At 39.5% G+C, this 288,358-nt stretch overlaps 1 protein-coding gene across 1 annotated transcript; it reads right to left on the reverse strand.

The window, feature by feature from the left end:
• Positions 1 to 24,327: 24,327 nt before the first annotated feature.
• On the reverse strand, positions 24,328 to 226,591 carry CPA6 (carboxypeptidase A6). Its single transcript, XM_081116484.1, has 11 exons — positions 225,804 to 226,591; positions 149,598 to 149,673; positions 90,234 to 90,358; positions 85,778 to 85,892; positions 83,910 to 84,011; positions 81,955 to 82,059; positions 62,696 to 62,806; positions 62,118 to 62,208; positions 33,306 to 33,508; positions 29,665 to 29,749; positions 24,328 to 24,861 (listed from the first exon to the last, which is right to left on the reverse strand). The coding sequence occupies exons 1-11, from the start codon at positions 225,917 to 225,919 to the stop codon at positions 24,674 to 24,676; spliced, it is 1,317 nt and encodes a 438-aa protein (XP_080972610.1). The 5' UTR covers positions 225,920 to 226,591; the 3' UTR covers positions 24,328 to 24,673.
• Positions 226,592 to 288,358: the final 61,767 nt, after the last annotated feature.

Genomic DNA, 288,358 nt, shown 5'->3' on the forward strand with positions numbered 1-288,358 from the left:
ATTCATTTTTATAGTTTTGTTGGAACTTAATTTGCAGATTTATTTTTATTTTAAATTGTATGAAGTCCATAAGTATAAGATATTTGTAACTTGTTTTATGTTTTCACATATTTAAATAACAGAATAAACACAAATTATGGCAAATCTGTGAGTCTGGAGGGCTCTCATATTTTAACATGGGTCTCTTCATTACTCAAGCTTGAGAAACACTGCTCTGAATTGCAGTGGAAGGTCAATATTACCCCAGTGGCTAAATAATATCAATAATATAAAACTATAAAGTTCTATGAAAATTGAATCACGTTTGACTATTGGCTTTTATTATTACTTCATAGGTGTTTTGTATTCATATCCAATTTCTGTTTTGGGAGCAATGGGCCTTAGTATCTTTGCTTTAATTTCTTTCTCCTTCTAGTAGATCTGAAAACAAATTATTAGTCATAAAAAGTGTTGACCATTTAAAATATCCATTCATTATTTCAGTGATATTTACTGAATGGAAAATATGGCCAGGTAAAATAGTTACATAGATTTATATATGTACTTCTTATTACATATATAAATATTAAGTATATATTTATATAATGTTTATATATAAGTATAAAATATGAAGTAAATAAAAGTAAACTAATTATTATAGACTGATCAATAGGTAGATAGAGATAGACAAGACATGGTTCTTAGCCTTGAGAAGCTCAAAGAACATAGCAGGGGAGATAAATGCAAAAACGTAACAACAAAGCAATGAAAATAACTGTTACAATAATTGACATGTGCACTGAAGCCAAGAGGAGAATAAAAAGAAATTCACTTGTATTAGGACTTACTCCTTTGTGCTATAAATTAGGATTTTCACATTTCAGAGTAGGAGGCTAACATCCGTGTAGGGTTTCCCCCCAGCTTTATCGAGATATTATTGACATATAACATATGTAAGTTTAAGGTGTAAAATGTGATGATTTGATACACATATGTATTGCAAAATGATTACCACCATACGGTTAGTTAACACCTCCATCCTGGGTAGGGTTTTAAAATTTACCACATTTAGCAAACAGGCCCCCAACAATGTTGAGAATGTGGCAGAAGAATTTGCTACATACAATAACAGTTGCAGAATGTACCAAGGAAATGTTGAAGTGTCTCCTATTACGTAAGCTATAATTTAATTGTATGATAGCATATGTAAATAGAATATAGTGAATAGTGTGATGCATTAGACATATGCATCATTTCATTCATTCATGAGAGTGAGTGTCCAAAGTGTAAGAATCCTTCGAATCCTATGAGCTCATTTGCAGAGGTGGGAAAGAGCAAGTCATATTTCAGAAACAGTAAGTGTTCTAACTTGGTTTGAGCATAAAGTACATGTAGCACAGTTGTGGGAGATAACTTTCGAAAGACTAATTAGCAATAGGTCATTGGTGGCCTGAACCTCAGGAAAAACAAACAATTGTGCAAATATTTATCGAGGGTTTGTAACATCTTGAGAGTTGGGAATTGAGAGATGAATGAGGTGAAGTCTGTGCCCTTGGGAACTCAGACACAATCCTTAATGCCTTAGAGACAGAGATTATAAAATGTGAGGGTACATGCTGTAATGAAAATAAGGGCAAAAGACCATGGGAACAATTGCTGGGGGAGTCAGAGAGAACACCAGGGAGGAGACGATACTCTAACTGGGTCTTGAATAATGAGTGCAGAGAAAAGAAGAGCACAGCCTTTCTTCTGCGTACAAGGTCCCAGAAACATGAAAGAGCTGACTTAGTCCAAGTGTGGTCCCCTGTGACTTAAGGCGCAAGTATTAGAAGCTGAGGCTGGAAAGAAGGTTGGGATGAAAATGAGAAGGGCCTTGTAGATTGGGGTAAGGAGTTTGGACTTAAGTCTTAACAACCAGTGATTTTCAGTCTTTCGGGTTTGTGGCACGCCTTCAAATACTAGAATTTTTAGCAGGACAACGGGAAGGATTAAAGGTCTGGAAACACTAAACAAGCCAGCAGCAATCACAGCAGAAGTAATTGTACAGTGTGGTTATTGTCTCACAGTGTCGACAAAAATCATCCATAGTTACTTCCCTCTCCACTTGGGAAGGGAAGTTTCTTTGGAACAGAGCTTTTTACTCCCAGACAGTGCACCCCTGAAAACTCAGAGGCAATGTACAGTGCCCTGCCGGCGTGGCTTAGCGATTGGGTGTAGATCTGTGATCCAGAAGATTGCGGTTGGATTCCTGGTAACAGGGTGGGCAGGAGGCAGCTGATCAGTGACTCTCTCATTGATGTTTCTATCTCTCTCTCCCTCTCCCTCTCCCTGAAATCAATAAAGACATATTTTCTTAAAAAGTGCGAATACTGGTAAAACCAAAATTTACCTATTGATCAAAAGGTGGTAGGATGTTTGCAAAGAGTGCAAAGCTGCAGAGTGCTTTGTTTTATGGGATGAAAACCACTGGTGTAGGCAACAGACAGTTGTGACTTTTAGCCAGATAGATCCCACAACCAAAGTCTTGTTATGGGCAGATTAATCGAACTGCCATGTGCAAAATGGGTTGGAAGAAGAAGCTGGGAGCTGGGAGACCATTTCAGGTCAGAACTAGGATCAGAACTTGAGTTTCAGTAGAAAGGGAGATTCAGGGTCACTTTATGAAAGAAATACAGGATTTGGCAGTTGATTGGGTGGAGGAGCGGCATGATGGATCTGACATTTTATGCCTGGGTGAACAGAAGAATGTTAGTGCTATTAATAGAAATAGGATAGTGAGGAATAATAGCTATTTGGTATTACATGAGAAATCTGGCTCAGGGTAATTGAGTTTTAAATGGTAGTTATAAATTAGCCAAGATTAGTGATGTCTTTAGGATATTCTTATCATTCTAGTAAATATCTGGGGAAAGTAAATATTTCCCAATATAGCAATTCAGTATATTCTGGCCTTTTACTTTTAGTGTTTAACATATAACTCCCTTTAAATATAATTTTGTTTTTTAAAAGCTGATTTACCTGCAATTTTTGTGGAACCCATTAATATAAAAATGTGGGCAACCCTTATAGGCCTTAAGAGGGAGTATTCTGAGGGCTCTAGCACTGGGGAAGTGGGCATGGTTCTAAACTACTACTTGCCAATCCAGGGATTCTAGTAAGCCCAGTTCTCCTGAGAAATATGTCTGTAAGGTTGTTTCCATGGTTCTTACCTTTCCATTCTGGGGTGGGGCACATGGAGACACTCAAAACACAGAACATGGAAAAATACCAGCCTCTAGTAGACAAACTTCAAGCAGAATGGTAACTAGGTGACTCTAATTTTTGAGTCCTGTTATTTCTCTTATTACAAATGAGGAAGTTAAAAACAACTTTCTCTAGTTAGTTATTTCCTCAACTTAAAAAGACAGAAGCAAAAGCCTTAGAAGAACCCAAACCCACAATTTAGTGAACCCAACAACAGACTTGAGTGGCTGGATAAAAAAGGCTTTTCTTCTGATGCATAAGAAAACTCCACAGCCAGGAGTTCCAGATTTCCTTGGGTGCTGTGATGATGTCTTTGTCAGGGGCCCTCATCTTATTACTCAGGTACACAAGGTGGCACAGGGGATGATTTAAGTGACATTCATGCCGCTAGATCAGTTTGTAGCACAAAACATCAAAACACACACATCCTTGACAGTCTGGAACTGTAACCACATTCCCTGCAGAAACTGACAGTGGCAAAAGGACCCTGCCTTGCAGAATCAGGGAAGCAGGCGAGGGAGGGGGAGTGTTGAGACTGGAGACTTCTTTCTTTTTCCTGAGTTGATTTGTTTTCAACAGCATTCCCACCTCCCCCTTTTCCAAGTTCTCTAAATAAACTATCTAATTATTAAATGCTAATGGTTCAACACAGTTTCATTTATTCCTGGCCCCTGAGTTATCAGGAAGGTGTTGATGGAGTGAAAATTACAATTGGCACATGAAACTTTGAAATAGAAGGCACCGTGTTGTGCCAGCTTTGCAGTAGAAAGGGCAGCTGGATGCCAGTGGCAATAGTCAACGTAAAGACCGGGCCTTGGTCATTTCCACATTTCCCACTCCTCTGGGTCAGTAGTCGAAGTAGCACTGAACTCCTGGGTCAAGCCCTTGGGGATTATTTACTGTCTTCCCAGAGCCCAAGACACAGATCAAGCTTTCTGGTTTGAGGCACAAAAAGGACAGTAGAACACAGCTGACAGAAAGTATCCTATTCTCCAAGTGTCAGGAGACTCATCTCTCCTCGCTACTCACATTGCTTTGATTTATGGTATTTCCATGGGGCCAGTTTCCTACTTTTCAAATGTAGCATAAAATTAAAGAAAGCAGATTAAGATCGAATAAAATATAGAATGTTCTCTCTAGTTCATTCCAAATCTGGGAATGTTTTGGCAAAACATCTAGCTGGTTTTCTAACTTTCCGCACAGACCAAGCCCTGGCGCCAGGGTTCGAGGGGAATGGTGCTGCTTGGAGCACAAACCTATATTACTGTAACCTTCTAGTGGCGGCCGCCGTTCCATCGGAGTTTGAGGGACTGGATCTGCCTCCTTCGTGTAACAAGGGTCCATTTACAGCAGGAACTCAACCCAGCCCACAGGCTACCTGAAAAATAAGGTGCATATTTCATCAATATAAATCTGATTTCAAATATTAGAGCCTTAGTGTTCGATTCTTAATTTAAATACAAAAGCTTGACTTGTTTTGAATTAGGTAAAATAAGCAATTCCTTCTCTCCCTACTATGTGGGCAGGAGGAAGGATGTGTTTCTTGTGTAGCTCATTAGTGGGGTAACTCTGGCTTTCATCTTGTAAGCCAACTGGTTGCCTTTGGCTAGAGAGATGCGTATTGTTCTATAATATCCTCGCTTCTGGGGTTTCTAACAGCTGCTTCTGTTTGCTACTTTGCATTTTCTCAATTTCTCTTCGTGATCTCATAACCAAGTAAGATTCTACATATTCATTCATTTCGTTCAGCTTACTAATGTACTGCCATGCCTTCTGGCTGCAAAAATATGATAAAATTACTAGGAAAAAAGTCAATAATTAATGAAAGTTTTATTCCCCCAGCTTACAAGGTCCAGAAAAAAATTCTTGTTCAAAATCTTGACGTGTGGACTTAATTTAACCTCCAGTTCTTAAGAGTAGAAAACATATACCGTGGACTAGAGAAAGAATGTTTTAAAAATGGATTTTTCTTAAAGTCTAGGAATTAACAGGACCACACTGGCCAAATTTAATTGACACGAGAAAATACTGAAAGAGCCTAATCCAGTCACTCTTAGATTCTCTAAGGTCTTCAGAACATTAATCATTTAAGGAACACTCTCCTCTGACAATGAACAGTCTCATTTTGTTTGTTTTATTTAAATGGGCCCAGTCTCAGTTAGGGGAAAATGAAGCAGTTATCAGAGCAGATACCTTTACTGAACTGGAAATATTTTATTTATTTGACTAACATTTTTTCTGAACGTCTCCTATGTGCTATAACTCATGCCCTTATTTAATAACATTATGTTTTATTTGAGCAAATATTATAAGGTCACAGATATAAGAAGCCACGAACCTTGTCTAGAGAGATGGGGAAATATCAAGGTCTATGAATAATTTGGGATTTTGTTTTGTTTTGGTAATCCTCACCTGAGGGTTTTTTTTCATGGATTCTTAGAGAGAGAGGAGGGGGGAGGGAGAGAGAGAGAAACACCTATGTGAGAGAGACACATTGATTGGTTGCCTCCCTCATGCCGTGGGGCCAGGGAATGAACCTGCAATCTAGGCACCCGAGTAGGTGCCCTTGGCGGGAATCGAACCTGTGACACTTTGGTGCACAGGCCAACACTCTAAGTACTGAGCCAGGCCAGTCAGGGCAAGAATCTGGGATTTTACCCTACTTGCAAGCTAATAAGCTAGCCTGGTACTGTTTCATGGATGCTGACGGAAGGCATGAGACTCCTAGGTCAGAGACCAATGACTTGATTGCTCACAGCACGGCGAGCGGGACTAGCATGATGTCAGTACCCGTTCCCCATGCCGCCTCCCCTCCCCAGGTCCCGTGGTGCATTCAGATCCCATGACAGTACATGCCATAGGTTGTGTTACAAAAGAGGAACACTAAGCTTAAGGAATTTACCATTTTTATAGTGAGTGGCAAGCAAGATGCCACTTCAGCCCTCAAGATTGCTCTCTGCAAGCATGACCCTCCACATGCCAGCGTGAAGAATAGTCAGGGCTCTGTGTTCTTGGCATCCCTGGCAAGAATGTGCAGGGAGGGATGTTCAAGGCCCTTGATGAATTACTTCTAGCAGGAACTTCACTGAGAAAATAATTAGGTTGAGATGAATAGATATGTGATGAGAACAGGAAAGGCGCATTCCTGTCAGAGAAAATAGTATTTACCAAGGCCCTGAGGTATGAGAGATACTGAGATGTTTCAGGAACAGTGGAGACTCTGGCATGATTGGCATGGTGGTGATAAAGTTGAACAAGGAGGCTGGCATCCAGTCATCAAGGGCTTTGCATGCCATTGGGGTCATGGTGCAAGGCTTTTTGTTTTATTTTTACCTCACAAAGCTCAGAGCATTTTCCGTAGAGATATGACATGACTGAATTTTATTTTCTATATCTGGTGATAAGGTGGAGAATAGGCTAGCATCAGAGATAAGGTACCTGAGCCTCTTACTAGGTGCCCCCATAACACGTCACTTATTTTATGTCCTTAAACCCTTGCCTTTCCTCCCCTCATTTTTCTAAGACTTCCCACCTTATCTTACCCTATGTCTCATTCTCAGCTTCAGGAACCTCACACACCCACCTTCATGACTGGCAGCCCTGTCCCTTTAACTCACTTTGAAAATGCTCAGATATTTGCTGCTATATGGTAAGAATATTTCTATTTAAATCATTGAATTTTCCAGTATTTTTAGAGTTGTAAACATGTTATTTTCTGGGAATTTATCCACTGATTTTTTTTTTTTATATGTCAGTATTCTAGTAAGAGTTTTTACTTGGCATGATATAATTTGTAAATCCAAAGTCTAAAAAAGGGAAATTGTAACATTCAATTTATTAACATGAAAAATACACCAATATTCTATTTCAGATAGTATTTAATTTTTCTGAAAAGAAATCATATGAAGACAAGTATATTTTAAAAGATTAAAAAAATAGACTATATTGAACATAAAGTCGATACAAAATATTTTCTTTTCTTTTCTTTGTGATTTTATTACCCTTCCAAAATTTTCAGTGTATTCTGGGTAAGAAGTGATGGTGATTATTTTTAAAATCCTTTCTGGGAAAGTGCTCTCAATCCTTGTATTAGTTTCCTGTTATCACTGTAAGAGGTTACCACAAATTTAGTGGCATGAAACAGCACAGAGTAGAGGAGGCCAGAAGTCAGCAATCACTTCTTTTATTTGTCAATTACAGTTGGCAGTCAGTATTATTTTATATTAGTTTTAAGTGTACAGCATAGTGGTTAGACATTTATATAATTGATGATGTGATCCTCTGATAAGACTAGTACTCACCTGACAACACACATAGTTTTTACAATATTATTGACTATATTCCCTAAGCTGTACTTTACATCTCTGGGACTATTTTGTAACTGCCAATTTGTACTTTGCAATCATTTTTATTGGGCTAAAGTCAAGATGTTGGCAGGATTGGTTCCTTTTGGAGGCTCTGAGGGGGAGGATCTGTGTTATCTTTTTTACCTTCTAGTGGCGCCTGTATTCCTTGGCTTGTGTCTTTAAAGTGTTGTCACTCTGACCTTTGTTTCTGTTGTCCCATCTCTGCCTCTGATCTTCCTTCATCCCTCTTACAAAGACCGTGTGATTACATTGGGTCCACCTAGGTAGTTCAGAATAATTTCCCATTTCAAAATCTTTAGCCTAATCACACCTGCAAAGTCCCTTTACCCTTAAGATGGAACATTCACAGGTTCTGAGGATTAGAGTATGGGTGTTTTTTTTGGGGGGGCCCTGTCATTATTCAACCTACCACAATCTCCCTTTCCACTGAAAGCACTGTTCTTTTCTTCTCCCACAGCCTTACTTGATTTGGGGTTACAGCTGAGATAACTGGGCTCCCTAAACATGTCATCCAAGTATCGATCTGTTCTAGAGTAGGTTTAGAAAAATATGTTCTTGGAGCTGGAGGTTTCTGAGTAAATCCCTCTCCATGGAAGGGCTCCTCTTTAAAGATGCCAGGTGGGCTTGCTGGGCCTGTCTCTCGCTCAGTGCCCTGCCTGTCTGCGCCCTGCCTGTACCCCCTCACCCTTCCCATTGCAGGCGTCTTGCCTCCAGATGGCAAAGTGCTGGTGTCTGTCCCTCCTCGGTCTCGGAGCCTGTTCTGTCTGTGCTGGGACAGGCTGGGCGTACACAGAAATGAACACCCCGCCCCTCAGCAGCCCTCGCTCATTGATGGAGCTAGTCTACAAGGATCCCAGCTCCTTTGTTTGTTTATTGTAATTTATTTATTTCTGTTTCCTCATCCAAGGATATGTTTATTGATTTTAGAGAGTAAGAGAGAGAGAAACGTCAATGTGAAAGAGAAATATCGATGGGTTGCCTCTCATACCAGGGGGCAAACCTGCAACCTCGGTATGTGTCCTGGCCTGGAATCGAACCCACAACCTTTTCGTGTGTGGGATGATGCTCCAACCAACTGAGCCCCCCGGTCAGGGCTGTTTATTGTGATTTATTGAGATATAATTTACATAACAAACTTCATATTAAAGTATAAAATTCATGACTTTTAGTATATTCATAATATCGTATGACTATCACCACTATCAACATTTTTATCCCTGCTGCCCCCCAAACCCCCACAACCTGTTATGAGTTTACTTCCAGTTTCTCCCTCCCTTATCCCCTGGCAACCACTAATCTACTTGCTCTCTCCATGAATTGGCCAATTTTGGACATTTTATATAAATGGAATCATCCTCATTTTTGGATGGACAACTTCAGGTGCATCTTCAGTTCTGGTTTTCAGATTTCCCCAGCAGGATTCAACTTGTTGCCCACAGTGGTAAAGGGCAATTAACTGGCTGCCTTTCCTTTCTTGTCTCACTTTCCTGCTTACTCACCTATGTTCCCGTGAATCACCTCTCAAATAAAGGGCTTGCACTCAAATCCTTGCCTTAAGGGTCTGCTTCTGGAAGAACCCCAACTAAAATACCATGTAGATCAAGTGAACTAATCTACTCGTCAAATATACACTGACTATTTGCTCCGTGCTTGGCACATTGCTCAGCACTGAAGAGGTGCACAAACAAGCCCAGTACCATCCCAGCTATCTCGGAGGGTGTTTAAGCAGGAGTAAAGGCATCAAGCAACTTACAAGTGAGATGAGTGCCCTAAAGGAGTAGGTGAGATCTGAGAAACTGGAAGAAGTTAGCCAGGCGAAAAGGGCAGCGAACATGTTCCTGGCACATGGACCCACTCCAAGATATGGGTGAACACGGTGCTTGGGGGAACTCAGGGAAATCCATAGGGCTCTTGCCGAAAGGGTTGGAGAACAGTTGTAGAAGGTATTTACATCTCCCTTCAAGGAAGGATTTGGTGTCCAGCTGTGGAGCATCGTGGTCAGCAAAACAGTCTACAGCTGTCAGGTGTTTCAGGCGTGCCTTAGCTCCCAGAGCCACGGGGCCCAAGGTCACCCCCTTCCTGGAGCTGCCTGCATCTGGTGACTGAGACAGGGAGACAGAGGCACAGCCATCTGGCCTGGTGGGGGACAGTCTCATGGGCAATACTCACCCCAGCGCTCCTGGCTGCATTTGTTGGGTCTGCGTTGCAGTTCGATCACTTCCTCCGTCCAGCCTGCTTCTGCCCCACCCCTTACTTTCACAGGTGTGGATCCCTAATAAACATCGTGCTCCTCAAACTCTGCGTTGGAACTGGCTCCTGGAGGGCCCAACCTTCAACAGCAAAGAAACAGGAAGGCTTTGTGTCGTGTGTGATGATACTACGTGGTTTCTCCTCGGACATGGAGGTGGTGAGGATACTTGGACCCTGCTAGGGATGGACTCCACGTCTGGCAAGGTGAGTGAGAGTGACCTTGGAGTCTGCCCTGAAGGATTTGCAGGTCAGTTTGCCTTTGAGACATCCTGGAAATTCAAGAACATTTGGGGCGAGTGAGGATTTGTGATGAGCATTAACATTTTGGGTTGCATTTAAAATGCATTTTATTTTTTTGTATGTACTTTTCTAAATTTGTCTCAAATGATAACATTTGTATATGTCTATGTATATGAACCATACTAGTAATATGTCTGTTTGGATTTATATGGCCTTTCATCCCTGGATCCCCCAGGAATGTGAGCAGAAGAGAACATCATAGAGATATTTTTTCCATGCAGGATGATATTAGATTATACACTGCTGCCATTTTAAATTTTATGTTCCGTCTGGGTAGTAGGCTTTTAAAATGATAATTAGATGCTACTCCAGTGGGTACTTTGAAAAGCACTAAAATATTCAATAACTTGAATGTTTAACTTACATTAGTTGGAACAGGGGTATTTCCATTCCTCTGCCCTATGCTATGGTCTAGTTTGCCCCCAAGGTACAGATACAGGAGCCCCTGCCCACCCTAAAGATCCTGAAATGCGACAGAGATGTCTTTATTACAGATATCTTCAAGCACACAGGCAGATGTGTGATTCTAGGCACAGGGATGGGCATTGCCATGGAGCCAGTGGCACAGCCTGTTGAGGTGCTCGAGTTCTCCATCTGGCACAACTCCTGGGTGCCCTTGCGGTGCCCCTCACAGCCATCCCTTCCTGGCTCCCCTTGATCTTCTTGATTTGGAGACTTTCTTGATCAGGGATCCCTGACCTAACGCCACCCTTTCTTGTCCCTCTAGTCATTTCCTTAGACGAGATAAATGTCCAGCACCCTCCTCTCTCCTTGAGGGAGAGGGATGGGGTGCTATCTTTAGGACTTTCCAGGTGATTACAGATGAAATAAATATACATTATATATTCCCTGCCATGTAGCAAAATGTTTTGAATATGTGAAAATGAAAGCAGTTTCAATGAAGTTCTAGAACAAATAAAATTTAGTCTATGGTGATAAAAATTAGAACTATGGCCCGTCGCCTCTGGAGGGGGTAGATTGGACTAGAAAGGGGCTTGAGGATCTTTTCTAAAGTAAAAGAAAGGTTCTGCATCTTGATGGGGTGGGGGTGTATGTTAAAGCTCACTGAAGTGTGTATTTAAAATATATGCATTTTATTTTATGTAAACTCAAAAAGAAAATTGGATGGCAGTTCAACAATGAAAAAGAAATGACTATATAAAACTAATTCAGGAAAGATTTAGGTTTCAAAATTGTTTGGTTTTAATTTTCTGACTTAAAGACAGAGGAAAGGACCCAACATCAGCAAGCGGCTCTGCTAAAGGATATAAAAACGTTTTAATCTATCGTTAATCATTTGTATTAGAAACCAAGAATCTTGCATGCAACAGGAAAATATTGTTTTTACATTTCATAATTACAGTTAGCTAGATGACACTTGGTACACTTTTCTTTAGCTTTTGCCTTCAGCTAACAACACAGCAGGCCCTCGAATAGAGTCATTTCAGTCAACATGGTTTCCTTATAACGTTGATGAGAAAAACAAGGTTGCTCAGCTGGGGCCACTGTCGGTGTGAAGTCTGCACGTTTTCCCCACGTCTGTGGGGGTTTTCTCTGGGACTCCGGGGTCCTCCAACATCCCAGAGATGTGCACGTGTGGGGAATGGGTGGCGCTACATGTCCTTGACTGAGAGGGAGTGGGTGGCCCTGGGGTGGAAGGGGGTCCTGTCCAGGGTGGGTTCCCTCCTTGCACCCTGAGCTGCTGCTCTGGCCGCCGTGACCATGAACTGGTATACGTAGGTAGGAAAATAATTACCTTATTTGTTTTTATTCACCTTTCTTAAATGTATATTTAGCTCACATTGATTTCAGTGTTTAATATTAGAAGCGTTTTGGGTTTCTACTTAGAGGTTTGGTAATGTTTTTGTGACTAGAAATATGCATAGGAACTTAATTCTTGTTCATATCAATTAGCCTGTGGTCAAATTGGTTTCATATGTCATTTTGCTTAAAGTTGCAGTTTCCAAGAACCATCGAGGATGTCAAGTGAGGGCTTACGATATTTCTACCTATACAGTAGTCACAAAGTTTGGGAAAACAGGTGACTCTTCCCTGTTCGACTATGTTATGTGACCATCAATTAGTATAGGTCCTTGACAGGCAAGGGAAGGTCACTCAGAGACTGACCACCACATGACCCCAGAGTGGGGAGAGAGTAGTGGGATAATTTCTAAAACTGGATTGGATGATGCAATTCTATGGAGTATGTCAAATGCTGGCCAGATCAGAACACGCTTGGGTGTGGATGCCAGAAAAACTCAGGACACAGGATGAGAAGCTCAATTTGAGTATCAGACAAGCAACAGATAATTTGTTAATATAAGTGTGCATGAGGTTACTCATATATCCCTTACATAAGTGGAATGTATACATGGGACATAACTTCGAGGGATATAAGTATACTAAAAGCTTACCTATTTTTTTAATTTGAAATTCAAATTTGACTGTGTTCTATATTTTTATTTGCTAAATCTGGCAACTCTGTGCTTGGGGTGTACTGAAAGGGCAGGGTTTTTATTTGTTTTTCTTCATGGAAAATTAGAGACAAATAATCTGAGTCTGTGGGTCTCAAACTTTAGCTTGCATGAGAATCACCTGCAGAGCTTGTTAAAACAGAGTTTCTGATTCAGTACATCAGGTGTGAAGCCCCCAAATTTGCATTTTCACTATTCCCAGGTATTACTAATTCTGCTGATTCCACGGATCTCATCTGAGAGCCACTGGTGGGAGGCGATGCATTACAAAGGTATGTGCAAGAATTGCTAGAAATGCTGCGTTCATGTATTCTGTTCGTTGCCATTCCGCCCGGCACACTAAACTATGTATCACGGGACAACATGTCAAACATGTACTGCCATGTAATATCAATAGGCCATTTATTATATATAGCTGCCTCTGTTTCTGGACTTTATGGATACTCTATAGGTAAGTTATTTGCCCCTGTAGTGAATTAATTGCCTTTTAATGAGTGCAAAATTAAAATTCCATATTAAAATTAGAATATAATTAAAATTTCCATAAGCCCATAGAAGAGTAATAGCAGATAATCTTTGTTAAATTATATCCCAAATAAATATTTCACAAGGTGAAACACTCAGGAATTTTACTTGTATTTTATTAAACACCACCACAATTTCCATAGAAAATTATATATACACACAGTGTCCATGCAACCTCAATATGTTTGGAGTACCCAGAATGGAATTTCTGCACCATGACTTTTTTCAGAGACCTGACTTTCTTGGAGGAAGATTTAAGAGCGATTTGCTTATGCTTTTGATAGAACTGGAACATACTGACATTAAAAAAGTAACTTAAAGCTGATATTTTCTATTTCTGCTATCAAAATGATTGGTTTTTGTTTTTCACTTTTCTATTTATTGGCTTATTAAAATTGATTTGGAGTTCCTCTTTTGAGGGAGAGAAATACCTAGGGAAAAATGAAAGAAAGCTATTAGAATATTTTGCTGGGTGTCTGAGTCCTTTGGCTATGGTTTGATCTCCTACAGATACGTGCTAAAATTTAAGCACTACCTTATTAGAGATAAATACTAGAGTATTTATGGATGAAATGATATGTCTAGGATTTGCTTAAAAAATGCTACAAGAAAAAAGATAGAGGAGGAAAGAGGAAATATGTCTGGTGAAATAAAATATTGATAATCGTTGAAACTGGGTGATGGGAGCATAGATTTATTACCTTCTTGTATTTAAAAGTTTCTATTAGTTAAAAAAAAACTAAAGACTTGCCTTATGTACTCAGTTTTGCCACTAATTGGACCAAAAAACCATACTCGAATCATTGAAATTTTTAAAAATTAAAAAAAATCATATTGCAATTAATCAATCAGTAAGTAATTGCTGGGCAAGTCTTACTGTGTCAGGAGCATTCTGATGGTACTAGCCAAATTCCCAGTGATGTTGTCAGATTACTGGAAAGTATAATGTGCTTTAAAAAACTAAGCCTATTGTTCCAAGTATTATCACAAAATCCATTGTTGAAATGCGTGGAGTACAAATGCTTGGAGCACAAAGCTTTGGTAAATGAAGGTTCCTGAATAGTGTGTGTGTGTGCGCGTGTGTAAGAATTGTTATTCAGGTTTGGTATCTGCTGAGAGAGCAGCTGCTGAGATTCCTACTTGAGAATAGGACTGAAAAAAAATGTTACACTTCTTGGCTCCTTCAGTGTTTTTGAGGAAGAAGCGAAGCAACCTTTAAGATTCCTAAATACCATCTGTATATACTACATAGTAATATATAATTTAATTTGGACACTTTTGTGGTCAATACCCCAAATGGCAGGGAAACGTGCAAGCGAAAGCTTGAAGGTTAAGAATATGCAAGCTGTGTGTCTGTCGCTGTGTATGCACAAACATAAACGCCTTAGAGAATCTGAAATACAAGCCAGGCACGGCTGTGTGGCACACTGCCAGAATGGGGGCGACGATATCCCCTTATTTGTGGACCTGAAGCCTTGGCATGGGCCAGACCCAGAAATGGCCGGTGGTCTGGGGACTGGAGAGTGTGACCACGTGCCTGGCTGTCATTGGAGTGGTTTACTGAGCACCCCTGGCTGGCGCTAAAGGAGAGACAACTGAAACTAGGATGAGGGTGTGCCCTGCCCCCGTGGAATTGGGCAGACGTGGGTGCCAGGTGGAGGGTGTGCTTACCCTCCGAATCACCAGGAATTCCCTGTGGTGGTTAAGCAATTATTCCCTGCCTGAAAAGGTGTATTCTATGCAAAGAGGGTTAAAATCCTCTCATAATGCGGTGTGTTTGAATAACTGTACCCCTGTTATGGACTGACTGTTGTCTGCACTCCAATACTTAGGGTGAAGCCCTACTAGAAGCATGGACGTATTTGCAAATGGGGCCTCTGAGGCAGCAGTTTAGGTTAAATGTGGTCATAAGGGTGGGGCTTGTTCTCCCTCTCCCCCCTCCCCTCCTCCCACCACCTCCCTCTTTCTCCCTCTCTCTCCCCTCCCCTCCCTTCTTCCTCCCCCCCTTCCCCTCTTCTCTCTCTGCTGCCCACCCCCCCCCATATGGGTGAAAGACAGGCAAACCAAGAAGAGGCCTCACCAGAAACTGCATTTGTTGGAACCTTGATCTTGGTCTTTCAGGCTCCAGAACTGTGAGAAAATGAATGTTGTTAAGCCACCCAATCTGTGGTATTTTGTTTTGACAGCTTGAGCAAACTAACACATCCTCCGGCAGACAGTTAGCTGGGAGCACTTCCTTCTGGGGTGCGCCAGGGAGGTCAGTTTTGTAGGAAGCGTGGAGAGAAGTCTGGAGTGTGGGACCTATCTGGAAAGGCTGGCCAGCGGGCGGCAACAGAGGAGCTGGCTCTCCAGAGGACACAGAAGTTGCCAAGAGAGAAGGCATTGACGCAAGCTTCACTTTCTTTACAGTTTTGCCTGTGGGTGTCCTTGGCAGGAAACTGCATCAATCACACAGTAATTGCTCAATAAACCTTTGGGTAAATGCACAATTCCCTTGGGACATGGATTTTCTCTGGTAGATCGCTTGTTTGCCATATACACAAAATAGTTAATGTATTCAATAGCTCTTTTAGTCCTGTAAGTTTAGGTTTTTAAGAAGAATATCTGCAATACCCCAGAGCACTGAATAGGGATATTTCCTCCTACATTAAAGTCTATATTTAAATGATCGCCTCCTTTTAGGTGAGATAGTTACTGAAATTTTTTTCTAAGCTGACTTACTTTGTCAGCAATATGCTATAGGAAAAAAATTTCTTTTAGTTAAACAAGATGTCCAGTAGCTTGAAAAGTAGATCAAGATGGAATCCTAATGATCATTTACCCATAATCAATGAAGATCTCTGCATGCTTTGATTATATTAATATTTTTCCTGCCAGTAAAAAAATGTTCTTACATTCCCTACCCTATGTCGTTACAAATTGTAAAAATTAGAAAACTTGGTTTGGTATGGACGATGCAGGGCTTGGCCCTTTGGTGTTATTTTTCATCCGTTCCCTCCTTTAATCCATCAGTATACCTGTGACAGGTCTTGTTATCTCTATTTTCAGATAAAAACTAAAGAGCATCTCCTCTGGAGCATGACTTAAAGACCCAGCACTGCTAGTCAGAACCCTTTTCTCTCTTCTAAATGTAAAACTAAGTTTACTTCTTGTCTTATCGTGTAGTTATATTTGGAATGTTGAGAACACCTTATTCCACGGTCTGCTCATGGTGTTTTCATTAATATTTTGGAAACAAAACCTTACTTTGAACTAAAAGCCACTGATTAAAATGTACAAGTAACATTATCCAGCAAATAATGCCTGGGCTAAGTATAAACGTAGAGTATGCTTGGAAAACGGAGCCATTACTCTCATATGCAACCTAGTAAGAGTTTTAATACAATGTGTCATGTGGCGCCAGAAATTGGTGCTAGCTGATGAAGCAGAAAAGGAGTTTATTATATAGATATTAAGGGGAGAACCAGCTTGGAGCTGCGAGCCTCCGAATGCTGTCTGACTACAGGCTGCAGAAATGACTTGGCGAGTTTAACCACGGCCCCCACTGCTGCCCAGCAAGCATTAGGGACACTGCCCCCCCCCCCCCACCGCCGCTTCTGCAGCATTCCATGTGGTGCTTCCATTCTCAAGTTGCTCTTTTCTTTCGAAATTTATATAATTATATTAAATGTCCAGTATAGAGTTTCATGTTTATAAAACTGGGATCCAAATAGTTTATTCTCAAATAATGAAGTGTTTAAGAGATTATGGCCCAGCGCTTTCAAAGTACCTGTTGAACACCACAGAAAATCTTCAGCAATGGTTCTTAAAATTCCTTCTTTACTCCTATCCATGCTCGCACCTCCTGTCCTCAGAGTCCCTAGGAAAGCTCCCATTCCTTATCTAAGTATCCTCTTGTTCCCCACCTTTCCTCCCAATTCTCCATTCAAAAGCTCAAGAACTGGTCCAGTAAGGAAGAACCTGCCTTGGATGGAGACAGGAAAGAGATCGGAACAGGCAAAACTAGGAATTCTCTCTAGCCCTTAAGGGAAGGAGGAGAGGGGAAAGACAGTGGGTGCACTAAAAATTTGTATGCAGTCATAGGGGACACTTAAAAAATTTTTTTTATTGATTTCAGAGAGAGGAAGAGAGACGGGGAGAGAACTAGAAACAGCAATAATGAGAGACAATCATCAGTCAGCTGCCTCCTGCACAGCCCCTACTGGGGATCAAGCCCACAACCCAGGCTGGTGCCATGACTGGGATTTGAACCTGAGATCTCCTGGATCATAGATTGATGTTCAACCACCGAGCCATGCCAGTAGGGCATAGGGACACTTTTAATAGTAATTTAAAGAAGTATTTGGAGCCCTGGCTGGTGTAGCTCAGTGGTTGAGCATTGGCCCATGTACCGAGAGGTCACTGGTTTGATTCCTGGTTGGCGCACATGCCCAGGTTGCAGGTTTGGTGTAGGAGGCAGCCAGTCGATATTTCTTTCTCTCTCCCTCTCCCTTTCCTTCTAAAAAAAACAAAACACCAATAAAAACATTTTTTTAAAAAAAGAACTACTTGGAATAATGAACTAATCTTAACCAAATATGCACACTGCTGTAAGATGTGGGGTTGAAATGTTTGTGATTCAAAGTGTATTCTATATGAGAACAACTAAGCTAAAGATAATAAATACACAAAAAAGAACAGAAAAGAAAAAGGCTAGTATTCATATTTATGAGTCTAAAAAGTCATTAACTTAGTTTTAAGTTCCCAGCACATAATCCTTTGGGGGGAAATTCTACTCAGAATTATATTATTATCACAAAAAGTTGATTCTTGGACACCCTTAATTAGCTCAGTGCTACTTCTGTAGGATATCCTCATGTATCTCTCGTGATAGATTGTGACAGGTGCAGTGACACTTACTTCAAATATTCATTATTTTATGAAATTCTGTTGACCCTGGCACAGAGCCATTAAACTGCCTATTCACATTTGCTGCTCTACCAAATGAAAATCTTACACAATATTTCAGACCAGTATTGCTTGAGACAGACAGCTGGATCTAAACACATCTAGCAACACAATTTCTGCTTAGCAGCTATCAGATAGTCTCCCTTAGAATATTGAATACAGCTTTAAATTACTGAAGAATGCTACCTAGGATAGCAGGGATCTGTGCTTCTGCCAAAAGTATGACTATAATAGAAATTCAATGACCGAACAGCAGTCATTGGGTCATACATTTTTTTCTTCCCAAGCATGTACACTGGGCTGCTGGCTCACTTTCTGGAGGGGCTGGGTGTTCTATTGCTTTTAATTCTTCCCAAATGGGGAAGCATTTACTCTTGAGTAGGTTTGAAACTTAGAACACATTGTTTCAGTGCTATGTGGGAAGCTATCATTTTTGATTAACTCATAACTAAATTATAAGGCGAACAATACCCCAGAGCCTATACACTATGAACTCTAAACTTATCATTTGATATGATTCCCTCACCTCACCTGGGCTGATGGAACAAGGATGGATGCCCTGGGCAGAAACTCCCATAGGATATCCACGGGGGAAAGAGAAGTCATCCTAGAAGTTCTAACTGCAAAGACACAGTGGGAGGGTTGGCGACATTGGCAATGAGGAGCTCGAGTCTGCTTTAGAAGGTCTTCAAGCTGCCTTTATTTTTCATGTGCATTATTCAGATACCTTAGTTGTTCTCAGTGCCATTTGTTTTGTGAAATACATTAGGCATTCAGTATAGCTGTTTTCAGGTTTATTATGCAATATTCTGATTCATGAAAATATTCTATTAAATGCAATAGCTCATGTAATTACTTTGCTTAATCTACAGCATACTTTAATTAACATTGCACAGAATTCTGATTTAATCAATTAGATTTGATCGAGTATAACTTAGCTGTAAATACTTTCCATGATTCAGCAGTCCAAAATAATTATCGAGAGCTAAGGTAATACATGACACCATCTAAAACTAACAAATTTCCCATGGTAAGAGAAGTAAATTATAATTTGAATATAATTTTATTTAAGAAAGTAAACTATAAAGAGTATATAATTGTTTCCATTAATAGTCTATTAAAAACCTCATAGAGAGTGTTAGAACTTAAAAATATGCATTATTTTTGCAGCTATTCCTCAACAGCCTTGAGAACAAAATTAAGCAAGATTCATTACTTTTTTGGATTTGTTAATAGATTCATTAATATCAGTATTTTATGATATTTGTTTACTGTTACAGGTTGACTTTTGCCTCCCCTCGAAAAAGGCATGTTGAAGTTGTAACTCCCCAATACCTCAGAATGTTACTTGATTTGGAAACAGGGTCACTGCAGATGTAATTAGTTATGATGAGGTCATAGTGAAGTAGGATGAGCCCCTAACCCAATGTAGCTGGTGTCCTTATAAAAACACCATCATGTGACAACACAGAGACACACAAGGAGAAGGCCATGTGAGAGGAAAGTGGAGTTTGAAATTGTACCTGCAAGCCAAGGAACACTAAAGATAGCTGGCAACCCGCCAGAAACTAGGAAGAGGCAGGGAAGGATTCCCTACAGGGTTCAGATGGGGTGTGGCCCTGCTGACGCCTTGATTTTAGAACTGTAGCCTCTAGAACTGTGAGACAAATTTCTGTTGTCTTAAGCTACCAATTTGTGGCACTTTGTTATGGCAGACCTAGGAAACTAATACACTACTGAAACTAAGCTGAGAGCTATGCAACTCACCAGAGGCAGAATCTGTCGCATTACTTTTAATAATAGTTCGTGTGGGGGAAGTATCTTGCTAAACTAATTTGTTGTTAATCCTTACCTGAGGATATTTTTTTCATTGATTTTTTAGAGAGAGTAGAAGGGAGGAAGGGGAGTGAGGGGGGGGGAGAGAGAGACATTGATGTGAGTGTCTCTCCCCTACGGCCCCAATAAGGGGCCGGGATCAAGCCTGCAACCCAGGTATGTGCCCTTGACTGGGAATCGAACCCTTGATCCTTTGGTGCGAGGGCCAATGCTCTAACCACTGAACCACATCAGCCAGGGCTAAACTAATTTTTAAAGTGCACGTGCTGTTTTTAGTTTGGTTAACTTTAACATTCCTAAGCAAGTGTTGATATAAATATAACACTTTTTGTTCCTAGCAGCCCTTCTCACACAGCACTGAGCAGAGTGCCTGGAACATAAATTAGCCAGCAGTACATTTTGTGGCTTAGTTTAAAAAGATTAGCCTATAAATATTAAAATATCCACTTATAGAACTTGAACCCTAAATATATACAGTGTTACTGAAATGTGGGAGTAATTATTGCAAAGAATTTACATAAGTTTCAACGAGGCAACTTTTATCTTGGAACTATGTGTGGATAATAAAGAAACTATATACCCAGCTAATTTGTGGATTATTCAGATTCTGTATTTTCTGTTGCCCTCATTTTGACTTTGAAAAACAATATTCTTGCCCTACCTGGTTTGGCTCAGTGGTTAGAGCGTTGACCTGCAGACCGAAGGGTCCCAGGTTCAATTCTGGCCAAGGGCTTATACCTCAGTTGCAGGCTCAATCCCTGGCCCTGGTCAGGGCATGTGTGGAAGGCAACCTATCAATGTGTCTCTCTCACATCGATGTTTCTTCCTTCCCTCCCCCAGAGAAGCAATGGAATAAATGTCCTCAGGTGAGAATTTAAAAAAATATTCTTAGAACCTATGCTATGTCAAGGGCAAGCAAAACTAATATAAATTTAAGTTATGGGTGTTAACTTGCTAACAGATCTTATTACAGAGGGTATAGGATAGATGGAAATGAAAAATATAAAAAATGAATTTTGGGGGTTATCTGTAAATTCTTATTTCAAGAGTTGATTATTGTTTGGTTGTTACAGGGGTGATAATGTTTGATGGAAAGACATTAATAGACACCAGCAAAGGACCTGGACCCAGACAGCTATCAGGGCAGGGGCTACGCAGCTTGCTCGCAATCAAAGGGAAAAGCTTCCTGGATCAGGGGTCCATGAAGGCCACCAGATGACACCAGTCAATTGTGTGCATCTTTGTCAGGTCCTTTGATAAGCAGCACTTTCCCAGTCTTGGGGGTCTTCATGAGCTTTCAGACCTCCAGGTTGTTCTGAGCACTTCGGCTTTTGCCTGTTCTGTGGGTGGTACTGACGATACAACCCTCATTCCCGATCATTTCTGAGTGTTTACTGCTAGATGGGGTGAATTGAGTTTTAATTCCCAGGGGTACTATTCCTAAGCAGTACTGAGCCTCAAACCTTCTGAGAGCCATTCCTGCAAATACATAACTGGAACTACAAGATAAAGAGCTAAATTAGATTCATAGAACATAGAGAATAGTAACCTTTTCTGATTGTCTATACTGTATTCTAGGTCCTGCTGTGCTAGGCATTCCACATATCTCATTTACTATTTTTAATTTTGATTTTTTTAAATTGAAGCAATGTACATTTTATAAACATCAAAAAGACTGGCTGGAGAGTAGTTGGGAATTCATTTTAAAGAATTTCCCTTTAAGAGGGGTATACTCTTTGTATGATTAAAAAAAATAAGACCAGTCAAATATTATGACAAGGCTTATATTTAAAAGAGCAGTCCTCTGCTCCATTCTCCGTTCCTCCCAATTCCCTCTCATAAGTTCAATAATTCATAATCTCTTAAATTGTTTTCTTCTAGTATTTACCTTCTTATTTCTAAATTAAATGCAAATACATTTCTTGATTGTTTTTCCAGTTTCAGGTGTTGTCCATTGACTTCCTACTCTAGCAGATGAGGACTTCTTAGCTCTCCTATGCCTCCTCTCCTCGCGTGCATTTACTTCTTCCTGTCCTTTCGATATATTTATATCAGTTTTTCGTTAAGTGAATATTTAGGGCTAACATTATTTAACTACATGAAGACTATTTATAGCTAAGTCACATGGTACACTATGATTATATTTCTCTTGTATTGCTCATTGTTTTCACCAGTGTTAACCGCATTTTTTGTTTGTTTGTTTCCTTAGTTTCTGTGCTTTTATTACTAATTCATCCCCAAACTTTCTGATGCAAGTAAAAGCTGCCTCCGAACATGCTTGTGTTCCGTTTCATATTCCTCTTGGAGAATTTCTGCTGAAGTCCTCAGTTCTCCTATTCCAAGCTAGCTTCTCTCTAAGCCTGACTAGCAGCTGTTACTGGGGCTTTTTCCTTCACCATTATTATCTTTAGGGGTGTGTTTTTCATGCCTTTCTCCTGCGTTGGATTTCTGTTTTCTGCATCTTTCTCTTGGTTTATTTCCTTACTTGGGTAGAGCATATTCTTCACAAGTTTCCTGAGAAAAGTGCATAATTTAGGACCTCAATTTTATGAGCATGTTTTCCCCTGACATTTCATTGATTGTTTTGCTGGGTGTAGATTTTTAGGATAGAAATTTTCCTCAAGACGGACACGATTCTCCATTGTCTTCAAGCTTCAGTGCTGCTGTTGAGAGGTTTCATTCCTCTCTCGCCCTCATTCCTTTGTGATCTTCCCCCACCCCCCCGGAAGTTTTTAGGCTCATCTCTTTATCCTGACATTCATGATACAGCAGATAAATTCTCTGAGATTTGCTTCTATCCCATACTCAGAGGGTACAACCAATCTGGGATTAATCTGAATTAAATTCTTGGTTCGAGGCTTATCAGGCCATTTAGGTATAGGTTTCCCCGCTATCCAAAAGTAGCTTGTTCCTATGAAACCTTTCAAAAGCTGACATGGCATAAAGTGAAGAAGCAATTTCCCCAGGACACATCTTGCCAATGGATGCACAAAATAAATCGAGAGGAAGCGCAGAGAATCACAGACACGGTTCAGAGGTCTGTGGCCTGATGGGGATATGCTAAGTGTGGTTCCCTGGGAAGGAGCCTGGTGGGGCTGCTCTGGATGCTCAGGGTGTGAGCCTGTCTCTCTTCAATGGCTGGCTGCCAAACAAATGCTAAATGCTATTTTCAGTTTTTTCGAAAATCCTCTTCAGATTTCTTTTGGTTGGTGGAAACGGGTACTAATGTCGGTCTTTTTAAAAGTCAACTGGTATAAGTGAGCTTTTGAAAAGGGGGAGATACCTGTAGTCTGAATTTGGGCCATAAACCTAAGTGAGGGTTGTGGTTCCAAATTCTCTGGCAATTTCTCCTCTCTTTTGTCTTGACAAAATTTGAAACCATTCATTTTCCTTGGGGTCCATTGGAGGCAGTATGAGGGTCATTTGTAATTTACCTTGGAGTTCCCAGAATCCTGGTAGGAGAACCTGCACTGGGCTTCCCACCCTGGAGGAGCCTTGGGCTTTGTTCTCTGCCCTCATTCTCCAAAATGCTGTGAAAATCAGTCTGCACACACCCGGTGTGACAAACGCTCTCAGGATAATGGTGCACCACTCAGCTTTCTAGGTCCCTGCCTTCACTAATGCCTGCCTGAGATTCCCTTTTTTGTCTGATGTGTTAAAGATGATTTAAAAAATTACATTTTGTCTAGAAGCTTTAGTTATTTCCAGAAGTCCAGATAGATAACAATCCCATCATAGTTCTGGAAATAGAAGTCTATATCACCTTTCTAAGCCCCAATTTTCTCACTTGAAAAATGAGGATAATAGTATCTACCTCATAGTAGATCATTACGTAAAGCTCTTAGTGCTGTGTCTGGCAACGCAATTCATGTTTTCTCTTATTTTAAAAGTGGTATTCTCAGAATCTAAACATAAGCACCTTACCAAAAAAAAAAAATTTTTTTTAAAAGCCCTACCCAGTTTTGCTTAATGGTTAGAACGTTGGCCTGCAGACTGAAGGGTTTCGGGTTCGATTCTGACCAAGGGCACATATCTCGGTTGCAGGCTTGATCCCTGGTCCCATCAGGGCTCATGCAGGAGGCAACCAATTGATGTGCCTCTCTCTCATCGATATTTCTCTCTCTCTGTCTCTCCCCCTCACTCCCTTCCACTCTTGCTGAAAATCAATGGAAAGAAATATCCTCAGGTGAGCATTAATAAAACAAAACAAAGCAAACAAACAAAATTAAACAAAAGTACCCTATCTTACTATATTTTTATGGGTAGATGCTACACTAATGCCAGGGGAAAAGCTGTGGATGATCCAAGGTCTTGAAAATTTTATACTTATTATCTTAAGTAATGTAGTTCTTTACAATTCAAAAATTTACATATCAAAAGGACCAAGTGATTAGACATCAACTGGTAGATCTTAATTGAGAACAGATGATTTATTGAAGTGACATCCTTAATTTGTACATTTCATGAGACAAAAGACTTTAAAATTATCCCCCACCTTAATCAAATGAGACTCTAATAGGATATAAAATGGATGCTTTTGCTTACAACAAACTAGGTTATGCTTTTATTTATTTTATTTTTAACCACTTTTTATTGCTACAGAGTTGAATTGCATGAGAAGTCCCTTTAAAAGTCCACAGATACATGCACTCCAAGCAGTTGCCCCTCTTTCAAAACACCTTTCATCCACTGCCCTCAGCTGCTGTGCAGAATCAGCTCTTTCTGTGGCTGTTGACCTGTCACTCGGCCATCTCAGGGACACTTCTTCAGTAGGTGCATAGTGATATTCTTGACGGCCAGCATGGTCTCTGTGCAGGTGGGTTTGATGAGCACCTCTGGGAGTAAAAATCCAAAATGTCCAGTGTCACGCAGTTCAAAAGCAAATGTGTAGGGTATTCCATTTTTGTAGGCCCAATCCATTGAACTACCAGAACTCACATCTGAAAGTTAAAAGGAAAAAATCAGCCTCAATAAAGAGTCTGTATAATTTTCAAAAATGTATATATTACTAACCTATACTAAATTCTTCCAATGAATATTTCAACAAGAATGATTTAACAGTAGTTCCTTTGCATTGGACTCATAGACCTTATAAATCATATCTTTGGGCATCATCTTTGAGGATCTAATCTAAGTATTAATGCTTTTCTAGTATAATGACCTCAAAATTTCTGAGCCTCAACTCCAATAACATTTATCCCCACCCACAATTTATTCACCCATAATTTATTCACCCATAACCAAAACCACACCAAGGACTCGGTTCTACTTTATTTCCAAGGTCTCGAATGTTGAAATTCTGTTCCCAGAAAACCTCCTCATTTCTTGTACTTCCCCTATGTTTTTTTCTTTCTGATGAAATTGTTCTTTGCCTTGGCTTAAGTTTGTAGTTCCCAGACTCTTTCCAGCCTTAAAATTTCATTTGACTCTACCTGGCCATCATCAATTACTTCACTGAACTTCTCACCAGACCTCAAAAAAATGACCCATCCAGTGTGTTTTTCTGCCTTGGTTTTGCTAATTCTCCATCTCTGATCCAGTTTCTCTGTTTTGATGCCTTGTGAGGGAGCTGGAGAAAGTCTTTGCTGTAAATTCACACTGACCACTAAAGTCTTTCTCTGTTCCCAAAGCTGCTCTAGGCTCCTTTTTATTACTGACTCTTTTCATCCTGCCCCTCACTTTCTCACTGCCCCCATACTCAATGAGTAGTTAGCCCCTCGCCTCCTCTACTGACATCATAGCCCTCTGACTTCTCTCTTTTAGCTCAGAGGAAGAAATGTTGCTCGTCTTGTACATGTGTCATCTTTTGATACCATTCATTGCTGTCTTCTCTGCGAGTGTTTCAATAATTAAATCTCCCTCGATCTTGCAGCTGCATTGACTAAAATGTTCAAGCACCTCTTTCCTATAGCACTTCCCTCTCATAATCCTCCTATATGCTGTCCTCTTTTTCTTCCTGTTGCTTTAGAACTACAAGAGAATCAGTATATGTTTCTTCTACATCTCAGTCATTTTCAATTTGGTTCTTGCTTCTACCTGTCTATGAAAACTTTGTTCTTGAAGGTCACCAATGACAGCAGGCCTAATCTCCTTCTCTTCCCCCTTTCCCCCCCAACTCAGATCCCACTTTCAACCTCTCAATAGCATTTAATCTAACTGACAGTCCTTTCTGACAACTCTTTCCTTCTGGCTCCTGTGCTCCCACATGCTCCAGCTTTTCAGCAGAGTTGAAAGTGCAGGCAATAGAGGCAGACGGTGGGCTTGGGCTGTATCTGATCCTGTGTTTCACAGAAGAATCTTTATATACTTCTCTCCTGAAATTTATATGATCTAGCCTGACATACACTATTATTTTAAAATTTTCAGAGCATGTTCATCTACTCAAATAATGCTGCTTTTTATGCTACTTTCACCAGGACAAGTTATAGATAGAATTATTATGGGAAGATGACAATTAGATGACTCTGCTGTTTCTCAGGCTCCCCTTGCTTCATTCATTTAAGGACAGAAGGTAGGCTGAGGCTTCATTGTCCCTCTGGGTTAGCAATCACTGGAACTACAAATAGTAGTCATAGTAGCCAAAGTCAGAGACAATATGTGCCAACAGTTACCTCATGGCCATGTGACAGCCTCATTTCTATGGTAACAGGTTCGTCTCAGTAAATATTATACTAAGACTGTGCCTTGATATCAAGCTGCAAAGGTGAAGTGTAAGATTTTTAAATAAATGAATGTTTTAAAATTGTTAATACATACTGGAATTAATTGGTAATGTAATTTTTTCCCATTTAAAATTTTTAAATTTTTCTATTACAGTTGATACTCAATATTATATTTGTTTCAGGTTTATAGCATAGTGATTAGAAATTTATATAAATTATGAAGAGATCCCCCCCAATAAGTCTAGTATGCACCTGGAACCATTACAGTATTATTATAATATTATTGACTATATTTCCTATGCTGTACTTTACATCCCTGTGACTATTTTTTAGCTGCCATTTTTACTTCTTAAACCCGTCTCTTTTTACACACAGTTCCCCAAACCCCCTCTCATGTGACAACCATCTGTTCTCTGTATCTAAGAGTTTGTTTCTATTTTGTATTTTAGATTCTACATGTAAGTGAAATCACATGTATTTGTCTTTCTCTGTCCAACTTGTTTCACTTAGCATAATACCCTCTAGGTCCATCCATGTTATCTCAAATGGCAAGATTGCAATCTTTTTTTATGGCTGAGTAATATTCCATTTTGTGTGTGTGTGTGTGTGTGTGTGTGTGTGTGTGTGTGTGTATATATATATATATCAAGACTTCTTTATCTGATTGTCTCTCCATGGGCTCTTAGGTTGCTTCCATATATTTACTATTATAAATTATGCTTCAATAAACATAGGGATGCATATATCTTTTCAAATTACTATTTTAAATTTCTTTGGATAAATACCATAAGGTGGAATAGCTGGGTCATATGGTAGTTCCAATTTACAATTTTTGAGGAACCTCCACACTGTTTTTCACAGTGGCTGCACCAGTTTACAATTCCACCAACAATGCAGGAGGGTTCCCTTCTCTCCACACCCTCGCCAGCACTTGTTTGTTGATTCACTGAGGATAGCCTCTGACAGGTGTGAGGTGGTATCTCATTGTGGTTTGAACTTGCATCTCTCTGATGATTAGTGATGCCGAGGATCTTTTCATGTGTTTATTGGCATCTGTGTGTCCTCTTTGGTTAAATGTCTATTCAGGTATCTGCGATTGCTCGCTGCCTGCTGCCGATGCTGGGCTTGGAGGTGCCCGGGAGAGGCTATGCTGTGACCAAGGCTGGCTGACACTAGTGCTGGGCTTGGGGCCACTTAGCAAGAAGTACAGAGCATGCTGAGGTCAGGCACTGCTTGTTTGGGGTTTGTATGCCTTTGAGAGATTTTAGTAAAGTCCTCAGCATGGGCCAAGGCTGGTTGCTTGTGTGGAGCAGTGTCTGGAAGGGTTTCGAGCTTGGGGTCTCAGGGGATCGCCAGGGTGGTGCAAGTGGTATTAGCGAGGTTGACAGGGACTCAGATTAGTCTCTTGCCTGCACATACAGGCTGAACCGGAGGAGGGCTCAACAAAGGAACCATGATGCCTGCCAGCACTTCTGTCCTTGGAGAGAGCTGTTCCCCGGCCCTCACCCTGAAACCTGTCAGTTTTCTTCCTCCCCGTAAGTCCCTGGTGCTTTCCAGATGCTGTCCCTTTGCTATAACTTAGGGTGAGTGTTTGTGAGTCTGTGCTCAGGCCTTTGAAGAGGATGCCTGGGTCTACAGCAGCTCTCCTACTCACCTGGACAGATCCCTGCTGATTTTCACAGCCATATGTTGTGGGGACTCCTTCTTGGCACTGGTGCTCTGGGCTGAGGAGCCGAGTGTGGGGCTTGGACCCCTCACTCCTCAGTGGGGACCTCTGCAGCAGAGAGATCCTTCCAGATTTATAACCTCCACACATGGGTGTGGGACCAGCCCATTTCCTGTCTCCACCCCTTCTACCAGTCTCCAAGAGGCTGCTTCTTTATATTCTTACTTATAGGACTTCTGTTGAGCTAGTCTTCAGGTGGTTCTCAAGGGTGGCAGCTTTACAATTTAGTTGTAATTTGATGTAGTAGTGAGAGGAGGTGAGCACATCAGTTACCTACTCTACCATCTTGACTGGAGGTCTGTAATGTGATTTTTAAAAAATATTGTATTTCTCCTTTCAAGGTGGCTTTATTGAAAAGTAGTTCTGAAAAGGTCAGCCTGAGACTAAGGATCATGGAATTTGAAAAAAGTTCTGATACCTAGGACATTCTTATTATTAGGATAAACTTATTTGATAGTGTTAATTGACAAGCCAAGCTTTTCTCCTGAAGGCTATAGGAAGTGAATGGTTATGAATATAATGATGGGTGGATTAAAGACATTAGGAGAAATTTCCTACTTCACTATAAAGCATAATCAGGTGTCATTATCGATCCATATACACACGAACTGTGTGTGTACCTTAACGTGCATACATAGACATTCAGATACTTAGGATTTCTCACTAGATTTTTCAAGTCATATAGTGTATGAATTTTAGAGTTTGCAAGGCCATGAGGCATCCTCTAGTATGACTTCTCATTTAACAGTTGTGGATACCGCAGCTCAGGATTAATGTCGTGGCCAGGATTATATCCTGACCAGCGGCAGAGTTAAGGACTAGGATCCATGTGTCCCTATTCTTCATCCAAGTTCCTTCCATATACCCAGTTCTTTATTTTATATAAAGTAAGAAATACTTCAATCACCTTTTAAAGGGAAATTCAGCTGAAGGTGTTACGTAAGGAAGAGAATTTCCTAACAAGGATGGTGGAGGAAAGGAGTAAAAGGGAAGCTCTTTCAGGCTGAAACATTACTTCATGATCCCCAGGCCCACTTCCAGGCTTATAGTGGTTACAATTGCTTAAGGAGCCCGTTTTGGTACTTTCTACTGTCATAAAACCTCAATTCAACTTGGTAGTCATTACTACATGACTAGAATATCCTCTGCTTCGAATTTATTTAAATTGGCACAGTGATTTCTGTCGAGCAGTGTAAAACTAATCAAATATAGGCTCCCTTCATCTTCCGCGGCTGATCTGGTAGTCAAACATTTCACTTTAGGGGAGACACACTTTCTCTTTTTGTAAAAGGAAGTCATTATGTAGGATATCGGTTCAAGAAATTACTCTAACACAACATACACGGGAAACTTACAGAGTGTGCTGGAGGCAGGTCCATATCTGTACCGCACCCCATATACCGAGCGAAGTGCATTCACTGCTTTATGAGCTGCAGATTCCTGTGAGGAAAAGTGGGGAAATTATATCACCTACATCATTGCATTGGAACCTTTGGAAACACTGGCATGTTGTTTGAACCTTATCGGTCATCAATTTGAAGAGCAGGGATGGGCACCTCAGTGAATAGCTATATTTAATAATAATGTTGGTCTTCGTTGCATGCTGCCTTTTGCAATATGTTTTAGAACACATTTCCTTTGCTCCTCACAATGAGCAAGTGATCAGGAAAGTTCCATTTTACAGATGAGAAAAGGAAGTCTCGGTGAGGTGAAATGGGCAGGCTGGGGTTACACTGCAAGGAGGGGTTGAGTTGGGCTAAGTGGATAAGTACTCATGTCTTTCGATGCTGATTTAGGGTTCTGTCTTCTTCATGTTAGTTCAGAGACGCCCATTTCTATAAATTACAAACTGCTTGATAGGGCAGGCCCATCTCAGTGTCCATGTACCTGTACATAACAGATGCTTAATCAATATGTCTCTTGCACGAATGTCGAATAAGCATAGATCAGCAAGGGCATCAACATAATCTTATTGATCCTTAAGTACACACTTCGGTGGTGGTGTACAAGGCATTTAAAACACATATGGGTCAATTAAGAAGCTCTTTAATTCAGTAAGAATGACTTGTCTTATGTTATGTGTTTATCCCTACTGGGAATGGGAACAACTTCAGAATGCTCCATGACTTCTAAAGTTACACAGGCCTCTGGCAGAGCTGGCCAGTAGTTAGTTCCAAGGTGTAGAAATTTTGAGGCGAAACTCCTCCTACCAAATGCCAGAACCCAGAAAAACTGTTCGACACAATCAAAGTACTAATGGGTGAATATTCTAACATGGATTAGAATGATTCAGATAATTCTTGAAAACATTTCAAAATGGTATAAAAGTACACATTTCAGCAAGGAGTTAGAGAAGTATTGTATGACCAGTGAGAGGTAAAGAAGTATGTTGAAACCAGTATACAACTCTCCCATTTCAATTTGCCCGTGAATAATTTAATACGTCAATTGAAGCACTCCGGGCATCGCGGGCTGTGTGTTGGACCCAGCTTCAGCTCGCTGTCCTCACTCACCTCGAGGAGGCATTAAGCAGCATTTGTGGCGAATGCCACCCTTTGTGGATACTCAGGGACCAGGCTCCGGAACCTGGCAGACAATTTATTATTGATCTCCACTGATGTTGACATTCTCCTCTCAGGAGCCAACAGAAAAGGAATGTAAACACCATAATGAGGTAACTTTATGGAGAATGTTCTAATATTTTAACATCTTATCCAACAGTCAAGAAATATTCCATGGCAAGGGCAGATATTTCTACATTTAGGAGATTACTGCATTCTGCTGGTGCAGAGACCTTGGTTCCTCATTATTTCAGATGACTAAATCCAAGAAAAAAAAATCTATTTAAAAAAAACACCAGATACCCACTTTGCCTATGTATACAAAACATGTGCATAGTTCTAGGCTTTTCAGCTCACTGCACTTAAGCCACTTGGTGTGGGTGCGTGCAGATAAGAGGTTTAGATATGATCCTTCCACGGAATGGAAACTTCAGCAAATTTTTTAAAGAACTCTTTTCCTGGCTGACACAGCTAGACACCTATTTGAAAGAGTGTAAGTGCTTCCTCTTTTCTCCATTGCTTTTTCTTCCCAATTGTCCAAAAGAACCCAGGCTTCACTTATCAGCCCTCAGCAAAGAAAGTAATATATTTCTAATTTCCATACTTCCACATTTAAAGCAACTTAATGAATGACCTAAAAATGTTGACAGAAACAGACTCCTGCATGTTGGTGGAATATTTTTGAACACTTTGAATAGAATATAATGGTTTCTGGTTGACATTCAGAGACAACCTGGCTTCTGAGAATCGTAATCCTGGTTTTAGTGGTTTAGCGTCTATGTAACCCACTAACAGATTTGTCAGCAGTGGCACTACTGACAGTTCAGACTGAATAATATTTCACTGTGGGAGGCTGTCCTGTGCATTGTAGGATGTTCAGCAGCATCCTTGACCTCTACGCAGTAGATGTCAATAGCATCCCCCGGTCCTGTTGTGACAATCAAAAATGTCTCCAACATTGTCCAAGGTCCCTTGGAAGGAAAATTCATCCTTGGTTGAAAAACTAATCTACTCCTTATACCACACCCTTCAATCCAAGACAAAAAGAAAATAGGCTTCACTCCTAGTGGGAAGGTGAATTCAAAATATGAAGAACATTCTCATGTAATGGTTTTAGTATATTGCATATCCCATATCTGATGTGAGCATGTAAATAGACACTGTGCACACTTTAAAAAGGACTGGTACAAGGTGGTTAGGGTGCCAGGTCAACACCAATAGTGACAGAAACCCGATTTGACTACCACATTCACAATGTGTCTCAGAGACAATTTGCTCAGAATTCTTGCTTGGGATGAAGAACAGAGTTACTCTTTTGTACAGAATACGAGCCTTCCCCCAGGCCTCCTTCTCTGTTCCTCATGGTCCCTATTCCTTCCAGCCATGGATGGAATTCCTACAATCCCAGGAATTCCTAGATCAGGAATTCCTACAATCCCAAGCAATCGGCACAGGGTTTAGAGTTCAAGGCATACGGGAAAGGAGATGTTTCTCTTTTATAAAACCTTTTAAATTCAAATATGACATACATACAGAAGTCTATACAAATTTTAAGTTTGAGGCTCAATGAATGACCACGAATTGCACACTCGTGATACCCCATCCAGGTCAAGGAAGGGAGAACAGCAGCAGCAACCCAAAAGCCCTCCTGTGCCTCTTTTTAGCCACCACTTCCTCCCTCTTCCTCACTTCTAACACTATATATTAGTTTGGCCTGGTTTTGAACTTGACAGGCCTTTAGATACTATAGGCTCTGAACCAGACGCACTTTATAAGGAATTATGCCTATAGTGGGTACCTTGTTGAGTTATTGAGATGAGAAGAGAAAGGAACACTGTTTTTTTCACTTTCAAATAATCTTATGCGAGAAAGGCTGTTCATTCTTAGTACTAACTTGTCAGATACATGCCCAGAGACTTAGTAGCATTAAGCAAATAGTGCTTATAAATTAAAACTTGCTTTTAATTAATGAGAGTCAGACCATAATTTACGAGCAATTATTTACTCAATAAAGTTAAGCACAGCCCTGCACATGTGACCAAAGCTGTGATACTAATCAAATCCATCCTGAGATTTTCTGTATAACCTGTGGTAAGAACGTAAATAGGTTGAAATGGTTACATTTGAGAAGCAGCAGAGTGCGGTGGTTAAAAGCAATAGCACTGGAGCTAGATATGGGGCTGAATCTAGGCTCCGATACTTAGTAGCTGTGTGTTTTAATTACTTAATTTCTCTAGGTTTCAGTTTCCTCATCGGTAAAGTGGGGATAATAATAGCTCTTTACCTTATATGATTATAAAAAATAAATGAGTTAATATATATAAAATGCATATTAGAACCAACACAATATATGTTTGCTGTTATCATAACTACTTAGAACCACCTTAGAAAAGAAGCATGAAGCCTGACACACATGTACAGGCTCAAGCACTTACCACGCAGCTAAAATTGGGGATGGTTGCATATTTGTAAGAATAGGGATACAGCAACATCTGAGCATACGCATGAAAGGAGAGGTAAGCCCTGACGTGATGCTTGTGTTTTCGAAGGAAGTTAGCTACAGCTTTCACTTCTGGCTCGGATTCCGGGAAAGGCCCACAGTATGTATCATCACAAGGGTGCATAGAAGCTCCTTCATCTGCAGGTTAGAAAAGAAAATGGGGCAGGGAAATGGGCAGGCGAGAAACACGCAATAGCATTATTAAACTGTGGTTTTTCATTTATTTCTCTAAACATAGGGTATTGTTAGGCAATTCATCTAACTGCTCATTTACAGAAATCAATTGCTGAAAAATCCAAGGTGGTTCAAGCCTTCATGCATAATAGGAGGGTGTTCTGAATAGGAACAGGGTACTGATTGTTTCAGTGAGCCTGCAAAAACCACTTTAAAGAGAGAGCTCAATCAGTTGGAGAGCTGTCTCTCTGATCTTCTAGAGAAGTTAAGGCCAGTTTATATACTCCATGACACCTGTACTTCCCCCCCAGAATGTTCAACACACTAGTAATTAGTGTAAAATATTATCATTCAACCAATATTTACACTATTTTAGGTACCTGGGATACACTGGAAAACAACACAAAAATACCCCTGCTCTAGCAGAACCTACATTCAATCTGGAGTCTTTGTTAGACCATAATGCTCCGTGAAGGCAGGGGCTGTGTCCTTGCTGGGCACCAATAGTACGGCAAGTGTTCAACAAATATTTGTTGAATAAGTGAATCTCGATTCAAAAGCAAAGGCTAGACATCTACAGGTGTCTGGTTGAAATACAAATATTGATGTACCAAGAAATAATTCCACAGGACATGCCAAACCAATTTCTATTATATTTTAAGATCAGCAATATCCAAACAGGTTTTGTAAAACCGATCTTGGAGGTTTGATAGTGATCATTTAAATCCTCAAAACTAAATTTTGATCATTTTTGAAATAAAAAATTAGGTTATACAGGTCTATGAGGCTAAATCTTGAGGGCAGTAAGTTTAGTTTATGCTGTGGGAGAGTCAAGGTGGGGAACTTAAAGCAATCGTGGTTTTCCTCGGTTGAGTCTAATTCTGGAGGTGCCTCAGAAGCAAGAAAGAGATGGATGGAACTGAGAACTTAAAAACTATAGATGATACTCTGAAAGGAACAGGAAAAATAGACATCTGACGAACACTGATGTCAGGCACTGGAGAGGAGAGATCACAAACTGAACGACTAATTCCAGAGGGAGCAGAACTAATGAGCTAGAGAAACAGAATTTATAATAATCCTAATAAATATTCTCAAGGGCATATAGGAGGGCACTGGAAACATTAAACAGAAACAAGAAGTTATAAAAAAGAACCAATCAGATGTAATAGGAATTAAAAATTCCTCGGTTGAATGAATACAGTTGATGAGTGAATTAATGAGATGTAGTGGGTTTTGAAACACTCCCAGAGGCATCAAGAAGAAACACAGAACTGGAAAAAAGAGGGAAAAATTAAAGGGTGCAAAAAATGGAATAAGTGTCAACATTTGATTAATAGGGCCCTGAAAGAGGGAAAAAAATAAACCGAAGTTAAATATTTGAAGTACTGCTAATTGAAATTTCACCACCATTAGAAAAAGATTGAATGAACTTATTGTGTACCAAACAAGAGAAATAAGTGGGAAAAGATCAACTCTTTGACACCCTGAGGTGAAATTGAAGAAAAGGAAACAATTCCAGAGAGACAGAAGTAGGTCATCTATAAAGGAACAAGAATCAGGTTCACATTTACCTTAATAGCAACACTAGAGTAATATTTCCAAAGTATTTTTAAAAAGAAGAAATTTGGACCTATACTCTGATATCTAGCTGAACTCTCATTGAAGTGTGAGTGTGAGATGAAGATGTTTTCTGGCATAAAAGGCCTCAGAAGGTTTACTGGACACAGGCATAATTTGTAAACACCCTTGGAAAAAGTATTACAACAGAATGACAAATAACTCCAGAGAAGGTTGTTGATATGAGAATTACTGGAGAGGAAGCAACTCGGTAAGACCTGTTGTCTAAATAAGCAGTGTCCCAAGGAGAGAAAAGTGTAATGATCTAGCATCAAATTCTAGAACGTAACGAACTGATGGATGATGGAGGGTGGGGCACCGGAAGTAAAAGCTGCTAAGTGATTGGTGTCTTTCGCAAAGCGATGTAGCTATTGGTTAAATTTAGAAATTGATGGAGAGAAACAAACCTAAGCAGGGCTCTTAATAAGTTAGGAATAACCACAGGAAGAAAAATAGAACACAAACTTCACAGCCGACAGAAGTAGCCTTGACTCATTCAACAGAAAACAGTGAGAGAAAAGAGAAGAAACATTTGAAAATAGAAAACAGGAATTCAGATGGCAGAAATAAGTGTTAACGATTAATTAACATATAAGTGATTATGAAAAATGCTAACAGATGAAACTCACCGATAAAATGACTGATATTTTCATATAGAAAAATAAAGATGATCTAGGGATATCATGGTATTTGTCTTTGTCTGACTTACTTCACTTAGCATAATACTTTCTAGATATACCAATGTTGTGACAAATGGCAAGATTTTATTCTTTTAATGGCTGAGTAATATTCCATTGCGTATATGTATATATCACACCTTCTTTATCCAGCCATTTGTCAGTGGACACCTAGATTGCTTCAATATCTTGGCTATTATATGTAAGTAATGCTGTAATGAACATTGAAATGCATATACCCTGTATCTTTTTATTTTTTATTATTTTAAAAAAATGCCTTTATTGATTTCAGAGAGAGGAAGGGAGAAGGAGAGAGAGACAGAAACCTCAATGATGAGAGAGTCATTGATCGGCTGCCTCCTGCACGCCCCCTACTGGGGATCGAGCCCGCAACCTGGGCATGTGCCCTGACCGGGAATCGAACCTCGATCTCCTGGGTCCTAGGTCGATGCTCAACTGCTGAGCCACGCCCGGCCGGGCTCCTGTATCTTTCTAAATTAGTGTCTCCATTTTCTTTGAATAGATACCTAGAAGTGGAGTTGCTGGGTCATATGGCAGCTCTATTTTTCATTTTTTGAAGAATCTCCATACTGTTCTCTACAGTGGCTGTACCAATTTACCATCCTGCCCACAGGGCATGAGGGCTCCCTTTCCCCCCACCCTCACCAGCACCTGTTTGTTGATTTACTGTTGATACCCATCCTGACAGGTGTGAGGTGGTACCTCATTGTGGTTTTAATTTTCATTTCCCTGATCATTTTTAAAAGGGAAAATTTAAAAAAGTTTTTTAAGGGAAAAGAAAGAAAACCAGAAGAATTTGGTTTTATTTTACATTTTACAGGAACTGGTCTCTGTGGAAATTGATTCAACAGAAGCAGCTGGATCCTCTAGTTAGCATTACCTGGGGAAGCCATAGTTCTTATTGCATAAATTCAGTTATTTTTCCATTTTCTATGTTTTTCTTTTCATTTATATGCTTTAAATTTCACTAAATGGAATCATATTCCATTTATTTCTTTGAATTGTTATCTTTTAAAAATTTATTTTTCACTTGCATCTCCCACTGTCACCTAACCTTCAGGTAACCAACTGAGCACAGTTGTTAATATAGTTTACAAACACACACACACGTGTGAGTGTGTATGTATGCATTTATGTATTCATGCATATGTGTATTTTTGTATAGAGATAATGTTCATTTTTAGAGGAGCTATTTTTGGTCACAAAACAATGTTATAATCATAGTTTTTTGCCACTTGCTATTTCCTTCAATGATAGTTTGTGGAACTCCTTCCACATCAACTTGAATTCATTCTTTAAATTCTATTCTTGTGGTTATAACGTAATTTAGTCTCCCACCTGCCTATTGCTAATTGTGTTTATTTTTTTTCTCTTTGTTATGATGAACAATACTACAATATAAAAAGTGGGGGACATTACTCCTGACTTGACAGAGGCAATGCTGCAATAAGTATTATAGTTCACATATCCTTACATGTGGGGACTTTTATTTCTGTGGGGCAGATCTATAGGCATAGGACTGGGTTGAAGGATATATTTAAAAAAACCAACACATTTATTTAAGTAGGTGTTAAAGTCACACGATTCAAAGTTTTAAAGTTCTAAAAGGATTGTGGTAACCTTAGGATTGTATTTTTCATTTTCATAGACTTTTGCCAGATGGCTTACCAAGATTTTTACTATTTACACTTCCACAAGCAGTGTATAAGACTGCCATCTCTTCTTAATTCCTACCAGCAATACCCTTCAAGTTTATCACCTTTAAAAAAATTCAATTATAGTTGACAGATAATATTATATTAGTTTCAGATGTACGACAGTGATTAGACATTTATATACCTTATGAAGGGATCACCCTGATAAGTCTAGTTCCCATCTGACACCATACATAATTATGACAATGTTATCGACTATATTCCCATCAGTTTTGATCACCTTTTGATTTTTGCCAGTTTGATGGCAAGAATTTAATTTTTCTTCCTTACTACAAGTATGTTTGAGCATCGATTTCTATGTTTGTTTCCGTTGGACTCTTCTCTGAACTGCTTACTCATGTCCTTAGCTCATTTTATTCTCTTGGGCTGCTTATCTTTTGCTTACCCATCTGTAAAAGAGCTTTGTATACATACTTGTCTGTCATCTGCAGTGCATTTTAGCCTCAAATTTATAAATTTTCTATTCCATTGTTTATGGTAACTTGAATCATCTTAGACATCCAAAATTTTATATAATCATTATGTCTTTTCTTTTTACATCACTTTTGGGTTTCTTGTGTTGGTTAAGAAAATTTTCCCTATTCTTAGAGATTATAGGTAATGTATATAGTTTCTTCTAAGGATTTTTATCATTTTATTTTTTTCCATCCAAGTTTTCAATTTTTCTGGATTTCTTTTTATATGTATGTAACATATGGTTATACCTCCAGTTTTTTAAAAAAATATAGATAGCCAATTCTGTCAGCATAATTTATTAAATATTTTGTCATTTTCCCTCTAAATTGAAACACTGCTTTGGTCATATAGTAACATCCATTGCATGTGTCGATCTATTCCCAGATTCTCTGTTGTGTCCTGTGACCTATTTGTCTGTTTCCACATTGCTACCCTATCAATCCATATTAGCAGTACAGAATGCTCTGATACCGGTCAAGACAAGTTCCCCCCTTTCTGTCTTTTTTTGTTGTTGCAATATTATTGCCTTTTTAGGGTCTATTTATTTTTCATATAAACTTAGTGATCATTTTATCAATTCTCAGAGCTGAAAACAAAATGAAACCCCCCACTGAGATTCTAATTGGGGTCACATTCTATTTATATTGACTTTGGGAGGGTATTATTAAGTTGAGTCGTCCAGTCCAAGGACATGTTACACCATTCCATTTGCTCAGGTCATGTTTTATGTTCTTCGTTCATATTTTAACATTTTTAAAAGCATATCTTCAGTACTGTTGCTGCTGCTGTTATTATGTGAATTGATAACTGTTTTTCAGATAGCCATTTCGGAGCGCTGTGGTAGAAGCCACTTCACTTCATGATACCACCAGTGTTCCCCCGATCCTCTCCTTTCTCCCTCCACCTCCAGCTCCATCTAATATAACTGGAGTTAGTTCCTCAGGCTAGCTCTTTAAATTTCCTTTTAGAGATTTATGTGCTACCAAAATAAAAATATGACCCTTGAGCAAATTTTATATTCAATATTATATACTATATAAACATAATGTTCTGGTAACTTTTCTTACAAATATACTCCTACCACCTGTTTGAGATCACGAGTAATGGCTCTATTGACATTTCCTTAGAAAATTGGACCCTTTTCTAAAGAAGGACACAGTGTTGAGCTCCTAAAGATAAGTAATTTGCTTTGTTCATAGTGTCAAAGACGGAGGCATTTAATTCTTTAGTATTTTTATTTTTCATTCTCTCTGTAGATTGTAACTATTTCTAAGCTACACCTGAATTTCATAGAGGCTAGACGCTTACTTGTTTCTCAACTAACAAAGGGTAGAGTTGCTGTCTTTTATCCTTTATAAGGGAAGAAAACTCAAACTTAATGATTTTCTCCTTCAAGATTAAGTAGCAAGAGAGAGAACTATTTGATGCTGAAAATGGGGCCATGCTGTATGTTCCTTTTGGAGTGGGGAGCAATCAGGGCTAAAAGTGGAGATGCAGATGTTAAGTATATTGCCTTGTGTCCCCAGCAGTATAGCCTCAGTAAGACCCTCTTGTTGACCCTGAGACCACTAGCCTTATTCTCAGCATCCTCACTAGGTCCAGCCAACACTAGTCTTCTCTGGATAGGTTTGAAGTGTGTTGTTGTTTTTTGTGTTTTTTTTTATATAACATTCCATACTAGCACAGGTGGTACAGATCCAACAGGGTGGGAAGAGCAGTAGAATATAGAATAATCTGTAAATTCTAGAGATGACTGTGTCTGGCTGTAAATCTGGTAGCACTTAATGTTGTACTGTAGTTATTTATTCACATGGACTCTTCTCTCCTTTAGAGGGTGAGCTCATTTCTTTTAAAGGGTGAGCTTCTCAAGGAAAAAGGTCATGACCTATTATTCCCAAGTACCCTTGCTATCCTATAAGTGTTGCTGAATGAATAAGCAGAGCTTACTCTGCTCAGAGAAGGTGCTTGCACGTTGGACTATTTCTTTGATTAAACCACCCTAGTTCATTTCGGTGGAAGGCTGATGACACACAAGGGCAACAAAAACAATCAGATATCTTCAAAACACCTTTCAGTCCATGAGAATATTCTATTAAATATTTCTTGAATAAGCTGAAATCTGAAACTCTGAGTTTTCCCTAAGTTACAGGTATTTTAACAATGTTAACAGCTTCAGAAGGGAAATGAGGTACTTAAAAAATTCTTATATACAGGCAATGAGCCCCCAATTGTTTATGCACATGGGCATAAATCCTCTCTTGCCCTCAGTAGGATACAGAGTGATAGTTTCATGAGTTAGCTTTAAACAAGCCATAGCAAAAACAGGGTCATTAAATTCCCTCTTAAACAACATAAAGACTGTAGGTATGTGCTGTTAAGTTTACATCCAAAGAATGAAGAGAGAGATTTCCACTCAGAGAGGACTGTTTACAACAGGAAGGCTTTGAGGAAGATGCGGAAAGAGCAGAGGTGTATGGGAAAGGGGGTTTTAGGCAGGGGAACAGCCAGCCAAATGCAAAGGCTCCAAGGCAGCCTGGAGTGTGCCTGGCCAGAGTGGATGGAGCCAAGTGTTGAGGGGAGGGTAGAAATAGATGAGATCAGACAGTCAGTGGGGGCCCGGATCATGTGAAGTTTTATTAACTGTTTTACATCCTTTGGGTGAATAAAATGGGAAGCCACTGCAGCATTTTGAGCTGAGAAATGACATCATCTGACTTACAGTTTAAGGGTTCATTCTGGCTGAGGGGAGAGAGAGAGAGAGAGAGAGAGAGAGAGAGAGTGTGTGTGTGTGTGTGTGTGTACGCATGTTGTGGGGAGAGTACAAAGGTAGAAGTTGTAACTAGTTAGAAGGCTCCTACAATAAAACAGGTGAAAGATGATGGTGGCCTGGATGAAGGTGATAGTAATAGAGGTGGTCAGGAGTGGGTGGAATCTGTAATCTGGAACTATCTACTAAAGGTAAAATCAGGGATTTCCCAATGGATTAGATGGAAGGTATAAGAGAAGAAAGGAGTTAAAGATTATTCCATGGTTTTAGGCCTGAGCAACTGGAAGAATGGAGTTGCTATCAACTGAATTGAAAACGGCTGTAGGAAGAACATGTCTGGCAGAGTAAAGATTAGGTGTTCAGTTTTGGATATTTTGAGTTTGAGATGTCTGTTAGCTACCCTAATGGAAATGGCAAGTGGATATTATACATAGGAGGTTGGGAGAATATTTTGGGCTGAAGATATAGGTTTGGGAGTCATAGGCAAATGGTAGAGGGTGAGATATCGAAAGGAATGAATGTAGATAGATGGAGAAAGGGTCCAAGATTGATTCCTGGGCATTCCAATGCTAAGAGTTTAAGGGGAAGTAGAGGACTGAGAAATAGATATACATATATATGCTGAAATGAAACTAACAAGCAACTAATGAATTTGGAAGAGAGTTTAATATTCTGGAGGTCAAGTGAAGCTAAATGTACTGAAAAATAAAGCATGTCCATGTTGTCAATACTGCTGAGAAATCAAGTAAGATGAGAGACTTGACCATTGGATTCAGCAATGTGGAGAACAGTTTGATGGATTTGTGAGGGTATAACACTGTGTGGAATGAGTTTAAGAGGGATTAGGAGAGGAATTAGGCACTGGAACAAAGAAATGGGGCAGTAGCTGGTGGAAGAAGTGGAGATGAAAAGGATTTTGTCAGAGGGAATAACATACTTTTATGCTGATGAGAAAAATGCAGTATAGAACAAACAACACTCTAAACCAACCAACCAAGTAGACAACAGAAAAAAAGAGAGATGGGATAATTCCTGGAGCAATATTCTTGAGTAGGTAAGTCAGTGATTCCTGAATCTGTCTCAGGCTTCAAACTCATGTATATTGTAGCCTCCTGGACATCTCCTTCTGCTCATCTCAGAGGTTTGAAGCTCCTGTCCTTAGATAAAGTCATCTTTCTCTTTCCTACCCAGCATGTTGATCTTTTGCTGTTTTTCTTAATTTGTGTTTTCTTAATTCATCTAATGGTCTAAGTCAGACACTTAGGTGGAACAAGCTTACAAGTTTTCTTCTCTCTCATCCTCCCATCCAATTAGAGAGCAAATTCTGTCGATCTGATCTGCTAAATCTCTCTATGCCTCCCTCAGCCAACAAAGTTCAGGCCTTCATTGCTATTTTCCTACATTATTAGAATAGTTCTCTGCCTTCAGTCTGGCCTACCTTGAATTCAACCTTATTAGCCATGTCATTGTAATCTAAAAACATAGATCCAATCTTATCTCTCTGGTGCTTAATGTCCTTCAGTGGTTGCCTTGGCAAAGTTCTGAAACCTCTACTATGGTTTAAAGGCCATAGAGGTAGTGTGAACACAGTGTTTGAATTTGGTAGTGGTATTATATTTTATCTTGTGTGTGTGTTTTCTGTCTTCAGAAACAATATTGATTTTTGCCCTGTTGCTCTACAGAAAGGACTGTGACTGGTATTTTACCATTTACTAGATAATTTCATGTGCTTCCCATGGCCTTATAATAGTTTCAAAGTTGCATAGTTTTACCCTTCACTGAAACTCAGAGGGTCCCTTCCTCTGACCAGATGCTAATGGGATAAGGCCCTTCATGTTCTGTTTGGTCAACATGATAGAAATGTTAGTTTCTACCAATCTGCCTTAAACCTTCTACCTTTATTCCTCCTAAACTATTGGTCATTTTCCTGAGGTTTCCTTTCTGTTCCCTTTTCTCGAACCATCTCTTTTCCTCACAGTCTGATTTTCCTTGTCCTTCAATACTCTATTCAGTTACCACTTCCTCTTGGCATCTTCAGTTCTCCTAAGCTGGGTTAGGTGCCTCTCCTATAACACAATTTTCTTGCATTTGTCATAAAACTTAGTATCCTGTGTGAAAATTGTGTGCATATCCATTTCCCTACTTGCTGAGCCTAGCACAGTGTTTGATCAATATTGGAAACATAATAAAATGAAACACCATATTTATTTCCTAATTATCATGCACAAGCTAAACTGTATAATATTAAGAAAGGCCATGTCTTGATTTAATGCTGTTTGTCTGAGAAGTACATTAGGCCATGGGATACACTATAGCATTTTATGGTTTATTTTGTGGATTGGAATCCTGCCAATGTTATTTACCACAGATTAAGTATTGATTCAGCAGAATGGGATGGTGCATTCAAAATTCTCTCTGCCGGTGTTTTTCTCTGAATTTTTGCCTTACTCATCCCCTATACCAACCTTGTCTTTAAAAAATAGAAATAGAATATGAATAGCGGGGCCTCTAAGATGGAAATTAATTAGTTCAGGTGGGAAAAAAGCCACTAAAATGATCTAATTTTATTTATAGTCTTTGGGGGCACTATTCAGGCTTTACTAAAATGCAAAGGATAGCTCACAAACATTACTGAACCGTAACTCCCTGCGGGATTTTAAATAGCTGTGTTGGATACACAGTTTGGAGAGATCTGTCCACATCTAGCCTCAGTTACACAGATTCTGATCACAAATATCTGCTGTACTATCGATGATCAAGATAGCAGAAAGCAAAAGCACCAGACAGCATTTCAAGGAAACAAGTAAAATACAATGAGAAAAGGATTCAATATTTAGGAAATTATGATGTTTTAGACTTCTAAGGGAAAGGCGCAAGAAGCATCGGACCTTAGATTTTAGGAGCATGAGAATCTAGAGGTGATTCCTTTTCCCTTAGCTTATGGGAGCCAGTGTATTGTTTCTGGAGCTGAGACAAAATTCTCTTTCCCATCTTCACATGCAGAACAAGAGCAGAATATATAACAGATCTCTGCAGTGCAGAGGGAGAGATTTTAGTCTTGTCAAATAAAGCAGCACACATCTCTGTTCTGAACATTTCAGCAATTTAACTTCCACACCATACATCACCTCTTTAGTTGTTGAGTACCGCGATGCGAAACTCTACAAGGACCTCATAAATCTAGAAAGGAGACGAGACACGCACATGGGAGGAAATCAGAAGACAAGGCAACGTAGGTAGAATACAGTCGGAACGTGTGCAGTGCAGGCTACACAGCACAGAGGAGGGAGAGGGAGCGGGGATTAGGAGCCCTGGGGAGGCTGCAGTGGCAAAGAGGCTCAGTGGGACGCAAGATGGATGGCCCTCGAAAAAATACGATTTTACTTAACAATAAAGGACCAAAAAAAAAAAAAAAAAAAAAAAAGGTTATCTTAGTCCTTCTGGGTGGTAAAATGAGGTGGAAGGTGGTCTTTAGAGAAAAAAATGGAGAAGAAAGGGGTGCTAAAAGCCACAATGGACTGAAAATCACAAGACTGGGCTCCAGTAAGAACTGTACTATGAATGAGCTCAGTGACAGGCATGTCATGCTCCGGCTGCATTTGTCCTGGGTGGTCCAGGGACCTGTGTCGGTGGTTCTCATGTGGTGTGTTGTTCCCAGCTGGGGGGGGGGGGGGCGGGGGGGTGAGTCAAACAACAGCTAGCTACATGTTATAAAATTATTTGGCTAAAATAATCAGTTTAGTTGTGCTGATAAATCTTAATGTATTTTAATATACTCTTGTAAACGGGAGAGATATGGTCTATTAGAGTGGATGTATTGGAAGTAACCACGGGAGTATGCTCTCATCAACTGGGTGTGTGATAGTGGGGGGAAAAAAGAAGCTGAAAACTGTTGGTTAGAAAATGATTGCTAAGACTCTTTACAGATGGATAGTTTCTGGCTCCAGTCCACATGGAAAAAAATTCCAATGTAATTGCATACTTAGTTTTTCCTTAACATCCTTAGATTCTGTTCTGAGGATGTGGGGGTAAAATTTAGTAATAAATGTGTGTGACTTAACTGATGGTTGTTTTTGTTCTTAGAGGCAGTCTCCAAGAATGGATTGCAATCTAAAACTTAGTTGGCAAGCAAATTGTTTCATTTTTTAGAACATATTTTCCTTAGATAAAAATTTCCCTTCCTGTCTAAGGTCCTCCAACCCCCTCTGAAATCTGTTTCTGTTCTTGTTTTACAAATGTTGGTGTAGGGCTCCTGATTGCCCACATCAGAAATCATTTACTGCACCCAATAATCTGCAAAGACCTGCTGATGCCATTGTTTTAATTTCACTCCAATACACTCAACCCAACTACTGTTGTCAAAGTCAAAACTCGTAGATTGCCCTGGCCAGTGTGGCTCAGTTGGTGGAGTGTTGTTCTGTGTACCAAAAGGTTGCTAGTTTGATTCCTGGTCAGGGCACGTACCCAGATTGCAGGTTCGGTCCCTGGTTGGGGTGCATATAGAAGGCAACAGATTGATGTCTCTCTCTCACACTGATGTTTCTCTCCTTTCTCTCTCCCTCTCTCTCTCCCTCTCCCTTCCTCTCTCTTTAAAATCAATACAAACATATTTAAAAAAATTCTCTTGGATTATTATAGGGGTTCCCTGACTCTAGGCTCTTCTGCATCCTCAGAAGTCCTGAATGAATTTCACTGAAATGCAAATCTTAGTACATAATTCCTTTGCTTAAAACTTTCCAATGGCCAACCACTGCCTTTAGGATAAAGGGGACAGATTAGGGGCCTTTTGTCTATACACCTTGTGATCATCTGAATAATGGCCCCCAAAGATTGCCAGGTCCTAACTGTGGAATCTGTGAATGTTACCTTACATGGGAAAGGGACTTTGCTGATGTGAGGTCCCTGAAATGGGGTGATCATCTTGGGTTATCCAGGTAGGTCCTAAATGTAATCACAAGTATCCTACAGCAGGAAATTTGATGACACACAGAAGAGAAGGACATGTGACGGGAGCAGAGGGAAGCTGAGTCAGAGAGAGGATGCTATGCCTCTGGCTTTGAAGGTGGAGGAAGAGGCCTCTAGATAAGGGATACAGGTGGGGCACTAGTGGCTGGAAAAGGCAAGGAAATGGATTCTCCCCTAGAGCCTTCCAAGGGAGTGTAGTCTGAAGAGCTGATAAAATTCATTTTGGACTTCTGGCCTCCACAACTGTGAGAAAATAAATTTATGTTGTTTTAAGCCACCAAGTTTGTGATAATTTGTTACAGTAGCAAAAGGACATTAACATACTCTCATAAGCACCCTTAATTTATCTCTACACAGTTTAATGGAATTGTATTTTTACTAAACTATCAGTCTTCCTAAGGGCAGGCATCATGTCTTTTTCTTGTTTATATCTCCTGTGCCTGGAATACTGCCTTTAAAATATTTATTAAATAAGCTAATTTATCAATATGATTCAGACTAGAGGATGCCTCTAGAAAATTCTTCTTTTTCTTGTTTCTCTCTATTAACATTCTTTGGTTTGGGGGTGAAAGCCTTTAACTGGATGTATGGGAGATTTATATTTTTGGCTAAAGATCTTAGAGTCCTCTTTAGCCCCCCAGTGTCCCCACCTCTCCCTCCCCACTCCAGTCAGTCACCGTGTTGCACAGCTCTGCCTCCCAGAATCTTCCCCTTTCTCCCCTCTCTGCCCCTGCCTAATCTTAGCATTCATAACCTCTCACCTGGACAACACCATGGCCTTCCAGTTGGTCTCCCTGCCACCACACACTTTAATCCATCCTTCATCCAGCTCTCAGAGTGCTCTTCTAAAGCACAAATTGATCGTAGATCATGTTATTCCTCCAAGCTCACTCCAAACTTTCCTTGGCTTCTCATGGGCAACAACAGCAGTGGGGACCCCTGAGCGTGGTGTCCAAGCCCCTGCTGATGGGCTGCTTTGAGGCTCATGATTTTCCCGAGCACCTGGTGTGCGGCCGAAGCCCCACCTCGCAGAGCCAGTTCCTACTCCATCAGTCCCTCCCAGGCCTCCTTGCCTCTGTTTCTCCTCTCCCTACAGCCTGGGCTGTCCAGCTCCTCTTGAAGCCTTTCAAAACCTCTCCACGCCTGGGAGGCTCAGCTCAAAGGCCGCCTGCCTGCCGCCTGCTCACTCGCCCCAGCAGAGTCTCTCTTCCCTCTCATCTGGGAGCCTCACTCTCATGCCTCTGGTTGTCAGCTCTCACTGGCTTCAGATCAAAGCTGGTTGTTTACGTGCCAGGCTCCCTCCCTGGGCTGCTAGTTCCCCAGAACAAGGACTGAAGAGGACTCCTATCTGCCTGGCGTTGCGCTTTGCTCCTCGCAGGGGCTCGATTAGTGTTTACTGAGTGAATCAATCTGCCCTCCAGCAAGGTCCCTCTTAGCTTGTCACATCAAAATTCCGTGTGTTTTATATCTGAAGGTCAGTTTTATTCTAATTTAAGGGTATAATAAAAGGTAAGAGCTTGCACAAGAGCCTGAGTTTCTAGGTTTCTGGCACACCCTCAAAATACATGCAAATACAATTATACCTGAGAATAAGAATATACCTGAGAATGAAAATAAAAAAGGGGGGGAATCAATAGTTCTGAATCATATTTAGTACTTTGTCTTTGATTGTTGCCAATGCACCTTTCCAATCTAGGGGTGATGAATGATTAGTGCTGTTTTTGTCACGGAACTTGCTGGAAGGCCGTCTGGAATCTCTTCCTCAGAGTTACACAGGCTGGAATGGCATGCGGCACCTCATTCTACACAGACGCCAGGGTAAGAAAACAGTTACTGTATTCTAATGAAGCACGTCACATGAGTTCAAACCTTTTTGCTGATGTGCATTTTCTATTTCTCTGTATAATAAAACAATACATTTTTGTAAAATGTTTTGAATCAGTATAAAACTTTACTTTTTCTCTCTATTTCATATTCAACCCTTCTCTAGGGAAATATCAAGGAAAATCATGGGGGAGGCCAGAGGGCTGGAGGGCAGAGCACTTTGTGTTTATTAGATTAGATAATATGTAATTAAATGGGAACTCTAACTTTTCATTTCCCACCCCCATTCCACTGAGCGGGGTCAGTGAGGAATGGTGATGGGAGGCGTCTAACATGACTTCTTTAAAGACCCAGGATCTGTCTCTTTTTGTTCTCACTCCCTCATGTTTTACTAATAACTAAGCTAAATAACCAAAGCTAATATGAAAGGAGAAGTGCTTTGAATGGTGATAGTGCATCCTGAAGCTTCATTTTAGCTAAAACTGTATATTTAGCTTTTTAAGAAAAGAATGTTGATTTATTTTTACTGTTTTTAATTTTTTTGAGTGGCCAATGGATGTACATGGTTGTGCCATGTAAATTGCTTCCCCCTTCATCAGTCTAGCCATCCATTTCTTTTCCCCAGAAGCAATCACTTTTACTACTTTCTTGTATTCTGCTAGGGTTAGCCTATGTATTTATAAGCAAAAAGTCAGTTTTATTATGTCCATTTTTGAAAATAACCTTTTTACACAAAGAGGAGTGCTATTTATATGTTTTAGTTTTAAACCTTGCTTTGTTCAACTCTGCGTGTGTGTGTAATCCTGGAGATTTTTCATATGAGTACATGAAATAGTTGTGCAATTTTGGCTATTTCTACTTTACTGTATAATTATAGAGTAATTTACGTAACCAGTCCTTTGTGGATGCACACTTGGGATGCCTCTAATCTCTTATTGTAACGAGTGCTGCGATGAGTATCCTTGTACATGTGTTATTTTCTACACATGTGACTGTAGCAATAGGATACACTTCTAAAAGTAGAATTACTGAATTACTCAGTCAAAAGGATGTGTATTTTTTTCATTTTGTAGACATTGCCAAATACCCTTCCACAGAATACCCTGTACCCATTCTCACTTTCAAAGGCATGTATATTTCCTGTTTTCTTATGTATTTCAAATTTTACTCTTTTTCTGTCTTTTAACACATAGAATTGTGGTACATAATAAATTTATAAGAATATCAATAGATTCAAGTTAGATGGTCAGAAAAGATGTTTTTATTTAAAGTATCATTTGAACATAGACAGGTAGAGAAAAATGAAGAAAATTAAGAAACGGTTTCTTTAAAGAAACATTTCAAAGTAGCATCCATACAGAATACCTGTGTACACATATCAGGTACTCAATAAATATTTGTTGAATGACTCCTGTGGCTCTATTGAGTTTTGCTAAGTTCTCAGTGCTACAATAAGGTCACCTAACTTAAAGTCTCAGAGTGGCAACAAGAACATATATTTAAATGGCATTTATCTCTGGGATTCATTTCATTATATGCATCTTTTAAAAAATTTATGTTTATTGATTGGTCATTTGGCTAATTAGTTGTAGGTTGTATGGGAAAAATAAATACAGAGTGCATACTATTAAACCCAAATTTATTCCTTAAAGTGGAATTCTAAAACTAAGTTGAGAAAATATTTAAAAGAAGAACACAACACTAGTCCTTCAATTTCAGCATTTTGGTATATCTCCCCCCCCCCCCGTCTTCCCTCCCCCGTTAGGTGTGTGATATATACACATTCGCATACTATCAGTCACATCTACATATAGAATCATTATATATTTTATAGAATTGTATTCACCATGAAAAAATTATAGCCAGAATTAGACTTAATATTATAAGTTTTAAATTATTTTAAAAAATGACATTCTTATCCATTTTTATGCTTCCTAAAATTTCACCAAATGAATTTATATTAATTTATTTAACCATTGTCTAGTTCAACATGTGGGTCGTTTTCAACCTTTTATTATTATAAATGATACTATGGTCAGCATCATTTTCTCCTTCCTTATAATGTATTTTCAAAATGGAAGGCTCAGACCAAAGGTTATATATAGGCTTACGGTCCTGCTTTGACTGTCTACTGTTTTCACTGTTCATGTGTGCCTCTGATCTGTCCCCAAAGCTTCAACTACTCCCTATGTGTTAGGGACCCACAAGCCTCTGCGATAAGACTAGACCCTTTTCAGTCCTTCAAGTCTAGATCCAGTTACCTCTTGCACTCACCACTTAGATCCCCACCAGCACTTCACAGCCACTGCTCAAAGTGGACGCATACTTGCCACCAGATTCTCACCTCTCGCAAAAGCCTTCTCTTGGTGATGATGCCTCTATCCATCAGTGACTCTAGCCAGAATGGGGTCATCCTAGACTCCTCCTGTCCCCTCTGAAATTCATTGTCTCCATCTCACTGGGGTGTAAGTGAACGCTGCTGCTTCTGCAGTCTCCATCCTTGCCACACCCTCCTGTACTATGGCCCTGTTCTAGTTTACTAACCAGTCCTTTGGCTGACACTCCTGCTCAGGCGACAGAGATCGGTCATTTTCTTCCTGTCTTTAAAAGCTTCGAATTATCCCTACTTTAAACCTTTAAAGGCTTCTAATTTTCCAGTGTTTGTCAAAGTTTCCCACCAGAATACCCCACAGTCAAAATCAACATAGACTGCAAGTCCAAAACGTCTTTGAAATCTTTGTTTTCCTTTAAAAATTCATGTGGGTTGTCCAGTCCACTCAATTATGTATTTGTGTTTGTTCCAACATCAAATAATTCTCCTTCTGAAATCTTCAAGTGAAACCGACATGCCCCAAAGGTATGCTATGACTCTGTGACTTGTCTTGTGGCATAGCTTCATATACATATAACCTCAGTTCGGTTTGACAGACACAGCTTCCAGAACGAAATCCATAGAGCTCAGCACAGCACTGAATCTCAGCATGTCCATCATGAGCCCTGGGACCTTTCGCCCCATCTCTCACCAGTCCTTCCAGTCATCCTTCCGGCCACGCAGGGCCACCTGCCAGCCTCACAATGCCCCCTTCTGTTTCATGCTGCATATTTTCCTCAAGGCCATACCTGTCTCCCCTTCCTGGATGCCCTCTTGACACTGAATCCTTTGCTCTGTTTACTTTCTGCCCCACAGTTTAGTCTACTGGGTGACAACATATATATATGTTTGATATATATATGTTTGTTTTTTCTAATATAAGTAACATTTTAATGAAAATATCACTTTTACAAAACAATAGCAAGAAGAGTGGGATTGTTTTATTTTTTGCTGTAGAAAAAGTTTTTTAAAAAATTTATCTTTATTGTTGAAAGTATTATATAGATGTCCCCTTTTTTATCCCTTCCCCCTGCCCCAGGCCTTCACCACACTATTGTCTGTGTCCATGGGTTATGCATATATAAATATAAATTCTTTAATCTCTCCCCACCCACCCAGCTATTATCTCTTCTATGAAGACTTTTCTGACTTTATCAAGTAGAACTGGTCCCTTCTTTCTTTATATCTCTACTGTACCATATGGATATTAATATATAGCTACATAGATATGCCATATATATTCCTCCATAGTATTTACAGCATTTTATTTCATTTTCTTCTTTTTCTCTTCACTCTTATTTCTTCTCTTCACCTACTGCAGCCTCAATGATTTAAAACCTGATGAGGATGGGAATCTGTTAGATTGGCCTCTGCTTCCCAAGTGCCTAGCACAGTGTGGCAAACAATGCATGCAGTACAGTGTTTTTTGAATGAATGAATGGTGTTTTTGATGTCTATCTAATTGCTTTCTAATGCCCCCAGAGATACATGCTCTCCCAGTTTAACCATCGCTTCCACTTAGGTTATCACATTAAATATTTTGAGGAATAATTTAATATATGAAATGTTATATTGTTTTATTTTAATATTTTTGATTACTAGGAGGTTGCCCATTTTATCATGTTGGTTCATTTTCATGAATTGTAGCTGGGGTTTTTTGTGTATGTGCTTGTTTTTTGTTTTTTTTTTAATTTTAACCCCTAGAGTCTTGGAGTTTTTCTTCACATTTTATATGGACTGTTAAAAATTATTTTTATTATATAATGTTTGATTCTTAAGTGTTCATATAGGAATGATAGTAAAATTTATTTTGCTTATTTACAGCAAATATTTTTTTTATTGCATGGTTGCCTATCTTTATTTTGGTTCTTTTAAAAAACACTTAGTTCTTAATAAAAATACATTTAGATTTGGAATTTTTGTGATATAGGCCATGGTTGTCTAATGATGTGATTTGAAAGCAATGCTTTCAAATTGGAAAGTATAATATTTTTAAGGTTTTGAATTAGACATTTTTATTATTTTGGAGGAGTCTTTTTATTTAAATTAAAAAATTTTTCAATTACAGTTGAAATACAATATTAGTTTCATGTGCACAACATAGTGATTAGACATTTATATAACTTACAAAGTTATTGCAACAATAAGTCTAGTATCCATCTGACACCACACATAGTTATTACAATATTATAGACTATATAAGTATAATTTGAACCTAATATCTGCACTCAATTTATTTGGTACAGAGTAGCCAGAATAATTGATATCACTTTTCAATTAAAAACTCTCCAGTGGTTTCCCATCCTTTCAGGAAAAAATCCACAGTCCCTCCTAAGGTGATGGACCTATATCATCTTGCCTCTAGTTCTGCTCTGACTTCATCTCCCTCCCCGCCCAGTTCCAGTCACGCAGCCCTCCTGTTCTTCCTTAAACACTCAACGGTGCTCCCAACTCAGAGGCTTTACCTGCTCTGTCCCCAGATCTCCTTCACGCTCAAGTCTTATCTAACCAGAGTGGTCTTCCCTATGCCACCTAAAACAGCTACCCCACCCCCACCCCAGCCATGCTCTGTTCCTCTCCTGGTATTATATTTTTCTTCATAGAACGTATGACAACTTGACTTTGTTTTGTTTATTGCTGTTTTCCCAATAACCAGCTCAATAACTAGTGGGTGAATAAATGAATGAATAATTTTAGGCATGTATCTGATAACCTCAGATGACCACTATACAAAATGTATTTGGTACTTTTTCTTCTGCTGTAAAAAACCTCCCCCCCCAACTTAAAAATACTACTGTCATAATGTCAATGGTGACTATGGTTTGAATGTTTGTCCCCCCAAATTTATATGTTGAAATCCTAATGCCCAGGGTGAAGGTATTAGGCGGTAGGGCCTGTGAAGGTAATTGGGTCATGAGGTGGAGCCCTCATTAATGGGACTAATGACCCTATAAAAGAGATTCCAGAGGGCTCCCTAGCACCTTCCACTGTGGGAAAACACAGTGAGAAGGCGTTATCTATAAACCAGGAAGCCTCACTAAACACTCAGTCTGCTGGCTGGTGCCATGATCCTGAACTTCCCAGCTTTCAGAACTCTGAGAAATGAATGTGTTTTTAAATAAGCCACCCAGTCTCTGGTATTTTGTTACAGCAGCCTGAACAGACCAAGACAGTTATTTGGGGGGCACCTAATAATCCCTCCTGGGCCAGTAGGGTTCTGCAGTTCACCATGGTTTTGTGTGGTTTGGGAAGTGCTGTTCTAGAAGGCAAGGTGAGCCCTATATGTCTCTTGTCATTACTCAGCATATGACAGCTTGTCAAACAAATATAAAAGGTGAAAGATAAAAGAATAGCATTCAAAAGAGATTGTTTTAATAACAGAGAAAAGTTACTTCAGAAGAAGTCTGGATTAAAAATAAGCATATAGATTGAAACGGAACCGGGAATCCAAACACGAGGAAAATATTTAACAACATTAGTGACCCAGAAGGAACATAATGCTGTAATGCTTATGACATGTTAAGGACAAGAGCTAAAAAATTCAAAGCAGTTAGATATGCATGAAATTTATGAAAATAAAAAATAACACTACTTGTCACATGCAAATGATACAGCTGGAGATGTAGTTTGTTTTTGTAAACTCAGAAATGTAATAATGCTGAAAAGCAACCAGCATAGTGAAAAAGAATTCATAGATAAAAGCTTTAAAAACCTTACTTGTTTGCTCACGGCAAGACCAGAGGCCTTCTCAAGATCGAGCAGCATGGGAAGGTTACCAGCAATAAAATTACTGGGCTTAAAAATCACTTAAAATTACTGGACCAAGTGAAACATCCGTAATTCAGTGTTCAAGGAGCCGAGGGGGTGATTCTTTGACCTCTATTATGCATTACTTAAAAAAATATTCTTATATGCCACTTACTTCAGTGACTTACAAAAGTAAACTGTTTGTAAAAGATTTTAAAACTCTATTTTTAAAAACTTTAACAAAGATATGTGTTCATAATGTTGGAATAGAAGCTATCATTAAACTAAGATATTGTCTTTCATATATAAACTCTTACATATTTATTCATAAGAAGGATCAGAGAAATAAAACGACGGATCATTTGGTATACACACACAATCAGTATGAAACATAATTTAATCTGTGGTTACAAAAATCTGATTTTAAAAAGTATTTGGGTGTGTCTTCCATAAGGAACATGAAATATAAAACAGGGAGATGAATTTTGCATAAACCAGTATCTGGATTAGGAAAGATAGGATTTAAGAACGACTTCACAAAAGATAAAATAGTTCTTTTCAGTGGTGTATTAGCTGGAAAGCGTGTTTGTATATCAAGAGAAGAAAATAAAAGCTTTTTGTATTTTCTTTAAGCTTTAGAAACAAGGACTTTCAGTTCAGTCTTAAAGTGTTCTATCCTCAAAAGAATGAAATTTGCAAAAACATTCAGACGGTGGATGAGTTAAAGGAGCACTAAAAGGAATCGACAGCAGAGTAATGCTAAGGAGACAGAGGTAATAGTGACTAGTGTTTCTAACAGGTGCATTCTTTTAAAAGGCCAAAATAGTATGGATGGTAATGAAATATTAAAAGGTGGGAAAGATAGTAGCAATAATAGAACCAAAGGAAAAGGTAAAGCAAACAGAATGTCAGAAAAAGCTTATGAAATTGTAAACTTCTTGGACTGGGAAATGAAATGTTCCTGAGCAGCCCTGTATTGGTCAGGGTCTCATGAAAGGGTACAGGATCCACTGTGGCTAGTTTAAGCACAGAGGATTTTTTTTTTTTTTTAAATTAGGGTGTTAAGGATCTTTTAGGGTAAGAAACTCTAGCTTGAGCCTTCAAGAAGAATGGTGCAGGCTCCCAGGAGGGCTACTGTGTTTTCTGAGATGAAGCAGCACATTCAGGGAAGAGTGGAGAGGAAGCGGCCTCAGATAAACCACACACCTGCACAGTGGTGCTGGGCAGCAGGGACAATAGGATCCACAGAAAAGTGACCTCCCCCTTCCTTCCACATTCGAAGCCTCATGTGAGGACACCCAAGTGGCAGACCTAAATCACACCCAGATCCCTAACTCTAAGGCCAGAGTGGGGAACATCTGGCTTGTCTGTGAAATCATTTGGTTTGGCCCTGCCAAGGCAACCACAGGCCAGACTCTAAATTCAATAAATTCAATTAAACATTTGACCAAATAGAGCAGGCTAACTTTTAAGTTGATAATTTTGTATGGCCCTCGAATGATGTTATAAATATCCAAATGGCCCTCGGCAGAAAAAAGGTTCCCCACCCCTGCAAGGGGTTCTAGGAAATGCAGTCTTTTTTGGCCTCGGCAGCACAGGAAGTCATACTGGAAAGAGGTCAGCATGGATGAAGAGTGCCTACCCATGACACCCGCTACAGACGTCATTACAAGAGAAACTTAAAGAGAAAACACCTAAAACAACAACAAAACCTGAAAAATTAGTAAGAACCAGTTTTTCCTAAGTTTCAACACCTGCTGTCAGCTCTTCCCAAATATCACAAGGGCTATATATATATATATAAGGATTTGAAAGACAACATTTGGAATAAGAATAAGAAATACCTAAAAGCTGCATATTTTTATTTGGAAACCTTTAATTGGAAACTGTGATAGCATTGCTCTGATAGTGTTAGTACTTGTGGGAGGCAGCAGGTAAGAAAGAAGGCTGCCTGGCACTGGTAGGTTCTGTATGATCAGGTATAGGGAGGATTGTTTTAGGCGATTATGGTGACGGTAGAGGGTCTTAAAACCACTACCAAGAAGCCAGGCCAACACTAATTCTAATTGTGTCCATGTCTAAAATGGTAGCTGGGTTTTTGGGCAATATAGCAGAATTGTGGCAGGTATGGTGATAAAAGCTCCTGCTGGAAACACCACTAAGTGGTGTAAAGACACAGAGTTCTCAAAAGTGTTCCTGAAGGAACAGACAAGAAGAGGGGGCTGGAATGAGAACAGCTGCAGCCACTCTCGGGGTGCTTGGTAACTTCGGGGGTTGGTTTCAACGGCTGGATGCTGTGGCGGCAGGGGACTGGGATTTGGATTCTCAATATGCAGGAAGGGGGAACAAGACCCAGGCATATACCCAGGACCCTCAAAGGGTGATATTTTATTTTCAATGAAAGTGGGCTACAAAGCAGTCTGCTTCTGTGGGAAGATATCAACCTCTGGCTGGGAGGAAAGAGTCCCCCCCCTGACATCACATGCACATTCAAACTACCTGCATGGCGTGAGGTGGCCCAAGATCGGAAATAGCAACTGGGGAATCTGCCTCTCCTTTCTTCCTCTCTTTCCTTCTCTCCACGGTCTCCCTCTTTCTCTTGTCTGTGTTTCATCATTTTGGTTAAACAGGCCCAGTCTTAATATTCTTTTGATATCAAACTACTCCTTTGCAGACATGCATTGAACAAAAGTGAAGTGACCGGTCACAGTAAGTTGATCCCTAAGGGTCACACTAATGCCTAGAAACAGAAGCACTCGAGCCAGGCTTGGCTTTCCATTTTGGCTCAATTTTTGTATAATTTGGAGCACATTTCCTGATTTCTCTGAATCTTAGTTTCTCATCAGTTAAGTAGGGATAATAATAGCATTGACCAATGAGAAATTCATCTTGAGCACTTAGCACATGCATGGTTCTTGGTGAATCCTTAATAAATGTTAGCCACATATCAGCACCACCAGTGAGCAAATCCCATATGATCTAAATTTCTAAATCTCTAAGATTCTATGCACTTTACTCTCTAAAAAACACACAACAGAGCATAATAATTTAACTCCTTGATTCTCTAATTTAAAAATTTCTCTATCAACCTCTGCAGAAGGTTTTAAGTGATTAATATGTCTTTTTACAGTAAATTGGTTGTAAAGCAAATACGATAAGCCAACAAATTTTCCCTTTATATTTCTCTAGAATCCCAAATAATTCCCTGGGCATTAGGTAAGGACTCATTAAATCTCCCAGAACTTTCCGATACAATTTACAGCACCTTGCATTATAGGAGGTGCTTATACATTTGTTTTGATTTAAAGTAGGATTAATACATAATGTGTTAGAATCACCCTCAATAGAAGTGGCAGGCATTTTAAGGGTCCAGTTCGACCATCTAGTTGATGTCTAATCCCATCTCAGCCCAAAGTTATCCAACGCCTGTTTGTAAATCTCAGTGATGTAAATCCACTGTCTTAATAAGGCAGTGCATCCCTGTTGCGAGGTCCATGCTTCTGAAAATGTGATGAGGAAGATTTCTCTTCCTGAGCTCACCTGGAGGCCAGTCTCAGCACTTCCTCACATCCCCAAATAGCAGGTCCAATTACACAAACCTTAGACAGTGAAGCAGACTGTCCTGAATATTGCCAATGGTGGTGGTTATGCAATACTGAAGGGGATTTACATACTTCACGGCAACACTTAATTAAAATCCTCATTAGATATCTTTGAGTTCCAAAGTCCCTTTCTATATATTTTAGCAATGGTACCTCTCTCTTTTTTAAAACTCCCTCTCACCTCAAATTTAGCCTCTGAAATTCCTATATTTTTATAGCAGTTCAGCTCAGGTTCTCAGTTAGAATAGCTACCTCAAAACCAAAGACCTTCAGCAGGAAGAACTCATCCTCTTAGAAAGATGGCCAGTGACCATGTATTCTTTCACAGGCATTGACTCAAAGCAACCAGTATGTAATAATTTCCCCTTTTATCTCAGGTGATCTATCAAAATATTTGCCCAACCAAACAGCTCCCCCCCTTTTTTGATAGAGTGAGGGGGTTTTGGCAGGAGAAGGACATGTTTGGAGTGGGGCATAGTGACTGGGCTGCAAAAAATATGTTTTTCTCCATATTACATCTAATTTACAATATTAGGTGATTGAGTGTTCTAAAAAGAGTAGTTATATTTCATTAAGTACCTAACTAGCTCCTAAATGGCAATTAAAAAATTTTAGAACAGCTATATTAAGCTATAATTCACATACCATAAAATTTGCTCTTTTGAAGTGTACAAGTAAATGAATTTTAACATATTCTCAATCATCGCCACTCTCTAATTCCAAAATGCAAGGGTGAGCAAAAGTAGGTTTACAGCTGTGAGTACACGAGACGTAGTTCATTCTTGTATTATTATTTGTTATTGTATTATTTACTATTATTAACCTACTTTTGCCCACCCCTGTATTTTTATCTTCCCCCAAAGAAACCCCTTACCCATTGGCCATCACTCCCCATTCCCCCCTCTCCCTAGCCCTTGTTAACCACTAATCTCTCTATCTCTATGGATCTGCTTATTTTGGAAATTTCATATAAATGGAATCATACAATATTTGTTACTCTGTGACTGGCTTATTTCATTTAGCATAATGTTTTCAAGGTTCATCCATGTATCAGTACTTGTTATTTTTATGGTCAAATAATATCCCATTGTATGAATATACCATATTTTGTTTATCTACTCATCAGTTGATAAACATTCGGGTTGTTTCCACTTTGGGGCTGGTATGAATAATGCTGCTATAAACATTCATGTGCAAGTTACACTATGGACAACTGTTTTTATTTCTCTTGGGTATATATCTAGGAGTGGAATTGCTGGGACATATGGTAACTCTTTAACTTTTTGAGGAACTATTAAAGAGCTTTTCCAAGTCAGTGGCTGCATCATTTTACATTCCCACCAACAAGTGGGAGTGTTCCAATTTTCCACACCCTCACCAATACTTGTTATTATCTTTCTTTTTTATTATTAACCATCTTAGTAAGTGAGATGTGGGATCTTGATGTACATTTCCCTGATGGACTCTAGAGAAAGAAGCAGTTGTTTTTGTCATGGCCAATCATGTTGAGCATCTTTTATACTTATTCCTATTTGTTTATCTCCTTTGGAGAAATGTCTGCTCAGATCATTTGGCATTTAAAATTGGGTCATATGTCTTTTTATTGTTGACTTGTGAGAGTTCTTTTAATATTTTGAATACAAGTTCTTTATCAGATACATGATTTTCAAACGTGTTCTACCATTCTGTAGATTGTCCTAATAGTAATTTATGTTTAGGCAACACTTGATTTGTTCAGGGATTAAAGTTTAAGTATAGATATTATCCAAACCCTTTGTTTCTCTCCTGGGTTTATTTCAACTTAGAAAAAGCAGTGCTTACAATTCTCTAAAAAGAGTGCATGGAAAGGTGGGAGAAAAACCCCACAGTGCCTAGTAGGGGGTATGTGCTCAATTAACTTGGCAAATGAATGCATAAAATTGATATATTTATTCTTGGTTCCCACCACTACTCTGACTTCTTGAGTCCCTCTGCTGGCCTTTCAATGCAATGATACATTCATTTCGAGGCCTGAAGGCCCCCAGAGGGAACTATGAAGGCCTGGGAACATGTACTTGTTTCCACGTGTATGCTGGAAGCTGTCTACTCTGCATAAATCCACTAAAGCATAACACTTCTTATGGAACAGAGTTTTTATGGCAAAAAAGCAGTTTCGTGTTCTACTCTTGAAGTTTGAGACTCACGGACGCTAGAGAAAGAAGCAGTTGTTTTTATCAGTTCAATGTTGACGCTATAGTGTTTCCAATGGGCCTGAGCATTTCCGTATCACTTATACTATGGATGCTTATTTGGAGGTTTACTTAGGGATTTCATTTATTTCAATGCCCTTGACCTAAGAGTGGTTCCCTCGGTGAGGTTTACTGTCCCCTTGACCAAGCATAGAGCTGTGGGGAGATGGGTCTGATGCTGTGAGGGAGGAAGGCCACATGTGCCTGCCTGTCAAGTCAGCTGAATCTACTTGGGACATGTTTAGGAGAGATGGTCCCAGCCAGGCTGTCTGCATTTCCACATCACTTACAATGGTTTATCAAGGTCACTTTTCAGCTGACATTTGCCATAGTTCCTTGTCAACATCTTGAGTGTGATTTGCAGAAAGAATCAGAGTGATTCAAAATGGGAAGAGTCAGAGGAATTCTAGTTGAGATGGCAGTTGAAACTAAGAATCAAAGAAGGCATATGTATGAAGGAAACAAACTGGGTAAGGAAAGAAGAACCAAGGGAAGCAGGACAGTTATTTGTAACTGGATATAAACAAGAGTCTAACCTTACACAGGCAGACCTGCCTGGCCTGCTAGTGTTACTCAGCTCAGTTACCCATTCAGGGCACTTGTGCAGAGGCTTGTGGGCATCATGTGTGTGACACACATATGGATGTGGGTAGCTGCTAACTAGTGAAATGGAACACATACGTATGAGCATGCACAACGGCCCCATCAGAGAGGGGGAACAGAATTAAAAAAAAAAAAATAGTGGTTTTAGGGAGTTAATCTGAACAAGCTTGTCTCAGTCTAGGTTGAAGAAAAATATTTTATGGTATTTATAAACACTTTATAGTATTTATGCAATGCTTTTTCTTTCCGCATGAGTGAGAATACTTTTAAGCTTGCCTCATGGCTCATCATCACAACTCTCTCTTGAAGGAAAAGGTAGTTTTACAATTGACCTGAGGCTCAGAGGTGAATGGACTGTTCTGGAGGGTTGGGGAAAAGGGGCTGGTCACTGGTATTTAGACACTCCTGTTTGAAGCTAGGACTGAATTAGGCATTAAACATCTGTAAATTCCTGTAAGAACCCCTTGAGGCGGGTATTATTATTTGACAGGTTAAGGGAAATGGCCCAGATCAGTTGGGCACTAATGTAGAGTGAAAGCATACCTGTCATATCCTAGAGCCATGCTCTCTGTCCCACCACATTCTTACGTGCCAGCTCTAACTGGTGAATGGAGGTTCCCCAGAGGGAGGTGGGAGGAGTCCAAGCCCATGCCCAGTTATTTCGTCTGAGGCTGGCGGAGATGGGGAGTAGTGTCTAATACAGAACCCAAAGTGTCACAGAATGAGCGGTTTATGACAGGCCTCGTTCTTAAGGGACTAACGAAGGCTTTTTATTACACAACAGTCTATATTTGGAGGGAGCTAAGGAGGGACTCTGCCAAAGGGCAGCTCTTTGCAACTGCGTTTGATAATGCTTCTTGCTGTCCCTCCTGTTGCCAAGTATGATACCAGGGAAGGAAACCAAAATAGGCCCCCCACCCCCACCAAGTATGCCTCTTTGATGTAAAAATTATTTTGAGCTGAAGGCAAGGAAGCATCAGCAAATGTAGGAAATGCTCTCTTCTTCCCTTTTCCTGCCTAAAGATGGGATATAAATTCGCCTTTTCTTGGAGACGGACACTTACTAGCCCAGAGAGGGACCCGAGGAATCTGAAAGAAACCTCACTCCAGGGGCCTCCTCCTGAGCTTTCACCTTCCCAGTGGGCAGACCTTGGGAGCCTGAAACTGCTGGCCTTTGTCCTGCCACTGCTCCCAGGTTCACTGCTCTTTGGTGGAGATGCGTGGAAGCCAGAAATCGAAGTTGCCACTTTCAGTCACTTTTCATGGGGTGCACTGTACATGTTGATGGACTGTTTTTCTCCTGTTAAACTGTCTTTTTGTTTAAGAGTAAAACCTCAAGATGGGTAGAGGTAAAGTTTTGCCTCCTCTATGCTAGCTATGGCCCCCTCTCTGTCTGTCTGTCTGTCTGTCTCTGACACCCTACCTGCTTTATTATTTTGCAAGTTTCCTTCCTTAAAATGCCATCCTTTCCTACTTGAAAGGTCCGCATCCATGCAACATGGAGCGTAGCAGAAATGTGTTTGCCGGGTATGGCCAGTCAGTGCATAGTCGGCAGATTGGCGGATTCTCCACAAGGGTCTGGCAGTTTGATCATCGTAGACGTGACAGCGGGATCACTGTTACTCTCAGTGAAAGGAAGGAAACATTTAAGCAGATTTATACCGCAAACCCTACTTCCCATTTTAGCTTCTGAATGACAGACTGTATTCCTCAGTTCTCTGCTTTAACATCTGTTTAAATTTTCAGTTTTCAGGATTGGGTTGACAGATTTAAATCCTTGATGTTTACATATTTAAAAATCCTTTCATTTTGTTTCGCAAATTGTAGCTACCAAGTACATATTCAGATTTTTCTCTATTAGGTTTTCACACACAGAAAAACATCAGGCTTACATTAGAGTCCTAACAGGCTCATCGCTTCTGAATGTAAAAGCCGTGGAAACCTTTGGATCGGAATCTCAATTAGGCCCCAACTTACCGCACCATTTCACTTTCCAGTTACGATTGGCATCAACTCCGCGGCAGCGAAACCTGGAGTTCCTTGACCTTGTTTTTCTCCAAAATCGATCCTAGAATGTAATTAAGAACATCGTTGCAGAAAAGAAATACCTACAAGGTTATTCACATGCATTTTAGTAGCACAACCAGTGAATGAATCACAGCATTGAGGGAAGAATTCCTCCTGGAACAGACAAATTCAGGGAGTGGAAAGAGGACTGGACACCCAGGTTCATACTCCAATATCTGCCGCAAACTTGTCTCTTACCTTAGCTTGGCCTCATTTCTTTACAGGCAAATTGAATAAGCTGGACTAAACTAGTGATTTGTCACAGTTTATTTAAAAGGAGAAATCTTTATTTACATGAAATCTTATGCAAAGCTAAAAATACAGACAAATCAAAAGGTTGCTGCTATGGGGGATGGGGGGGCAGTGGAGGTCTCTCTTGTAGCTCTGGATCACTAGACCGGCTGCCCATGAGTTTCCTTCCTGTTCTGTGACAGTTTTCTATTATTTATTCCATCTCTCTTTTTGATTGGATAGGCAAAGTGACTTACATTGGTCCAGCTGAAATGGTATCCATCAACATTAAACACAGGCATGATATAGAAATACAGATGATTCATCATTTTTCTCATGGTTGGGTCACTCCTATATGTTAGAAGAGCCTAAAGACAAAGGTGACAATTTTCTTATAAATTGATTCCAGATGCAGATTTAGAAAAAAAATACATGAAAATCCTTTCTCTCCATGGGAAATACCAAATATGTTGGGTTAAAAAGTAACTATACTCCTTGACATCACATATTCTTTAATGAACTTTTGTCTCAAACTCTAGATTATGAATAACATTTTAGCAAAAGTGGCAAAGCAGGTTAATTGGGCAGACACTTGCAGTATTTCAGATCTGGCAAATTTTTAGGTTGATTAAGAAAGCAACGACTTTGTATAATCAGTTCTTTTTACGATCCTGTTCTATTTTGGATACAGTAATTGCCTAAATATATTTTGATATCTTTACATAACACATCATAACAGAAGCTAATTATATATGTCACTTAATTGTCTGTCTAACTGGTACCAGATTCAAGTCTTAGAACTTATTGCATGGACACTTTGTTCTCTCCTGATTTTTCTATAAAAAGTTTAATGAACAATATAACATCTTTGTCATCTTGTTTTTGCTATTGGGTTTTACTTATATTGTGTCGGACCCCAAGTCTGAAGATTCTGTGCTATAGATTTGGCCTCAAGTAGAAAAGCATTGAATATGCTAAGTCAAGCTAAGACAATTTGAAATTTCATTCCTTTTTTAAAAAGTTCTCTTTAATGCATGTTTGTCTATGTGTAAAGTATCTTAGAGAAATGCATAGGAAATGTGTTACAATGGCTGCTTCTGGGGAGCAGGACTGGGGGACAATGTACTGGAAGGAAAAATACCTTTAATTTATAACCATTTGGGTTGAAATTGAAAATAAAATAATTCTTAAATTATATATATACTTTCTTGGAAAATTTAATACTTAAAATTTCAATCTTCTTTTACATTAATTAAATAGGATTTCTGAACCCATCATAAGCAGCATTCTGTCTTTACATGGTGAGAATTCTGTTCATAGAGAGCAAGTCAATAATGCAATTTATCATTAGAAACTATCACTATGTTAGAAATAATAATGAAAATATAGGGATATGTTCAAGAATATAAGAAAAGTTATTAAATACAATTTTATTAAATATAATTTAAATATCTATGGGATCAACACAAGTTGATAAATATTAATAATTTCCCCCGTTCTCCTTTAGTTAAGGCTCAATAATAATATGTTGGCCAAATAGTTTTAGAAGAACTTTCATATATGCTTGAATTTCCATTAACTGTAATGTTTCAAAGTAGATGAATATCTCTGGTATATGATCAATTGTGCATACCCTGGAATCTTGTTTCCCTCTAATAAATGGAGGTTCCCCAATGCTTGGAGGAAGTCTCCTGTTGGGGATGGTAGTGACAGAGCTATAGATTAGCTACACTCCTCCCTTAAAGTGACTTTCTATGCCCCTCTAGCTAGAGAGGAGGACAGAAGAGACGGAAAGAAAGGGAGCTGGGATGAGGCAGGAAAGAAGGGGGTAGGAGAAGGTGTGATTTATCCTTCTAGCACTGGGGACCTTGCTTGGCTCATTTGTACCAGGCCAAATGGGGACGTGTCACCTTTTCCAAGCATGAGCTATGGGTTATGTTAGCACTACCCACCAGACTGTGCTAGAGATTGGCATGAGAATGTTCTTTTTCCTGCCCTCTCCTCCAGTGCAAGTCACTGCCATGTTTTTGCCTGTAGAAGAATATTGCTAACTTCCTTTTAAAAAATTACAATATATTTTAAGTAAATAGAAAAAGTACATAGAATATAATATCTATGTGCCCACCAACCACATCTTGTCATATTTATCAAATCTTTTGAGACATTGTAGATAAAACTAAAGCTTCCTTTCTATCACTGCCTGATTCTATTTCCCTCCTCTCCACCAAAGGAATCACTGTCCTAAATTTGACATTATCATTACCATACATGATTTAGTTTTGCTACATGTATATAGATTCATGAATAGTACATATTTCTCCCCAGTATTATGTTTTTGACACTTACTAGGTTGATGTATTCATTTTAACTATATGGTTAAGGTAAAAACACAATATATTGATCTCTTAATTTGTTCATGAACAGTTAGGTTGCTTCTGATATTTCGTTGTTACAGTATTGCAATGAACATTTCGCACCTTTCTCCTAGATGTGTGAGAGTTTTTCTCTACATTTTTATTTATTGATTTTAGACAGAGAAAGGGTGGTGAGAGGGGAGGAGAGAGAGAGAGAGAGAGAAACATCAATTTGCTATTCCACTTATTTATGCATCATTGGCTGATTCTTGTATTGCCCTGACTGGATATTGAACCTGCAACCTTGGTGTATCAGGACTATGCTCTAACCAACTGAGCTACACAGCCAGGGCTTGATGTTACATATATAGGAATGGATTTGCTGAATCATGGGTTTACATGCCTTCCACTTACTAAATGTTGCCATTTTCTCTCTAAATCAGTAAATACTCTCATCTGCAGTGAATGAGAGCTCCCATTGCTCTACAACCTTACCATCACTTGGTATTAAAAAAAATTAAGGGTATGAAATTGTTTTGTTGTTTTACTTTATATTTCCCTGATTATAAATTATATTGAATAACTTTTTATATAATTATACATCCTATAAATTGCTCTCTCATATTTTTACCTATTTTTCTATTAAACTCTTCTTATTCTCATATTCTATTCTTTGGTTATATGCATCATGAACATCTTCCTTTCTTATTGTTTCCTATTTTCATCATGTCCTTGTTGTACATAAATTTTTAATTTTATCACCATTAAATGCATAGGTTTTGTTTAAGAACCCACCTCTGCCTTAAGATCATAAAGATATTCTATATTTTCTTCAAAAAGTTGTTTCAAATGTAGGCCTTAAACCTCCTAGAAATGATTTTTTACATGATATGAGGTTGGGATTAATGAAATGAAATTATTTTTCCATTATGGAAGACCAGCTGTGCCACTGTATTCATTTGCATGGCTTGTATTTCCTCAGTGAGTTAGCATGTTCTCTGTCAAATGTCAACTTTTCCTTTGTGGGTGGAATTGCCCTAATGCACTTTGGTTTATATCCATTCACCAAAGTCACACCATGGTTAATACAGAATCTATTGAGTCTGGTGGGATGTGTCTTCCCAGGTTGTTCCACTGCAGAATTTCTTGGCTATTTTTGACCCTTCTTTCTTCACATTAATTTTGAAATCAAGTTTGAGCACATTAAAGGTGTTCTGTCTAGCCTGGGTTGGTTTTTTCCCCATTAACAGATGTTGAATGTTAGCAAATAATCTTTTTATGTATTAACATCATATATTTGTTGCTATGATCAATTTCAGTAAGTGATTTTCTACTGTTTAATCATCCTTGTTTTCCTGGGCTAAGCCCATTTGGTTATAATGTGTATTCTTACTACATTGGCTTGATTCAGGTTGCTCATATTTACATCTGTATTCCTAAGTGAGATAGGCCTATAATTTCCTTTCTTATTTTGTCCTTGTGTGGTTTTGGTTTCAGGGTTATGTCACTCGTTATTATTTGGGGAGTAAACCATCTAGGCCTAGAGCAGAAGTTAATTAAATGTAAAACAAAGATACAATAGGGAAGATATATATATTGCTTTCTTTTTCATTGATTTCTGCTCTTTCTTTTATTGACTCTCTTTTTTTCTAATTTCTCGACTTGAAAGCTTAGCTCATTATTTTGGAGACCTAATTCTTTTCTAGTATACTTATTTAAAGCTATACATTCCCCTTCAGTGCTACATTAGCTATATTCTAGGTATTTTGATATATGATAGTTTTGTTTCCATTCTGTTGTAAATACTAAAATTTCTTTAAACCACAAGCTATTTATAAATATTTTTATATGTCAAAATATGGGAGTTTTTAAAGTCATATTTTATAAATATCTTCCAACTGTATTATAGTCAGAGAATATGGTCTATGCGATACAGGTTCTTTGGTATTTCTTAAACCTTGCTTTGTGGCCTAGCATGTGATCAAGGTGTGCAAATGTTTCAGTTGTGCTAGGAAGGAGCATACATTGCCTAATTATTGGGTATGCATTCTATATGTGTTTATTGGATTAAGTTTATAATTACATTGTTTATATCAGCTATATGTTTACTAAATCACATTATTTATATCAGCTATATTATATCTATTTTGTCTGTGTGCTGTCTTAGTCATTGAGAGTTGTGTTAAAAATTTGACATTAGATTTGTCACTTTTTCTTATAATTCTGTCAAATTTTGTTTTATATATTTTGAGGCCATTGATATGACCTCATTTTAAAGTTCTTCATTTCCAAATAATATATTAAATAAGGAAGCTGTTCTCCAGTATTCCGTTCTGAAGTGGACTTAATTTCCAACAGTTGCCAAAATGTGTTTTTCCTCTGACAAATAAGCAGGGTGTCATTGTGTTGCATATGCTGTATTTGTGATTTTTGTAACTCTAAGCATCGTAGCCATTCTCCATCTGGCCAGACAAAACGAGAATCATCACATGATGATGACTGTTCAGTACTGAGCAGGATGATTGAGGGACCTCCTTGCTTGAACGCTTTAAATAATAGGACATAGATCATTTCTCCTTTATGGTTTAGGCGGAGTTTCTAGAAAAAAGATGACCATGTGACTTTCTATTTCCTATCATTCTAACATATGATAACCTTCTAATGTGTAGGACTCTTTTTAGCAATCAATTCACACCACCCCTCCACACAGAAAAGGAGATGCTTACTAATTAACTTCCATCTGGGCTTTCCAAATTTAATTTCGTGATTACTATTATTACCTATAAGGAAGACTTAAGTAGCCTCGATCTGAAAGCCACCACACGCCTCAGTGTGGCAGTCTTTAGGTACTACACTCACCTTACCTCTCAATGTATTTAAAAAAAAAATACTTCACAGAAATGGATTTTGATTTTAAAATAAGAGACATAAAGTTTTGAGTATTACCTCCTGCTAGGAAAATGATATATTTGGTATTAGGTTAGGGAATGTCTAGGTTAAGGAAGACAAACAATGAGCCTAACTGGTACTCACCACATACCAAGACTATTTTGGCTTCCCCATAAATGTATACATGTCGTACTGGAATTCACCAAATGGACCTGGGTTACAGTTGAAGGAAAGTTTTTCAATGACTGAAGTCTTTGTTGTGACAAAGTTAGGCCCAAGAGGTCCCCCTCCTTTACATTGTTTCTGGATTTATTTGGTTGGATGTTGCTTTTGTAGAGCCCCCATGACAACCTGGAATGTTGGGGTATTTTTTTCCTCCCCCTCCTTTTCCCCCTCAGGATCAGTGTTACTGGCCTTTTAAAAAATGGTTTTTAAAGTTTCTATTATTTTTATTTATTTATTTATTTATTTTTTATCCTTACCTGAGGATATTTTTTCCATTGCTTTTCAAAGAAAGTGGGGGGTGGGAGTGGGAGGAGAGAGAGAGAAATATCGATGTGAGAGAGACACATTGATTGGTTGCCTCCTGCATGTGCCCTGACTGGGGCCAGGGATCCTGCAACCCAGGTTATGTGCCCTTCGGTGTGCAGGCCGATGCTCTAACCACTGAGCAACCGGCTATGGCAAGTTTCCATTGTTGGGTTTTTTCCCGCCCCCTCTAGAATCATTAGAGAGGACCTCAAAATAATAACCACTAGGAGAAGTAGGCATGTCCCCACTGAGGCCAAAGGAAGGGCCCAGTAACCAGTCAAGCTGAAGGATATCCTCACCTGGACTGGAGTAAAATTATTTAGGATGGAAAAAAGTTGTAGCAACTAAGTGGGCACATCTTGACACAAAAGAGGTATTTAAAATTTAATACTAGGAGAATTAATTAGAGCAGGAGAAAGTTTCCAGGGAAATTTTTAAAAGGGAAGCTTAATCTATAAAGGTATTTGATGTCAGGCTATGAGAAGCTTGTTAAATACAAGATTGGTAAGTAAGTAAAGAGTTTGACAGCAATGTGAGCAAGAGTCTCTGTGAATGAAGGATGGAGAACTAGAATATCATATGCTAATCTTGTAATTCTAGTTTAAAAAATTAAAAAAATTTTCAATTACAATTGACATCAAATATTATATTAGTTTCCTATGTCCAGAGTAGTGGCTAGACATTTACATAATTTACAAAGTGATCTTCCTGACAAGCCTAGTTCCCTCCTGGCACTATACATGGTCATTACAATGTTATTGACTGTATTCCCTCTGCTGTGTTTACATCCTGTGACTATTTTGTAACTGCCAGTATGTGCTGCTTAATCCCTTCACCTTTTTCACCCAGCCCCCAGGCGGCAACCATGGTTTGTTTTCTGTATCTATGAGTTTGTCTCTGTTTTGTTTGTTCATTTATTTCATTCTGTAGATTCCACATGTAAGTGAAATCACATGGCACTTGTCTTTTCCTGACTGACTTATTTCACTTAGCATAATACCCTCTAGTTTCATCCATGTTGTCACAAATGGTGAAATTTTATTCTTTTTTATGGCTGATTAATATCTCACTGTATATATGTACCACATCTTCTTTATCCGATCATCTATTGTTGGGCATTTAGGTTGCTTCCATATCTTTGCTACTGTAAATAATGCTGCAATGAACATAGGGATGTATATATCTTTTCGAATAAGTGTTTTGGATTTCTTTGGATAAATAGCCAGAATGGAATAGCTGGGTCATAAGGTAGTGCTACTTGTAATTTTTTGAGGAACCTCCATACTGTTATTCATTAGTGGTTGCAGACAATAGTGCGGTGAAGGCCTGGGGAAGGGGGAAAGGGTGGGGTGGAGGGGGTGAATGGGCAAAAAAAGGGGACATCTGTAATACTTTCAACAATAAATTTAAAAAATAAAAAGTTTAAAAAAATAAAATCCCACCAACAGTGGAGGAGGGTCCCCTTTTCTCCACATCCTTGCCAACACTTGTTGCTTGATTTAGTGATGATAGCCATTCTGACAGGTGTGAGGTGCTATCTAATTGTGGTTTTATTTTGCATTTCTCTGATGAGTAGTGATATTGAGTACTTTGTATATGTCTATTGACCATGTAAATTCTGGTTGTTTTTATACTTAGTTAATTTATACTTAGAATCCCCCAGATTGATGATAGAAAACTGCTATCTATTAATCTGTAATTGCTAATAAGAGATATAGATAAATATTGAAATAGTTTGTGTCACCAGGAAGAATATAATATTAGAAGCATGTCAGGTTTACTCTTTTCTAACTCTACTTCACATTTTTAGAACTTACATACTGAGATAGCCTAATTACAGTGGTTGATTGTATTTACTTATGACCAACAGAGTGAAGGCCAGGACCAACTTTGTGGCATTATTAAAATCTATGTAAGACTCTTTCATATACCAAAAATAAAGTACAGGCATCCTCACTGTGCATGGTTTTTCTATACACAAATTTCAGTTACCATGGTTTGGTTAAATAACATCAGTCCTCCAACAAGTACAGTTCTAATTTCAGTTACCACTAATTGATTTTTAGTCTACAGATCATTATGCAGATAACAGATGGGCAGCAAGATCTGTGACCAATTAAGTGACTTCTTGTAAAGTCTGTCTTTGGGTGATCGGTCACTGAGCGTCTGTTATCCGGTTCACACGTGGTCGGCAAAGTGTGTAGCTGTGCTGCCCCCTTGTCTCCTAAACCTATGTAGCATTTTACAAAAAGGGGTGATGGTGAGAAGGAATTGGCCAACAGAGACTGAAGTTCAGCAAAGAAATAAAAAGTGATCATGCAGAGGTGAAATATGAATCAAATGTAAATGAAGTTATAGAAGAAACTGGTGACCACGGGAATGTTGACGCTGCCACCATTCAACCCTTGTCCCCAGCCAGAGGACAAGAAGAACGTACTGGAAAAAAATGAGGAAAGTGGTTGTGATAAAAATGAGGAAGATGCCCCAGAAGAAATGATGCTGTCAACATTTCACATTAAAGAAACACATCACTATCTTATGACACTGAAAGGGCAAAGAAAAAATTAGAAGCTGATCCAAACTAAAAAAGGGGTATGGCAATTTGCCAAGGCATAAAAAGACGCGCGCTTCATGTTGTAAGTTATATAATGAGAAGCGAGCACCACCTAAACCGCCGGCCGTAAGGTCTTTTACAACGAAAAAGGTCATTTTAATTATTAATATTTCTAATGTTTTAAATTACAGCATAATATTAGGTTTACTATTTTTTGGCCATTTCCCTACATATTTATAACAGTAAGAGAGTTTTAAATCTTTTGGCAAAAATCCCTAAAGGTCATAGCACAAGCCCCGTTTCCCCCTGATTATTAAGATAGATTTCGATGGCTTTAGCCTGCAGGGTCACTTTTACAGTCTGGCACTGCTGTCAGGAAAAGCGAGGACGGCCTGTACCAACAGAACACTCTCAAATATTAGACTGGAGTACCGGGGATGAAGGAAATTTCAATTTGATGAAATTGAACAAACATGAATACGGACCTTGCTCAGTACAGGACATTATAAACTGAATAAAAAGGCAGGAGGAGCTAGGTTGGAGGATGCAGAGAATTAAAGAAAAGACTGGGAAGGGGAAAAACGATGGGAGAATATGAGGAGTTAAGTGTACCAAAAGGCCAGTTGAAAACAAATCAAAATATTGTATTTACTTGGAATGGTAGTGAACGAAGTCAGACGACTTAAAAACAGGTCATTTTTATAGGAGGAACTGTTTTTTTTTTAAATTATTAAGAACAAAGACTTAATTGTTTACTTAACTGAACTCATTTGATCTGGGCTTAATAACTCATTTATTCCCTGGCTTTTGGCACGTTCTACCACACAATTTAAGTTTTCTTTTTAAAAAGGCTTATTTTTCACACCTACATTTGAGGGTTTATGTTATATTTTTACCTTTAATAACCAGCAAGACACATAAGATGGAAAGAGATGATTATCCAAAAAGAATATTCTTTAGAAAGCTCTTGGATCCTGGGAGAAAGGGCCTCCCCATCCTGGAAAGCCCTCCCAGTTGGAGAACTTTTTCCACAACCACTGCTCCAGGTCTTCCTGAGAGCTCTGTCCTTTACACACAACCCGCCACAGCCTCTACATATTATGACTTACTCAGCCCACAGTCATCAGTCTTTTTTAAATTTTACTTTATTGGACCAAACTCTGTTTGGCTTCCAAGGCTAACTATAACTTTTCAGGCAGTCTCATATTGCATTAGAATCTACTCACAGATCTATAATCACACATATACCATGTTCTCAACATTAGTCTTTCTTTCTTTCTTTCTTTCTTTCTTTCTTTCTTTCTTTCTTTCTTTCTTTCTTTCTTTCTTTCTTTCTTTCCTTCCTTCCTTCCTTCCTTCCTTCCTTCCTTCCTTTCTTCCTTTCTTTCTCTCTTTCTCTCTTTCTCTCTTTCTCTCTTTCTCTCTTTCTTTTTGGAGCACTCTTTTATCTCCCTGATCAAATTCTTATCCCTCAGTCAAGGCCTAACAAGACTCACTTCTTCCATAAATCTTTCCCATACCTTGTTTTCTTCCAAAGCCTCATGAGTTTCTCTGGTTCTTGAATTCCTTCAGCTATTAGAGTCAGTTCAATTTAACCCCCAAAGATACACTGTTTTATGTTGCTTTTTATTGTTTCCTCCACATAAATATTTCTCCTTAAATAGAATGTAGACTCCTTGAGTGCAGGGACCATGAATTATACTTACACTGACCTTCATAATGCTAGCAGAGTGCTGAAAATGTAGTGCTCAACAAGAAATTGTTGGACTGATCAATTTAAACACCTTCTTGGGACATCCTATTTAACTCTAAAAATAACAGCTTTATTGGGAAATAATTTGCACATCTTATAATGCATCCTTATAAAGTATACAATCCAGTGTTTTAAAAATATACTCAGAGTTGTGCAACCATCAGCCCTATGTAATTTTAGAATATTTTCATAATCCAAAAAGAAATCCCATATATTTTAAGTAGCAGTTACATCCACAGGCAACAGCTAATCTACTGTCTTTATAAATTTGTCTATTTTGGACATTGCATATAAATGGAATCATGTAACATGTGGTCTTTTGTGACTGGCTTCTCTCACTTAGCAATGCTTTTCAGGTTAATGCTGTAGCATGTATCAGCACTTCATTCTTTTTTTACTGAGATGTAATTCATATCACACACAATTCACTTTAAAGTGGATAGTTCAGTGATTTTTAGTATACTCATAATGTGCAATTATCATTACTATCTAATTCTAGGACTTTTCCATCACCTCGAAAAGAAACATCATACCTGTCAGTAGTTGCTCTCAACTCTCTTCTCCCCCCCACATGCTGGCAACCACTAATCTACTCCCTGTTTCTATGGATTTGCCTATTCTGGACATTTCATATAAATAGAATCATGCAATATGTGTTTGTGTCTGGTTTATTTCACTTAAGCATGTTTTCAAGGTTCATCCATGTTGTAACTTGTATTGTGCTATGTTCCTTTTACATCTGAATAATATCCCATTGTATGGATATAGCACATTTTGTTCATTCATTAGTTGATGGACATTTGAATTGCTTTCGCTTTTTTGGCTATTGTGAATAATACTGCCAGGAACATTCATGTACAAGTTTCTGTGTCGACATGTTTTTATTTCTCTTGGTTACAAACACAGTAGTGAAATGTTTGGGTCACATGGTAACTCAGACTTTTGAGGAACTGCTCAACTGTTTTTAACCTGTTTTTTAACTTGGGAGTTTTGTTTGCTTTGTACTTTAAGTCCATTACGTTTAAGCTTTGTGTCTCTTTCCGTAAGTCTCTACTTGTCTAGTTTCTTTCTTCCCTGCTCCGATTCCCCTCAGACTTAAGTCTCCATCTCTAAATAATATGTTTGCTTTTGCAGAAAGATAAACTCCAAGTTCTGTGTATTTATCTCTATTTCCTTCTTATATATCTATTCTAGTTTTCTTTCTTTGATGAATTTCATGTCTGTATCATCTCCGTTGGCTCATTATAAATTTAAGAAAACTTTATCATCAAAAGATAGTGTTTCTTAAAGCACCTTTTTGGTTTCTTGGTGAAGGGGCATCTGTGGTACACTCTTCATTAGTAAGCCCACCATATCTCCCCTCCCCCCAGTACTATAAATATAATGTTAGTAATGGTTCTACTACCCTGGTATAAAAAAGCATTTAACAAGAGAAAGATTTTGCAATCCAAGCATACCTCCATTTGTTTCTTTAATTTTGCTTACAGGATATAAAATTTTGTGATATGAATACTTAGAAAAAGAGAGGTGGCAAGTATTGAAATAAAAAGTGATGGCTCTCTATCTTTCAACATAATTAAAAGATAAAAGCCTACGATCTTATGCAGTTTACATTTAAAAATTGTCTACCAACCAGCAGTTATATGCAGAGACAATAAATTCTTTTGAGCAATTTTCAAAAATAACAAAGCAATTGAGCCCATTGTACCAGTCATTTAAAGCCAGGTAGTTTGCTTTTGGGTCACTGTTTTCTGAGCGTCGTGTGTCTAAGACATTCATGGACCTACCCGCTAAACTGGAGTGGGGAGTAGAAGAGGAAGTGGCTCTCGGCATGGCATGAGATGGTCAAGCTGGCAGGAGAGAGGGACATAGGGAGCTAGAGCATGACTTGGAACTTGTGGATCCCATGGCCTAGGGAAGAGTCAGGTCCGTTGATGAGGGTTAGACAGCGGGGAAGAGGGCAGGAATGAAATTGCCCGATTCTCCAGGCAGCAGAGCACCTGGCTCCAAAGAGAGTGGAGCCCAGAAGTACGGAGACCTGGCTATGACTTTTATAATAAATCCTTGATTTTGAGATAAATGTAGATTCACATGTAAATATAAAAATCAATATAGAGAAATCCCATGTACTCTTTACCCACTTCCCCCAATGGTAACATCTTGCAAAACTATAGTAGAATATCACAACCAGGGTGCTGACACTGATACAGTCAAGATTCAGAGTTTGTCACCACAGGATCCCCCATGATGCCCTTTTATGGCCACATCCAGTTTTCCTCCCTCCTCCACCTCTCCGTAACCTCCCGTCTGTTCTCACTAGTCTCTTCTCCCTTTCTATCCTTTTATCACTTCAAGAACATTATATAAATGAATCATACAGCGTGTATCTATTTGGTATTGGTTTTCCAGTGTAATCCGCTGGAGAGTCATTCAGGTTCTTGTGTGTGCCTATAATTTCTTTTCATCGCTGCATAGTTTTCCACGGCCCACGTGTCCTCGCTGGTTTAACCCTTTCGCCCACTGAAGGATATCTGATTGTTTCAAGGTTTTGGCTATTGGAAATAAAGCTGTTGTAAACATTCCTTTACAGGTTTTGAGTGAACATAAGTTTTAATTTCTCTGGGATAAATGCTCAGAGTGCAGTTACTGGGTCATATGGTAGTTTTAAAAGAAACTGTTCACTGTTTTCAAGAGTAGCCCTGTTGTTTTACATTCCCTCCAGCAGCAATGTATTAGTGATCCAGTTTTTCTGCATCTCTCCAGCATTTGGTGGTGTCACTCCTTTCCCTTTCTCCATCTCCATATGCATACATACACACATACATACACATGTGATTAATTTTAGCCTTTCTGACAGGTGTGTAGTGATAGCTCATGGTGGCTTTAATTTGAATTAACTGTTTTTTGGGTGTGTTTTTTTTGCCATTTGTATACTCTGGTGAAATGTCTCTTTATGTCTTTTGCCCATTTTATAATTGGATTGCTTTTTTATTGTCATTTTGAGTTTATATACTCCAGATATGAGTCTTTTATCAGGTATGTGGTTTGCCTGTATTTTCTCTGTTTGTAGCTTGTCTTTGTCATCCTCTTAACAGGGTCTTTCACGTACAAACGTTTTTAGTTTTGATTTTTATAATGTTCTATTTGTCAACTTTTCCTTTATGAAACATGCTTTTTGGGGTCTAGTCTAAGGACTCTGCCTAGCTTTAGATCCTGATGATTTTCTAAAAGTTTTAAAATTTTACATTTAAGTCTGAGATCCATTTTGTGTTAATTTTTGTATAACGTGTGAGACTTAGGTCGAGGCTAGTATTTTTGCCTATGGAAGTCCACCAGCTCCAGCACCATTTGCTGCAAAGGCTCTTTCCTCCATTGAATTGCTTTTGTACCTTTGTTGAAAAGCAGTTGGGCATATGAGTACAGGTCTATTTCTGGGTCCTCTATTCTGTTTCATTTATCTCTGCCTATCCCCTCACAGATATTACACACTTTTGATTAGTGTAGCTATTAATATGTTTTGAAATTGGGTAGAATGATTCTTTTTCAGAGTTTTAGCTCTTCTGGTTCCTTTGACTTTTCATATAAATTTTAGAATAATATATCTACAAAAAGCCTTGCTGGAGTTTTTATAGAAATTGTGTTATATTTGTCTATCAACTTGAGGAGAATTGACATCTTTATATATTGAGTTCCCCAATCTGTGAATACGGCATGTCTCTCTATGTATGTATGTATGTATGTATGTAAGTGAATGTATGTATGTATGTATGTATTTTGTTGCCTGTGATACTGCTTTATTTATTTTCATTGCCGAATAACATTCAGTTGTATTAATGTACCATTTTGCTATAGACGGACATTTGAGTTTTTACCAGGTTTGGATATTACAAATAATGCTATGAACATTTTTATACATGTCTTTTGGGGCACACAAATACAAATCTATGTTGGTAAAAGCCTAGGAATGGAATTGCTGAATCAAAGAGTACTTGTATATTGCACTTTAGGAAATACTGGTGAAGAGTTTTACAAATAAATGATACCACTTTATACATCTTCCAGCAGATGTATAAGATGTATGAGAGTTCCAGTTACCTCATCTCCTAACACTTGGTATTGTCTGGTTTAATTTTCTCTCCATTTATTTAGATTTTGATTTCTTTCACTAGTGTTTTGTAGTTTTCAGCATATAACTAAGGTACATGGTTGTTAGATTTACTACTATGTATTTAATTTTTTCAAATAGTTACAAATGGTATGGTATGTTGCTAGAATATAGAAATACATTTCATTTTTGTATGTTTGTCTTGTATTCTGTGATCTTGCTGAACTCATTTAGTCTATAAGTTTTTCGTAGATTCCTTGGGATTTTCGATGTAGACAGCCATATAATCTACAAATAGGATAATTTTATTTATTCCTTTACAATCTGTATGCCTTTTATTTTCTCTACTTGCCTGTACTGACTAGAACTTTCAGCACTATGCTAATTAAGGGTGATGAGAGCAGACATCCTTACCTTGTTCCTGATTTTATGGGGTAAGTATTTAGTAATTTATCATTAAGTATAAATGTTTGTTGTAGGATTTTTATAGACATTCTTTATAAAGTTGAGGAAATTCCCCTCTATTCCTGCTTTTTGAGTTTTTATGATGAATGTGTGTTGAATTTTGTCAAAGCTTTTTCTGTATCAATTGATAAGATTTGTAACTTTTTTCTTCATTAGCCTGTTACTATGGTAGATTGCATTGATTAACTTTTAAATATCCAACCTGGCTTGCATCCCTAAAATACACCCCACTTGGCCATGGTGCATAATTATTTTTATAGATTGCTAACATTTTGTTAAGGATTTCTGAATCTATTTTCATGACAGATATTAGTCTCTAGTCCCCGCCCCCCCTGCTCCCCCTGTCTTTGTCTGATTTTGGTATCAGGGCAATTACTAGCTTTGTAAAATGAATTGAAAGTGTTCTTTCCTCTTCTATTTTCTAAAAGAAACTGTGGAGAATTGGTGTTAATTTTCTTTGAACATTTGAATTCTTCAGTGAAACCATCTGGGTCAAGAGATTTTTTTTTTTAATTTTAAAATCAACAATTCAATGTCCTTAATAGATAATTTGCATATCCCTATTACTGTTTCATAATGAATGAGTTGTAGTTTTCCAATTTATTGATCCATTTTGTCTAAGTTGTCAAATTTATATGTGTAGAGTTATTCATAATATTGTCCTATTATCCTTTTGACATCAGCAGTTCCTGTATGCAGTGATATTACCAATATTAGAAATGAAGCAGGGGATATGTACTTTTTTTTCTGTGTCTTCCTTGCTGGAGTTTTGTTAATTTCATTGGCATTGTCAAGAACCACCTCTTTGAAAACAAAATCAGTGAAACAATTTTATTGATTTCCACTCATCAATATTACTTTTGCTTGCTTTGGTTTTATTTTCTATTTTTCTAGATTCTTGAAGTGAGAGCTTCTTAGATTATTGTTTTGAGATTTCCCCTTTTCTCTAATGCATGCATTTACTGCTATAAATTTTTCTCTCAGCATTGCTTTAACTGTTTTCCACAAATGTTGATATGTTGTACTTCATTTTCATTCATTTTAATCAAATTTTTTTTCTTGAGATTTTATCTTTGACCCATGGATAATTTTGAAGTATGTTTATTTCCAAGTGTTTGGAGGTCTTCCTGTGATCTTTCTGCTATAGATGCCCAGATTGATTTCATTGTGGTCAGAGAACACAGTCTGTATAACTTTAATTCTTTTAAATTTGTGAAGATCTGTTTTTGGCCCAGGATATAATATAATCTTGATATGTGTTCCATAGGCACTTAAAAAGAATGTGTAGTCTGCTGTTGGTGGAGTGATCTATAAATTGTTTAGATTCTGTTGGTTGATGGTGCTGAGTTCTTTCATATCCTTGATTTTTTTTCTAATGATTCTCTTTATGTTGACTATTTAAAAATACCAAATTACAGATACTACTGCTAAATATACATTTTATTAAGTGCTTATTATATGCCAAGCACTTTGTCATTTAATCTTCCCAGTAACCCAGTGTGTTGCATATTATTATTACTCAGGTTCAGAGAGGTTAAATGCCTTGCTCACCGAGATCACACAGCTAGTAAATGGCAGGGCTGGCATTCCAGCCCAGGGCTGGCTGGCTGTTAAATATGTGCTTGTCACCTCTATGCAACCTGCTGTTCTATCAGGATCCCAGAGCACTTGATAAAACTTCCAGTTCACATTTGAGTAAGGGTGTGAACATCACAGTGGTGGCTGCGGGGAAAGTCCCACAGGGTGTGTATGGGAGGCAGCTTCTCAGCTGGTCTCCAGGGATTCTCACCTCTTGGTACTCAAGCTCTTGTGTAACTGATTAGGGTCTGGACCTAGTGATTCATTCTAATGGACAGAATCTGGCAAAAGTGATGGGATGTCACTTCTGAGATCAGGTTAAAAGGAGACTGTAGTTTCCAGCTTGGGTCTGCTCTGAGGGAAGACAGGTGCTGTGTGTGAGCTGCCCTGTAGAGAGGCCCACGTGACAAGGAACTGATGTCTCTGGCTCACAGCCAGGGAGGACCGAGGCTGCCAGCAGCCAAGTGATGAGCTTAGAAGCAGACCTTCCCCACACAAGCCTCTAGGATTAGGTGAATGAAGCTCCTGTAGCCTGGGAGGGATCCTGAGCAAGAGGCATCTGGCTAACCTGAGACTGGATTGCTGATGCATAGAAATAAGCTGTTGGTTTTGGGTTAAAGCACCCAAGAGAGAGAAAGCAAAGGCAGAAAGCCAGTCTTTTGGCTTCTGACACTACCCTCTTCTCTTGAGGTTGGAACTCCAGGGAAATCAAGAGATGACAGAGACCATGGACAGATTGGAATAAAAAATGTAAGGAAAAGAGGACCTTTGTGCTGTTTATCATGTGTCTGAGAGGACATCCCCTCACAGGTTCCTGTATGCCAGTTAGGGGACAATCAGAAGTGTGGCATGTGTCAGCCAAGAGAGAGACAGACAGAACATCCTACAGTCTTCTGGGAGGCAGAGAGAGAGCCCAAAGTTTCCCTAGTGTCCCCAGCAGGGATGATAGTTGATATCCTAGGAGCTGGTCATGGGACTTCTGTGGTAAAGGGGAGGTAACTTGTGGAATGGATGCTGCTTGGAGCCACTTTTGGACCAGCCACTTTCTGCCTTCTTTGGGAGACTGAGAATTTAACAAGGAACTGAGTTAGTGCGTAAAAAGCGATGTTCCAATGCTTGGCAGGTTTAAGGTTATTTAAATCTTTAAAGTCCCTATTCCCTCTACCCCAACACCACCATTGGAAATGGCGACTTTAAAGCAAGTGAGAATATTTCTTACAAGCCTGTAATGATGATCCACTCCACTCACTGCTACCATGTGCCCCAGTGCTTCTACCAGGCCACTGGGGCAAGCAACCCCATGCCTCCTTTTTTCCATTTCTGGTTGCTATCCTGACTCAGATGAAAATGTAAGTGATAAAGTTGAGGGGCAAGCAGCAGCCATAAACAGTGAGAGAGGTGTGGAAAGGGTAGCTGGGGCACAGAAACGGCTAGATATGCCTGCATGCTTGAAGATGGCCTGGTGGAGAGGGAAAAGCCTTTCCTTACTTATCTTTGATGAAATGGCATCTAATTTTCATTGATGCTTTGTGCTTCTGCTCCAAAATCAACTACGCTCAGTGGGCAGCCACCATATGTGCCTCTTTCTTTTTCTGTGGTTACAGTGTCCTCCTCTTCCTTGGACATTTAGCTTGAGTTATAGAGCTGCTGTATATGATTGTACAGATTGTGCCTTGCAAAAATCCAGGTGGTACCATTCTTATTGCATGAGATGATTTGGCAAGTCATCGCTCAGAAATCATTCCACCTCATTACCACTGGATTCTCATTATTCCTATTCATTAACAAATATTTGAAGATCTATTAAGTGCCAGGTGTTGTTCTGGGTGCTGGGGATTTGGCAATAAACAAGATAAATAGAGTCTCTGCCCTTGGTACAAAAAGAGGTGATAAAACCATGAACATATAAAGGAAGTTTAGGTGTTAAAAAGAAGAGGCTGCATATGCGGGGGTTAGGTACAATGTTTGGGAGATCATTTCTTATGTCTTTCATTAATACATAGGACCATAGTCTATAAACAATCGGTGTTCTGTACCTTAACCAATTTTTCTTCTTTTTGAAACTTGAGACAGCAGATAATATGTTGTGTGTATACAATGGATATTTAATACAAGGTAAGAGACTTAATTTCTTATTAGCTCCTGCATTTGTCCTACCAGGGTGAAATGGTATTTTAAAGAATATGAATTGCTCAATACACTGAGTGGGAATAGTTTGAACATTTCATTATTATATAATATTTATAAAATTAAGGATACTTTTATGGGATTGGTACTGGCAGAGGCAGATTTTTACAAATTCAGTACATCCTTGACATTTGTGAGAGATATTTGCCAAGATTAGGAGAGTCCTCAAAATCCCAAACCTCACCAGGGCACATAATTTCCCCATAGAACACAGTGAAATAGAACTGAAATTTTAAATCTCTTTTGGATCCTTAATGGTTTCTCTGTAAGTACAGGGCTAAAAGTAGTTGTAGTGCTATTTTCTGGCTTAGAACTTCCATTTCCTTAGACTTGTTCATTTTCATTACCAGTACTAGTGGTTGGTTTTATTTTAAAAGTCTTTTTAAAAAAATAAGTTAAGGTTAAAAAACACACCATGAAAGTCATCACATTCTTGATGACAGAAAAATATCTGAACATATTAAGATGTTGGTTCATGAGGTTGGCTCACTCTTGGGATAGGGACCCACTGGATACACTAACCTACAGAAGACTTTGGAAAATGATAAATCACTATGGGTCATTAACAATTAGAATAGTCAATTAAAAATACTGATACTGAGAATGTTAAATCCACAGATGTTAAAGGTCTTTGCTATCTAAATTACCAGATCCATAGCAGAAGGGGAAATGCAATTACTTGCTCATCTCTTTATTGTTACAGCATATGTGAGATCATTTTGACAGAGACAAATGATGTAGAACTTTCCAAGCTAAATATTATATGAGAAGCTGCTCTGGAACACCATAAATTTGACTTTTAGCTTTTTGCCATATATCAGCTACTATGGTTGGTTTCTAATTTGTCACAAATTCATAAATGGCTCTGAATCTGAGTTTCCTTGTCTTTAATGAGGGTTGGTAATTCCAACACCTGAGGGCAGAGGTGAGGGTAAACTTGGTCAGGGTTATGACAGGTCTTCATGCATATAAATCAAGGTGTTGTCATTCAAGCAGGTATCACTGGCTTCACATTCCCAGTTTTGTTCCTTGAACAGAATAAAAACACATGGGAACCGCCAACTAGCTGAAATGGACATTGTGTAAAGAGTTTAACTTACTTCTTTTACAAACCACTGACAAAAGGCAGGACCAATCCATTCTCTTGCATGAATACCACAGTCTATCCAGACAGCTCTTTTGTAAGCTCGTGATCTCCTGCCCAGCTGAAAACAAGAGTATTCACAGTAACCAATGCAGACTTTTGGATTTACCGACCAGCATAATTTAATAAGGCTTCGTTAGGTAACACATAAAAGAAAGAAAGATTTTTCCTATCTATTTCAGGAGTCCAGACTTGTTTATGCAGAAACGATAAAGTTATTGCCCTAATTACAAATCAAAGAACAAAAAAATACACAGAAAAATGGCAATCCCTTAAATAGGTTTGTTTCTCTATTTTAATATAACATGTGACTCTTAAGTAAAAAGCCAAACTTTCCACCTTTCCTACATCCAAGGAATCAGAAATATTCCCAAGGAATCTTTCATAAAGAATGACCTATGTTTTATAGGTGGACAAAGTCAAATTTGATTTCAACAAAATGGAAAAACACAAAACAACTTGAATTGTAGATTCAAGTGACAGATTTTTTTCTTTATAACCCTATTATTATTACTTACAACCTGGTTTCTAACCCAGTAATCAATAGGTGGCTCTTGACATTATATTCGTATGGGATCTAGTTTTCATTTATTCATTAATTCACTCAATGGATGCTCTAGAAAATCCTTTTTAATGTCGGACACTGTACTCAGCACCAGAGATTCAAAGATGAAAGACAGGGTTTATATGCTAGTGGGGAGGGCAGACCTATGAGCATTAATCATGTGAACATGCATATGTTACTTTGGAAGTATTGGAGTGTTCTGAAACATGTGAACATGCCTAACTTTTCCTGAAAAATAAAAGAGGGCTTCACAAAAGAGGAGCCTTCTTGAACACTTGAGTACTTGAACAAGACAGGAAGCTTGCCTGGCAGACAAGTTGAAAGAGAATCTGAGCAACTGCTTCTCTGGACCAAGGAAAGAATGGCCGATGGAGCTGGACACACAAAATTCCTGAACAAGCGTGGAGATGGGTGAGAGGGTAGAGGCTGGGGTCTCAAAAGGAAGTTCAGTACTGAGGCCTCTATTGTGACAGCCCAGGGAGAATAGATCCAGAGATAAGTGAGGACAAGAAAAGAGGTTGGTGCAGATCCAAAAGATACTTAGAAGGATGAATGAATGTTCTTGGTGGTAGATTAAAAACAGGTGGTCAAAATAAAGGAGATGCTCATGTGTTTAGACTGGGAGCAGAGCGGGAGGTGCTTATGTGACTATCAAGGTGAGAACATAAAGCAGGCAGTGATACAACTTTTAAAGCTCCAGAGTGTGGACTCCACTGAATAGCAAATTCTGGAATGATTGTTGAAACCATGGGGTGGATATTCACATCGAGAGATGGTCTGTTAGAATGAGAGCACATCTGCGGATAGAAGCCTGGGATTGCTAGGACCTAAGGAAAGGACAGGGGTGAAGATCCAGAGAAAGACAGGGGAGGAGAACCTAGTGGGTATCCTTGGCCATGGCGAGAGAAGGTTTAGAGGAGTGGCGGGGGCGCAAAGGCCAGTGAGTCAGGGTCTGAATAGGAGGCAAGAAAGTAGAGAGTGATGTCTTTGAGTGTTCAGCTGAGAAGAGAGAGAGCTGTAGGCCAGTGCCTAGAAGAGTGTACAGAGTCAAGGGCTGGGAATGACTCACACCTTCTTACACATTTATGTAGTTTTACATTGGTTTATCTCAAGTAGCACCAACTCATAAATTATTTTGAAGGCCATTATTTTTTAGGTGCATTAATAACTCTGAGTATTCCAGAGAATACTAACATATTCAATGACTAAGGGAAAATTTTATCTTAAATTATCAGATAATGTTAAATATTAGACACTATGACAGACCATTTCATTTCTTTTTGCCATAGGTCAAAGTTAGAACAAATGTTTAATAAATATTTTAGTTAACAATTTCTTGATTTTACCTTTAAAACGAAGAGAGATCTTCCCTCATATGATTTTCCAATAGAGAACATGTGAATGAGGCCTGAATGAGTAGTGTTCAGATGATGCATCCAATTTTGAATCTAAAAGCAAATAAATAAAGACCATGTCAGACTCCTGTAATTACAGAGCTTTTAGAGAACAAAGGGTAACAAGACAACAATAGGTCTCAGAGCTCAAAGAGCACACATGGAATATAAAATTGAACAAAACCCAATTCTCAACAGTAGTGTTCCCTCTTTAAAGCATACCTTTTACTACCATTTATCATTAATATCTTGATGGCAGAGTTTTACAGAAAATTAGTGTGTTCTGGGTTCCTTTTGAAAATCAAAATTTATTTTCATTTCCCCCCAAGTATTTAAGAGGAAAAAAGAGAAACTGGCTTCAAGAAAGCCATCCAAATTACTTGGAAGTATTAATTAAAGTCCAGTATATTGTAATTTGCTAGTGAACAGAAGATGCTGAGAAACAGACATTATTTTTGCATTTAAAGGTATTCTATTGAGCCACACATAGGAGGGCATAGTCTGAATGAATTCCCCAGTGATAGTGATGCATTTGCATCGATCCTCTCACATACACTTATATTTGAGATGGATGAATAAGGCACTTAGAAAGACGGGTGACATTTCTGACTTGAAAGCTCTATGAGGAGCAAGGAAGTCACACAAAAGTGTCCCACTGTTACATGATGTGAAAGAGTCTGTGCTGAAAAAATAGAAAAAATATACTTTCCAAAATCTATCTGTTCTTAGTCTAATGAGTCTATGTGCATATGTGTTTATATGTACAAATCTATAGATATATTTTAAAAATTTGACTTTTTCCTAGTTCATGTTCAAAGCACTTCTTTGTGCTAAGTTACCTAAAAACTTTTTCTTGTTGTAACATAAAATATGTAGAAATAATTTTGAAAGGAAAGTCATTATCAAGAGAACCAAAACTTAAGAATATGACGGGATCTCATGAATTCTCTGTCTGGCATTTCTTTATCCAATTCAGAGGAAGCATGGAAAATACAGGTATGCATTCGTTTATTCTGTCCTCAACTATCTATCTGGAGATCTCTATTTGCTTGCCACTAGGGATACACTAGTAAACAAGAAATGGCCTGCTCTCATGGAACTTGCATCTTGTTAGAGAGAAAGCCATTGATCAAATAATCACACATCCATGTGCTATGGTGCATGCAATGTGCTGAGGGTGGGGAGTGGAGTTCTGATCCAGTCTGGGAGAGGAGAGACAGCTGTCTTCCTGCTTAAGCTGAGACTTGAAAAATGATTAGTTGTGTTGTCCAGGTGAACAGTAAAGGATATGGCAGTGGGAATGAGGTTCCTGTGGTTTTCAGGTAGAATAAACAGCATGTTAAAAAACCCTGAGGTGCCACACCTGAAGCTTGTCTTTTGGGAAGTCTCAGATTTGCAGAGGGTGTGGAGTAAGAATAAAAGTTCACTCTACCCTTCAACCAAATCATTGGTCTCAATGTCTGGCTAGCTCTACATTCCATCAATAAGTGTATCAGGCTTGTAAGTTGAGGTCTTTATAACCATAATTATAACAACATTACTTCACTCTTCCAATGCACTTCCCATTGTCCTCTGTAGGCATGGGGGGGCGGGGAGGGAGGGTAAAGCAGATGAATTCAAATGATTTTGCTACTTCTTATATAGCAGTTAGTTAAAGGCCTAATGGAAAGAAGGACCAACCTGAGGTGTCCAGGCAATATAAAGAGCTATACATAGTCTACATATAGCCCCTGTCTCTGTCTTAGTGCCTCCTTCCCAATCCTTAGATCTGACAAAAATGAATTTTCAAAAGAGCCATAGAAGTTCCTTTGATTACATACTTCTTCTAAGGAGTGATAAACTTCATAATTATATTCAGAGAGGGATCTTCTATTTCTCTGGGTTTGCAAACTGCTTCCCTTTTCCAGTGCTTTCTGAAGATCTTCTATGAGGATCCTGGATTTGAAATGATAGACACAATGAAAATTAAAGGGAGACATTATAAAAAATCAGGTAATATCAAAAGAAAATCATGCATCTATGTAAAGAAGGCAACAAAGATAGACATTTCTAAGAATACCAAATGTTGGGAAATGTTCTTTTTTAGGACATAAAAACTATTAAATGGTGTAATAAGTATAAAATGTAAAGTTTTAAGCAGATGCTCCATAATAATAATAACTACCACTGATTGAGAATCTGCAAGAACTGAATAATTGTGTGTGTAAATACAATTGTATTATTATCTCCATTTTACAAGTTGGGAACCTGAACCTCAAAAGGGCAAAGAACTTGCCGGTGTCACGCTGCTAGTGAGTGCAGAACCAGAATTTGAACTTAGAATGTGAACCCAAACTCAAGTCTTTCGACTCCAAGTCCAGTGTGACATGAGAACTGAAACAAGACGAGCTCTTCCACTCTATCACCACACCCCCCTCTCCTGCTGTTTCTATCTGTTCCTATCCCTTTCATCACTGAGGGACTGTCTCATGTCATCACCCAGCACACCTGAGCCAAGACTCAGGGAGGAAAGGGAAAGGAAGAAACTGAAGAAATACACAGAGTGGGGAAAAAGCGAATTTCACTGCCTGCCAGTCTGAAGAATGCCAAGAGAAGACAAGCTCAGCTAGTCAAAGTGGATGCATTTGGAAAGTGAAGGCTGAGGCCAAGGTGGGGGATTCCAGGGTCACTGCAGTGGGTGGAACCAGCTCAGCTGTAGTCATTAGTGTTGATGAGCCATCTGGTCTGGATATAGGCTTGTGTCCCTAATATTCACCCATGTCCTCTAGCTAGAGGTGACTAGCCATGAAGTAATGTGTTCATATGGACTACTTAAAGATGTAGAAGAGCCCCTCAATGATTTTTCTGGGTCTGGCAGATAGCTAAAAAACTTTGCTTTCATAGTTTATCTTCCAAAAGAACTGTTGTTTAAGTGCTATTAAATGACTTTCAAGGTTGCTCTATCTAAGCCACTTCATAAAGAATTATCTTGAATTACCTGAACAAATGCTTTTTGGTGCAGGAGGAAGTAGATTAATTTAGAGTCATGCTGGGTGTAGGATAGTCCTTGTGATGCGCTCACTCATTTACTATTTTACCACCTTGAACAAATATTTAGGAATTTATCATTGGCTTACTGTTATTTCAATTTTTGACTTTAAAAATGGAAACAGATATTAAGATAAGGTAAGGTGACACAAAGTTGGTAAACTTGCTTGGTAGCTACTTGCAGTGGCTCAAAATGTGAGCAGAGCATTAGGTGTCAGTCTGAACACAATCTGTATTAGTGCTTCCTTTCTTTCCTCAAGGAAAGAAGTTATAGATGAAAATAGGCTTGTATGGATTAAAAAGACCTTAAAATGTTGCCAGTGTAGGTCTTAAGAGCCAAATTAACCTTTATATCCATGTCCAAACTTCCTGTGTTGTGAGAGAACATGGGATGGTCAAAAAAGACGCAAGTTTAATTAGGGCTTAGGTGCTTGGTTATAAACTGTGTACACTTCCCAGTTACTGTAGGCAATTTTTAGATAGGTTTCCCTGCCTAGTACCATGTCTCCATTTCTCCTGGCTACTTTTCTTTATTTCAGGAAACTAGGGAAAAATTGTAAATAGATTTGCCAACGCCAGTGATCTACACAGAAAAGTTCTCAAGGGTATAAAAATTTTCAGAATGTTTCCAAAATGGAGCTGTAGTGTATTGGTTTTGCAGTATTCCCAATGCAGACTGACTTTCTAAACTTATTAAACAAGTGCAGGTAAGCTGTTTCCACTCAAGATAATAGCAGTTCCTCACATGCATCACCAGAACATTTTGAAATTCTGATGCTGAAAGATGTTTGGCAGCTCCTGGCAGAACAGACATTGGAAAAAGGAGGTGAGAATTAGGACACAAAGACAGATACATGTAGAGGGAAGATGAAAGGAAGGGACAAAGGAAGACGAGGGATCTGTCCCAGGCCTCAAATCAAAGAAAGAGGCCTGGGGCAGACCCTTCCCTCACAGCTCTCCGAAGGGACCAACCCTGACAACACCTGGATTTCAGACTTCTAGCCTCCAGAATCATGAGGTGATACACTTCTGTTTTTTAAGCCAGCTAGTCTGTGGCACTTTGTTACAGCAGCCCTAGCAAACTAATACAGTCCAATAGCTTGGACTGTACTTTAATACAGGCCTGAGAGATCAACCTGAAAATTAAAATAATTGTGATGTGGCAGGTCTAGCCCATTTTCCTCATCAAGTAGTTGATTGGAACCTAGTGGATTGATGAGAAGTCCATGAAATAAAGCCCCAAAATGGTTTTTGTAATTGTTGTATTTTGTTGGATCTTTAGGGCTGATTATTCCTACCCCAATTGTATGCACTCCTATGAACTTTCCAAATGATGTCATCACTTAGTACAAAACCACCTCCTCCAAACTTCCAGGGTAGAAGAGGGGACTCTGAATTTGAACTTCCATGACCAATTTTTATAGGTGTTTAATTTATAAAATGAGTCATCTGTCGTATCATTAAGAGGAATTGATTACCTAGGAGCCAGACACATGGGGTCACATTATCTCTGCTTTAAAGGTGACCATAGTTATACTTTATGTATAGTTGTACAGAGCAAATGATAACCTTTTGAAAATACCTGAGGCTACACTAATAAGTCAATTAAAATGATCTCTACCTACTTGTCCTGTGGAATTTAATGGACTCTTATGTGTTATTATCTTGTGACCAACAAAGGAATAATTCTAAATGATTGCTCTCCATGAGACAACTGGCTTAAAACAGTCATTTTTTTTTTTTACACTCTATTCTCTGTACATACAGTGTGATATTTTATTCTATGTTAGTTCCACATGACCTATATTTAATGGCAGGAAATAGAGACTTGTTAAAATAACTGCTATATTCTTTTCTACTGAATAATAATTAATGAAGCATGTGAGTTGTTACTGAGCACCTATAGATATAATTACCAAGCTCTTTCCTGCCAGGCATTCAGAGAATCAGTTACAACAATGACTAAAATGTGTTCAATATGAACAATAGCTTTGTGCACAGCTGTGACTATCCTGTTGTAGAAGCACAGATAAAATATCTTACTGAAAAGGCAAATCAGCACTTTAATAAGGCTGTGGTTATTTTTCTGGCAGTGTAGTGAATTAATGAGGCTGGACTGAGTGACTTACCTTTTGTTTGGAATCCTAGGATTCTGGTATTGACAAGCATTACCCCAATTTTTTTTAGCAAGTTTTGGTACTGCCAAAACAAGCACAAAGATCTGTAATGATGCCTGGGACGGGCTTATGGCTCTGGGGGTTAATGGTGAAGGACTGACCAAAGGTGGAACATGACAGTGACATCCCTCCCTGGTGCAAACAAATACCTTCCTGCCATTAGTCAAGGAGATTCCAGAGTGCTATGATGATTGTCTGGTGAGTTAGCCCACTCACCTCCCCCATGGCTACTCCCTGAATCGTGCCATCAGCCATAAATGCTCTTCCCCAGAACTCTTAACATCCAATAGCCAATACTATGTCAAGACATCCTTCCTTTGTGTGTTGTCCTCAGTCACACTACACCTGTTTTAAGTATAAAGATATCCATCCCTGCCTTGATTCTTCCACTTTGTCCCATCATTCCTCCCAGACTCTCCTCCTTTCCCCATGGATAAATCCATATTAGACCCCATGGATAAATACTTGAGCTAGTATCTCACTAGGAACTTCAACTTCCCTGTGATCGACTTTTCTGTGGTCCTGTCCAATGAACTCTGAACTCTGTATTAGGGCTACAATCTCTATTCTCTGCAGTAACTACTTTTATTGGTCCCCACCCTAGTCTTTCTACTTTGTATATTAATAACACTGAACTACATCAGTTTCCTGCAAACACACGATGCTGCATCTTCCCTTTGCTTGCATTGTCCCCTCTGCTTGCAAGGTCCTGAGTCTCATCCTTTCTGCAGGAGCTGTTCTGTTTGGCAAAGCTTCCTCTGTCCCTGTCTTCCCACGCACCTTCTAGGCATTGCTGGGCTGCTTTCCTTTCCTCCCACAGAAAAAAAAGCTGCCTGTGTTTATATTGATCACTTAATGGTGATGGTGAGATAATGTCAGTGTGGTTCCTCTCTCCTCCCCCATTACATTAATAAACTCAAATGTAAATATAACTGTTATATTCATGTTGGTTTTCCCAGTTCGATAAACAGTACCTGAAACGTTGTCATTGGCAATCAGTAAATAACCTGAAGACAGCTATCATCCAGTTCAACTTAGTATAGATGAACTAAGCAATGAAAAAAATGCTTACGTGTATGGGATGCTGGCTTCCTGTAAGAAGGCTAACAAGGCTTGAGAACCATTTTGGGGAATATGGACATCAGTAACTGTTCCCTCTGAGACGTAGGAGATACTGCTGGGCTGCCACAGGTCCACCTATAGTGCAGGAACCAACCTATAATTCATATACATGTAGGTGGGAAAGATCCATGTCACAGTGTGAAACATGTTATCTTGTCTGCATTCAGTAACATCAAACACATTTGGGAATTAGACTCAATGGTTGCATCATTAGGGTAAAACGCCTATTTGATTTTGAATTTGTTCTCCAAATTATATCCATATAAAATTTGATCATAACTTAAAATAAAGACTAATACATTAAAGCTACAAGATAAAAATGAGATCACAGTTTGAATAATAATGAGAAAAATATAGAAATTACTATACAAGCAAACTGTGGTAGTTTGACAATGTTTGGTAACTTTAAATGGAGCATTCTCCAGGCCCCTCCTCCTTCCCCAACACATGCCTTTCACCAATTCCTACCAGGTCTTCACACGTCAATAGAAACATCTCTTTCTCAGGGAGGGCTTGTCAGGTTGGGTAGGTCTCCTTGTCATAGTTCTTAGACCATCTGTGCTTTCATTGCATGACTGCCTCTTACCAGAATGTAAGCTGCATGAGGACAAAGGATTTGTCCATTTGGTTCCCACTCCTCTCCAAGTGCCTAGAACGGTGCTTTGTGCATATTAGCAACTCAGTTGTTATCTGTTTCACACATGTAGATCCCACTTGGTAACTCACTATATGTTTACCACATGTTCAATGTTTTGCAGGAAAGCAGGAGCCATGTCTGTTTGGCTTGCTGTAGCGTCCCTACTGTTTTGTCTAGTGCTCTATACCGGTAAGAGCTCCACAGTTACTGAAAGAATGACTGTATATTTGCAAAAGATACCTCCAAGAAGAGGCTAATATCCAAAAAATATAAAGAACTCATACAACAGAACAATTCAGTTTAGAAATGGGCAGATGACCTGAGCAGACATGTTTCCCAAGATGACATACAAATGGCCAACAGATATATGAAAAGATCTTCAACCTCACTAGCTATAAGGGAAATGCCAATCAAAACTGCAATAAAAGACCGCCTCACATCTGTTAGAATGGTTATCAGTAAGACAGCAAGGGTTGGGGAGGCTGTGGAGAAAAGGGAACCCCGTACACTGCCTGTGAAAATGGAAATTGTTACAGCTACCATGGAGGTTCCTCAAAAAGTTAAGAATAGATTACCACATGACCCAGCAATCCCTCTCCTGGGTATCAACTTAGAAAAACTTGAAAAAACTTATTCGTAAAGATACAGGTACCCCTGTGTTCACTGCAGCATCATTTGCAATAGCCAAGATGGAAACAACCTAAGTGTCCTTTGGTGGACGATTGGATAAAGAAGGCCTGGTCCATGTATGCGATGGAATACTACTCAGCCATAAAAAGAATGAAATATTGCATTTTATGACGACATGGATGGATCTTGAGAGCATCATGCGAAGTGAAATAAGCCAGGTGGAAAGGACAAGAACCGTATGATGTCACTCCTATGAGGGATATAAAACAAAAAGCAAGGAATGAACAAATAAACTCAGATACAGAAGACAGTACAGTAGTTACCAGAGGGCAAGGTGGGTGGAGGACGGGTAAAGAGCAAAGGGGGTCAAATATATGCTGGTGACACCCAATGCAATGTACAGATGATGTACTATAAAATTGTACACCTGAAACTTATGTTATTGATTAATGTTACCCCAATAAATTTAATTTTTAAAAAAAGAATGACTGACTGAATTCAGCTGGGAGGGAGGAGAGCGCGACCTTCTGCAAAAGCCTCAAACTGCATTCAGTTAGGTGCAGCTTGTGCAGTCACGTCTGTCTGCTTTGGGACTCCCTCTTCCTGCATTTCCAGTCTTGGTTTGTTGCTAAGTTTTTATCAGATGAGGTTGAGTTTAAGTATCAGTGTCCGCATTCAGTTAGGAACTCTGGAAGACTAAAAATACTTTGTGACTCAAGGGAAAATATACCTTTAGCGGTATAATTTAATCTGAAACAGAGTAGAGAGGCATTTGTTTTGAGGACAAAGAGTCTACCTGTTTTCTTTCAAGCAGCTGACTCCTCCACTAACTTGCAAGGGCAAATCTGACTCAGCTAACATTCTAGTCCAACAATCCCAGGAAAACAGAAGTGTGAGGCTGGAAGGGATGCTGAGAGATCATTTGATCCATCTGTCAGCCCTTGGGCAAGGACACATCTAGGTCTCAATCAAACTGTCCCCAGTAGATGCAATTAAAACACATCTTTTAATCTCCAAAAGAGGAGAGTTGATAACATACTAATTTGATTCAGATCCACCTTTAACAGGACAGCAGACATTTGTCTTAATCTCTTACATGGCAGCACGGTTTCATTTTTCTCTTGTTCCATTCTTCGGTGAGCAATGGCTCTCTTCTTGCCTTTATGAAATAAAACATGTTGGTATCTTTTACTCTTCTTTATATGTTAGATTTTGTAATCTTTTAATTATCTTTGGGACTTGCCAGATTTTTTTTTTCTGATTCTGTTGGTTTTTCTTCTTATATCACTAATTAAAAACTTTTTTATTACAGTTGACATTCAATATGATATTAGTTTCAGGTGTACAACATAGTGATTAGGCATTTATATAACTTATGAAGTGATCACCCCGATAAGCCTAGTACCCATGCAACACCATACATAGTTATTACAATATTATTGACTATATTTCCTATGCTGTACTTTATATCCCTGCGACTGTTTTTCGTAGCTGACAATTTGTACTTCTCAATCCTTTTGCCTTTTCACCCTACTCCCCCTCCCATCTGGCAACCATCATTTTATTCTACAGACATCTTTCTAAAATTAAGGTTTGTTGTCACCCCTTAACGCCAGTGGAGATGAGGAAACAGTGCCGTATTCATAGGATAGAGAGCCATGGGAAGCTAAAATAATATAAATAACCACTCTGGAGGTGAGTCTGTGAGTGTTATTTTTTGGAGTCCATGCTAAAACAAGAACCCTCATCCCACAGAATAGCTTCCCCCTATGCAAGTTCCATGGAAGGAACCTACCCTACAGCAAGGCCTGGAGAAGGCCTCCTGCGAAACTAACCTATCCTCAGAAAGCGGTTGGTCTAAAGGAAACCAACAAAAAAGAATTTGCAAAATCGGGAATTGGATTTTGTGGTATGAGGAAAGTAAATGAAAATGAACTATCACCTTTTCTCCAGTAATATTTCGGGCAAAGGCTGCTTGGATAAGTAACATTCATATTTCAGCCTGGGTGGCAGGCACATACATATATCTTGGTACAGGGGACAGTAATAATCATGTGAGATTGGTAAAGTGCCACCCGCCTTAACATATTTCTAATCTTTTCAGTAACACCATAAGACAGGAGTTAATTATAGATTTATGAATGAGAAGACTCAGGTTTATGAAGGTCAAGTCTCTCTTCTGTGGATGATCAGCTATGAAATGGTGACACATGGTTTGCCTAACTCAGGTGCTCATAATTTACTGACTGGGTAAGTATCAAGATCTTCAGAGAATATCCCAGAAAACCAAACAACTTTCAACTTCCTGACTTAGGGTTTGAGGGGTTCTAGTTGCTGGGTCTCATACCCTGGTCTCTCCTGTCAGGAGTTATTTGCCCTATAAATTAATATGCAGATATTTAAAAGTTCCCATCAGCCCACTGTGGGCAGGTTACCATCAGTCATTTTCATATGGCCTGATCACATCTAGATGAAGAGATAAATGGTATCTGAACTGCAGAGCTGGGTGACCCTGGATTATGATGGCAACAAAGTATCACCAACCTTGTCTGGATGGTCTAAGGCTGTTTGCCACAATTGCAGGTCTCTGTTGCAAACAACCATCTGAATCCAAGGAAAGGACGCTCCTTTGCGGAACCTTCTGGCCTTGGAACCAGGTGGTTGCTCTTATGATTACCTGTCACATATAGTCAGGTCTATGGGGGCAGTTCAGTGTAAAGATCAAGAGTATGGATTTTGGAATCCAACGACCATGAGCTGGAATGAATGCTAGCTCTGGCAGCATTGACTGTGTGACTTTGGGGCAGGTTTTAAGGTTTCTGAGCCTCAGTTTCCTCATCTGTCCTGGGAAGATCATTTAAAAACCTACCTACCAGGATTTTCTGTAGGGTTAACTGGAATAGTCAAAGTAAAACACATAGCAGAGAGTCTGCCACACAGTGAAAGCTAAACAAATATTAGCTATCTGTTATTGTTTTTGGAAAGCATAAAAAAAGAAAAGCTGGAAGCAGTAAAGAAAAAGTTATAGTTTGTATGTTTCTAATTAAGATGAAGAGTACAGTGAAAATCCCCTTGTTCAGAGATTAAAACCTATAGATGGCTTTAAGGATGGTGGGGAAGCAATAAATAAACCACGAGTATGAACCATGCTGCACTGTGTTCTAGCACAAAGGCACAGAGCTGGGTTTGAAGCCACTCTGATGTAGAGGTTAATTCCCTGGACTCTGAAGCCTGAATCCCTAGGATTAAATTTAGGTTCCCCCAAACACATCTGTGTGATGTAGGGGAAATTCCTTAACCTCTCTGGGCCTCACTGTCTCCATCTGTAAAATGAAGACGATAATTAAACTTCTTGGATAATTAGTATTTGATAATGTGATTAATATTGTGGTGGTGGTATTATTGGACTGCTGTGAGTAAGAACATGAATTCTAGAACCAGACAGGCCGAGTTTGAATCCCAGCTCTGCCACTTATTAGCTCTATGACTTTGGGCAACTTTAGTTCTCAGTTTCCTCATTTATAAAATGGGGTTATGAATAGCACATTTTTCATAGACCTGTTAGACTTGAATTAATACATATAAATATTGTCACATTAATATTTGTTTTCCCCATTATCTCCATGAGAGTAGAAACTGGAATTGTTTTACCCCCTCATCACTGTACCCCGGTTCTTGGAACCGTGCATGGCACATTATAGGAACTAAATACTTTGTAGATGGAATAAATGAAACCACACATTTATCTCTTTCCTTAAACATCTGTTCTCTCCACAACCGCTCCAGAGCATTTCTAGGTTCCTAATTCTAGTTCCTCTTACCAAGAAATAGAAAATTTTGTCCACTCACCCCACTTCTCAACTCACAAGTACTTAATTTTGAATTTTAATTACATTTAAGTTCGATCTTAGAACATGCTGCTCCTCAGGTCACAGTACTACATCTTTTTCTAATGACTGTAGTGGTCACTTCAGCTACACAGTTAAAGAAATATTTATTTCTCACTGTCTTATTTGTCCTTGCTCTACTTCTTATGACTTGTCAACATTTCAAATTATCAGTGGGCTGCTGGAAGGAAAACTTGGCCAGAGAATATGGTCTCCTATAAACCAAAGGCATTTGGTAGGCTATTAAATTCCTGGGGCCAATTTTACCTAGCCTTTTGTCTCTTTCCAAGCCCAGGAGCATTGTGTAAGTTATCACTCCCCTAGAGCACAGCCCCAATAAATCCAGCAAAAGGCCTCAGAAATTTAGGCAATTAAATTTCTTGTTTTGCCATGAAAAATGAAAACAACTGATCAGGGATTAAAATAATAAAAAATGAGTGAAGGCCTCATATTGGAATAAAATTAAATCAGTCTAAAAGAAAGCATTGCTTATAAATTTTAATATAGCAATTAATAGTCATCAGAAAACATTATTTCTACAACATGAGGCAAAGATGGGAACCCTGGAAAAGCTTAGTTTTGGTGCCCAAGTTTTTTCTCAAGTCCTCTTTGAGACTGATTGTAATAATTAGCCAGTCTCATTGATCAAAACAAAGCATACATATTGGAAAAGGGAAAGACTCTTAACATTTCCCTAAGCTGTTAATTGGTACATTCATCAATTTGGAAAGGTGGGTGAAGCCTATCAGTCAGAGACTCAGAACATAAGGGTAGTCAAGAAAAGTTTGGCTTATTGGATCAGTGCAACAAGGGGCAATCTCAGTACAAGGGTATTAGAAAGAACCTATGGGATTTGGGTTCATGTTAGGTGATTTTGTGAAGGGATTAAGGAAGTGGGATTTTTTTTTCTGGATTGAATGCTATTCAAAAGAGGGGTAATTCTATCATTGGCTAGCTTAATAATTTTATCTAGAAAGTGGGGGAAATAATGTGGGCCTAAAGCTGTAATTGATAAAGAAGTCATAGTCACTTATACCAGCTAAAAGGGATGTTCAGTCATGCTTCTGGTTTGGACAGTATTCTTTTTCGGTCTGTGTTTAGTCATGATTGCTGTGGTCTTGTGGGTTTTTTTGGTTTTTTTTGTTTTTTTTTAATCTTGTTTCATGATGGGCACAGAGTGATCTTCTCCGAAGGAAGTTGGTGTTCTGTGAAATGGTTTATATTCACCAGGAGAACACCAAGTCTAGCTGTTAGTGTTAGTCAGGTCTGGGTGGCCAGGAGCTGCTTTTCCCCTTTTTAGGATAATCACTGTTCTACCTAGGTCATGTGGTAGCTAATGGTATGCTGAATGAGGGCTGGGGACTCTCAGCATTATCAGGCCAGGGTGACTCGGAGGTGATATGGGGACTAGGGAGTCTGGGTTAACGGGAAGAGGAATGTAGAGCTGTGCGGCCATTGCCTTTGACAGCCTGAATCTTTCTGTAGCACCTACGTACCACCACCTTTTCCATTTGAATACTTCCTTAATTCCTGCCTCTAGGTGAACACCTGAGGCTTATAAATACTAAGGAAAGGTTCCTGATTCCTGTGCCAGAGGTGCTAAGATTTAGCAGCTGTGCAGAAAATTTATTAGATTAGAGAAGTAACATTTCACTATATTTTGCTAGCTTAAATATATTTCTGTACCTGAGAATCAAGTTAACATTTTTGGCCTTTAGCTTTGCAGAATGGATAGAAATAATCATAAAGCACCTGGTACATCACCTGGTATATTTGAAGGCAAGAGTCCCTGAGCTACATCCGATAAAGTACTAGAGATTTCCCTCCACCCTCTTTTGATGATTTATGATTTTAACATTGATGACTTCTCCATGATATTTGCTAATTCAGAAGTATTCCATTTGGTGTTTTAACAACAGTGTGATGGTGCATTTACATTTTAAAATTCTGGCTCTTTTCTGAGGTTTAATGCTCAATGAAAAACACTTCAGATTCTGTTATGCATTTCCTTTTCAGAAGCTGGTTCAAGAACTCTACTACATATTTTCCAAAGAAATCAAACAAAACATCTTTGGTTTAGTGAAAAAAATTCCCAACTTAGGACCAGAAAGAAGCCATTTTTAAAAATATCCTATCTAAATTTTGATATGTCACATTTCAGAGCCTTACTTTTCTTAATTGCAAATAAAGTAGTTAAACTACATGATTTCCAAGTACCCCTTAAGTTATAATTCTGCCAATGTGCCTTTCTGAGTATAAAAGCTTACATTTTCCTAGGAAAATCTTTCTCAAATTTACTCATATTTTCTTCTTACCCTGAAAATCAGAAAAAATACCCTTTCAACAATTTAGCACTAGAATCAGCTTTTGTGGATTTATAGATCAGTACTGAAAATAATACAAAAGCAAGAAAACGACTCAATTTTTTAAAAAGTTATTTTCAACCTCTTTGCTGAAAGCATTTTTCCAAAGCAGCTAAGAAGCTGAAATGGAAATCAGCACATTATTTTCTTCTACATCACTTGCCGCCTGATGGTGAAGCCCAGTGAGGGATCCTCAAAATGGAAGGCTGGATGATGGAGCAACTGGATCATCAACCTTTGAACAATCGGGAGGATTTGGGGATTGTAAGAACAGGCTGATTTCCAAAAGACAAAGCTATGGTAATAACTCCACATCCCTTCACTGCTCACAGGGCTCCTACTGAGACTCAGCCATTGAGCTACAGGCTGAGGACAACAGTGGGCAGGTCCCAGCTCTGCTCTCAAGGACTAAGCAGACATCACACCCTTCGTTTAGAAAGAGAAGACACACGAGGACTGTTGTATTACATTTTTGGGAGGTAGTTTGGGGCATCTTCCTGGGAGAGGTGTTGCCTGGGCACAATACTGAACGATTAGTAGGTGGCCTGGCAAAGGTGCAGGCAAGTGGAGTAAGAGGCATCATCCAGAGGCTCCCACACAAGGTGGGTAGGATCAGGGATAGAAGAGAGGAGAGAGAATGACAATGTTGATGTTTACCTGAGCCTGGTGATCCTGGAACACGATGAAGGTTACACTGACCCTCTGTGTTCTAGAAATGGCTTACTGCAAGGAACCACCCTCCCTATAATGACTTAAGAAAGACTCATGGATTTCACCCTTGGTTATCTATAAGCCCATACATAGTTCTTCAGACTCCCATTCTTTGTCTCATAAATAATTAGCTGAACTCTGTCTCCATTGAACAACTTGGACAAAATACCTGTCACCTGTCACCTTGACTAGGTGTTAGTTAAGGGGCCTGGAAGAAAGAGAGAAGCTTAACTTTTACCCATCCTCAGCCTGAGACGAAATACAGCTCCTCCTGAGCATCAACTGACCTCATGGTGAACATTTGTTGATCCACTGTCTGATGGAGCCACCTCCACCTGTCCATCCCATTTCCCTATACCTGCTTGTCTCTAGCCTTGTTCCCTTTTCTCTGTGAGAGAAAGCTCCTTTGAGACTTCCAGATCTTAAATTGGCCTGCTCCCCCTAATGCAGTAGTCTCTCTTCTTCTGTACTTGCAATAATTCTTTTGAATAAAGTCTCTGCTTACTTAGATTTGTTTTTTATTTGATGGTACTATACAAAAGCATGTTCGTGGTCTATTTGGAGAATAAAAGTACAAAAGACGTCCTTTTAACCAACTTCCATGTAATGAATCCTGATTTAACTCATAATGATCTTCTGTATTGACAGGACTCCTGTTATAAGATGCGGAATAAAGATATTGCCATTCCACACACTCCCCCACACCCCACCCCAGCACCATCACCTCCAAAACAACAAGGAGAACTTGGAAAGAGAAACAGCAACTTTATCTTTGATGAAACCAGCTGTATATCTGAACAATAAAATATAAAGGTTGAAAGCAAATAGAGAAATGGTAAATGACTTAACTGATCAGAAAAACTTCAGATTTAACCAGGTAGGGATGAGGTATGGGATATCAATGAAAAACAAGTTCATGCGCTCCACAGAAGCCTGGACAGGCTCAGGGATTGGTACTACTGTGGAGCATGGAAGGTAGGAGTGAAGGATGGTGACAAGAAAGCAAAGAGAACTTATTCAGATTTTCATAAGGACTCTAAGTTCTCAATGCACCACCACCATTCTCAGGTAACGGGCCTTCCCATATCCCCAGGAAAATATGTTTTCTGGAGACAGTGAAACAGTGGGGCTTTGAAGTGACGATACAGAGTATAGAAGAGGCTGGAGTACTATGTTGGATGGAAAACAGGTAGATTATGTGAAAATCTACACACCATCTGGCTGCTTTAAAAATATATGATCCTGGTAAATTGAACATTAATATAAGTACTATTAATCTGAATGCATCCAAAAAATATATGGAAAAAATGGACAATATCATAAGAATTGGAAATTATAAATCCTCAATTATATCTCAGTAACTGAAAGATCAGACTTCCTTCCCAACCATGCATAGAATTTTTTTGAAAATTGACTCAATATCAGGCTACAAAACAAGTTTCAACAAATGTCAGAAAATAGATGTCAAACAAATGTTCTTTGATTACAGTGTAACTAAAGTTAGAAATCAGTGACAGATCCTATCCACATTTAGAAATTTAAAAACACACTTTAAATAACTTGTGGGATAAAGACACAGGTGAAATTAGAACCAAATCAAAGCTAAGTACATTTCTAAGAGAAATTTATGACCTTAAACACTCATGTTACAAAAGAATAAAGATGAAAAATGGATGAGTCATATGTCTAAATCAAGAAGTTAGAAAAAGAACAACAGTATAAACTTCAAAAATCTAGGGAATGACATAGCTAAGAGGATAACTTGAAATGAAAAACAAAGGTAATAGGATCTACAAAACACAAAAGTTGGTCTTCAAAATATTGAAAATAGAAAAATTGTTAGCAAATCTGCTTAAGAACAAAGGCATGAAAACTCCACCAATATTAACAATGAGAATGTCAACTCAGATTTATCAAAGCAACAAAATATAATTTACCAAAATATAACTTAAAATTAGCTTAAGAATAAATGAAAACCTGAATAGACTTATTATTAACGAAATTGAACTAGCAGTTAAAAATTTATATTCATCCCAAACCCTGCATGCCCCAAACCATATAAAACAAGACAAAAAACAGTAGTCTTAGGGGAGCTCTAATGCATATGCAATATTCAATATTATCCCAATCTTATTTTAACTCTTCCAGAGTTTACAGAAAGACATGCTTCTAAAATCATTTCATGAGGTTAGTATAAGAAAAACCAGGCAAGGATAGCATGAGGAAAATAATTATAAGCCGGTCTTACTCATGAACACAGGTGCCAATCTTAAAAATGTATATTAGCAAACTAAATATAAAAAAATACTAAAATCAAGACTGAATGCAGTTGCAGTTTAACATCAAAAAACTATTAATGTGCCCCGGCTGGTATAGCTTAGTGTTTAGAGCGTTGGCCCGTACACTGAAGGGCCATGGGTTCAATTTCTGGTCAAGGGCATGTACCTGGGTTGCAGGTACAATTCCTGACCCCAGCCTGGGAGAGTGTGGGAAGGTAACTAATCGAGGTCCCTCTGCCTGTCTCTCCTTCTCCCCTCCTAGTCTCTCAAAAATCAATGGAACAAATATCCTGCCACCCTCCCCCCAAAAAAAATTAAATGTATTTCATCATATTGATAGTAATGTATTAAAGAAAAAACCATATGATCATATCAAAACATGTTAGACAACTATTTTCTATTTCTATGTCCATGTGTATTTTTTGGCAAGAAATCTTTATATTACAGCTTCTTGAACTTTAGAGGGCATCAGACTCATCTGGATATCTTGACAAAATGAAGATTCTTGGGACCTACTGCCAGATATCCTGATTTCAAAGGTCCCGGTTTGGTGCGAGGGAATCTGCCTTTTTTAAAAGTCCACTAGGCAATTCTGAAGTACAGTCGTCCTTCAAGTATCCATGAAGGATGTGTTCCAGGATGCCCACGAATACCAAAACCCACAGATGCTCAAATCCTTTACATAAAATGGCATAGAACAATGCATACAGTCAGCTCTCTGCAACCTCAAATTTCCAACTGTGGATTGAAATACTGTTTGTGATCCTTCGTTGGTTAAATCCATAGACACAAAACCTGTCGATACAGAGGGCCAACTGACTGTAGTTGGTCTGAGGACCATGCTTTATGAAAGTTGTCTGCATTTAGGCAGTGTTCTTTTGAGTAGTCATTAATGACACCACCAAATTTAACTATAGTTTAAAAAAAAGATTCGAGAGAGGAAGGCAGAGAAAGAGAAAGGGGGAGGGGAGAGAGAAACATTGAATGGCTGCTTCCTGCACACCCCATTCTGGGGATTGAGCCAGAAACCTGGGCATCTGCCCTGACTGGGAATCGAACTGGCGACCTCTTGGTGCATGGGATGCTGCTCAACCAACTGAGCCACACTGGCCAGGGCTTAACTAGAGTTTTAAGACACTGAAAGTTTCCCTGCTTACTTTGTACAGCACTTAATCACCTGATCATTTTCAGTGACTTTTGGAGAAAGGTCAATTCTTGTTACAGTTTTAGAGGAGGAGTGATTTATTTGGCTGCAGAAAAGAATTTGCATAGAGGTGCTGATGTAGAGCTTAGGAACCAAATCAATTCCCAATTTGTCCTGGGTCAAATCTACACATTATATGCATTTTCAGAAAATGTTCAAATGCAGATACAGTATGTTCTGATAGAATGTACACTGCTGTAATTCAAAGTAGCTTCAACAAGATTGGTACTTGTCTTAGTCTGTTCGGGCTGCTGTAAAGGAATACCAACAGTAATTTGTTTCTCACAGTTCTGGAGGCTGGGAAGTCTAAGATCAAGGTGCTGGCAGATTCAGTATCTTGTGAGAGCTCCCTTCCTGGTTGATAAGGCCATCTTCTTGCTGTGTCCTCACATGGTGATGGGACAAGGAAGCTCTCTGGGGTCTCTTTTATAAGGTCACTAATCCCACGCATGAGGGCCCCACCCTCATGACCTAACCACATTCCCAAGGCCCCGTCACAGTGGGGATTAGGTTTCAACATGAAATTTTTTGGAGGGGACACAAACATTCATTCTATAGTAGTAATACCAGGTAGTGTCAAAATTCTGAATTTCCATTGGTTCATACATGATTTTCCCAGTGCACTGCCAGGTTACAGGAGCTGGATACAGCATACTAGAGCCCAGGGAGGCACAGAGGAATACATGACCACTCATGATTCCATTCACCCCATATCCTCACTGTTATCTCAGCTAGGCTGCTGCTGTGTCTTGGAAGAAACCTTTGCTTGGCTTCCCCTCATCCCTCTGAAAGTTGTCCTTGGCACTACAACGCTCATTGGCCTCAACCCTCCCATCACCCTTTCCCATCAAGCTGCTGTTATTTACTGCAATAAATACTCATATTTACCATACCTGTATTAACTTTCATATTTATTCATTAGGAATTTAATATACTTTTAAAATTATGCTAGTATTTTATTAGTTTTTTGTTAATATTCTGCTTATAAAGCTGAATAGGTTTGAGTGGTCACAAATCCAGTTTTTCTTAAAAGCCCTGTTATTTTTAGTGTATAATTTTGTAGAATGCAAAGTTTTCTAGAATATATATATTGCATTATAGCAAAAACACCTACATTCTTAAACAAAATGAAAATGATCATCTGCCTATGTGCTGCTTCAAATCATTCATGTTTTTGTTTATTTCCATGAAGAGGAATGCTGAAGAATGGACAGGCTTTGGCTTTGAAATTGGAATCATGAAGCCTTATTTTCTGCGCACATTAAGGTGGTTGGTTTATGAATCACACAACTTCTTACAGCAGCAGATTCCTGCTCAATTTCTGTCTGATAAATGCACAGTTAAAGACCCAAGATTCAAATGAGGAACTCTATACAAAAACAAACATGGAAAGAAAGTTTTGTGGTACCCATTAAAGACCTATGGGGGGTAGTGGTGGTTCTGGCAGCATCATACATGATAAGAATGAGAATTTTTACTCCACTATTATTTTTTAAATTCTCTTAGCCATTTTTAAGTGCACAGCTCAGTAATGTTGAATATATTCACATTGTCATGAAACAGACCTACAGAACTTCATCTATACCCACTACACAACTCCCCTTTCCCCTTCTACTATTATTTTTTAAAATTCCTGACTGCCAACTGAGCAGGTGGTGACTGTATGCGTATCTGAAATGACCTTTACTTGAGGAGTCATAAAAGATGCAGAGAACCAGGGCAATTAACTTGAACCAGGTTTGAGATAAATCCAGCAAAAGAAGGAAATATTTCTAATCCTAAGAGTAGAAATGTGATCAGGATGCACTGTCAGAATTCCAGGTGTCTCAAGTCACAATTCACGGAAAGGAGCTCTGATGTTTGTTCAGCTGGCCCGAGGCCTTTCATGGCAACTCCAGAGCATCCACTGCTTCTTTCTGTTGTGGTTAGCAATGCCGCGGCCCGGCACACAGAGCATTACATTAGCACCCAGGTGCCCTGGCTATGGCTTTTCTGTTAAATGGAGATAAGTCATGACGTCTAACAGACGCTGCAAGGCTCATGCACCAAAATCAGATCTCCCTCATCCTCGAGAAGTTCACTCTTTCTGAATAGTCTCAGTGAACAATCATTTAGAAATATTTAAATGACCTTTTTCTTGAGACAGCATGCTGCTTTATGCTTTGCTAAATGTCCAATCTGTATAACTGTATCAGGGCACAAAATCGGCTTAGTGTTCCTTCATGTGGATTGCACATAGAATTCCCTACTTTTGCCATGTATATCTCTGATGGGCAACTTGAAGCTTTCTTCCATTAACCCCCAACCTCTACCTGGATCTGAGCAGAGCTTACTTCTACTCCTTACCTGCTCTGCTATCTCACTCAATGATACTGTAAAAGGGGAATCTTCTGACCTTTTCATCCTTGAAGCTATTTGCAGAGGCTTTAGAACCATTTTTCTAGCCATCGGAGATGGTGCTAAATTATTTTAAAGCCTGCTTGATTCATATTTTATCAGTAAGGCAGACTTTTGTCTGTACACTTAAACCCCATTTCATGTTCTTCAGGAATAATAATTAATGACTACAGAACATAACAATTTTTAGAATAATGATATTGTATAATTATAAAGAAATGGGCTATGTATGTAGAAGTGATTTTTCTTTCCAATATGTAGTTAATCAGAATTACGTATTTCAGAATGATGGAAGCTTAATATAGAAAAAATCAACTTATTGAAAATTGAGCTCATTACTTTCTCCGTGAAACTCACGGCTCCTCTCATATTTTTGAGTTGCAAGGTTTATTATCTACATTATAATGGCCCCCAAACACCCAAACTACACATCTAAAAGTCACTTTTAATGTCTTTACCTGGCTTATCTTACGGTTGACCCCGAGGTAGATCCTCTCCCTGAATTGTCCCTCACGTTCACGCCCACTGCCTGAATCTACGCCTTCGACGCTTCCCCCTGGTCCATGTCCCTGTGCTGCTCCCCAGTGGCTGGCCCCAGTCCCTCTGCAGCAGTGCTTCCTTCCACAGTTGCTAGTTACCTTTGTTAGATGCAGGCAGGCAGCTGCCGAAAACTAGCCTTATCTACTGAGTAGGGGGTAAAGTCCAAACCCTTGGCAGTGCCTCCAGGCCTCTGGTAATGAAGCATGTGAGTCGCTCATGCTCTGGCCAACAGTCTTGTCCCTCTCTGCCTCTGTCCCCCGGAATACATGGTTTTCTTTACTGGGAGGTCCTACTTCCTTACTGTCTCCCTCGTACCTCTAAACACAGCGAGTGTGAGGTAGACCCAGGTTTGTGGGTCTAATGTAAGAAACAGAGCACACACGAACGTTCTCTCATAATTTCGTATAATTACAGAAACAGAACAGGGCGTTACAGGGATCCCAGGCACATGAGGAAGCCGGAAGCTTCCTCTTGGCAAATCTGCCTCTGAGTTATTGCTCAATGACTTCTATTGAACTATTGTTTATTAAACTTTCTCAGTCTGGCAGAGTGACTATGATAGCATGGGCTCCAAAAGGATTTGGTGAATTTAAGAATAAATTCCTACTTGCCCTTAAGTTTGGCTCAGATGTCCTCTCTTCTGTACACTCTTTCTTAAATTTTCCCAGTTATTTGCTGTGTCCCCTTTTTCCAGAGTGCTTTGTAGACATTTACTATGGCACTTTCAACACTACCGATTACTTGTGGACAAGTGGTCCTCAGCCTTTAGCATGCATCGGAATCAGCTTGCTAGTTTGTTAATCCCACTCCCAGAGTTCCTGACCAGTGGACCTGGGGTGGCGCCTGAGAGTTTACGTTTTTAACAAGTTCCCAGGTGATGCTGACGGCCAACTTGGACAAGAACTACACCCCGTTCATTCTAAGCACATTCCTGGTTCATGGTAGGTGCTTAAGCATACAGATTAAACTGAAAAAGAATTACGCATTCGCCTATTGAAGGGCACTGGTTTTTCTTTTCCAGTTTGAGGCTATTATGAATAAAGCTTCTGTGAGCATTTGTGTACAGTCTTTTGTGTAAATGTGTTTATTTCTCTGGGGTAAATGCCCAAGAGTGCAATGTCAATGACTCATAAAAGGCCACTTGGCCCTTATTTGAAAATAACCTATATTCCGATATTTGAAATGCAACTAAACATGTAGCAAACTTGTCTTCTATTTAAAAGAGCTGGAAAAGAGTGTGTCCATTTGAATAACATTTTCACTTATAATATGTGCACCTGCGGATGCCAGGGATAATGCGGACGCCTGTCATGCCTGCAGCTGATGAAATGGCCCAGTGCAGAGTTTCAGTCGGCATTTCTGATCATCTGCTATAACAAGCAGGCTGTTCCTTTAAAAAATAAGACTCTTTCCTTTCTTTCATCTGTACACTGCATTCACAGCATACACACACACAGTTTTTAAAAGAATGCCTTAGTTTCCTTTCTTCCAAATCCTTCCAAATTAAACAAATGTGGTCATGCAGTTTATAATGAAATGTTTTCCCCTAGCTATTAAAACCACCAAGCTTACAAGTGGAGTGTTAGAGAACAAGGCAGCACACGCATAAGTGAATTGAAATTCATAAATAGTGTAGCAGCAGCAGCAGGTTACCTACTAAGGCTCCGGAGACTGTTGGTTGGTCACAGTGCAGTGAATGTTGCTCATACAGACAAATGCTGACTGCTAAGTGGAGGCTTTGCCTGTGCCTCAGGACTCAGATGGCCTGGGGATGGCATATAACTACCTCCTACCATGGCTCTCAGCAAATCATGCTACTCACTATGTGGACTCAACATATAATAACTGGGTTAATACAAAACACCAATTAAGGTGAAACACATCTTAATACTTTTGAGTTAATTACAAAAGAATGAATAAATGCACAAGCCCATCTCTGAAGAGAAGGGCTCATGTCTCAATTACATGGCAAGATAAAGGTAATCCATTTGGTCAAAATGATAAACTCCATTTGGAGAGTTATATTTTTATTTGAACTGATAAATAAAAATAATAAATTTTGAGTGAAACATGACTTATGAGGTTCTAAAACTGTGAAAGAGTATTTAATGTCATACTCGTGACATCACTTTAAAGAGGATGTTTGAATCAATATTATAATAACTCTAGAAAAGTAACATCTGAATAATTTATTAAATGCCCATACTTGATCAAATCTAATAGGCTGTGAAGTTGAGGCCTTCTTCATTTTACCAAGAGGTACAGAAGATTTTCAAACCCGGCAGACAGTGATATAAGCCATTATCAACTGCAAGATACATACCAACTTCAGAGCTGTTCAAATGTGAAAAACATGCACATGGTAAAACAGATAAAATATGGTAATATAATAAGCATTTGTTGAGCATCTACTCTATGCCAGGCACTATGATAACCACTAGATATTCAAAAATAACAACATATGCTCCATACACTCAGTAAGTATGTAGCCCAGAAGTAAAAAGTAGAGAAATCAAACAACTTCAGGTATAGATATCAATGATCTTATGAGTTCTCAAGTTAATTTTCTGTTAGTTGGAAACATAAGGAGAAACCTTCTGGTAACACCATTAAATGAGGGCTATTGATTAAACAAGAGCTAAAAAGTAGAAGTGTTTTATGAGCATCCAGGAAATAAAGTGTAACACTCCTTTAATTTACTTCTCAAGCATTTACAATGTCAACTCCCCACAGCCATGTTAAAGTTTGTCTATTTTTGATCCATTAGAGTGGAAAAAACAATCATTTTCCTCTTGGGTCTCAAGATTCAGAAGTGACCCAATATTCAACTCATTCATTTCTCAAATATTTTATCATCTTGCAACTAAAATGTAGCATTTTAGTCCCAAAAGAAAACTGCTAAAAATAATAGAAATAAACAGAATAATGACTCAGTCTTAAAGTAACCCTGAATACACTGCTGGTCTCTAAGTCAGGTCCCCGAGGTGTTACTGTGTGAACAGTGTAGTCATTTGGGATGGAAGTAGAGACAGTGTTGACCTTCAAACCCAAATCCTTGACTTTCTGCAAACTGTTAGATTCCTCAAGGATGTGTATGTGCTTATCTATTATTGTGACATATTTTGGTATATTGTGGTATAGTAAAAAGTAAATATGTGATCTTTGTCCTGAGTCCTGGCCTAGAGCTACTGGAACCCTTGGAATACATTATCTTTTGTATGCTGATGAGATGACTCATGGGTGTGGGGGAAGAGTCAATAGCTTCAGGATTGGGGCCAGTAGCCAGAAAAACCAACCAGATGATAAGAGGTTTAAACTTTCAGCCTCACCCCCTGATCTTCTGGGAGGGGAGAAAGGCTGGAGATTGAGTTCAGTCACCAATGGCCAATGATTTCATCAATCATACAGAATACAGAATACAGAACCCTCCATAAGAACTCCCAAATGATGGGGTTCAGGGAGCTTCCCAGCTGGTGAACACAATGAAGTGCCCAGATAGGGCCTGGAAGCTCCACCTCCCCATACCTGTCCTATATACTTAGCTGTTCCTCAGTTGTACTCTTTATAATGAACTGATAAGTAAAGTACTTTTCTGAGTCCTGAGTCATTCTAGCAAATTGTTAAACCTAAAAAGGGGTCATGGGAACCCCTGAATTGGCAGTTTGCTGGGCAGAAGTGTGGGCACATTTTTTGCAACTAATGTCTGAAGTGCAGGCCATCCTGTGAGACTGAGCCCTTGACCTGTGGGATTTGCTAACTCTGGGAGTTAGTGTCAGAATCGAATTGAATTGAATTGGTGGACACCCTGGTTGATGTTAGAATATTGCAGAATTGGTGTGGAAAAAATGACACATATTTACTGTCAGAAAAATACCATACACACATTGTATTGTGTTCACCTATTTTTTTGTTGAATTCAGGCATTTCTGTGGGAACTGCTTTGGCAGAGGAAGTGTGAGGGGTCGTGGTGGAAGTCCCTGCAGGCAGAGCCTCAAGAGCAGGGTGCAGTTCCCTGTATCTCTCCATGTGTCACGGTGACCTGCAATGTTCTGAACAGAGGCAGCTCCTTCAGTCTGGGTCCCAGAGTGGAGACCATGAAGAGAGATGCAATGGACCATGAGAAAGAAATAAGCCTTGTTGTTTAGGTTTAGGCATAACTTGTCTCCACAGCATAACCTAGCTTATTGTATTAAAGTTCAAGTAATATGGAATAAGGGGCTTATTATGGGAACTAGATAATGCAGGTGTGGGAACTGGGAACAAGTTGGTCGGAGGGTGTTGCCTCTGATCTTTTGGTGGGCCAGGAGCCACCACTTGTCAATAGGGCCAGTGGAACCTGACTGTCCCTGGCATCTTTGACCTTCATCCTGTAGGTACCTGCAGAAGGAGCTGGCATCCTGTCTATAGACCGGCACATGTATGTGCACCTGCACAGAACTTGAAGGTGAGGAAGGCGATTCCCTGGGGCCTGAGAAGCTGCGGGCTAGTCTGCTGCTCCAAGGATATGGTGAGGGTGAACTGGAAGGTCAGGGACCACGAGCGTGAGCTGTGGATGCCTGGCTGCTGACTGGGACAACTGAGCAGGTTGGCTTCTGCTTTACCTCTGCCTTGCTTATCTCCAGCAATTTCTCCTGTGGCCAATCCTGACTCAGAACTGGATTGGACTTCTGGTAAGCTTAGCTAAATTGACACACACAAAAGCACCACTGCTTATGACCAAGTACATGCCAGGAAAAAATGCAGGCTCTTCTACAAGCCAGAGCTCTCACCTAATCCCTAACTGGACTCAGCCTTTGGTGAACAGAGAGGGATCATTTCTGAACGTCAACCCCTTTTTGCTTCCTTTAGCTCAACACCAAAACAAGAGCAAGGTGGATAGTCTATTACTTAGGCTCTTTGTCACAGCACTGCATCTGATCGTGGCCCTTGAGATTAGCACGCGGGCTGAGGAAGGAGAATAAGACCCTTTCCGCCCAAGACCTGAAGCTGAGCTTTACGAAACCACCTCTGTCCATGTCTTTTTACCCTGGTCCTGCCAGACCCTGCACGGGTGGTGGGGTGGGGAAGAGAGAGGGTTATGAAAAAGAGCTTTTACTCCTGTTAAATCCCATATATGGGTCCTTACCTACCCCATTACATTGGTACCTTTTTGAGGGTTACATGTTATCTTTGGTCTGTAACAGGGTTCTTTGCTTTTGGAGATAGGGACAAGTGGCAAGGCTTGGGCATCACCAGAATTTAGAGTGTGTCCTGACTCAATTGGATGCAATGAACTGATTGCCAGACCCAGGCTCTCTGGAAAGGAAACTGACTTGTGCCCAAGGCTTGTTGGATGGTTACTCTCCGAAGGACATCTGTGCACCCCTTCTCCCACCAGCTGAATTACATGCTTATCAAGAATTAGTTGTTTTTAGTCCAAAACCTGGTTATGCTCCTTAGACCAACAGGTCATGAGTGGAAGTGATACCTGCAGTTTCCATTTCTCTCCTGAATAGTGAAGCTGCTGCTGCCCCCTCTGTATCTGTTGCTGTAGCAGTTGTTTCTAGCAGTAGCAGTTGGATTCAATTTACAGTTGTATCTATCCTATCAGAATCAGCATCCTCGTGCAACTTCAGAGAGATCAGCACCATCTGCCAGCAAACCCCTCCACCCTCAGGTTTGATCTCAACTCGGTGGGTTGTCTGCTCAAAGCCCCAGGGGCACCAGTATTAACGGGCAGTGTCCTTCCTCCAAGGCTGAGTTCTGGCTCTGTGGGAGCCTTCCTGCAAACTCCAAAGTCTGGAAATCCTAATGTATTCCCTTTGTTCACGAGTCCAACATTAAGTATGAAATAGACACTAACTAGGCTTCTAATCACAGCTCTTGAGCCTTGGGGAAGACCATTTTCAATATTCAATATTGATTTTGTATTATGGTTAAGTCTATCCACTTCTGGAAGGAGGTGTTTTTCTTTTCTTTTTTTTTATGTTTTAAATATGCTTTTCTTGATTTCAGAGAGAAGAAGGGCTAGGGAAAAAGAGAGAAACATCAATGATGAGAGAGAAACATTGATCGGCTGCCTGCTGCATGCCCCCTACTGGGGATCGAGCCCACAACGCAGGCATGTGCCCTGACAGGTCATCGAACCAGAGACCTCCTGGTGCATGGGACAGCGATCAACCAACTGAGCCACACTGGCTGGGCGAAAGTGTTTTTCTGTAGATTACATCACACCTCTGCTTAAAAACTGTTAATGGCTTCCCACTGTCCCCTGAACAGAACCCCAAGGTTTTATCTTTTCCACCAAGGCCTTGCATGAACTTGCCCCGGGCTGCGTCTCTCTGCCTTCTGTTTACTATAGGCCAACCATATTGGCTTTATCTCTGCCCATCAAATGACTAAGCTCAGCTGGGCAAATCTACTTTGGCACTTACAATGATCTTTGCCTGGAATTTCTCTCTTGAGGCCTTTGCATGACAGGTTATAGCCTTACTATCACCTTTTTAAAGAGACCTTTTCTGAATTTTCAAAGCATCCCATTCTCTCTATTTAATCCTGTTTATTTCTTTCATAGCACTTGCCACAGTTGATAACTAATATCTTCATTTGCGTGTTTTCTTCTCTGCTGACTACAAGCTCAGAAGGCATCCATTTCGTCTATCTTGGGGATTACCCTCTTTATCTAGTGAATAAAAAAATGAATTTAGCTTTTGTTACTGTCTAAAATATGCAAATCAATGCAAATGGATTACTTTTAAACTTCAAAGGAACCCAGAAATTCAAAGTACTAAATATAACTTTTTTCTTCTTCCAAGCCAACTCAGTACAAATGGACAGCTATTTTCATAGGATCGACCATTCATGCACTACAGTGAGTCATCTGGGAAAGAGATCAGCAGAGCAAGGGGGATCAGCATAGTTCTGATGCAAGACCCTGTCCCTGCAAGACATTGTTAGAGTGAAGAAGAGCTGTTGTCAACTGTTCGCCAACGTGTTTCATCCTAGCAAATGCACAGCACAAATCTTGCAGGCTATGCCTGTTCCTCACACCTGGTCACACTTCATCATTAGGCTGATGGTGTCTATAAACATGCCCTGAACACTGGCTCAAAAGGAAAAATGTACAGTCTTATCCAGTAAGCAAAAATTTAAGGCAGAGTCTAAGAGTCAGTGAAATTGGTGGGCTTTTCTTTTAACAAAGACCTGTCAAATGATAGTGGCCCAGGTTTTCCAGGTGACAGTGACTCACCTAGCTTTTCAAAATGCACACGAGGCCCACTTGAATCAGAAGATTGACTCTTACAGTGTCCTTGCACCAATGTTTGGGGTCTGATTTAATACATTACAACTTTTGTAGAGTTGTATTTTATTCAGAGTCAGCTGAAATTTCTCTTTGCCCCCATATGTTGGCATATTCTTGCTGTGCCATAACTATACCATCAATGAAATTTGTTTCTAAACCATTTAATGTTTATATACATGTGACTGATATGAAGTTGTATCTAGATTATTCAGAGAATGATTTACCAACTTATATATTATCCAAGTTTATACTTCTCCCACTAAAAGTATTTACTATCCTTCCCCCCAACACACATAAATAGGAAACTGGGTGGAAGAAGTGAACAAGGCAAGTCTCAGCTGCAGATCCTCAGGACAAGAATACTAGCCTGCCCACAAACCCCTGCTCCACTCCATGGCCAGGATATCTTATAATTGCTCTCTTCTCAGGTAGTGGATTTAGATGTACAGTCATGTACTACTTAATGAGGGAATATGTTCTGAGAAACGAATCATTAGGCAGGTCACTGTGTGAACAATGCACTTATGCAAACCTAGATGGTACAGCCTATTGTTCCTGGGCTATAAACCGGTATAGCATGTTACTGTAATGAATATTGTAGGCAACTGTAGCACAATGGTATGTATTTGTATATTTAAACATAGAAAATATACAGTAAAAATGCAGTATAAAAATTACAATGAGACTACAATCCTTTGATCATGACCATCATTGTATATGCGGTTGTTGTTGACCCAAACATCATTATGTGGCACATGACTGCATAAGTATACAACCTTCAGATTTCTTCTCATGTTCTGTCATAATTATATAATAACAGTAGAACTTTCTTCACTGTCAATATAACAAAGTCTTTAAATTTTGCAAGCTTTCTTATTTATTCTACTGTTTATCTTTATAAGGTCTTTTTTTTTAAAAAAAATATCTTTATTGATTTCAGAGAGAGGAAAGGAGAGGGAGAAAGAGAGAAACATCAATGATGAGAAAGTCATTGATCGGCTGCCTCCTGCACGCCCCCGACTGGGGTTCAAGCCTGCAACTCGGGCATGTGCCCTGACTGGGAATTGAACCCCATCGCCTGGATCCTAGGTCAACACTCAACAACTGAGCCATGCCTGGGTGGGCTCTTTATAAGGTCTTGATAAACCTTAGCATAAATGTCTTCTGTATCACAGCTAACACCACAGACATCATGCTCTGAGTCATCCAGAGAAGGTGGCAAAATGGGAAATATATCCGCACCCTCATACATACAGGATTCTGCACTAGGGCTTCTATTGCTGATGATTTGAACAAAAAAATATCCCATGTCCCAGATGTACTTTTGACAGGGCTCTGTTTCTAACCCATCACACAATGAAATGGAGAGAACACTGTAATTACAAAATAAATGCTCTCTAAAGGTGCTTGCTAGACTCCATCATTTATGACATTTAGTATTGTTAACCTGATTTACAGTCTCCCTCAGTGGGAACAAAGCTACACTTTCTCAAATTGTTTCTCTCTGACTTCCTCTCCTTCTAATACAGGTATGTGCTAGAAAGAAATACAAAGTGTTTGAAAGCAAGAGACTAGTTAACAGTGTTCTGCGAGGCCTTTGATCTTCCGAGGGGGCCAGAGCAATGGCCCCTGTGGATGGAAAATCTTTGTATAAGGTCATAAACGATGTTGTGAATTGGAGGGGAGAAGAGGCTGAGGGTAAGGGGGCTTAGAACCACTGTTCACCCTCTCTCTCCTCTCCTGTCCCAAAACAGGCTCACAGGGGGGAAAGGGGTTGAAACGGAGGAAGCTGAGGTTTGCAGACTTCTCAACTGTTCCTGACTTTTTAATCTGAGTATTGATTGACATCCTAACAGAGCAGCTGACACCAGGGCCTTAGGCCAAATGGAAATGGACTTCCAGGTCATCTCCTGTTTTCCTTTTAGATCCTCTTTCCCACTTGTTAGTTACTCTGCGCCTTCAGGCTCCCCTCTGCTCAACCCCATTCACCCAGACATTACAAACGAAAGCACTGCCCTAGCTATGCTTAAAACAAACAATTATTGTTTGGAGCATACATGCAGCAACACAAAACCCTGATCATTTGGAACCATATTATAAACATGCACATGTGGAAGGTTCTATCCAGATGACCAAATACTTCCTAAATTTCCACTTTCAGTTCCTATTCTAATTTTTCTCCTATAGAACCATCCAAGTAATCACTCTTTAACAATACTTTCAATATTTCTCTCATATCCCCAAATGTATAATTACTACAAATTGCCAATAGAACAAAACTCCCAGATTTCAATCTTGGTGATTTAAAGCTCTCCATTAATTTTGTGAAAAAATACACATCAGGGACTCCACGAGGCATTGCTGAGGATACAAAGTGAGCATAAGACTCCTGCTTTCAAAAAATTTACAACATAATTGGGAGAATATATTTACAAAACAACCTACAAGGCAGAATATAGGAGCCACAAAGGAGACATAAATAATAACAGCATTTACTGTGTGCTAGGTAGTTCACATCTCTTACCATGGATCCTCACAACAACACTGTAACATAGAGGTAGGTACCTCCACTTACAGATGACAAAAGCAATTGCCAAATTCCTACCAGGGCCAGGCATTGTGTATATATGACCACATTTAATCCCCATAAAAACTCATTTGCCTGACATCACAGAACTAATCAATGGCCGTATGGTCTGAATACGCAAGTTGGAATCCTAACGCCCATTGGTATTTGGAGATGGAACCTTTGGGAAATATTAGGTCATGAGGGTGGGTCTCTCATGAATGGGATTAGTGCCCTTATAAAAAAAGGCCTTAGAAAGCTCCTTAGCCCCTTTCTACCATGTGAGGACACAGCGAGAAGTCAGCAGTCTGCAAACCAGAAGAGGCCTTCACTAGAATCCAACCATGCTGGTACCCTGGTCTTGGACTCCCAGTTTCCAGACTGGGAGAAATAAATTTCTATTGTTAATAAGTCACCCAGTGTGTGGTGTCTTTTTACAGCAGCCCGAATAGACTAAGATAATGGCAGAACCAAGTTTCAAACTCAGGTCTCTCCTACTCCAGAGTCTTTCTTCTTTGGACAACGCCATGTGTCTTCTGAGGGAAACAGCTAGAGAAGGTCAGCAGCTTGCCAGAGTTCGTCAAGCTCTTCCGTGGCAACGAGGGCTAAAAGACACACTTATTTTACCTCAAATCATACGCTTGCTTCCTTTCCCCCTTTTTGCTTCTCTTCCCTTGTCTTCTTGAATGATTTAGCCCTAAAGCCACGTGGGTAGGGCAGAGCAAGGTAGGTATTTCTGTCTGGGTTTGGGTGTAGAAACCCAGAACAGGAGTAGGGTGACAAGGATGTCTCTGTAGGCAGGAGCTGGGGGAGGCTGAGGGGAGTGTGTGGTGTCAGAGCCTGGGTGGGGCCATGATGGTGTCCACATGGAGGGCTTGGCCAGGTGATGGGTATTAGAACCCCAGTGGAGTGAGGAGAGTTCCCATGAGGATGGGTACTCAGCCTGGGTGTCAGAGCTTGAGCAGATTAAGAAGGGTTTCTGTGTGGGGTAGCAGTGGCCTGGCCCAGGGTCTTATTTGGGTGTGTGTGTGTGTGTGTGTGTGTGTGTGTGTATCAAGGCAAGGGAGATGGTAGAAATGGGTTACATACAGGGGATTGGTCAAATAACTCCATGTATTTTAAATAAAGGGAGGCTGCTTTCTCAGTGCCAAAGAAGGGACTTGCAAACATGGCAAAGGAAAACTAAAAATAAAACCAGTAAACATAAAATAAAATTAAAATAGGTATTAATGTAAACCCATGGTTTTCCATATAGAAGTGGATACAAGAGTAAATATACTCATGAACACTACAATGCATATACATGTGTGAGTATATACATGCCAGGGTCCCTAGCTCTGTCCACCCCAGCATCAGTGAGCATCGGGTAGCCAAACCTTAGCTTCTCAATGCCATTTTCCACTAAAAGAAACCAGGACTCTGGAGAAATGGCTAATTCCAGGGCTGGGGAGGGAAAGTACGAGTTGAATTTGGAACTTCCTTTCATACTAGAAAGAAGATAGTTGAAAAAATGATGGAAATGTGTCAAAAAGACACATAAGCCTACTTAATGGGTCTCCCACCAGCCCAATATAGGAAAACTTTGGCATCAATATAGATCATGATAATAGCCCATTAAATCTATTGAATAAAAATAGGAAACATTAAGTTCATGTTAACTTAAATAACTATATACATAGATAAATTAAAGGTTTCACGAGGAATGGGCATTATATAGCTTCAGAGTGACTCCCTAGAAAGCCCTTAAGAAAACAATGGACAAGCCTGGCAGACACCTTCTCAATCAGTGGATCACAGTGAACATATCAGCCACGGGACACACTGACACTTGTACCGTGACAGGATCAATGAGAACACAGCAACATTCTGGTGTTCCTGCCGAATGAGCGTAACTAGATTCTAGCCACGAGGAAGCATCAGACAAACCCAAATCGAGATACAAAAGAGCTGGCCTGAAATCTTAAAAGTATCAAGATCGTGCAAGTCAAGGAAAGACTTATTTCAGACTGAGGGAAACTAAAGAGAGATAACAACTTAATCCAATCGCATGATTGTGTACCAGATGCTTTTACTACAAAGGACATTACTGGAGAAGCGGTGAAAGTTGAGTAAGGTCTGAAGGCTACATGGAGTAAGGTATCAGTGCTAATTTCTGGTGTTGAGGGTCCTATGGTGGCTATTAAGAGAAAACCCTTGTTTGGAGGAAATATGTTCTGAAGTGCCCAGAGTATTGGGGCTACTTACTTTCAAATGGTTCAGGGTAAAAAAAAAACCCTTTGTACTATACTTCTGAGTTTTCTGTAAGCTTACAGATGTTTCAAAATTAAAAAGTTATTAGAAAGATATACACTCCCTTGTACTATATTATGCAAAGTCTTCATGGAGGAGATGGGATTTGGGGGAATTTAGATAGGGAGAGAGGTCTAAGAGGAGACCTTTTCATGTAAAAATAGTGGTGTGTTCAAACACATCTACTGTTCCCCGCTGCCTTACAAACTAAGTTTCAAACAGGGAAATGGAATGCAGAATAAAAAATTGGCATTGATGTTAGACCAGGATTCAAATGCTGAATTTGTTTTCAACAAGCTATGTGACCTTTGACTATTTGAGTCCCAGTTTCATCATCTGTAAAATGAGAATAAAGCTGATGTTTGTGTTTATGAGAATTAATGAGATTTTGTATGTAAAGGGCTCAGCATAGTTCCTGCCACAGTAGTGCTAGCAATGATGTTGAGGATCTGACAACAGTGATGATGGGAACTATAACTCAGGGAAGTTAATCTGTGCTGTGTAGAGGGGTTGGGATGGGTTCAGAGAGCAGTTGGGGAGCTATTAGCAATCGTCCAGATAAAAGTAGAGGAATGGCAGTCAGAATGGAAGGGCTGGGCAGATGAGAGTTTGTTAGGGTAAATTCTCTATATTTAAAACAATGAAGTAGATCTCAGGATGATCCCTAGAAGGTTAAAGATGGCTCTGAGATACAGTTTCTGAGAGGGGAGCCACTACTGATTAGGGGAACCAGAAATTATGAGGGTTCCTTGCAAGAGAACTCTAAATTGAATACTCCTCACTTAGGCCCTTCTAATCTCATAAGTGGGGAAAAAGAATCAGACCCACTTTTAGACTTTTTATGTATTTTTTTTCTCTTGCTGCGCCTTTACTTTTCTTGCCCATGGTCTGTCCCTTCCTCTCTGCTCATTCCACTCAGGCACTCAAAGCCCTGTACTTGTTCAGGTCACAAGACCTTAATGTTGAAAGCATGACATGACTGCCCCAGAAGAGTTTACCACCTTGTTGGTGAGACAGAATATATATGAAATAGAACCATGCAATTGGTCTCTGACTCTAGGAGTAAAGCTTGCTGGAATCTATGGTGGTCAAACCCAGCTTTCTCTCTCTTACTTGCCTATTACTCTCCTGTTACACCCCCAAAGCTTATTATTATTTTCTGGAAGCCTCTGTTTCTATTAGGATGCAAGATACGTAGTGGTTATTAAAGTTATTCTTGGGTTTTTGTTTGTGTGTTTTGGAGATAAAGGACTGCATCTAGGGTTAGTTTATTTAATTCAGTCTTCCTACTTGTGCAACAATACATCCTTTAACAAAATTGCATCCTCTTACATGAGTGTGCTTTCAAGGTCATAGGAAGAGCACCAGAGAGCTGAATCAAATGCACAGAATGTTCTTGAAACCACCATCATATCAGTAAAATGTTTATACCCACATTATCCATTAGAAGGGACCTATGTCTGTTTCCAACTACAATTTGTGCATAAAGCAAATTTTTTCATTTAAAAAGGCTTAATTCCACTCATTTTACACATTAAGTATGATGTCATTGTATTTTAATTAGTGATTAAAATTCCCAATATAATTTCATGTGTGTTTTTTTTAATTCTAAAAAGGTCCATACCGTGGCAATGCATATCCTAATTAAGAAATGATCAGAACAATCATTGCAAACAAAAAAGGGAAACACTGGCCTTGGAAGGAATTTCGTAAGGATCGTTTGACTTGATGTCAAAAAACATTTACCGAGGCATGAATTGAGAATCACAGTGTGGTCTTCTTTTAGCATGTAGCATTTGGTCGGATTAGTCACGCCATTTGAATTAAAGCTAGAGATGGATATCTAAAGCAGCACGACCCCCAAACAAATATATTGGGTAATGGAGAGCAGGTGGCAGACAACGAGAAGGTCTGGGACCAGGCCGTCGTCATTTTTTTGAGGGTCTTGCTCTGTTGTTAGGTATGCTGTAAACCACTGCAGAACCCCCCTCAAAACCCAGATGTCGAGATTGTGTGTAAATACTTCAAAGGGGAGAGACTGGAAGGATAATGGGACACGGAACAACTAAAATGAGGAGGAACATTCTATAAGCAGCGTGCGATTGAAAAAACCCACACAGACCTGGTGGCGTGTGCTTATTTCTGAAAAGAACACTCACTTTGAAGTCTGTCTTTTTAGTCAGAACTCTGTTAGGTGAAGGACCTCCCTTGCTGCTGACATGATACATCAAAGGAAGCCCCTTGCACTACATGGGAGGTGCGGTGCCAACAGAGACCCTGCAAACAACAGAGCAGCAGAGCAGCTAATGGATATGGAGCCAAAGTCCTATACAGAATAACACTCTTTTGGGTTTTCAAAGGATGAATTGCTTTGAGAAAGGCCTTTCGGTTTAGGACTGCAAATTCGATAGTTGCTATTTGTTTTTTTCCAAGGGAAAATAGGATGAGTAGATCATTAGTTGGTATTGACCAACTACCTAGAATCTATTCTGAAAATGTGCATGATTTGTAATGTAGGTTTGTCTCTGGCACCCTGACTCTCGGGGAGATCCGATCTGTCTCTGAAATGTCATCTTCGCTTTAACAGAGTTTTCAAAGACTGCCAGGCTCCTCATGCAGCACTTTGGAGAATGCCTTCTGCAAACGCTGGGGTCACATGGGCCACTGTAACAGGCGAACCCTTCCTTTACTATTGCCAAGACCAAATTCAATTTCCAGAGAGAATTTCACTCCTAAATGGTTACAGCTGATTCATGATTTTCATTTCTTTGTCAGAGACTCAAATAGCCTTTGAAGTGCCTTCCAGGGCAAAAGCAAATCCTTACCTCTGGATAAATAGCTCAGATCTGGAGGCAGATAGCAGCCAATCCTCCACTGCTTGGCTGGCATTCTCCTTGCTCCCCACTGTTGTTTCAAAACTACTCCTCTCTAGTTTTCCTGAAGGAGAGCACCCTCCCCCAAGGATGATGCTATTTGAATAAGCCACCATCTGTCTGGACTCTGGTACCTCTACTGACCTTACAGTCACTTTCCTCACGCCCCGGATGGGCACCTCCTCACATTCTGCAGTAAGAACCCCACCTGTAGACACCACCCTAGAGGCTCCCTATGTCCACGTCTGACACCTGAGCCTCCTCCCTCCCAACTCCAATGGCCCGAATCTGCACCCCACTTCAGACACCCTTTTTAAGGACACTGCCCTGTAATACCTCTGAAACGTTACATTTCAACCTCCCACTCTTGGACTACAAATTCCTAGCCACACTTTAACCTTCCTGAGTTTTCATCTCATTTAGATATCCAGTCTCTATATCCCTCTGCTCTCTCCAGGCCTCTAGTTCCCTCTTAGCCTTTATTCTTTCTTTACCAAAAGGGCACATCGTGGTTGATAACATTTACAATAACCTCACCATGTAACTGCATGCTGTTCCACCCTCATCGCCAACGCCAGCCTAGACCAATGCTCAGGTTGACCTTTTCCATCCTTACACCCAGAGAACCAGAGCTGCCGGAGCTGGAGGGCATGTGGAGCTGGAGGGCATGTGGATCTCTAATCTCAGCAGGATGCTTCATGCTGCCCATTAATCCTCCTGCATAGTCACTAGAGACATTAAATGAGATGCCCAGGAATGTTGGCGAGGAACAAAGTTGTCCTTTACAGAAGAATGACCATTGTTTGGAGTAGAAGGGTGGCCACTCCACAGGCTACTCAGTAACCTGAGATGCAGCAAGGCTCTGTGGCCTGGCGTGAAAAGGTGAGCCAGGCATCCTGCCCTGGAATCTCAACTGTACCAGTGGAGAGGACTGATCAGTTGGCATCTAAGAGACTGAAAGAGGGGCAGACTCGTAGAGAGCAAGAATCACAGTAATAGTAGAATATCTCCCCTCCTTGCCTCTTTCTCCATAAATGTGTGTATTATTTGTTATTTAGACAATGGGGTAAGGGATAGGACAACCCAGTGCAACTCCTCTCTCATACTGGTTATCAGACAGGTGGGCTGGGTCAGGGGAGAGCCAGGTCATGTGGAACCTAAAGCACATACAAGTCTGAGGTGTCATCTCAAAAAAAAAAAAAAAAAAAAAGACAAAATTAGCAGTCACAAAAGCAATTCAAATGGAGGATATAAAAATTGTTGCAACTTCATAGTGAGCTACATAGTTGGGCAAATTACTTTTATAAGGCAAATAAAAATATCGACTATATGTATAGCTTTGCCACCCAAATGTGTTTCTTCAGGCCATTTAACTGAGTCAGTGGCAGTTTTGCAAAGCATTCTGTCTGGACCACCAGACTTAACGAGGCAGAAATGCCCTAGGCGCTCACTGGGATTTGAAATGAGTTGGTATGTTTAAAACACATAACCTTTCCACACAGGTATGCTCACTGCTAGAAGTGCTACAGCTTTATGCTCTGAAAACACAAATTCTAAAAACAAGGAATTTTACTTCACATGACTTCCCCTAAGAACATATGGTGCATTCATACTTGTATGTGCTTCACTATGAAGCATATTTCTGACAGCAGAGAATTTCTGTTTTGTCTAGACATTTGAGAACTATGATTAGGCATATCTGAGGATATGAAAAATATTCTACACAGTAGCTTCTGGATTCACATTTCAAACCTTGTTTCTTTAACACTACTTCTGGTACTGAGCTCTATAGGATGAGTTTGTAACACTTTATGTTTCCCCAGCCCTTGCCACAAAGTTACTGTGTTGGCATAGTGGGTGGAAGGAGATAGCTAGTAGACCAAGTGACTTTAAGCCATTTAAATATAATCCCACTTAAACCAAACTAAGTGTATCCCAACTTCCACCTCCCTTCAGCTCGATCTCCCAAATGCCTGGGTCTTTCTTAGGATGAAGAACATGAGTGACAGAGGGAAAGGCTAAGTTAAAGTAAGTTAAAAATCTTACTTTTCCCAATACGTATGGGCCTGTGAACACATCAGAAAGGGCTGTCCAGGTGAGGGATTGTAAAGATTACGTTTTATTAGCGTTAGAGTAAATTCAGTTTTGTGTCTGGACTCTGAATCTTGCCTAGCATATTAATCTGGAGGCTCTTTGAAGGGAAGATTGGTTACTTCCACATGCTGATTGAAGAACAGGCATCTTCCTATTCTTGTTGAAGACCACGAAGGTGTAAGGGGTATTCAAGATCCAAAGAATTAGGATCAATGTGTTTTTTGAGTCAGATGAGGTATTAAAATTTCTTGAGGCCAAGGGAAAGCAAGAGATTAGCTGTAGCATGTTGCTAGTTCTCACAAGAGAGTAACTTAACTGCAGGATAAACCAATTCTATTTAAATAATATGGAGCTCAAGTGTGCATCAGGCAGAACCACCCAGGGGGTCAATCCCCAGCCCAAACCCTTGGCCAATCAGTCACCTCAGCCTTGCATTGTTCACTCAGTATGTCAACCCACTGGAGATGATAAAGTTGCTCCACTTAGAGCAGGGTTTGGTAAACTTTCTCTGTAAAAGATCAAATAGTAAACATTTTTGGTTTTGTGGGCCATATGGTCTCTGCTGCAACAGTTCAACTCTGCGTGCAAATGTGGCTACAGACAAAATGCCAACGAGTAGGTGTGGCTGTGTTCTAATAGAACTTTATTGTGGACGCTGAAATTTGAACTGCACGTAACTTTATTGTCTCAAAGTATATTGTTTGATTTTTTTTTAACTATTAAAAATATAAAAGCCATTTTTAGTTTGAAGGCTATGCAAAAACAGGTAGCAGGTCAGATTTTGCTCCAGATTATAGTTTTTGCTGATCTCTGTTCTAAAATACGCTCAGGAAAGATTGGGGATTGAGCTGATGGCAGGTTCAGACAGACACCACTTTCCTGTTCTACATTTCTAGGCAGAGGTAATCTTGTGCATCAGCTGTTCTTTAGGCACCATGCTGAAGAGCTGAAACACCTTTGTGGGTTTCCTCCCTCAAAAAACTCAAGTGCAGCATTGTCACCTTTCCTACCCATGACTTTTGATTGGCCGTTGGTGGTTTGGGTTGGCCTGGCTATTGCTTGGAATCAGGAGCATATGTTATAGAGACGTAGTACCAATGCGACATGATGGCCACCACCCAATTTGTACAACAGCACTGGCAGCCCAGTGAGCTGCATCTATAATATTGTTAAGATGGATTGGCCACTCTGGCTGTCTGCCCCTGCTGTCCACTTCCTGTCACTGTGCTCCTTGTGGGTCTCTCTTATTATCATGAGTATTGAAGCTCAGGAGGCTTCTGCACAGAAGGGATTAGTCCCAGTTACTTGGATTTTAAGATATATCAATTTCGTAATGTTACATAATTTAAGACATCCTTTTCATTACCTTTTAAGTATAACATACAACTTTTATTATTATTCCATTTATAAATCTATATCTAAAGTAAGAATTTTACCTTCCCATGTTCTTTGATTGTTTAAGTTGTACAGGATAAACATCCTTAAATAATCGGGCTTTAGTTTATCAAATTTGTTTGAACATTTTACATTGCATTGATAAATGTATTCAATAGATTTCACTTCAAATGCCTGACCAGAAAGTTTACTACCCAAACAAGCAAACCCTTCCTACATACTTAAATAAATTAAACTTATAAATTTTAATGTTATTAAACTTATTAGACTCAAATTCTTCTAAGCTTTCCATTATTGCTTGTAAGTGTAGTTAAATTCCCTCCTAACTTTCAGCTTAAAATCACAAGTCTATAATCAATTATACATTTAAATTGGAATCCCCCTAACTAATCCTTCAGGTTCTCTATCATTAAATTTTCTTAAACATCACAAGCACAATAAATATGAAACACATACAGATTATCCCAATGATCAGAAAACCCATGTCTAACTTAATCCCAAAGAACAGATAATATGGGTTGATTTACTTTAATTAAGTCTTTAAATTTATCTTACTGATTGATTCATTGATTCATTTATTTATTTGAGAGAGAGAGAGAGAGAGAGAGAGAGAGAGCAATTTGTTGTTCCACTTATTTATGCAGTCATCGGTTGATTCTTTTATGTGCCCTGACTGGGGATTGAACCTACACCCTTGGTGTATTGGGATGACACTCTAACCAACTGAGCTACCCAGCCAGGACTACTTTCATGAATTCTTAATTTTAAAGCATACTGGGGTAAAAAGACCTTACCTTTAAGTCGAAGGTCAGCAAAGTATACACAGCCCAGTGCCTGCTGCCTGCTTGGGTATGACTCCAAGCTAAAAATGGTTTTTAAAATTTAAATGTTCATAAATTAAAAAAAACACACAGTAAAAGAAGAAAATAAATTCAGCATACATAAATAAAGTTTTATAGGAACACAGCTATGTTCATTTGTTTAAATACTGTCTATGACTGCTTTCAGGCTAGGATGTCAGTGTGGAGTGGTTGAGGGAGACCATATGGCCCTCAAACCTGAAATATTTATTCTTACAGAAAGTCTGTCCCTTCCTCACTGCCCCATTTTTTATTTTATTTTTAAGAAGACACAAGTTCTGCTGTGCTTCAATTTCAAACACCCAAATAAAGGATCACTGAAGCAGACAGTTCTGCCTGAAGGGTGTCTGGAAACTCTGGGCTTTTGAAGACTGTTGAGCCTCACTCCTCCATTTACCCCGAGAAGCGTAAGCAATAAAGACTGAGGATGGGAAAGGGCTCAGCCACACCGGGGCGGGCAAAAGTAGGTTTACTGTTGTGAGCACACGAAACAGAGTTCGCTCTCGTATTATTTATCAATTATTGTATTATTTATTTATCATTATTATTAACCTACTTTTGCCCACCCCTGTATTTTTGGTATAAGGACAGAGATACCCCACACTCCATAAACCCCCTTATTCACCCACCCACCAAGATACAAGGGATACAGATGTGTGCAGCTTTTCAGGGCTCCCCTGAGCAGCGGGAGAGACTTCTCACAGAGCCCAGCTGGAGGTGCTCTGGGGGCTGCTTCCCATGCTCTAGGTATAACAGAGGAAACCACAGCCTCACTTTTCAGTCAAGCTCTAGAGGATTTTGCTTTCTTGCCTAGCTGTCTATGGGACCGTTCACCCAACTTCTCCATATGTTGCTCCTCTTGCCTCGACAGATGGTTTAACTAAATATTTTAGCTAAGCTTTTCTCTGGGCAAGCATCTCAACACCCAGTTTAAGCTTAACTTAATTTACACCTTTCCTGTCATCACATTAGGAAGTCTTACATGTAATACTTGCATATATATATGTTTTAACATGCAATATAGGTATATATTTGATCCATAGCTTATCATTTGAACTCATAACTGATACCACTGTAATTAGCTAGTTATTAATAATAGGAAAAGAACAAAGGCAATCCAGCCATTATTGGCATGTCATTTGTGCAGCTTCACCAGGAAGCTGCAATTTCACACTCCCCAGGGAACCACTGGCCCATCCCCTGCAGATCACTGGGGGAAGGGGTCCAACAAAGGAGAGACAGACACATGTGCAGTGAAGTTGGGGTGACTAGGGAAGGTGCCAGTCAGTCACACCTGGGAACAGAGATCATTGGCCAGAATGGGCATGACCACTGCAAACCAGCAAAAGTTTGGGAATACATAATCCCCTAAACAAAGGAATTCTCTCTCTTGTGGCTCTTGTTACTATTGTCTCTTGGCTCGTGGGGCTCTCTCATTCCTGTTTCCTTGCATTTGCCATGTTTCCTCCATAGTAATGTGGCCCTGCAGACCCCATATACAATGGACTGGTGGACTGCAGTGGGGAGCACAAGCCAGGGTAGCTTAATGATTTTTTGGACTGCTCCAACATGGAACAGAAACTCTGGACACTGACTCTGATTCTAGCCCTACTGAAGCCGCAGCTACACTTCTTCCTTGGCAGGACAAGGGGAAATGGGACCTGGGAAACTCAGGGGTTTAATTCCACAGAGATAAAAATCACTTGTTCTCCCATGTGAATCTCAGAAAATTCTTTTTCTTCAGATATCACAAGAATTCCACTCCCATGAGCAACAGGTGGGGACAAGGACTTCTCCCCACCGGTAACATAACCTTTCCTCATAAGCAAGATTTCCACAGCATGTCTGAGCCAGAAGTAAAGTCACAATGAAGCCAAATGTCATCTAGGTGAGAGCAGAGAAAGCTCAGACGCTTTGGCTGTCTTCAGCTTTGCCTTTCAGTGAACTCATGCAAAGAATTGTTGAAATGCCTCCTGAACATTTTTGGAGTCCAGTTTTCATTTCCTGAAAATCTAAATGTCTTAAAAGTAAAGTAAGGAAAGATACTTGAAATAGAGACAGAGGGAGGAAAACATAGGACAGGAGGGGCAAATTTGAATGGAGAGGAAAAATAAGCCAGAGGATTAAAACAGATTTAAGATCTATCCTGTTAGTAAATTATTGAGGTGTTTTTGAGCAAATCCTTTTAAAAATTAAATGAAAAATTTACTTTTTGAAAAGGGTTTGATCAAAACTACCTCAGTATATGGTTCTAGGAAGCACAGCATCCTCACTTTAGAAGGACTTTGTGCTAATGAGATTATACAATTGCTAATGGACAATATACCACATTGAAAGAGAACCATTACTCAGGCTTATAGGCTCTGGCATGGAGAAGAAGGAATATAGATAGAAATTTAATATCAAAGCAAGAGCTGTGGGGCTAGTTTACAAAAAAATCCAATATTACAATCCTTTGAAAACAGCTGCCTGGAGGGGCAGGTAGAACCTTTAATGGGGGATGGGTGAGAGCTTTTTCTAAACCTTTTCTGAACGTCAAACCTACCTTGCAAAGTCTTTCAGGAATTGGAGGGGCCATTTCATCATTTTTATGTAGTATTGATATAGAGAGACTGATATAATGTTATCAAGTTTTAAAAACATTTTTGTTACAAAATAAAACACCAAAACAAGCGTAGAGCTTATTTAATTATTACAAAGTGAAAATCCATGTAACTATACCTACATTAAGAAACAAAACCTTGATAGCACCCCTAAGGAGACTATTCTCCTAAATCTTAGAGCAATCACTTTTAATTTTTTTGCTTGTATTTTTTGTTATCTAACAAGTTCTTTCTAATTATCTCACCTGTTCTTTGATGCTTTTCCTCAATATTCTTGTGATTTATGGGATCAATTTTTGTTTGTTCAATTTTTTCTCTCTCCATTAGTTTGGAAATTATACCTTTCCTTAGAGAACACCCTCTAACATTTCATTTAGCAAGTGTTGCTGATGAGCTTTCCTAGTTTTTTCTGACATAGTCCATCCTCATTCTTGGAAGATATTTTTGATGGGTATATTCTTTAAGGTTGACATTGATAAAGATAACTGGTATATTGGGACCCACAAAATGAGGCCACCCCAGTGGCCCAGACCATGTCACAAATCAATCCTAAGTCAGCCTGTACTTACAGGAAACACCTGTCAAGGAAATCTAACACACACCAGTCACAATCCTGCAACTCAGCTTTAGCCAGCTCACCTAATCCTAGGAAACAGAACCCACTGAGCTGATAAGGAAATCCCCAACCTCCTAGTCAGTTATGCCTTTTTCTGAGTTGCCTCTTCAAATGCTCTATAAAACTCACTTTTGTCCAAAATCCTTTAAGAGGAGCGCTCCACTGCTTGTGAAGCTCTGTGCTTCTCCAATCTAAGGATTGTTTTCCCTTGAATAAAGGACATCAAACTTGTTATTAAATTGTTTACTTCTGTCACTTGACAGCATTTATTGTTGTAGTTATCCTTACTATTTTCCAATTAAAATATCCCACTGATTTCTGGCTTCCATTGCCAATATTGAGAAATTAGCTATTAATATGTTTGTTCCACTGAATGAGCATAGATTATATTTCCTACTCCATTTCTTTTTGTCTTTGGTTTTTCTGCAGTTTCGCTATATTTGGGTGTGAATTTCTTTCTTTCTTCTTTTTTACAAGCCTGCTTTAGAACAATAGTTGCAGACATCATAACCAATAACCCGGAAACATTTTAGATTGTATTTCCCAAAGTCAAGGATATTCTCTAACATAATCATAATACAATGATAAAAATCAGAATAAAAGTCTAGAAAATAGTATTCTCCAATCAATAAGCCTTATTCAGATTTACAAACTATCCCACCATATTCTTTGTCTGATCCAGGATCACAGTTTCGTTTAGTTGATGTCTGCCCTTGGTCTCCTTTAATTATGAAGAATTCCTCAGTCTTTCTTTGTCTCATGACCTTGAGATTTTGAAAGAATACTTGTCAATTACTTTGAAGAATTTGGGTTTATCTGATATGTTCTCATGATCAGATCAGATTAAGCATTTTTGGCAGGAATATAACAGAAGTGATATTGTGTTTTCAGTACATAATTTCTGGATGCATCACTACTGGTGATGTTAATCATAATGACTTGATTAATGTGGTGTCTGACTGATTTCTCCTCTGAAAATGTACCATTTTTGCCTTTGAAATTAACAAATGTATTATGGGAGCGTAAATTGAAACTATGCATTACCTTCTCAAATATTGCTTTTTCCTTTTATTTTTCATTCCCTCCTGTGACTCCAGTCAATTATGCTAGGTATTTGCATTGTATCCTCATGTTTCTTATCCTGTATTTTATATTTTCATCTTTTTGTTTATTCATGTTTCTCTCTAGGCATTTTCTTCTGTTTTTCATTTTATTAATTTTCTCTTCAATGCTGTCTAATTTGCTGTTAAACCTATCTCATGAGTTCTCAATTTCTGCCATTGTTCTATGTGTTCAATTCTCAATATCACTTTATATAACTTATTGCTGACATTTTAAAAGCCCAAGTTTTTATCTCTATGAGCATAGTAAGCTTAAATGCTGTACCACTATCTGGAACCAAGTAGATATGTTTTTGTTCCTTTGCTCTGGGGAGTACTCATGCTGCCTTATCCTCTCACATATTTGTCTCTGATTATGTGTGGACACCATATTTTGAAAATTATTTATAGAAATAATTTGAGGCCTAGAATGGTTTTATCTTTCAGGGAAGATTTTTGTTTGTTTTCTGGGGCAAATAGTTATCTGGGATCAGCTTAATTTAAATTCAGAATGTGAGATTTTCTGGATCATTCAGATGTTTCAAGGCAGGGCTACTTATTTCTGGTTCATCCTTACCCTTAGGATGAAATCTTTAGCATCCCAACCCAAAACACAGGCTGCCTTACTAGCTCCTCTACCCTTGGTAAGCCCTGTGAGGCTGTAGAAAGGCCACTTAGATCTAGCTCTCAATTCTGAGTCAGCAAATGCCTCCGGAGCACAAGTAGGTACAAACTCTGGGCTTACTTTTCTGGATTTTCATCTTCTCCCTGATTTTCACACAATAATTCCTCAATACCTTGTTTGCTTTTTGATGTTTTTAAGAAAATGTTTATTTTTAATGCAGATTTAGTTGTCTTGAATGGGAGTGTTGGTTCAAATTACCTTGTTTGCATTACTCAACTTATATTTTCTAGGTTAACTATTTTATTCTAGATCAGAATATTAAAGTTTGTATATTATAGAATTAATTATAAATTTAGTCTTTGGTAATATGGAAAAACAAAACTTTGATCCTTCTAATAATAGCAAGCAACAAATTCTGCTTAATATAAGGGCAAAACAATTTGTTGACATATATATTAAAATAATATATCATATTAAGCTTGATTTGGGGACCAAACATATATTAAAACATAGATGAAAATTTATCTCTGTTATTGCATCAAAAATAGACCAAAGCTTCTTTCATGTCTTGATACTTGAGATACTTGAATTTTGCACTTAAAAAGCAACCAATTTTTTTAAAAAAACAGATATAATTGACATAAAACATTAGTGTACAACATAATGATTCAGGTGTAAAACCTAATGATTCAATGTGTGTATATATTACAAAATGATCACCATGAGAAGTCAAGTAGACATCCATCACCACACATAATTACAGATTTTTTTTTCTTGTGATGAGGACCTTTAAGATTTACTCTTTTTGCTTAGAGGGAAGTTCATAGCAATAAACAACCTACATTAAGATTTCAAAGAAACGACCTAAATTTACACCTCAAGGAACTAAAAAAACTAAGCCCAAAGTTAGTAGAAAAAAGGAAATAATAAAGATCAGAGCAGAAGTAAATGACATACAGACTGAAAAAGACAGTAGAAAAGATCAATGAAACTACGAGTTGCTTTTTTTACAAGATAAATATTGGCAAACCTTTAACTAGACTTAACAAGAAAAAAAGAGAGAGCTCAAATAAATAAAGTCAGAAATGAAAGTAGAGATTTACAGCTGATACCACAGAAACACCAAGTATCATAAGAGACTGCTATGAACAATCCTATACTAAAAAATTGGACAACCTAGATGAAATGAATAAACTCCTAGAAACATACAATCCACCAAGGTTGAATCATGGAGAAATAGAAAATTTGAATTGACCAATTACTAGTCAGGAGATTGAATCAGTAATCAAAAAGCTATCAACAAATAAAACTCCAGACCAGATGGTTTCACTGGTGAATTCTACCAAACATTTGAAAATCAGTACTTGTCAAACTCTCCCAAATAATAGAAGAGGAGGGAACACTTTACAACTCATTTTACAAGGCCAGTATTACCCTGACACCAAATCAGACAAAGACACTGCAAGAAAAGAAAATTATGGGCCAATATCCTCGATGCAAAAATCCTCAGCAAAATATTAGCAAAATGATATTAATAATACATTAAATGAATCATATACCCAATTTAAATTTTAAAACAATAATTTTGGTTTTTAAATAAATACATTTTTCTCTAGATGATGAACCAAGAGAGGTTTCAGGCTTTTTAATTTTTTTACGAGTCCTTTCCTGTGTTTAACACATCACATGTATGAATAATCTATATTGCCAATAAAGGAAAAGCAAAAGTAGAAAATATTATCGCAATAATTCCTCTTTTTTATGTTATTTTTTAAAGTACTGGGGCCATTGTAAAGTATTCTATAACATTATTAAAATCAGATTTGTGGAATTTGTGGAAATCATCTTGAAAAGAGTTTTTATCTGAATTATCATTATAATACTCCACATTACTGCATGATATTTTTAAAATTGATTTTAGAGAGAGAAGGAAGAGAGAAACATCAATATAAGAGAGAAACATCGATTGGTTGCTTCTCATATGTGCCCCAAAGGGGGATGTGCCCTGACTAGGAACTGAACCTGCAACCTTTTGGGGGTATGGACGACACTCCAACCAACTGAGACACCTGGCCAGGGCTACCTCATGGTATTTTAACACCATTGTACTTTATGCTACTTGGTTTTGAATAAGGATTCATTATATGTAAAAGTGTAGTTTCTAGTATTACATATGCACATATAATTACAACACATGTATATATATGTATATAATTATATGTAAAAATACTAATAGTAATTGGTAAGGTTCACAGTGGTCAAACAGCCATGGCGGAGAGCTAGAAGCCACTGCACTGTTGCATTAACTGTGTTCTATAAACTTAGTGCTTCGACCAAGTTCCTCTCAACTTGATGCTTTAACCTGTCATGCATGTGTATGCTGGATACGCCCTGTTCTGCACAACCAGATGATATGCCTGAGTCACCTTGTGTTGGCCTCCTGTCTCCTTTGTTGCTCTCTGCTTGCTGGCTGGAGCTCTCTTCCTGGGACAGGGGAGGGGAGATATTTTTCAAATAAAAACCAACCTATCCAGAGTCTACATCCCAAACACCTCCCTTATTGGGCTCTCACACTCTAGACCACTTTCCACCTGACCTGATTACCCCAGATCCAGGTACCAGACAACCACAGACAGCCCCCTATGCCCCAGAGTCTACTGAAATTATTCAAACTAGCCAATCCTATGTCCATTTGTCATACCTCACCTGTTCCTTCCTGAAGAAACACAATACATGGTATCAAGTAGTGTTCAGTATTATAATGATATAAAGTGAGAGGCAGTTTTTATGCCATAGGAACATCTAGCAATACCCATTTAGACACCCTTTAATCTTTATAGTTTAATCTAGCCAAAAAGAATGTCTCTTCAAAGAATCTCAATTTGTAAGAACAAAGATTTTCAAGAGAAAGCCATGAATAAATACTAACCTTTTTCTGATATTGGGGTATTAAAAATTTTTATATAATTGAACATGGTCTAATACTTTAGAATTCTGTCAAACACAACTCTATGAAGAACAGCAAGGCTTTGGGACATGCAAGTACGTACAAGTACATATTGAATCTCAAGAACTTCCTGTAATTACTGTAAGTGGAAGAAACTATTACAGGATACCTGTGACATATTTTATAGTTGAATACAAGCCCTTGTTTGGAACATCAGATGCCTTGATTACATTTTGCCAATGCCACATAATGTGTAGGCTAGTTGTGCTGGCTCATGCAACATCCATTTAAACAGCACATAAAAACAAATTTCTCACTTGGTAGAACCTCTCTGTACTTCAACTTGTAATATCACAAACACCAATCCACACATAGTTCTGAAATCCCTCCTCTGCTACGAATATATCCTTTAAATACAAAATAATAATAAACCACATACAAAATAATATTTTTTACTTTTGCCAGATACATATTCCCAAATTTCCCTGAAAGTGACCAATTCACAGTACAAAAAGCTCCAACCTATTGTTCAAGTTTTTTGATAGAACTGGAAACGTTTGGTATTGACTATTTCTTGTTAGCTAGCTGAGATTTAGCAATCTGCCACACAGAGGTGTTCTGGCAAACTCATGGGCATAGTAAATGGGGTATGATCTGTATTTTTAAGCAATTTTATGTCAATGTTAATTTTTTTTAAATTGTTCTTTTAAAGATATGTGCAAGCTATTTTAAATTTGTGGGCCTGTGAAAACATTGATATATACTCTGATACATTAAATATCTCCTTCAAAAATTGGAAAACATTATTTAGTCTATTATATTTCTTTGAGGTAAATAGTTTGAATGTGCACTACATTGGCAAGGATGAAGAGAAATAGAGATTCTTAGACATTGCTGGTGGAAGTGTGAATTGATAAAGACTCTATGGAGAGCAATTTGGAAAATATCTATAAATCAAAGTACATATCCTCTTTGGCCCAGGAATTCCATTTCTGAGAACTTATCCTACTTTCACATACGTGAAATGGGCTCCCTATCAGGTTCTTTTCAGTCACAATGTTCATAATAGCACAAGATTGTAGGCAATCTTAACATCATCAGTAGAATAATGGTTACAGAGAAGCTGGTATGTCCATGCAATGGAAGACTATGCAGCTATAAAAAAGAGTAACAGAGTTTTTTTTGTTTTGTTATGGAATGATTGCCAAGGTATCTTAAGAAAGCAAGCTGTAGAACAGTGTGTATAGCTTTGTTATAGTTTACAGAAAAAGGCAGAAGAGAAATATATACGTACATACAGGCACACCTCAAAGATATTGCCAGTTCAGTTCCAGACCCACTGCAAGGAAATGAATATTCCAATAAAGTGAGTCATGGGAATTTTTTGGTTTCCTAGTGCTTATAAAAGTTATGTTTGCACTATACTGCAGTCTATTAAGTGTGTGATAGCATTATGTCTAAAAAATATATACATACCTTCATTTAAAAAATACTGCTGAAAAATGCTCACCATTAGCTGAGCCTTTAGCAATCATAACCCTTTTGCCAGTGGAAGGTCTTACCTTGAATTTGTAAAATTCACTGTATCTATGAAGCACAATAAAGTGAGGCACAATACAACGAGGCGTGCCTGTGAGGATATACATTTCTCTTTATCTATCCCCCCTCCAGCCCTCCCAGATTTGTGTCAAATATCTCTGTAAGAAACTAGTAACACTGGTTGTCTCTGTGGGAAGAACTGGGTGACTAGAGGAGAGGAGTTGGGAGAGAGATTTTTTTACTGTGTATTTTCTAACATTTTTAATTTAAAATATTATCAATATATTGTTATATATTCAAAGATAAATAAATCCAACTTTTTAATATGTCCATTTGAACTCTACATATGTCAATACACAAAGGAATTACTCATTAGTAGAATAAGTCCAGTTACTGAGACCCAGCATCCTAACGGCTTACTTTCCTTAAAACAGAAATAAAAGCTGCCATCTAGTAAAAGGCTTCTCCTCTCCCTCATCTCATCAAGTCCAACATGAAGGCATGGACTACGACAGTTCACTGGCAGACCTTAGAGAAACAGAAAGAAGAGCAAAATTGGGACATAACTGTCCAAATGGAGAGAGGTGAAATGAGGTCAGCTCAGTACCTCAACAGAATGTTAGGAAATGATAGCTCATTTCCACTTCAAGGCTAATTATGACTCATGTTCCTAGCAGAAAATGAGACCAAGCCATCACGACACCGCTTACCACTTCTTTACCTGCTTGGGAACTGTGAGAGTTACATTAACTAACATTTTATAAAGAATTTAGAACCCCTTGATAGCAAAGTGTCATATATAGTTTTATAATCTTGTCCTTTTATACCTTACTTAAATAAAATACCAATGTTCTCATTATAAGCAAGAAATTAAGTGTGACACAAAACTTTGGGTGGCCCTGTTGGAAAGATGTCAGTTTCTACTTTTGTGGTTTGATGTGGGTTTTGTCTATTATATCCTGAAACAAAATGCTCTTAGTTCCAAGGATCGTCCTGTTTCTGTGAATTAGCCTTCTATCCTGTACAAGAACTGCATTCTCGAAATGTTTCCAAACTAAGTACAGAGGGTCACTTTGAACTTGCAGTTACACGTCTGTTTTCTCTACCTCCCAAGTGGAGATGGGTGCAGGATTTGCCCGAAACTGTTTTAATTTTGGTAGGTTTTTTTTTTTTTTTTTTTTACAAAATTCTTTGAGGAGAAAAATTTAGAAATTCATTCCTCATTAAATTACAAACACATTTATTCTTGAAAGAGTCCATTCTGCACTTTATTATACTTCTATGGTTTTCCAAGAAAAATGAAAATGAAGTGTTACTAAAAAGAAGAAAGGGTCTATAAATTAAAAATGGGTACAAAATGAAACTGACAGTCCCTAAAGCATCTCCATAAATTTTTGTTAAACAACAGTAAAGATAAACATTTGTAGAATCTTTGAAGAGTGTGGGGAACATTCAGATCTGCAATCGTTTTCTACTGTTTTCCCTTAGGATAACCTGGGGTTGCGGTCATGCATATCCAGCGAGGTAGTCTGAAAATAATTCCCAGGCAAATCAGATTTGCCTTCCCACCTTCCTTTTGAGAATAACTGAGGTACTCGAATCACTAAGCACCAAGTTCTCTCTCCAGCCTCTCTGCTAACCCAGATCAAACTGAACCTAAATTCTGTAATTGTGGTTTTGCCTTGCTTTCACCTTACCATCCTGTCCACCTTGACTCAAGTTAAGCCTATGGGTGTCATTGACGTTTTTCATCCTTCGGATTAACAAATGTACTATACGTATTTTAAAAAAACTGTAGTATTTTTATGTGGAAGGAGTGTGTGCACAGCAATTTGGTTGGAAAGGGTGAAAAGATGTTGAGAAAATGTCAATTGTCAACATCAAAATATGTCATCTGGTGATGGAGGTCATGTGGGGTTAAGGCAGAGAGAGCTACAATTTATTAACCTTAGGTCATCCCAATCAAATTGGTTTGTTGTTCCCCAAACCTCATGAGTGAATGAAAACATGTGCTTGAGTAAGAAAACCAGAATCTGACAACCGATTGTGTAAGAGAAACAGGGCTCAAGGCAGAGAATGAATACATCAACTCGTGGCAGCAGGAGGCAGCTCTGGGTGAGTTTGCACCCGAGGCTGGCCCTTTTCACAGATAAAGAAGGGGTGGGAACAACAACTCACCTTCATCTCCTTCAGACCTTTGCTCAAATTTTCAGTGATGTCTTCCCTGACTCTTCTATTTAAAATTATACCCCATGCTTCTCAACCCTTCCCCTGACAAATATGATCATCTGATATGCTCTAGTTTTACTTTTTTATGGTCAATCTCCCTTTATAGAATATAAGTTTCAAGAGGACAGGGATTATTGTTGATTTTGTTTATTGCTGTAGCCCTGTTTTTAGAATGGCATCTGGCACATGGTAGTTTCTGTATAAACAAGGGTTAAGGCTCAAACATGTGGGACATATTTGGGGAACTAATCGAGTTTGGTTAGATTGCTGAATATGTGTAATGAATAAACTTGGACTAAGCCTGTAGAGGTTCTACAAAGTTGACCTTTCTGTGCTTTGGATGACCTCACTAAGCTCCTTGTCCCAAGGTCCAGTTTCTATTCACAGCACAACGTGTAAGTCTCACAATGCCCAGCGTACAGTCGTCAGTTAAGATCTGTTGAAGGAATGAGTATATTTGCAAGTCCTCAGGCTACACTACTTTTATAGAATTTAAACTCCTGTGATATTCAGTGGACCCACAGAGCTTATGCTCAGGGGTCCCAGAGATGGGGGTGAGTTTTAGAGCTACTAGCTCTGCCAGGGTGATGCTAGGTAAAGGCAACAGACACAGAATGAAGATGGGCTCAAATACAAAAGTTTTCCCTCATTTCTGAGACAGCTCTTCCTTGCTGGTGGGTAGTGATTTAGGGGCTAGGCTCCCTTCATCCCGTGGCTCCACTCGACACTAAGACCTGGTCACAGTCATTGTGTGGCCAGTGGACAGGAACATTGAGTGAGTGGGTTACAAAGCCTTCCTTGATCTGTAGGTAGCATTCTCCATTTCTGCTTGCACTCCACTGGCTGGAACTCACCCACAAGTTCACTCCTACTGTCAGGGAAGTTAAGAAACATGGGCCCAAAAGAATTAGATTTTTGGTGACTAGTCAGTGTGTTCTTTTAGTTACTAGATATCTTCTTGAGGGAACCCCCGAAGTCCCCTTCAGTTTTCAGTCTTCAATAGGTTGAGAAGTGGCTCCTTATACTTTGAAATGTACAAATTAAAAGGTGGGTTATCTGCCCCCTGCACCTCCCCTTTCCCCAGATGCAGTGGTGAGCAGACACAGTAACATCCCCTTTGAACAGGGAAGAATGGGGAGTGTGTACAATCACTGGCCCGCGTAATGATGGCATCCATCTGGGGGGCATGGTAAATTGGTGCAGGCACTATGGAGGTTCCTCAAAAAATTAAAAATACAACTATCATATCATACCCAGCAATTCCACTTCTGGGTATTTATCCAAAGAAACCCAAATCACCAATTCAAAAAGACATATGTGCCCCTATTTCATTGCAGCATTATTTACAATAGCCAAGATATGGAAGCAACCTAAGTGTCCATCGATAGGCAAAGAAGTGGTGCATATAAACAATGAAATATTACTTGGCCGTAAAAAAGAATGAGTGACAACATGGGTGGACCTAGAGGGTATTATGCTAGGTGATATAAGTCAGTCAGAGAAAGGAAAATACCATATGATTTCACTTATATGTGGAATCTAAAGAACAAAATAAATGAACAAACAAAACAGAAACAAACTCATAGATGCAAAGAACAAACTGATGGTTGCCAGCTGGGAGGGGTTGGGGGGCTGGGTAAAAAAGGGTGAGGGATTAAGATATAGAAGCTGCCTGCCAGTTATAAAGTTAGTCACAGGAATGTAATGTAATAGGAAATATAGTCAATAATGTTGTAATACCTATGCCTGGTGTCAGATAGGTACTAGACTTACTGGGGTGATCACTTCGTAAGTATAGAACTGCCTAAGCACTATGCCGTATACCTGAAACTAATATGATATTGTACGTCAACTGTAATTGAAAAATTATATGTTAAAAGAAGACTCCCTTCTCTGGAGCAGTGGAGGCAGGTCTTTGGTTGGACCCAGGCCCCGCTCTCCGCGGGGAGCTGCTTGTCCTCTCACGGCTCTCCCTAGTCCCCTCTAGGAGGTTTTCCTACGCCCACTATTCTTCATGGCCACATCTGAAGTAGATAGGGGTGAGTGTGCGCTCCTTGGAGATAAGCTTTTGCAGCCTGCTTCTGGCACATTTGACTCTGTGGTCCTGATAGTTGTATATGGTTTTATATAGCAAAGTGGGGTTTTTTTGGAGGGGGATTTGGGTCTGTGATATTTTGGGCCACCTGTCAGAAACTAGACAGGCTTCTGGTCTGTTTTCTTCCTTTAAGTTTCATTTGACAGCAACCACATCTAAAGTTCTGTCTTAGGTGTAACTCTCAAATCTGTTTTATTATCATTTTTTGCTTCTTGGCGCTCATGCACTGCCTGCCACCTGTCTTCAAATTAATGGAAGTCACTTTGAGGGCATTTAAAACAATAGGTTTGAATGGAAAGGTAGAAAAGTAACTCCCTTAATAGAAGTCAATTTGCAAACCTGAGAAATCTTAATGGACCTTTTCTTCTTAAAACCTTTTTGAGCCTTGTTTTCCTGTTTAGGATACATAAGCAGTCTGGGTTTCCTGCTCTTTTATACTCCCAATTCCTTTTCATTTCTGCTTGTAAACATCAATTCCTGCCCGAACTCAGCCTTTTCTTGTAATACCTTTCTGTGAGCAGTGACAAGAACCAACATATGCTAATATTCTGGGTACTTGCACCTACTTTTCTTAGAGCTGTAGGATCAGGAGACACTTTCTTTGACTTCCATGTTCAGCTGATACCTTTACCAAATGTTGCCAAATGTTTTGTTTCTACATAACACTGGGCTCTTTCTTTCCAGGCTGCGATATCTATGTTCTTCCCATCTACTGCCCAACTGCTAAGCTAATGCCACATATTTTTTACTTGTTAAGGTAGCACTCTAATGTACCATGTGAATATGCTACCCCAAAATATGACTGTAGGGATTCAGGACATGCTACCTCAAAATAGGCTGCCTTGGTATATTGAAGGTTTTGAGCTGTGCCGCTTGAAAAACAGCAAATGCAGGAAGAAGTTTCCCCTGAACTGCCCTTATCTGCCTAAAGACAGATCCTCTAAAAGGAACTCAATTGTTACAAATCCGTTCTCTGGGAGTTTCACCAACCAGGGAAGACTATTATAGCAGAGGAGAGACTAGAAATTGACTCCACATCCAGATACACATTATTACAAAACATGATGCCTCCCCTCTGTTCTTCTAAGGACCTGTTCTTCCCTAAAAATTATTTACTCTCCCATCAGAGGTCTACATCCTCATGGCCACAACTAAGTGACTCTGAGGTTGGAAGAAGAGAAAACAGGATTTCGTTGCATAACTGTCGGCCACATGGAAGCCACTCCCGGAATCTCTGGAAGCCTAGAGTCCTTACATCCTAACAGACATGCAGCTTACAGATGTGTGACTCTACACTGTATGTTCACCACAGGCTCACATTTTACTGTGATCTGTGCTTCTCCCTTCTGTGTGACTTAGTCTAAAACTCTGTAGGCATTACTCTGTATTTATCCTTAAGATAACTTGAATTTCTATATTTGAGAACCTTCTACTGTTTAATTACTTACCAGGAATTTTGATGAACCCCTCAAATAACTGCTCCTTCCTTACCCATTGATGCCATCTTTTGGCTTCGTAGACATTCTCTAGGGGCCATTATTCAGAGGTTTGGTGAAGAAAAAGCTAAATATCACTGGTCAGAGAATTAACTTTTATGACTTGTCTCTTATATTCCTCATCTGAGATTTAATTTACTTATGATTGTATGATATAGACCTTACTTGTACACACTATTAAGGAATAATTTACTCTAGGTAATATCCTAAGTCCTATGACAGTCAATGTTTCCTATACTGTGTATCACTCATCTTGACTAACCTTGATCAGTTGCTCTCTTGACTAATAAGGGCTCTTACACTGCTGAAAGAAATTGGGTGACTAAGAGATTTTGTTATTCTAAGATCAATGTTGTGTTTTCTTTGTAATCTGTCAATTATTTACCCTAATATTTTTTCAAATACACATGATAAACGATAAGATCTGTTATGTAGAGAGTCAACCTTAGCTTTGTTGAAATAGAAATATTATGCTCAGTATCACTATTTCTGCCCCAGTCTCTCAGCACCTCCTCTGTTATTCACATATTCATATTAAAAATAATTTTCTAAAATAGGCTTAGATGATTTAAACACATTAAGAAATAAGAAAGCAAGGTGGGTTGCTGGAGGTGGCAGGAGAGATGACTGACTGCCCAGGGCAATACCACTTTTGGACAAAATTGTGAAATGAGCCCTATTTGCCTGTGGCATGCTCCCAGCTCCCTCCAACTGGACTTTCCACTTTGGCCCATCTACTTTCTCAGTGTCCTTTCTAATTCTCAGCTGACCACCAGATACAGGCATACCTCATTTTATTAGGCTTTGCCTTATTGCAATTCACAGATGTTTCTTTTTTTACAAATTGAAGGCAAGACCCTCCACCAACCAAAATATTATAACTTTCTTTACTGCAGTGGTCTGGAACTCAACCCACAGTATCTCTGAGGTATGTCTGTAATTTCAGAAAAATGTCTTTTTAAACATGATAAAGATTTCAGGTAAAATTACCTTAGGTTCCTGAAAAAATTAAGAATAGAGTTACCGTATGACTGAGCAATCCTTCTATGGGTATCTACCCCCAAAATTTGAAAACATTTCTTCAGGAAGATATATGTACCCCTGTGCTCGTGCAGTGTTCTTCATGGTGGCTAAGACATGGAAGCAACCAAAGTGTCCTTCAATAGATGACTGGACTGGCTCTAGCCTGCCAGCACTCCAGCAAATTTCTCTACCACTCAATGGGTAACTGACTCTGGAGGCCTGAATCTCACCCATGGGTTGGGGGGAGGGTGGGGAAAAAGCTCTAAGGAGGTGGTTTTTGCCTCCTGACTAGACCTTTGACTGATCTTAGTGTTCACTATTTATTTGGTGACTAAACTCGAAGCCAGGCTCTGGATAGGGTGGCTGGAGTTTTAGGCCGGGGAGAAATGGGACGATTAAATGCGCTAAGAAGAATATATCCTGCCCTCTCACTGTTTACACTCCATCCACTCATTCCTTGCCCAAGAGCCCAAGGCTTGCTCCCTTGGTGTATCATCCATCACACTATCACCAAAAGGCTCATCCTGGTCTCTTAACACAGAGGCATTTCCTGCCTGTGCTCCCATCATCTCTTTAAGGGAGTCAACGATCAAGATTTATGATGCTACCTCTCAAAGGTCACCAACCCCTACCTTTGGTCAGTGTTTTTACACTGTTGGACAATGTTCCATAACTGGTACCTTCTTCTTTCCTCTTTCTCAAGAAAATGATGCTGATTCCTAGCCCAGGTCAGTCCATTTTCAAAACATGACTAAAATGTGAGAGAACAGAACACTCATGATGAGATAGCCTCAAAGCAAATGCAATGATCCCGATGAGACCTAAGAAATGTACTTGTGGGACTGTGGGAATTTATACAGCTAGGGAAACAAAATGGTAGAAAACAGGAAACTTCTTAAGTCAACCAAAGTCTTTGTGGTTTTGTTTGATGAATATGCAAAAGCTGCTCTGAATATTTTTTAGGGCATAGAGAATAGCCACAATGGCATCCCCAGGGCTGGTTTCAGGTTATAAGAAAGAAATGGATTTGTTAATCAAGTAGTATGTCTGAGGCTTAAAGAAATACAGACATTTTTTATTATGCAGAACAAATTGACTCCTAGGCAAAACACCTGAGCTCTGATTTTCAAAATTAAAATATTCTCATAATTAGCATTATTGGATTCATTGATAGTCAACAGCGGAAGGTACAATCTTAATGTTATGTGAGACTCTCATAGAAAACTGCAGATCTTGGAGACAGTTTTCTCAAGAAATGTATCTATCACCAAGCTCTTACAGAAATCCTACTCCCTCCATAAACTTCCTTAGTAATTGACAAGAGAGATAATTTTCCTCACCTCATACCTTTGATACTCCCTTAACCCATCACTTTACAATAATTTGTATTCCTACCTTGATTTTGCTTTTTTGAACTTGTTGAATATTTATTCAGCCATATGTATGTTTTTTATTAGAACCCAAATTAAAGTTGTTTGTATTATAATCATAGGTAAGTAGATAGATAAATGAATTACATTTGCTCATTCATTCAAGATTTGTTGAGTGCCTACGACAGCCAGGTACCAGGGAAACAAAGATGAGTCAGGCATAGATCTTCCCCAAAGAAGAACAGTAAGCAGCGTTTGCTCTCAATCTAGTAAGGGAGACACAACATGAGAACAAATAGCTACAGTGTAGATACATGTGTTCCAAGCTACAGGTTAACACCAACGTAGGAAGATCAACTCCTCTGCGTTTCCCTACTTTACAGATTAGAAAATGGAGGCATAGATAAATTAGGTCATTCACAGATACGCGTGCAACTCAGACATGGAAGAGTCTAGGTATGAACACAGAAGTACACCGCCAAGGATCATGCTGTTTTTAATCACCATGCTAACTGCTTTCCACACCTGACCTCATAAGACCTCACGTAGTTAAATATTTAATAAGTATCATTGGATGGTGATAGTCAATCCCTGTAGATCATTAATACTCATTTATATTCTTGTGCCCTGGTATCAGCCATTAAGGTAGGACCCACTTTCACTTCAGAAAGATCACCGCAGCTACAGTGTGGAGAACAAAAAGGAGCCATAGGTGAGGTGACAGAAAGGCAATTTGGGAGACTGGCTCAATTTAGGCTAAAGACAATGAGGGCGGGAACTAAGGCAGCGGTGGTGAGAATGCAGAGAAGTTAGGGAGCTGCCATCTTCAATGCTGGATTTGGTACATATTGGAACTGGATGCGTGGGTGGGGTTGGAATGGGGTGGGGAATAGAAGGTGTGGTGAATTATAAAAATGACCACAAATTCTTCTCAAGTCTATATTCACATCTTACAATCATCTCATCAAGAACTGGAATCTATCTTTTCACTCTTTGAATCAGGCTGGCCCTATGACTTTCTTTGGCTGGTAGAATGTAACAGAAGTGATGTCATCTGAGTTCCAAACTTGGGTTCAAGGGAGTTTGTGAATTTGCTCTCTCTTACTGTTGGATCCCTGTGACCCCTGAGTAAATAAGCCTGGCTAGCTGGCTAGATGGTGAGAGACATGCCCTCCAGTTGTCCTGTCATCCCAGCCCTCAGCCTGCCAACCACTAGACATGAGGACCAGGCAATGACAGGTGATGGCAACTGCATGGATGAGCCCACTTGAGATCACCTCTGATGCGAGACTTGAATGGACTTGGCCTTTCAAACATCCAGTTGCTGATAATAGCTTAGGAATGGCAGTTACTACCAGCCATAAGAACAACTACTACTTCTAAAGTTTAAAAACTAGTCCCAAAGCAGGCTGTTTTGCAGTGAAGTCCTGGGGTGGGGCAGGAGCCAGGTGGAGTGGGGAAATGGGGGGAAAATGAGGGATATCTGTAATAACCTCAACAATAAATTTAAAAAGATAACTGAACAGTCTTACAAACAGAAAGGAAATATACTATGGTATCAGTGCAAGGTCATGTTGTCAAACTACTTGAGTAAATTAAATAAAGGGTCACTGGGGGTAATTATAATAGTACTGCAAAGGATTTTTTTTATTTTTGAAGGAAGGTTTCTAATGTACTCCCCCCCTCACACACACACATACTGTATTGTTTCTCTTAATATGCTTTTGTTATTGAGTTTACTAATTACCAATAGCCATACAGAGGGAGAAGACTGCATGCCATGTCTGAAATTTATATTTCTGAAATTTAACCCATAACTGCATTTGGAAATCTGCCTGGATTATAAGCAGCTTTTTCTCTCTTTCAAAATGCCAGAGAAATTAAAAGTAATGCTGCTTCATTACCTTACAAAGCCTTTAACAAAAAGATGGAAATGCTTTTTTCCACCCCAAGTATATTGACAGATCCAGGTTTTGGTCTCTTCCTCACTTTTATCTCTCAACCTCATTCATAATACTTCTGTGTATCTTTAGGTAGCTGAGTCACTGTTTTTTTAAGACTACTGTATTAGATTTTTATTGCTAAGTTACTATAGATTTATTAGCTCAATTTTATTATTTCACCATTTCTGTAGATCACAAGTGTCTTGATTTTCTTTCAGGGTGTCATGGTGCTAAAATCAAGGTGTCCGCTCAGGCTAGGGTCTTATGTGATACTCAGGATCCTCTTACATTCTCATTGGTTGCTGGTAAAATTCATTTCCTTGTGGTTGTAGGACTGGGGTCCCTGTTTTCCTTCTAGTCCACTGGGGACAGCTCTCAGCAACTAGAGGCCTCCTACAATTTCCTGCTACATGGTTGTTCTTTACATGGATGTTTGGTTTCCTCCAAGCCAACAGGAGTGCATCTGTCTCATTTCCTCTCCCACTCTGTTTTTAAAGGGCTCACACGATTGAGTTAGGCCCACCTGGACAATCTTTTTCAAGGTCAACTGACTTGGGACCCTATTTACATGTACAAAATCCTTTTATAGTGGGAACCAGATTAGTGTTTAATGGAATACCTGAGGGAAGATGTGTGTATCCCAGGGCCAAGAATCTTGAAGGCCGTCTTAGAATTCTGACTACCACAGTCATGATTAAGAGATCTTATAATAGCACAACCAGTTTCTAATGAAAACAGGGACAAGTAACTCCCACAGCATGAATTCTATCACACATTCTCTTCCTCACAAGTTTCCCAATCAATTAAATCATCCAGTTGGATGTTTGAATTTGTCCGCTCCTAGGGACCACGGTGTTTGAAACTCCTCTAGGTCCAGGTGTATGACTTGGGTGTGCACAATGGAGGATCAGAGAAGAGAGCAGTCAACTACAGCACAATGCTGAGGAGGGAGATTACACCTGGAAAAGGCAGCAGCAAACTTCACATCCAAGCAAAGGAGAAGGGGTGAAGCCTTCCTTGCATGACTTGGCCTTTCACTAAGTGATACCTGAGACAAGCCAGCTAATATTTTAAGGCTATGTTTTAGTTTGTAAAAATGACAAACTTTTGGCCCAGCTGGTGTTGCTCAGTGGTTGAGCATTGACCTATAAACCTGGAAGTCACAGTTCAATTCCTGGTCAACATGCCCAGATTGTGGGCTCAGTCCCCAGTGTGGAGCATGAAGGGACAGCCGATTTATGATTCTCTATTATCATTGATGTTTCTATCTCTCTTTCTCTCACCCTTTCTCTCTCTGAAATCAATTTTTAAAAAAATTGAAAATGACAAACTTTTGGATACAGGACAGTATTTTTTTAATCATATAACTTTCTGATGAGAAAACTGGAAACAGAAGCATCATTAATTTTTCTTTCAACAAGGATATGTCAATTCTATAACAGGAACTTGTTCTGTGATCTTACATAAAGTCATTTCCATTCCTTCAGAGCACAAAGAATTTGTGAAGAAATGTGGGCAGAACATGGTGTTCAGACTCTAATTTTACGCACCTGCAAACTGTCCCCCTTCCATCACAACTTTATTTAAATCATGGCTATGCCCTTAGTCAAAATTTAATTGATTGGTGTTTCTCAATCTAGTTCTCTGGGGGCATGGTTTTCTGTTTAACTTTCTTGTTTTAATTCTTCAGCAAAACCATAAAATTTAATTAGGAAAGTAACCAGCTTCATAACAGTTCCACATCTAATTAGCTATGCTTTGACTGTACCTTCTCAGATTCTGTTCAACGTTGCACATATATTTTGCATTTGTTCATGTTTCAAATAAGACACTCTGAATATACAGCCTAAGCATGTAGTCTAATCACCTTTCACTTTTCCAGAGCTCCTTGGTGACAGCCAGTGAAATCAGAAAACTTAAAGCATTCATATATGTTATTAAACTAAGAGCCATCAAAGACCAAGACATAGGGTTGTTACCTTACTGTGTGTTTTAGTTTTCTATTGCTGCAGAGCAAGTTAACCACAGCAGCTTAAAACAACACCCATTTATCATCTCACAGTTCTTAGGTGAGACGTCTAGGCACAGCTGGCTGGATTTTCTCTTTTGGGTCTCACTGGGCTAAAATCAAGGGGCCAGCAGGGTTGTGATTTTATCTGGGCTTCAGGGTCATCTTCCCACCTCATATGTATGGTAGAACATAGTTCCTTGTGGTTGTAGGACTTATACCTCCATTTCCTTGCTACCTATCAGCTGGGGGTGACTCTCACCTTCTAGAGGCCATGGGCATTCCTGATTATGTGGCTCTCAAGGACATTTCACAATATACCACTTTGATTCTTTGAAACCAGTAGGAGCACTTCCTTTTCTGTGAACAGCTGGAGAGAACTCTCTGCTTTTATAGGGTTTACCTGATCAGGTCAGGCTTATCCCCAGTACTCTCCCTCCTAACAAATAAAATATGTCAAGGGAATAACTGTCCCATCCTACCCACAGTTCCCACCCACACTCAGAGGAGGGATTATGCAGGGCGTGCACACAAGAGGAAGAAATCTTGGGGCCATCTTATAATTCTGTCTACCACACTGTGCTTTAGGGGAAAATGGCAACTAAAACCTTCCTAGCAAATCCTCCTCCCTTCCCCTGGGAGGCAGTGCAAGGAGCTGTTAACAATGGCTCTGATTCTGTCCATCAGCTCCACAGGGCATAAGATGACAGGCAGGCAGTCATATTCTCCTTCTCTGCAGGCTGCTTCCTCTGCCTGGCCAAAATCCCTGCTTTTAGTAGCACGAGTGAATCACTCAATAAGAGCATTTACATAAAACGACAGCAACTTAACATGATGCTTTCATATCAAAATTTATTTAAGTGCAGTGCCTCAAACTTCGGCCCAATAAAACCATTCCTTTAATGAAAGGAAATGAAGAAACATGCAGAGAAGAGTTGACAGAGCAGGTGTGAAACCGCTATCCTTAGAAAAGCCTGCTTACAGGATGGGCCCTTATCCAGCATCTAGGAACCTAGATCTTAGGAGGGTTTCCACCACCCTAACTGGGAATAGTGGCTAACTGTGCCTGAGCTGTGTGTGCATGCTGAACACCTGCTTTCTCCCTGGGAGGCTGGGATTTTGGCACATGCTAGCCAGAGGAGCCTACATGACTAGGCTCCAGTAAAAACCCTGGGCCCTAAATCTCTAATGAGCCCTCTGGCAGACAGTATTTCACATGTGTTATCACAACTCATTGCTGGGGCAATTAAGAACATCCCATGTGACTCCACCAGTAGACACTTCTTGGAAGATTGTGCCTGGCTTGTTCTGGACTTCAACCCATATGCTTGTTCTCTTTGCTGATTCTGCTTTGTATCCTTTTGTGATTATAAGTCATAGCTGTGAGTGGGCCTATAGGCTGAGTTGTGAGAGTTCTTCAAATCACTGAAGCTGGGGGTGGTGTTGGTGACTCATGAATAAAATAAATGAACACATGATAATGTTCACACTGGGTCTAGGCTCCACTGCCCAGCAAATTTGTCCTTGACCCTCTTCTTCATCATGAAGATGGTCAGAGTAAATAGCCTAGAGGCAAGGGGAGGCCTCACCTGGGTTCTAGAGGGCTTGGCCCTGTCTAGACATGTGTTCTGATTCCATCCCATGACCCAGGGCAAGTTACTTAACCTCTGTCTCTCCCAGTTTCTTTATGTGTAACATAGCAATAATAGAGTTGTTAAAAATGAGGCAATTTCTAGGAAGCACTTGGCATTGTGACGGGACATAGTGATTAAGAGGGACCGGACGTAACACGCTGTGAGGTGGAATCCTTAGAGCATCATCAACATTCTAATATCAACTCCCTTTCTCCTTCACTCTGCTCCTCTCTTCCCTCACCAGCCCCTTTTCCTTCCCTCTTTCAGTGTCATCTAAGTTCCTCTACATCCAAACAATTTCCTCCCCCACCCCCTCCATTTATTACCTTTCCTTCAGGACAAAATGAATATAATATGCAGGAATATTTTTCTTTTAAGTATGTACAAAAAAGGGGCCCGATATAAATGTGCTGTCATCGGTGTCCACAGTCCTAGCTATATTCAACATCTTTTAGTTCCATTTACTGTGATTTACAAGAGTTTATAAGTAACCCTCACAGTCCTCACTGATGTAGTTTTATTGCTTTTGGTAATGGTAAGTGATCAAATATATAATGATACAATTTTATCTTCATAGCTTTGTAAGGCCTACGATGTAATATATTCACATATTAGGGGGGAATTTCTAATTATTTTTTTCAATATCTGGTTCAGAATATTTGTTCCCTGAAATACTGGACCCTGAGTTGTAAAAAGGCTATTTAATTTTCCCAGTGCTGAATCCAAAACACAACTGCAGCAGAGATGGAAACTTCTACTTGAAACTGGCTTTGCTTTACAACTTTTGAGGTCCTGGTGGACTGTTTAGATAGTGTTCAGATATTGCTGCTGGAAAGGCCATAATGGGATTGATGATCAGACATGACCACAGGAAGGTTAATGCCAGTATCCAGAGCAAAGATTCCTTTGAGGAAGAGAAGTGGTTTGGGAGATCCCCAGCAAGCACAGTCTCTCTGGAATTGGATAAAATCGTAACAATTTGGGGATAGGCTCCCGCATCCTCACTTGAGGCCCTTATAATGAGACACCAACCTTAAATTGGACATTCATGGGTAGGAGCTGGGGATGGGGGGAAGAAAGACAATCAATAACCTAGAAGATCAAAACTTCATTTGCAAAAAAATTCAATATTTGAAGGGAAGATGCCAAAGAGAAAAATTAAACCAAAAATAGAAAACCAAACGTTTGATAGTTACGAATGTTTCCAGAAGCTACTAGTCCATCCCACCTCCCTTATTCTTCATTCCCTAACACCTTCTCTAGGTACATTCCAAGTAGTATTGTACTCCAGTCATCAAGACCCATGTTTTTCTATTCCATATTGAAGATTCATAAGGCCTCCTTGGTAATCTTCTTTGCTCTCCATGAAAATTACCCTAAACCACCATATTTTATGGGCTCACTTCTCTTCTTGAAAGGTAGTCATGGCAAAGAGCCCATCACGACACCTCTCATCATAAGTCTTTAGCTAAAGCTAACACTCAATTATATGCAGTAATGGGGAATGAGAAATTCTCTAACTCTAAAATCCATAAAACCCATCAAAGATGGATTAATCAGAGCCCTTCAACCTTGGCCAACAAAATTCTCTTATCAATTCCACTGAAACATAGCAAAATAAATTAACCTCAATCGCTACATTTTATTTTCTTCAGCTCACTTCTACTGAAAGTTTTAGTTAGAAGGAAAGTATCTAGATGATCAGCAGGAAGATTTCAAGAGGGAAAAAAGAAGCTCTGGAAAATTATAAATGAAATTCACTCATTCATTAAACAACAAAACATTGACTGAGCTTCTAGGATATTTCAGAGACTCACTGAGAATACAGCAATGAACAGAAATACACAAGCTCTCTCATTAAGCTTACATCCTACTAAGGGAGATGGGAAATGAACTAGTAAACAGACCATGGGCCAGGGATATAATAATATTTTGAATAACCTTAACTACCCTTTAAAAGCTCTTTCAAGTTCTCTTAGAGTTTTCTTCCCTTGGCTGATTAATTCCAATTATTCAGCTCCAGCCAGCATACCCCTGTGAGCACATTATAAACACAGTGATGAGTGGACACTCTCTTACCTTAAGCTGGTGGCCTATTTTCTTCAGTGCATGTGCTTCCTCTTCTGTATTGGGGATAAGTCTTATCACCTTATCACTGTAAGAAAGGGGGAAATGGTGATATTTACCTTTCAAAAATAAAGCTTTAGCCATTTCTACCTTTTCACTTTTTAAAAAACTGCCTCTGCATTTAAGGAGGAAAGCAGCAAAACTCTGGACTGGCCAGCAGGTATCTTATCCAGTTCTTGTTATTCTCTGATTGTTTTAGTCTTTTTTTCTCTGTCTTAAAACCACATATTTTTTTCATCAGCTTTTGAAGATTACAAACTCTCACTTAAGCAGAGAAAGGCCAGAAACACAGGAAGAGTGGCCATAAGCACAAGAACTCCCCTGAATATTCCAGAGCAGGTATTGAGGAAGAAAATTCTTGATGACAGAAGAAGAAACACCCTTTAAAAAAAAATGCTGAAAAGGAATGCGACTTTCGATGAGAGGACATATGGAATCCATACACTATGGAACATTCCTGGTTTGGATTCTTTCCACACTGAGAACAGTAAAGATAAGCCCATCTCTGTGGGGCATCTTATTTCTCTAGTACAGAGCTTCCCAACTGGCATGTGGAACCCAATTTGAGGGCCATCAAATTGTTTACAGGTGTTCCATGTGACAATGATGGCTGGAAAGTTTTTAAAGTGATAACAATTTGAAATCCATTTTTACAGCCATTAAATTATACCACAGGTGAAATTATATTTGAACACTTTCTAAGAGTGTCTCTTTAAAGACCCTGAATTGACTAAGAAGATTGGAGGTGTCATGCTATCTGTCAGGGAGTTGTCCGTGATGGTGACCTGTCCCTCAGGTGTGCCAGGCAGGTACTATCATTTTGTATATGTCATGAGGAGGACAGGTTGGGAAGCACAACTCTAGTGTGTAATAATAACACAACTGTCAGCGTGGTCTGCACAGAGTAGGCACATTAAATATTTACTATTAGATTGGCACAAAGGTGATGGTTGAGAATTCTTGGCTTCCAGAGGAAATGTAGGAAAAACTAAAGTACAACATGATGGAATATTTCTCACAAACCTTTAAGGCATTTTAAAATGACTAAAGATAAAGCAGAACATTATTAAGACCATATATATATATAAAGAACAAAACAAAAACTAGCAGTTCACCCCCAACTTCTGCCTCCAGCCTGAAAGGTGTGCTAGAATCAGGATGGATTCTGATTGCTTTTCCATGGTTTTACTTCGATGAGTAGCAGTTTCCAAGGTAAAGATAAGATTAATAGGGAGGGCTTTAGGGAGGTTTCCAGATTTGCTGGACAATGATGCTTTTATTTTTATTTTTATTAATTTTTAGAGAGAGAAAGGGAGAGAGAAATATCACTGTGAGAGAAACATTGATCGGTTGCCTCTCGTATGCACCTGGACCGGGGAAGGAACCAGCAACCTGGGTATGTGCCCTGACCAGGAATCAAACCTGTAACCTTTTGGTGCATGGGATCATGCTCCAACAACTGAGCCACACCAGCCAGAGCCAGACAATGATTCTTTAGGGCTGTGTGTTCCTTTCTAATCACTGTAGCTTTGTTATTTCAAATGATCCTTTATACCTTTGTTAGGCCTATGAATTAAAAAGTCATGGAATACTATGCAGCTATAAAGAAGAAAGATCTCTTACCCTTTGGGACAATATGGATGGCTTGGAGAATATTATGCTAAGCAAAATAAGCCAGGCAGAGAAAGACAAATATCACATGATCTCACTTATATGTGGAATCTAAAGAGCATAATAAACTGATGAACAAAATAGATTCAGTGACATAGAAGCATGGAACAGACTGACAAATCTCAGAGGGAAGATGGGTAGGGGTGAGTGGGTGGGTGGGGAGAGATTAACCAAAGAGTTTATATGCATATATGCATAGCCCATGGACACAGACAATAGTGTGGTGAAGGTCTGAGGTGAGGAGTGGGTACAGGGTGAAAGCAGTCAATGGGGGAAAAAGGGGACATCTGTAATACTTTCAACAATAAAGATAAATTTTTTAAAAAAGTCCTCGGCTTGCTCATGATAATTTAGTATGTTTTAGACACTACTACCCTAATCTGGCTTTCTAGCTTTGATTTTCTCAAAGTCACAGAAAACAATCTTTCGGTATCTTTTTCTGGAAAGGATAAAAGGAAGTAGAGGGAGAGAAATAATTATCAAGTCACTGTAATATAACTCCAAGTATGACCTTTAGAACTGAAACATAATTACACCTTTTCTCTTTTTCATTTCTGGTGCACAATGCGCTGACCTTTGCTTGCCCTGGCTTCATCAGATCCTGGCCTCTCCTACCTGACCCAATATAATTCTTGGCAGAGAAAGACACCTCTGCTTGGCGATGTGGTTGTTTCTGAGGGATGGATCACTTGACATCTTGCTGGAAACATCTCCATCAGGCCCTGTCAGCTCCCCAAGAGTGCAAAGAAAGCAACCTGTAGCCGTTTTACAACTGTGGGAAGATTAGCAAAAGATTTAACCCTGAAAGTGATTGCTGAAACCCAGCTTTGTAATTTCATTTAAAAAAAACATCACTTCATCTCAGCTTGTAGAAATTCTCAGGTGCAACTTGAGAAATGTGTTTATTACTATTTGATTACTTATCAAAGAACAGGGAATAAGGAAAACTACAAAAATCCATAAAATATATTACTTTTTTATAAGCCAATAAATTATAGGGCCAGACTAACCGGTAACCAAAAACCAACAAGAGCTCTTTATTCAGCATGTAAAACCCAGTGACCCCCAACTGGCCCATTTGTCTCACCAAACGGAAAGCTTACTCTCCCTAGATCTGATAGCTAGACATCTTGAAGTGAACTATTAATAATTCAGTACAAGTAGATTTCAGTTAGTAAAATAGCGACTGGAATTTAGAAAAGCCAGCTGTGAGCAAGTGTCAAAGGCAAACTGAGACGCTTTTTCGTTTATCAGTGTTTTCAACCGCTAGGTGGCAGCATCCATGTCAGACCCCTGGACTACCCTTTGGGATTAAGAAGGTGGAGTCAAAGGTCTGAAGAGGGTTGAGGTTAGAGAGAGGCCTGGGCCCCCAGCTGCTCATTTGTATGTGTGTTTGTAAACTAGGTATTTCTAACTCGGGCAGCCTATATAAAGTTGCCAGAGAAAAACAGAACAGGTGTTTTACAGTTGAAGGCTGTTGTATAGAGGCACTATATCCCAGTAACCTCCCAGTAATTATATGTATGTATTTACTCAGGATATACTTAGATTCTGTCCCCTTGCCTTACAGGACAAATGAGGTTGTGTTGCTATAATGCTAGCAACAAGTTTTGTTTCAAGTTAGATTACTAATCGTTATGTGCAGTAGCAACCAAATGGACGAGATAGTCTTAAGTAAATGCAATCAATTGAAAAAGCATGTAATGCGAATGCATGCAGCCAGAGGAAAGAATTTGGAAAGAGAACCCCATCTCTAACTTTTTACAGTCTGTCTGGGCCTCAGTGTCCTCGTCAGAGGGATGAACTCCCACTCGCCTTTTCGTTTTATGCTGTTTGAGTTTGATGACTACCACATTGACTGGGACACCTAGGGAGGAACCTCTCTGTTTTATGGGCAACGGGAGAGTCTCCCTCAGCCTCCTTTTGAAAAACAAGGATGTGAAGCTCTGGACTTTAGCTCTGGCTCCTGGCATGACCTTTCACGATGGATCCCATTATTAAACTCTAAACTTCTCTAGTTTATGAATCCATGCTTGTAAAAATCAACACAGTACAGAGGATATGAAATAATAAAGTTCCCCTCCTAGTTCTTCAACCTTGACCATCCATCTTCTCCTAGGAGCCTTGTTCATAGTCCCTTGTGATTCTCTCCAGACTCTCTTCTCTGCATTGGCACATGCACACACTCACACATGAGTCTGTGTAATTGCATTTGGAAATGCAAATTTGCTTTTATTTTTCACATCATGTGTTGGTTTGAAAATAAACAGCTGGATTCTACATATACTAATGTTTTCTTTTGAAGTTTTATCTTATATTCATACAGAGGTTTTGCTTGTGTTTTTAAAAAAATAAACTTTTTATAAACTTAAAAAATATGATGTTAGGTTCTGAATCACCCTTGTGTGGTTTTGGTATTAGCATTATGCTAGTCACGGAATTGGGAAATTTTCCATACTTGTAATACGCTTTGACATTTTGCATGACACAGGGATTATTGCATGACACACACAAACTTTTTCAAGGTGGGAGCTCCTCTTTTTTGGGGGGGCTAGTTTGGGGATTAGATATCTACCTTCTTAATTCTTCTGTGGATATTGGTCTATTCAGTTTTTTCCCTGAACTTTTGGAGCTAATTTTGGTAATTTACATTTCCTGGAAAACCATTCTACGGACTCTTGAGCAGACAGACAGAAAAAAAACCCTGGGTCTTCAGTGGTTTTGTTGAATCAACCAATCTTTAAGCCTCTCCTTCCTGCCTCTGGACATTCTGTTATTTAATATAAAAATGTCTTTATTGTGTAGGCCAGTTTCAGTGAGGTTGTCTCCTACATCTAACCAAAATTGCCCTGCACAGCAACAGTCATTTTACTTAGTTTGGCTATTTTTAAGGAATGAGAAAAGGAAAAGCAATGGAATAAATTTACTGTTAAATCAAAGTCTTCATAGGTGGGAAAACACATATTGGCATTCTTTCTTTCCTTGAATACCTTTCTCTAAAACACCCCTTTAATTTTGATAGCCACTTAAAAAACTATGTGTGCTTTCAGAAGGGAAGATTTAAGCTGCTCAATAGCTAAATTCATCTCATATTCTCGAGAAAAATGGGCTGTTTAAAATATTTGCTGAATTTTCTGAAAGCTTCTATCCCATGGAAGAGTTAATAATAGGATTTTCACTTAAAATCTCCTGCCTGAGCACAAAGAAACTCATTAGGTAATCCCATCTAGAAAAAAATTAATGTTCGCATGTAGATTCTATATTATAAAGTGCTTGGGTCTCAGAGGTGCATTTCTTTAGTTGAAAGATTGTGTTTTGATGTACATGAAAAATTTCATTAAATAGCAATAAATAAGAGACAACTTGGCAGAGAATACTGGAGAGATAAATGGATTCTCCCCTCTATGGTCATGGTTTATAGTTGCAATATAAAGTACTCAGAACATGAAGAAGCTCTCTGTGGCAGTTTGCTTAGGACATGAAGATTTAGACTTCACTCCTGGATTAAAGTTAGGCAGCAGTGATCACTCTCCTCCTCCTCTTCTCCCTTTTGGTTGCTGCAGCTATTTTAAGAGCAGAGACAAGAAAAACACAGCCCTCCTATGCCTTACTGATGTACTTCACTTCATAAGAGAAATTTTCTCAAGAGGTTGAACACCTACATGGAATCTCACATGTAATGGGTGATCAATAGATTTGCTGAGTTGAATTTTTTTTTTGTAAACTGCATCATCTTTTAAATTTCTGAAATTGACTTCCATTGTGAAGTTTAAGAATTTCCTCTTCTCCCATTAGCACAGGTCAGGAAGGAAAAAAGCAATAAAATGTAATCCTGCCTTTAAATTAATTTCTTACAATAAGATAATATCTTCACTATGTCTCAAGGACTTGAAATATATTGTGTGAAATCATTATATGATACTTCAATTTAGTCCTTTCTTGTAGTATTTAAGAACAGGACTCAATCTGAGAAATGAACAAACCTTTCACTCGACAGATGCCTATATAGCAAGTCCCTGGCAGAGAGGAAAAGGGAAAGGCATTACAAAGCTTAAGGGAACACCTTTCAAAGATGTGTAATCTAGCTGAGTACATGAAACATGATTAAAACCATATATTATTATTATATAAGGTAGCATATGATAAGTGTTTTATAAATTATATAGAATGTATGTATAAAAAAGGTTGAGCTATGATGATCAGAGACCACCACATGGAATAAATTTGATCATTGAAATTAAGAAGATTTGGGCCTCAGTAGACTGAGGGCCATGGGTACATACTAGTTTAGTGGTTTTGAAATTTGAGTGTGCATAAAACTCACCTGGGAATCTATCTGCCAAAATAACTTATTGTACTAAATACACTGAAATCACTTTCTAGTGCGAAACACTTAGCAATACTGGAATATGTATGTGTGTGGTCTATTTTTTAATATGCAGGGGTAGGGTGTCAATAAAGTAAGTCAGGTTAAACCTAAGAAGCCAAAAATGCTAAGATAAGCTAACACTGAGGCCAGGGGTTACCCTGGCTGAGGGGCATCTGGATAATTCCTAAAGCCCCAGAATTTGATCAAGGTGGGGATTCAGATCAGAGGCCCTCACAGAAAGCCTTAATGATTACAACCTCAATGAAAAACGTAACTAGAAAAAATGCCTTGTGAAAGGGGAGAATAGAGAAACTGGTGTCTTGGGCCTGGCTCTAGATAGAAAGGAGAATATATTCATCACTGAGAGATCAAGACCACAAACTAGTCATCTAGCAGGGTTTGGAATGAAATTTAAACTACCTATGTGGTCCAAAAAAATCTGCAAACTTCATTCTCCCAGCTGCAGAGTGTACCTTGCTGATGTCTCAGAGCTGAGTCCATCTTAATGAATGGTCTTCAGCTGAAGGGATTAAGACCCCTCCCCAAGGGCAACCCACATGCAAGCACGTGTTTGTGTTGTGGCATTAGGCCTGCTCCTCTTGTCTGAACTTGAAATGTTCCTGAAGGGCCAACCCAGGTTCACACTTCCCCATGACATCATGAAGTCCACTGTAACTGTGCTGCAGGCCAAGCCTTCCTCTACTACTCAGCTTCCCGCAGTTTCTTATATTTTTTTGTGTATTTGTGTGCGAGTACTCTCCAATAAAGTGCTTCCATGAAAACCTTTTATTCAGAGATGATTCATTTCCTGGGGGATCTTGACCAGTGACATGACTTGCCCCTAGGTTCCTAGCAGAACAAATACAAATCCTTTCTAGAGCAGTTCATCTTAAAAATCAGACCTCAAAGAATTCCTACAAATAAAGTACCAAAAAAAAAAAAAAAAAAAAGAGCTTCCTATAAAAAATTATAAAGCACATAGGAAATGAGCCACCATGAGCAAAAGCTAAAGCCAGTAGAAACAACCAAGAGTACAATAAGACCTGTAAAGCCTATTGATGTTGAAATGATTACATAGAGCAGGAGTTGGAAAAGTTTTCCTGTAAAGGGCCAGATGGTAAATATTTTAGGCTTGCAAGCCATACAGTCTCTATTGCAACTATAGGCATACCTCTTTTCATTGAGCTTTGCTTTTTTCCTTTTTAAATATTTTTTTCATTTTTTAATTACATTTGACACAATGTAAAACATAGTGATTAGACAGGCATTCATATTAACTTATGAGCTTTGTTTTATTGTACTTAACAGATTTTTTATTTTTTTATTTTTTTACACAAATTGAAGGCAAGACCCTACAACAGCAAAAAGATTATAACTACAACTTGCTTTACTGTGGTGGTCTGGAACTGAACCTGCTGTATCTCCGAGGTGTGCCTGTACTCAACTCTGCCATTGTAAGGTGAAAGCAATCAAGACAATATGAAACAAATGAGTATGACTGTGTTGCAATAAAACATTATTTACAAAAACAGGTGGGAGGGCTGGGGATGGCTTGTGGCCCATAATTAGCCAACTCGAGATAGAGTAAACATACATATTTAATATTCTAATGAGGTGAAAGAGGGGATCCAAGAAATATGACTAGTAAACAATAGTCTATAAAGAGGACTAAACTAAACTTCTAGAATTGAACCATGTAGTAAATAATATTAGAAACTTAATGGGCAATTTAAATAGCATATTAGATGCAGCTGAAGGATAATTAGCAAATCAGAAAGCATATCTAAGGAACTTATTAAAAACGTACAGAAAGAAACAGTTATAAAATATGAAAGAGTTGGTTTATTGTGTTTCTAATCTGCACACATCACACTCAGCAGTGAAGTGCTCAATGCTTTTTCCTTTGAAATCAAGAATAAGAGAAGAAGGCTTACGATGATCATTTTTATTCAATAGAATTAGTTCAATAAGAACAAAACACAGAAGGCAGGGAAGTTGAACAGAAGGAAAAAACTGCCAATTTTCATGGATGATATAAACAACCACATAGAATACTGAAAAATCTACAGTTATACAACTAGTGAGAAAATTTGGCATGGCAAACCAATATATAATTAAAATTTAAAAAGTTATTTGAGTTTTTATAAATTATCAACACATAAAATATTATGTCAGAATACACCATCTACATAAATATAAGGTACTTAGCAATGTATACAAAAGATATACATGTTATTTATGAAGTTATAAAATTTTGTTAAAATAGATTAAAGGGGACATAAATAACTAGAAATACAAATATTCATTTATAAGAAGACAATACTGTAAAGTTGTCTACTTACCTCAAATTTAGATTCAATACATTTAAATCAAGATTTTAGGAGCCTTCCCTCTCTGGAGCACACCTGTGCCATTCCCTTTCCCTAAGCTCCCCCCTCAGGCACTACCATTAGCTTCCTCACTCCCAAGCACAAAGGCCCTTCTTTTGCCTCTATAACTTATTTCCTAAGCCCATTTCTTCTAGGAATTACTTTTTCTACCTCTGTGATTAATGAAATAAGTCTTCTTTTATAGTTTGGGTCTCGACTCTGAATTCTTTCCTAGCGAGAACACAAGTACCGAGATTGCTGAACCCAGGTTTGGTCTGAAACCATCAGTCAAACACCCAGTGTTGTTCCCATCATATTGGGGGGGGGGGCGGGGTGGAGATCTCAACCTTTTTTTTGGTGTGAAATTGGATAAGCTAAATCTAAACTACACTGGAAGAGCAAAGGGCCAAGAATAGACAAGTCATTTCTGAAGAAGAGTAAGGTGAGTCACTTGTCCTAACAAATATCGAGACTTACTATAAAGATACGGTAATTAAGACAGCATGGAATTGGCATGAGAATGGAAAAATAGGATAGAAACTTGATTAGTGACAGAGGTATTATTGTAGATCAGTGGGGAAAGGATGGACTCTAAGAAATAGAATTGGGACAACTGGTTATCCATGTGGGGAAAAAATTAACCTGGGCCTTTATATCTCACATACACATCAAGTCAAGTCAGGTCAAGTTAGGTCAAGTTAAATTGGACTAAAAAGTTAACTGTGAAAAGCAAAACCTTAAAAGATTTAGGAGAAAATGGGGAACATCTGTAATACTCTCAACAATAAATTAAAAAAAAAAAAGACTTAGGAGACAAAAGATTTAGGAGACAAAATATCTTCATGACCTCAGGGTAGGAAAGGATTTATTAAACAAGATGCAAAAATCATAAAGATTAATTCAATTATATTAAAATTAGAAATTTCTTTTCATCACACTATATCATAGAAGGTGGGAGTGGGGAGTGGAGGTAGAGATTAATTGAAGAATTTATATGCATATATGCATAACCTATGGACACAGACAATAGTGAGAAGGCCTGGGGGAGAGGAGGGATGCCGGGTGGAGGGGATTAATGGCGGGGGAAAAGGGGACCTCTGCAGTACTTTCAATAATACCGATTTAAAAACAAAAAGTCAAGCCACAAGTGAAGACATTTAAGTATTAATCAGAAGATTAGTATCAATATGAAAAAGATGCATTACTTATGAAAACTGGGCAAAAGATATGAACATGCAATTAACAAGAAACAGATCACCAAAAATATGAATACTCAGTATCATTTGTAAACAGGGAAATGCAAATTAAAACAGTGACAACTACCATTATAACCATGTCACAACTATCAGTTTTTCAATTAAGTTTTGATAGTATCAAGAAATGGCTATTGAAACTTACATCTTTGCTCAATAGAGTATAAATTAGTGTAGTACTTTGGAAGAAAACATTTGTATATTAACTGCTAAAAGTAAAACCTGTCCATACCTCATGTCCCAACAATCAAACTCTTGAAAACATGCATGCACATGTGCACCGGGAGAATCATACAAGAATATTCACTCTAGCTTTATTTCATAACCACAAAACAAAACTAGAAATAACTCAAAATCCCATCGACAATAGAAATGATAAATTGTAGCTCTCCAAAAAATTGTACCAGTTAAAATAGATGAATTATGACTATATACATCAATGTGGATGAATCTTGCAAACACTGAGAAAAGAAACACAAGAATTCCTAATGTATAATAAATATTCTATACATTTCAGAAATGTGACTATAGAAATTATATCTTATGGAGATATGTTTATGTGATAATTTTTTAAATAAAGGGAGCAGTGAAAACTAAGGATAAAGGTAACCTCAGGAGAAAGGGGGAGTGGAAGAGGCTGTGATCAGAGTAGGGGTACGCATGGTAGGATTCAAATGCATTGGCAGTGTTTCATATTTTAAGCTAGGTGGTTGACATACAGGTGTTTGACAATCATTTATTTAACCATACATATATTTATATATTTTCTTTTACATATGATATTTTATCAAAAAGAAAGGCTAACCTGTGGTGCTGGTGGAAAATGTAGAAGCTTAGGCCCCATTCCCATAAATTTTAATTCAATAGGTCTGAAGAGCATCTCTGGTGATTCCAAAGCAGATAAGTCCATGGACCATAGAAACACAGTATAACAAGGTCAACTTCCTATGCTTAAAGAACTAATTCTGACAGAGCGAATGAGAGCTGGTTTAGCTTCTGAGCAAAAGTGGCACTATTTACTGTTCATATCAAAATGCAGATAGAGAGTGGGGGTGGTGCCTTTGAGGCTAGCATGGCTGCTAGTGTAAACCCATTTCAGGCAAGTGTGCCTCAGATAAAATACATGATTGGTTGTGTGCATGAGCTTGCACAACAAGCAAGAGCAAGGTAACTGATATGTGAAGTCCTGGGTTCTGTGTGAACTAAGGCAGAGTGGTAGAGAACACTGCTGCTACGTCATGAGACATATTCAGACACAGAATGTGGTTTTGGTATAAGGTGTCCCGCGCCCACCCCCCCCCCCCCCCCCCCCCGACTTACTCAACTCCAAGCTTGAGTCTTGAGCAAGTAGAGCCTCAATCACATCTGGGACCTGCACTGCAAGGCTGCTGGGGCTTTTGTAGCCTCTTCTGGCCAGGAATCACACTCGGAGGTTGTTGAGATCGAGATGCTGAGTGAGCCAACCCAGTGTCTGCCCCACTGGTGAGAGAAATGTGGGCACTGGCTTTTAAGGAGGCTGTTATGCTATGAGAGATTTTAAGTAATATATTAGAAAATTTTTATGCAGAAATTGTTTTCTTCTGGTGTGTTAAGGGGATGAACCAGCTACCGAAAGCTGTGAAAAAGCTCCCTTGGAAGCTATGAGCCAGCTTCTAAATCAGCCTTTTATTTATGAACCAAAAACCAGAGCTGATTGAAATGAGAACAGAACTGGGGCGTATAATCAATGAAACTGGGAAGACAAACCAGCATCTGCTTACAGTCACACCAAATGTGTTCCTTGCTTTGGAGATTTTCTTTTTTGATGATTTTAATTTGGTTTGAGATGCAAAATTATTTTTTATTGATAAGCACACTCATATGGTATGTGAATGGTCTTTATATCTTTGAGGGTGACTGTATTTTGCTGCTTGGTGGCTGTACAATTAACAGAATGCAAAACTGGGAGTGCAAGCTCCTATGTTCATCGCAGCACTAGCCACAGAACCAAGATATGGGAACAACCTAAGTGTCCATGGGCAGATGAATGGATCAAGAAAATGTGGTGTGTTTATGTATATGTGTATAAATATACATACAGTATATATACATATACACACACCCACATATAATACACATGCACACACATGGAATATTATCCAGCCAAAAAAAAAGAAATCCTGTCATTTCTGACAACATAGATGAACCTTGAGGGCATTATGCTAAGTGAAATAAGTCAGACAAGGAAGGACAATTACCGTATTATCTCGTGTATATGGAATCTAAAAAACCAATCTCATAGAAACAGAGTAAAATGGTGGTTACCAGGGGCTGAGGGGTGGGGGAAAGGGGGAGATGTTGGTCAAAGGGTACAAACTTTCAGTTTTAAGATAAATTATGGGAATCTAATACACAGCATGGTGACTATAGTTCACAATACAGGGTTGTATATTTGAAAGTTGCTATGAGACTAGAGCTGTAATGTTCTCACCATAACAAAAAGGTAATTATCTGAGGTAAAGATGTGCTAACTGACCTTATTGTGGTAAACATTCCATCACACTGAACACCTTAAACAACCTTACATGGCAATTATAGCTCAAGAAAGCTGGAAAAAATTAGAAGTACAAGCACTGAATCTTTTTCATGTAGGGACTAAGCTATGTAAAACTTTAATAGCTTTAAATTCCTATATTGGCTCCACTTAAAATGTTTTTGGGATGGTGACAAAGATGTCTGGAACTTATTTCAAATCATATTGGAAATATCTTGAGTGCAATGCAACTATGAAATTGTTTTCATAAAGAATAATTAGGCTTATAGTAATTGTCTAAGCTGAGCATTCTGCAGGGAACTTTTTCAATTATAATATTTGATGTATTTATTTTAATCCCAGCAATAATAAATTATGATGCCCCATAACTTTCCAGTTATTATCAAGTTTTTTCTAAGTATTGTACATGCACTATCTCATTTATTCCTCTTATTAAATTTTGGTAATTGGCTACATTTTAAGGTAGTATATTTGATTATTTCTATCTTTTAAGGATTGAATAGATGGTAAACTGAGGGAGTGATAGTCTGTATACACCAGGAGCATTGAGAATTAGGGCTGAATTTTGTCAAAGGTTAGTGTCTTAGACATTCAGAAGGACACTTGGTCAGTAGTTTGTCCAAAATTGTTGATTATGTCTAGAAGCAACGGCTGACATGAGAACTGTCTAGCTATTATCACCAGTGACTTGCTCATTTGAATCTGAAAATTTCTAGGAAACAAGAGCCACCTTGAAGTTTAAGCTCAGCCTAATAAAAAGCTCCTTGAATAGCAAAGGTGGAAGATCCACAAGGGCTTAAGGGGAAGTGGCAAATCTGTGAACAGCCCTTCAAGAGAGAAGAGCACCAGTTGCAGGGAAATGAGAATTAGCAAGGTGTGAAGAGGGGACCAGTTTTCGTTATTTCCCCTTGTCACCCAAACCCAAGGTCTGCCCTTATTCTTTCTTTTATTTCCTCTACTAAGTGTGTGTGTGAGGCTGGGTGGTTTAGATCTCTGAGTTCCCTTCCTATGGGAAAGACTCAATTTACTTTTCTGTTTTGCCACTGGGACTGTCCGGCTCTATAAACATAACCAATTCTGGAATGCTTCTGTCAGGGGTTAAAAAGTATGATTGTGTAATTACCACATCAGTTAGGATGCTTTTGTTTCCAAATGAATAGAAAACCACATTAAATTGGACAGAACCATAATGGGAAGTTACTTGCTTAGAAATGAGAAGTCTAGCAATAGGTCAGAAGAATCTGGCCAGTGCTCCAGCTTGGTTTCTCTACAATTCTCTACAAAATGACTGTAGCAGTTCCGGGCCTTATGCTCCATCCAACACGTTGTCAAAAAGAAGGGTGTATTTTCTTTCCCAACTACTTAAAGGAAAAAGTCCTAAACTTCTCTAGATTGGGATCAAGTGAGATACTGAGCCCACCCTTGAACTAATCACAGCACGGGAAGAATGTTAGGTGCTGAGTGCTTCATGACATCGGGGCTCACTCTTGCAGCTGGGAGCTGTGGTGATGGTGGGGGAGATACCAAGACGTCCATGGCTGCTTCACAATGAGCATTTGCTTTTAATGCTCTTGTCCAATTACCTTTCCCAAACTGCACACAGCATGGTGGGATGCCAGCTGTAATTTGGTAGGTTGTAATGTACAGTGGTGGCAACCTGTGGGGGTGGGAGTGAATAATCTTGGCAGGTTCCTACTAGCCAAAGCCTTCCAGAAGAATATACTGAGGATCCAGATTTTTGGCATTTAACAGTGGCTGAGAAGTTTAATTAAAAACCATCAGCAAGGGGATATTAATATTAGCAGTCTAAAATTACCACAGAGAAGCCGAAGAGACAAAGAACTGTCAACTGTGTTCAATGGCAAAACCTAAAACCTACTTTTGTCTCCCCAAAAGGAGTTGGCCTGAAACTTAATGGCTTTGTGATTATATAAAGGTCTTTACTTTTAATACCTCTTCAAACTGTATTTTTTTAGTGTGTTCTGACTAGGTACTTAATTTTCCCTATTGGGTGAATAAAATCTATGTGATGTAGGACTTTTTGATGTATGGGTATCTGATTCTGGGAAGAGACCCAGGTTTAAGTTGTTAGGAGATTCTGGAATCTGGAATAGTAGGAGATCTCAGGAACACAGACAGCTTTGTCTTGTGCAGCGTGGGATATGAAAGGAAGCCAGGGCTCTTGAGGACAAACATCAAACATCGGACCTCAGCCCTGGCACTGGCTTCCCTCCTCCCCACACCACATGCCTCTTTCTTTTATAATGTGATATGAGTTGAAGCTGGGTGGATGGCAATGGATGAAGAATGTTTTGTACAGGATGGGTGCCAGTCTATAAAATCTGTGATAATGTTTTCCAAGTGAGGCTGGAAACAGTACTGTGGGCATCATGAAATTATTCCAACACATCAAAACTGGCCTCTTCCTTTTCCATATTACCCCCAGGCCTCAAGGGCTTACAACAACAGGCAGTCAGATCCATCTAATTTTCTATTTTTGCACTTTGGTTTCTGGTACTGGCTTTTCTGTTACTAGCTGTGAAACTCGAGGCAAATGATTTCACTTTTGTGATCTTTCTATAAGACATGGATAATGCTGCCCCTTTATTATAGCACCGTCAGTAGGATCAAATTAGCTAAGATATAGGCATTCCTTGAATAGCATAAAGCCACACAATGCAGAGTTATTATTTAATCTCTCAAACACCTAAAATCATCTGGAGTGTTTCAACCGTGCAGTGCTGCAATGTGCCTGAGAGTTCTTTGTTGTAACAGGAATTCTCACTGCAGCGTGATATAATTTGATCATTCTGAAAAGCAGAGTCTGGTGCTTCTACTTTATAAAATGAGATACTGGGGGAAGAGCATATGCAAGTCTTTGGCTGTTATCATCCAAGTGGAAGAGCAGTTAAATTTCTGATAACCGGGATCTGACTTCACCATTACCACGGTTTCTGTGATTTCACTTTCTCTAATGAGCTAAAGAGATAATACCTACTGTGAAATATGTTAACTGTTAGGAATCAGGAGAAACGGGTTTTGATGGAAAGACACAGGGACATATGACCCTCTTGAGATTAACTCTAAAGCCCCATTAAGTTTGGCCATGAAACACATTTAAAGTCCTTAACTCTAAACTGCTTAAAAATAACATTTTATTCTGCTGGAAATATTTTGTTCTGCATCAGTCAGGATCTTTGAAGAAAAGAAAGCGAGCCCTCCTCTCCATCTAATCTTGGGGGAGATCCGAGAGTCTGGCTCTAATGCTGCTCAGAAGTTCCTGAGAGAGGAGAGGATGAGCTCAGCTGGAAGTGACAGGGAGGTCCCCGTGTGACTCTCTGCAATGGCATCGCTAAAAAGGAATGTTTAATCTCTGCAATCCTGACTTTAAATGGCCACCACTGTGTGACCTGAAAGGCAGAGAGACAGTGCTGAGGAGCTCCTGGTGGCAAAAATGGAAGGAAGTAGCTGAAAAAGATTAAAAAAAAATTTTTTTTGTTTGTTTTAAGCCCCTTTATAACAGAATCTTTCCCTTAGTTCACCCTTCATCCCATTTTCCCCGAGGTTATCTCTTATCCATCCGCCTTCCTGGACACAAGATACTTGACATTGATATTACCATGAGGTTTATGGATTTTGGTTTGTGTTGGAATCTCCCTCCTAGTCTGTGTAGAAGCAGAGAAGCCAACAAGGGCAGTTGGAGGGATTATAACGATTACTGTTATTTCTTAAAGATTTTTAAAAAATTTCTTTTTAGAGAGAGGAAAGGAGAGGGAGAGAGAGAAATATCTACATGAGAGCGAAACATGGATTGGCTGCCTCCTGCACACCCCCTTCTGGGGATTGAGCCCGCAACCTGGGCATGTGCCCTGACCGGGAATCAAACCCGCAACCTTTCAGTGCACTGGACGTCATTCATCCTGTGTGCTGGCTCTTCATCCTCACCAGAGTCCTTTTCGTTTGGAGAGTGACATGTGGACTCACCCATTCTCTTCCTTGTTGTTCCCTCTGCGTTGGAAACCCTTTCCCTCCTTACTCATCCTCTGACACCCGGCTAAAGGGCTTTTCTTTAAAGGCTGCTCTGATCTCTTTTCCTGTCCAACCCAGAGTGAGGGCACCACTGTACCTTGTGTATCACTACAGCACTTATCACACAGTGTAATACATATGTAGTTGCAAACACAGCACTGGGTTGCAATGCTTTCCACGGCTGTCTCCCAGGCTGCAGTGCCCACTTCCCGAGGTCAGCGATTCGTTAGTTCTAGTGCATCTTGGTGTGCCCAACACCTGGTAAGGCATGCAATACATTTTTGCTAAAATAATAGCAACATAGGTGTAACTTATGAAATTAGCTTTCCCTGTGGGTCCTCCTCCTGTACCTGCCTCTCAGGGTCTCATCTCTTTCCACTCCCCGCCTTTCCCTAGGCGATCTCACATAATCCCTTTACCTTGTTACATCTATATATTGTTAACTCCCTGAAATTCATCTCTGTATCGAACCTCTCTTCCTGGTTCCTGCTCACATATCTGACTGATATCTAATTATTTCTTCCTGGGTGGCTCCCAGACGTCTCACACGCATATGCAACGATCAAGATGATCTTGCCCTCAAGTCCACTTCTCCACTCTGTTAAATGATATCAAATATCCAGAACCCCTCCCCAGTCTGCAAGCCAGAAACTGGAGTCTCTGACTTGAAAAAGTCCCTTCTCCCTCAACCCAACATCCGATCCATGATCAAATCCGGTACATTCTACATCTAATACAGACTCCGCTTCCTCTCTTCATCTCCACCACTCCTCTGCTCTCCCCCCTTCGCTCTCAGCCTCCTAACTGGTTTCTCTGTTACCTTGTTGTTGTCCTTCGATCTATTCACAGAGCAGGCAAACAAAAAAACAAACAAAAAGCCAACGGCATTCTGTGCCCCCTTACTTACAACTCTCCACTACCTTTCCATTCATGAAAGATCAAATTCATGGCCTGGCCTGCAAAACCCTATCCCAGCTGGCCTCTGCCTTCTTCTCCAGGCTCTTCTTGCACCCCTCCCCTCTTCACCCTTTATGGTCCAGACATGCAGGCTTTCTTTTTGCTCTGTAATGTGCCAGGATTCCCCCTACTGAATGGAAGCAGATACACAGAAGAGTTCAAATTCAAATTATAAAAGTTATCAGAGGATGCTGAGATTCCCCTGATTAAATTATGGCTGCCAGTCATCCCTCAAACTACAAAAATTGCTAATTAAGAGACAAAACCATGCAATATATGTGTAATTGAGCACTACCTAAGGTGGGAAAGGAATATACCAACCTATTGATTTCAGTTAAAATTAGCTGAAGTCATTAAGGATATGGGGGGAAAATGGAGTAGATTAAGCTAATATGGCTGCTCTAAGATAGATAAGTCTTTCTCCTCGGATGCACACTAACAAAATATTATCACTTTCTTCCCGATCTCTTTCAGAGTCTCCCGGCAGTTGGACTATTATTGAAAATACATTATACATTGGAGAACGTCAAATCCACACTTTAATAAACTACAAACCTAATTATGTTTGCAAAACTGCCCTGAGGTGCTCCTCTGCATTGCAACAAGGTATTCAACCAACTGAATGCCAGAAGCAAGACTTCACATTACCCAGACGGTCCTATTCATGAATTCCACCAAAACAATTTATTTTCACATTTATCATAAGTAATAAATAGATCACATGTTGTTATCCAGATACAAAGCACATTCTATATGATACATGGCCTTTTCTTTTCACTGCATTTCTTTTATTGCTTGGAGATTTTCCCCAATGATAAGCCAAGATAACTTTCAAAAAATGAATTGGAAAAGATTGCAACCTTGAAAATATCATTTTCCTCTACTGTGGAAACATTTCATCACTGTGTCAGTGTTTTCATAATCCAGGTAGGAAGCAGCTATAGAGACTTGATCATTTCAAATCTAGTTCAGTGTCAGTAACAAAGCCCAAGTGGCTTGATTTTATTATTTATGGAGGCAGGATAGCATAATGGAGACTTTGGATTCAGAAAACCTAAGTTTGAATCATATGGCAGCATAAATTTAGGAAGATCACTTCAGATTTCTCTGGAAAATATCCTATTTACTAATAGAGTGGTGAGGTTTAAATGACCTTACCCATCAATGTAGTGTTTAGCACGTAGTAAGGGTTAAACATTGCAGTTTAATAAACTGTAATGATGTAAAGCTTTCCACCTTCCCCGGATCTTACTTATTTGTAAAGGAACATGCCAGCCTGCCTCTGGAATTCACATCACTGAGTAGATGCAGTCAACAGGGTGACTGATTCCACTAATTTCCCGAAGGACGTGGATTTTCTGGAAAGAGGCTTGTAGTGGCTCACTCGAGAGTTTAGTGACTTTGGTATTAGTATTACTGCAGTGATTTGGATTAATATTCCCTGGTTATCACAGAATTCTGAGATTGCTGGGGACCTATACAGCTTGCAGCTATAATCTCATTCTAAAGGGAGAGAACTTTGTGTAAAGCTATATTCTGGGAAGCAATCATGAGTTCACTCTTGTATTTGGTAATTCGTTCTTGTATTTGGTAATGTATTCAAGTATTTCTTGAGTGTGTACCACACACCACACCCCCTTCTAAGCAAAAAGGAAACAGCAATGATCAAAAACACCAACATCCTTGACCTTTGCCGGAGAGCAAATACACACAAAAAATAAGTAGAGCATTCAGACTGCAAGATGGTGAGGAATACTTGGACACTCGAAGGCAGAGCAGCTTTCTGTGAAGGGCCAAATTTTCTCACCTTGGAACATGGAGCTGGGTCAGTTCAGGTGGCCAGCAGAAACCAACCGCAGTTCTACATTCCAAGGTGACAAAGTCTGATTCAATGGTTTTGGGTCAGGTGGCAACTCAGACCCATCCCTAACATTTGTATACGGCCCTAGTCAAGAATATAAATGGAGACCCTCTTGCCAAACGTGTAAATATTACGAGTTACAAATCAAGGTGATAAGATGATAAAAAGTTTTATCCTTTTACCCTGACAGGCATACATTCCTAATAGCCTGGAAGTCCAGGTTCAAATGTAGAATTATTGGGCTCCATGGGGTACAGTGCCCAAATGTAGCAGCACAGAGAGAGGCGGCCCCCTAACCTGCTTCCCATTTGCTGCCTTCTCCTATCCCTGGACTATGGGTACCCCGGCGTGTATATCCAAGCTCCAAAAACAGACCACAAAAATACCTGCCCCTTCTTACCACTTGGGCTCAGGTGGGCCCTAAAAGTGGGCTTGAGGCTGTTGGGTTTGGGTTCCAGGGCCCTGGATTCCCCGACAGTCAATGGAAGTACACACCTTGAATAGGATGTGGGTGTACCTGGAGAAGGGCCAGAGCATGACATCTGGGGCACTGGTCCCTCTTTCCTAGGAACTAAGATGTAGTACTAGCTGTTATCCCAGGAAAAATTATTACTAGAGTTGTACTTGGGAAATTATGGCTCATCCTATTACAAGGCTGGTTAAATGTGTTAAAGAATAGTCAAAGAGCCTTATACTCAAACCTTTAGTTTACTGCACACTAAACCAAAAGTGATCAGAACTCCCGAGGTACTACCCAAACTGCTTATTCTCCCCTGCACCACCATCCCCAAATCAGCAAAGGCTCACTTTTAAAGGTGGAGTGGACTACTGATACAATTTTGTGGCTTTGTTCTACAAGATTTCTATTTCTTCTCAGGAAAACAAAACAAAAGGAAACAAGTACAACAGCTGAAAACAATTCAGGCTAAAAGGGTACTAATCTTTCATTCCATTACTTTTCTCTCCTGATTACTTAACAGACATGTCTGTATACAACTGAGATCTTTGGGATCTTACAGGACTGACACTCTACATGAAGTTGTAATTTCCTATTCTCTGACCTACATTTCTACTGCTGAAATTGAAGTGAATGACACCACAGAAAATGTGACATAGGAATAGATCTGTCAAACAGTCAGGATAAATATCTCCAGATATAAAAACTGAAAAGATGAAAAATACAGTTTGTATAAAACTATTTTGAAAATGTTTGAAAAATTATAATTAGATCTTTCCAAATTAATCATATGTTCCTGTGGTTTCTCATCACCTAAACAATAAAGCCCAAATTCACTGACATTTTCCTCTTTTTGGTCTTCTTGCTTCAGTCTAGCCTCCAGTGCATATATTTTCCTTGTACAGCTCTGTTTTTATTGCACCATTCCTCTCATTTTAGAACTTCCAGTGGGCCTCTGTTTGTTACAGCAGTAATTCTCAAGTGTACAGTTAATAAAGTTAGAGTATAAACTTTAGAGCTCAAAAAGTCTGGTCTGAGTTCCAGTTCTGCTACTGATAAGCTATGGGATTCTAGACAAGTAACCTAGCCTTTCTAGTTTCCAATTCCCTGATATGTAAAATGGGAATAATAACGGTGCCTACCTCATTGGGTTATGAATGAATGCAGGTAAACTCTTATGGCAGTGCCTGGCAATTGAAAAACCTTCCATAGGTAATTGACAAAATATATGTGACCTCTTGGAGTTTGTGCCTGCCCCCATCCCTATAGGCTCATCTTCTGATCTAGCCTCTTTCTAGTCTTATAATTTGCAGTTCAGGACTACTGAGCTTAGGGTTTAGTGAACACGCTATACTGTCCTTTAAAGGTGTCAGACTCATAGCTTTAAAGAACCAGGATAGACATGACCCCTTCAGGAGTTCTACCCATTGCTCAGACACAGGTGACAATTCCCTCCTCGGACATAGTTCTGTACATCTCTGCTACACCCCCCAGTGGAGAGGATGCAAAGCCCCGCTTGGTCAGAAGAGTCACAGAGGTGGGCAGAAAATTTGCACTGAGGTCTCCAAAGTAAGGTGTTACTCATTGTCTTGGGAAAATAGGTCCAAGGAGACCTCGGGTATTGGTGAGAGAGGGCTAAAGGGGGTCACTCTTGCCCGTGGAGGACCTTGGTGGTGGCCAGTGAAGCTGTGCGGAGGGAGACAAGGCCTGGGAACTCACAGCCCTAGAACCTGGACAGAAAGTCACCACTGGTCCCTCCCTGTTACTAGGGATGGGAAGAAGGAAGTGTTGGGTTGGTGGTTCAATGAGAGGAAGATTTTTGAGGGACTCTTAGGGAAAGCTTTTTATTCCAAAACCCAGAGCAGCAGCGGAGTGAGGTATCTGACACTGCTGGGGAACAGTGCTGCCTGGTGGTGTGACTGTGACCTAGGCTGCGACACAGAGGCCCCAGGTGAAGACTGCGGCCCTGCCTTCCAGGGGCATTGGCAGAAAGGGAAGGGCCAAGTCCAGGTGACAGGATGTGGAATCTACAGGTCAATAAGAGTGGTTAAAACTCTTGATCATCTAAACAAGCTCTGGATTTATTTAACTTTCCTATACAAGGGCTAGTCCATCATGACTGAGCCTAGAGGTCATCACCTTTTTACTACTAAAGACCCTATGTATGTTTCCTTCAAAAAATAATATTTTGGAAAATTTATTCTACCAGACTATAATTATTAGCCATTTGTTTCCTGTTTTTATTAGACACATTTAACTGCCAACAAAATCTTCTTAACAGCTTGAGCTAACCATTTACCATGAGCTAATCATGATATACCATGAGTTAATAAATTTTCACACTTAATATCCAAAAGAAGACTTTTTGAAACTTTAGTTTGTAAAGTTCTTGATTAGGAATTTTAAACACTGAAACTTGATGGTGGACTCCCATTTCTGCTTTGATGACCTCTGAGTAAAATCATCAGTTCAGTGTGCCAAGGAAAGATTGATGGTGCCCAATATTACTTCAGATCAGGAGTGAAGGCTTCCTGTTCAACAATGTCACAGGTGGCTTAGTGAGTAGGTTCTTGATTCTCAGATCAGGAAAGGACCTCAGAGCTCACCTAGTTAAGTCCCTCAGCCCCAAAATTCTTCCAAAACAAGTTAAGCAGGCCAGTGTAACAAAATTAATTATCAGAGCTAGAACCAGGACCCAAGTGTCCTAACTCCCAGCCTGCTGGAAATTTCCTTTCTAATTTTCCCACCAAAAGTTGTAGATAAAAGAATTTTAAAGCTGTATTAGATCCTAGAGGACTATGGTTTCATCTTCACACTTCCTCTCCTTTTATAGACTTATCAAAGGGAACTCAGTGTGGTTAGGTGGCTCATCTGAGGGGGAGCCTCAGAGTTAGTAGTGAAACTGGGGTTGTATTTCTGGTCCTCTGACCCTCCCTCTAATTTCTTTTGATATGAGAATAATTATAAATTAGTTTAATCCCAACTGAAGAAAAGATACTCTCAGCTCTAAATGATGGGACACAGCTTGAAATGATGGTCAATACTGCATGCCCAGCCCCCCATGGCTGCCACAGTGGGCTGCTCACTTTCAGAAAAAAAGCTCCATGGGTGCTAGGCACTTGGGATAGAAAGATGAACTGATACTGTTGTAATTATCTTAGTTATTAATAATAAAAAAGGAGCAAAGGGAAGGCCAGATGTCATACGCATGTCACTTAGATAATTTCATCAGGAAGCTACAACTTTATGCTCCCCAGGGGTCCAACAAAGTGAAGGTAGATGCATACCCAGTAAAGTTGGGGTGACATAGGGAAAGTGCTTGCTGTCAGTCACACTTGGGGACAGAGATGGTTGGCCAGAATGGGCATGGCCACTGCAAGTCCGAGGAAATTTGGGATATTTAATCCCCTGAACAAAGGAGTTCAGTCTCTTGTGCTCTTGTGCTTTGGGGACCCTTGGGACTCTTGTTGCTTGGGGTGCACTCTCCTGCATTCACCTATGTGGACCACAGCTATATGGACCCCACACACAATGGATGAATGGACTAACTAGCTTGATGCTGAACTGGACCTGGCTCCAACATGGAAAGGAAACTCTGGACACTGGCTTTGATTTTAGCTCTACTGAAACCCCAGCTATACTTCTATGGCTGGACAAAGGGAAATGGGACTTTAGAAACTCAGGGATGGGATTCTAGGCAAATAAAAATCACTCCTTCTCCTGTGTGAGTCTCAGAAAATTCCTTTTCTCGAGTTATCATAAGGACTCCACCCCTAGCACCCAGTGAGTAAAAGGACCCCCCACTTCATCTAATAACAGAACCATTCCCATGTTCCAAGCTCCTGGGAGGACATGAGCTTCTTAAGTAACAACATGTCTAGCCAGCCACTGTTATGACCACAAATCGAAAGGTAGTTGTTATATGGTACTGACATGGTGCTATCCTACACACAGAAGGTTCTCCAGTATTTGGGTTGAGTGGGCATGGGTCCATGCACACGGTTTTTTTTCCTTCACATATTTGCATAATACTAAAATCTTCCTCCTTGAAGACTTATTACAGAAGACTATGTGCATATGCATTATTAATTAGCATCAGTAATCCAGTTAAAAAGGCTTTGTTCAACATGGTTTTCCCCTACAATTATAAAAATTTAAATTTATTCATTTTATGGCTAAGAAATTGTTTTTTATTGCAATATATTGGTGCAGTATATTTTGTCAAAGTACTTTCAGTAACTTCCAGTGGATTAATCACTTCAACAGTTCAAGTAGTCAGAACTATACAAATACATTCACACCCAGTAAAGGCTTTAACATCACAGTTCCTCATCCGTTGTCCATCAGTTCTGCACGCAGGCAATTCTCTACTGCTTCACTAGTGTGAAAGAACTGGTCCAATTAAAAGGAGTCAAATAACTTCTCTAAGTTATGATAGGATTATTTATAATTGCAGGACTAGTTCTTTCTTCAAATTATAGTAGCTGCTCTTCAGTTACTTCTTATTTCAAAATTGATGTGGCTCAGTGATACATAGCATATCCCATGAAAGATATGCTCTAGTAGGAAAAATAGATACCTGTTGGAAAGTGTGATTATTGATTGTTTCACAAGTTTATCTGGAGATTTATGATAACAAAATCCCTTGATATTCAGTGGCTCAAAAATATTTCTAAATGCTTACTGGGCACATGGCATTTTACCATATATGCGATATGCAAAAATGAAGCACATAATTTAGAGGAAACTGACATGCAAATTCATAATTAGATTACATTTGCTAAAATGGAGTATCAAGGGAGCGAAGGAGAAAAGAGAACCCAAAACTTCCTGGGAGGAAGTTTCTTAAAAGACGCAGCTTGAGCAAATGCTAGAACAGGTGGCTGCTCGCCTGTAGATAAAGGACGGGGCAGCTGTGGTCAGGATGGTCATGGAGGAAGGACCACTCATGTCAGTGAAAGGATGGATTGGAGGCAGATCCTGAAAACCAGGACCATTATCAATCAGCTTTCTTCCTTGTTAACCAAAGATCTATTGCCCAAATCATCTGGGAAATCACCCAGGAAAGATAGTCTGAGTTACCATCTGATTTATTCCAGTGCTAATTACAAACTGGCTATTTACTACCACATTAAAAAAAAAATGTTTTTATTGATTTTTTTTTTTTTTGAGAGAGAGAAAGGGAGAGGAAGAGAGAGGAAGAGAGGGTGGGAGAGAGAAACATCGATGTGAGAGTGTAACTTCCATTGGCTACCTCCTGCATGCCCCCTACTGGGGATGGAGCCTGCAACCCAGGCATGTGCCCTGACTAGGATTTGAATGGGCAACCTTTCAGTGCGCTGGGCGATGCCCAACCAACTGAGCCACACCAGCCAGGGTTACTACCACATTCTTAAGTGAGAGCATTTACTATAGAGGCTGAAAATTGTCCTTTACCTATATGATTCTTAAGCATGGCAATATCATCTAACTGTATATTGACAACTGATTATTGATTCGGAGGTTTCTCTACATGTAGACTAAAGAGAGTGAGAGGTGAATGAGTTTTAGAAATGGTTAATTTGATAAAGTTATATGTGCACACAGAATCTTTCCCCAACTCATCCCAGGAGTGAGAAATAAGCAACAGTCATTTCCAAGCTGCCGAGGGCAATATTACAGAATCTATGCTGAGATAATAGAATTCTTCAGCAACTTACTTACATTTAATAATTAAATCATTTAAAACTATAAACTAAATCGAGTTTCTCAGCTAATATCTTTCTCCCTGTCTCCCTCCTCTCCTTCCTTCCCTGTTGAGCATCTATCAAATCCTAGAGTAACAGAAGAACAGACATTCAAAAGGGATTAAAGAGTTTCTCATAGACATTTGGGGCTTCTTTCTTGTATTAGTGTAACTAAGCAAGAAGGAAATAAAGAATGGATATAAGGACAAAAAACAGCATCTGGGAGCCATATAACATGGAAACCAAGAATGCTCAGCATTGGAGTCTCTGTAAATAATAACTGCTGATGATTGTATTCACTCTTGGTCATAAAAGATTAAAAATCAGCCTTGCATTCAGTTAGGATGTGTTACATTTTAGAATGATTTCATACTAAAATAGTTAAAATAAAAATATTGATGTTTATGTTGTTCTTAGCTCCTGGAAAACTAGTCTATATGTAGTAATATTGTTTGAGGGGTCTGAGGAATCACTCCAATTATTTATCCAAGACACAAAATACATACCTATTAGCAAAGTTAAACATAATACTCTTAAAATCAAGCCTATTTACAGATGAGATCACTGACAAGCCATTTATTACTGGTGTAGGCAAACCTCCCCCTCCCCAGATACAGGGCTTCCTGAGACCTGGGAGCCCAATAGGGACATTCAGAGAGTAAAAGAAAATACAACTATATCACAATTACAAGAAAAACCAATGCAGATACAGCAAAGGTATTATTTTTGCCTACTTGCAATAGTGAACACATATCTGGTGTGTGTATATGTTTACAGGAAAGCAAGTCAACATCTTCAAGTTATCTGAATTTCTTTGTGGGCTGGGAAGTAATCTGAGGCATCCTGGATGGACACAAAAATGAAGGCAGGGGAAATGGCAGGGGAATCTAGTAGGCAATATTGGAAATGAAACATCAAATACCAATTCCCATACGTACATTTTATCTTCATCACTGTCATGGTTCTGAGTGTTCTGAGAAAGGAAGCACTTGTATGTCAATAATTCATCTATATACATAATCACAAACTCACATGTACGTTTTACCATCTTTTTCCTTTTTGTAATCCAAGAAAATGATTGGGAGATAGTTTTAGTTTTATTTGGGGAGGAAAAACAAGATTTTTCTTTATGTAATGTGAGTTCTTATTCTGACTGGTGATTGCGGTTGCCATGGAGTCCAGAGCTGTTTTCAAGATGATCTCTCATGCAGTCATGAAAGCAATCACCTCGATCTTTCTTCCAGCCCACAATGGTGTCCAGCTCATAATAGGTGCTCATGAAATAATTCTTTTGGTATGAAACTCTTCCTGCACTTTTTTTCAGTTGTCTATAACCATGTACCCCCTTCCCCACCCGGGTCCCCCTGACATCCTTCATTATGCACGCCCCCTCCGAAGCTTACTCATTAGACAGGAGCGGCTCTTCAGGAAGGTCCTTCTCAGTGGCATCACACTGCTGTACACATCTGTCTAATACTAGCAGAGAGGCCATGTTTTGGCTCCTTAATGTCACCTAGCATGCCATAGGGTTCATTGGTGTTGCTAAAGGAAATAATTAAGAATCAGGCTGAGGTACCTGAAGTATAAAAATACATGAAACAAGATAGGAACCTGCTGCTTCTTTATATGCCTTCATTCTGGTCTCATATTTTATATATTTGTGGCATCAGCCCTGCCAGCTGACTAAAGAACATGATTTCCTTGAATCTGAAACCAACTAGTGTGCGATTTGCTGCAGAAATAGGAGACTTCAGAAAATTTTTTTCTTTTCTATTACTAAGACAACTGTTCAACGTGACCTCTTCTTCATGCAGGCTAGAATTACCCGGTTTTCTTCTGCAGTGATCTTTCAATATTTGTGCTTATGTACACCCTAAAAGAGTTTTGCAGAACTATCTGTTCTCACTCTTTAAAGTTGGCATCTAATATTTTTCATCATATGTTTAAATAGCTGCAATGGATATAGTGTTTCGGTGCACTGAAAATACTGGCATTTAAAAATACATCACACTTATAAATGTATCAAAAGGTATCCAAGTATCACATAACAGTAAGAAATTTTACATCTTTTCCCTCTTTGAACCCATATTTTCATTCTATTTCCTGTGCAAAATGTTTTCCTGCCACCTACAAATCTTCCAGACACCCTTTTACACTTCTGTGCAACCCAGAACATTTCATTTTCCATTCTTTCCTTCGCACTGAATGACACCACCACCTATCCAGGCCCTCAAGCCAGTAACCGAGAAGCCATCCTCTCTTTTACCTTCCTCACTCAGCCTACCCATCGTCAACTCCTTGTTACTCTGCCTCTAGTATCAAGTCAAAGTCTCTCCAGCTCCCTGTGGGTCTATGAGAATTCCTGAGAGGAGGTTGGTCAGAGAGCTGAGGCCTGACGTGATCATGCAGGGGCAAAAGCTGGAGCAATTTCTATCTCATTTAGAAGCATTGTAATTGAAATGCCATTGACCTAGGCACCAAACCAGTCTGAAGTTTGGCTCGGAACACAGCCAGGATGCTTTATTCTTTACTCCATAAAGGGATGTTTCGCTTTTAAAAATCAATGAAATTCCAGACCAGAGTCTTCCTTGAACAAATTAGTCCTAACTGCCCACTTGCTTTAAGCTTATAGGATCTTTTAGGTACTACAGAGGAAGGTATTTTATTAAGTAAAAAAACACACACAACTTTTTATGTAACAAAGTGTTTCAAAAGTTGATAGCAACTTGGGAGCTATAGCAAATTCTGAAGTAAGAAACAATTCAACTAGATGTGATTTGAAGGTACAGGTACACTGGGCAGCTAATGAAATGTAGCCCAGCGAGAAATATAAAAAGATGAACTGTGGAAAAGGAAACAGAAGGCAGGGATATTATACCAGGTCTAAATTCTTTGGTCTTGTTTTGCTTACATCTATCTACTTTTCTTACTCTCTCAGGCAGCGTTAAAACAGATCATGAAGGGGAAAAATAAAGGATACTCAAATTTTCTGATACTAGAAGACAATTTTAAATTTGGATCTGAATGTTCAAGGTCACATTATTTTAACATTGTCATCTTTCAGTTGTCTTATTATTTTTATCATCAGAAAACAATAGCATTTTAGCATGTACATGGAATGGAATAGACTTAATTCAGCAAAATTCATTTAACAAAAATGTACTAAGTGCCTCCTATGCCTCAGGCACTATTCAAGGCATTGAGAGTCTGACTGTGTTGATGAAAGACACATTATGGAGGCAAAAGACACAGAGAAGTGCCTTTCCCCTTGAAGAAGCTTTTCATAAAATTATTGTACAGTAAGTCCTCACTTAACATCATTGATAGGCTCTGTGACTTTAAGCAAAATTATGCATAACAAAACCAGTTTTACCTTAGGCTAGTTGATATAAACAAGAGTTAAGTTCCTATGGCATCTCATCAATGTTATAATAAAACAACGTTGAACAAAATGTTATTCAAGGACCTGCTGTACATAAAACATTCTAGCAAGGGTTGCTTTATGAGACAAAGGTAAATAAAGGGAGGAAAGTCAAGGAGACAGCAAGAGCTACCATTTACTGAATACTTACTATAGGCTATATTCTGTGCTATATCATATGTGCCATTTTACTTAGTTCTCAGAACCCTATGATGCAGGAGCTAAGAACTCCACTCCAGCTGTGAAATATGACACTTGAGGGGTTAAGCCCAATATCATATAGCTTATGAGTGGTAGAGCCAGGATTTGAACTGAGGTCTGATTTCATGGTTCAAGCTCTGGAGGCAGGTTGTACCATAGAGGTAACAGCATTTCCCAGAAACAATGTAGAGAAGATGCCTGCCTTGGCTGCAAGGTTATGCTAGAACTCCATCACTTTAATGCTAAAGCCCCATAGCTATAATTTTGCTAAAGGGTCTCAACTGAAAAACTACTCTTGCCCAGCATCATATTTATAGCAGGAATTTAAATCCAGATAAAGTCTTATGAATAGAGATATAGACTACATGACTGGTTCTCTTCGCAGATTTACTGAAAATTTAAAGCTTCCAAAGAAAGATACAACCATAGTGGTACTGGCTCTGGGTATGTTTTCCCACCAGACACAGCCTACCCACTGCTAGGTTGGTTGCCCTTCTCATTCCTGCTGGGACATTCCCCCCCCCCCACACACACTTTCTCCACTACAGAGAGGATGCCTGCCTGTCACTCTGGAAACTGTGCTGGTGACCTGCACCTGCTGGAGGTAGTTTTGCCCTGCTTTCTACTCATCCTTGTATCCCTCATAATATATATTTTAGTTAAGTTCTTCTAATTCTTACCATCCTGGTTCCTTGTCCTTTCACCCCTCCCCTACTCCATCAGAACCAACTCTAACTTGCCCACTAATTCTTAAGGATCTGATTGCCTAATTCACTCAGCACTGCCAGGGGACCCTTCTCTCCTGAGCATGTGTCTTAAAAGAAGAAATTCCTCCTCCCACTGGAATGGCTTTTTTGCAGTGACAGTTGAGTCTGACTTGATGTGAGAGCCATTTGGGGGGCTAGGGTGGAAACTTTGTGCAAACCCTCCAATCACAACATCAATGCATCACCTATTTCTAACCCTGAGACTGCAGGGCGTCTCTGCTCTGAAACACATTTGCTCCTTTGGCAGATTCAAGGTCATTTCACGTTGAGATCAGTAAATTCTTATTTTTATGCTAAGAGCCCTATTCCAAAATTACAGTGTTCTCAGATATGACACATTCTACTTCTACAGCAGTTGTATCACTAGATGAGGTCTTTGCCTTTTTTTTTTTTTTTTTTGAGAATTTTTGTGAGTTTATTTGAGCCAAACTGATGACATCTGCCAGGGAGCAACATCTCAAATGCTCTTGGTCTTTGGCCTTTTGATAGGGTTACAGGAGTGTTAGCTGGGGTGGGGCTGTATGGAGTGAGAACATTCATTATTAGTTAATCTGCCCAGATATGTTTCCTTCGGACATTTCACAAACACAGGGGGGCAGCTGTATTTTTCACTTCCGGCCAAGTGGCATCCAACATAATCTACATTTATAAGGGTCAACCTGAATTCAAATAAGGTTGAAAAGAAATTAGATTTCATTTACTAAAATACCAAGCTCAGTCAAGTCTACATCTCCTTTTAAACTCCTGGTCTAAATTATTCTCTGTGACTGTTTGGACATGTCAGATATTATATTATTTTTTGAGCTGATGATAGTAATTCTGCCAGAATTTCAAAAAGGCTGGCTGGCATCAGACCATTCTGTTTTGGGGAGATGATTACTGTATTGCCATTTAGCTTCCAACATGCACACACAGCTACGTTATAAAGATTTTATAGATTAATTGTACAGAAATAACTGGCACAAGTTGTAATAGATTCATTTGAGTTCTTTTTCCTAGACAGGCTTTTACATGCCTGGTGGACATTCCTTTAGAGCACTGAACTTTAGCACCAGGAACAGTAAAAGGAAGAAGTTTGTATTACTTGAAGAGTTATTATATACTATGAACTCTATTCTTTTATAAATGTATATCGCTATTTAAAATGCATCCAGTATAAAATACTTTGAATGCTGAAATTCTTACTTATAACTTTTAATAAGGATATTATATCAGGAAATTTTGATGTTCCAGTTCTAGCAACAGTCCCTCCCTGGTACCTGGGAAGATGTACATGACATTATATCATCTCTATCATATCTATCTATCTATCTATCTATCTATCTATCTATCTATCTATATCTATCATCTATCTATCTATCATCTATCTATCATCTATCCATCTATCATCTATCATCATCTATCTATATCATCTATCATCATCTATCATCATCTATCCTATATCTATATATATCTATATCATCTACATCTACCTCTATCTACATCTACATCTATATCTATATCATCTATCTCTCCATCCCAGCAGGGCCACTGTCCTGAACTGTACTGCACAACTCTGGGTACCATTCACATCAAGGTTGGTCAACGATGACCTCTTCCCAAGAATTATGTAGGATACAATCTTCATAGTTTTACATGGAGGACTGGATTCTGCTAATACAATTCTTGCCTTGCCACGGGAGGTACTTACTCTTTCTCAATTCAGAACATTAGTGAAGAGAGATGGACTTTGGTATCCATAAATTACTAATGAATGAGTTATTACTGTTCAATAGCAGCTACTACACTCCTTCATACTCATTCCTGTTGAAGTCCATCTCTTTATTCACTCTCAAAGCACCATTTAATCTTGCTGCTAGTGACAAGGAAAGTGTGCTGGGGTCCAGAGTTGGAATTTGACTGCATTTTCCACTACACTGGTACAGTGTACTTGGAATAGTATGTGCAGGGAGCCTTTGTAAGCTGTCCTGGAAATCAATTATCAGTAACAACATTGGATATTACATAGAAGCATAAAGTCAACATACAAATGAATGTGTAGAGCACCTCAATATCTCTGTGTGTTGTGTGTCACATGTATGTGATATACATTCATGTGTGTACATATATATGTGTATACATATATGCATATGTATATTATTCTTTGGGAGTTATTGCCCTTGCTCCACAAGTGGAAATAATCAAGTGCCCAGGGTAGTAAGTATCTAGGCAAGAATGGATAGCCAATAGCCATATAAAAAATAAATCTTGACTCTCTTTCACATAATATACAAAATTAATTCCATCTGGATTGTACCTCTAAATGAGAAAAGCATAAATTTTTTACAAAACAAAAGATCGTCAAATATTTTGTATACCCAAAAGAAATACATCCAAATATTCACCAGCAGATGCAGACCAAAATGTTTATAGCAGTAATATTTGTCATAGTCCAAGCTGGAAACAGCCCAGGATTTACCAACAGTAGAATGGATATACATTGTAGTATAAGAATGAATGCGTTCCAACCGCATGCACAAACACAGTCACCACTCAGCGCAATGTGAAGTGAGAGAAACCCAGACATAAAGAGCATGGTCCCGTTAATACAAAAGTTCACACACAGATAAAACTGAGCTGTGATGTTAGAAGTTAGGGTGTTGGTTATGCTGGGGAGGAGGGGCAGAGGCTGCGAGAAACTCAAGGGAACTTCTAGGTGCTGGTAATATTCTGTATCTTGGTCTGATTATCAATTACGTAGGTGTGTTCACTTTCTGAAAAGTCATTCAACTTAACATTGTATGTTGTACTTGTATATTACATGAATAAAAAGTTCACGTTAAAAAACAGCCCCCAAAATTTCAAGAACCAAAAGAATTTCACATGTATTCTACCCATGAGAGCTTATTGATTCAACAGTCCTTGGTGTTACCCTGCTTTTTATAGAAAGGATATTGTTGCCCAAATTAAACATATGCCTTTGTGTTAAAAATCTTACTTGATATTTGGAAAGGAAAACACTCTTAAGACAAAATGCTTCTAGGCATCTGTTTTGAATGGATTTTAATGCCTCTGAAAGTCTTTTTATTGAGAATATGCTAAGCCAAACATTTTCAATTATTTCATGGACTTGAACACTACTATGCTTTTTACTCTTAAAAGATCAACAAATGCTTATGCTGATCAGTTTGATGTTTGAGATGCCAGAGTAGAAATCACTTTGTCTGTGTATAGTAGTGAAGCTGCAAAATGCCCAGGGGTATCCACAGCTGTCTTGCTTTCTACGGATACAAAGCCACAGTCAAAAACTGCTTAGCCAAAACACCCTCCCCAAATTAACCAGCAATCTACTGAGTTTTAGTTTGTTCTTGCATAGATGGCTATCTACTACTTGGCGAGCATTTCCTTATATAGTTCGGCCTAATATTAGGCTTAGATCCAAGGATGTTAGGACTTAATTGCTTATTTCCTCTGTAAGTGGTTCAGCATGTTATTACTTGGCTACAATTGTTGATGGTGATCATAACATAGACTTGGACATGGGGCGTGGTAGGGACTGTATTGTTTTTGGTGGTTGCCATGGAGAATGAGGCATGCGTATAAAACTGACTTGCATGTAGGCTGGACTTTAAGTGATTCATTGCCCTTTTCTAAAGATTATATTAAAATGCATTTCCCCAGGCATCGCATCTTTATGTCCCTCTGAACAGAGGACTAGGTTAGATGAGAGTTAAGAATGTCATCTGTTTCCCATCCAAGCCAAATGTAATTTAACTTAACAATTGTTTGAGTACTTGCTACTTCTAAGGCAATGAAGTAACCTTATAAGTTTTCACATAACTACACATGGACCGACATGAAACACATACACATATACGGAAACATCTATCATCAAGAAAGAAATCATTTGGGTATAGATTTTTATGTGGTTTCATTTTTTAAAATTATATATCCAGCCATGACCTGTCTTTCAAGTTCTAGTTCTATATCTTCATCTGTGTGCTAGGTATTTTCACTCTGAATGGTCCTCTATTACCTCAAAAGTTGCATATCTAAAACTCAACCTTTTACCCCAGCTTTAACTGGATTTCCTATTTTAACAATCATATATACCATCAATCTTTCAGTTACCCAAGGTCCAAAGCTTTTACTCTCGTTGTAGTTTTAATTTGCATTTGCCTAATGGTTAACTGTGCTGAACACTTTTTCATGTGCTAATTTGGCCATTTGTATATCTTCTGTGGTAAAATGTTCAAATCGTTTGCCTTTTAAAAACTGGGTTGTTCGTTTTCTTACTCTTTATTACAAAGTTTTTAATATATTCTGAATACAAGTCCTTTATCAAATGTATGCTTCGTAAGTATCTTCTCTCATTCTGTGGCTTGTCTTTTTATTCTCTTAATAGTATTTTGCCAAGAGCAGAAGTTTTTAATTTTAATAAAATCAACTTTGTTCTCTTTGTTCTTTTTAGATAGATGGTGCTTTGGTATCGGATATTAGAAATCCTTACCTAGTCCAAGGTCACAAATATTTCTATGTTTTTGTCTAGAAGTTCTATAGTTGGAAGGTTTGTATTTAGGCTTAACATCCATTTTGACTTAGTTTCTACAAATGTTTCAGTGCATAGATTTTTTTTTGTATAAGGATGTCCAGCACCATTTGTTGAAAAGACTTTTACTTCATTTTCTTTGCATCTTTGTGAAAATTCAGTTGACCATATACATGTGCTTCTATTTTTGAACTGTGTATGGGGTGCTACTGTTCTATTCGTCTTTTTCCCAGTATCATACTATCTTGATTACTATTGTTTTTAAAAAGTCTTGAAATCATGTATCATTAGTCCTTCAACTTTGTTCTTTTAAAAAATTGTTTGGCTTTTGTAGGTCCTTTTATTTGCACATAAATTTTAAAAGCAGCTTGTTAATTTCTTTTTTAAAAAAGGTATTTACTAGGATTGTGACTGGGATTGCACTGAATCATAGATCAGTTTGGATAGGAAAAGTTTGCTGTCTTATTTTGTCCCCCTGTATATAATATGTCTTTTTCCTTGAACCTCTTAAGATTTTTTTCTTTATCCCTGGTTTTAAGCAATTTGGTTATGTTGTAACTTGGTGCAGTTTCCTTCGTTCTTGTGCTCCAGGTTAACTGAACTTCTTGGATCTTTAAGTTTTCATCCAATTTGTAAAAGCTTTCGGTCATTACTTGTTCAAATAATTTTCTGCCCTTCTCTGAACTATCTCCTTCCCCTGGCCCTTGGGAACTTCCATTACATGTATATCAGGCTGCTTCATATTTTCCCATAGTTTAAAAGTGATCTGGTTATTCTTTTACATTTCTGTGTTCAAGTGCCCTGTCTTCAAGCTTACTAATCTTTTATTCTGTCTTATCTAATTTGATATTCATCCCATCCAGTGTATTTTTAAAATTTTTATTGTAGACATAGTTTTTATTACTGGAATTTCAATTTGTGTCCTTTTAGTATTTTCCATGTCTCTCCACATGCTCAATCTTTTATCTACCTTCTTGGACATATGGAATACTGTTATAATGGCCATGATGTTCTTGTCTACTTATTCTATCATTGGTAGCATTTGTGGGTCTATTTCTATTAATTTTTCTCCTTATATGGCTCATATTTTCCGACTTTTGCATACATGGTAATATTTGATTGGGTGCTAGACATTGAGAATTTTACATTTTGGGGCTTGGGCATTTTTTGTATTCTAGTAAATATTTTTGAGTTTTGTTCTCAGAATTTGTTAACTTACTCAGAAACAATTTAATTCTTCTAAGTCTTGCTTTAAAGTTTTGTTAAGATTAGAGTAGCCTCTATTCTATAGTATTATTTCACTACTGAAGGCAGACCCTTCTGAGCACTCTCCCTGAAGTCATGAATTATGAGGATTTTCTACTTTGTCACTTAGGAAGCTAAACTATTCCTGCCCTATCTGAGATACAAGGACTATTTTCCTCTAATCCTTTTGGTGGTTTTGTCTCTAGGTTTGTTTCTTTATACACACTGAAGATTCGAGGGACCCCTCTGGAACTCTGTCTGTAGCTCTCCTTTCTCGCACTCTGCCCTGTAAACTCTTGCTGCCTTGAACTCCCAGCCTGGTTTCCCCAACTCAGGGAAACTGCCAGGCTCACCTGGGTTCCCCTTCCCTAGATGCCTCCTGGAAACTCTCTCCAGTCAGTAAGCTGAAGCAATCATAGGGCTGGTCTGCTTTGTGTCCTCTCTCTCTGTGATCACTGTCCTGTTATGTCTGATGTTCAATATATGAAAACCATTGTTTCATATAATTTTTTTTCCTTAGTTGTTTTAGGCATGAGGTTATATCCAATCCCTTCTACTACTCCATCTTGGTCAAAAGTAGAAGTTGCTGTGTCTTCCCCCCCCCCCCCCCGTATCCTTTTCAACCTCTTGTGTCAATCTTTGTACAACTCACTTAACATATTACGTTATATCACCTGATATCTGAAATACTAACTATTGTAATTTTTCTAACTACTCACCCTGTCCTTGGATTTTGCAATTCATTCACTCTAACTTACAGTAAATTTTATATACTTTCTTATAAACCAGTGAAAGCTCCCTTTTGCCTTCAGAATACAATTTAAATTCCCAGTCTGGCATGCAAGATCCTCTACAATCTTATCTCCATTTATCTTTCCAAACTTACTTTTTACTATTCCCTCCAGGCTGACCTAAACAAAGCTTCCCAACATGACTTATATATAATAAGTGCTTTGCTTTGGTATAGTCTCCCTAAGAGGAACACTCTATGTCTATTCTTGGTAGGCAAGACACCAGTTTTGTAAGTAACTTAATTTACCTAAGTAACTTAACAACTTCTCATAACAAATCTCAGGAATTCAGGTTCTTTTCATTCATAAAAATTAGTTTTTGATAATACCTTATTTTTTTTCACTAAGTGATATACCTTTTGTCACCAGAAATTTGTCTTACACATCATTACTCTCATGCTTAAGCTTACCACTGTGTTATCTGTCTTGTAGAAGCATAATAAATATTTCATGGTCATTCTGTTATTCATGTTCTCTCATTAAAAAATGCAAATATAAATTTCCTATTTGATAACCTGTCAGCTCCACACAGCTTTAATTAAGGTGACAAAATGTAGGAACTCTCCCTTTAAGTTCTCACCTCTAATTTGCAACAAGATGGATGGAACTAGAGGGTACTGTAGTAAGTAAACTAAGTCAGACAAAGGGGGACAGATACCATCTGATTTCACTTATATGTGGAATCTAAAAAACAACACAAACAAAGCAGGAACAGGCTCATAGATTCAGGGAACAAACTGATGGTTGCCAGAGCAGAGAAGGGTCAGGGGAGGGTTGAAAAAGGTAAAGAGGAATAAGAGAGACTAAATTCCAGTTATAAAATAAATATCATAGGAATGTAATGACGTACAGCAGAGATAATATAGCCAATAACATGGTAATCGCTTTGTACAGTGACAGATGGTTACTAGATTTATCGTGGTATTTAAATGTTGAATAACTATGTTGTACACTAAAAATAATGTTGTATGTCAACTATACTTTAATAAAAGTGAAAAAAAAATGTTCTCACCTCCTTTACCATTTCCCCCTCAGGAACAAATTGCGAGTAGCCTCACATATGGAACAATTTTACGACAGGCTGTGGAATGCCAATGAAACACCTGACTGCCAACGAAACAGCGTGAACACTTCAGCCTCACCCCAGATCAAGACTGAGCTGATGCCTTGGAAATCTGGGCTCTGGTACAGGTCTCAATCAGCTTCAACCCCAGAGTAACAGGAACTTGCCCACTCTCTCAGGAACTGTGGATACCCCAAAAGCAGGGTCTTTTCTGGCTGGGTATTCAGATATGTCAAACAGTTGCCAGTATCCTAAGGGGAATTTCCTTTATCTTCTATGCTGAGATCCTCAGCCATTCTTCTGATGTAGCTAGCCCAGTCGTTCTTAATTTTTTATGCATTGTGGCACACATTTAAAGATCAGAATCATTAGCCACCATGATGTAATAACAGCTCATGGTGCCTGTAACAGGATCCACAGTTGTCACTCTCATGGTCCCGTTTCCTAGTGTGTGATGTATGCCACCATCCCCTTGAGTTGTCCGGTGGTGACCAAAGACACCGATCTTTATCTTGACCATTCTTTCTGCCTGGAAGGCTCTTCCTCCAGACACGGGCATGGCTTACTCTCTCACTTTATTCATAGCTCTAATCAGTCATCATTTTATTGAAGCGCCATTTCCCAGCCTCATCAACTAAAATAGCACTCAGCTTCTACCATTCCCTTTCTATTTCCTTGTCCTACTGGATTTCATTATAGCACTTACAGCCACTTGATATATATTTGCTTATCTGTCTGTATCTTTTCCACCAAAATACAGGTGGAGCCTATGTGCCTAGAATAACGTCAAGCACATAGTAGATGCTCAAAAGAGCACTTATTGAATAAGTGAATGAATGGCTAGAATGCTTTTAGCTTTGGTGGCTTTCATTTAGACCCATGAGGTGCCAGCAGAGCATTCTATAAACCCTTATACTCTGTGACTTCTCTCATCAAGCAGTAGCCACATGAGTAGCCAACTTGAGTGGCTCAGCTCAACGATCTGGTTGAGAAATAGCACCATAACCTAAGATTAACCCATTGGGATCTTTTGTTGGTTCCATTTTTTTCCTTAGCTTGGCTACTACCACCCATCTGTCACTTAATTACTCAATTCTCATAAAAGCTGGTCCAGCATACATTAATGCTAAAAATATTTTTACATGTGTAGACATGTAAGAATTATGTATCTATAACTGGGAAGGCAGCTAGTAGTGATAGCAAAAATTATGAAATTCTGGGTCTAGGACCTAGCCCTGCCTGACCACAACCCCAGTCTAAATTGCAAAAGAAGCTATCAGAATCTTTGCTTTAGTATGTAGGCTTTCAAGTGAAACTGTCATAAAACAAAATAGAAGTCTGTTCGGTTTTGTGTTTACATGTTTAATGATTGTGCTCCAGTGGGGATTTTGTTATTTCAAACTGTATGAAGGAGAGTTTTTGTGTGGAGGTTGTTCTTAGGGGACACGTTGACTAAAGAATAAATAAGAGAGGTTGGGAGTGGCTTCTCAAAAATATAAAAGATATAAAATTTAAGAGGTTGGGGATGGAAAAAGACATAGAATTAACTTTAACACAGTATCAAAGTTCAGAAGAAGAATTCTGAAGAACAAAACTGAAACTAAATTTTGCATATAATTGATACCCACGTGAATTCTTCCTCATTCTGGGTCTTCAGAGGGCAAAAGAATTTCACTGTCTACTCAAATTGCCTATATCTGTCAGGGCTCAAATTCCTCCTTAATTCGTATAAAAAATAGGAATTTCCCACAAGATGCACTAGTGGACAAAAGGGTACCAGATAATTACAGTGACCAAGTCATCCCAGTTTGTGCAGGACTTCCCAGTTTTAGCACTAAAATTCCTACGATCAGGGAAACCCCTCATCTTCTCTTTCCTCATTTGCTGAGGGTACAGAGGATCTATTACAAGACTGTGAAGTCAAAGATGGCAGAAGAGTTTGAATCCCTGAATGACTCTGTGGAAGAGAGCACCCTACCCCTGAAACTGTCATGAGCAACAAATAAATCTTTAGTGCTCTCCGTATATTTCTGTGCCTGTGATACTTTGTGATACTTAAATTTAAGAAATAATTATCTCTATTAAATATATTACCAAGCTATTACATGGACTTACACTTTTAAACTTATCTAATGTTTTATTTACATAGCACTTTGAAATGCTGAATAGATTTCAGGAAATTGGCTTTTAGTGAAAATAACCATTGATAGAAGAATAGATTAAAAAAAGATGACACATATACAATAGAACATGACTCAGCCATAAAAGAGAACGAAGTCTTGCCATTTGTGACAACATGGATGGACCTAGAGGGTATTATGCTAAATGAAATAAATCAATCAGGCAGAAAAAGACAAATACCATATGACTTCACTTACATGTGGAATCTAAAAAACAATATAAACAAACAAAACAGAAACAAACTCGGATGGATACAGAGAACATATTGATGGTCACCATATGGGAGGAAGACTGGGGGACTGGGTGAAAAAGGTGACAGGTTTAAGAAGTACAGATTGGCATTTACAAAATAGTCACAGGGATATACACAGGGAATATAAACAATAATATTGTACTAAGTATGTATGCTGCCAGGTGGGTACTAGACTTATCGGGGGATCACTTTGTTAAGGTATATAAATGTCTAATCACTGAAACTAATATAATATTGTATGTCAAGTATAATTGAAAAATAAATTTAAAAAAAAGAAAATAACCAAGTATTAGTACAGGCCACTTTTAGAAGGAGAATATTACCTGCAAAGACCAAATTGATGAACTGATAAAACAAAACCCCAAACAAATCTTTGACACCAATTCCAAAACTTCTTTTGGTTGATAGAGAATCATTCCCTTACGAACTCTGGAGTTGTTTAATTAACACATCGTATTTTTGTCTTAGTGGCTGCGTGTGGAGGGATGAAAAACAGATTTCAAGAACAAGAGAGTGGCGAAACTTGAGTGTGATGAAGGCATATTTCACTTGTTAAAGTGTGAACTATGTGCTGGCAGCTGCTTGAAAATATCATTTATTTTCATTAGTATAACATAATGTGTTTCACCATTGTACTATTTTTATTGAAACTTATCTGTAAAGCATTTTAATGACAAATAGTAAACATTTTTTCCAATTAAGATTTCTAACAGCGAAGCTTATCTTTCTGTTATATATAACTTATGTGTAAATCATGCCTTCCTTATGTATATTATTTCAAAAGTGGGCATCCTAAACTATTTCTCATTAAAGTTGGTATCACACAGAAATTCTGACCCTTAACTGATGGGTTTAAGTAGCAAGAGCAAACATGGTCCTATTAGTGGGAAGGTAGTGCATTTCTCCACTGTTTAAATCATAGGTCTCCGTGAAGGTGTTGACCTTATTGCTTCAAACTGGAGCACAGATAATCAGTGCAAATTAATACCCAAGGTAGTTCACATGTAATCTTTATTAGCTGATAATATGCTAGAGCTGTAAATGTAGGTATAAGAGTCATACCAATTAGCATAGACCCATAAGCCTAGGGCACAAAAGACTCTAGGTGAGCAGCTAACTCACTCAAGCAGGAATAGAAACCTGAATAAAATTCCAGTGATGACTCAGAACAGCACCATTATTGTCCACCTGTAGTTAGTAAGGCCGATGGCTGCAACAGTATCAGTGCATTGGTAAGTGTGAAAAGACTGGCCTCAAACAGGAAAATAACTGATAAGAAAATCCTTCCGTCTTCCATGCAACATTTGTAAATTGTGCAACCCAGGGTTCTGTGTTATTTTATTCTGTAGCAGTAACTTAGGGAATAAATGATAAGATATTCAAAGGTATTTCTAGAGTCCCCCCACTTCCCCCTTCCCCATCTTTGGTAAAGCCAACAAATTTAATTAGGACTATTTTAAATCTCCTAGTGCATGAACTACCAGGGGAAACAGGACACTCATAGAATATAGAACATACCATGGACCATGTTGGAGTTAGGATTTCTGGTTTACTCTTGGGATTAGTGGAAAGTGGGAGAAGGGCCCTGGCACATAGCAAGTCACCAAAATTGCTTGTTGAATGGATGGTTTTATACATAGTTGAGTTCCTGTTCTAGAGTACTTTTAAAAAGTTCCTTACAAGACTTGTTCCCAAAAGACCAGTTTGAAAGCAGATTTAGAAGACCCAATAGAGACCTTACTCTGGGATGTCCTCCTAAAACTTTCCACATCAGGGCACACATAGAAAGTGACAGTATTTGTATGCGACACTTGGCTAAACTGAGGAATTTGGAATCCTGGGTGAGGCTGAGGTGACAGGCAACCTGAGGGTTGGTGAGCTAGATTTCCCAAAACATAGTTTAGAAGCTCTGTTCCAGAGGACTGAGTAATGGCCCCCCAAATATCCATCTTCTAATATCTGATACCTGTGGTGAAAGAGACTTTGTGGGTGTGATTAAGTTAAGGCTCTTGAGATGGAAAGATTATTCTGGATTATCTGGTGGGCCCTAATGTAATCACAAGAGTTCTTGTAAGAGAAGGCACAGGAAAATTTACAGAAGATGAGAAGGTGATATGACGATGAAATCAGGCTTTGAAGGTGAAGAAAAGGGCCGTAGGCCAAGAAAGACAGGTGGCCACTAAAAGCTGAAAAAGACAAAGCAGAAGATTTTCCTTCAGAAGGAGTCAGCCTTGCCAACACCTTGACTTTAGTCCAGTGAAACTGATTTCTGACTTCTGATCTGAAGAGAATAGATTTGTATTTTTTTAAGCCACTATGTTTATGTTTAAGCCACTTACATTTAATCAACTCAAAATGGATCAGAAGTGTAAATGTGAGAATTTTAAAACTATAAAACCTTTATAGAAATATATAGAAAAAAATTGTGATGTTTTTCCTTTGCTGATTGCTTATTATTGCATCATGGAAGAAAATAATTGGTAAATCGAACATCAAAATTAAGAACATTGCTCTTTGAGAGACACCATCAAGGAAATAAAAAGGTAAGTTACATATTGGGAGAAAATATTTGCAAAATACATATAACAAAATATTTGTTTCCAAATATGTAAAGAGCTCTTAAAACTCAGAAATAAGACAAACAATTTTAAACTAGGCAAAATATTTTAACAGATCTTACACAAAAGAAGATATAAAAAGGTTATATAATTTGAACAGATGCTCCACAAGGCACAAAGAAGCTTAACATTACTGATCATTAAAGAAATAAACCAACATTGAGAAACCACTACACGTCCACTAAAATAGCTTATGTTAAAAAGATTGACAATAGCAAGTGTTGGTGAGGATGTGGAGCAGCTGAAACCCTTGTGCACTGTTGATGGGAACACAAAATGGTACAGCTCCTTTGAACAGTCTGACAGCATCTTCTAACATCAAACATATACTTAACTATATGGCCCAACAATTCTATTTCTAGGTATCTACCCAAGAGAAATAAAAACCTATGTCCACAAAAATATATGTATGCTTAGTATTTATAGCATTATTACTTATAATAGCCAAAAATGAGAACCCAAATGTCCATCAACTGATGAAGAGATTTTAAAATTTCAATTATATCTATACAGTGAAATACTGCTCAGGAGTAAAAGGGATGGCCTACTGATAAAAGCAACAAACAAAATGAATGAACCACAATCATCATGCTAGATGAAGATATTAAGCACAAAATACTATGTACTGTGTAATTCCATTTATATATTCTGGAAAAAACAAAACTATTGTAGAAAGCAGACAAATGGTTGCTTGGACCAAGGGTGGGGTCGGGGATTGCCTGAGAAAGGCCTCATGGTACTTCATGGGGTGATGGAAATGTTCTAAAACTAGATTTGGTGGTGGTTGCCCAACTAAAGACACTTAATGAAACTCCCTGAACTATATATTGCATGCAAATTATACCTCAATAAAGCTGTTAACCCCACACAATTCTATGTGGTAGACATTACTCGCATTGTGCAACTGAGGAAATAATCTTAGAGAGCCTGGGTCATTTACTTAAGGTTAAGCAGCTAGTCATTGTCAAACCCAAGTCCATGTTGGTAATCCCTGCTCCATGCTGCTTGTTTGGGTGTGGGAGGCACTGGGGACACCATGATGCTGGTGGGAAACTCCCGTGGAGCTGAAGCCCCTGGGGCTGCTGTTGTTTGTCTGTCTCCAGGAAGTGAGGAGAGAGTCCTGGGCTAGAGACACAGTGTTTAGAGATTTCTGCAGCTCTTAGAGGCAATGTGTTCTCATAGGGAAAACAAGGCACATGAGGCGGGTTAAAATTCTGGCTTTGCCACTTAATAGTCATAAGACCTTAGGCAAGCCATTCAACTTCTTTCAGCTCCAGTTCCTTGATCTATGAAAATGACTTAAAGACATACCACCTTGCCTTTTGAGTTGTCTTGGGTATTGAATTAAATAAATAACAAAGAACCAGATCCCTAGCAGAGTCTGAGTAAAAGTGAATTCCCTTCCCTTTCCCTCTTGAGAGAAAAGCACTCAGTCCCACAGTTTAATAACCAGAAGGAGAATTTAGATTACTTTTTAAAAAATGTTCCTCATGGAGAAAAAATAAATAGAAATTTTTTAGTAGGGATCCTCCCAGGCATTAGAGTTAGCTGGTCCTCAGATTCTACCGAGGATCTTGCTGTCATGGAGAGAAATGTACATGAACTTCATTTTATTGTATAGTTATTTCCTTCCCTTGCTTCCTTTTTATGAAGTCTGACATATAAAGCTACTAATACGTCACATAAGTTTCAATGAAAATCAAAAGAAATTACATTACTATGTGTGTGTAACTTACATGTATATGAAAGAACTCAATATTATTTGAATCATGGCTTTTTATCAGGAAGTAAAAGAATGCCTGAAACCATATACTCATAAAATGAAATCCTAAATGGCGTTTCAGAAATATTAGGTGTGCGTTCTACTAGCCCAGCAAATGATACCCTGGTAGAAGTCACTGTACGCAAGATCTTATAAGTTCTCAAGTTTTGACATTAACCTCAAAGAGACCAAAGTATGTTATTATTTAGTATTATTTGACTAGATAGTAATGGAATGCCTTCCCTCTTCATTACCTGTTTCCTATGGGGGTTCTCATGCCTGACTTTGCATGAAGATAACCTAAGGTGGTGTTAAAATTCAGAGAGCCAAGGTCGCCATACCAGCAATTATGATTTCAAAGGACTGAGGGAAGGCTCAGTAATTATTTTTAAACAAATATCCCCTGGTGATTCAGGTACATGTTGTTCTGGACCATACTTGACTCAGATCCTACCTATTTCTCAAGGTCTTTGTCCCTCAGAAAAATTTTTCATGATAATTCTAGTTCAAGGTTCTCCAGTGTGGTCTTTAGCATATTAACTGATGTTATAAAATAGAATTTATGACCAAATACATTTGGGTACACACTGAGAAATAATCATTTAGTTTATAATAATCTAATTTTATATTTGCTTTTAAAATCAATTAGCACATATCAATATGTTCCCTTATTCTGTGTCAATACTGAAGAATTATTTTCTTGTTTTATTTCCTGTTTCTTGTGTAGAACTCCTCTCTCCAACTGGATTTGTAAGACTGAGACAGGTGTACATATATTTTAAGTTCTTTGTGCCACATAGGGCCTACATGATAATTGCTACTGCCTAAGAGTGCACAATGCCTAGGAAAGGCCAAGACACTAGTATACAGGCTGTTTTAGCTAAATGATATCACAATGGAATTAGTTGGGAAAAGCAAGAATGGTGCCCAGAAGTTCTATTACTACATTCTAGGTCCAGTTCCATTTTGTTTTCCAAATATGACTTCGAATAAGTTTCCAGAGGAAACCATAAAGACCAAAAGCTCATGGCAGGCCATTCCACATAAGGTAAGCAATGCAAGCAAATACCTCATTGAAGTAAAAAGGGAACGGCCTGGAAGAATGCCATGGTATCAACTGCCACGTTGCTAGAATAACTTTTCCTAAATGTTATTATCATGATGGCTTCTTGCCTCTTGTAGCCATACATGGGTAATAAAAAAGGACTAAGTAGACAAATTAACTAATTAGTTAACCAACTAACACTTTTAAGTCCAAGTAGGCTTGTGCCTAAAAATAAAAGTGATATTTATATTCTTAACTGAGATGGACGAGCTTCAGAGATTGGCGAATCCTCTAATACTGTATGTAAAATTTTGTGCATATTTCTATTCTGGAAGAGCAGGTACGTCACCTTCATTTGAGTCACATAGGGATCCACAACTCAAAGAGTTTATCACTCTCTAGCCTAAATATTTTCTTTTGGCTCATACTGTCATGAGGCCTACAAAACCAGGGTTTTTCTTTTATATTTCTCCAAATGACTTTTTTTTTAAAGTTCATTTTAAACGCTCCAGTATAGTAGCTTTAATAGAGAGGCACTATTTACAGACCTGAAGCTGCAATGTCTTTGCTGGTCTCTGGAGCCAGATGTTTATATATTTGCTTAAAGTGACTGAGTCATGATGGTTACAAGTTGAATAGCACACATTCTTTCAGTTTTATAAATACCAGAGAGTTTATAAACTCTGAAAGAAAAACCGTTTCTGGTAATTAACCTCAAACTGTATTTACTAAGCTAATATAAACCATTGTTCTGAATCAATATAGCCATTTTCTCCAGCCATCATTAGGTGGCATTCCCCTGGACAAAGGAAGCCTTCTGCGGTTGGGAGGTTTGCAAAAGACTTAAGTGAATAGATGCTGGAATTCTTCTGGTAGTTTTTTTCAGAGACAAACAAATCATTAGAGCTACAGCTCCAATTAAAACAATGTGTTATAATCAACAAATGTCTGGTTAACGTTGTAGCATTGTTGCCTTAAGGATGACTTTTAGAGCATGGGCCATCTGTTTTCATCTTTCATTCCAGTGACTTAGGTTGGGTTTGCAGTGTAAGTGTATTTTTACACTATAAACATCAACAATTAAACAGGTTGACAAAAGAAAATGTACAATACTTTTACATATATTATCTGGGAATAAAAATGTCCCATAATTAACAGGTAAATTTTGGTGGCTCCAATAATAACATGCTAGCATTCAGACATAAAATTCTGACTACCCCCTTCCCTGCAATCATGGATTTGGGATGATTTATCTCTGTATTCTCTAACTAGCCTTCTTTAGCTAGGAACACACCAAGACAAGCCAATGGTAGGAATATACACATATTCCATGACAATAGAATACTGTGTGTTAATTTAGTGCTGATGGAAACAATTATTTCTTCATTTAGGCACAAAGCACGTCCCAGGGTAATCTCACAGGAAACATGGTGCACTGGAGAGAGCTTAGACTCTGCAGTTAGACTGAGTCGTTCATTTATCCTTTACTCATATTGATTGTGGGCCCATTTTGTGCTAGGGAGCAGAACAGGAAACTCACAGATACCATTTCCGCTGCCTGGAACTTGGTAGCCTCTATTCTAGGGGTGCTTATGTATCAAGGATTTACTTTGCTGAGCCTCAGTTACCTGATCTGCAAAGGGAGAGAACATCACTCATTTCTTAGTGTTGTGAAAAGAATATGAAAAAGTACCTGGTTCAATATCTGACAAACAAGTAATATTTAAATCTGAACTGTTATGAGACAGCTCCTTCTTACTTTGAGAGGACAGACACGCCATGGCTGTGAAAACGTGTGGCAGGTCAGAGAACACATTTCCAATTCTTTTAAGAACAAAGAGTGCAACAGCCCTGTGTGATGGCTCCATGAAACTGTTCTATAGTCGTGAGGATTTTATTTTGAAAGACTGCACCTAACCTCACAAGCCCTACATGGTGAGAGAATGCCAAGGGTTTAAACAGACCGAAACCAGAACTTAGGAATGTGTGAAACTGTGGCTAGAAGGGAACTCAAGGGTGGCAAGCAAGAGAAGACTCATTTATGAAGCTTTTCCTGGGAAGAACTGTAACTCCCTGTTAAGAGTGGAATGTTTTTACTTCTACATCAGAATTTCTGCAGACTTGGAACTGTAACTGAAGACCTACTTCGATGACTCTCAATCTCTTTTGGCCCTTGAACACCCCTTCTTCCCTCTTCCATCAATACCAGGTTTGGAAAGGTCCTGTCTGCAGTGCCCAGGAGAGTGCAGGCACACAGAAAACACTGCAGACGTGTTTGCTGTATTACTACAACTGCTACTACACTGTTTATTTAAATAATCTCTCCATTGTTTAGCATAGAAAGTTATATATAACAAATATTTCTCACCATGAGGGAAACGAGCATCACTACGTCAAGTTAATACCATTTTAGCTCAACTCAGAGAAACTCAAGGTCCTCATGATCTTCTATAGCTTTACTATCGTAAATAAGTGGTCTTTGGAAATGCTGAGCATTAAGAACATCCAGAACCCCTGCATGACCTTGACAGGTCCAGGGAACTCAAGTTCAGAACCACTGGGTTTATGATGAAGGTTCCTTTCCTTTCTGAAAAACATTTTAACTCATGGTTGAGATCCCTTAAAGAGTTGTAGTCATTTAAACATTAATGTTGTCTGTATGATAAACAAAAAAGATGAATGAATGCTCCCTACAGTGGGTACTTTTTAAAGCCTGTTCCACAGACAGCCCCACCTCTGCAGCTTCTACAGGGCTGGCCCCAGGCATTTGATTTGATTTACCTGAAACTGTGTCCCTGGCCTTAGCTGGCAGGAACATGGCTAAATAGAAACCCAATGCTTTCTGCCCAGAATGTAGGATTTCAACTGTGATACAAGAGACTGCAAATGAAGGTCAGGTGAGCACAGAGCTCTTGAGGAAAGGTCCATGACCATGCCTTGCAGTCCCCAGAGTGCCCCCCCCCCCAACCAATCCTTGCAACAAACTTCCCATTTTGGTCTAAAGTAACTCAAATTGGTTTCTGTTACTTGCAAACAATAGACCCTTAACAAAAACACAATTCAAATGCTAATTTGTTAGAAAAGCCAGACTATGATAAATAATGCAGAAAATAATCAGATCCATTAAGTTTTCTATATAGAATCTGAAACAGCCTTATAAGTGACACCACTCATTTTCAGAGCCCCAGGATTTAGGAGCAGGGGCCCTGTTTGGGCTGGTGATCACACTAAGATTAATCCAATTTGTGGAACTCTCTCCTCCTAAGTACCTGCATACCTCGGAGATATTGTGGGTTAGGTTCCACACCACCACAAAGAAGCAGCTATCACAATAAAGTGAGTCATATTCCTTTTGCTGGTGAAGGGTCCTGCTTTTCATTTGTAAAAATACACATCTGCGAAAGCACAATAAAGCTAAGTGCAATAAAACAAGGAACGCCTACATCTATTTGCATCAGCTCACTGACACAAGCCCTTCTCAGGTTTGGAGTGCGGTGGGATCTGCATCGGGTCTCCAACAGCAGTGCATATATGTATGCATGTATGTACACACATACGTACATATACCTCTGAATGGTAGGGAGGCACCTTACATAAGCCGTTTCTTAAAGACAAATGTCAGAGCCCATGGAGCGAATTCAGGAGAAAGAGGAAGGGTGTGTGCTGAGGGGCCGGTCAGCAGAGAGTCCTCAACATCAGGGGGGAAGCGGTGGTTGAGGGGCATCCCGATCAACACCCCGGAGGCATGGTTACCCCAAGGGGAAACAGCATGGTGGACAGATTCAGAAAGCCCTGTACTCTTTGGGGTCCAAGCTGACCTGCACTGGGACGGATTCCATATCCTCATAAGAGGAAGGATCTCTCTCCCACCCCCCGCCCCGAGTCCTTTTTGCCTGGTGCGTGTGCAGCAACCCACAGGCAAGCAAGCACACCAGGGCGGGTCCCAGCTCGGCCCGCACGGAGACGGCTCTGCTGCGGGGGGAGCCACGAGTCCTGCCTGTGGACACACATTTACACCCTCAGCGAACTGCCGGTGCTATTGGGCAGTAGCAGGGAGCATTTTGTCAGGAACCGAAATCAGCAAAGCTGTGAATCAGCAAGGCTGCCCAAGTCATCGCAAAGGGCAGAGACACACGGAACACATTTCAGGTGCCTGTGGATGCGCCACAGAGTAGGACATTACCTTCCCCATGGAAGCAAGATAAAGACCCACTACGATCGGTTTGGAGAAGCTTAGCCTGGGAGCAGGAATCCTTATGAGGGCTATGAAAGGTCCTTCTAGAAGCAGAGAGAGGTCGCTGAAACAGAGATGTTAGGATACCCAGAAAGCCTCCCAAAAAGTAAATTCATTTTAGAGACTAGCTCCTTCTCTAGGGATGACTCATGTTTCAGCAGCCACATTGATCATTTTAATAGACAAAAGATAGTTTTATCTGGTTTTGTTTTTTTGCATGAAAAAAGCCTGAATACAGAACCTGGTTGAGTGGCTTGTCTGCAGCTAACTTAGCTATTGTTGTTTCCTCATTTCAAGTTTTTATGGGTGACTCCAATGAGTCATTTACTCCATGTAATCAGCTCATGGAGGGAAAAAATTCTCTCCCTGCTCTAGCATTTAAGCTTGGTAGAATCTTGTTACACACATTCTGGGTAACAAGAAGTAGGCAGTTAGTGCCCTGGGTAGTTTATAGGCAGCCTGGCAATATTTCATCCACTGTTTCTAAGGCACATATTGATAATTGCAGTTTCCATCATAGGCGTTTGACACAATGAGCATTGCTAAAGTGCTTCCTAGTCTCCAAATGGTATCATTCAGTTTTTCTTTAATTCTAAGAGAAGATTGATTTTACAGTATATTGGCTAGTGGAAGACTACTTTAGTTTTCTATATCAAATTAGCTCCTGTAATTCCAATTTAGAGCTGCATTCAATTGCTATTTATTCCTGCTTCCTCTCTTAGCACAGGGATGAACCAGGTGATTGTTAAATGCTGCCCACCAACAAATTTTAATCCTGCTCCTTTTACACAAGCTCCAAATTCAAATGATTGTGATCTGAAGGGTATTTTTTAAACCTCTAGGCTAAAATTCTTTAGAAGGCTGACATTTAAATATTCAAGATATCCCTAAGTTTGAATCTGACCATAAATACATCCGCTTATTATACATGAACAAGACGCATCACAGCAGGTGCTAGATCACCCACCTCCATTCTAAACATACACAGGATTATCCCATCGGTGGGGGATTAGGGATATAAAAAAACAAAAAAAGTTATCTAATGGAAATTCACTCTGAAGGAGGTGTCATGTTCAGGGTGTTGGGATAGAAGCACAATCCTGATGGTAAGGACAGAGAGAGCAGGTGTGTTCGGGTGATGACAATGTCCCAAAGATCTCAAGGTTTCTTTTAGTGTTATAATACTGAGCCTTAACTTAAAATCCGCCATCAATCCCTGTTAACATTTAAAGCTTAGAATTAAGTGCCTTCCTAAACTCTCTCAGTTGTTTTATTGGCCAAAGTGGCAGCTGATAGACTGGGCTTACTGGAAATACTTTGCAGAAACAGAGGAGTCATAATATTCAATTAGAGACACATTTGTTGGATATTTAATATGCATCCAGCACTTTCAGGATCCTGTTTCTGTTTCTACTCTCAATTTATAGTATCATTTGGGAATTTAAAAATACATACTTTTTTAAAAGTCCTTACCCGAGGATATTTTTCCCATTGCTTTTCAGAAAGACTGGAAGGGGAAGAGAGATAGAAGGGGAGAGAGAGAGAGACATCGACGTGAGAGAGACACATTGATTGGCTGCCTCCCGCTCTTGTCCTGACAGGGGCCAGGGATGGAGCCTGCAACCAAGGTATGTGCCCTTGGCCGGAATCAAACCTGGGACTCTTCAGCCCACAGGCCGATTCTCTAACCACTGAGCAAAACTGGCTAGGGCAATACATACATCTTAAAAATCCAGATTAAACCCAGCAACTAAAAGAACAGAGGAGCTATTGCAGGCTGTGATATCAGAAAGGCACCTCCTCTAAACCAGAGCCTCTCTGAGTCACCAAAAAGAATGCTACCACTTGGCACCTAAAAACAGAAGGTATGCTGATGTCAACCATCTCAGAGCCAAGCTGTGGATTTTTTTTCTCGATTTCACAAAAACGGTGGCCTTGAGTAAGTTGACTGACTCTTGTTCTTGCTAAGACCAACCCCTGGAGCTTGTTAGAAATGCAGAATCTTGGGCCCCAGCCCCACTACATCAGAATCTGAATCTGCATTTTCAGAAAATCCTCAGGTGATTTCTATGTACATTAAGTTTGATAAGCTTGGCTATGTTTTCCATAATTCTTCTACCTAGGTGATTTCCCTCTTCCCTTTACAAAGTATCTGCTCTCCTGCTGTTTTGTCATGAAAACCAGCCACTCTCTGCAGTGTTTAAAGTATATAAAGGGAAGATGTTATTGGCCACTTTTTAACAGATTCCCCACTCCCATTTTCCAGGGTATTCCAACCAATGCCTATACCAGCTGTGCTCACCTCTGTGATTAGACAGTGTAACAAATGCACCTAGTGATACACCAAGATGATTTAATTAAATGCCTGATTACCTATACACATTTAAGCAGTTGGTTATTTCACCAAAACAATAGAAAATGTCCTATATGTTACACAAAACTGCAAATGCCTGTTTTGGTTTGGCCATATAGACGCAAAATAGTGACTGTAATTCCTTAATATGCTTACAGAAAAGTTATGGATTTCCAAATTTGTCCTTTAACATAATGAAATTAACATCTCCATTCTAGAGAAACAACCTTCTTGTCTAATTCAAAATGTTCAGTTTGGTTATCTGACGTGGATACTCCTCGGCCTTTCTGAAGAGAAGAGAAACTGCCTGTTACAGAAGAAAGAGATGGAAAAAATGATTAGTCACCAGTCAACTGGATGCGCCTTGAGCCAGTGACACTGGACCTTCGCAGCAGATTGAGGAAAAAGTGGAAAAAATGACTCCACGACTTTCAAGGGCATGGCCGTTTTCTTATTCGTAACCCTGTCCTCAGCCGGCTCTTTCCAGTACCTGAAAAGGAGCAACTGCTTCAGAAATATGTGTGGAGGAGCTGAATTGAGAAATGACAGTCACCAGAAGAACGGAGAAACCTTCCCCCGACGGCAGGGAATCAGACAGAGGAGCGAAGCAGGGCGCTGCGGCCCTGGCTGAACGGAGGGAAACCCAAGCTAAGAGGCCTCAGCACAGGTCAGAGAAGAAACATTCCCTGTTCCTCAGCTCTCCTCCCTGGCCCCTTCCTTCTGGAAACTTTGCTTTGGTCTTTGAAGGAAGAAATTAGGAAAAAAAGCTGGCAACAGAAGGACCAGCAAGGTCTTTGAAGCCAAGCGAATCCGAGTTTGGATGTAAGTGCCTGAAGGGCGTTTTCAATCCAAATGCACAGATGAGCAAAAGGGGAGCAGCTGCACAGGGAAGAAAGGGGGAGCGCTGGAGAGGAGCCCCGTGGAGGAAAGAGTATTAAAGATGCCCAATCGGGCCGTCTGCTTGCCTTCGTTTCGCCGGAGGTACCCTTTTTCCTCTCTAATCCTTATTGTTCTTCTTAAGTGCAAACACATCGATCACACCCTCTTTGTAAACGAGTAAAATGTTTCAGAAGCATATAGTATTGACAACGGAAATTCCCCACCAACCCACTCCCAAGAGTTATCCATTGTAACCGTATGGTAAATATTCTTCTCAGAATATTCTTGCTGCTCTATGATTTTAATTATGCATTCGATATAAACAAAATGCTAATAGTTAATCACTGTGGTGGGCTGAGTAATGATATCCACATCCTAATCCCTGGAATCTGTGAATATTCCTTTATATGGCCAAAAAAAAAAGGACATTGCAGATGAGATTGAATTAAGGATCTTGAGATTGCCCTGGACTATCTGACTGGACCTGAAATGTAGTCACAAGTGTCCTTATAAGAGAGACGAAGAAGATTTGACACACACAGAAGAGTGGAGTGAGGTGGCCACAGTCAGCAGTCACCAGAAGCTGGAAGAAGGGCAGGCAGGATGCTCCCCTGGAGCCTCCAGAGGGAGTGGAACCCTGTTGACACCTTGGTTCCGGCCTCATTGGCATGCTGTGAGTAGAAGCCTGCTTTGGGGAGATAAACACCTTTGGGACTGAATCTGTAACATGAAGAGACACAAAGAGAAGAGCATGTGTGTATGTGTAACATTAAGTTCTTTTGCCTTCCAGAAGAACTACATTTGCTCTCTCCCAAGAAAGCCTACTAAGGTTCAATGTCCGGGTCCACCATTTTCTAGAATATTTACCATATAATCAAAACTACCCAATTCCCCATAGTAAAATATATTACATCTTAATCAATCCTGGCTAGCATAATTAAAATAATGTATCTATTCCAAAACTCAATCAAAGGTTTTAAGAATTGTGGGATTTTTTGTTTCTTTTTTAAAGCTAATTTGGGCTAAAGAAAACACAGCCAGATAACAACCAATTTATTCTTCTGGATAAGAATCGGGAGCACAGAATTTGCAAAATCTTAGGGAAACCACTCAGGCTTAAGGAGGACCAGCGTTATGCACTGTCCATGGTGAGGGGTATGTATGCATGTCCGAAAATCCCCCTGAAGAAATTTTATCAAGCTGGGAAGTCAGAAAAATTCCTCTGGGAAGAGTCTCTCCTCCCCATCTTTATCTGGGCTGATACCTTTCCCCAAGTACACCAAGTACATACAGGTTTCCCAGTTTTAGGAGATACCTGTTAAAATAATACATAAGGGCTAAATTCAATTCACAGCTCTTGTTTGAACCTTGCGGGGTGTGTGTGTGTGTGTGTAAAAACTGACCCCAGTTGCCAAAATTTTCTTTTGACTTTTTTTTCTTTCCTTGTTTTAGGCAAGTTTAATTGAGAATCATATTTAATCTAATCAAAATCTTTTATTGAGAATTTAGTATTGTTTATGAAGCACTAGGAGAGGCATATAAAGTAGTTGAAGTTCTGGGCTTCACACTCCAGACGCCTTGAGTTGACCCCCCATAAAAGCTAGTAGAGGAGAGAGATGTCTGTGTGGGCTTGATGATAGAGCTGGACCTTAAAACTAGCTGCTGAAGGACAGGGCCATTTCTGATAGGGGGCAGAGTGAAGGAGAGCATCCAGGTGATGTGAGGAGAGGGTGGGCACACTATGGTCATGTGTGGAGAAATCAGCAGACCACTCTGACCAGAAGAGAGATTTGTTTTGAAGTGAAAAAAGGGGTTGAAATGGGAAAAGGAAAGAGCCCTAGAGGGCCAAGTTGTAGATGGCCTTGGATGCCAGACAAATGAATTTGGACATGATTCTTGAGATGTCACAGCCCACTGAAGTGTTCAGGATCATCAGAGTGATATAACAGAAAGACACTTCGGGAAGATCAATTTGGTACTGATGTGCAGAAGAGATTGGAGGGGGGTGAACTGGAAGCAGAGAGACAAGTTTTGAAGTCATTATGGCCACACAGGCATAAAAAAATGAATATGGCATCAGAGAAATGAAGCCAAGGGAGGAGATTATGAAAAACAGGAGCGATAAGACTCAGTGAGCCGCTGAACCAGGGGTGAAAGAAAAGTGACAGGGGTTTTGACCCTGGGTGATTGGATTTCTCTAAATCAAATGAGAATTGGGAAAAGAGTCAGGAAGATTGTATGTGGAATAAAAAGTATGCTCTTAGGGAAGTTGGCATCCACATGGAAATGTCAGGCAGCCAACTAGACATATGTGACTGAATTGTGCGTAAGAAGCCAGGACTGGAAATAAAGGCATGAGACTCATCAGAACACAGGCGATAGCTAAAGCCATGAAAGCAATTCACAGCTTTGGGACAGAACACAGCTCGCAGACACAGCCCCGAGTGATAACCTAGGCACCAGGTGAGGGTGGGAGTGGGAGAGGGAAGGGGCACAGGGATGGGGAAGGAGAAGTGGTCAGAGAGAAATGAGCACCACCACATTTGGATAATGCCATTGACTTCTAGGAAACAGAACTTTAAAAAGGAAGGAGTGGTCTTTGGTAATTGGAGAACTGTATCTCTGCGTGTGTATCTTAAACAACCAATGGCTCACTCGTCTGTTTGAATTAGGGAGGTTGGGCTCAGTTACTACTCTGCTCTGGCTTTTCTTCATCACGGTGATTATTTCCTGGCTGAGCTCATTCTCTAGTGGGCCAACGTGTACTTTGTGCAGCTTACTCAACTCAAGAGAGATCAACTTCAGCAGATCTTTCCTTTTCCAACTGCACCATTAGGAGGTAGCGGTGACACTGCCACCAAATATTTACTAAGCAACCTACTATGTGAAAGACCCCACTTTAGGGGCTGAGCAAACATCTTATGCACTTATACTCTCCTTTTTAACACAAAAGGTAAGCATTACAAATGTTTAAATAAATCAAATGCAGGCTGGGGAAAAAAGTCTTAAATCTCACATATGGAGTTAATGGTGCCAAGTTGCTTGTTTTTATAAGCACAAGAGCTTTTAAAAGCTGAACACTCTGGCTACGCCCATTAGGTTACACGGTCCCCTCAGACTTTGTTGTATGACATCTGGCACTTTACTGCCTTCGAGGCTAACGAGAAATACCACGCGTGCCATTTGCTTTGTCTCAGTGCTTCTAAAAGGTTCCCTTTCCATTTGGTCTTTCTTTCTCTGTAAGTGGCAATAGTCTTCAAGGGTTTCAGGAATTGAAGGTCTGGTGTTAATAGATTTTCTTTCTACTTTCAAATGTCACTCATCCGTTACTCAGAAAGGAAGGGAATATACAGCTAAGATTTGTATGCTAGTTTTACTTGCAACGTTTTTAAAGAATAGTGTTGCCCAGGTGATTTTGAGTATATACATTATGGCTAAAGACAAGGACACCACCAACATCAGGACACTGACGGAGAGGGTCAGGTGCAGATTAACAACAGAGGCTCAGGGTGATGCTTTTCATGGCAAAGCTGGTATGTTACTTTAACAAAAACCCATATCAAGGATTAATGACTTACAGTGTGTGAAAAAAAAATGAAAATTTGCACATGTGTTTGAATTTTACACATCTGCTCACTGTGCAGGAGGCTTAGCACTAAAAGGTATTTTTTTATGTAGGGGCTTTACAAATGCTTGCTGCCATTACTGCCTATATTACCTTTGGCAGGTGGCTTGACCTTCTTAGTTGATAAATTTCATCAGTGGTTCACAAACACTAGTCTATAGATGAGATGCATCAGAATCACTCAGTAATCATTTTTAAAAATTGATTCCAGGGCTTGATTTCTGGATACTCTGATTTAGTATATTTGGGGTATATCCAGGGTGTTTTATGTTTGTTAAATTTGCAGGTAACTCTGATGATCAGCTCTGAGGTCAGCTGAGTTCTTTCTAGATGTAACCTTCTGTGACTGGAGATTCTGGGATGCAAAGCAGGCTGTGATCCCGGACAAGCTTACCTTTTCCATGTACTAAGTGTGGGCATCAAAGCACCAAATCCTATCCAAAAGAGACAATGACAGTCCTTCTCTAGTGGGTGGAAACAGACACTAATTTTTAGACTTGTAAATCTTGGTCTTTAACTAGAGCAAGTGTAAAAATTGCAGGGGAAACATTATCACCCTGCCCTATGATGCCCTTTATTTCAGGGACATTTGGAGCATTTGATTTTTGTTCTTTATTTTCCCAGCATGTGTTGGAAAAAGAGATATCAGGACACAATGACATACCCAAGACATGCAAACCAAACTGAACCCAGGTTTCCAACTCTTCCCCCATCTAGTTCTTATGACATAATTACATACAATTTCTCATGTTGTTATTTCAGATCATTCTAATATTTAAGGGAGAAGAGAATTTACTCACAAAATACCATTTCCACCATCTCTTACCCACCTCCTAAAAGGAAAAAAAGGAATCGATGCAAATAACATCCCAAAGAAACATCCCAACAATGCAAAAACTAGCACATTTCAAAAATAAGATTATGCACATTACTCCAACACTTTCTCTTTTCATTTAATGATAGGCCATTCATGCACATTGTTCTAGGTCAATATGTGCTCATAAGTCATCCTATGTAATAGCTTCATAATATTCTCTAGTAGAGACAGATACCATATTAAGATTTTTTCAATCATTTCCTTTTCGGTGGACTTTTAGTTTGCTTTCAGGGTTTTTGTTTTTTTAAATTTATCTTTATTGTTGAAAGCATTACAGATGTCCCCCTTGCTACTTCTTTTATTTTGGACTGGTATTTTCCAATGAATGGGGCTGCTCTGCACATGGGTGCCAAGTTCTTAACTCTTACTACATTCTGCTGGATTATTTTCCAAGGAACACACAGCAATTTCACGTTTCTGCCAGCACTGTACGAGAGTTCCTATTTCTTTCACACCCTCACCAGTAGTGAACATTTTCAGTCTTTTAAAGTTTTGCTGATCTGATAGCTGCAAAATGGCATTTTATCACTTTAATATACATTTGTGTGTGAAATGCATCTTTGCATGTCCTCTTCTGTGGATGACTCTCTAGGATAAAATTAATTATACTCTTCCTTACATCATATACAAAAAAATAATTCCATATTATTTTAGGCCTAAAGAAAAATACCGCAAAATAAGAGCAAAACCCCACATTTTTATAACTTTGAGTGGAAAAGATATTTGACATGTTAAACAAGATACATCTAAATGCCATGAAGGAGCAAAATTAAGAATTGAATTTATAACCCCGAAAATTGTTTAAGTTCTTTTGCCTTACAGAAAAAGCCAAAGGACAAATGATAAGTTTGAATAATTATAAAAGCAGTGTTTGTTAAAATACATTTCATTTTCAAAATATACTAGAATCTACAGACATTCTGTGTATACATTTTTTGGGACACCCTGTTTTAGGGCTATTAATCTTTTGTATCATATACAACACATGCTTTTCTTTTCTTTTCCAAGTACGTATACTTTTTGGAGGGACAACCTGTATATGGTTCTCTCAAAAATTGGTACAAAAAAGCCAAAAGGCAAAAGGTGGCAGAAGAAAAATAAGCAAAGGACACACGGCAGTGATACCTTCGCACTGTCACTGTGCCACACTGCCCACGGACATTCCTGTGTTTGGCAGGTAGACAGTGTGTGTTCAGCTCAGAGTCTGGACTAGAAGGCGCCTCCCCTCCCACGGGGCCTTCTCACGCTCACATCCTCTCTGCCTGCACAGCCTCTCGGCGCTGGCTCCGACTTCCTCGTGGTGTGCTGCCTTTGGTAAACCTCACAAACCTAATGATCACGTCTGAATTTCCCCTTCGACACTTCCCTCCAACCTCCCCTTTCAATTCTGCAGCCAACTCACAGCAGCCCGACTGCCTGCTGAAGCCAACAGCTAATACTCACAGGGCTCTGTACAAGCAGCAAAGGGCCCCCCTGAGCTCCAGTTCACTATTTCAGGTGAGCCCTACGATGGAAGGGCCACAGCCGGGTCGAGAGGTTAGAAACTGAGCTCAGGAAAGGCACCTGTGTTATTCTTACATGCATCAGAATTTAAAGCACTTGTACATCACACGTACAGATGAGATAATCTATGAGATACATAAAAATAATAGCAAGCAATTGGGCCAGAATTTCTTTTAAAACTACACAATTAAAAATCATCAGTGAGCAGTGGGAATATCATGTACCTATTACTCCTTTCTCCCTAGATGGAGAGAGCACATTTCCCACCAGCTCTCATCTACTATAACAACCATTCCCAGTAAATGCATCATTCAAAGCCCTGCCTTAAATAACATTCCCAGAAAGCCCTCCTTGTCTTAGACGCATCCCCGACTCTCAGCTGTCAGTTTCCTCTGACTTGGTAGCCCACTGTACAATTTTTTTTTTTTTTTTAAATATCTTTATTGATTTCACAGAGAGGAAAGGAGAGGGAGAGAGGGAGAGAGAGAGAGAGAGAGAGAGAGAGAAACATCAATGATGAGAGAGTCATTGTTTGAGCCCACAACCTGGGCATGTGCCCTGACCGGGAATCGAACCCCCATCACCTGGATCCCAGGTCGACGCTCAACCACTGAGCCACGCCTGGCCGGGCTGTACAACTTCTTTATATCTTTCATCACAGTTGTAATTAACATCTGCCACCTCGACTTGAGTATAAACTCAGTGAAAGCCAGCATCACACCTATTCTGTGTAGAATGCTTAGCACAGTACTAGGTACACAGCTGATGACCACTAAACATTTGTTGAATGAATAAATGAGAATCACAGTATCTTGTTAATTTATATCATACCTATTGTAAGAATCTATAATTATTATAGTTTGTTCATTTGTGCATTACTGATCTCCCTCATGAAAATATGGACTTCACAAGAATAGGGGCTTTATCCCTTACCCTTTGTATTTCTAACATCTGAAACAATGTGGGGCATATAGGTGCTCAATGCAAATTTGATAGATAAATGTGGGTCGCAGAATATGCTATTGTTGGCTGGCTGAATGGAACCTTAAAACAGTCATTACCTCCATTCTCAAACCTCCATGATTGAATATTGTGAGCACTCCCAATTGCTCTCTATTTATTTCAATAACCATGTGCTATTTGATGTACCAACATATTACCTATATTATAAACATATAAAGATGAAAATCAGGAAGTGATCAAATAAATGCTAGATATATAATGTTTTTAGGGACACCCTACTTTTGGAGATCCATTTTTCTGGATGACAGTGAGTCACCCAGAATTAAACCGCAATCAGAGACATAGCTGCCAAACTAATCCTTTTCAATGGTTTTTAACCAAAAGCCTGTTTTGAGACAAAATTCCCTTTAATCAAGGTTCTAGAGCACATGAGAGGAAGGCAAAGAATCATGATTTGCAAATAATTGAAAAGTGGTTTTATTCAAAAGTTTTTTTTCTTTTAGTTTTAAGGTTGAAGTTACTGGTTAGGGAGAGAATCAAGTGTCCATAGATCATGGGTGATGTCTACCCCAAAAGTGAGAAGTTCAAAGTACTAAAAATTCAGGTAAAAGTTAAGGATGAGGGGTTTTGACTTGGCAGTGGAGTGGTGGAAAATTTATGCAGACAAGTTTTCCTCTCAATCCATGACCCACAGAGGCAGGATGAAATAGCCCTTAATCTTCTTTGGCAACTTAAAAGACATTCAACCTGGACTATGTTCTGATTGTCACTATTATGGCAGTTTACAAAGAAATTGATGGTGTGGGAAACTGCTTGCAAATATTTTTCCTGAATTTCTTTTCAAAATATAATGGGCTAGCTCAGGCTGGGAAAAATATATGTCAGAGGGGAATATATGTAAAAGCATAATGGATTCTCCCTCCAGTTATTTCAAATGCTTTTTCCTGACCCATTGCATTAACTTTTAAATGAAAATCTAAATACAGATTTAATCATACTGTGGTATTAGGACCACTAAGGGGTTTCTATTTGAAAACCCGTCTCCTTAAATACACGTATCAGCATGATGCCAGTTGTTTCTGGTATTATTCTAAGCTGAAAAGCCCTAAACCCTGCTCCAGTGTTTTACAGAGTCCCCAAGATCTGCATGACATGCTGCAAGGCAGCAGCTTTGGCCATTTAATGCTTCGTTGGAATACCCCAAATCTCATTTTTATTCAGAAATAAAAAATGAGCATGCTGTTTTACTTTTTAGTCATTAGTTTGGCCCTGAGTGTTACATTTATTAAATTTACTGACTTGTGATTCTTATTTGCAAAGCTTCTAGAGCAGTGTTGGCATAAGGCGCCACAGAAAATCCTTACTACAGGGTTGATTTTTTTTTTTTTTTTTTGGCAGGGTGGGGTGGGACTGGGGACTGACAGGTTTCAAATTACTTTTTCTCGGCATATAAAAGTTGTTTATGCTTCATGTAGAGGTAAATACAGAAAAAGTATAAGGAGGAGGAAAAATATTATCTATCATGCTATCAGTTGGTCATAATAATTACTTAATTTGGAGCATTTCTTCCCCTAATATAGTGAACTATATCATATGTAAGAAATTACAGTTAAACTTAAGCTGTTAGTTAATACAGCTCTGTATCCTGTTTTCTCCCAATTTCACCCTGTACCTCGAGCATTAAAAATTATTTGCAGACATTTACAATGGACATAAAGGTTCCATAGTATGCATTCTAATTAACCTTTCTCTTATTATTGGACATATAGGTATTTACTGAAATTTTGATAGTACAGTAAATAAATAAATTGGTGATAAATACCTGCCCATACACTCTAAACCTTTGCTCACCATTTCAGATAATTCCCTTAGGAAAGCTTCTTAGAAATACAACTATTGAAAATATTAATGCTGTGAATAGCTTACATTTACTGAGTTTTAAGTGTTAAGTTCTGTCCTAAGCACTTTACATATGTGAGCTAATTCAATATTAGTTCAATATTACAGATGAGGAAACTGGGGCACAGAGAGCTGAAGTACTCTTTTCAAGGCCATCGATAGCATCAGCAGCCTGTTAAAAATGCAGTGTCTCAGGCCCTTCCTGAGCCCTCCAAGCTGGAAGCTGACTGAATCGTTCACAAGATCCCCTGGAGATTCGTTTGCACATTAAAGTTTGAGGAGCTAACAATCCAATTCTGTAACCTTGAGAGATCTTTGCTACTTTAATGGAAAATCTGCACATAAAACTGCTAGTATTTCCAGGAAATGAAAAAAAGTCCTTAATTAAAGCTTATATTAGGCTGTATGAACCATTTGAAATTGATGTTATATTAGATTTTTTAAAAAGTCAAACACTGGCAACTTATTGTGATTCAACTTCAGTAGGTAGAGGGGTGACAATAATAAAACTTATGGGTATCTGCAGTCTGTAGATTGGACCTGAAGAATAAGATGGGGTCCCTTCCTCCAAAGAATACACAGGTTAGTCAGGAGGAATAAATCCCCAATAAAGAATAATCAGACGATTCATTATGAAGCACTAAGTGCTGCCCACAAGCATTCTGAGGGCTCAGGAGGAAGTTAGGTGATGTTCTGGAAGATAACTGCCATGAAAACAATGATTTGTTTCTATTGATGGCAAGAAAAGATGGGCTTGCAAGCCTCAGCAGAATTATTAAAAACGGGTGGCGCTGTGAGCTGCTCGGAGTCTGATTAAACAAACAGATTAAGAATATAAGGTGTTCCACAAAGTGTGGCAGATGTGAATTACTACTTGAACTGCGAAAGCAAGGTGACAGTGTGTCGTTGATGGTGACAGCAGGTAAAGAAAGTTACAGGTCTTCCCACTTAGGGTGCACTATTCTCATGGCCCCCACTTGGCTTTTTTTTTTTTTTTTTTTAAGTTAATGAATATTTTCAGGTTGGGTAAAATGAACTGGCTTCCCATTGTGCTACAAAATAAACAGAAGAATCTTAGGAGTAATGAATCCTTAAACATACACTATGTTTACCACAGCTGTGCTTAATAACTTGTAAATAAATTATACAGTATGTGTAAGAGTACAAAACCTTTGTTAAATATTTGCCCTGAAATTTTTCACTCTTTTCAGCATTTGCGATTTGCTGTTACAGAGTGAGATTGGGTCAGCATGATGATTTTGCATCTTCCCACATGCTGGTTTGGAATGCCGCATTCTGGGGGAGGTGGTGGAACTGACAATAATCCCACTTTACCATTTCATCTTTTTCTTACTAAGATCTCTTTCTGAGAAGGAACTAACCTGCCGACAGTTGGGCTCATGGTGAGCTGCTATTCATCTGGTAGTTAAATGCTCTCTATATAAATTGCATTAAAGAAAAAAACCGCAAATGCTTTTTCACATGCAAAAAGGAGGGCACTGGTGGCAAGTCTTTTGGCTTGTCATACGTCGTTTTCTTGAGAAACTATGCATTAGTGTCACAACTGGAGAATGACTCTCCAACCTTGGGACCTTCCTGTTGCTATTTTCCAGCTGGTTCTCATCTGCCCTCACTTCTTCCACAGCTCCTTCAGTCAAGGCTTTCTGAGACTGAGCCTTTCTCACAGGGACCAGTGATTCACATAACTTCTACCTGGATATTTACAGATTTTCTACAGTTTGCTGCCATGGGAAGGACACTGAGCTCCAATCACGAAAGCCTGTAAGTCTGAGGACACTTTCAACCACATAGCGCCCGATTTGATCAATCCTATCTGTACGAATTTTTATCATTAGCTTATTTGAAAGGAAAATGTCTATACTGTCCAGAGCTATTCTGTTTCTGTGGCACCTGGAATGTATATGGAGATCTGAGTAGGGGGACCGAGTATAGAAATTGCAAACAAACGTATATTCTTACTGCCTCAAGACATCTAATGAGTTAGAAAAAGATGAGCCAAATAGAAGAACATGGACAGCCAAGTTCTGAGAGAGCAAATGGAAGGCCTTTGGTTTGTAAAAATTAGTCAAAGATTAGAGAAGATGATAAACTCAACGTGAACTGATGGCAAAGGAGCGACTGACAATATCAGATGAGTTCATATGTATTCCTTAGGGGATAAACAATGACAAAAGGCAAGGTCACTTCTCTATATTTGGTAAAAGGCAATGTTCAATAAACATGTTGACCAGCTGGAGTGCATTCTGCTCTAGACAAGAAACTGGGGCTTAGGTTTAGACTTAGGCTCAGAAATCTCCCCAACACAGAATGCTGTTCAAAGAAATTTTAGGGGTCTGTGTAAGTAACATATCTGGAACCAAATGTGGGTAATCACGTGAGTGGGACCCGAAACACACTGAGCAGGGGGAAAATGACATGGGAGTGGGGAGTATCACACTTAGGCGCATACCGGTGACAGCTCTAGGGGTCCCCACATTCTTCCTGCAGCCGTAAGGGGTGAAAGGTTCTATTTCTCACCACTTGCCATTGATGAAATCTAGTCCAGCAAAACTGCCTGCAAATGTTGTCACTTTGATTCCTAATTTATCAGTTTCCTTACTTGCCCACTTTCTTCCCTTCTTACCTCTCTTCTTCCCTCCTTTCCATCCATCTAACTTTTACTAAATATGTCAAACACTCCTGGGGGACTGTGAGCGTGCAGATAAAAATAAAATACAGCACCTTTCTCTCAACTTGCTACAACTGAAAAGGAGAGAGAGGATATGCACAAACCACCACACCCAGCGGTACGTGGCGATTGCTATGAACAATGGACAGAACGCTGTAGGGCCTCAGAGGAGGGAGCCATCCCAGCCCATTGTGGCATCAGGGAGGAGTGGACAGATGTGGAGGAGAGAGGGCTTCCCCGGAAATGTGCCACCTAGACAAAGGCACAGAGCAAGAGATGGAGGTCATTTTGAATCGATTCACAGAGTAAAGAGAAAATACACAGAGGGCTATCTGCAGGGGAGCAGCTAGAACAAAGGGTGAGTAACTGCTCCCCTCAGCCTCCATGTCACCTGGGTACTTGTCCTCCACAGTGGTTCTCAAATGTTAGCTTCCATCTCGAAAAGGGCTCCTCCTTAAAGCCCAGATAGCAGAGCCAAGCCCCAGGGTTCCTGATGGGGGGAGGGAGGGTGTGACCTGAGAATGTGCATTTCTAACAAGTTCCCAGAGGACACTGATGCTGCTGGTCTGAGAACCACTGTCCAGGGACACGACTAGGCTCTCACCACCTGCTGGTTCCCACACCTGCCAATTTCTACCCTCAGATATTCACATGGCTCCTAGTCTCTATTTATTTCTCTTATCTCTTCTGACATTCTTTATCGGCTTTCTATGCTTTATCTATCTTCATAACCCTTATCAGAACTTAACACTAGGCTTTATTAATTTCCTGTTGTCCCATTAAAATACAAATCTTATGAAAGACTGTTTTATTCACTGGTGCCTAAAGCAGTGCTACATTCCTATCACCTAATCCCTGTCCCATCCTAGGCCGTCAGATGGTGTTGGGCACATGGCAGGCACTCAATAGTGTAGACTGAATGAATGAGATATCGTCTTGGAAAGAAAAGTCAGGATAAGGGACCTGTATAGTTTGAAACAGGATGGAAGCCAAGATAACTCAGGTCAGATGCTGCACTGCCCCCGTCTTATCAGTAAAGATGCATTTTTTTGCTCTTATTAGTAACACACTTGGAGTTGGAAGGGAAGGTTAGGCAGACTGAGGGCTTGAAGTAATTGGAGAGTTTTTAGAAGTGCTATTGTGGACAGCAAACTACCATAACAAACTAGGCTTCTAGAAAAAAAGGAGAAAAGAAACCCTCGTTTTAGGCAGAGGAAAGAAGGCAGACTATATTTACTTCTCTAGGAAACACCAAAGTGGTTTTCCTACCAGATATTATATTAAGATGATTTTGTACTCCCCCCTTGCAATCATTCCCCTTTGCTTCCACACAGAGATACGAAAACTTAGAGAGCACTGGACTCCCCCATGTGTGTCCCCCTTTTCTGCTCTGCAGGGCAAGGGCTGAGAATCTTTTTCAGCAGCAAGTTTTTAACTACTCAGAACAGCTCACTACACAGGCTTGTCCCAAATGTCCCTAACCTTCCCCATGTGTACCAATTTTGATGCCAAATACATTGCCCTCATATCATCACACACAATATATACATTCCACGGAAACATGATTGCGAAGCTACAGTCGGATCCCAACCATATCTTACTACAAGTCTTATGTCCTCATTACATTCACACAAAAAATCACAAAAGGAACCAAGTAAACATTTAGGCAACTCAGGCATCAATCTGTTAAGAGGACCATCTGAAAGGCGGATGGGAGAGATGAAAACATGGTCCATGAGGTCACATGTACAGACAAGGTTACAGACTCTGTAAGTGCCAGAGGGACCAGGATGCTGATGCGGTGATGAAGCGTGTGACCACATGGGAGCTTCATCTTTAGCAGTCGGTAACCTCAGACTAAAATGCTATAAAAGTGCAAAGAAAACAAAGGTGGAAAGGAACAGGAAGAGCGTGTGCTGACTTAGTATACTTGCACTGTCATTTGTGGATGTTTTCCAACTGTTTAGATCATTGGATTAAAACACAAGGCCTCAGGAGCCAGAGACTCTACCTCTCTCTACTTTGAAGATTCCTAGCCCTGCTTGGGAATAAGGAATGACGGCCAAGACGTCACCCCTGGTACTCCTGGAACTTGGCTGGGGGGCTGGGATGGATGGAATGATGGAGGAGGAACCGGTACCTCCACTTCCCAGGTAACTGACAGGAGGAGGGAGAGGGGCGGCCCATTTATTTGGCTAAGAGACACAGACATTTTCATAGATCTTTTACTTAATTAATTCCCCAGGAGGACAGAAGGTGATGGAAAGGGAATCAATTTTGTAACAGGATGTGTCTACGTGAGAGCCTTTCTAACTAACATTAGACGTAATAATTTACTGAGCGTAATACCTTATATTATACTCCAGTTTATGAAGAACTCTGTCACTTCAGTCAATGCTAGAGAAATACAAGTTAGTGGCAGCCTTTCCCTTATCTTCTTTCCTCCCCTGCTGTCATTTCTGTGCTTTCATATCATTTGAGCTCTAACACAGATCATCAGAGCTAAGGGTGTATTCTTTCCACTTTCAGTGCCAGCTTGGCTTCTCTATCAGTCAGGGTCTCAGCAGACACAGGATTCTGCTCAGATGATGCAGCTAAAGAGACTTTAATAAAAGAGCTCTCTACAGAGATGTGGGCAAAGTGAGGAAACAGGCAAGGGATGCTGAGGCACCCAGAGATTAGGGATTCCTGGGCCTAAGGGGACAGAAGGAGGAAACTATCTCCTAGGAGGCAGGGAGAGCCGACCCTTGGCAGCTTGTCCAGCAGGAGCCCTTACTGCGGAGGCTGGCAGCTACCATCTGAGCTGTCACTGCAGCCAGGAGGGAGGGATGGGGGAAAGGACTCCGGCCTTTCTCTCCTCCTGCTGCTCATTCAACTGCCAGGGATGGAAGCCACAGAGACAACTCTGGCAGGCACAGAAAAGCAGAGAATGGATGGTGGGGATTTCTGACATCCATCTTGCTTGACTTGCTTTTGGGCTTCCTAAGGGCTTAAAGATATTTCCTCACACTTTTGCAGAACTCTACTAGGCTGAATGTTGAGGACCCATTGTGGCATGTTCCAGGCAACATGTAACATGAGGAAACATGGAATGATCCTCAAAAAGTTCATGGAGCTGGGTTCATGGTTCCAATACAGACTCATCTCTGCCATCAGCTGGACCCTCACTAGTGTCTGGTGATCCCTCTGAAGCCTCCAAGCCATTTTCTTCAGGAACATTTTAAAACGAAATCACCTCTCTTTTATCAGGCCCCCTATTCACTATCTCTTCATGGGACCGGGACCTCTCTTCCTACTCTACAGAGAAAAGAGGGGCCAACTAGCTTTCTGCCTCTCTAGAGACCTAACTTTATCACTTCACCCCTCTCTCCTCTTTATCTACAGTCTCTCCCTCTCTTCTTTTTCCTACCACTTCCCAAGTATAGACAAGACATGGCCATATTTAAAAGAGTAAAAGCCAAATAACAAAACCCGTCTTCAACTCAATATTGACTCTCCACCTGAATCAACACCCTCCCTTCATTAATTTATTGAACTTATGGTCCACACTCCCTGCTAATTTCCTTATAGCCCAGTCATTCCTCAACTTACCATGTTCTGGTTTTTACTCATCACACCAACAAAGCACCTTTGATAATACAAAATTGATTTAATGGCCAAACCAACAGATACTACTTTACAGTACTTGACACCTTCCTTCTTGGATCTCTTATTTTCCAGGGTTTCTGACAATTCATGGGTGTTTTTCTCTCTCCCTAGGCCTTTATGCTGGTTTCCTCTCTGGCTTTTTCTCTGTTCTTTCAGGTTGAGGCTCTCTACTCTTTTCATGTAATGAGTGCTCCCTAGGTGCTCTATCCTACGTCCAAGGTTTTGAGAAATTCTGTTTACACATCAGTACTGGAATCTATTTCTAGCCTAGATCTCTCTCTTGAGTTCAGACCCATCTATTCATTTTATAGGCACCTCAAACTATACATATTCAAAAAAGTACCTAACTTCTCTGCAAAGAGCTCAGTCCCATTACTCAATGCTAAGAATCACTTTACACAATTTCTCCTTTCCTCTCCTCTTTGATTACCTAATTGTAAAAATTCTACCTCCTAAATATTTCTTTAATTGGTTTCCTCATTTCTCTTCAATTGTTACTGCTACAAGGTAGGCTCTAATGCATACTACCATAGTCACCATGACACCCCAGTCTTCTTGCCTTAAATCTTCTGCCCTCAAATCTTTCCTTTTCAATGATGGCAAAGGGAACTTTCTTCTTTAAAAAAATCCCAAAAACCAACAACATACTTATTTTAAGTCCCTGTTTAAAATTCATCATTAGCACTCTGTCACCCTTGGGAGAAGTCAGAACCTCCTGGGATATATGCATGAAGCCTTACCTCACCTCTAGTTACTCCCATCAAGAGAAAACCCCTTTGTTTTAGCCATACTTAATTGCTCCAGTCTTCTAGACTTCACCAGGCTCTCTCACCTGTGTTTCTTTGTACATGCAATATATTGCCTGTGTCTGGAAAGACTTAATCTAAATTCTACTTGTTTTTTTTATTACTGAGATCAGGGCCACGTCCTTTGAGTATGAATCGTTTAAAAGAAAAATGCAAAATAGCTTGGCTATTAAAGAATCCATCTCAAAAACCTGTTTGTCTTTTAAGACTCATCTCACATGCAAAAAGCCTTCTTTGGTCTTCTCTCCACCCTTCCAACTGGATTAAGTGACCCTCTCCTGCACTCACCCAGCACCAAGAGTTTTCCCTGTGGGCACAGTGATCCAAGAGTTGGAATTGTTTGTTTATTTGCCCGAGTTGCTCATTACGACTGTGCACATGGACTGCTCTTTTATCTCAGTAGTCCCAGACTTGCAGAGGGCCAGATACCCTACAAATATTTATAGAAATGAAATTAAATCTTCCCTCATTAAACACTTCTCAGTCTTGCCAAATCACTTTACTTCAACCCCAACAACTCTAGGGAATAGGAGAGAGTTAGATGACTTTTGGATTTACCAAACACACTTTGGTCAACCGGAAAGAACGCTGTGCACTCGAGTGACCTGGGTTTTAGTCCTAACTCCATCACCAGCTCTGCAAATTCCTTTACCTTTTCGGAGTTCTTCCTCTACTAAATAAAGGGGTTGGGCTGTGATTTTTCTTTATGTCCCCTCCAGTTCTGACACTATGACTTAAAGGGACCATTTGCAGAATAAAAGTGTGCACTTTAGCTTGAAGTGAAAAAATCTAAAAGCCTATTTGGATGGATCATTTCTTCGGGAGAACCATCTGGAGGGGAGGAGAGGCTGGTAATCATTAAATAATCAGAATGGCCACAGAGAGAGAGAGAGAGAGAGAGAGAGAGAAAATGCTAGTGATTTCTCAATATGTTTTCCCAGATCTGGCCCCTTGGACTAAAGACCATTATTTCATTGCCTCCCTTGCAGCTAAGGCCATCTACCCGATTCTGGCCAGTAGGAAGTGATGTTTGAACCTCTGGATTGTGCTCTGAAAGAAGAGTGACCATGCCTTCCTTCTTGAGCCACCTTTGGGAGTTGAGTGCTGAGTATGGCAGAGCTAAGGGCAGAGGGAGCCTGGTTCTCCAGCACTACCCTCTATACCTGCTCTGTATTTTTACATGAGAGAGAAATAAATTTGTTGTTTAAGCCATTGAGTTTTACGTTTCTTTGTTATAGCAAAAAGACAAAGAAAAACAAAAGAAATACTGCTGCAGTACTCATAATGACATAGTAAAACATTTTTTAAATTTTAGTGTGTCTTTTCAAAGTGCAGAGAGAAAAAGAACAAAGATGGTAATTTCATTGAAGAGAACCAGTTACTAGAAGTTTGCGTCAATAAAATAATTAATTTTTTAAAGGAAATTTACTATATTTTCTAGAAAGAGATCCTAAAGCTTTGTATTCTGTATTCTACTTTATCATAAAGAAGCTAACGCCCAGAGGCAGGTTGGGAAGGCATTTATTGGGCAAAGCAAATTCTAATTCTCTAAACCAGTTGTCTACTGATTGATCATAATGAAGACTCTAAAACAAGTCCCCAAAAGGGTTTTATTCTCTGTTCAGTAATTCCATTTATAGAGACACAAAAACATGTAATGCTTTTGTAGCTTGTACAATATGAGCTGTGAAGTTATGAAACATTAACATCCTTCATTGCTTTTCAAGGGTGGAAATCATTATGTTAATGGTATTACCCAGAAAGTATCCTGGCGCCATAAAATAAAGACTCCATTATCAGATTGGGCTCCAAGGAGAAAGTGGCCCAGAAGCATTTGAAACCCTCCTCCTTCCGCTAGCTCAGTGGCAGAGGGATGCTGATCTCTAGGGAGCACAGTCTGTGGCGACTTCAGGTCAGAGGAGGAGAGAGCTGCAGCATGTCTGATGGGCAAAGCAGGAGGTCCCAACACAGAACATACCACAGGGAAGGAAGCTTTTGTATAATCAGCCAATAAATAATAAGTAATTAGGGGTTGCACTTTGAGTTAGTGCATAAAGAAAACTAAAAATATTCTACCATTAATAAGGGCCAAGAGCTAAAAGGAACTTCTAGAAGGTATTGGAGAATAATCCCATTAACTATAAATGAACTTGTAGGGGAAAGTTTCAGTAGCAACCCGAGAACCCCCCATACATCCTTCATGATCCCTAATGCCCCAAATCTGTATCTCACACATTTCAACCTATTTTCATAATCGAGATGGCTTGTTCTCACTTGAGGTCCTTATTATGAATGGGGCCGGCCTACTTTGTTTGTTAAAGATGAGCACTGCTGAAGCTAGTTCTCTGACCTGACTTCCCAGGGCTTTTGGGACTGAGGAAGAGGGAAACAGAGGCAGAAGAATTAGAGTCTGATTATAGAGGTCTTGAAAGCCAGGCAGAGGATTCTGGATTTAATGAAGTAGGCAATAGGGAACCAAGTAGATATAACACAACAAAGATTTTGTCTTAATAAGATCATCAGTATGATAAATGACTAGACAAAGGTAGATCAGTTAAGAAAAAATTACCTTAATCTAGGCTGAGATAAAGAAGTCCTGAACATGGCTGGTGGCTATTACAAGGGAGAGGAGAGAACAGGTCACTTTTTATAAGAATGGAAGGAAGCAGAGATAAACTTGTTCTTTAGCAATGAAATAAGGGAGTAGCTGAACACTTGAAATAAAGCTCATCAAAATAACAAAGGCAATAAAGAATAAAAAGCTTGAACCCACAAAATGAAGGGTCCTGCCCATATGAAGACCCTTCTCAGACTGAAAGGAGACACTGCCAATTACTATACCAGGACAGCAGGTGCAAACTGGAACAGTCTTGGGAAAATGACAATTTATGGCCATCCTACCTGAAAAGAGCTTTAACTATCGACACAGAAGATAATTCCCAGATTCATACAACCAGCCCTAGGTTTCTAAAAGTTCAGAGCATTAAAAGTCGCCATTGTAGGATAAAAAAATGGAAGCTGCTACTGAGAGAGGGTCTAGCCGGAGAGGTGGGATGGAAACACGTGATGTCCCTGAGGTTGACCCTGATCTATTGTCACTGTATTTCTCACAGTCCTTTTCTCTTCAACATGTCACATCCCAGCTTGGGGCCTCTTTGCCTACAGGATTTTGAGAACCAAACACTTAAAAAAATTTATTTCCTTCAAGTCTAATTTCTGAATATTTATATTCATTTCCATGAGTGACAAGGTAACTTGGACACTATAAGCTATAGCATGGACACTGACTAATCAGAACGCACCAGCTGGCTAGTGGCTGTAACCAGCCTGCACACACCTATGGTCATGGGAAAAAACCTGACTCATTGGAGCTGCTCCCCTGAGAAGGGGAAAAAACTCCTCAGAGACATGAAAGGGGTCTTCATGAATGCAGAACTGGTGTGGAAGGAGGGGACAGGAAGCCTCTCAGGCAGATCCATTACCAATAGTTTCAAGACCCCAGAAGCAGTTCTGGTGGCAGGAAGGCAGTTCTCTCTTCACCTCTATCTGAGAGAAAGCAGGGCTGGGTGACAATAGATGAGGCCCTGGAAGGATTTCTACCCCTCCCTCTTGGTTCATGGAGCTCTCTTATCAATCTCATGGTAGTCTGTCATCCTTACAGCATTTACACATTGTATATTAATGTTAGGTGTGGGGCTATTTCCTGTAAGCTCTCGGAGGACATTGGCTCTGCTGGTCAACATTCGTGGCACAGAGTAGGCATTCGAATAATATTTGTTCAATGAATGAAGGCACACATCCACAGCCACTTTCTGTGCTACTCTGTGTGTGTATGATAATCTAAAGTTCCTTCATTTTCCATTTTTCCATCCCTGTGGTCTCTTCCTGCTTTTCTAGTAATGATTACCATCAGTGACTTGTCATCACCCTAGAGAAGGTGACCAAGATTAAGCTTCCAATTTTATCTACATAATCTACTCCTTTATTATCTTAAAAGGATCAATTTCACAAATAAAATTATTCAGTTTTTTGTTTTTTTTTAAAGCAATTGTTTTCTATACTTGAGTGGGTGGTAGAGTGAGAAGTACTAGTTTGTGGAGTCAGGTGGAGCTGGGTCAGGTAACGCTGAACTTGGGTTACCCTGTCTGCACCTCATTTCGCTTATCTGTACAATGGGAATACCAAACACTGAGTAAGCGCCCAGCTGGGCGTGGCTCAGCGGTTGAGCATCGACCTAAGATCCAGGAGATCTTAGTTCAACTCCCAGTCAGTGCACATGCCTGGGTTGCAGACTCAATCCCCAGTTGGGGGGGGGGGCATACAGGAGGCAGCCGATCAATGACTCTCTCATCATTGATGTTTCTATCTCTCTCTCCCTTCCTCTCTGAAATCAATAAAGATATATTTAAAAAGAAAACACAACTGCATAAGGTTGAGAAAATATTTTTATGAATGTTTATATTAAGTATTAATAAGGATTAGCTTTTTTACCACCCTATTAAGTCTTAGAAAATGCCAAGAGCCATGCACTACCCTTCCTCACAAGACCTTGGTGAAGAAGGTTCTAATATTATCTCCATTGTCCTAGAGGCTCAGAGAGGTTAAGGAACTTGCCCAAGGTAACAGTGCTACCAAGTGTGGGAAAGCAGAAATTGAAAACTAAGCAGTTGAACTTCAGGACCTATACACATTGTCACATTGACTCACATGAAAAAAGTACAGAGTAAGTAGTTCTCAAAAAACCCTAGCCACTGTAAGTCCACAGCATTGGCAGAATTTATTGCTTTGTTGTCTTAGATCTGTCTTTTATACCACCACTAAAAAAAAAAAAATATCTACCCTAATTTCGCCTGATTTGGAAGATCTTCAGGTTTTTGCTCTTAGCATCCCAGTGTAATAAATAACCAGGTCTGCTTCCAGGAACATGAGGAAGTGAGGGAAAAGGAGAGAACAGTGATGTCTGCCTGTGTCCACTCACTAACTGACGTCTTTTTATCTGGAAAATGACTTGCATGGCAGCCCTCAAAGTCCTCTGACAGTAGGGTATCGATACATATTACTTGAAGTCAAGTTATTTTCCACATTTAGTTTAACTCTTTTTCTAAGTATTTTACACTTGATCTTAGCCAAAAGGCCGAGCAATTTTTCTCTGTATTTTAAATCTCCCTTATAAATGTGTGATTTCATACAGCTATCCAAAAAGACATTAGCTCTTATCAGATTTTCCTTGTACTTTCTCTGCAACTTTTTTCCCCCTGAGACCCTTAAATTTGCCATTTACTACTAACCATCTATCATACAGTTGACACTATACAATTGTTACTAGTTTACGTAGAAAGAGGACTGACTGGTCTGCCCTCAGTGTTCTATGTTTTATTCATGTGCAGAGGCCTGCAAATGATAATCCCATATTGTTAGAGTCAACCAAGACCTGCAAAAATATTTTTATAAGAATGCAAGAAGAAGGGCTGCTCCATAATTATTAGCAACAAAACCAGAACAAATTATATAAGGAATAAAAATGAAGTGGTTTAGAATTACAACTTTGGATGGGCAACACAAATAATGCTAAATATTATCCCACTATGTCAGCCCCTCAGGTTCTCCCTTCCCTGGAGAGCTAGGCTTCCAGAGAGCAGTTCCTGAGTAAACAAAGCCAAAATCTCCCAACCCTACGTAGCGTTTGTCTTTGGTGATGAGACAATAACAGGTAAGTAATGCAGTTAAGTAAAATCCCCACCCTTTAGATGGGAAATGTGCTCTGTAACCTTTTTTGTCTAAAGGAAGTTCTAGGCTTCTACTGTGAGGGACAGGTAAGGCTGCCTTCTTCACTTTCTCATTTTTGCAGTTTTCATCCAGCTTTCAGACGCCCGGTAATTTATACATTTGGGGTTAACTTATTATGTAGCAGCCAAAGAGAAAATAGCAATTATTACTTTCATTGCAGAATAGAAAAGGTAGTGCAGCTTCCTCCAGAGAGTTCCAGTTGCTGCACATTCTAGAAGGGCACCAGCATTGGCCTCAGTTCCTCGGAGAGTGCGCACACCTGCGCAGCTGAAGCAGGCCTGGTACCTTGTCATGAGGAGTGCCACACACTGAAAGAGTTATGGAGAGGGCCATAGAGAGGGCCACAGCTGAGCAGAGGAGTGAGGTCCTCTGTCACACGGCACATCTAACCCTGTGATGTATGTTTATCACATGGCCTGAGTCAGCTAGGACAGTGAGAGTAAATTCCTCCCCAGCCTCAGCCTGTACCATCAACCATTAAACATGGGCCTCTTTCCCCAGGTCTCCAAGGGTGGTGACAAATGACAGGATGTAGAGCCTGGACTCTGTGTGTCTAGGAGGCCAAAAAGCAGCCCTCAGATGTTCACTCCTTTCTGTTTCTCGTGGGAACAGTGGGGTGGAAAAATTGGGGACTGCATGACCATTGATAGTCCCCATCTTAACCAACACCCCCACCCCCAGCCTGCATCCCCTAAAACTGAGGACATGTTCTGAAAATGTCCCCTGTAAGCACTGTGCTCACAGGGACTCTAAAGGCAGAGCCTGGATTCTTCAGGAGCAGGTAAACACAGTTCTAATTCCAGGGTCACACTTAGAAATTCTCTTTACACTATTCCTAGAAAGAGCAACCCCGCTTTAGGACACTGGGCACTCCCCGGTCATAACCCAGGTCTACATGAAAGCTTCCCTCAGCTGGTAATTATCGAGCAATAGTAGACCATTTAAAAAAGATTTAAGACACCGGTTTCCCTCCTCTGCAGAAAAGACTTAAACTAGAGGAGTTATTTAAGGTTTTTCCAGCTCTAAAATGCAGCAATGCCATAATTTCCAGATTCAAAGCATGACCCCCTGCAAATTCGAGCAAAGCACACACTGTATACATATCTTCCAGGGCGAGCCTTTGGGATAACAGGACGTGCACAGCCACACACCACCCCACGTGCCCCGTGCCGCCTCATGAAAGGCATCTGGACACAAAGCACACTAACCTACTGGGGAAAATGAATTGTTTTCCCTTCTGTATTTCTCCCTTCAGAAAAACACCCATATTTTACAGTTGGCTACTTTTATTCTGCTTATTTCGAGTTGATTCATTTGCATCACTCAGATTTGAAAATCCTTCTAAAAACCACACTGTGGGCTAACAAGCATTAAAAATAAAAATCACAGTCAGTTCTTAAATTAATCACCGGTGACTTTCAACCCACTGCTCCTGCACACAATGCTACAGAGGAACTTTAGTTTTCAGGTCAGAATTCACGTGGTACAGCAGCATCCCTCCTGCCCAGCATCCACCAAGGCAAATACTGCAAATACTGCCCGTAGCCACTGCAAAGACAGGGTCCCATTCAACGCGGGGCCGCAGGGGAGGGTGGCCACTACCGAAAGCATGGAAAGCTAGATTTGCACCCATCACATTCTCCCAGTGAGCTCAACCACCGAGCCGGGAGCTCCCGGGCATGTTATTTTAGGTGACCAGGAAGGGGTTCAGATTCCCACAGAGAGACCACCATACCCAAGCCAGCCCCCTCATCCAACTAAAAGCCCTGCAGGGCATAAAAGTTGCTGCACTCACCCAGCATAGCGGTTGTTGTAAAGGTGGCTGTGCCCTGGTTGCAGAATTTTCAAAAAGAGCAAGCAGAGAGGCAGAGAGGCAGCTGTCTGGCTCCTGGGCTTCCCGAGGAACTTCATAGCGTTGCAGTGAGGGAGCTGAAGTTAGTTCCAGCAGTCACCCGAGGCTGGAGGTGGCTCACAGCACCCCCTCCACACTCCACCCGCTCAGGGTCTCAGAGGGTGTGGGGGGGAGGGTTGGGAGTGAGCAAAATGTGACACTTCTTTCCAGCCACAGAATAAAAAAAAAAAAAGTTTAAGCAGCCGAGGAAGGGAAAGACTTGGTCTTGGGACAAGCAGCAGCAGCTTACACAGCCCAGCCCAGCCCCTGAGTCCGATCCTTAACCAGGCTCCCCTGGAGGGGGCTGGGCCTCCCCTGTGCTGACTCACGACAGGGGCTTGCTGGGTGCTGCTCCCTTTGGGTAACTCCTCTCTGGTTTTTGTTTGTTGCTTTTAAATTTCAGGCTCCTAACATTTTTTGGCCAACCTTTCTCTTTCTATTACCTTCTACAGCAGACGGCCCTAACCTAATTGCAAATGATTTGTTTGAGGATGAGCTAAACATGTAGGCATAGACCATTCCAGGCTTAAGGTTTATGATCTACCACGACGAATCTCCACACGAATTCCACATCCTGAAAGGCACAGTGAAGAGCCTTGATGAGTATGGACTCTGGGGTGAGCTAGGGGCACCCGGGTATGAACAGCCAGCCTTGATCCCCATGGTTGTCTGTACCAAGAAGCGGCAGCTGCTCCCCCGGGCTTCAGGAAGCTCTTGTAGTCCTTCCACAGCATCAGGACCCAGACCTGCGGCTAGTTCTGAGGTTCTCTTGGGGAATAGGTAGGCCTCCAAGTGCTTTATCACCTTCTCTGCACATTTGGAATCACTTAGGGAGCCAGACCATTTAAATCAGAATTCCTGGGGGGTGGGATCAGTCATTTAAAAAGCTCCTCAGGTGTTCCAATGTTCAGCCACCATGCTGGTCTTGAGTGGGCTTCTCAAACTTTAACATGCATGCAAATCACCTGGGGAGCTTGTTAAAATGCAGCTTCTGATGCAGTAGGTTGGGGCTGGGGCCTGAGATTCTGCATTTCTAACTTGCTTTTGGATGCTCCTCATGCTGCTTGTCCTTCAGCCAGACTTGAAATTAGAATAGCAAGGTTTTACTTTAGAATGAGGTCTAATTTTCCTTCTCTCTCTCTCAAAACTACAGGTGGAGGGAATCCTGGAGCAAACCACTTCCTTCTTGGTTTTCTAATGGTGGTAATGAAGAAGGCTTTTTGCATCCACGTGCTTGTACCCAAGTATACAGAGCACGTGTTTGGGGGCATGTGCTTTGCTCTAATAAATAAGAGCAGTGTTATCTAGGGTGCCTCCTGTTATCTTCCATGTCAAATCCTGGTCATATTATGAAAGAGAGTGTGAGCCAAATCTATCATGCTCACTCATGTACTTTTCAAATTTCTTGAAGAGTCCTGGCCAAGAACTCCTGTGCCCTCCAGTATTATAGCCAGAGCGCCTGTTTAGAAGAGAAACACCAAATCTCCCCCCATGTTCTCCACCTGGGGAGTTGAACTAAACTCATAGGAGGTTGGTCCTTAACAGAGCTGAAAAGATTTTCACTTGAAACGAATCTTTAAAGCTGTCTTCATCTACCCCTGGATTAGTTTAGTGGGTCTCTTCCTTGAGCCCCCCTCCCTAACACCTGCTATGCCCTTTACTGTAGGGAACTCAGTTCAAGGGTTTGTCTGGTTTCCTCTCAAGGCTGCCTTCTCCTTGAATGCAGAACTGTACCCCTTTCACGTTTCTATGCACTTCCTTCTATCCCCTAGAGGGAGCACCATGTTCAGTGAAGGACGGTTGACAATGTTGAGTGAATGATGAACCTGGGAAGGGATTCATTCAACAAGCATGTACTTTGTGGCTTCTGTATCCAGAGAGAGGAAAAAACATCAGGGTGGCAGAGAGCTCTGCGGCTGCCTTTGAGGAGTGGAAGATCTCAGGTCTCCTGGTTTTGTTTCTTGTTGGTTTATGATGTTGTTTTCTTCTTCCTGACTTCACGGCCCAGTGCTTTGGTCTCTGTAAACTGTGAGGCTGCTCTGCAAGGCTCACAGTGATGGTTCCTGAGGCCTTTCTGATGAGGCCAAGAAAGCCTATGTAAAAGCCAGTGAACTGTTGAAATAAGAGGTTACTGTGTAAATAAAACACTTCATCTCTTTGCATTTCATTATGTCAGAACAATGTATAAATCTGTCATATTATATCACAACATTAAACTAGGAATGTTCAGTTTCTGACTGGGGATTAAGCTCATCCTCAAATCATTCTGAAAGACTGGATCCAGTGAGCATGTTCAGCAAAGCTCTCCAGACCCCAGGACCAAGATAATAATTCCCTGGACCATCAAATCTGTGAGAGACCCTGGTGACATCTTGTAACAGTCCTAAAAATTCACATCAAAGGGAGGTTCTCAAACAATAGAAGCCATTCCTAGCAATCTTTCTCTGCTTTTCTAAGGACCAGGTTATCTGATCAAACTTCTCTTGGAGTAGATAAGCTCCCATAAAATGAGTGATAAATTGAGTCCATTTAGCAAGTGGGAGGAGAAGAGAACAGTTTTACAGATGAATTCAATGATAAAAGTCCCATTTTTAAGGCACTGAGAGGGAGTGAATTATTAATCCAGTTAGAGATTTGCAGATGGAGAGATGAGAATTTCTATTTATTGGCTATGCTTTTGTCATATTTTAGGGAAAGAGTGAATTTTATTAAAAGAAATATTACCCTGCAGAGGAAAAAAGGAAATGACAATTGGGAAAGGAAAATGTCATCCTTGATTTGGGTCCATTTTGTTGTTGATTAGATAGTTTTTAATGTCCCTTCTAGATCTGAAATTCTATGGTGTGGTGGGGGAAGATTTTACATTTCTTAAGTATATGAGTGAGGGCCATGTGGATTTATTTGGGTCAAGATATCTGGAGGAGAAGATAAACGGGTATGGTTGGTCTTTGCCATACTGGCAACCCTCCCATTGCAGTTGGTTTTGTGTTCATTCCTCATTGCCTTACTAACAGAGACCTATTGCCTGTCAGGCCTCTTTTATGGCTTTCTGCCATTGTTCCAACCTGTGAGGAAATAGCAAATATAAAGGTAGGCTCTTGCCTCACATGTCTTGGTTACTTTGTGAGGAATGTCCTAAAGCTTCTTTTAGCTACACATTGAAAAAGATTCCCTATGATTCCCCTCTTCAGCACCATCAGCTACCCCTGCTTGCCCCTACGTCTTTAATCTTTTCCTTGTCAACTATCCATATCTCTCCCATCCTTAAACTCAAACTAATGTTTTTTTCTTTCTTTTTTTTCAGGCTTCTCAAAAGCATACTCTTGAACTCTGACAATTCACTTTCCATCACTACCATCCTGATGAAACTTTCTCTTGAAGATCATGGGTGATCTCTAAGTGGAAAACCCTTTGTTCTCACCCCACTCTACAGTTGCCTAGTTTCTAAGGCTGTTTGCCATCCGTTCTTTGGGATTGGGAACATTGCCTGCTCCTGTTTCTCCTGTTCCTCTCTTTCCTAGGGTTCTCTCTCTCTCTCTCTCTCACTTGAAAAGTAGATGCTTTGTGGGGCCCTTTGTTTGGCCTTCTCCTGTTCTTGATGCACCGTGGATGGAATGGGCTGGAACAGTTTCATGGAAGAGATTGACTTGAGCTTGGTCTGGAAAGGATGGAAGGATTTGGCTAGATAGAGATAGGAAGGCTGGATAGAGATGGCCATCATTGTCAAGGAAGCATTGTAAACAAACACAGAGAATGTGGTCACTGACTCAGTGCAGGTGGAGGGGCTGGGCAGATAAACACAAGGTTACACTGGCGATTCAATGAATTATGTGCAAATAAGTCACTGATGCTGTGATAGACAATTCAGGGGAGTGGGTCACATATGTAGGGTGTCCTGAGGAGGTGAACACTTAAACCAAATATGAGAAGGAGCCAGCTGCACTAAGAAAATGGTGGTGGTGGTGGTGTGGGTAGAGTGAGAAATGGGGATAAGACCATTGCAAGCACTGGGAGCAGCATATGCAAAGAAGTCCTATTCAGAATTTACTGTCCTTCCTATCCTCTATTCAGCCAAATCCTTTCATCCCTTTAGGACCCAGCTCAAGTCAGTTTCTTCCATGGAAATGTTCTAATCTATTCAGTCCACAGTGATCACCTTCTTGGAACAGACTGCATTCACTCATGTATACCCTTATGTTGTAGTTTGTGTTGACACTTAATTCAGTATTACCATTTTTTTGTAGACTCCTTGAAAACAGTCACTCTATTGTGTTTATCTTTGTGTTTCACCATGCCTGGGGGACAGTTGTGTCCACAGTTGACATCCCCTGACAAAGCTATTGGATTCCCTTTCAGCCAAGTGCTCATAGGACCACTTAGCTGTTCAGGGAGCCCTTGTCCAGAACCCAGACTACACTCTTGGCCAGGTCTCTTATAAAAAGAGCCTTGCTTGCTCAGATGAAAGAGCAATTGGAAGAGCAAATGTTATTGATGGACAAGCCTATTGTTATATTTTTTAGGTCCTTATAATTATGTTACAAAGACTTTTCATAGAATTTATAGAGAAAAACCAAAGTATGTTGATGTAGAAAAGTGGGAATCAGGAGTTGTACCGCTGATTCCAAGCAGCAGCAGAGACTTCCCCATCCCCTCTCTTTCTGATTTTTCTTCTCTCTCTCTCTCTCTCTCTCTCTCATCCTCTCCCCTGCTTTCCCTTCCTTCCTGATACTTGCCCCCAAGGCTCTAATGAAGAGATAAGGTAGGAAAAATATAGTAGATAAAAATACTCTAAAGATTACTATTTCAAATGACAGAGAAAGGATGTTTTTGCTATATACCGTGTGTGACATGAAGCATTTTAATGAAAATTAAGAGAAATATGAGATATATGGAACATGAGACAGAGAGTAACAATGTTTGATTAGAACAAAGTCAAAAGAAATATTAAAGCAAGTGATTGAAGGAATACTCTCCTATCCATTTCCCTAAGGCAGTGGGAAATGATGGGGGGAAAAAAGACAAAAACAAATAAGAACAGAAACAATGTAGTGACAGAAAAGATGGAGATGTAAATAAAACTTTACAAAAGACTAAGTAGAAGGGAAATTTCAGATATAGCAAAGATCAAAAGGATAGGTGATGGAACCTGTCTTAAGAGAAAAACTGGCCCCTTCCGGTGTCTCCGTGGTTCGAGCATTGGCCTGTGAACAGAAGGATTGCAGGTTGGATCCCCAGTCAAGGGAATGTACCTCAGTTGCAGGTTTGAGCCACACCCTGATTGGGGCTCATTTGGTAGGCAACCAGTTGATGTGTTTTTCCTTGCATCGATGTTTCTCTCTCTCTCCCTCCCCTCCCTTTCCCCTCCCTCTAAAAATCAATGGAAAAATATCCTCAGGAGAGGATTAACAAACAAGTAAACAAACAACAACAATAACAAATGACAGAAAATGCAGAACTGTTGTGAGGAATGAAGGAAGTCCAACGGGTAGTAATGTTTTATCTTCAGACATTAGACACTCTTAGAGGTTCAGGGTGAGGAATGTTCCCCTATTGTTGAAGGACAGAGGAAGAGTAAATAAAAACTAAAGGAGCTCTGGTCTGATTGAGTTCTAGTGATAAATAGGTGTACTCGGAATATTCCTAAAATTCCAAGACAATAGGGAACTTAAAGAATACTTTCAATGCTACAATTAAAGAGTACTCTTGCAGAAACCAACTCAGAAACATTTTAAGAATCCAAGTTCATAGAATTAAGGTAAACATTTGGTGAATAAGACTAGTTGAATGATTTTGATACAATTAAAAAAACAGCATTTTTTTTTTTCCAATTTATCAATGTTAAGTATAATATAAAAGCACATTTTAAAAATTCTCTTTGGGCATGCTTTCTGTAAACTTATACAGCTGTACTGGTTGGTTATGAAAAATGTGAATCTGTGTACAAATAAATTGAATTATGATTTTGACAAACACTTTATTTCAGTAGGAATCGTGTTTTATAGTATGTAAGCTTGAAAATAATTTCCAAGTACTTTAGGGAACTTAACACTAAAAAGACAAATGCCAAATTGAAGAATGGGCAGAGGATCTGAATAGGCATTTCTCTAAGGAAGATATCCAAACGTCCAATAAGTACATAAAAAATGCTCAACATCATCAGTCATTAGAGAATTGCAAATGAAAACCACAATGAGATACCAGCTTACTCACACTAGGACGACTATAATCAAAGGCAGACAGTAATGAGCGTTGGCAAGAATGTACAGACCCTCAGGCATTGGTGGTCCAAATGTAAAATAATGCAGCTGCTGTGGAAAAGTTTTGTAGTGCTTCAAAAATTAAATACAGAGTTACCATATGATCCAGAAATTCCACTCCTGGGTTCCACTCATATTTTTATACCCAAACTTGTACACAAATGTTAATAGCAACATCATTCATAATAGCTAAGAAGTAGAAACAACCCAAAAGTCCATCAACTGATGAGTGGATAAACAAAATGTGGTATATGCATATAATAGAATATTATTGTACATAAAAGGAAAGAAGGACTGGTATTTGCTGCAGCATGGATGAGCCTTTAAAACATTATGCTAAGTAAAATGAGCCAGACACAAAAAGTCACATGTTGTGTGATTATGTTTATAGGAAATGTCCCGAATAGGTAAGACATATAGACATAAAGAGTATTATAGTTGCCAAGAATGGAGAAAGGGAGAAATGGGGAGTGAATGCTAATGGGTATGAGGTTTTCTTTTGGAGGTGATGAAACTGTTCTGGATTTGGATAATGGTGATAATTACACAATCTAGTGACTATACTAAAAGCCACTGAATTGTACATGTTAACATGCTGAATTTTATGGTACGTGATTATATCTCAATTTTAAAAAGATCTTTAGGGGACTTGAAAAGTTAGACTGATTAAACTAATTAACGGTTAATCACTGGATACCTAAGTTATTTCTAAGTAAGATAGAACATGGACAAATTGATTACTAAGTATAATTCATGTGTATATGACTTTGCTTTCAATATGCTATAGATAGGTATATCTTCTGTTAGTTTTGTCACTTTCAGAAGGTATATAAGTCTGTAGCAAGTATGTGTGTGTAGAAAGTTGTGTTATATGTATTTGTGGATTTTACCTGTTGACTAAAATGCTGATTTGTGACAGTTCTCCATTTCCCACCTCCAAATTTTCTCTGTGAAATATGAATTAGTTACTTTGGTTAAAAACTTTAATTAATATTGGTTAACTCTATACTAGGAGCAACAGTGGCAGAGAAAATAAAATGGCATATATCTTCTGTTTTTCAAGAAAAAGAATAGATTTTTCTTAAAACAGCACTTCTCTGGTTTTTGTTGTTTTTCTTCAGGCCCATTTACACTCTTAAAACTTATTGAGGACCCCAAGGAGTTTTAACATGGGTTATAGCTACTGATATTAACTGCATTGGAATTAAGACTGAGAATTTTAAAACTATTTATTGATTCATTTGAAGATAGTAATGATAAAAGCCTGTATGCTAATAACATCTTACGAGATTAGTTTTCATGGTCTTGCAAGATTTATCCTAAAGTGCCAGTATGTTCCAGAATATTAAAATGCACAATGAAAGGCGAAGCTTGGAATGTAAATTTTATTTGCTTTGGTTTATAAGGCCTGAGTTTGAAAAGCTCTGGAATGTGTTAATAGCTTAGCAAAGTTTGCTCAGTGTGATGGAATCGCTTCCTTGGTTTACTGTTTATTGCTTTTGCTTACAACACGAAGGGTTAATCTTTATGTGTCATCTGCCCACATAGCAAAGATTGTCTTATCAGAGTAACTTTCTGTGCTTTATATTGACATTATTACATCCTGGATTATTTAAGACAACACCAGCAGAAGAGAAGAACAAAGAATCCTCACTTCTGAAAGAGCTAACATTTTACAATGATGTTACCTTCTTAGTTTATTTTTAAAATATTTTTTTGTCACTTCAATTAAATAGGGAACAAGTATTGTTTTGAGGCATCATGGTTTTGTCTTAATCAAGTGTCTAAATCTCCTTTGATAATATTTCTTAATTTTGTCTCCCCAAATCAACCCTCAATATAGAAAAAAAATACAGTAAAATTTTTAGGATATTTTTTGCACCTGAAACTGTATTTTTGATTTCCCAGAGGGCCCCTGAGAAATTACAAAGACTTATTCTTTTACTTTGTAAAGTGCTAGAAATAATTAATTTTTTTAAAATATCGATATTCTTATTGATATTGCCTGAAAAGAGTTGCCAAGTCAAAAAGAGATGCTTATCCTTCCTTAGGTAAAGTCTTTATAAGTAAAATATTATTCATATAAATATTTCAGAAATTGCATCCTGGTCGGGCAGTTCCTAGGGATTTGTCAACGTCTCTGCTGTTCATGACATGTTTCTAATGATTAAAGTCTTGGTGCTATTTGGCCTGATAATATTAGGCATCAACAGTAAAGTGTTATCAATCATAAATTTCAGTTATTATTTAAAATGCTATTGTCCACAAGCTCATTCTTCATTTGAATCTAATATTGTCTAGCCAGTGGCTCTCAGTTGGGGATGTACATCAGATGCATGCATGAAGTTTTATAAAATTCAGATGCCCAGATTCTACTTCAGACTTACTAAATCTCTTTACTTGATAATCTTGGGATAGTCTTTGCATATCTTTGCATATTGTTGGTAAGTTATATGTCTATGCCTCCGGATTATTAGTTATACATGAACATTGTTTCCTCTGTAAAAGCATGTTCATCTAATTGCATAAATCTGATGTAGCTTTCACTGACTTCTGGATAATAGGCTTACTCGCGGTCCTTTCAGACATTTTACCAGAGTGTTTTGAAATGGCTTTATGACCTTGTTTTTGATTCCACACGTGCAACCGAATTCGCTTGCGGTTGAGTCATTCTGGTTTTTTATTTTTATTTTCTTCAATTTTATTTTTGAATCATTTTTGTTATGAACTCTCATCAGATCTTTCTCATTTGAAAATTATTAGTAAGAAATGAACTACAACTATTTTAATCTCTGTCACCCACAGAGAGTTTTTGTCTCACTCTGATGCCTTTTGGCTGTAGGCACGACAGCTTGAAAAGTCCTGGATGGAGGCAGAAAACCGGGAGCCTGGTCTCCTCCCTCCTGTGCGTGAGACGGGGCGGACTTCTCCCCGCACCTGCCCCACGCGCCCCGTTGGCTGGTCCCATGCGCGCCCCTCCCCTATTCACCCCAAAGTTTCCAGGTTAACTGGCTTCTTACCCCCTTTCCCTTGCTCAGGGGACTCTCTTCTTTGCCCGTTTCCTTCAGTTCTTATCTCCCCTCTTCCCAATCATTAGTTCTTTAATACTTGATCTACCCCTTCTCTCTGGTAAGGAATCTCTCTCTTCTTTTTTTCCAGGTCCTTCCTTTCCAACTGTCACCCATGCTCCTAATCCGTGACCCCTCTCTGCCTCCCTTTCTGGGGGGCACTCCCACCGACTCCCCTCCTGTCTCCACAGCAAACTCTCGTCTGCCCAGGATGCTTTCCTAACCCCACTTTACCTGCTTGCCAGAGCAGAAATGTCACCCAAAATGCCATGCCACTGTTTCCAAGTTGCAGACGCGGGATTCCCAAATTGAAAACTAATCCAGTGCTTTCCTAAGTGCTTTAAGTGCTTTTCTGAATTAAAGGAAAGAATCAAATGTCCAACCAGAATTTCAACACCGAAGTTAACAGCTGGTGCGTCAAGGCTCTCACAGAGCCTCTTGTTATCTGAGTTAGGCTTTCCTCTATTGAACTTTATCTGAAACGTGCAACTTGGCATCAAACTCACAGCTGCGAGCTTTCTAGGCGGGAGAGAAATGGTGTGGATAGAGTTACGTCAGCCTAGGAAGAAATAAAGCCTATCTGTGATCTTAACTCCTCGGGCAGCCCGGAGCGGTGGCAGGAACCGGTTTCAGAGCTGCTTGGACAGCATCGCTCAAATCATCGCTGGGACTGAGGGTGACTCTCCCGGCTTCTTTCAGTCTGTGTGTTTTGTCCATGCCCACCGTCTCCAGTTATAAGTTTCACCCTTAGAGGCATTCTCTTTGCTTCTGTCCAACAGTTGCTGAGCAGAACAAAATACCTACCTACTTCAGAACAAAAATTGTGGTGTGCCAAATGAGAAAAACGGATGTAATCGCTTTTGCCAGGGCAACCCTTGAAGAATCTAGTTTAGAATTATGCCGTTCACTTTGTCAGTGGCACACTGATTTCCACTCCTTTTCTCCCCCAAACCCTCTCTCTTCCCATAAATTTCCTCAACTTAATATTCAGAAAAAGTTTTCTATATGCTGGGCATTTTTCTAAACAAGTGTGTCCCAAGCTTTACTGCTCATTAGATTTAGCTGGGGAGTTTTGAAAATCCTAATCAGAGTGTGCGGGGAGGGAGCCAGGTATCACTATTTTTAAAAGATTCTCAGCTGATTACAAAATACATCAAAGTTGGGAAACCATTGTCCTAAGCGATTTATCTTCATTGACTCACTGTCTTGACGATTACCACTCAGAGGTATCAGACCATCCCAGACCACATGGGTTGGTCAATCCAATATCACAGATGATAATTCATCATCCATAATATACTTACCCTTTCACTCTGTTTCTGGGAAACTGCACCTCCACTGTCATTTCCTCTTAGTCCCAGTTTATAGCTTCTCTTCTTCCTGCCCTCCTAACTGGGATGTGCTACAGAATTCAGATCTTGCCTATCTCTTACTCACCTTACAGTTATCCCCTTGGTGAACTCACCCAGTCTCATGGCTGAAAATACCATTATATGCTCACATATATGCTCACATATTCCCATATTTGTATTCCTAGCTCCAAATTTCCTCCTAACTTCCTGACTCCTAAAGCCAACTCCCTACTCAATATCTCTACACAGATGCTGATAGTCATGATAAGATCACATGTCCAAACAGAATGTATGGCTCCACTCTAACCACTCCTCCGAACTTGCTCCTTCTTCAGAAATTTCCATCACAATTGAGGGCAGTTCCATTATCTGAGTTGCTCTGATTAAAAAGAAATCATTCCTGACCACTCTTTCTCTGGGCACATTGAATCTGTTAGAAAATCCCATTGCCTCTATTTTTCTAAGTATCTCCGGAATCCAGCCAGTCTGACCATTTCCACTGATCCCACCCTGGGATGAGTTGACACCATCTCTCACCTAGATCACTGAGGGCACCTTCTCACTCTTCTCCCTGCATTTATTGTGCCTCCTTGTGGTCTCTTCTCAAAACAGCCTCCGGAGTGACTCTTAAAGGCACAAGATCAACGGTGTCACTCCTCTGCATGCCTTTCCATTTAACTTAAGGCAAACCCTGAGATTCTTATGATAACCTACAAGGCCCATGTGGTTTAGTTTCCAGTCACCTCTCTGACCTCATCTCCAGCATATGGTTAGGCTGAATAATGGCCCCCAACGATGTCCATGTCAGAATCACTGGAACCTGTGACTGTTACTCTGTGTAGCAAAAGAGGCTTTGCAGATGGGATTAAGTTAAAGGTTTTGAGGGGAGGTGATCTGGGCAGCCCCATGTAATCACAAGGTTCCGGAGTCAGAGTCAATAATGGAGCCGTGGCAATGGAAACAAGAAGTAGTAATACGACTTGGGAAAATTACTAATTTGGCAAAACCTCCCTTTTATCACCTATAACATGGCAAATATAATACCCACTTCGCAGGGTCTTTCTGAAGATAAAGCAAGAAAAGTCTTATATATTTGCCTTTTGGACTGAAATGTAAACTATTCTATTTACATTCCATAAATTTCATCTTATTTATTTTGGACCCAATTTTTCATTACTCTGAGAAAAAAGGCAAAAATTGGTGTGTTATTCTGTATGTTAATGAGATAGTCATGCAATTAAGATTTATATGTCTTCTTGATATTCATTCTGGTCATTGGAAACATTATAGAAATAACTAGACCAGATACAAGACCCCTTAAACATCTTTCTAAGTGGATTCTTACCCTTATTATTCAACCATACATGAGTTCACCTGCATTGATCATGCAAACATGCCTTTGATTGGTTCATGGAATTTTTTGAGATGCTTTACGCTGCATTGCTAAAATCCTGGTATCTGGTATCTGTGACAGACAACTCCTTAACTGCTGGGTAGTGGGGAAATCCTTTCCCTTAGTGAACCCATTTGGATTCTATGAGTCATCTTGACCACTTCTTAGTTTCATAAGTATTGGTAAGTAATAAATCATATTGGAATTTTTCTAGATACAGATCTGAAGTTTATTGTTTGATAGTTTCTCAGGCTTACCTTTTGGAAGAGAGAGGCATTTTTTTTGTCTCAAGTCTTAAGATTTCTGTATTTCTCACTAGTAATCTTTTTGGGTCCTTGATCCTACCTGCACATTTCTTTTGTATCCTGAGATATAGTATATCTTAGTCTGAAAGTACAATAATGCTTACTCTTTGACCAAGTACTCTTTGACCCTTCTCTGTATTTTGGGATTCAGTTCCTTCTTAACAATGCTTGTGCTCTCTGAACAGCTGAAGACCATTCTTCTCAATTGACAAGGCAGAAGTTGTTAAGATGGACAGAAAATTTTGTACTCTCAATTTTTTTAAGACATCAATTCCAATACAGAACAGGAAGTATTGTTTTCTGATATGATTACAAATTTAATTTCACATATACAAATTTCATGTTTTCCCCTACAAATTATATTTTTATTCATTAGAGTTCATACTTTTCTGAGGGCAAGCAATATCTCCCTCCCTTGGATTTATTTTTATTTTTATAAAAAAAGGTTAGAAAGCTCCATTTCATTTAACTTTTGGATCCTTTGTATGACGAGTGATTTAGGAGTGTTAGTATATAGCACTGGAATTGAATTAGTTCCCATATTATAAGATATTCAGCTTCTTCATATGTGAAAATGTAGACTGTGTACCTGACACATTTCCTCTGGGGACAAATTCACTGAAATGTGTTGATGTCCCCTTTTTTCAGCTCCAGAAATAGCTGCCTTGAGCTCCTCCCCCGAGTGTGAAACACCAGTCCTTCCCCTGCGGTCCTCCCTAAGGAGGCCCACTCTGTCTATTGAACGGATTTCATTAGCTGGACTGCTTGGTTTTTATTAAACAAGGAAACTGTGAAAATAAGGACAGAAAGAGAATTAATTTAGTTCACTCCAAAGGTAATGCTGAGACAGTCATATCTGGCATATTTGATTTTATCTTAGCAGTAAACTGAGGGCAATTTCTCAATAACCTGTAACTTCCCTCTTTTTGCTTCATAAAAAGATATTTTGCTATAAAAAGATTAATTATATGGATTTCCTTCACTCTGTGGAAGGAAAACATCTAGAAAACTCTTTAAAAATACCGACTTACATGGTAAATTTGGGCCTCGGTTTCTGGACGTCTCGTCCTCTGACCAGGCAGGGTGAAGTGATGTCACTTCAGTAACGGTTGTAGCCACTAACACTGAACACGCTACCATGTGTCAGGGACTCTGCGAAGGACAGGGGCGTCCTTTCATTCAGTCCTCATGGCAACACTGTGAAGCAGGCACTGTTGTTACCCTCATTTTATAGAAACAGAAGAAGGGGCTCAAAGAGTTGACACAACTGCCCAGAGCAGACAGTTACTAACTGGCAGAGTCTAAATTTTAAAGCCAGCGGGCCCGACTTAGAGGCCTGATTTTATTCACTATGCACTACATTTTTCTGACTTTAGCCTCCGTCAGAGACATCCCTGGGAGTTCAGTTCCCCTCAAGCAACTGTTGCGTTTGTTCTGGGAGTCTCTAAGATGTGCCTCATGGCTGCTCGTTAATAAACTCTAGAGTTAACCTGCAGATTCTTCCATTTCCCCACGCCCACTCAATCTTCTCTCGGTAATAACTGTACCATTGCTGAGGCCTGCACCATTCTTAGGATCTGTAGAAGGGTCTCTCCACTTCTCCCCCTCCTGGAGAGGGGTGAGGCACTTTCTGGGGGCTGTCTCCCTACACCCCTAAAGGTACGAGGCTGTCTGCCCTGTCCCATGGGGCTGCTCTCCCCAGCTGGGTGGATGAGGGGCCCGGGCTCCTTCACCACCTGTGCGGGCAAAGTGACTGGCACCTGCCATGGAGCAGCAGGTGTGCTGAGCAACGAGTGCTGGGTCCTCCGGGTCTCTTGCTTGTTCCTCTGTGCCTCCCAGCAAGTGCCCTGTCTCCCTCCACTCCCCTGCCCTTTTGCCTGGCAAGGTCTCTTTCATTGTTTAAGACCCAGCTCAGTTGCCGCCCGTCTCATAACCCTTCCCTGGTTATTCCCCACAGCTTCCTGGTCGCCCTCCACTGTGCTTCCACAGTGCTCTTTGCTTGCCTCTAACGCTGCCCTGACAGGCTGTGTTTTGAGTATCATAATATAGTCCGTTGAGTGTGTTATGCCATTTGGGGACAGGGATTTTTCTCCATCTCTGTGTCCCAGTGCACTGCCTGGCAGGTGGTACCAGGTCACTAAATGTTAAATAATAAATCACTCCTGTGTTTCTAGATGGAATAGTTGGGAGGATGAATGACTTCAAAAATCTTCCTTTTTGTCCTGCTGAGCGTGGCTCAGTGGTTGAGCCTCAACCTAGGATCCAGACGTTTGGGGTTCGATTCCCTGTCAGGGCACATGCCCGGGTTGCAGGCTTGATCCCCAGTCGGGGGTGTGCAGGAGGCAGCTGATCAATGGCTCTCTCATCATTGATGTTTCTATCTCTCTCTCCCCCTCTCCCTTCCTCTCTCTGAAATCAATAAAGATATATTTAAAAAAAACAACAACTTCCTTTTAAAGTTTTTCTTGACCTTTCCCAGTTCATACCTTCATCCTCACTTACCTGGACCCTGAAGCAGCTTCTCAACTTTTTATTGTGGTAAAATATACATAATATTAAATTTACCATTTCAGTCATTTTTAAGTACACGAAGCCCCTTAACTCTTAATCTGTGTCCCCTATTTAAGTATGTCCTCAATTCCACCCTTCACTTGGTTGCCCAAATGAACCAAATGCATGCCAGCCTGTTATTTAAAATCTTTCACTCACTCCCCTTTGTCTACAGAATATAATCAATGCTTCAGAAAATGTCAGGTAAAATCCATGGTTGCAACTCTTCAGGCCTTGATAAGTACGTTATAGCTGGCTTTCAGTAAGTCTGTGTGGGACTGCTGTGAATATTTGTAACTGCCTACGAGTTGTCTCCATGGGGATGTTCAGTCACTACATCAAAGCCAATTTTCCCCAGACAGTCATAGCATCGCTCAAGTTGACTTCCCATCCCATCTTCTTCAGTTTTCTATTTTCCTAGGTTAGAAACCCGAAAGTCATCTTTGGTTCTCCAATCCCATTATCTTATAATACCTTGACTTTCGGTGAGTGTCCCTTCCCCCTTTGAAATACCTCTCATAGTTTACCTTTAATCTCTGCTACTTCCTAGCTCTATGACCTTGGGTAAGTTAGTTAACCTCTCTGTATCTCAGCTTCCTCATGTGTAAAATGGGAAGAACTGTTGTTTCCTTGTAAGCTTGGGTTGTTGTGAGGGTAAGTTAATATGTTTAAAACACTTAAAAACATGACTGGCATATAGTGGGTGCTGAATCAATGCTAGATATAATTGTTACTATTATTATTCCCAATACCATTACATCACTATGGGATTGCGATGACGCTGTCTCAGTTGTCCCCCTTACCCACACCCTATTCCTTTTGAATAAAACTTCCAATCATTCTTCTAAAACCATTCGAGTCATATTTTTGTGCCAAAGAACATATAAAGGCTTCATGCTACTCACTTAATCAAGCATGAATTTTCTGCTTCGCTTCCCCCTCACTATGGCCTGGCCTCCTTATTGTTCATTCATCCTTTCTGCAGGCATGTAACAGACCTGTCAGCACTGTACTGAGCATTAGGGATCGGACGGTGGATTCGGATAAGACACTGATTCTGCCCCAAAGGAAATCACAATCCCGCATCGGTCAGCGATTGAATGGCTCTGATGGAGGCACACGAGACCCCTATGGGAGCCTACCAGAGGGTCCATAGCCCAGCTTTAACTGAGTCTCAAGGTGTACAAAGGAATTAGCCAAAGATAAAAAGTGGATGGGGGTTTTGGGGGGGTGTGTGTTGGGGAGTGGTTCAGAGAAGAGCACTCTAGGTAGAGGGAGCAGCTTGTACAAAGGCATGAGGCTGTGTGGTGAGGACTGTGTTAAGGTTGTCATATGTTATGAGGGGTAATAACAGGTTTTCTCTATGAGAGAGAGAGAGAGAGGACAATTATCTCTTGTCTTCCCTCCCCCACAAAAAAAAAAAATCTGAAAGGAATATGAATTTAGTTTATCATTTCAATGTACCTGATTTGAAGAAAGGCTGTATGAATGAGACAGGTTGCAGAGGATCTTAACCTGAGTGGATTGATCTAGATTTCATTATAATTGGTTGCGTTTGCGATCCTGTGTATTATTTTTAGTATTTAAAAAATTCTGAGAATGGATTCATGGGCTTGGTCAGACTGCCAAAGGGAATGGTGAACAACAAAGTTCCAGGCTTTATAACATAAAAAGGGGACCTGAAAGGCCAGAACTAGGGGATGGTACTCATACAGATCCTGCTTAGAAGAGAGGGTATCCCGTCAGGCAAGTGCGAGGGACCATATCCTGGCAGAACGTGCCCACGTTAGAGATAGAAGCAGCAAAATAACAGATTCTGACGCCATAAAGCACAAAAGTGTACATTTTACTCCCCTTCTTTTTATCTGTTCAAACTAAGAACCCCCTGGAATAAGGTTTTCCATGCACCTGTCTTGGGAGACCTTGCTCAAGCCCATGTGAATGTCCCACCACCACCCGGTGGTTACATTGTCAACGAAAATTAATAAGTTGGCATTTCGTAAGTTGCTATGCATCCACCTATGTGAGTCTGCAAAACTGAGGACAAACCGTTACTGTTGAATTCAGCACTCACTGCCAATGCTGGTCAGCCAGCCAGGCCTCTGACTAACGAAAACTGCTTCCACTGCCAACCACAAGGCTGTTTCTACCAAGAAATAGGTGAAAGTTATGCTGTGCTTGCTCTTCATAATGAGGTTTTGTTAACAATTATAATCAAAAGAGATTACTCTGTTCTCTCACTGGTTTACAGGTGGGAAAATCCTGCAACCATAAATCTAAGGCAATGCTGGTCTCTGCACCCACCTAAATGCTGGACCAGGTGCCTTGACAACCCAGACTTCAGAAGCGGTGGCCAGCATCACACAGTCTAATAGGTATGCCAGGTTCTACATTAGCACCAAATGCTCTAAGGTGCATTTCTCAGGCTCAAGTTGCCCACCATGTAGTGGAATCGCTATAAATATTGTAGTATTATGCTTAGCAGCAATGAAGATCTGTAACAGTTCATGTTTCTTCCAGATTATTTGCAACAATTTCCCCAAATTGTGACCAATGTGTCTTAACACAGTTTCTAGCACATGAGAAGTGCTCAGTTGGCTTGGCAGAGCGGAAACGCAATGCTGCTTTGCCGTTAGAAGCGAACTTCCTCCAAGTCCTATACTCATCCATTGTCATGCCTGTGACAAAAGAACATTCCTGATGGGAATGACCTTCAGGTGCACAAATGTGGTTTCCACACAAAGTCTTCTGTGTTCAGTTTTGTTGTTGTTTTCCTAGTTTCAAGGCACAGAGACATGCACATGTTGCCTCAATGATAGGAATTTTTATAAGGATGTGGAAGGACATGGTACTTGCAATTTCACAGCTAGGCACTAAGGAAGTGAAGTGCCATTCATGGCTCAGCAGGCTGCCGTGGTAACGGTACCAGAATTGGGCATCCCTCCCTGCCCTCTTTTCTAAATACACCGCTATTCTGGAGCCTCAGTTTCTATTGCTGTGCTTTATGCCAAGATATAGCTTCTCTGCCTTCGCCACCACCGCCTGCTGCCTTCTTCGCTCTCCTCCTGCACTCTAGATCATGGCTGTGCCCACTCCTGGATGCCCTGATGCCTGGCTCTGCTTCTACTGAGCCTTCTCTAGAGAGAATATGTAATGGCCTTGGGCTGACGCTCTTTAGTGCAGGGTGCCTCCTCGGGGTTCTCAGGCTAACCCAGCCTGTAGTTGTTTACTGAGATCCCAGTCCCTGATCCCATTTGCTTGTGGCCAGGGTGATGGGTTCCCATAATACAAGGTCTGAACCTTGTGGGTAAGACAGTGCTGCTGGCTGCTTGGAGGCCAGTGGGAGTGGGTGAGGTAGGCATTTATAATTCAGAGGCTGTCATTACAGTCGCCAAAGCATCCGTGTTGCCTCAGACCAAAGCTTTGCCATATCTGATTCCATTTCAGAAGGTAATGTACAGCTCAGTACATGCAGATTTGGGCATCATTACTGAGAAGCTGTGTCTTTAATTATGGACTTCATGCTGATAATTGACCACACCATATGTTCCAAGGCCAAAACTAAAGCTGCCGGTTTCCACTTTCATTCAGATGCGGCTCACATTGGAGGTTTCCCACAGGACCTGCTGCCCAGTGGGTAGGCGATGATGGCTCCCTACAAACCTTCGGATGCATAAAGGGTTTCATTTGCTTCTGTAATTGCCTACTTCGGGACTGACAGAAGAATTGAAAAGCTGGGGGAAATTGTTCAGCTGTGAAGTCCGTGTCTGACGATTTGCTGCAAAAGTGATATTAATAACAATAAAAACAATATTTCAGTCTTGACATTTCCCGTTTAGAGAGTATGAGGTCCTTTAGTGAAAGTGTTTCCTTTTGAAAACTTGTCTTCCACCTTTTGGGGATATCTCTCCAGAGGTCAAGTCCTGAGGGATGACTGGGCTCCTCCCAACCTTTGAGGTCAAGGCTTACCCTGGGCAGCTCACTGTGCTGAATCTGACGCATTGAGCTGTGTTAATGAGGACTGGGGTCACTCTCTTCCTCTGTAAGATGTTAAAACTCATGCTCAGGGCCAGGTGAGGCTCTGTGTTTCCTACAGGGTGATGGCAGGGTGGAGCCATCCACGGTCAGCTTCCTCTTATTCCATTAGTGTAAAGTGACGTCGGAGCTCCGATAAGCGTAAGGCTGCTAAAAGGCACCTTAGTTCCTGCATTTGGCTGAAATTGAGAGTGCACCCAATTTTTCAAAGGTGATCTCCAAGAAAGGTTATCTTGAAGTGGCCAACATGGGGCCAATTCTTACAGCTCAGGGCAGGATATTATATACCATGACTGGTGAGAGAAGGGTGGTAGTTACTTAGATTTTTGTTCTTGAAGTCTCCCAGTCTTACCAAAATACACATTATTGGTGAGTATGATGATTATTCTGTTTGCCAAGGTCTTTGCCATTCCTGGTTCGAGGAAAGTCTCCCTTTACCCCTCAGGCCTATGGGTGGTAATGGTTTCCAGCTGTTGCTGCTCCATGAGCATGCTGCAACAGTCCCTATTGGTCCCCTCAACCCTGCAAACAATTCCTTCACCGAAAGCCTCCTCAGACATCCCAGATGATAATGCCATCTGTCTTATTCCAGAACCTTGACTAAAACACCTAGTTTGCAAACATCTGCATCTTAAGATAGTTGGGTTTCTAAAGTAGATCATTTCCATTTCTAAGATTTATCAGTATGGTAGCATCTTAGGCTTATCAGCTTAAAACAATTTCTTTAAATATTTAAGTGTTTTTATAGAAAGACACTATTTTATTTCCAGTTTTGATCCTAGCGCAAATAAAATGAATACCTTATGAAAGTTCATTGTAATTCAATCGCTAAAGGCTTGGTGTTCTTTAGCAATATTTTTTCACTAATAAATATTTTAATGCAAATTAATTGCCTATATAATTCATAACTGCTAGATGTTGTGCACATATAACTTCATGTGAATCAACATAAAAAGAAGCAGAAAAATCCAAATTTTGAAGAAAAGTGGAATGATGAAAGAAATATAGCAAGAGATGAGTCAAGAATGTTGTAAAATTTCACCTGGCTGGGCATGGCTCAGAAGTTGAGCATCAACCTAGGATACAGGAGATCGAGGTTTGATTCCTGGTCAGGGCACATGCCTGGGTTTCGGGCTTGATCCCCAGTCCTGGGTGTGCAGGAGGCAGCCGATCAATGATTCTCTTTCTCTCTCTCCCTCCCTCTCCCTTCCTTTCTCTGAAATCAATAAGGACATTTTTTTTTTTCTTTTAAACAATGTTGTAAAATTTCGTGAATTAGCTATTTTCTATTCAGAATATCTGGTTGCCCTGACAGGGACTGAACTAACCTCTTCTTTGAGGATCCATACTTCACAGTGTTTAAGTTTTCAGGACTTCCTTCCTCCTCGGACTCCTGTACTTTCCATGGGCCTCAGCTGCCTCTGGGTCCTGCCCTTGCTCCTTGTTGAGACCCATTCATGCCCTAGTTTATTATTTGTTACATTTATTAGTGTTTATGAATTATTTCTGGGTTAATATTTATTTACTGAATTATTTCCTGCTTTTAGGAAATTATTATGATTCCCTAAATATAGCACCTTATCTTTAAGTTTAGAAAACAATGTACTTTAATTTTCTGCCCTCTAGTGACAAAAATAATGCACACATGCTTTTATATTGAATGAACTGTGTGCTTTTATATCAGCAAATAAAATTATATTAGAGAATTTGGGGACAAAAAATATGATGAAGTCTAGCTATCATTAATGTACTAAAGTTTAGTACAATAAATGCTATTTTGATTGGGCAAACATTTTTATTCAGAATCTGATGAACTACTTAAAATTGTTAAGTGAAAGTAAATGTTTTGTTTCTAGCTATCACTGGGCTATCTATGACCTATATCTTTATAATTAAAGAGTGTATACTATAGAAAACTCAACCAACCAGAAAATTGATCATTTTAATATTTTTAATCTTAAATATCAGAATTGAAGAAATTCTTAATTCTAAAAATGGCCCCCAACATTGTATTCATTTGAATCTGAAATCCAGGCAATAGTCAGTTAGATAACCAGCCTGAGAGGTAAGCCAGAGATGAAAATAATCCAACTAGCTGACTTATAACAGGGCTAAATAAGGTAGAACTGCTAGATTTGATTAAGGGTGCTGTTAAACATTTATGGCCTTCTAATTATTGCCTGCACCACTGCTTTTGTTTTCTGAACATTTTGGCATTGCTAAGGCACAGGAACATATGTGGTATTTGTGCCATTAATTTGTCATCAACAAATGTGTTGAGGGTTGACTCTGTGCTAGATGCTTTCTTTGGTGCTAAATGACTGAACTGAAAGATGAGGGAGCTCATTCAACACACCACACTCCCAGGCCTTGTTGGAGCTCTGGGTTCCTGCATCCTGAAAGGGTGACATGAGGGCCTAGATGGAAATGCAAGCTCCAGGGCCAGCTATTTCTATGGCCACTATCCATTGGCAATCACAATGGCCTCTCTTTCCTAAGCACAGCTAGAATGGTCCCTTGAAAGCCTATGAGTTATCCACTGGCATTCCACATGACTGTCCCTGCAGTCACATGTCGGGGGAATCCTAGCCACACGTGATAGGATATGAGTAAGGGACAGGCGCACTCCATGGTGGGCTCTCACTCTCTGCACATTTGCTGTGTGCCAGATTCTACATCAGCATCTCTCCTCTTACAACCTTGTGAGGTGGGTGTTAACATCCCCACTTACAGAAAAGGTAACTCATGGAGAGAAAGACTACTCAAGGGTATGCTTGGATCCCAGGTCTGTGTAGCTCCTAAGCTTGTCATAGTTCTATCACTTTATGCTGATATTATAATTTTTTAAAAATAGAAACTACTGATATCAGCTTTAATTTAGGCTTTAGGAACAGAAAATTTCAATGGTATTATATTCCATTGAATATAATACAAGACTGAAGGGAAAAGTAAGGGAAGTAGAAAGAAATCTCCTCCCAACAAAACAAACCAATGATTTAAAAATAAAAAACTAGGAAAAAACCCCAACCCAGCTAAGGCAAGGTTTATTATTTCTATTTAAGGGGTTAGGAAACTGAGGCTCAGAATAAAAAAAAAGTAAAAGAAATATTTAAAACTTTTTCCCAGAGTCAGTTGCTAAATGGCAAAATTGGAACCCAACACAGGTTTTGCTGGATTCACACCATTTCCACTGCACCACATGAACTTTGATCTTAAATCACCACTTGACAAGTGTAGCCTCCTAACTCTAGGATATATAAAAAGATGGATAATTTTAGTATAATTTAAAGAAAGTAAAACTTCTAAATTTATTTAGAAATCTTGGTCCTGGCTATCCACTCTCTTTGAGCAATTTCTATTATCATATATCAAGACAGGGGGAACCTCTCAGCAGGTCATGCTTCTGACTAGAAGACTTCCAGAAGCAGCTATTCGGCTCAGCTGTCCAGTTATTTGGCCACTGGGGCTTCCTCTGAAGGCAGTCCTTGTTGGCCACTCCATCCTTCTACAAGGTAATGGGAAGAGGATTTCTTTTTGAGGAACATTGTTTTTGCTTGGAAGGTCTAGATAAGATTTGGGTACAGAGGACATCCCAGTAAAGGCAGGTACAAAGGCTTCACAGGAGAGTTGATGTGGCTCTCCTGAGATTGGGCAGGAATTCTTCTGCTTTGCTCTTAGAAGAGAGGAAGAGAAAGGAAGAGAAAAGGAAGGATGTGGAGCTGGTAAGATAGAGTCTAGGACCCAAAAGGACAATGAAACTCTATAGTCGTGAGTGGCCAACAGGTTTTTTTTTTGGTTGGTTTTTTTTTTTTATATCTTTATTGATTTCAGAGAGGAAAGGAGAGGGAGAGAGAGAGAGAGAAACACCAACGATGAGAGAGTCATTGATCAAGCCCGCAACCCAGGCATACGCCCTGACCGGGAATCAAACCCCGATCGCCTGGATCCTAGGTCGACGCTCAACCGCTGAGCCATGCCCGGCTGGGTGCCAACAGGTTCTTGAAGAGCAGTGATGCCTGGGTGACTGTTGACATGGTTTATATCTCCTCTAAGGAGCTTTGGTGGGTTGAGGTTGCTCCTACATGCTTTGGGACATGGAAACCTCCTAGAACCCTTCTCATGGCTCTTTCTAGGCAGCCCCATGGAGCTTCCGAGTTTGCACTGAGCCAGGCCCTCCCTGCCACACCTGTTCCTTACCTGCTGCCTCCTGACCCAAGTTCAGACTAGATGAAGACAGCGTGGTTTTGTGTAACAGGTCTCCTGACCAGGATAGGACAGTGACAAATGCACCTGCTTCAGACAAACAAACAAACAAAAAAACAGATCTCACTCAAAGGGAACACCGACATTTAGAGAAAACGTGGTGAAGAACATTCAAGGAAAGAGGAAAGGAGAGCAATAAGGCACAGACGACGTTTTATAAGCCATTTCAAAACTGGCAAGGGAGCAGGAAATAATGGCGGGGATTTCCACTACCTGAACACTTGCCAGGGCTCTTTTCCTGCCAAGACTGGAGCATCTGAAAATGTATTGATTTTTTTTCTTAATGACAATTTGATCTCTCAAAAGCCATAATAACCTGTTGGAGAAACTGCTGCTACTAAATTAATTCTGGTCAATGAGGAAGCTTGTAAGTGGCAGATCTAATGAACTGCAAATGTGCCTCTCCAGCCCGGCCGGCGTGGCTCAGCGGTTGAGCATTGACCTAGAATCCTGGAGATCGTGGTTCAATCCTGGTCAGGGCACATGCCCGGGTTACGGGCTCGATCCCCAATCGGGGGTGTGCCGGAGGTAGCCGATCAATGACCACTCTCTCATCATTGATGTTTCTGCCTCTCTCTCTTTCTCCCTTCTTCTCTCTGAAATCAATAAAGATATATATATATTTTTAAAAAGTGCCTCTCTAATGCTGCCTCCCATTCTGCAGAACTTTCCCTAAGAAGACTGAGGGTTGGGGTGGAGGTAAGGAAGGTAGTTTTAGAGCTTGTAGTACTTTGCTGGCAGGGGGTGGGGGGGTGGGGAGGGTGGGGGTGGGGAGCTGGGACTGCTACCAAAGCTAGCAGATGACACATGGTGGCTCTAAAGAGAGGAGTCCAAACAAGGGGTGGAGAGACATTACACAGGAGGAAAGAGAATGACCAAGATACTCTTAACCTATGTAATATGTAATAATAGTAATCCTAAAAAATTAGGAGCAAACCTCTCTATCTCCTTTCCTCCTACTCTACCAAAAAGGCCCTGTTGTCTGGACCCAGAATTTAGGCTGTGCTATTGGAACCATGGTTGAGGTATGTCAAGGCGTGGTCTACCTGGCATAGTCAGTCCAGGAAATTATCCACCATTTATTTCCACAAAAGGATACATTCTGAGTTCCAGTTAGTCAACTTTCCAATACATTTTTGGAATGCAATCAAATTATACATTGGGAACTGCTTGTAGCTTTCCTGTGTGCCAATGCATGCAATCCTTTTTGAAATGCACGTTAAGCAATCACTCAGCAAAAACTTGAAATTCATGTATACTAAAAAAAGTAATATCAAATTTTAAGGGTACATGGAAGATGCATTGGTTGGGTGGTATTTCTGGATTAATAGCTAAAGGAGACTAACCCAATGCAAAATAATGCTGAAAGGCCAATTATAATTTCAAAATTCTGAATGGCACGTCTATTTAAGTTTTAAGAGTTTCCTTATGGAGCTGTAAGACTGAATTTTGTTCTGCACTTTTGGGAAGTTCTCATTGTTTTTTCTTCATAAGCTTAACATACATCAATCTCTCTCCTCATGTCTCTCACTGGCTCCCGTTCCTGTATGTTTTGGCTTAGACTTTCCCAAGTGCATAGCTGTGGTTGTCAAACTCATTTGTAGTGGTTTAAAATTTTTACAAGGAAATGTACAATATTAAAAGTTATGTTTTATCCCATTTACAAGGCTGGGTTTCCAAACCTTGTGTTAAAGAAACAAGAAGACTCATTACTCATTTCTAAATCACAGTTTTAATCATACTCCTATTCTACCCATTTGTGTTCTTTTACACCTGACATCTGCTGGTAATGTTCGTCAGTTACAGCTGAAGTCTGCACTTGCTTTTAGCACTGTCTATTGATGGATTTTGCAATTTCTGAACAAGTAATGTTGTTCTCCCAAACCTCTTTTATTTAATAATATTGTACCTCATTCCGCTAGAGGCATCAATAACTTTTTCCCTAAAGTCATCTGAGAAGACAAGGTTATACAGACTGAAAGATGTTTTAAAATGATATCTTAAACAACTGTTTCCCAGCCACAGTGGTCAGGACAGTGTGTCTGTGTGTGCGCCAGAGTTGTCAAGGCCAGTGCTGGGGTGGTAGTGACCCTGAAAGATCTGTGGGACCCAAAGCATATTCTCCACTGGGGGTACACCTAAAGCTTTCCTCTTACACGGCCACTCGTTGGGTCACATTATCTCAGAAAGTGACTGTTTAAATCTTCCTCTGGTAGGAAGAGAGAGAGATCTAACTTTTCAGGACAAAGCACAGCTTTTCACAACTGGCTTTTAGCTATTTTTTTATTTTTTATTTTATGTCATCCCTTGCAACCTGCTATGGGTGTCACTGGAGATCATTTTCTGGATAAAATGTCATCCGAAGGGGAGCAAATTTCTCATGGCTAAATGGGTTCTCCTGTGAACCTAATTGCAAAGATTGTACGGCATTTATTTAATAAAAGCAGACTTCAGTGTCCAAAGTTGTATCAATATGGCATTACCTCCTTTGGAAAACCATTTCCGCTCTTATTAAATTATTAAATGTGTGCTCTTTTTACCCAGAGCAAAGAATTTTTTTAAATTAATTATGAGGTTTAACTTTTTGCTGTGTTTACTGGTGTTTGTTCTTTTGTGAATTTTCTCTCCTTTGGCTTTGCTAAATTTTCTATTGGGATGTTTATATATTTTTGTCCTTATTGAGCTGTAAAAACTTTTTCTATATGTAGGATATTAATCCATAGTTTGATATATGTATACTGCAATTTCCTCTCCACAGCCTGGAGGTTTTTTACCTTTTTTATTAAATTTATAGCATTGTGTCATATAGAAGCTTTATAGTAGTCAAATAACCATTCCTTTTATGAATTCTGCTTTCATATGCATAGTTAATTTTTCGTAGCTCTTTTACTGATATCTTTCCAGCCTTCAGTATATGTTAATTTAAATGATTGCCTTGTCTCAGATAATGTATGGGGGTTACATTATCTTATCAAAATGGTCAGTCAGCATTCTTCCTAAGTCAGGTTCCTGTGTCTGCCCTTCTCGGTGAGGAATATATACATATTTTTTACAGATGCCCCAACCCACTCTTGACACCAGCAGCATCTTTTAGTTGAGCAATGAACAATCACTATTTTGCTGAAGCTTGCTGCCTCAAAGTCATGTTTAGATTATTTAGAAAAACAAAACCAAGAGGATTTAGTTTAACAGGCTGGACCCCTTTCTGTGAAGATTAGAGAGAATCTGCACATCTTTTTCTGAAAGGTGATCTTGCCTGAGAGAAATGATAATGATGGAAATAAAAGGCCTCTTTTGCATCTTCTGTGGGCCCTCAGAGCATTTTAATCCTAATTAAGGAAGAAGTCCAAGAGAGCCCTTCCAGAAGGAGCCGATCACAATCACAGATCCATCTGGAACACATTGAGAGTTAGCATTGCAGCTGCTGAGCATTACTGCATGAAACGCACACTGGAAACGTCTCTATACAAAGCATACACTGAAAGATGGTTTATTAAACGTGGCTGTGTGGGAGTCCTTTAGTGTTTTCCATGCCAGGAGCCTCCTCCCCCCGCTTATTCCTTTAAGCCTTGGCTGTGCATCTTTTATGCATTGTATTGTATGGAACCTTTTGAGTTGTTGGTCTGCCCTAGTGATCCGTGATAGAGGCGTGGTAATTGGTTTTAGATCTTTATCTTTGGGCATTGGGCTTGGATTATCATTAACTGGGAAAGTTAGAAATGGAAAATTCAGTGGCTTCTAGGTCACATATTGCCAGGGGGCTGGTGAAGTGCTCCATGAGGGCAAGAGGCCAAAGGGCATTGGGGGTGAGCACAATTATCACTGACGTCCATCCCAGAACAAGTTGGTGTGTTACTGGCTCAGGACCAGGGAGGACCGGAGATCTGCTTGTTATTTCAAAACCGAAGTAAGGTTTTAATGTTGCCTCAGCAGCAAAACATGAATATTTTAATGATTAGGATTTTTTCCCCCCTCTTACCAGTCTATGTAACTCACACACAGTTTGAACCAGTAGTGATCAAGCACAGTCAAGACCAATACAAAACCAAAAAGACAGGAGAGGAAAAGCACACGTCACTGGAATCTAACATAACCTCACATTCCATTTTGGCTGACATTTCCTATTCCCACCTTCACTCCGATTCAACTCTTGACAGCTGTGCAGTGGTAAGAGTTAGTCACAACTCCAAGGTGAAGGGGGTGCACAGGGCAGTGAGAGCCAGCATCCAGAATGCCCTGCTTCTCCTCTGGCTGCTCAGGGTGCCAGCAGATTCCAGAGGGACACAGGTGGAGAGGGCACCCTGGGCAGTGGCCAGGACCAGGAGACCAGTGTGGTTTCAAATTTGTTCAAACGAATGTGAGAGGAAAGTAAAATCGTCATTAATTGTATTAGTCAGAGTTGTCCAGAGACTGAGTAATACAACTGTGGTTCCCCAGAACCATAATATAAATGTTAGGAGGAATTAGCTTCTGTGATTATGGAGGCCTGGCTTTGTGTCCGCCCTTCCTGGGTTTTTTAAAGGCTGCCCTACCCCATCCTCACTCCGGAATAAAAAGCTCTATCCCTTCCTGGTTATACAGAATAGAAAAGTCAGGTTTGTAAGTTTAAAAAGATGTTATAAAATTTTATAAAGTGAACGTTGTAACCTGACATGTTATAATTGTTATGCGGTTATGGTATCTGACACCAGTAGAATCTATATTTTGCCAATATTCATAAAATTTCCTCAGAGGACTAACCTCTTTCAGGGCATCTTTTGTTGTCTTCATTTCCTGTCTTTTGATTTTCCTCCATAATTTTCAAGAATGTGACTGACCATGTGACCTTGGGACCCATGTGGGCTTCTGAATTGAGAAAATATATATACACCTCAGTCGCAGTAGCTTTTTTCAGTCAGTAAAGGGAGAAATATGCATTGCTTCCCTAGAATGGAATAATCACTGCCCACAGGCAGAAAAAATTCCAAACTAACCGCTTTTATTGGACCATTGTTTCTTTCCAGCATTTTATGTATTGTAGTTCTCTTCATTACCATAAAAAACTCCTGTTTTTTTCATTTCATTTTTCCTTTATTTAAAATCCTAAATGAGATTTGAAAGAACGCAAGTTTCCATATTGAAAATTGGAGACTAAACATGGCCACTAAAAGGGCTGAAGGCAAAAAGCCCAAATGCCAGTCAAGGGGAAATCCAACCAGAAAGGCCAGTTCCAGGGGGTGGTGAGTGTATTAGCTCCCCGTTTGTGTTCTCAATTCTCTGCACTAATAGGCGATCTGGGTGTCACCCAGACATTGTACCTGCTGTTACTGTATGTGCGTGTTTGGTTTTATTAACATAAAACATAATGACCAGAATAGATTTTAATCAATGGATCACTCTGAAGTATTTTTCTGCCATAAATGATAAACAAACATGGCAATTGTGTGTGAGCTGTTAAAAATGTCAACGTATTCGCCTTATTCCCTATGCCTTCCTAATTTCCCTTTCCAACGACTGGCGCACTTTCACTTTCTGATTTCAAATGAGTGTCACTAGCTCACCTATAGCAGTAAGAGCCTGTGCCAAAAGCTCTAGTGAATGCAAACCTACCCTACTGCCAGAAAACTGAAACTCACTGCCTTGAAAAACACACGCTAGACGTCACTGATGTGGCTACATATGCCCATGGGACAGCACAAATCAGTTTTTCAAACTGTGTGTCCAATACACAGGAGAACTCCAATAAACTACTTATATATGTATACTTTTAATTATTAGCATTATTCATGATGAAATATTTTAATCCTTTACATAAAATACTTCACTATTATTCCTTAGTATTTCCTTAAGGCTCATGTATATCTAAATGCAGAATTTATGATGGATGAATACATAGAATCAGTTGGTATTAAACCAAGGAGGGGCGAGAACGAAACAACCACTTCCAAAGATGAGGAATGAATGACTCTCTCAGCGCACGACCACACGTGTAAAAAGAGAACATATGAACGTAAGATAACAGAAAGGAGTTAGAGTTGAGAATAAAATCAGCGAAAACTGGCCCAACTGAGGGAGGCTTTGTAGCGGGGCTCAGGTCCCCAGATCTTGAAGGATGGACAGGATTTGTACAGCTGGAAGGACAGAGCAAAGGCCAGACCTAAACATCAGATGAACAACAGAAGAAAAGGCACAGAATTAATAATGTGCATGATAAATAGCATGCAAGCAGCACGAAAAAATGATAATAATTTTTAAAAAAACCAATAGTGTGTGCTCAACCATGCACATCTGGAGCTAGACAGTGACTCCCTAGGGGCCGGGTTGCGAGCTCTGAGTCAGGAGTGGAATGCAGGCTGCAGTTTTGTTCTTCCTTTGCGCGTATGTTAACGTTTATAAGGCCGACTTTGTGCACACATGCAGAAACCAACAGCAATAATTACTTCAGCGAATATTATAAAGAGGGGTTAGAGAGTCTTCAAAATTCAATACCTTTCTTTCTTGAGAAAGCAAACACTATCCAAAAGATAATTATTTAGCATAAAAATTCAAGAATATATGAACACAAATCGCTACGTGTTGCTTTAATATTTTACCAATTTAGTAAGCCATGGCAACTTCCTCTGGAGGCATGATGTAAATGAAATATAGTTTCTTTAAAATGTCCAAATTCCGTTACTAGATTGTAAGTTTCTTTATGGGAGGACCTGTCTGATTCATTTTTGTTTCCCTCAGAGCATTCACATATAGAAGTCAGTCAATAAATACATGTTTGGTGGTGATTCGATTAATAACAGCTTTAAAACAATAAATTAGTGAAAGATTTGAATTGGACAGGGAAGGAAATCCCCTGATTAGGGATAATAATGATAAATATTAGACATTTTGGGGTGAGGGAGCTTACTTGATAAATTTGAGCATCAGTTGGAACACAAGTAAAAGATAAAATATATCAGAATGAAGTCAATAGGAGAAGTTTGAGGAATAATTTTGCTTAAGAATGTGAGGGTTAGATGAAGTCACAGATTTGGATGAATTTTAGAAAGAAAAGAGGGAAGGAGAAAATTAGACAGAGTTAGTTAAAGGGTAAAAATCATAGGGTGCATCTGGAAAAATGGAAAGAAAGTTTATTGTTACTTGTGAAAGTGTGATTCCTTGATTAGGTAAAACATGAGAGATAAAATCAGGTTAAATTCACATTATAATTATGTTTAAAATTTTAGAACTCATCAGGTTAGTTTATATACACATACATTATACACTTATATAATTTATATTACAGATATACTATTCATATTATATAAATGATTGAGAGATAATCTTCTGTTAATACTTAATGCTAAAACAATCTACTTGCCTTGGAGAGATTAGAACTCTGTCCATTTTTCTATTACATAAAATGTGGAAAGTATTTATTGATTTTTCCTTCTCAGGTTCACTATGGTCTCAAAGAATATGCATTTTTAGTTTTATTTCAACAGAATATCCATGGAGAGCTTGAACCTCCATTTCTTTACCTTTGTCAACACTTTTATTTCCTCAGTAGACATTTCTGTGGATACATTTTCACTTCTATGAGACCAGAGGAATTCAATTGGTCAAGTTCAATAACATCCTTGGTGTAATTTCAGAAGGAAATTATAGAGAGCATTTCAGGTCCATCACTTTCTTGACAGGGAAATATTAACACCCTCACCTCTTGCTCCCAAAGTAAGATTCTGGGTAGGAGTGAGTCACTTATTTTCTGAAGGAGCATTGACTCCTTTAGACCTCTCTAGTTACTTGGTAAATTACCTCTTCCATTGCCCAGAACAGTGCTCATAGATTTCAAGTAATGGATGCTTTAAAAGTAGAAAAATGCTAAGAAACCCATTATGTATGTGGGTTCCTTCAAATTTTATTTTAAATAAAGCTTATTATATATGTGTATGTTTGTATATATGTAGGTCTTATGAGTGTATATGTGCATTTATATAAAAGGACATTGGAGATTTCAGTTGTACATTTGTATTAGATTGAATTAGGCTGTGGGTTTTCCTGCTCTAATGCAATCCAACATAATAATGGCTTGACTAGATCAAGGTTTCTCACCTGTAACATTTTGAACCATAAAATTCTTGGTTGCAGGGGATGTACTGTGTACTGTAGCATCCCTGGGCTCTACTTGCAGATGCCAGAAGCAATGAAACCTTCCCAGTGTGACAACCAAAAACGTCTCCCGACAATGCTAAAAGTCCCCTATTAAGAATCATTGAGCTAGACAGAAATGTATTGCTCACACATGGAGAGTCCAAGCTGGCACAGTGGCTCTGCTCTGCATCAGGACCCCAGACTGCTCATTGCTTTCCTATGTCTAGCACCTGCCCTCATCACATGGGCCCATAGATCTCACTCAAATATCCCCGTTCAAGGACGGCAAGGACAATGGTGTGCTGGTGAACTGACTCTCTTAAAAATAAACAAGACCCTGATTGTCAGAGAGGTGGATTTCCTTGTTCTAAATACTTTTACCATGGCTGATAGTAAACTACCAACAGTTTAACAACTGGCTTGCAAAATTCCTGAATATTTAAAAATCACCTCCATTAAGGTGGTATTAGTGGGCAGCAGCATATCACAGACAAAAGAAAGGAGAAGAGGAAGGAGAGGTATGACTTTCTGTTTAAAGGTAAATTAAGTTTCATTTCTGTTTACCCCCATAGGACAGAACTTAGTCATATGTCCATACTAGCTGCAAGGGAGGCTGGAATGCTGTGTTTATTCTGGGCAGCATACATCCAGCAAAGAATCAGGGAATCTATCACTAGGAGACAGCGACAGAAAATGTTTATTGCAGGAAAACCATCAGACCCTGCCATATTATTTAAAAATGGACCAGAAATCTGAGCAAATTTTATCTAGGAGGACCCTGGAAATCTCAGCATTTACAATGTAATAACTAAGAAGAGATACATCAGAGACTTGCTCCAACAAAGATGCCTCATGCAGCTAACATCAGAGGGTGTTGGGTGATTGTTCTCGCAATTTCTTAAACTGAAGGTAAATGTGGCTCTAAAATTCCATACTTTTAGCTCAGGTTGTTTGAGGTTGGTCACCTATGTAGTTCACATTTTGGGCTCACTAGGAAACAAATATCAGAGAAATTTGGAATTAGAAGAGGTTGAATAAGGATAATGATAATAATTGTAATAATACATATAATATCACGTGCCAATCACTGTCTAAATACTTCCTATATGTTTATGCTTTTTTAATCTTTACAACAATCCTATGCATTAGCTACCATTATTACCCTTATTTTTAGATGAGGAAGTTGAGGCACAGATGGGTTAGGTAACTTACCCAAGGACCCACAGCAAGTAAGAAGTAGGACCAGGATTCTTAGGGATTCTCTCTTTTAATCTTTATCTGTGTATTCATCTCTTTACTTCTGTATCTTCTGTATGGAGAAGCTGGAAGGGTAAAAACTACAATTCCCAATTCCTTTGCAGTGAGGTTCTGGGTATACTATGTCTTGAATCATTCAGAGACCTGAAGTAGCTTAGTGGCAGCAATGTCAGAGGTAGGAGCAGTTATTTCCAGGCCATATCAAAGGTGGTGTGACCTTAAAACCAAAAATCAGTGGCAGCTCCTCCAGAACTTTTAGAGATTTGTAAGAACAATTTCTGTATTACTCCTGTTCTACTTTAGATGCCTAGAATGGTTTGTTTCCTGCACTAGACTTTACAGATGACAAAACTGAAGCTGAAATGGGATAAACATGATTGTTCCAAGGTCATAAAAAGTCAAGACTAGAATTAAACAGTTTTAGCCTGGTAAGAGTTTCAGTAATATAGTGAAAAGTTGGATTTGAGTTTTAAAATTAGGTTTGACACTTAATGGTTCTGGACACTTGGTAGGTTTTTAAAAATTTCTTCATTTGTAAGATGGAATTAACAACATTTCCCTTTTAGGATTCCTGTGAAGATGGAATGGTTTATTAGGAGTTGGCTTGGTGCTAATGACAGATCCAAAATAACAGTTGCTTGAATAAGATGAAAGGTTATTTCTCTGAATGCCAAGGTCCCGCTGTGCCGTTCAGTCTTGAGATGGCCGTTGTACAAGCCTCGGAGTTCCAGCTCCTACCACAACCCTTAACCACTGTCAACATTTAACTTTTCCTTGTGCTCCAAGATGACTGCAGTCACGCACCACACAAAGACTGTCAATGAAGGGCTACACACAGGACGGTGGTCCCATAAGATTATAATGGATTATAAGCAAAAGGTGTGTTTGCATTGTTGAAGGAAAAGGTTGGACCTGATTATGAATCTATGATGTTGACTTGACTGTGAGGTCCCAGTAAACAGACGAGGAGGTTCAGCATGCTGTCCACACCCTGTGTCCCCAGATGAGGCTGGGGACAAGTCACGGAGGGAGCTAAGGAGCCAGCCCACCCCACCCCAGCCATGCTTCTTTCTCCCCAGCCCTTGAAGCAATATTGGAAGAACTAACAGCTGACAGCAGCTGGCATTTTGGGGGGAATTTCGGAATCCCTCAGCTGTGTCTTGGGCCACCCAGGTCATTTTAATATTTTGTTTTAAGTTCCACACGTTTTACTTAAAAATTTATTTTAGAAACGGAAAGTGCCGCTAAATATTAAAAAGCCATAAAAATCTCCATGTTTACCTGGTAAATAACTCCATACAGATGTGTGTTTTTATCCCACTGTTTAGCTCTGGCCGTTCATCTGTTCTCTTGGTGCAAGTAATGAGGGAGAAGATGCATCAATACAAAGAAGGCTCAAGATGTTTTCAAATTGGGCAACTTTTGGAAGATGCAACTGTAAGAAAAAGAAATCCTCTAACAGTGGAGCCTGGACCTTTCTTAAACTAAATTGGCTGTCAAACATAGCTTTGCCGCTTGCAAGAATTAAAAAGAACTACAATTAACAGTGCAAACTGAAAAATAAACAAAATAGGATAAAATTCACATTTGTAGCAAGATGAACCAAACAAACATTCAGAGAAGTTGATAAGGCAAGCTCTGACTTTAAGCTGGCCTGCAAATTGTATTTCTCTAGCAAAAAACAGAAACTTGAATTTGGACTGCGCTTTTGTTTTTGTGGACTGCAATAAATAGACTCTTTCTTTACACAAATATTTATAATCCACTCTCCTAGTCTTAAGGAAATGGTAAAGTGATTTGAGTGCAGATGTTTAAGAGTAAAAACTAGGTTGTTTACTTCGTAACGTGAATTCCTTTTGTCGTAGTGAGAGAGCCATTCTTGCAGATGATAATTCTTTGGATAATATTGCTCTTCTCTGCAAAGCTTTAGCCTGGATGCATGGTGTCTGTAATGTGGAGATGTGTGTGTAACCAGCCACCCGCAGGAAAACAAGGCTGAGTGCAGGCAAGAGCTTTACCCCACACTAGAGAAAATATGCTCCGAATTGCCTGCTAAATTTAGCCTGCAATTATGCTCCAGATTCTTCCCCATGACAAAGAATTATCTTGCTCCAAATGTCAATAGTGCTGTGAAACCCTGTTATAGATGAAAAAGCGAGGCCTAGAAGCAATGTGAGCAAGGACCCACAGCCAGCAAGTGGCTGAGCTGCACTTAGCAGCCAGAGGGCTCTGAATCCAGAGCCTTCTTCATCCAGCCTGGAATGCAGCCCAGACACACTTGGGTCATGAGGAGGCATCCAAGTGTGCCCTCCCCCTGCCCCCGTGAGCTAAGCAGTCTTGATTCTGCCGCACTAAAATTGAACTCAGCCATTGTATAGAGCATAAAGACTTTGGATTTTTTTCCCCCCAATACAATTTCATTTATGCATTGAAATTAGGCTTGTTTTATTTTATGTTTCACCCAGGACTGAGGCACTTCTATAAATGATTCTCAGATTAGCTCTTTTCTAATTAAGGATGAGTGCATTGTGCCCTAGAATGTCTTCAGTCATTGTGGAAGTGCCAGAGTATTTTCCTAAGCGTCTGTCATTACCTATTGTCACTTTTTTTTCTACCAGTTCTTTCCTCCACTAATTCTTATTTCAGAGATTTCTTTTAGCCCATGAATAATGCTTTTAAATAACTAAAATAACCTAAGAAGAGATAAGATATAGTTGAGAAGGCAAGATTCAGATCTGATTATAGATTTGTCAATTTAAAGACACAAGCAGAACCAAATAGGTGTATGGAATGATACCCTAAGAGAAAGAAAAGCAAATATGAGTAGTAACAACTGCTTATATTAATGACCTATGGTCATATTTCTGATTGAAAATTCACTTTTACAACATTTCTCACCTGAGAAACGACTTGATACTATTTATACAAGCACTCACTTTCAATAATTTATAAACCTGGAAAAACATTTTAATGTAAATTTCTTAAGACTTATTTCATTGGATTAACTGCCTTTTTGACTTTGCATTTCTCACCATCTCTCATTTGGATTACCCCCCAATCTGCTTAACTGGCTTGCTCACAGCTAGTGAGATGCCCCTCACAATTTTTTTTTCCACCGAAGTAAACTTGCTAAAATTAAAATCTGACCACACCATTATCCTGCTTAAAATTCTTCAGCTGTTTCCATTAACTTTCCAAAACACCTGTGGAAACATGTAAGACCCCCAGCCCAACTTGCAAACTTCCCCCAACCCCCGCCCCCCAGGCTGCCCTTACTCAGGTCAAGTGGAACTATTTGCAGTTTCCCTCACTAGCCACCTTTTTGGTGCGTGGCTGTATTTGCACTTGGAGAAGCCTCATTGAAGCTTTGTGTACCCAATAAAGTCATTTAAATTTTAAAATGTAAATAATGTTGCTTCTGCGAACTGTCCCCACTTGGAGCTATATGTTCCTTCTATGTTCCCATAATAACTTCTACATGTTTCTATTACTATACTTAACTATACTGTATTTTAATGACCTATTTACCCATCTGACTTTCCCACTAAATGTTGGGCTCTTGCTCTGCAGGACCTTGTCTTGTTCCTGTTTGAATGCTCCATATATTACATACTTTCTGGTATGTAGTAGATGCTCAATGAATATTTTTAGAGCTGAGAGTGAACAAGTGAACACATGTTGAATATATAAAAATTACTCTAGAATCTAATTTAATCAATCATTTTCAAGAGCTCCTCCTAATCAACTTTGTCTTTTTGTTAAAGCATTCTGTGAAGTGATCAATTTCAAAGTTCATTTGCGGCCTATTCAAAATGTAATTGAGGTTATTATTATAAGGTAAACAGATAATTTCCTATGTTCATTTTTGTAAGTATTGAGGGAATATTTTGATAAGCAAACAATATAAATGCGTTTTCAAAATAAACTCAAGTAGCATGACTTGAAGTGCTGTGTTATCTCAAAATTTCGTTAGGTAGCAAGCACATTGTCAGTGTCCATTGACCTGGTGGTGAATAACTACTAGCACAGTATTTTGAAACCCCACTTCTAAAAAGGTCTTTTACCAGCTAGAAAGAGGCCAGTTTACATGGAATGATTTACTATCTTCTATGCACATTCAAGAGGACTAAACTGAGCTTAACTTTAGTCATGCTTATTATAGCGGGGGGGGGGGGGGGGGGACACGACCAATAGCTTTGTTCCAGAAATGTCCTCCAATCGTTTTCTTTTCCATCAAATTAGTTATGTGAGAGTCCTGCTGTTGAGTTAGCATTCATCACAAATTCCCACCCTGAGAAAGTCTTATGCATTCAATTCCCAATTCCTTGTGGAATGTTTGCTGTATAATGTTTACCAAAGAAAAACCAAGGAAGATAGTTACCTAATGAAGAGCAGCCCCACCTGGAGGCACTATTTTAAAACAACAGAAGAGGTTGCAGTGTCCAGATACTTAAAAAGGAGGTTGGGAGAAACAGGCTAGACACCAAAAGACAGGAAACATTTCACCAAACCAGACTCTGAATGGAGCAAGTGAAATCACAGTATGTTGGAAGCCACCTTGCTGTTACCAGAACTTCACATGTCCAGGGGTCACCGCAAATGGGGACATCTAAGTGTTAGTCTCAATTTTACCATTGATTTGTGACTTTCATTTGGAAAATGAAAAGAAATGGTTGTTTGCTTACCTAGTAGTGTCAAGGCAGTGTTTAAAGGAGCTACTGGAGCTTCTTCTGACAAATAACAAAGTCATTTACCCAGGGTGAATTTAGTTAGAAGAAATAATAGGCTCCAGACCACTAATGAGATGGGCCAAAATAGAAATAAACAAACACTATGGCAGTTACTGAGGGAGGACTGATCTCTGGGGGAAATGAACTGGTACCTTACTTTGACACCACATCATTTAAATACAAGGCTCTTTTTGAAAAAAAAAAAAAAAATAGTTTTGAGGATTATTGTTTAGTATTTTGCAAGACCATTTTTAAAGTTTATATTAAAGATAGAACGTCACTGCTAAAAGAAAGCTTGTGTATAGGTTATTTAAATTTTTCAGAGGTTATGTAGGACGGGAATCCACTGGAGGGCAGTATACAGTAAGAGTTATGACTGGTTGCCTGGAATATTGATTTGTTTTAGAACATAAACTGCATATCACATTACAGCTTAATCTTTAAAAATGACACAGCTCTGTCTGTTTTAAAGTTTTAAAAGATCCCCCATGTTTAGTGCCAGGAGAGGTCTGTGTGTTTCTATCTGGTGTGAAGAATGATGATGCTGATTATATGTTGAAAGCGTTTCTGTCTTAGTGATGAATCAAAAAGTGTGAATTCAAGTTTCTGCACTCAGTTGAACGATGATGCATTTCAATCTGGCTAGACTTTCATTTATACTCTCTTACCCTAAGGAAAGAAAGCAGAGACAGCTGCCATTAGTTGAAGTTAGGTCCTGCTGCCTCACATGCCTTGACCCTGGAAAATTGAGTCCAATGTACGGGATCCCATCAGCTGCCTGTGTGGCACCCATACCCACTGTGAAATGTCTTTAACTTGATTTCCGAACATTAATGACACATCTGTGAGATAAAGCTTGCAATTCAACTTGTTAACTGTGGAAATACTACATTTCATTAAAAACAGTCATCTTTTGCTTATAATACTTGCCTCCTCACTTATAGTTCCCTTTTCTTCTGTCCAACCATTCATTCACCCATCCATCCATCAATTTATTCAATATGTATTGTTCTCCTGTGTATGTGCTGGGGTTAAAAGATGAGTATGAAATTTCAGGTATGGAACAGGAAATAAACTCATCAGAATACAAGGGCTTGGAGAGCCTTAGGTGTTTCTCAAATAATAATAGCAGACATGTGTATAGCTCCGTGAACTGAGCACTTGTTATGAGCTCTTAACATAACAACCCTGTGAGATAGGTTCCATCATCATCATCATTATCCGCATTTACAGATGGATACATTGAGGCATAGAAAGATCAAGTCCCTTGCCAATGGTCACATGGTATGAGTGGCAGAGCCAGAGGTTGAGACTTGCTCCAGACCCCAGGTTTTGAGCTACACTGCTCCTCAAAAGCAGGGGTTCCAAGTGAAGCAAAAGTCAGCTTGGGAAATAGATAATTTAAGGATGGCTTTTGATTTTGCGAAAGATGCAATGACCCAGACAATTGAAATGTTTTATTCAGTCTATTACAACAGGGGGAATACTCATGAATGAACGTCACAAAGAAGAGGAAGAGAACTGAGAATTTTAAAAAACAAGGAAGTCATTGAGAAAACGTGGGCAAAGGGTATATCTGAATCTGCAAGGGCAGGTTTCTTTGCTGTTAGCTGGTTGGCCACTTCTTGGACTTCAAAAGGGCCACAAAATGCTGGAAGGATTTCTTGAACCTTTTGCTCCTTTCCAGGAACAAAGGGCTCAGATAAAGTTCAGCATTGCCAGCTCCCACTTTTGTTTAAGACAATGAATATTATGGCATGCTGAATAACTGAGAGACAATCATATGTCTCCCACGTGGCGGAGGGAGGGACCAAGAAATAGTCTCTCAAGGACACTCATTGGCACTGTTCCTGTGAAATCAGCAGAACCATCTGATGGAAGGGGTGACAAAGGTTGGCTGTTTTAGAGTGCGGGAGTGCTGGTTCAGGTATCTTAAAAGAGACATGCCCAAACAAACAAAAGAAGAAATATTAATATCAAAGTTCGCATTAAAATAAAGAGCCAGGAGTTGAATTCTGAGAGTAACCAGATCAGTTGATTCTCAAATGTAGTGAGAGGATAATGTTATTAGTATACAGGACCACTTGTTGAATTTCTTAGGGATCGGGAGCTAGAATGACAGTACTCCTGGTGATGTTGGTCCACGTTTGTGGTTACCTCTTTCATAAGTACATGTGTAACCAAGTATTTCATGGGACTTCTTAGTGTCCAGACGTGGCTCTCCCTTAGGATCCAGGAGGAAATCTGGCCCATGCATGGTCTGCGGTGGTGGTGAGTTGTTTGAGTTTTATGTCAAGTCCTTGGGCTTCATCTCCTAGGGTTTTTCATAATCTGGGGGGAAGGGACAGCTGCCAGGCAACCTAGAGTCTTGATAGGGAGCTGGGTAGTTATCACAGAAGGTAAGAATAACCTTTTATAACCACTTCTTAGAGTAGACCAGTAATCCAAGGAAAATTTCCACTCTATCAGAGAGAAGACCAAATTCTGGTTTTGTACCAGTATAATATTTGGTTTAAAATCTCCTTTTGAAAACTTGATAAATTCATTGTGATGGGTAGAAAAATGGCCCCTCAAAGATGTCTGTTTCCTAATCCCTGCAACATGTGAATTTGTTATGCTACCTGGGAAAAGGAATTAATTCCATTGCAGATGGAATTAAGGTTGCCAGTCACGTGACCTTAAAATAACAAGATTACCCTGAATTATCTGGTGGACCCAATGTATTCACAATTGTTTAAATGTGGAAGAGGGAGGCAGAGAAGCCAGTATCAGAATGACGCATGTGAGGAAGACTCAGCTGGTTACTGCTGATTTCAGATGGAAGAGACCATCAACCAAGGAACCCAGGCAGCCCCTACAAGCTTGACAAGGCAAGACAACCCATTCTCTTCCAGAGTCTCCAGAAGAAATGCAGCTCTGCCGATGTGTAGATGCTAGCCCATAAGACACATGGTGGACTTCTGAACTGAAAGATAATAAGTTTGAGTTGTTTCAAGGTTCATACTAAGTTTGTGGTAGTTTATTAGAGCAACAATAGGAAACTAATACATCCATCAATTTTTTTTGTCAGCTTTGACCATGACAAAAAAAGTCCCTTTCAGCAAAACTTCCTCAACTTTCTATATTCATTCAGGTTTTGTCCTACATTTTCCTCTTCTCATTTGGAAACAACCAGTCCTTTTACTTTAGGACAAAACTGCTCCCGTTTCCTTGACGTAAACACATCCCTTATAGTACACCTTCTCAAAGTGGCAAAGATAAACATGCTCTTCAACACACCCAAATACTGACCCTCTCTATATCATAAAAATAAGAGGCAAAAACATAAAAAATTTAAATTATGCTTAGTAATTAATGTTTCAGTATTCTATCTTACTAGAAATAATCTCAGCATCCTGTGAATATTGATTAATTAACTCAATTTAATATCAGTATAAGTTTTAAGCTGCCTAAAAATCTTGGAAATGATCTTCAACTTGACATACCACAAAACATAAATACTGTTTGTAATTAAGAGTTGTCTACGTTGATGTTTGAGTGATGACAGCTTTTAAGCCTCACGTTCCCCACTTCTGTTCCACAGTAGGGAAGGTTGGTAAGAAAGCTCAGGTGCTTCCTCCTTTGGTGCTGGTAGGAAGTTCAAACCACTCCAGCCCCTACTTGCACATGGGGAACTTCACTCCTGCTCCACTCCAACTTTCATAAAAATCCCACACCAGTCTCCTTTCCTTATTCTCTTTCAAGCCATTTGGACTTGTTTGGGAGACCTGCCCTGCTCTCTCCAGAAGACCTCCTTGTGTGAGTAATAAACCTTTTCCTACCACCTTAGTATTTGTGCGACGTCGTTAGTCTCCAGTCGGAACCACATTTTGGGTGAGTGTCCATCCTTTCTTTGGAAAGTGTCCACAAAATTGTTGAAATAAAATTTTTCAGAATTAGTGATTCAATTTTGGTTAAATATATTTACATTTTTCATCATCTGAAACATTTAGTAGAAGTAATGCTATCTTACTCAATCAGCAAATCTGCATATGTTTAGGAAAAACATACCCAAGCAGGATATAAGTCTACATGTATATTATACTTGACACTGATGTAATGGGAAATCCACAGCTGTTTTTGATTACATCAAAATGATTAAATGAGTCTTGTTTGCCAAGAATATACTTAAATCACGTGAACTTGAATTCTTGAAACATTTTTTAGTTTATTTCTATAAAGATACCTCTTTTTTAAAACATTGAAAATATTTGAGGGGTTCAATTCCTTTAATATCTGGGAATTCTAAGGATATTCAATTCATGGAAATGCTTTTTATCACTAAGTCAATCAGAACAGAGCTCCTTTAAGAGATTTTGTAAGCTAATTTATTAATACCATGAAGGGTAGGAAAATATTATGTACTTTCACAATGAGACATAAAGGCCTTCTGAATTACAGATCTACAAACATAGAAACAGACACCAATAGAGAGCTTTATTTAAAATTTTTTAGCCATGGGTCAAGCATAAACACAGAAGTACAAATCTCACTGGTTTAGATCAAAGAGGGTTTTATTCCCAGTGGGTACAAATTCTTAATTGATTTGAACTTAAAATAGACAAAAAGATAAACAGAAAAGACTAACATCAGGTTCTCTGTTGCCTTTCAACCAGGAGAAACAAGATGTCTAGAAACAATTAATACATTTACAGAAATCATGAAATGATCAGACCATGAAGCTGAGAGAAGCCAGCACCAGATATGACACAAGTCCTCAAAAGGTATTCAATCAAATCTTCATCATGCTGTGGTTGGACAAGAGTCCAGAACACAGAATCAGGAGCTGAACATACGTTTGGGTTCCTGGAACACTACTCAGGAATGGAGCAGAAAGGGCTCCAAGAAGCCTCCTTACATCTTGGTAGGAGGAAATGGGATCCTAAGGCAGAGACCAATACTATCTGAGTCAAGGCACCAAACACTGAAAGACTAAATGCACCAGGCAATGAAGGAGATGATTTTATTCATCCTATTGTGACAGAAAGAACATTCATTAATGATAAATGTTTCAAATAAGATGGAGAAATTTTTTTTTTTTTTTTAAACAAGAAAGTCATTGATTAATGACTTTGGCAGAGCAGGGAATATAAGTGAGTAGGCATGTTCTAGAAGCATCTGCTACGACTAAGGGACATATACTGGCCAGGGTTTCCTGGGCATCTATCTGAAATGGGTGATTTTAGCTTTCTCTGAAGAGAAGCTTTGAGGAAGCAAGGGAAGAGAAAGATATTGTTTAGCACCCATGAGAACATCAGAGACCTGGGGAGATTAGATATTATGAATAACTGAGAAACATTGAACCAGTTAGACTGCGTAGGGTGGCATTTTAGGTTACAAAATAGCAGAAGTAACTTAGGCAGCTGATAGAAACCACAGGATCATGCCAGAGCTGTGTTTCTGTTGCAGCATAGTAATTCAAGATGTAGAACTTCTCAGAAAAGCCCCCTGTGTGAGCAATATGGATATTACCTAATGTTGATTTATAGTTCTATGTATGTCTATTAGATCAAGCTTGTTAAATCATGGCATTCATAATTATTTTTATCTATTTTTAAAAATCTGCTTACTCTATCCATTATGAGAGATGTGTCAAAAATCTCCTCTGATGGTGAATTTGCCTGTTTCTCCTACCATTTTTCTTCGCTTATATTTCTGAGGTTATTCTATTAGGTACAAATGAATTTAGAATTGTTTAATTCATCTGGTGAGTTGAAACTTTTATTATAACATAAAAAATTATTTTGCCTCAATTTCTCTTCCGTTCCACGTTAGTATGGCTAACTTAATGTTCTGTGGTTTGGAATCTGTGTTATATAACTATTTCCATCTTATTATTTTCACACTTTTTTCAGTTTCTATGAGTCTCTTCCTTTTTACATATAGCTGAATTCTGACTCCCTATATGAAAATTCCTGCCACTTTTATTGAGGAGTTCAACTATCCCCATGAATCCACTGAAATTTGTTATAAATACTAAAGTATATGTGTGTTTTTCTTATCATTTTAATTTGTGCTTTTTCTTTTTCTTTTTTGGTTTGTTAGTTTTTTCCCTTCATCTATTGCCTATTCTTTAACTGACTGGGAGCTCTTCCTCCTTCCCCTTTTCCCCCAGTGGTTACTCTTAAACTCATACCATGCATATTTAAGTGAGAAAATGAAAATTTTGTCAATATTTTTATCATTCTGGGTCCAGCCAGGAAAAGAGATAAACCACTTTAAATCTTTCAGTAGAGGGAATTTAATACAAGGAATTGGTTTCAGAGGCAACAGGATTGCAAAGAATCTATACAGAGGAGAGTAATTCACAGTTGAGCCAAATTAGGAAGTTACTTCCACTTCTGGGTTGGAGGGACAGTGGAAAGAAGTCCAAAAATCTGCCTGTTAATATGTTTATAGTTCCCCCCTTATCTGTGGCTTAACTTTCTGTCTGAAACTATTAAAAGGAAAATTCCAGAAATAAACAATTCATAAGTTTTAAATTGCCCACTGTCACACACCTGGCCTGTGAGTCATCCCTTTGTCCCCTGTCTCCAAGCTGTAGACACTCCCTACCCAGTAGTTCCTTAGTAGCTGCCTGGGTTATCAGGTTGACTGTCCTAGCATCTCAGTGCTTGTATTCAAGTTGCCTTTATTTTACTTAATAATGGCCGCAAAGTGCAAGAGTAATGATGCTGGCAATTCGGATATGCCAGCAGAAGCTGTAAAGTGATTCTTTTAAGTGGAAAGGTATGCATGAATGAGGAAAAAAATATATATATATATACATATATATAGGCTTTGATACTATTCCTGGTTTCAGAGATCCCCTGGGGGACTTGGAACTGTCCCCTGCAGATAAGGGGGACTGCTTCCAGTGTTATCTTCTTACTCGGTCTTCCCTTCCTATCAATCTACTTTCAATATTTTTCATCTCTTTGTTGTCTGTTTTCTCTGCATTCTGTGTAATTTCGTGTAATACCTGCAAGTTTCCTATTTCTCATCTCTGGTGTAATGTTTAACCATTCTAAAATTAAATTATTACATCATTTGTTTGTAGAACTTCTCTTTAGTTCTTTTAAAAAAAAGTCTCCCTGTTAATGTTTATAGTTTCTTACTTCTGTTTCATTTTTTTTTTTCTTTAAATGTGTTTAATGTAGTTATTTTTTATTCTATACTTGAAACTTCTACTGCCTTATGTTTTTGCTGGTCTATTTTGTTGTTGGTTTTTGTTTTTTTTCCGACTCTTGCTCACGGTGACTTATTTTCTTATGTGTTTTATTATTATTATTATTTTTATTGTGAACTTATATTTGTTGGAAGTGCTTCTGAGAATTCTTTAAATCTGGGCATGAACATGTGTTCCTTCAGGGAAATTTTATGTTTGCTCCTAACATTACCAAGGGCATTGTAAACTCACATACACTTTAAACGACAGGTTTTGCTTTACAGTATTTAGGGCCATGAAGAGACTGTAAATCAGGCCCTAAACCCATATGAGATCTGGTCAGTGATCAAAAATTCTCAAGAAAAACTTTTTAAGAAAAACAAAAACTCTCTAACTAGAACCAAGACCAAGACAGAAAACTCTGTCAACAACTGCTTTTGTAGACAGGTTACTTTTTTCCCTAGTTTGTCCTGTTCCTGAGAGTATAGTTCCTCCAGGACCCTGACGTTAAATGAATGCTCTTTTACCCAGCTCCCTTCTCTACAAAGGCCCAAGACTCTGTCCCCAGCCCCCTCGTGCTCCAGGCTTCAGGGTCGTGGCTACTACTGAGCATCCGGCAGGTTTATTGCTCACTCGTTTCCCTCTTTTCCTGCTTCTGCTTTGCTTCTCTCCTCCATGTTTTCTTCACACTTTCTCACAGGCTTTCTCAATCTTTTAAAAGAGGTGGGATGGGTGAAAGGAGTAAGCACAGAAAAAAAAGAAAGACTCACGGACTCAGACAACAGTATGGCGATTGCCAGAGGGAAGGAGGGGGTGGAGGGAGGTAGGAGATGGTAAAGGGGGAATAAATAAATGGTGAAGGAAAGAGACTTGACTTTGGGTGGCGAACACACAATGCAATATACAGATGACATATGGTAGAAGTGTATACCTGAAACATATAATTTTTATTAACCAATGGCACCCTAATAAATTCAATTAAAAATACAAAAAATATATATTTATATTAAGCATTTTTAGTAGTTATATCTAGAGGGTAAAAATTCCATGCATAAAATAAAGATATGGAAATAGGAAATAAACAAGGGTAGCAAGTTCACAAGTTACCTTTTGTAATAGTGTAGAAACACTATTCAGAAGGTATTTCTATGTGTTTGTTAGCATTTTTCTCCACTTACTATGTGTCAGCTCTCTGCTAAGCACTTTGCATATATTACCTAATTCGATGCTTGTAACAGCTCCATAAGGTAGATATTATTATTACTACCCCATTTAATATCTTAGAAAAATGAAGTTCAGAAATATTAACATACTCCAAATCATGTAAGTAATAAGGTGTTAGAGGTGCATCAGAACCCTGGTGTCTCTGACTATAAAACCCATGTTTTTAACTTCTCTTCTATAAAGTTGAGTGCAGATAGAATGGGTGTATTACTGCGGACTCAGTAGCCTTCATAAAATCTTCACAGTCTTGAGCTGGAAGGTTATTTATACATTTTCATCTTTGATTCAAGAAATATAGCGATAAGACTTTGAAGTGAAAAATTCTAAGTCCACTTTATTTTTTTTAACTCCCTTTATATCAAAGACTTCACTGCAGTTTGGAAAGCTCCCATCAACTTTATGCCCGTATCTGTTCTTTTGCTCCTTTTGAAACTCACGGGTAAAGCATGCTAAGTGACAGATGAATCGGTAGGAGAGCAAAAGAAGACAGGTAAAGAATCAAAAAGAATTTTACACGGCTTAGAAACGTATGCCTGAGACCCTCTCCTTGGCAAATTCTTTAAAAGTATGATTATGACAGTGACAAGTCTTTTTTCTATGAGTGTGAATCCAAGTTAAGACATGACACGTTGCAAATCAAAAACAAAAGACATTGAGTAAGGAGACCATGGGTCAGGTTTCTGAGAAAGAAAACCAGTCTCCATCTGAGCTTGAGATTCCCGCAGCACACTTTTTATGTGTGATCGGTAATAAGCAAAGCAGGAGGTGGCCAGCTTCAACTTCCTCCTGGGATTTTTAAAGAAGGAAATATGAACTACAGAATGGTCGGGATTGGTGGTTAATCACTGTAATAGGCATAATGCACATGCACAGATGAAAAGCCTGTAGGGGAGCCTGAGCAGGAGGGATCCTGTTTCCACTACTTTTAGTACAATGAATGTAAGATATTTCAGCAATTAAATGAGTTTTGGTCATTAACAATTGTTAAAATTCCTTCTTTCCTTGTGCCTGTGAAAAAAAATGGCTTTCATTCCCTAGGATTTTTCAGTTCTTACAGCTAATGCTAAAAAATTGAAGAGATTCTACGTGAAATCCTTAAAATTTAGTTCAGAAACAATAGTTCCATTACAATAGAGTGCTCTTTGAGAAAGATTCAACTTTCTTCTTAATCTAATAAGGATGTTTACAACTGGAATGCTACTGCTACTGGTAGAGAATGGCAGTGTGTGGAAGTAGGAAAAGCACGCTTGTTTGGTGTGTTGTGTTTTATATAACTGAATCCTGAAGCTGAAATAATCAAATGCAGAGGATGGGAATCATTAGTGAGTTAAGCCGAGTTTTCAGATGTTCTCTGTGAACAGAAGTGGGAAGAACAGGGAAATCGATTCCTGGTTTCGACTTATGGATCTGTCATCATACAGAGCCCTTTTATGTTCTAGGGTGGTGGCGCTGAAAGGCTGTGGCACACATAGGGGTGAGCTTACTGTAAGGCAAAACATTCCTCTGGGAACCTCTGGACCAACGGGGACAACCAACCCAGCGTTTCTTTCACTCCATTAGCTCTTCCATCTTCAAAGACTTGTGTCTCCAGCCTACAGCAGAACTTCCAACAAGGTTCCTATGAACCACGGTTACTGCCGAGGGTGCAAACTCTCATTAACACTTGGTTGCCTCCCACATGCACCCCATCGGGGCTGGGATTGAACTTGCAACCCAGGTACATTCCCTTGACTGGAAATTGAATCCGTGACCCTTTGGTGCATGGGTTGACGCTCTAGCCACTGAGCCACACCTGCCAGGGCAAGCTTAGAACATCTTTTTAAAGCCAGGACCAGGTAAGTTTTGTGTTTTTTCTTTGATTTTAAAGATGGAAGTCTGTAAAAGGGCACAAGAGCCAACATACATAAACATGCCCCAACTGACTAAATATGCGGCATGGTGATGCCATTGTTCTTCCACTTTGGTGGGCAAGAGGTAGAAGGTAAAACCTTTGTCCATGTCTTGTCACCATTTTATTGATACCTACACTTGTAAAATGTATTTTAAAAATGTCACTGTAGGCAGGCCATTGAGAGAGATGGCATACAAAAGTTGCTGGGAGACTTTTGATCATCTCAAACATCACATAAATATTTAGTAATACCAACAGTAAACATAGTCCTGTTCCCAAAGAGGCGCAGTTGAGAATTGACCTTCCCTGCAATGTCTGGAAGAAACAGATCTTGTTCTTTGATCACAGAGTTCATCTCTCATTTATTTGTCTAGTACATCTCACTTCAGTGTCCTGGGAGTGCTATATGCCCGAGTTTTAAGATCCCAAAATTTGATAAAAACAAGGATTATAAGAAGAGTAATGAGACTCTCTAAGTAACAAATGCAGTGAGGCAGTTGTGGAGATAAAGAAGAAATAAAATATGCACAGTTAGCAGCATTGGCAACAATTTTTATGTCAGATGTTTTATTCTTAACAAATCTGAACCAGATGCATATATATTTGTATGTTATCGATTTAATATGAACTTGATTTTTCTAACCAACTCTTAGTATCAGTTACCACTGGTCTCCGACCAGGATGGTGTTATTATATCAAGTTATTTTTGACTGAGGAAAATGTCAATGTATCAGCCATGTAAAATAAGGATAATTTACCATGCCTAGTCTGTCTTTTGGCTTTCTTCTCCCTTTCTCTAGAATGAACCAGTAGCTTATTTATTCAGAACTTTCTTCTTTGCATTTTTTCCTGCCTTTGCAGACGGTGTCACAAAGTTTTGCTAATATCCTCTTTGGTAATCAGAGCTGTTTAGAATCCACTTTAGTCCACCTGCTCCTGAGCTGCTGGCTCACATCTTCCTGCCCAAGGACCAGTCACTGCAGCAGACCCCCTGAGCTGCAGTGTGCCCTAGGCTTCCACCCTCAGGCTGTCCCAGACATGAAGAACAGAGAGCTCACTGAGTGGGACTCAAGCCTTCTCCAGCGTCAGACTGTCAAGGCCACTAAAGAGTTCTGGGAGGGTCCTTGATTGAAAATTCCGTGGCAGGTTTTTTTTCATGTCCGCTAGGTCAATTTGCAACCCTTATGACATGGACTTTCATCTAGCACAGTGCTTGGGACATAATGGTGCTCAACAGAGAATGATTTTCACCTTTCCCCTGCAAGGGAGTTAGAAAAAAATAACTACAGAAAATTTTTAGAAGAGGGAGAGACTACCATGTACAGCTGAGATGATCAAAATATTTTGTGGATGAGGTTGATTTGAGCCAAGGACCAAAGAGTAGGTTGCCTCGTTCATTCAACAGATGCTGTAACCCACCCAACATACTTCAGGGACTGCTACAAATGAGGAAGAATATAATGGTGACCATAAACAAACACAAGAGTTTACAAACAAACTATGTGAGGCAAACAAACGTTCATCAAATAATTGCATAAAGAAATATATATTTACATGGTAAGCAACATAAATGTCCAAAAGGGAAATGGTGAAATAAATTATATGTTCTTTTGATTTAATCTTATATGGCCATTGAAATTGTCTTTATAACTGGTGTAATGATTATAATAACACTATTTTAAAAGTGGGAAGTAAAAATACAGAGCATAATCCCTATTTTACAAAAACAAATGCGTGTTTGCCTATGAGAGGAAAGTTGATTACATACCGCATTGAACAGTGATTAATCCTGGTAATGAGATTTTGAAGCACAGAGCAAGGTCTCATTAAAGAGTAACGTTTTTGCCAGGAGGCAAGTAGATTTGTTTTCCCCTTGTCTGAATGTGCAGTTAGAGCCTATGCATACTTTAAATGGGGAACTAAGGTTTTAACATATTTTCTCTCTCTCTTGGTTGTTTCTTTTTTGTTTTGTTGGGGCAGGGAAGAAAGTGAAGGTCCCTGAGAGAACAGACTTTTAAATTCTAAATAAAACATGCTTCCAGTGGTCTTATCTATGTAATAATGTATTTATAAAGTATTACTCTGCATTTAGTCTGAAAGAACCAAAGAAAGTTTGATTTTGCACTAGGAAGAAACCCAGCTTTAAGGAAAGTTCATTTTGGTGAATTTTTTTGACTGAACCCTGGATGGATGTGACTGCTGTTCCTATGGATCAATGATGTCTGGTTCTACTCTCTTTCTGGGGCACACTCAGGGGACTGTACTTTACTGACTGCTTGTAGTTAAGTGTGTCCATGTGACTAGTTCTGGCCAATGCTGAGGATCCTTTCTGATGAGATTTTACAAAATGTTAACAAGAGATCTACCAGCTCTGTTCTTTCCTGTGAGGCAAATGCAAACACACTTGCTGAGATGAGGACTCCTTCAGCTTGGGGTCCCTGAGTGACTACTGAGCAGAGGCCCTCCAGCCTCTACTGCCCCTCCTACTGACTGCCACCCCAGGTCCATGTTGGACATGTAACTTATATGAAAGGTACACCTTGTCTGTTCCAGCCACTGAGATTTGGAGCTTCAGGTTTACCACACGTAACCTAGCCTACCCAGAATGACACAGGGAGTGACTCAGCTCCCGACAGGCCCTGGCTTCCCCAAAGATCAAAACAGCCTCCCAAATATTCAAGTTCTCTTTTACAGATTTCCATGCTCCTGCCACTTTCAATGCACAGTGGAACCTTCTTTTAGAACAGAAAGCAACATTGTAGGGCACATTATATCAAATGCTGGAGAGTCAGCTCCTTTGGTGATTTCTAGACTGTGTGTCTATAATGCCAAATGCCCAGATGACAAATGAAAAATCCAGTCAGACGTCTGTGTGTTCTCAAATAGCATCTGGATGCTTGATATCAGACAAACCATCTGCTCAACTACTGGACTTGGAAACCTTTCATTGGATATTTAGCATTATACATAAATAGGCCTAAAGTCAAGGATTCAATCTGAGTTTGGGCTTAGAAATCCTATGTTTGGTTAGGTGGACCTGAGATAGGCTCTTGTGAAAGCAGATGAGATGTCTTAGTAAATGCTTTGTAGGTTTAAAAGTGAGAGATTCTGGACTCCCTCCCTCAAGAGATATCCCTTTTAAATCCACTGTTAGTGACATTCCATTTTATTTTTTGAAATACAAATTTTCTCTTTTAATATGCAAATCTGGCTGAGTTGGTTGTACCACTTCATCTTACAAATACTTGAAAACCATTGAAGAAAAGGATGTTTAGGTATTTAGGTAATATAGGGCAGGCTGTAAAGTAGGAAGTGGGATAACTAGAGAAAAATATGAGGAGAAAGAAACAATTTCAGGGAGTGGGAAAGAGGTCACCAGGCCAAGTGACACAGAGATGTCCCAAAGCTCATTTCTTCCCTATGCAGATGAAGACTTCTTTATTTTGGTCCTAAAATTGGGATTTTAATAAAAAATGTGAAAGTGGATTTTGGAATAAAAGAGAGAGGGTTGTGTTTTCATGATCAAAGAATCTGTATGTAAGCTATGAATTGAGAAAATTCAACATTACTTTTGAAGATCAAAGATCAACATTACTTTTGAAAAAAACAAGCATCAATTTTCATGTTTATTTGGGCCTATTTTCCATATTAAACAATGCTTCAGTGGTAGCCAGTGATTTCCACTTTGTTATGTTCTGTTTCCATAAAGTGATACAGTTTAGAGAGGCAATGGCTGTCACCGGGGTCCTGGCCTGCTTCATAATCATCAGTCTTGTGTCCTCCTGATGTCAGCTACTTTTGTTCTGGGAAATGATGCTTCACTGCTGTTGGCTTCACATGGAATCACAAAATGCTCCAAGGTCATGTTCAGTGCCCCCTGGAACTGAGGAGGAAGTAGAGGAAACCCAATTTCCTGCTAGAATCAGTGGAGTTTCTGGTACAAAAGGTCACTGTTGTCTATAACATCTTGTGTGGCTCTGGAACTCACTGAGGGAATTGGGCCAAGCAGACATGGGTGTGGAGCAAGAATTGGCCTTCCACTAATTTACTTGGCCTCATGCTGATGAATAATAATGACTTACATGTCACAGATTTTTATCTAGTGAGAGCATAAAGGGTTTTAAATCCCCATACTCCCATCAACCTCTATGCAGCTAATTGAAACTTAAAACATAGGCATTGTTCCTATTGTTTCTATTGCGGTTTACAAGGGATGCTTAATAGAAAATATGTAGAAATACCCGGATAGAGATAACATCTCAACTCACATGATTATGATCAGATTCTTACATCAACCATCCCTTCCTTCAAATCATTAGAGATGAATGTTCAGAATGATAGACTTGCATTGCATCTCTCAATGTAGTTAGTCCATTCTCATAAGTGATAAGTATTAAAACTGCCAAAAACCCATTCCTCCTCCCCCTGCCCTTGATTTTGTTTTTCCTTGTAAGCAACCTACAGCTGCCTATAGAGGTAAGCTGGTAATAAACAGGTTATAATAGCCAGCAATCTCTCTCTCTTTTCTTTTTTTTTTTTTTTTTTGGTAGCCAATGTTAACATCACTTCTCTTACCTGAGTCATGAGTGTCCTGTTACTTCTGATATTTCAACTTCAGTGATGCTGTCACCTGCACTGATCATCTGACATTCTGCCTGTGTTGAGAGAGACACTTGAGCTTCTTGAGTTCCTATGTGTCTTGCTGGGTGTGCCAAGACTGCAAGGCTCATTACCCAGGGCATTTCTCATGTTTGTTTATGCAGCTGGTAAAGCAGGAGATGAGTAATGTATCCCTCCTTGGACAAAGAGCAGACTAGAAAAGCAGTGAATTCATCCAGCCAGTGTGGCTCAGTGGTTGAGCTTCAGCCGATGAACCTGGAGGTTATGGTTTGATTCCTGGTCAGGGCATATGACCAGTTGCTGGCTTGGTCACCGGCAGGGGTGCGCAGGAGACAGCCAAACCATGATTCTCTCTAATCACTGGTGTTTCTATCTCTCTCTCCCTCTCCCTTCCTCTCTCTGAAATCAATAAAAACTTAAGAAACTGTTACAGGCTAATTTGGTAGCTTATACATGGGATAAAGTCAAATCCAGATCCAGCAGTCTGTGCCACCTGAATTGCTTTTATATATGTGTGTTTTTCCCCCCAAATAGTAAGCCTCTTCAGATCAAGAGTCTGAGTCCTCTTTACATTCTCTTTGGTAAACTTATAGCAGATATTCAGTTAGTGTTCACCGGCCATGATGATGAGATGAGCTTATGCCATGATGAGGTGAAACTTTGACATCAAGAAAACAAGGGAATCATTGTGGCGACTTGTAACACCATAATAGGATGCCACTCCTCGCTCCCTTCTTACTCATAGTAACTCTTGCTGTAGACAATAACAGTATGTTGTGGAGAGAGTTTTCCGTAGGAAACAGGTGTGAAGAATTAGACTGTAATGAAGAGATGCCGAGAATACCGCAGACATGGTTACTCAACCCTCTGTACCCACCTTAGTGACAAATAGCTTCAGGCAGAGTAGTCATTTGTCATGAAAAAGAAAGGCTCACTTCAAGGGGAAAAAACACACAGAGCTGTTACTTCTGTATATTTTTGTAATAATAAATTTTTCTCTCCCTTTTTACCAGTTACTGAGAAGGAAGTGGCAGCTTTCTTTGAACCAAAAACCAGCAAGTGGCTGTCAGAAGAGTGCAGTAGGTACAATGATTTTCTGAGTAATTAATTCGTTAGTCCTTTGGTGGTAGAAAATACTCATCTCTCCACCAAGTAAATATATGAATTAATTTCCCCCTCATTTAAACAGACACATTTGCAATGCTCAATGATGCATGGATATACATGTGTTATACGAAGTCTGTGCCTTGTGAGGCATTCCCAGAAGAGCTGACTCTTTGGTGTGACTGCCATGAGAATTCATCTCTCAGATTTGCTACCACTGCAGGGAGTGTAATTGACCTAAACCCCCAGCTACCTGGCTCTGAGATACACTGCCACACATGTGCCAATGCCACATGTTCCACGTGCCGCTCTCAGTCAGTGACTGAGTGTGGCAGAAATGTTATTCCTGGAACATGTGGACTCTTCTGATGAGTGGCTGTGGTTGAGGACTCCCCAAAAGCCTCGGGGAACTTCCCTTTCAAGTCACTGCAGTCTAAGACCCTTCCCTCTGATGGTCCTTTCTTCTTCCTATTCTTCACTTGGGGCCAGACCCGTGTCACAGTCTAATGGAGTTCTAGACACCACCCCCACCCCCACCCCGCTTCCTCTGCATTTCCTCTCACATAAAACACAGCCTATTGTTTGGGTTGTGTTTTCTGAATATCTGGGTTTCTTTTTTTATCAGAGAAACAGATCAGTGCCTAGCTCACAGTATGGGCTCAGTGTGTACTTACTGAGCTGAATGTCAACTACTTTCTCAGTCACTGGCTATTTAACAGGGAAGCGCTTGCAAGTTTGGCAAATTAGAGTCCACCAGGGGGAATTGTATTTGTTTTTTTGCCTGTCTCTTGACTGCTGAGAAAGAGCATCAATTATAAAATTATATAATATTCTGTAGCAATATCTAAACAATCAAACAATAATGATTTAAGATAGTCAACTGAGTCTTTGAATCTGAAATTATGACTACTTCCTACTGACAGTAGCAGATCTCACCTCTGACTTTCCCCTCAAGGTCCTTCCAAAGAGAATGATCCACTCCACATTTCACCCCCCTCCTCAGAATGTTGCAGCATTTTCTACATTATCTCAACATATTCCACCTCATACTGGACTTAAGATCCATCAGAATGATTTGTGTTTGTGTGGGAGAAGTCACCTTTTCCTCCCCTGGGATTCATAAGCCTCCTGCCAAAGGCATGAGAGTACTAGAGATTTAATGCCTGGACTCCTTTGAAGTGAGAACGGAGACCAGGTTCTGTCCTTTCATCTTGACATCTATGGCTGTGATGTGAAGAGAGAAGCTTCTGACTGCTGCCAAATTTGTATGAGCCTCCAGCCCGCATTGTATTGCCTGCATCTGTGTGTCAAATTGCGCTGGAGATACAGAAGCACATTGGGGAATTTATTTGCAGTTTCTCAAATGATGGTGTCATGGTTTTGCAAAACAATCATATGAAAATATTGGTGTGCTTTTAAAATATCATGATACAGCCCCCAATAAAGGTATGCATCTGTATTAGTTGCCAGCTGCTATAGAATGAGCTAAATTGGCTAGTCCCCCCCAAATTATGGAGTAGGAAAGTTTGGTGAGCAACTTCTGGTCACAAGGGGAGGCGAGGTGAATGTAAACCTCACCTGTGCCTTTTATTCCTGGAAAACCTAACACCTTGGATGTATAAAATTTTATTGGACATAATTAAATATGTCGTTAGCTTAATTTTAACGTGTTTGTAATAGAAACTCTATATTCTTATGGTGATTTGTACTGTTTTGTGTAAGAATTTCAGCACCTCTCCGTGCCCCACGGGAGGGAGGCTCAGCAGATATTTCTGAGATTCCCTTCTGGCCCATGTGTGTTTATATGGAAATTTTTTTAGAACTCTCATTCACTGCTGGTGGGAATCTAAAATGGTGCACTTCTGTGGAAAAGAGTTCGATGGTTTCGCAGAAAGCTAAATATAGACTTACCATAAGACCCAGAAATTACATTACTTGGTATATACCCCACATCATTGAAAACAAGGCTCAAACAGAAACTTGTATGCTGATGTCCATTGCAGCACCATAAACAATAACTAAGAGGTACAACAACCCAAGTGTTTGTCAACAGAGGAATGGATAAACAAAATGCGGTACATACACACATGCTTCAACACGGATGAACCTTAAAAACATCATGCTAAGTGCAGATGCCAAAGGACAAATATTGTATCTACCACTTACACAAACTATCTAGAATAAGTAAATTCATAGACAGAAAGTGGATTGGAGTTTACCAGGATGGGGGTGTGTGTGTGAGAGAGAATGGGGAATTATTACTTAATGGCTACAAAATCTCCAAAACTTTTTGGGATGATGAAAAAATTCTGGAAAATGATAGTGGTCATGGTTGCACAACCTTGCTGTTGTGGTTTTTTAAAGTTATATGAATGGCTTTAGGGCCACTATTATTATTATTATTATTATTAATTTAAATATATCCTGACTGAGAATCGAACCTCAATCTCCTGGATCCTAGGTCGATGCTCAACTGCTGAGCCACGCCTGGCCAGGCTGGTTGCACAACATTGTGCATGTAATTAATGCCACTAAAGTATACACTTAAAATGGTTAAAATTGCAGTAAGTACATAAATAAATAGCTGCCTTCATTCCCCTATACCAATAGGCTAGCAGAATTTGAAAGATGAATTTAAAGGTTAGTTTATGGCTAGTGGAAATGGATATACATTCCCAGGAAGATAATTAAAGGGTGGTTCTAATGGGTGACGTGGAGACAGCAGTGTTTCAGGAGAATCACGAGAAGAGAGAAGCACTTCATCCCTGGCTCAGCAGGTTCCTGTTCCTAGTAGAGAACTCTGAAGGAGGCAAAGGGAAATCTGCCTGAGCCGTGCTGTCACCGACAGCTGATTAAGACAACTCACACCAGAAGCTGGGTTGGTGAAAGTTTTCGGTTAACTTTATCTAGTTTTTCTTTGGGAACTTAAAAATATTTCTTCAAAAATGTTCATATATGCTTGCTTTAGATGTGAAATCTCATTGTCTTTGTTAATAAGTTGATATCCATAAAACATAATAGTTATCAGAGGCAAAACTGTTTAGTCACCTTTTCTGCCTTGCTTTTTCTGTTTGAAGTTGGTAATAGGATCTACGAACATTTTCAAGTAACTATTTGTGCTGCGATGCTCACTCTGAGTAGAGCCAGAATGCCATAACTGCACGTAACATTTTTCTTCAGGGAAATTTGATCTCTTTGGACTTATTTCTGTTTCATTTTGATTTGTAATCTTTACCTGTTTGGAGGGTTCAAAAGGTCTTAGACCTGGGGGTAAATAGCAAGAAATAGCCAATAACCAAAGTTTTTATGCATTTACATGCCAACTGACCAACACATTCAAAAAATTTCCAGGCTTGTGCTTCTTGATTTTAACGAGCACTTTTCTGTGATTTGCAATAACATTCTTGCTAGAAATACATGTCTGTATAATCATATAAAGGCTTCATAAATATAAAGTGGTACACTAGAGATAAAAATATGCCCACAGAAACCAACACAGGCACATCACAGTCCCAGATAGTCTCCCAGCCTTGTCCTCCTGTTAGGCCTTTGAAAGGGACATGAAGGAAACAGAGGGAGGAGGGAGACACATATTATGTAGGTAAAGCATTTATAATGTCAGAAATTGGGTGACGATGAACAGAGGAGAGTGACTTTGATTAACACTAGGCATAAAAGAAGAATGTATAAAGGGAGACAAATGAGTACAAAAACAGCCACATGAAGGAGCTGGGGGGGCACTGGTGCCCTTCCCACACGTTTTCAGGGCGGGAGCATTGTAATGCTGGCTTACAGGGGTCTAGCTTTTCCAACTCTTTCTTTATTCCACCACCCCCCATAGCTCTGGGAGCCTTCTCACCCTCTCGAATCTATAGGCGTTCATGTTCACGCGGCTCTAATTTCTGCTCCCAAATCCCTGAAAACCAGTATGAGGGCTTTATCGTATTCTAATAAATTAAAACACACCTCAGATACACAGGGATAAATAACCTCTGTAGCAAGTTAAATATTTTGGAAGACATTTAACTGTTGCCATAAGAAACTTCTTCAGAAGCAACCAAACATTTAACCAATGCTTTACAGTCTTCTAACAAGGCTCTTCTAGAAACAGTGCTTTGCCATTGATTTACCTATTCATGGATTCAGTACGTGCTTTGTAATATACTATGACCTACCTCACTTTCAGTGCTTAGTTAATGACTTTTCAACATAACATATTTTAAAAAGTTACCTATTTTTTTGGACAGTGACTCTCTCCCCCACCCCCTGGCAGAAGAACAAGATTTTGACACCAAATAAATATGCTATAAAACATGGTATTTCAACATTATGATTTCAGGCAAAGATACGCTTATTGATTCACTCCTAACAAGTTTTTAGTAAGAGAACAGCATGTGGAACAAATTTAAACTGCACACCATGAATGATGCACCCAAAATGTTTCCTGTGTGTACTTAAGACAGGCAAAAGCGACAAAAAGGCAGCATCTTCAGCTGGTTTCTCATGGGGGCTATTTTGAAGTGCTTTGAGGCATCCTCGTGGTTAATCAACCTTTATTTTGCCTGACAGGTATGTTTCTGTGCAGCAACCTTATGTGTAGATTTGAGTGCAAGATAACCACAAGACTAAAAAAAATTTGAAAAGTTGATGAAGAGAATGATGCAGAAAGAAAACACCTCTCAAAGAATGTTTCTCACACCCCTCCTCCACCACTCACCAACCACTGTCTTTTAATACATTACATTTTAAGTATAAACTATATTTATTTACTTTATACTATTTGTTTAATTGTAATAAAATGTTCTTACTGTTCAATTCACATATTTTTCTAAGAAAATTGTTTGGGTATCTTGAGCTTTGGCCTCAAGCATCATAAAAGCAGCATAAAAGCATCATATTTTTCCCATTAAATTTAATGGTGTTTTTTTCCCCCCCTATTTATGGCTTTTCACTTGGTGGCAGCATTTCACAAATGAATTCAAGTCATTGAGCAAAGGAATACATTGGTGGAATAAAAGATATAAGTAAAGTATAGCTCCAGCCTTAAAGGAGTTTTCAATCTTTTAGAGAAGATGGATAGATTTGTACATAAGTGTATATAACATGTAAAAATTCATGTGAACTATAAATAAATAGGATTAATTTTTTAAATAAATAAGCATATCTGAGCCCTAGCTGGTTTGGCTCAGTGGTTAGAGCATTGACCGGGGTACTGAAGGATCTCGGGTTTGATTCCAGTCAAGGGCACGTACCTCAGTTGCAGGCTAGATCCCTGGCCCTGGTCACAGCAGGTTCGGGAGGCAAGCAATCAATGTGTCTCTCTTACTTGATGTTTCTTTTCCTCTGTCTCTCTCCTTTCCTTTCACTCTCTTTAAAAAATCAATGGAAAAAATATCCTTGGGTGAGGATTACCCCCCCCAAAAGTGTATCTGAGATTATACACCAAAACTAGTGTTGTCTCTTTTATAAATTGCTCCTAGAGCCCTGGCTGGGTGGCTCAGTTGGTTAGAGTGTAGTCTGGTACATCAAAAAGGCTGCAGGTTCAATTGCCGGTCAGGGCACATACCTAGGTTGCAGGTTCAATCCCCAGTCAGGGTGCGTAAGGGAGACAACCAATTGATGTTTCTCTCTTACATCAATGATTCTCTCTCTCCAAAATCAATAAAAACATATTCTTGGGTGAGGATTTAAAAAGAAAAATGAAAACTTTCCCTAGAAAGTCTACCCTAATTTCTTAAAAGCATATTTCATTAAAAAATGAGTTGTGATGATAAAGTAATGGGAATGGTGTCACTAAGAAGGGATGTAAAATGCCCTGAACATAGGAATGATCATAAGGAACCCTTTCCATGATCTACTTAGAGGAGAATATCCTCTGTTCCACACATTCTGCATAAGATGACAACAAGGTTCAGAATATCTGATACAAAGGGAGCATTCAGTTGCTAAAGTCCCATTCAGGAGGTTAGGTCTAGCTCAACATCCCACAGATGTGGACATTTCAGTAATGAGAAACCACCGGGCATTAAAGGAAGTGATTTTGAATAATGTATCCAGTAGACTCATTCTAGAAATAAGTCTTTTCCTGCTTGAAACCATTGTGGGCAGACTGTGGTGGGAGTGAGGGGTAGTCTAATACCTCCGTATGTTCAGCAGAAACGAGCATTTACAGAGCATATCCATGGGCATTCTAGGACATTCAAAAGGAGTTTATATGGCAAGAGAAGTAGGGCCAATCAAACAATCATAAGCATTGGTAAGTAAGTGGCTACCTGTATGGACCAGGTTGAGATCCAAATAAGTGAGGTTAAGAATAACACTGCAGCCCGGCCGGGCGTGGCTCAGCGGTTAAGTGTCGACCTAGGATCCAGGCGATCAGGGTTTGATTCCTGGTCGGGGCACATGCCCGGGTTGCAGGCTGCAGCTGATCAATGACTCTCTCATCATTGATGTTTCTATCTCTCTCTCTCCCTCTCCTTTCCTCTCTCTGAAATCAATAAAGATATATTTAAAAAAACACACAAAACAATAACACTGCATCAGGACACACAGCGGTTCCAGAAAGGCACTGTGCTATGCTTCTGGCCAGACTCTTCAGCATGTCCCATGATGACGCACGGGGAGTTAGCATCAGTGCCATGTATAGACACACTCATATAGGACTCGGATATTTTGGTATGTTTATCCCATAATATGAATTTATTTCTACTCAACTAATTTCTTTTTTTTGTCCCAAGTTAAAAAAGAAAAAAACTTTAAAGATTTTGTTAAGAGGAGCTTCTTGAATAGGACCTTGTATTTCTGAACGTAGTGGACAGTATAAATCCTGATTTGCTGACAAGTAGATATAATATTGGTCCCCTTATAAAGAGACCCATTAAGTAAACATTCTTACATTAATTCAGTATTAATCCACTAAGGATTGTACATTGTTAGTCCTTAAATCGCCCCCCCCCCCGGACACATAACGATTTCTTCAGCACTGTACTGCATATACCTCCATCTCAGCTGTATCATCACTCCTAAATTAACCACAGCGGGGATCCAAGATACTGTAAGACCCTGCTAGTGCTGGTTATTCTGTGTGTGCCTCTCCTGACAGTCTTTGCTCTTCTCCATCCTGCCCAAAAAGCTGGCTGGGAAGGTCTGCATCATCCAGGCTCACCTGCCCTCCGGCGTTTAGTTGGGTTTGACAAATGTAATGCAGGAGATTGGAGATGGAGAGGAGGGAGAAGTCAGGGTAGTTATTACTGCCTGGTTTGGTAGTGTCTGCATTCCTGTACCGGATGGCCTCAGCTTTTGTCAGCTGGCTTCTCTCTTAGGGCTCCTGCTCTTGCCAGGCTCAAGGTCAGCTCCCTCGCTTGTGCCTTCAGTTCTAGGAGTGAGAGCAGGCCTTCCTGCTGCTGCATTAACATCCTCTGTTGGTTCTTTATCCTTTGAAATCAGTCCTACATCAAACCATCTTCAATTCCCCCCTTTGAATGAGCTGGAGTTTTCTTGCCTGAAACACTATCTCCCATCAGTTATTTTATTTAATCCCCACAACACTCCTGTGAGAGGTATCAGTCTTAAGGTCACCAAGAATGATTATACCTACTAAAAATGGTAACATTAAATTTATATTTGACTGACTTTACGATCTTGCTCCTTCCACAGTATATAATTTCCTTCTAGAAGGTTAGCTAGTACTTACTTAGTGTCATCCTTCATGTATTTACTATTATTGTTCTCCTTTTGCAAAAGAGAAACTGAGAATCCTAACCAGCTACTCCCCCCACACTCACAAATACATACACAGCTTACTATCCACATCATCAAGATTTTATTCTGTCACTGTCTTCTTTATCAAAATGTCCTAACTATCCCAAGGAATTTTTATCCAGAGAGATAAAAGTTAAAAAATAACTTCAATGTTTCCTTCAGAAATTTTCTGAAAAATTCACTTTTAATGGACATAGACTGTTTGACTTTTCAACCATAACATCAAACAACTCTTTTCTCTCTACGACTCTTCCATACGCTTACCTCAGAGTCCTCATTTTGCTGTGCTCACCAATCCTAAAGTGTTGTACCTTGATATTTACCCAATCCTAACCAAGCCCACCTGTTCCCTTGACAGACTTGCCTTAGACCAAACCCCCAAACCTCATATATATCAACTTTTCTCTCTCCTCCAAGCTACTACCAATTTATTGTGAAAGTGGTGTTCTCCTTCACTGAGGTAAGCAATACACTCAGATTTACCAGTTAAATTGGTTATTTTGATGATATTTTCAAGGACCCAGCATTTGACAACACTAGAATTTATGGAACTTAAATAATTGCCCATGTTCATCCAGATAGGAAGAAGTGGAGCTGAGATTAAAGCCCAGGTAGTCTGACTAGTCTGACCCTGGAGTCCTCTCATAAACAGCACACTATTTTCCCTCCCATAGGCTATAATGTCAAAGGAAAATGTGACATTACCCAGCACAAATATTACTACTTTCTCTCTGATGGCTTGAGGACCAGAGCATTATTACCTTTTCAGCTATTCAGAAATAAAATGACTAAATTAGTCTTCTTTTCATCTTCCCAAGCTTAACTTCTAAGGATTTTGTTACTTTGTTTTGCAAATATGTCATAGAGGTAACTAGCAAAATTAATAGAATTTTTTATAGTATTATCTTGTCACATGAAAATGTAAATTGTGTTTTACATTACCAAAGAGTAAAAAAAGGGGACTCTCTAGAGTGCCTATTTCTAAGTTGTTTTCACTGTGCGGCACTGATTGTTTTATCATCTAAATAAAATAGAGCAAAATAATCTTTAAAAAAACGGCTGTTACAATAAAAGTAAACAATTTAATTAAACAGTACATGTTTTTCATTCTTAAGATACCAAAGGGTGTAACTTACAGAAACTGAAGTGAGAATTAAAATTCTTTTATTACATATTTAGGAAATAGGAACTATGGAAATAGGAACTATGGAAATAGGAACTATAAATATAACCAAAAGGGATCAAAAAAGTTTCTAGAAAATTCTGGAAGTAGATTATCTTCCTCTTTTAGTTTATTTAGTTTTCATGGTAATCTGTGTCCTTTGGGGACTCTTAAAAGTTTTGATGCAAGCAGATT

Source organism: Miniopterus schreibersii, assembly GCF_964146895.1.
Source record: "Miniopterus schreibersii genome assembly, chromosome: 17".
Lineage (NCBI taxonomy): Eukaryota > Metazoa > Chordata > Mammalia > Chiroptera > Miniopteridae > Miniopterus > Miniopterus schreibersii.

Excerpts from the sequence above, each read along its gene's own strand:
- CPA6 (XM_081116484.1), bottom strand. The coding sequence starts at position 225,919 with ATGAAGTTCCTCGGGAAGCCCAGGAGCCAGACAGCTGCCTCTCTGCCT. Across the intron at positions 82,060-83,909 it reads GATCTCTCTTCGTTTTAAAG|CTGGGCAGGAGATCACGAGC; the intron begins GTAAAATCAAGA and ends TCTTGTTTTCAG. Across the intron at positions 62,209-62,695 it reads ACCATTTCAGCTGGACCAAT|GATCGATTTTGGAGAAAAAC; the intron begins GTAAGTCACTTT and ends ATTACATTCTAG.